Here is a 279,952-nt window from a genome sequence, read left to right as displayed (position 1 = left end):
CCTTCAAGCTATGAAAAGAGAATAGTAGGAGGAATAAAGAGTGAAGGCATGCGCTTGTGGTCCTTCACCCACAAGCATGAGCGGTGAGGTGATCATTTCTCTGTATATAATCAAGATATAGACATGCTTGCGTAACAACTTTTTTTTTATTAATTCTTAACGCCCCCGTTAACAGGACTCGTACCACGTTTGGGGTTTGCCATCGTGGTTCCACAGAGGCGCATGGTAATACTTCCAATGAGACTTTGATATTTCACTTGAAAGAAACAAGTGCGCGTCTCAATTTAATTAAGAGATTAACTTAAATAAGCAAAATGATCATCTTTTATATATATATATATTTAAAGTCACTCTAATACATATCAACGTTAAATAACAGTAAAATAAAATATCACAAAGATACAACAAGTACTATATGCTTAAATTACTGGTACAATGAGACAAACATCTAAGGAAGAAAGGATAAATCAGTGGGTTAACCAATTGGTATTAGCTAGGTGCGTAATAGTTTAATTAGCGTGAAACAAACTAAAAGTAATTGATTCCTTTTGTAGAACAAACAAAATGGAATCATGGTCCCCTAATTGTTCATTCCCTTATGATTACCGCCGCCGGTTCTTTTTTTGTTCATGCCTATTGTCCCTTCGTATATTTATTCGTCCACAGATTTTTTTAAGTTCAGATACATTTCGCCCACGGAAATTAGTTGGGGGCTTTGCAATTTGTCAATTTGTCCTTGTATCGCCCATAGATTCCGCTTCATTAACTACGTTGAGACAATTCGCATTATATGAAACCTTGATTTAACTGATCCAATTTAAAAATATATCTTGCATTTTTATTTCACTTAATTTTGTAACATTTTTTTCTTAACGGAAATCAAAAAGAAAAGTGTGAATTTGGGTCTAATTTTCAATCCAAATGCCTTTGCGAATAAAAATATAAAAATAAGTAAATAAGTAGCAAGAGTTAAAATGTTTAGGATGAAGTTTGCTTAGTTGTTTAATTATTTATTTTATAATTTTACCGTATCAATAAAAAATATCACATGATCATATTATCATTTATTATAACATGTTTATATGTTATATTAATATCATATTACATAAAATGACAAGTGATAATTTAATTAATAATAATTAATTAATTATTAATTATAAAAATTTAATATTTAATTAACTAGAAAGATTATTAAAAAAATAAAAGTAATAATGAAAACTAATTTAGATACAAATTAAGGACCTTTGTCGTTTCCAACTGCGATACACCTTGGGCAACACATGGATGAGGATGAATGATAACACATTTTGGAACATCGTGGTGTTGTGTTATTCTCAATCCAAAAGCAACAATTGTCCAATGTCAATAATTATTTGTTTTCGAAAATTAAAAAATTAAAGGAAGTTGGCTGCATGAGTGTCATTATGGAGTTACTATTATTCTTTAATTTTCAGGACCATATCGTCTAAAGCTAGTTCTTTCTTCAACAATATTCTTGTCCATTTCCATTGTTTGTTTCAGATTGTTCTTGACTTTCCATTGTTCTTTCTTCGGACATGACAGGGGAAATAGACTGGATGGAAATTAGGCCCCTCCTAGAAAAGTGAATACCAGTAAGACAAGCCCATTTTGCAAAGCCACACTTTACAAAGGAGAAGAGGTAGGAAAGGACAATGACCATTACAACCCTGCTTTACCATGTAGCATGCAACATTAACCACAAACCCCGGACACGTCAGAAGACCAACGATCACAATGCATTCATTAGCTTCAGTCGTATAGCACACGTAACATACTGAAATAGAACACCATATCGTCACACAATTAATAATAAGAGACCAACATCATAAACACAACCAGTGTACTGGAAGAAACCAGCTAGTGCCTGTAGGGACAAGTGGAGCAAGGCAGAATCAATTCTCACCTGAGGAAGCAGGGCAGAGCATCACTCAAAGTCAAGCAAAGAACATTTCAGACCTGTCGATTCCGACTTGCCTCCCAATTTGGCAAGAGAATCTGTCATAGAATTCGCCTCAAAGATGGTGTGAATGAAATTAATATCCCCAGGAATTTTACGAGGCTGTTTATTTCATTAAAAGTATTTTGCGTATCTCAAGGTCTAAGATTGTCCTCTTCAATTCATGACAATGCAATTTTAGAATTCGATTCAGTAATAAATTTATCTATGAAAAGAAGCAAATAGTTAAATGGCGTTTTTAATTGTCACTAATTTCACGAAATCGGAATCTTTACTGTTCAATGACCAAAAAACATTCCAAGAATCTATCCTTTGGAATTCCTCAACACTCCTCCACAACTGATCCGTCTCCATTTGCTTATAGTAGATTTGTCCACATTAACTTTAACTCAATCAATTTTGTTAATTCTCTTAGTTTTGTTTTTCGTTAATTTTTTTTTCACAAGCATATTCTATATTTCTTTCAATTTTCATTTATCTTATTCAAATTTAAGGTAAAATACCTTACTGGTTTCGGGTTTCAATTAATTTTAGAATTCTCTCCTTTTTTTTTTTGTAATCGTTATACACACTAGGTTTTGCGCACTCCTTAAGGGATATAATAACTTACAATTTTTTTTTTTATCAATTTTCATCTTAAATTTATCTTTATATCTTTGCAGAAAAATGACTATAGAATATCTTTCAACTTTTCAAGATACTTACAACCTTTATATGCTAATCCAATTCCAATGTATATATATTAAGAAATTTTTTGAATTAACATTTGTTTTTATTTTGTCTATATTTATAATTATAAAAAATAATATTAATTTATTCAATTTGTACCTGAGTATTTATTTTATTAGTTAGTGTATAATTTTTATGCTTAAAAAAAATTCAAATCTACTTTCTCTAATTTTAAAAAAAACCCATTTAATTTAAATTTTAGAAATTAAAGTATAATTAAGATTCGAGATCCAACCTTTTGATTATAACAATCACTCTCAAAAGTAAATACAGTGAAAGTTCTAAACATTATGAATATTATACAAGAAAAGGACTTTATTGGTGAGAAATATTTGTAATTGTACTTTCGCTTCTAAATGGGTGCATGATTGTGCAACAGTCAACATTGGCTTCGTTCAAGAAAAAGAAATTGAACTGTAAGCGACGCTAGAATTTAGTATAATTGAGAATAGATAGTCAGCGTAGAAAGGAACATTTTGCTGGCGAAGGCAACGTTCATGTTTTTTTTTTCCTAGCATAAATATTTTCCCCAAAAACGGTTTTAACGAATCATATTGCAGCAGCAATTTACCCGTTAAAGCCCCCTTGCCACTCTTACTAGTTCGATTTAAAAAGAGCCTTGGGTTTGCCAAGCCTTTCCCTGCCATCAATTGTCTTCACAAAAATTTCATGGCTGCACCATTGATTGTACTGGATGGCAAAGTACAATCAATGGTGTTAGTTGGCCAAAGGACATTTAGTGTTAGTTGGCCAACTAACTAATTCGATTTAAAAAGAGCCAAATCAAGTGTTAGTTGGCCAACCCATGGCTTTTAAGATGGTAAACAGGAAGATCTACGTTACATGATAGCAAAGCAACGTACTGGATCCCTTGAGCAAATTTAGTTCAAGCGATGATTGTTAGAGTAGTTTTGAATTGTAGTTTGATTAGGATAGTTTAATTTTAATTAAATTAATATATTTTGTTAAGGTAGTTTTTAAATCTAATTCGATCAGACTAACATATTCTAAAATAAAATTATTATACTTAAAGATCCTATAGAGTTAAAAAATTAGTTATCACTTAGATTTATAGACAGTGATTTGGGTGCACGCGAGATAAAGATTGTGAGTTTGATATTATTCTTATAATTTTTATATTTTTCTCTTAATAGATTTTTATTTGTTATTGTGCCCGTGAACATAAGTTACGACGAAAATTTTTATGTTCTTATAAGTATGCTTGATTTTTTTTTCTTTTTTTATTTTATTGATTGGGTAAAATTTTAGCAACTATTTTCCATAATTTCCACAACAATAATTTTACCGTCTTGTCAGCTGATTATGGCTCAAAGATTCAAAGAATATTGAAGATGGATTTTGATGGCAATATTCGACTGTATAGCCTAAATGAGGAGGAAGAAAAATGTGCTGTTTCATGGTGAGCCTTCATTCAAGCATGCCTCCTTTATGGATGTTGCATGCGGACCAAACGGTATATGCATCTATATTCCTGATTTAGGGAATGAAAATCCTCTTGTATTTCAGGATATAAGATGAAGGATTGGACGGATTGGTCCCTCGGCTGTGAACCAGAATATCTTCGTCTCTCTTGTAGTCAAACCGAAGTCGGTTTCTTGATACTCCACCATATCGAATTCTATGGCTACGATTACGATATGTATCCAAACGTCACCATCGAGGGTTGTGAGAAATTATGCTTACAGATGTGCAATTCCAAAGGTTTCCAATTCAGATTATCAGAATCAGACGGTACTTATTGTTATCCTAAGATACAACTGCTAAATGATAAGCGGGCATCATTCGCCAAGTTTGATCGCTCATTTCTATTTGAAAGTGCCCAAGTCCACCGCCGCCTTTCACAACAATAATATTCAAGATTTGAGTTACAATGCTTCGACAGAGTAGAGCAGCTGGATAGAAAATATACCAAGAGGCATGAAAGTGAGGCATTAATGTTTGCCCTCTGGCCTGTGGCTGCCTGTGTAATCGGAGCGCCCGAGTTTCCTGTCATTGTCATTGGATGGTGTTACTTTAGTAGAAACCACCATAATTCAAGCTGGATGGGAAGCCACGTTTTTTCTGGACAAGGCTTCAGAAAATTCATCTATGATGAGTTGAAAAAGGCAACAAACGATTTCAAGGAAGAGATGGGGGAATCGTGTACAAAGGCAAATTGTTGTTGGATGATCAAGTCGCAGCAATCAAGCGACTCAATATTGATGCTAACCAAGCAGAAGCTATATTCTTAGCACAAGTAAACGACATTGGGAATCTTAATTACAAGGACTTGATAGACTTGTGGGGCTATTGTGTAGAGGGAAAGCATAGGCTTTTGGTGTATGAGTATGTGGAACATAGATTCCTAGCAGAAAACTTTTCTTCCAAAGCACTTGATTGGAAAAAGAGATTCAAAATCGCTGTGGGAACTGCAAAAGGCCTGGCTTATTTACACGAAGAATGCCCAGAGTGGGTTTTCCATGGTAACGTAAAGCCTCAGCATATTCTCTTGAACTCTGATTATCAGCCTAAGGTGTCAGATTTCCGCCTGTCCTGGTTGCGAAATACAGGCGATGTTAAAGATTCGAAAGTCTCAAGGATTCGAGGAACTAAATGTTACATGGCCCCTGAGTGGGTTTTCAATCTGCCTATCACCTTCAAAGTGGATGTCTATAGCTATGTGGTTGTTCTGTTGGAGCTATTAACTAGAAGAAGCCCTGCAATGGGACTCGATGTAGCAGCTGGCGGAAGTCCAACAGAGCAAGAAACCATTAGTTACATGGGTAAGAGAAAAGTACATGGAAAAAGCCAGAGATATTGAAACATGGAGGGAAGAGATAATAGATCCCAAGCTGGAAGGGATATATGATGAGGCTGAGATGCTGGTTCTTATTACGGCAGCTCTGCAATGGGTTGAGGAAGACAAAGATGCAAGACCAATCATGCGGGAAGTAGTTGAGATACTCTAATTCGCCATGCATGAAAGCCACTAATACAGTTATGAAGGAGTAATTAAGGACTGTATGAGTCGTTAATGTATTTCCTATGACATTCCCAATTAGATGTTCTCGTTTATTTAATTTAATCATTCAAAAAGAGGAATTAGTAAAGAATAACCTTCCTGATAAAGGTATTTCAAAAATAATCAATAAAATTTAACTATTTTTAATTATATCCTAATAAAAATATTCTTGAAACTATTTCAAATAAATTAAACCATTCATCACAATTTCTCCCCTTCTGTACTCCCGATTTCTCACTCTCACTATCCAGCTCTCTCTCTAATTTTATCAATTTCTTTTTTGGCATTTGTTTGTTGTGCTCTCGATACGCTTGAGGTGAGTGACTATTTGACAATTATTATTTTTTGGTATTTTAGATGCAACTAAAACGGTAAAAATGATCACAAATGTTTGAAATAACTTTAAATAGGATCAATTCGGAACCTAGATACCAATAAATTTAAAAATTAGAAATTTATAAAACTAATGTTCGAAAGGGAACTTTTTTTTCTATTTCTAGTTGAAATAAGTGTTTAAATAAGAGAATTTATGTTTTGATTTATGAAAATACATTAGAAACACTTTAATTGGTGCCAAATTGTCAAAAAAAAAATGAAGAGAGTTGAGATGATTTGAAATTTTGGTTTGTAAGTAAAAACAATATTTTAGGCATTAAAGTGTAAAATTTTTTTTTTTAACATAGTGTATAACAATAATATTTTTTCAATATGACGTGTAACAATAATATTTTTTTTAATATGACGTGTAACATGTTTTTATACATGACATGTAACAACTATTTCTTTTCAACATGGTGTATGTGTAACATTATTTTTTAACTATAATGTGTAATATGTTTTTGTATATGATGTAAAACAACATATGTTTTTTGAACATAGTGTGTACAAACCTTTTTTAACTATAACGTACAACATGTTTTTGTATATAGAGTGTAACAATAATATTTTTTTCAACATAGTGTGTAACATCATATGCATAGTGTATAACATTATTAAGGGTAATTTTATCCAACTTGACTAAAAATAGTTAAAATTATAAAGAGAGTTATTTTTAAAAATATTTTATTTTTTAAGATTATTTTTTTAAAATGCCCCAAAAGCCTTCAAAAAATTACAAAGACTAGATCATATGCAATATTAACAATACATATAGAAGAAAATGAAATATATATGTATATATATTAACTATTAATTCAATAACAAAAATGATAATGATATATATACATATATATATATATATATATACATATATATATATATATACATATATATATACATATATATATCAAATTCGTCACATTGAAAATTTTAATAATAAAAATCAAGGAAAAATCCTTAAACACCTCTATGTGACACTGAAAAAGCTTGAATCTTTTAAACCAATTAGAAACAACAATATTAATTGAATAAACATGTTGTTAGTATGATGATGTAATATGTATTATTTTAATCCAAATTTTATTAATGCAATAACAGCTCCATTAGCTAGGCAAGAGACATAGCTATGGTTTATTGTAGAATACATGGATAAAAATACAAATTAACCCCCCACCTAGGTTACGGCCCAGTTTGGGATTATTGGTCCTTCCCATTGACCAAATTCGTAATGTAAAACACGAGGCAATTTACATAGTCAATTTATTTTTAGCTTTTGATTTTTGAATGATTATAATTAACTTCTATATTTCTTTTTTATCTTTAAAAAGAAATTGTAAATCCCTTCTAACAAAAAAGGAAAGCGGAGTTTAAAGTTAACAAAAGAGAATCACTAAAATCAGTACAAATAATAAGATTTGAGAAAAAAAAACTTATTATATTTTCTTCTTTAATTTTCAAGTCAAACAACCTTAATTAATTCCACTTAGTCTTGAATAAAATAGTCATAATTACAATATATTAGAATAATTTTTAAAATTCCTGATGAAAAAATGAATAGTTTTTAAAATTTTTTATATGCGTGATATATTTTCCAAAAAAGAAAGAATTTCTAAAATTAATAAAAAGAAAGGTAAATACTAGTGAGCAGATCAGATAAGTCAATCGGACTCTAATTACTCATTATCAAATTACAAGGCCGTCAAATTAGCTTTACCCAAAAAAAATGCTAAAGGATTCAAAATCAAAAGAATAATGTAAAAATAATGATATTTTATGTAAAAAATATAAAATTTTAAAAAATATTATGTGTGTTAATTCTTAAATTCTTTATCCATTTCTCGTAAAAATAAATATTTGCATCACTATTTTATCCCCAATCCCAATTAGTTTTGTTTGAGTGTGATGTATTGATTACTACTACTACTGTTTCTTTTCTTTTCTTTTTTTTTTTCCTATCAAGTTCTTATAAACAGCCGATCAAAGTTGTAGAGGAAATTAAAATTTGTCACGACCCATATTTAAACTTTTTTTTGAAAGTGACCCATATTTAAAATTACAAGGACTTTTCTCAAATTTTTATAGATACAATTTAATTTACATTTTTTATGGACTGTATGAATCGTTAATGTATTTCCTAGGACATTCGCCAATTAGATGTTCTCGCTTTCAATTTAATCATTCAAAAAATTATTAACACCAGATCATATGGAGTATTTACAATACAAATATTAGAAAATGAAATCTATATATGAACTATTAATTCAATAACAAAATGATAATGGTATAAATACATATATATATATATATATATATATTATATGCATGCTACAAAAAATTAATCTTTCAATGAAAAGTCAATATGTCACTAATAACCTTGTGACTAATATATATATATATTATATCTACAGCTCCTTGTACATCCTCCTTTGCAAGTATGTTAGCATCACTATTAGCTTCACGTTGGACATGGGTTATTTTCAATTGCCGAATTGTATTTTTCAAACTCTTTCATATGCAATAGTCATTTTCTCATTGGTCAAGGGGCCTTGGTCAAATTGTTTGTACACATTACTGTATTCTTCGACTTACTTTCTATCCACAAATTAAATTACTAACATCATGTAAAATTGTAAAAATTAAAAATACTTCTCTAATTGAGTGTGATCATACTAACACTAATGTGCTGAATCTCATCAAAACTCAATAGTTAAGCGTATTTAGACAAAAGTGGTACTAAAGTGCTAAGGAAGTCCTCGTGTTGCATCTTTTTAAAATAAAGATGATATCGCTAAACGTGCAATTCAAAGACCCCTAGATTTTATATGGACTAATCTGGATTTTCTGCAACCTTCTATACAGCCTTTTGGTAGATGATTGGATATTTTTGTATTAGTTGTATGGTTGAGTATTCCTTTGTTTAGTGTCACGGTTTTTTTTTTTTTTTGATTCTAGGCTACGATGTTTATGTCTCTTGTGAAATATTCTAATTACACGTTTGGCTCACGGAATAGACATGAATGGAATAGAATTGCTATTCTGTGAGAATAGAATAAAGTGAGAATATAATAAAATAGTTATTACTTTGTTTGGTATTATGAATGGAATAGAGCAGGAATTGTTATTATGATTTGTTGTAGTGTTTGGCTGGTAGAAATAAGATTGGAATAAGAAAGGAATAAATAATAAAAGGACAAAAATACCCTTGACCATATTAGCATTTTTTTTCATTAAAAAATAAAATGATCCTTATTATCATTTAAATACACATTTATCTCAAAAGATAATTATCCATCATAATTATATTTTATCTCAATTATTAAAAATAATTATAACTTACTCACATATTTTTGTAAATGGATAATTATTTTAAAATATAATTTAATTATATTATATTTTATCCATTATAATCAATTAAATTTGTGTATAGATGTTTTTTTTTAGCCAATTCTTCACATATTATGAATTATTTACACTTGTGTTTAGAAAAAATATTGGAGAAGAAATATTTGGGGAAAAAATGAAAAAACTAGTAGAAATAGAAAATCATGTTTTTTGATATATTAAATAGATGCTTGTCTTTGAAATTAAAAAGATAGTCTTCCATTTTTTTCTAAAAAAAAAAAGTAAGTTATGTCTTTTGATATATTAAATAGAAAATCATATCTTTAAAAATAGAAAGAGGTCTTCAATTTGTTCCTAAAAAAAATGTAAATTATGTCTTTTGATAGATTAAATATAAATTCTTATTACCTTTTAAAAAAAGAAAAAAATCATTTCTTTGAACCCAGCATGTAGTAAAATAGGATAGGAATTGCTATTATGGTTTATTTTAATGTTGATTGGTGATAATAACTTTGGAATAATCTAAAAATAAATGATAAAATGACAAAACTATCATTTTTTATAATAAAATTTATTTTCATCAAAAACAAAAATAAATTCTATTTTCATTAGATATCAATAAATTATTATTAAATTATTAATATAAATTATTAATATTTTGAATTTATTATTAAATTATTGAATAATTTATTATTAAATTAGTTGTATGATTTTTAATTTTAACAATTTGAATCATTTTTCTCTATTTGTATTTTTCATGTCTTAACCTTTTAATTTACATTTTCATAAAACATCAATAATTTATTATTAAATTATTAAATACTTTATATTAAATTAGTTATATAATTTTTACTTTCATTATTTGAGTATTTTCTCTATTTGTATTTTTTATTTTTTAATCTTTTAATTTCAATTTTCATTAAAAATCAATAATTTATTAATTGATATAATTTTTATTTTATTTTTTTTCATTTTTTATTTTTTTTCTCATCTTTCCTTTTTCTCTTCGGACGTTGGAGAGCTAATTTAGCATTGGCCCTGACTATATTTAGCCGTTGAAGCACCGATCTGGCCAATGGAGCCACCATAGCGGAGGACGATAACGGCTGTGGAGGAGGATGGTTGCAAACTTGCTGAGAGAGAGGGGAAGACGAGTGAGAGAGAGGGGAAGACCGACTGAGAGAGGAGGAAAGATAGGGGAAGGCCGGCTGAGAGAGGAGATGCTTTTCGGGGGAAGGCCGGCTGAGAGAGGAGATGCTTTTCGGGGGAAGGCCGGCTGAAAGTGCTGAGGAAGACGGGGGAAGAAGAAAGAGAGAGAAAAAAATAGGTTTTATATGGGATAGAATCGTGATATTATGAATCAATTGAAGGTATTTTAGTCAAATGATATTTCAAACCAATTCCTCCAGTCACGAAATATATAATACTAAGGGAGGGACTGGTATTAACCATTCTCACCCCAAAGACAAGTTTGAGGAATTTTTATTCCTCAAGAATTCGTATTCCTCACTTTGTTTGACAACCAAACAAGGGATGCGGAATGACATGGGAATAAAAAGGGAATAGCTATGTTATTTCCTCTACCAAACGTGCTATAAGTGTATTATTATTACAGTACAGAGATATTACTTTAAGTTTTTGGTTGATATACCCAATTTGTGGGTTATAGCAATTCAAAATCTGAGATCATTTTGTACATAGAGGAAGCCTGCTTATCTCCATTAAGATATAAAACCCCAACTTTTTTTTTAAAAAAAAAGCTTCTTTAATTGTTAATATTTCTTCTAAGAATCCTCTTAACCAATTACCTTAGAGAACATAACTTTAAGTAACCCATCTTTACCTTGTAATATTCCTCGTATTCTGGCCTCACGTGAACTCCTAGAAGTTGCTCTTTCCACGTTAAATTTAAGCCACGTTATTAGTGGAGCTACCCACATTAAATTTGGTCTTATCGCTTTATATTTTTGTATAATTTGCACATTAGTTGGACATCGAAAGGTTTCTGTTGTCGACTCAACCATATTAGGCCGTTTAGTTCTTGCTCAAACTGCAGTACATTGTTTAATAAGATTAAATAATTAAATAATATTTCAAGTTTTGTCGTTAAATATGATATCGTTACTAAACAATCATAATGACCATATAATTTATAAAGAAAGCTAGTAACTAAATACTTTGTTATCCACTACTGAAGTTAATTAACATCCGGAGAAAGAAAAAGGACTGTAAATTGTTTGGTGAGACCCAATTAAAAATTTCATTCACTATACCACAAATTTCATACCTTTCATGATTCACAGCATGTAAAGCATAAAGTATTTTAATGATTGTTGTCGATAATAACTAACAACATCAGTGACAAACAAATTACAATTGTCATTGAAGGGCTTCTTTAATGCTTTAATGACCACTTTAACAGATAGCCACATATAAATATAAGGTTTATTACATATCAAAATTTCTCTTTCACTAAAACTCTTAGAAGAAATAGTTTACGATGTTAATTTGTGTCACTGAAAACAAGAGAGCTTTTTTTATGTTCTTTTATATAAATTATTTGAACTTGTCCAAAAATAAATTCACGATTTCTTCAAAAAAAAAATCAATTTTATTCCATCATATTCATAAATGTACAATAAAGTACTTTAGATAAATGCAATAGTTAAGTATACAACTTTATTTATATCAATTTCATCACATTGAAAGTTTTAAAAATAAAAATCAAGGAAAAATCCTTAAACACCTCTATGTGTCACTGATAAAGGTTGAATCTATTAAACCAATTAGAAACAACATTATTAATTGAATAAATATTTTGTTAGTACGATATTGTAATTTTTTTATTTCAAAAAAAAAGTTTTAATCCAAATTTTTAAATATAAAAAAATATACTTATTATTAAGCCATATAGTTAACATTCTATTAATCTATACACTGAATGAAAATTGTTGGTGCCTTGAGTGGCCATCCTAGACTTTAAATGTTATTTGGCCACTAAGACAGGCACAGCAGTCCACTATTTTATTAATGAATTGAAGTGTTGTAATTATATTGTACATAAACTAAGTAAAGAGAGGACTATCTATTTTCGAATATTAATGAACTTTTATTAATGCAATAAAAGCTCCATTAGCTAAGCAAGAGCCGTATATAGTTATGGGTTATTGAGGAATACAATGATAAAAAAAATAAATTGTAAAATACTCTCACTTCTTATGCTTTAGTCGAAATTTCAAGCGAGTTTATTAGTTCTCGAAATGAATACGTTTTCTCAAAAATGCAAACACTGTTAAAAAAATTATAAAAAGACTAAAATAATCATTTTTTTATTAATTTTAAAAATTATCATTATATTTTTTAAAAAAATTTTATTAAAAGGGAACACCGATTGGTGCTTCCCAACTCTCCAAGAAAGGGTAGCCCCGATTGGTGCTCTCAAGAGAGGGGAGCACCAAGTGCTCCCCATCTGGGGAGGTTTTTTTTTTTAATTAATAAAAAAATTAATAAAATGATATAATAATAATTTTAAAAATTAATCAAGAATAAAATTATTTTTTTATCTTTGTCACATCATCAAATTAATGAAAATATTAATAGTTAACTAATAGTTAGATTTAAATGTCTAGTGAAAAATATTTTTTTAGAACAAAGAGTCTATTTTAAAAATTAATAAATCTTCATATAATTTCAATAAAAACTTAAAAAAGATAAAGATATTTTATCCAAAAATAAATTAACTCTCTCCCTAACTATGGGTTCCCCCCACTCAAGGGTCAGCCTATACCACTAGTTTTCCCGATTCTTTTTTCTTAATTCTTAGACTCCTTCTGCAACATTAAGATAATGCTATATATTAGCTTAGAATTTTGAATTAGTGATGATGGCTAGCTCATCTCTCCAAGCCACCCCCCTCCCCCATTAACCTCATGTACATTTCTTTATAGCATATAATGAAAGCTAGTAACTAAATACTTTGTTATCCACTACTGAAGTTAACTAACATCCGGAGTAAGAAAAAGGACTGTAAATTGTTTGGTGAGACCCAATTAAAAATTTCATTCCCTATACCACAAATGTCATACCTTTCATGATTCACAGCATGTAAAGCATAAAGTATTTTAATGATTGTTGTCGATAATAACTAACAACATCAGTGACAAACAAATTACAATTGTCATTGAAGGGCTTCTTTAATGCTTTAATGACCACTTTAACAGATAGCCACATATAAATATAAGGTTTATTACATATCAAAATTTCTCTTTCACTAAAACTCTTAGAAGAAATAGTTTACGATGTTAATTTGTGTCACTGAAAACAAGAGAGCTTTTTTTATGTTCTTTTATATAATTATTTGAACTTGTCCAAAAATAAATTCACGATTTCTTCAAAAAAAAAAATCAATTTTATTCCATCATATTCATAAATGTACAATAAAGTACTTTAGATAAATGCAATAGTTAAGTATACAACTTTATTTATACCAATTTCATCACATTGAAAGTTTTAAAAATAAAAATCAAAGAAAAATCCTTAAACACCTCTACGTGTCACTGATAAAGGTTGAATCTATTAAACCAATTAGAAACAACATTATTAATTGAATAAATATTTTGTTACTACAATATTGTAATTTTTTTATTTCAAAAAAAAAGTTTTAATCCAAATTTTAAATATAAAAAAATATATACTTATTATTAAGCCATATAGTTAACATTCTATTAATCTATACACTGAATGAAAATTGTTGGTGCCTTGAGTGGCCATCCTAGACTTTAAATGTTATTTGGCCACTAAGACAAGCACAGCAGTCCACTATTTTATTAATGAATTGAAGTGTTGTAATTATATTGTACATAAACTAAGTAAAGAGAGGACTATCTATTTCGAATATTAATGAACTTTTATTAATGCAATAAAAGCTCCATTAGCTAAGCAAGAGCCGTATATAGTTATGGGTTATTGAGGAATACAATGATAAAAATAAATAAATTGTAAAATACTCTCACTTCTTATGTTTTAGTCGAAATTTCAAGCGAGTTCATTAGTTTTCGAAATGAATACGTCTTCTCAAAAATGCAAACACTGTTAAAAAAATTACAAAAAGACTAAAATAATCATTTTTTTATTAATTTTAAAAATTATCATTATATTTTTTAAAAAAATTTTATTAAAAGGGAACACCGATTGGTGCTTCCCAACTCTCCAAGAAAGGGTAGCCCCGATTGGTGCTCTCAAGAGAGGGGAGCACCAAGTGCTCCCCATCTGGGGAGGTTTTTTTTTTTAATTAATAAAAAAATTAATAAAATGATATAATAATAATTTTAAAAATTAATCAAGAATAAAATTATTTTTTTACCCTTATCACATCATCAAATTAATGAAAATATTAATAGTTAACTAATAGTTAGATTTAAATGTCTAGTGAAAAATATTTTTTTAGAACAAAGAGTCTATTTTAAAAATTAATAAATCTTCATATAATTTCAATAAAAACTTAAAAAAGATAAAGATATTTTATCCAAAAATAAATTAACTCTCTCCCTAACTATGGGTTCCCCCCACTCATGGGTCAGCCTATACCACTAGTTTTCCCGATTCTTTTTTCTTAATTCTTAGACTCCTTCTGCAACATTAAGATAATGCTATATATTAGCTTAGAATTTTGAATTAGTGATGATGGCTAGCTCATCTCTCCAAGCCACCCCCCTCCCCCATTAACCTCATGTACATTTCTTTATAGCATATAAAGAAAGCTAGTAACTAAATACTTTGTTATCCACTACTGAAGTTAACTAACATCCGGAGTAAGAAAAAGGACTGTAAATTGTTTGGTGAGACCCAATTAAAAATTTCATTCCCTATACCACAAATTTCATACCTTTCATGATTCACAGCATGTAAAGCATAAAGTATTTTAATGATTGTTGTCGATAATAACTAACAACATCAGTGACAAACAAATTACAATTGTCATTGAAGGGCTTCTTTAATGCTTTAATGACCACTTTAACAGATAGCCACATATAAATATAAGGTTTATTACATATCAAAATTTCTCTTTCACTAAAACTCTTAGAAGAAATAGTTTACGATGTTAATTTGTGTCACTGAAAACAAGAGAGCTTTTTTTATGTTCTTTTATATAATTATTTGAACTTGTCCAAAAATAAATTCACGATTTCTTCAAAAAAAAATCAATTTTATTCCATCATATTCATAAATGTACAATAAAGTACTTTAGATAAATGCAATAGTTAAGTATACAACTTTATTTATACCAATTTCATCACATTGAAAGTTTTAAAAATAAAAATCAAGGAAAAATCCTTAAACACCTCTACGTGTCACTGATAAAGGTTGAATCTATTAAACCAATTAGAAACAACATTATTAATTGAATAAATATTTTGTTAGTACAATATTGTAATTTTTTTATTTCAGAAAAAAGTTTTAATCCAAATTTTAAATATAAAAAAATATATACTTATTATTAAGCCATATAGTTAACATTCTATTAATCTATATACTGAATGAAAATTGTTGGTGCCTTGAGTGGCCATCCTAGACTTTAAATGTTATTTGGCCACTAAGACAAGCACAGCAGTCCACTATTTTATTAATGAATTGAAGTGTTGTAATTATATTGTACATAAACTAAGTAAAGAGAGGACTATCTATTTTCGAATATTAATGAACTTTTATTAATGCAATAAAAGCTCCATTAGCTAAGCAAGAGCCGTATATAGTTATGGGTTATTGGGGAATACAATGATAAAAAAATAAATGGTAAAATATTCTCACTTCTTATGTTTTAGTCAAAATTTCAAATGAGTTCATTAATTTTCGAAATGAATATGTCTCCCCAAAAGTGCAAAAACTGTTAAAAAAATTACAAAAAGACTAAAATAATCATTTTTATTAATTTAAAAATTATTATTATATTTTTTGAAAAAATTTTATAAAAAGGGAACACCGATTGGTGCTCTCCAACTCCCCAAGAAAGAGTAGCCCCGATTGGTGCTCTCAAGGGAGGGGAGCACCAAATGCTCCCCATCTGGGGAGGTTTTTTTTTAATTAATAAAATGATATAATAGCAATTTTAAAAATTAATCAAAAATAAAATTATCTTTTACTTTTACCACGTCATCAAATTAACGAAAACATTAACAGTTGACTAATAATTAGACTTAAATGTCTAGTGAAAAATATTTTTTTAAAACAGAGAGTCTATTTTAAAAATTAATAAATTTTCGTATAATTTTAATAAAAACTTAAAACAAATAAAGATATTTTATCCAAAAATAAATTAACTCCCTCCCTAGCTATGGGTTCCCCCCACTCAAGGGTCAGCCTATACCACTAGTTTTCCGGATTCTTTTTTCTTAATTCCTAGACTTCTTCTGCAACATTAAGATAATGCTATATATTAGCTTAGAATTTTGAATTAGTGATGATGGCTAGCTCATCTCTCCAAGCCACCCCCCTCCCCCATTAACCTCTATAAATTCCTTCCTTGACAGTTTCCTACTCTTCATCCCACAAAACACACTTTGAGACAAAATTTTCCATTCTCTGAGGGCCATTATGTCTTCTATTGGAGCTAGCTGTGCTGAGGTTTATCTCATGCGCAAGCGCCAGAAGGAAAAGATGAAGAGAATAGAGGAGGAGAGAGCAAGGAGAGGGGAAACTACTACTGGCATTGAAGAGAGAAAAGCTGGAACTCTTGTTGGGAAGAGTAAGGTTCACCCCGGGAATTTCACTTCTCCTGGAGACTCTGCAGCTGGGAATGAAAGCCTGGAAGCGGGAAATGCAGCTTAACCTGCTCCGCACATTATTGATTTATGTACTTTTATGTTAACGCTTGGTTTAGTTTCCTTGTGTTTGATTATGTAAACTCTGGATATGGGTGAATATATGTTTTCAGTTTCTCTTCGTCTAGTTCCTTTCATGTTTGTTTCTCTCTGTTTTAAACTTTTGCGATTATTACAAGCGTTTTTTTTTTTTTCTGTTTTTAAAAACCCCAACAAGCCTTGAGTAATATCTGCAGGGAGGAGTTCATCGGCTTGGCTGCATGCGCTAGCTAGAACCAAATTCGCAATGTAAACACAAGGCAATTTACATTGCCAATTTATTTTCAGTTTTTGATTTTTGAATGATCATAATTAACTTCTATAGTCTTTCGCCATGTGCTTGAACCATATACAAATTTCGGAAAAAAAAAAAGTGGAGTTTAAAAAAAAACCAAAGAGAATAACTAGAATGTGAAGATCATTCTGAGCACTTAAAATATCTGATAGTATATTTTATCCATGAATTAAGTAATAAAGTAATTGTTAACAACAATAAACGCTAGTGATGCTTTTTTGAAAGGTGTATGTTAGTCATGTTAACAACATTTTATGAGAAATAACAATAATTGTAACTTATGTTGAAGATAATCAGTTGAATGAAACTGAGCTAGCTCAACGAGTTACGTTTTGTGAGGACGCTCCATTAAATAAAGGAAAAATGAAAACATCATCAATAAAAAAAAAAGAAAAGAAAAGAAAGAAATTTACATGAAAGTTTGAGTACACTTGAGGAATTAACATAAATTTCTATTTTTTTATGGAAGTTATAGGCACGGACCAAATGGTGAGTGATACAAAGCCGATGCGGTTTCATCAGATGATTAGGTCCAAAGTGTACACTCCCTACGTCTCCTGCAAAATTACCAAGGTTAATCAAAGAGTTAGGCTCTTGAAAGATTTAGGGAAATTGAGGAGACAATTTGAAAAAGAAGTGTGAATTGATTATAAGAAAATCAAATCGAAAAAAAAAAAAAAGGAGAGATGAATTGTGAATGTGTGTGAGAGAGAGAATGGTACCATTGTAGAAGTAGGCTATTCTGTCTTTTAAACGTTTTTTTTTTTTTTTTTGAAAGCATAAAATTGTATATTCATTCAAGGTGCTACTGCAAGTCACAAGATTAGGAAAGACAAAGTACTTTATGGCATGTTTGGTTGGAGCCCTTCTATTCCTTGAAAAAAATTATCCCCTCATTTGGTTTGTTTTTGAGAGAAAGAATAGACATTTCAATAAAATGACTATTCTTCAAAACTTGACAAAAGCTTGGAATAGCTAATACCACATTCTCTCATGGTATTAGCTATCCCACACCCATGAGAATAAAGTCTAAATATTTTGAATTAAAATATCCTTGCTTATTTTTAAAAATTACAAACTTAAACTTATAAAATTAATATTTTAAATTAAAAAAATTAAAAAATATTAATATTTAAACTATAAATAAAATATTAATACTTTAAAATATTAATTTTTAAATTATTAAGTGAAAATATAAATTAAAAAAAGAAAAATGCAAATACTAGAGAAAAATAAATCTTATTATAATAAAAAGTTTAAGTTTTTAATTATATATTATAAAATATTTTGAATTTTAAAAATTAATTAAAAATATTAATATTTTAATCATAATAATATTTAAATTATAAATAAAATAATAATATTTTAACATTTTGTTGACTAAATCATAAATAAAATATTAATATTTAAATTACCAATTATCAATATCTTAAATCAATTATAAATTTTTAATATTTAAAAAATAAAATAAAATAAAAATAAATAATCATAATAACATTTAAATTATCGATAAAATATTATTTATAAAAAATATAATAATCATAGTATTTTATAATATTAATGATTAAATTATAAATAAAATATTAATATTCAAATGATCAATTATTAATATTTTAAATAAAATATAAATTATTGATATTTAAAAGATAAAATTAAATAAAAATAAATAATCATAATAACATTTAAATTATAAATAAAATATTAGTATTTTATAATGTTAATTATTAGATTATAAATAAAATATTAATATTTTAAAAATAAAATAAAATAAAAATATATAGAATAAAGAATATTTTTATCTTTTTATTCTCTATTTTTTTATTTCAAAATTATTTTTACCAACCAAATACTATAATAAATCATAATAATTATTTTTATTTTATTCTATTTATCTATTAAATTACATAATAATTATTTTATTTTAATTAGTTTTAAAAAATAATTATTTTATTTTATTTCATGAATCAAATATAACTTAAAGCAACAGAATCATTCCATCAAAAACAACTCAGATTCATTATGCTTACCAGAAGCTGAATCGCAAAAAAACCTTGACAAGCAGTCCCACATTAAAAACCAAAAAAAGATCTCCTCTATGAGTGAAGTGATTCACTCTTCACACTTTACCCAGTTGTTTACAAAAGATGAGAAGACACCATATACAACAACAGACCAACTTTTGGACATCTCTTGGTGTTTTTTTGCTGCCCGACCTTTTACCCTTTATCTTTGCCATCAGCCATAGTTGAAACACCACCGGGTCGAAAGCCTTTATACAAACTTGGGGCCATGATGCCTGATTCCGAAGCTTCAGTGGATTGAATTTTTGGTTTTGGTTCAGAGCTGGGCGATGACCGGTTTAAGCAATCGGATAGGAAGTATAGGTGGAAAAAGCAAGCTGAGGAAGAGAGGAGAAAAAAGAAATATTGTAAAGTCAAAAACAATAACGACATATGTTAAATGTGAAAAAACTATGTAGGTAGGATTCATTATTAGGGATGAGTAAGTGGGTAGATTGGGTTGTTTGATACGTGGTATTTAAAAATCAAATAGATTAAATATTTTTAAAAAATTGACTAAATCGATCAAATATAAAGAACGGCCAAACATAAAATTGATTTGGTTGTTTTGGTTTTGGACCAATAGAGTAAAATTTTATCACTTTTTGTTAGCAAATTATAATATTAAAATTTATAAACTTAATCTATAATTATAATATATAAAAATTATGTATAAATTAAGTATGGGTGTATATAATATATTACTTTATTATATATATATGAAATTAATGACACAATTTATATGTTATAATATTTTAAATTTTATATCAAAATTTGTATAAATAATTACTAATTATAAATAATATGTTATATAAATTAAGGCAATAACTAAAAAAATTATTAAGTGTAATCATATAAATAAACTCTATTATAAGTTACAATAATACTTATATATAAATTAAATATATGTGTTTATATATATATATATATAATATTTCTTTATTATGTGTATATGAAATTAATGACACGACTTATATGTTATAATGTTTTATATTAAAGTTTGTATAAATAATAACTAATATATAAACAATATGTTATAAAAACTAAGATGATAATTAATAAGATTATTAAGTGTAATCATATAAATAAAGTTTATTATAAATTATAGTAATATTTATGTATAAACTAAATATAAATATATAATATTTATATAGTTATATATATTTATAACATTTTTTATTACTAAACATTTAAAGTGTAATAATTATAACATATTAATATGTAGGATATTTACTATCATATATTATAATATTAACATATAAGTTATATTATTTAAAATATATAACTTGTAATTTTATATTAATACAGATTTATAAATAAATAAATAAATATAACTAAAATTAAATTGTTATGATTATGATTTGTATACATACATATAATAAATTAATATATTTTAAGTATATTATTAATTAAATTTATTATCAATTTTTTTAATATATTTAAAAAATATTTTATATATTAATATATATAATTAATTTAGTTTTTGGAGTGAATTGGTTTAAAAATTTTAAAATCGAAAATCAACAAAAAAATTAATTAGACCAAATATTTTGGATCAATTGATCTAATGGATCAATTAAAGCAAACTGTTTTACTCAAATCGAATTTAATTTAGGTGAATAATTGATTTGGTTTTGTTTTATTCAGCTCAAGCTAAGATTAAGATGATAAGAGTTGAAAGGAAAAAAACTATTAAAATTTCTTTTTTAATTTTTAAGTCTTCCAGTTAGGTATGTAGAGAGGATTCTTAAGAAAAAGACAAGGTAAATAATCATGAGCACATCGCACAAAGGCAACTGCACTTTAATTACTCAGCGTCAAATTACAAGGCCGTCAAATTAGTTTTATACAAAAAAACAGTGCTAAATGATTCAAAATAAAAATAATGATAATTTATGTAAATATTATAAAACTTTAAAACATATTATGTGTATTAATTTAAATTCTTTATCCATTTCTTGTTAAAAAAAATGATATTTGCATCCCTATTTTATCCCCAATCCCAATTAGTTTTGTTGGAGTGTAATGAATTGATTACTACTACCACTATTTCTTTTCTTTTTTTTTTTTCTATCAAGCATTCGAGCAAAGTTGTGGTTGAAATTAAAATTTGTCACAATCCATATTTAAAATTAAAAGAGCTCTTCTCAAATTTTTAATGGATAAATTTTATTTATATCGTTTATGATTTTAATTTTTTTTTCAAATGAGATCTTATGATTTTTTCTTCTCAATTAGTATGTTGTGAATATTTTTTTTCAATTAAAATCATATGAATAACTTATGTTCGTATATAGAATTTGATTATTCATTTTATTGAGTAAAAATATCAAAATATTTTCAATTCAAATTAATTTATTTGTTTATATTTAAAAACATTTTTATAACCTTTATTAGATAAAATTAAGAATTTATTTTTTTATAAAAATAAAATAATTCGCTAAATGTGAAGAAAAAAATGATTAAATACTATGCAAAGATGAAATTTATCCTTTATTAAAAATAATTAAAAATAGTTTTGAGTGTGATAGTGATACTCTATGATTTTTTTTCAGAAAAAATAATTAAAAATAGTTTCGGCTCCTATTCCCTGTCGTAATCCTCTCATAAGATGGGTGGATGGGAGGATCTCTTTTACTATTTAATAATTTATAATCCCAAGCTTCCAGTTTCACCAAATCAAATCTTGTTAACAGGGAAACTGACCCAAAAACCTGAAAATAGCTCTGACCACCAAAAGCCAAAATGAAATTCTCTTTGATATCAACGCCGACTTCCCTTTGACCTTTCAGTCCAACAAACTCCATAAATATCCAATTCAATCAAAACTTCAAAGAAACTCCATCTCAAGAGAAGGACTTAAAACTTCCAAATTCCAGTTATAGCACCTTTTCCAATGGAATCCCAGGACCAAAACCCGGTTGTACTAATCACAGGATGTTCCCAGGGGGGAATCGGACACGCCCTGGCACGCGCCTTTGCTGACAACAACTGCAAGGTGGTGGCGACAGCCAGGTCTTTAAGCTCCATGTCGGACCTGCAACAAGATCCCAGGTTTTATCTTCAAGAACTCGATGTTCTATCAGAGCAAAGCGTGCAACGTGTCATGTCGAATGTACTGGATAAGTTTGGTCGGGTTGATGTGTTGGTTAATAATGCTGGGATCCAATGCATTGGGCCTCTTGCAGAAATCCCATTAGTTGCCATGGAAAACACCTTTAATACCAACGTTTTTGGTAATGATTAATATCTCCTCTTTTATTGTATTATTATTTTCTGTCATTTGAAGTTAAGAGATATGCATTTCTTGATTTCTTTCAATCTTTAATTTAATTTTTTCTTTTATCTTCTCTGTTTCTGTATGTCACGGGCTAATATGTGGTCATTTTGTTATGGATGGTAATCTGTTCTTGTGCTATATTGGTTGGTAGTGAGGAAGGTGTATATCCCCACTTATTTGGTTAAATTCGTCATTCATGTTTGCAGTGCAATTGGACTTAGTGCTGATTTTTTTTTGTTTTTTGGAGGGGGGGAGGGGCTAGGGGTTGACTGGGTGTCATCGACTGGCGCTGATTAAACTAAGAAGGGAAAAGCTTGTGGTTGATTTACTTAGCATAAGGAAAAAGAAAATATCTTCCAAGTAGCTATAATTGATTATGCATATACATCGCATCCACTGCTTTGTTTGGCTGCAAGCTCTTTGTGTGTTTTAACCACAGAAGAAACATGATTGTCATTGTAAATGGGATCATGCAGGCACTTGGTAACTAGAAACAGAGATTTTGTTATTAAAAATTATTTAGGGAATTGCCAAGCCTAGTTTTAAATAAACTATTCTTTCATGAAAATTATTGACTCAGTTGTTTGTTACAACAAATTGGTCAAGCTATGATACATCAGTTCATCCTGATTCTCTGAAAGTTGTGGTTGCAGGATGTTGAACCAAGCCAATGTTTTAGGTAATTTTTTATTTAAGTAAACTTTACTGTAGTCAGTGTTTCTAGTCAAATAACTGGTCATTTTTTGGCTTTTGGTTGACCTTGTAATGTGAGAGATCCAATTGATACTTCTGTTAAACAATTGAGGCAGGGATTCATGAGGGCCTAGAAAACTCTCTGATACCCTCGAAACAGCACCATGGAGCAGGCTTTCCTGAATTGTTGATGGCTAACTTAGAACCAGCCGCTAGATTGTTGTTGTTCCTTCATGGATCCATGCTTCATTAATTAGTTGTTTGTCTTTGACTAGATTCGTGGATGACTTTAATGTTTGTATTTGCTTACTGATCATCTTCCTCTTCGTTCTTTAAAAAGATTTAATCCACTGCATAATTCTTTTTGACCTTTTTTTCTTTTGGCTGAATATGATCTGACAACCCTTTCTTAGTCCCAGTCACACCCACATTACTGGCAAATATTGAGTTTCAATTTGTATAGATGCCACTAGTTGTCTAGTGTTTATGATGTTGTATTTGATTACAGGTTCCATGAGGCTGGTTCAAGCAGTTGTACCTCACATGGCATCCAGGAAAAAGGGAAAGATTGTCAATGTTGGAAGTGTTGCTGCTATGGCTCCTGGGCCATGGTCTGGTGTCTACACTGCATCTAAAGCAGCTCTTCATGCATTAACTGATACTCTGAGGTTAGTTTATTAGAAGATGTTCTGGTGCCTACACTGCATCTAAAGCAGCTCTTCATATATTAACTGATACTTTGAGGTTTGTTTATTATAAGATGACATCTGAATAAAAGGAAAGGCTGAAAAAAGGCAACTCATTAGGTATCATCTAACTTCACCAGACATGAAAAGAGACTGTTTTTGCACTTGTAAAATTCTGTTGACATGTAGGTGTGGTTGTGTGTTTAACTGTCTATAAGTTAGTGAATGTGCAAATTCTTTGGAGATTAATGTGGAGAGCAAAACTTAGAATTCACAGCCTTCACCCGGTTCTTACCAAAACGGAAAAATATTGTTTTTCATTAAAATATCTGCGTAAGTGCAAAAATATGACTCCTTAAATGCATTGCAAGGTCATTTATAGCAAAGAAACTCTATACTTGACTGTTTCTATGTGACTTGCATGTAACGCTCTTGATAGTTGAATGAAAATATTTAAGGCCTGCTTGGAAGCAATAGTGTGATCCCGATTTATCCATTGTACTCATTATCTCTATTACAAAGGGTAGTCTACTGACATTTTTATTCTATGTTAGATGTATTGGCTGCATGATTTTTCTTGAAATTTTAAAGCTTTCATATATTGGCCTTACCTTCAGGGGTGCATTTGGTTTAATGCAATTGAAGATATCACATTTCTATATATTTGCTATTTATAAGATTCCTATATGTTGCCTTAAGAGTATATCACGTGACTAGATATGTGGGATTAGTATATATTTGAGATTACTGGTTTAGTTCGGTTGTCTTTTCTTTTTTCCCAAAGGCAATGGGGATAACTCCCAGTTTTGGTAGGAGCCAGGGCTTGAACATTGAACCTGCAGGTTTAAACCCCCTAATGGGGGGACATGAGTGCTTGAGCCAAAAGCTGCAGGTCATATGAGATTGCTAGTCAAAAGCAAACAGAAGAAAAGAAAATACCTTTATTTAGATGATGACTGGTAAGCTTGATGATGTCCAAATTGTTTGTGGCGTATGCAGATTGGAGCTCAAGCATTTCGATATTGATGTCATCAATGTTGTCCCTGGAGCTGTGAGATCAAACATAGGGGATTCTGCCGTAGCTGGCTTCAAACGAATGCCTGAATGGAAGCTATATAAACAATTCGAAGCAGCCATCCGAGAGAGAGCATACTTTTCACAAAGATCCAGGTCGACGCCAACAGATGTGTTCGCAAAGGATACCGTGAATGCAGTGCTGAAGAAAAATCCACCAGCTTGGTTTTCAACTGGTCATTACTCCACTGTCATGGCAATTATGTACCATTTGCCAACTTCCATTAAAGATTTCATTATTAGAAAAGCAATGAAGGGTTGACTTCTCCGACCTGTCAGAATTGTAACGTAGATACTGACTTTTCTTGCGAAATATTTGATGTCACCATATCATGACTTTTCTGGCATACAATATTTAAAAATAAAAAATAAAAAGTAATCGAAGCACCAGCATCTGTATCAAGGAATGGCTGATTCTTGCAAATCATAGGTAACAGGCTAACCCTGGAGAGAGAGAATAATGTAGCACGATTCAAACTCAACTCACCATGCGGAATAGAAATTGCTAATGCTTGCCTGGTCACTAGTTGCTCATTGGAACCATTTGTATAAATTATTCTGGGACTTCTACAAGTGATTATCTCGACAATTCCAAATTCTCACAAACAAAATTTCAAAATTTTCATCTGCCTAATCTAAAAGATCTTATTTACTATGAATGTGGTGGATGACCATAGTACACCATTCCCGGCGGTTGAAGAGGCCGGAAACTAGGAGGCACAGGTGGTTGCTGAGTTAAGGGCAGCAGTTGCTGCTGAGTCAAAGGGGTTTGCTGAGCCGATGGTACCGACTGCTGCTGAGTTATTGGCAACGGTTGTGCAGTCAGAGGTACCATAGGACTAACCATATAGGGAGGTGGTGGCGGTGGTCCAGGTGGCAATGGTGGCATACCACCATAACTACCGTATATAGTTCCCCCTGATGGCTGCAAAAACTGTTGTGAGGACACGTTAGGAAGCATGTGATATTGAGCTTGAGAGGTGGTTTGGCTTTGCATGGCTGGTGGAGGCACCACAACTGATTGATAAGAATGGTTTATTGGGGCAACAAGTGCTTGTGCTGGAATAAAAACATTAGGATCTGCAACTGGCATCGATTTCTCTGATTTCGAAATTGCATCAGTAACAGAACTGACAGGTACTGATGTGAGGGAGTTCGACTGAGAGGACGCCTTTGTTAGACCAGCACTTTTTGCTTCTTCAGCTGCAAATGTAGAAAGAACAGAGTGCATGATCATTTGAGAGGAGCTAGAAGCTGCAAGCTTGTCTGCAACCTCAGCTGCGATAGCTGCAGCCGTCCTCTTAGGTGTTTCTCCAGGTTTTGCATTGGCATCAATTGACAGGATTGTTGTAGCAGATGATGTTGATACATAATCTTCATCATTGAGCCGCTTCCGCATGTTACAGGCTTCCTCTGCCTGTGCTTGTGCTACCTAAAATTGATTATAGATAAATATGAAAAAGTATAGAGAATAACTATTTAGCACTCTAGCATACACAAGGAGTGATGATGTGACAAGCAGCAACTAAATAAACTCATACCCAGAAAATTTGGACCAAAATTTTGACACATCAACTCCCAAAGGAAACATAGAAAATGGTCTACTCATCTAGAGGATTATAATCACTAGCATCCTTTTAACTTTTAAGTACACCTCACAATACCTAAACCTCATACAAACTAGCTGCAACTTTTCGCAACTGCAATATACTTCAGAAGACACCAATCATAGAAAAGCAGCATTTTTGCTATTAAAACCAAATGTGATGCATTGAACTTGCCCAAAATGCATTACCATAGTCAAATCTACTATACTGGTCAAGGCAAAAAAAAAAGTTCAAATGCAGGCAATACTCCTAAATTTCAGTTTCAAGTTTCCCCAAAACTTCCAACGCTTAATGGACTTATTAGTTCCAAATTGTGGCAGAAGTCTCAACTAGTTCTCATAGGCCAAAGGTGTAGCATTTGAACACTGGAACCACACATCAACCAGAAGCTGATAAGAAATCAGCATTCATCAGAAGCAATGTCGAAATAGCATGCAATGTGATTGCAGAATACAATGCCCATCTTTGGCATTGCATCTGGAAATCAGAAAAGCAGAGTATACATAACAGAATTATCAGAATATATACCTGCATCTGGGTTCGAACATTCTCCAACTCAGATTCCTGAAAAGAATTTCAGAAAGCAAGATATGATCTGCCTTCATTGCAAATAAGTGGAAACTTTTTAACATAGAAGGAAAGTTATGGAATGTGCAGGTACCTGTTCATGAAGAGCTTCTTTTAACTGCGATACAAGTGCTGCTCTACTTGCTTCAGCTGACTTGAGTTTCTCAATGCACTCTTTCAGAAGATTTTCTTCATCTTCTAGTTCTTTGGCCAAAGTTATTCGTTTTGGATCTTTTTCTGCAGTGTAAAGAGAATTTTAGATGATAACACCTTTTAAGAATCCCGAATGAACTTTAAATGTCTCCTAGGAGATAAACATAAGCATGAGCACCGAGGTCAACAGAGCAGAGATTACCAATTGCACAAGCAATATCCACATCTTTTTCCATCTTCCTCACACAATGAACTGCTGACTTACACTTACTCATCTCTTCGTCCTCAGTTGGCTGTTCACTGAGCACCAAATGAAATGCTGAAACTATTTTTTCAGTTGTGCCCCCAATTGACAACTTCTGGTGTGTGGAGCAAAAATATAACCATGAGAATTGGTTTTTATCATATTAAAAAAAAAGAAATGTAAAAATGATTTGAAATAAACTATGCAGACACAAAATAAGTAACTTTTATAAATGACAAGAAGATGAAATTTTACTATAAAAGAAGGATGAAACTTTACAATACAAGAAAAAAAAAAAAAAGCAAAGCCCTCAATCTAACCGTTTTAATGGATCGTGAATCCCGCTTTACAATTCTGACAGAGGCAGAGCGTGGACGTTTTTTGCTTAATTCCAATGGTGGAGGCACTTCTTCACCAAGCATGACATCCTTTAGACTTCGTGCTCGGGACCCAAAGACTCTTCTTTCTTCCCATATACCTACCTAACAATTTGTATGGAAACGTATAACTATAACAGCTTACTTCACAGTTCAATAACAAAAAAACATGATACTATAGCAGAATTGGCTCGCAGCACCTATAAGCGGCAATACTAGCATGCCTAACAAACTAGTAGAACAACCAATAATTTGGGTGTTTTGGAGCTACCTACAACATTAATCCATAATGCAATTGAACAAAAATGGACCCAAAACCAAATGATAGCATTAAGTAATAGTTAACTATTAAAATGTCAGTGGATAAATTATAAATATTAGGAAATAATAGACGGGATGAGACAAACACCATAAACTTTAGAAATAACAAATTATCACTATCTTTTTAAAAATAATAAACATGTGGATTTCTAAGATGACAAGATAAAGAGCCATCTCATTAGTATTCCCCAAAAGCCCCAAAAAGGAAAATTACCAGTCTAGAAACCACATTCTTCCCACGATCATCACCCTTCTCAAGAAGGTCTTTCAGGGCTGCTGGAAGGACTTTCCAGAACTCATTAACAAATTCATTTCCTTTACGTTTGCTGTTCTGTAGAATATCATTGGCGAGGTACAGGAGGGGGACTTTCTGTACCATCTCTGAGCTGCGAAACTGTTTATCCCATGTTGCAACAACCAGTTCTGCCTTGCTCCGGTGAAATATACACCAATGTGACAATGCTATATAAAATAAGTCAAGGTAAAATAACATATGAATTACAAGATCAACGCAATAGCACAATAATGCCACCAAAAAGATGATTAGACAAGTGAAACTTAGATTTTGCAGTTTAACAGCTAAACCTACATCAAGCTTGAAGTCCACACTGACATGGACACTCCTATGTTAGAACAACAAAATCATTGTGTTCAATTAACATTGTCATGCAGTTCAAAGTAAAATAATCCCAAGCTAAATTTAACAAGAAGGATTTCACTCTACTTTAGAGTTTGAAAGCCACAGATCTTACAGCAAATCGGTACCATTGAATCAGAATTGAAAATGTTGGAAAAATACAAATAATTTGACATAATCAACACAACAAGTATAACCAACAACGCTAAGATTTTAAAACTTAGCTTCAATTCCAAATTGATCAACTGAAAGAGGAAATTACAAACTGTATATAGTTAAAATTTTAGCTAGATGGAAAATTAACACGAAAGCAAACTCACACAGACATAGGATCACCAACATTACTTTAACTAAAATTTAAAACACATTCCAATGAAATTTCCTGTCTTTGCCAAAAAAATGCATCAAACAAGACAAATCCGCATTGAAAAGCAATACAAGCAAGTACAGAACAGAGAAATCATAACGTTTTACTTCTCTTCTCCGCTGCTAATACAGAGAACTTAAAGCAGTTAATCAAACTAACAATATAACCTTAGGGGGGGGGGGGGGGAATAGGAAAGAAAGAAAGAAAAGGATACTTTCGATACACTGCTGAGTGCTATTGAGCTTGGAGAGCTTTTCTGCAAGTATCTGTTCACTGAATACACTATTCATCCCACAACCACCAAAAACCCTAAAGCACTGCCCAAATTAGAAAATAAAAGCTTTTTTTGGTTTTTTCCCTTTGAAATGAAATTCAACTAAGAAACAATAAAAACCCTAGCAAATTACCCAAATTGAAGGAGACTTGGATCGTTAAACCCCAGAGCTGAAATGGAACAAAAACAGGGTGCAATTGAGAAAGAGAAGAAGGGTATTTCCCAAATTGAGGAAATGCAGAGAATGGAAATATTCGAACTGCGTGAAGAATCAATGGCCTGCATGTCACATAAACCCCAAAACTGAAAGGTAACTTAGAACGCCGAGACGACGAATTGAATTGAAAGCACATGAAATTTCCAAGAACATGGATAAAATAGAGGAAGAAACCCTAACAACGGGTTTTTTTTTCAAAGAAAGGAGCGAAAAGAAACGTTTCAAAAAGAAAAGAAGAGAGGCGTTTGAGACGACAGAGAGAAGATGGAGAAGGCTTTAGGCCTTTTAGTTTTAGCTTTGAGCAGCGGTGAAAGACTGTAAATTTCGGGCCAAATTTGGCGCAAAACAATGAGAGAAAAGAGTTTTCTTATTATTATTATTATTTGTTAATTTTTTTGGGTTTTAAGTAAACTGAACTAACTGTTCACATCCGTCGCTAGTTAGCCTTCAATTTTCTTTTTACTGTTTTTTACAATTTAATTTCTTTTCTTAAGTTTAATTATTACTATGGACAGGAATGGATAGAATATCCTCTTGTAATTTTTCCGTGTTGGTAATTTTTTATATAGAATTATAGATTAATACTAATTTTTCCTGATTTTTCAGCAACTAAAGTAAATATATATAAATAAAGAGAACTCTTTGTTGAGTAAATGACATGATTGTAAAATTTATAATTTACTCAATTTACTTTCTCATTTCCCATAATAGTTACATTCTCATTATTTCTCAAGCTAACCCAGGAGCCAAATCCAATTTTCTGATTTCGAAGATAAGAGATATGAACCTATCTCATTTAACTCATTTAGTAAAACAATGCATACTTTTAATTGAGGGATATAATGCATTGTATGTATATATATAACTAAAATGAGGTAGAGAATCGAAACCAGCACAAGCAAACATTTCAATACAGAAATTCAACTAACCGTAACCACTTTTCAAATGTTTTTCCTGCCACCATAAATTTCTATCAAGCAACATTATAATGAAAACCCAGCATCTTCATTAAACCAAACAAAAATTGGTATTTAAGCTACAAATTTTGGCAAGAACATCCGCAACTTAACATTAACAAAGTCCAATCCTCTAGTAAATATTCTTAAACAACGGGGAAGCGGGGAAAGAGAGAGAATATTATAAAAGAAAGAAACATCATCCTGCTGTCAAATGAGATAAGCTAAACTTGATCGGCTCAGTTGTCACCAGGTAAGGACTTGATGATGTCAGAATCACCTGCAAGGCAGAGAAAAGAAGCACAGTTTGATTATCTGCAATCGTTGAATTGTACAGAGCAGCATTCAACAGTATCCAAATGTGCCGTTACCTGGATCGATGATGCTCAGACAAGAAACACGGAAGTACTTCCCGCAAGCAGTTCCCAGATCATTATTGTCTGGGGAATTAAAGAGAGATTAGCTACAAAACATTTAACAAATAACTGGACAAAATAACTAGGAAAGGAAACCTATGATCAATCAACCATGTTTGTCAAAAAATTCCAATTTCTGACTTCATAGTTTACCCAAAACGAACATAGACCAGCTCCCATTAAGCCAAAGTAGTAATCAACGCAGACAGAGAAAATAAGTAAACACAGAAATCATTCAACCCAACCCAATCCTAGATACATGCGGACTTCTATCATAAAAGCTTTAGCCATTGATAACAATGACATCCCAAACAACTGACTGAAGGAACTCTAGGACACAACAAAGTCAGCGTATAGAACATAGCCCAAGAATATCACAAAAGTTAAGCCATCCACCAGAAACCTAGAATATCCAACAGAAATTATCAAACAAGGTCCTAATCACATAAGTTCCAAATCCCCAAAGAAAAAATGTAGGTTATTCATCAAATCATATTCAAACAATGAGATGACATGGGTAGGTATACTCCTAACTTACCAATGAGATATGCAGTGAACACATTCTTTTTGTTTCTTATTATCTATTTTTGCGGTTTAAGTATTTATTCAATGACTAATTGACTGAGATATCCCTATATCATCAAAATCCCACTCATAACAATTCAAATCGCTGCAAAGTTTAACACAATAAACCATCACACAATCATTAAAGAGCCCAACTTAGCAGAAATGCAAGACACTACAACGCTCAAAATCAGCTTCTATCGTACCATAATACAAACATTATAAAAACAGGGGAGGAAAGTCTTCGCAAAGAAACAGGAAAGAAAATAAAGAAACACTTACTTCCATTATAATGATGAACCCCAACTTTGCAAAGCATGGCATAGTACTCAATCTCAGATTTCCTCAGCGGTGGACAATTGTTCGAAATGATAATGAGCTTCCCTATCAAATATCAACAAGACCCAAAATCTCTTCATTAAAAAGATTACATCTTTAAAAATCTAAAAGCAACCCAAATAGAAAAAAAAAATTGAAATTAGACCCAGATACAAAAATGCAAAAAGTAAATAACCTTTTGAGGTTCTGAGAGACTTAAGCACTGTTTTGTAACCCAGAGTGTATCTTCCACTCTTCATAACGAGAGCCAGTCTGTTGTTGATACTCTCATGGGTCTTCTTCTGTTAAATCCAAAAAAAAAAAAACAAATATTGATTTTAAGATTTTTTTTAGATTATAAAAATTATAGATCAACAAATAAAAGATAAGAGAAGAAAGGGTATTTACCGTTTTCCTGCCGGACACCATTTTTGCTGATACTTTTAGTTTGGGTCTTCGAGTTCGGCTGCTGAGGGTCTCTTAGGAGATAAATGAAGCGGCCGATCTTGAAAGGTAGGGTTTTCTGGCTCTTATAATATAAGGGTTAAATGGATGCATATGCAAGTCACGTGCATCCTCTGGCCATTCTTTTTATTATTATTATTATTCTAAAGTTTTTCACAAGAAAATCAAATTACGAATTTAACTTTAATCTTTTTATTATTTCAATTAGACGGTTCTAGTCTTTTACTTCAATTTTAATAAATTTAAGTTTTATATTCTTATTAAAAAATTATTTAAAAATAAATAGAAATAGTGTCAAAATTTTGCTAATAATTTTAATCGTCGGACCTTCTTGTGGATGAGTTGATATGTCAATTTAATTTTTTTTCTCATGTGACATATATTTGTACAAAAGATATTTACTTTTAATGATTAATTAATATTTTTTAGAACCTAAAAAATATCAATAATTATTTAATCAAAATACAATATAAACATTTTTAGACTAATACATGTTGAGTGGTCAAAAAATAATCCCCGTCATTCAAATGTTAAATCATTCAAGTTTAAGGGTGAAATTTTTAAAATCCTTATCAATTGTTCTTAAATTAATTTTTAATAAAAATATAAGATTTAAATTTATTAAAATTAAGATACATTGTTGAATTGAAATAATACATGAAACAAGTTCAAATTTAAACCAAAATCAAAACTCGAAATAAAAAAAAGTACATCTACAAAACTGTAATATGTAATTTAAAAAATAAAAAATTGTTCATTAAATAATTACATGGATGTACTGAAATGCATCAATAGTCTTGTATGTTGGTAAGTTTTCACTTTAATTCCAAAAAAGAATTAAATAATTAGGATTTAAAAGTTTCAACTCATTGTCTCATATTCAAATGTTGAAAAGAAAAATTGATTAAGAGATAAAGGAAAATTATTTCCTATATCATATAGTTCAAAGCTTAAACTTTCTTATGTACCAAAAAAAAAACCCAAAATTTTTGCTTACATATATAAGTGGTGGGTATAATTCCATGGAATGTTTGTAATACAATGTCTCTTAAAATTACAGAAGATCAATTATTTGAAATTTTTTATTATTTTATTAACATTTAATTAAATTTATATATTTTTATTTTAAATAAAATAAATCTTTATAATTAACCATTGATTATGCTCATGTGAAAGTTTATTTAATTCAAAATAAAAATATAAAATTTTAATTAAGCATAATAAAAAATAAAAACATATTATAATTTTTCTAAATAGTTTAATTTTTTTAAAATATTATACCTAAATTATAATACCTCTCATGATGATAATATAAATGGGACATGCTTTAGCCTAATTGTAAGAAAGATTTCACATAAAAATATTTTGGATAAATGAATTTTATAAAGTTAACTATAACATATATTATAGATTCTGGTTTTACTATGAAAAATACTAAATTATCCGAAATAATATATATGAAATATCAAATTTTTCTTTAAAAGTTTGTATCATTGTCATTATTTTTACTTTGACATAATACCCAAAAGACTCCTGAACGATACAAAAAAAATTAATTTAATTCTTATAATTTTATTACATTTAATCAAACTCTTATCATTTTATTTTTGATCAAATAAATTTTTATCACTAATTATTGATTAATTATCATTAATTAAAATTACAATTGTCAAATTAATACTACGTGTCAATGACATAAGGCTTGATTAAACGCAATTTAAAGTCATGTCATTTACTTTTTTTTTTCCTGGTTAATTTCTACTAACTAATATTCTTGCAATTTTCAAATACAAATAGAAGTCATAAGTTAAATCTGGAGCTGAACTGTTTTTCTTACAGGGAATTGTTCATCCGTTGTTGATCAATGAAATGCTTAAAAAAGTTAAAAAAAAAAAAAAAAAAGATCGTTACTTTGTTCAGTTAATTTATGAAAATGGTCTTCTTACAAACAAGGCAGTTAATCCTCTCTAAACCAAACAACGTGAGAACCTCATGCATTATTGCCTGAGATATTTTTCAAACTTAATTTTAAAGTGATATTATACATTCAATGAATAACAATGTTTCCATTGACACTTTTTGCTTAATAAATTTGAGCACTCCAAAATTGTTTTCTATGTATTCTGTCAATAGAACAATACATTCAGTTCACCTTTATACTCGTAACAAGAAAGAAAAGAAAAAAGTTAATATAATTAAACAAAATCCTGATTAAGAAATAATAGGAAAAATAAAAGGATCTCATGAAAGAAAATAAAGTGCAGAAATGAAGTTGTTTTCAGAGGTAAAGTTTGAGACGTGCAATGTTTGGAGCTCGTGAAAGTCAGTGTTGCTACTTGGCTCAACGCATTGTGACCTGCGGATTGTTTATCTGTTTTATACGCTTGCACACTACCGTTTGGACACGATCAGCTCAAGGATGCCTGGGACCAGTTGAAATCGGTGGCCTTTTGTGCGACAATAAAAGGGAGGTTAAAGTGTTATTTTCTAAGTCAATTGGAGAAGCCTTGGTTGTTTTTGCTGCGTCAAAGTGGAAGGATGAGTTTCATTTGATTATTGAAAGGATTCCACTGACGTGGTCAATGGACGAAATTATCTGCTACAGCTCCTTAGAGAGTAAGGAAGGTTTTGCTGCAGATTGACAGAGAGGCAAATCAGAGAGCAGGTAGTCTTGCGAAGGGAGGGGTTCATCTTCAAAACGAGATATTGCGAGTCTCTGAGTAAGTCTTCCCCGAATTGTGTTTTGACACTGTCTGGTTTTGATTTATTGGTTAGGTGGATGATTTCCTTCTTGATGGCTGTTCCAGGTTTGTTCTCTGTCTTAACATTTGGTTTTGATACTTTTTGTTTATCTGGAATTGGTGGCTATGGAAGTTTGAGTTGGGTCCAGGGCTTTGGTGCTTTGTTGTTGATATGTGGATGGTTGATCTTCTGAATTATGTTTTGTGTAGATGTGCACAGGTTGTCTTGCTCCTTGACATCTGGTTTGATTGTGAGTGTAGGGAGCAGTACAGATGGATGAAAGTTTTTTTTTTGTTCTGTTTCTGGGGGTCGTTTACTTTGTTTTATGATTTGAAGCTGTATTGGGGGGGCATACCCATCTCTATTGTAAGTGTATGCCGTCCTGTGGATAATTTTTGGCTTTGATGTTACTGATGTAGGGAATCATTTCATTCCCTCTTTATTAATGAAAGCAGTTTTATAATTTTCAAAACTATATAAATAAAGTGCAAGAAATGACTTCATGATATCTCGATTTCAATAGATTCCAGCATTCTTCATCATACTAGGATAAGATTATGCACTTTCTACCTTATGATAAGATCATACTAGGATAAGAAATGATAAACTTATGTATGGCATGGACTGTACTAAAGTGCAGAATGTACCTTGAGATGTAATAAATTACTCCTCCTTGGTAAAGTAATTCTAGCACAAGAATTTATGCCAAGTAGGTACAAATCAATTTCTATGCATTTGTGGAATTAGACCAATGAGAATGTAAGATACATTTTTAAGCTTGACCAAACAATATAAGCAACATTGTTTTTTCAATAAAATCTCTAGGAAAACCAACATGAATTATTCAACACGACACAAAACTTTGGAGATCACAATGAATTTTGGTGAGGAAATATCAAATGCCTATTGTTTCCCTTACCATTTGATGGTTTTATCTTGATTGTAATGGGTTATATTAAATAAGTTTTCCTAGGAAATTGATAAGGCACGCAATACTGAAAATAAAAAATGTTGTGCATGAATCAAAACTGACTCACCGTCAAACCTTTCTGAACAAGTAGTCCAGTGGGACAGCAATCTGCGGCAAAAACCCTCAGCAGCCTGCAGTAAATAACAAACTTCATATGGATAGAAATACAAGACAAAGGAGAAATGTAAAACTCCTATGGAACTGCCAAATTCTTTACTACTGAAGTTGTACAGCCCAACTGCCTATATCATTGGACAAAACAAGCTGAAAAACATTTAGCAAAACAAAATTAGAAGGGAACCAAAACCTTTGTAGCATTTCCCTGTAGGTCAAAGGCTTTCAAAACAGGAGCCCCCTGAACCTCAACCTCATTATCCGCTTAGGACAAAGGCTCTCGACAGATATCTGAAATGACAACACAAGCTTGGAAATATAAAAATATTGAGGAATCCACCTGGTGTACATGCCAATAATGACAGGAACTTACACTGCAAAATAAATGACATTATAATTAGTCAATATCTAGTGTCTCAATAATGCATCACAATTAACATTTGACAATTCTGACAAGTGCACCTTTATGGTACACTTAAGGTTTTTCCACATGAAGAATGCCTTGTTATATTATGAAGATCAAATGAAGGGTTCACTTGGATCAATTATTATATAGGATTCCAACACATTGATTACAATGCTATAAGCATTGGGGTTACTGATTATGATAACAAGTACTAACGCAATTGGCTTCTTATGCTCTTTCAGGACTATAAGGTACAACCAACCCACCCAACTTCTTAAGAAGCAATAGTCAGAAATTATTTAGGGACATATCCACAATAAGAAACTGTCAATCGTGTGCAAACCTGGGTGATATCCATAGCTATACCACTAGTCTGTGAGGAGTGCCAAAAGCCTGTATGTCACCAAGGTTCAGTCTCTGTTTGTCCAGAAGCTCTGACATTAAATCTTTAAGCTGCAATGACCAGAATCAGAAGGTTGTATAAGAAGACTTCAGTCAAAAACAAACATTCAATGACACAATCATCAATTTAGAATTGTACAAGGAAATTAGAAAGGCAAAGAAAGAAATCAGTGAAGCAATATGTCAAATGCATTTCCTATGAAGCTTCGGGAGGTCTTATATAAAATGGCCGGTAAGATTTAAATTGAGAAAACAACATAACAAAAAGAGGAAGATCCATGCTTCTGTCTTGCATTAACTACATCATGAGGTGGCATGTCTACAGTCCCAAGTTCAAGAACAAACAATCTTGGATCATGGTGCACCTGTAAAACATAATTAAGATAAACAAAAGATATTGATAAAGGTGAAAACAAGTATAGAAACATTGTTGTTTAAATTTAGAGATATGATTATCAACATTCAAGAAAAGTAGAACCCTAAAAGAAACTGGTGAAGTAGCATTTAATAGAATCTTTTAAATGAAAAGCTATAGTTGGATAAATGAATGTACTGGGACAACTTAAAACAATTTCCTCTAGAGAGGATCATACAGCTGAGTGACAATTACAGAGAAATAAAAGACTAAGTCATGCTACTTTCCCCACTGTTTTTCTACCCAAATATTTGTACTCCCTGTGGAGTCTACCAATTCATGAGGAAGTCAAATAATTCATAAGTTAGATATTACAGTCAAATTAATAAACTATTGCCACATTAAGCAAGACAAAAGTGTTGGGACGAATAGCATTTTCCTAAAAGACCAAAGGTTCGTACCACAAATAAATATATAAAACACCAAAGGTGGTGGCAGTCCAGAACATCTTGGGTTGAGGGCTGCAGAATAGAAGAATGTAAAGAGAATAATGCATTGGTGCTTGAAAACATAAATTAAAAATGCATAAACCTGTATTGTGCGTCTCTACTTGTGTGTTTGTTTACGGAAGATATTTTACACTAAGCTAAGAACAATTAAACGTAAAATGCCTCCATTAAGCTATGTACAATTAAACATAGAGCCTCCAGCCTCAACCTCCAACTTTGTAAAAGGTTGGAACAAGGAGGCATCGCCTGTAACATGTACCCAGCCACCAGCACTCTATGCACCGGTTCAGTGAGTGGTCTTGCTTATTGCTCATGAAAGACTAGACATCATCCTTTCCATAAAGGATATGTAACAGAAGGTTGAAGCCAAACGTATGCCAAACAGCATATAGAACTAATAAAATACCAATTGTTGGTGAACCTAAAAGATCAAGCTACAACAGCACTGTGATAGGCTTACTGAGCAAGGACAACTTTCCCTGAATATTTACAGCATTCCTTTTATATGAGCCTTTTTATTCATCTTTACAAAATTTGAACTTACTAAATTTGTTTGCAAAAAGGGGTCCTGAAAGAATTTTCTTGGATAAGATAATATATTTGATATATGATTGGTCATTATATATCATAATTACATAGATACTTTTCATTCAATTTTCCTTAACAAAAGGTATAAGAGCATTGGCTCAATTAACTCAAAAGAATCTTATAATTGCCATGTATCTAGGAACCAGTATAGTTACCAAAAATTGGAAAGCCCAAAAAGACAAAGCAATAATAATTACTTACAAGCAAGATCTGAATAGCCTAAGACCTAAGAAGTGCAACAAATAAGATAAGTGATAAAAGAAAGAAGAAAAAATTTATTTTAATTATTTGACATATTTAGACTAACCTTTTTGACTGCTGCCTCCAGAACCTCTTTAGGACATACATGCTCAACAGATTTAGGAACAAAACCCAAAGGATGTCCAAGAGATTCTTGTGTCTCTAACCACAGTTGGGCACATTGACGAGTTAAGCTGATAAATAAACAATGACAAGCACCATGAGAGATGTAGGACGTGAACATTAAGGAAAAACAACTAAATGGACAGAGCAATTTTTTTTTTCAAGGAGGGAATAGAACTTGTGTACACTTCATCATCTATCAATCATGCAGCCCATGCCTGTTGCAAATTTTGCTAGGCAAATATAAATGTAGAATGTCCTTTCAAAATTTTCACATACTGGGCCTTCTTCGGAACTGAAAGTGTACTGAACAAAATCCTATGGCTCTCAATATTTTCCTAGTCATAAAATGGTCACTGCTATCTCATTAGCTTCCAATGTGTCTAAATTGATATAAGGCAGAAAAGAAACCTCACCTGCACGTGCAACTGAAATAACGAGCACGCTCTGTTACCAACAAAGCCTCTAGAGTCCAAGATATTAAAAGCCTGAGATGTTTTCAGAAGCTGGTCATACCTAGAATGGTAATGAGAAAATGTTAACTTAAAAGGAAAGTAAACAAGGCAAAAACTAGGAATATAAATAATAGAAGGAAACATAGAAACATAATTAAACGTATGCAGGAATTGCCAGTCCTGAGGCAACTAAGCAACGAGCTTCTTACTCTAAAAAGTTCAAAATGTTTTTGAATTTGGCAAACACTGGCATGTTCAAAATAATAAGCACTCATCTACTTTCTGAAAGAACAATTCAATAAAACAATTATTTTCATTTCACATAAACAGAAAGAAGAAAGCATTTTCAAGTTTTAGGCTGCTGACACTGATGAACGATATTGGAATAATAAATTAAACTAGACAATCTTAAATCTGGGTTTCTCAGGAAAATCGATGTGCGTCCAGCTATGAACCTTGCAACACAACTCTTCATGCTAAAAAAACACATTATCCTGAAAAGAAAAAGGTAAAAGAATTTGCTCATTTTCAAAGAAAAGCTCCCCATATGTAATCCCGTCAGCATACTGAATTTTCTTGAAATGATCAACACCCTGCAAATCAAACCTTAAGTAACTTCAGCAGATTAAAAACTAATAACAAAGCAGAAAAGAAGAAAGATAAATAATGTTATGAAATTCACCTGAAGCAATAAGTATACGCTCAAGGCCATACGTGGTTTCAACAGATATTGTGACAACTGAAGACTTCCAGCTTGAGAGAAAAAGGGAGGAGGGGGGGCGAAGGAGAGAGAGAAGAAAGAAATAGCTAATGAAATTCTATAAAACTTTGGAAAATCAGTAGAAAACTACATAATGCAGTCTGCGTGTGAGAGTCGCAACTTTCAAAGAAAAAAAAATACATTTCAACGTAGATGCCAAAGAACAAACCTGCTGGAAGTAGGTGAATTGTGTGATCTCCATCCCATCCATCCAGATTTCCCAGCCCAAACCCCATGCATCAAGTACCTGTAAGCATGTGTGAGGTCAATAACAGCAAAGTGATGTGAAAAATATCATGGTTTTAAAGTGCTCAAAATTAGGAGGCAAGTTGGCTTTAGACAATTACATAAAACTATACTGATTGGAAAACATACATACGCATTAAAAACCACCATGACATAGACCATACTACTGGGCTCACCCAATTGTCCTCGGCAAACCCTATATCATGTCCACTAACATCAATACCAGTTATGCACACAAGCATAATATAAAATAACTATTAGAACACAATTATATATGACCATTCATGATCAAATTATATGTTGTATCCACTAAATCACAACCAATTTATTCAACTATATACAATTTGATTCCTTAAATGAGAACTGAGAAGGTGGATGATTAAAGATCAATAAAAATTATATTATAAGCTTTTAAGTCCAAGACCCCTTAATTTGAAAGGACAAAAGATGGTGCCTAATTTTGAGCATCATTAAACCAATTAATTTATCAAAAGTTAGAGGATACTTTTGACAATGTAGCAAGTATTTAGTAAAAAAATATAAAGAAATAATTGATGTTTAACATTAATTGGTCAGTATCTTGGAGACACAAAATTATTAGAAACTGCACACACCTCCACAAGTGCATGGCATAAAAGATAACGCAAAGCTTCAAAGGAAATTCACTTCTACATCATAAAAATTGTTAGCACATGTGCAGTTCAAATGTATATAAGCCAAAAATCTAGTTATTCTGCCAAAGCTCAAAGTTGAAGAAATAGTCAGCTTATCCGAACATAAAAGATTACTATAGCATTACTTTCGGTCAAATCATTAGGCTATACAAGGAGGAAGCTATCTTACAAACCAGATCAAGTTCCATAAAGATAACTAGCATGTATAAGATTAGCACAAACTACAAGATTAATAAAAGAAAGGCAACATTAAGGAATAATGGCAATTGGCAACTTACAAGTAAGAACAAACATTTACATAGGATGAAACAATCTATATAAAGATGTGAAGAAAAGAAGGTCAACCAAATACCTAATGCTGAAAGCCTACGAATAAAGAGGTCTTGTGAATTTCCGAGATAGGGCTTTAGTATAACCTGAAATCATTCAAGGAAAAGGTGGGGAAAAGGAAAAGAAAATGAAAAATGACTGCAAAAGAAGCTAAAAAAATACTAAAAAATCACAAACATGATCTATGCAATATATTGCACAGAACATAATTGAGTGTGGCATTGGAGCCTGTTAGGATTTTCCCCAAAACAACTATCATCTGGCTGAATGCTAGGCTCCACATACCTTTGATAAGAAACTCCAAATTATCAATTAGTTGATAAATATTATATGTATGACAACGCATTGAGAGAAGTCATGCAGAATCTGAACAAGAAATTGACTATAGATGATTTCTTTCAAAAAAAAAAAATTGATATCATATTAAATCAGCTACTTAGACAGGATCATGTTAACTCCTGTTGATACTTTTACGAAAATAATAAATCAATAGTAACTCAAATATATGTAGATTCTTTTAAACAGCACCTTACGACCTTGTGCTTGATCCTGGAATTCATGCGTGAACGAGATAATTGCCCCACTCCAACACTCATATAGGTAAAATCTATTAAGGATGCTCCAGTAACTAAGACATCCCATGAGCTATAGACCTCATTAAAAGTTTCAATGAACTCAAGCGTCCAAATGTTACAAGATAAGTACACTTACATCGTACGGATAGACAAAAGGAGCTGGTACTCTATGCAACGTTCACCAAGCGACCTCTCCTTGTTTCGTTTTTCCATACCTAATTCTTAGAATCTCTAATCATCAGCTTGGGTATCCTAAAGGAGATTCCATATTAATTTTTTGAAAAATACAAAGTCCCATATAATTTGGAGCAAATGTCTCATCCACTCTATCTCTATGTACAACTAGACCTCTGGACTATATCAACAGATTTTTCTTTTATGAGTTTATCTACTTTGGGAATGCACCAAAATAGATTCAGTATTGATGACATTATATTTTAATGTATAATAGGAATGTCACATGCCTACACCTTAAAGTTTTTATTTCTCCAAACACCAAAAAGTGGTTTTCACCTTAAGGTAACCAACCAAATCCAACATGATATGAAATAATTCCATGTGATCATGATTAAAAATAAACAATTTCAACTGACACTATTGTATCTTAATGTACAATTGAAGTGTAAATTACGCACCATTGTGTCTTTATTACACAATAGGAATGCTATTCAAATATATTAAATATCCATAATACCTTAGCTTAATAAAAGAATGGACCATATAACAAGGTGTCATATTCACATTTTGACACCATTATACTTTAATATATAATAAGAATGCCACATGCCCAAACATTAAAGTTTTCTTATTTCTCTAAACACCACAAGGTGGTCACCTTAGAGCAACCAATCAAATCCATCATGAGTTTCAAATTCTTCTCTTTGACAAAAATGCTTATAAAAGTTTATCAACAAAATAACACATTGAACTATATTAATGTACAATTGAAGTGTTAATTACGCACCATTGTGTCTTTATTATGCTATTCAAATATATTAAATATCCATAATACCTTAGCTTAATAAAAGAATGGACCATATAACAAGGTGTCATATTCACATTTTGACACCATTATACTTTAATATATAATAAGAATGCCACATGCCCAAACATTAAAGTTTTCTTATTTCTCTAAACACCACAAGGTGGTTCTCACCTTAGAGCAACCAATCAAATCCATCATGAGTTTCAAATTCTTCTCTTTGACAAAAATGCTTATAAAAGTTTATCAACAAAATAACACATTGAACTATATATTAACATAAGCACCATTGTGTCTTCATTACACAATAAAAATGTCATGTCATATAGATTAAATATCTATTTTGCACCATTATATCTTCGATTCTAAAATAAGAACACATCATATACCAAGATGCTAGATTCACCTATTGGCACCATTATACCTTAATAAATAATAGAAATACCACACACCTACACCTTAAAGTTTTTATATCTCTCCAAACATCACAAAGTGGTTCTCACTGTAAGGCAACCAACCAACCAAATCCATCATGAATATGAAACAGTTACATGTGATCAAGATTAAAAATAAGGAATTCTCAATTGACGCCATTAAATCTTAATGTATAATCAAAATGTCAAATTAAAACATCATGGAATATGTTTACATAAAAACCATTGTGTCATTATTACACAATAGAAATGCCTTATAAAATATATGAAATATCAACTTTGCACCATTATACCTTCAATTGTATAATAGGATTGCGTCAAATACCAGATGTTAGATTCATATATTGACAACATTATACCTTAATATACATGCCCACACCTCAAAAGTTTGTTTATTTCTCTAAGCACCACAAAGTAGTTCTCACCTTAGGTGTATGTTCACATTATCACCATTGTGTCTTTATTACACAATAAAAATGTCTTGTATAATATATGGAATATTAGTTTTGCAACATTATGCCTTCAATTGTATAATAGGAATGCACTAAATACCTAATCTTAGATTCACATATTAACAACATTATAGCTTAATGTACATGCCCATACATCAAAATTTGTATATTGTTTTAAACACAACAAAGTAGTTTTCAACTTAGATATATGTTCACATAAGCATTATTGTGCCTTCATTACACAATAAGAATGCCTTGTCTAATATATGTTTTCTTACACAATAAGAATGTCATGTCAAACATATAAAATATTAATCTTGCACAATTATACCTTCAATTGTATAATAGGAATGCGCCAAATACAATATGTTAGATTCACATATTGGTAACATTATACCTTAATGTACATGCCACCCACACCTTAAAGCTTGTTTATTTCTTTAAGCACCAAAAAGTGACTCTTACCTTAGGTATATGTTCACATAAGCACTATTGTGCCTTTTACAACAGAATAGGAATGCCCTATCAAACATATGAAATATCAATTTTGCGCCATTATGCCTTCAATTGTATAACATGAATGCACCAAATACGAGATGACAAATTCACATATTGGCAACATTATACCTTAATTTACATGCCCACAACTCAAAGTTTGTTTATTTCCTTAAGCATCATAAACTACTTATCATCTTAGGTATATGTTTACATAAGCACCATTGTGCTTTTATTACACAATAGGTATGCCTTATCTAATATATGGAATATTAATTTTGCACCATTATACATTCAATTGTATAAAAGGAATACACCAAATACCTGATGTTAGATTCACATATTGGCAACATTATACCTTACTATACAAGTGCACATCTCAAACTTTGTTTATTTCTCTAAGCACCATAAAGTAATTCTCAGCTTAGGTATATGTTCACATAAGTACCATTGTGCCTTTATTATACAATAAAAATGCCTTGTCTAATAAATGAAATATTAGTTTTGCACCATTATACCTTCAATTGTATAATAGAAATGCACCAAATACCCAATGTTAGATTCACATATTGCCAGCTTTATTCCTTAATGTACATGTTTGCACCTCAAAATTTGTTTAGCACCATTGTGCCTTTATTCCACAATAGGAATGCCTTGTTTAATATATAAAATATAAGTTTTGCACCATTATACCTTTAAATGTATAATAGGAATACACTAAATAGCCGATGTTAGATTCACATATTGGCAACATTATTCCTCAATGTAAATGCCTGTACCTCAAAGTTTATTTATTTCACTAGGCACCACAAAGTGGTTCTCATCTTAAATATATGTTCACATAAGCATCATTGTGCTTTTATTATACAACAGGAATGTCTTGTCTAATATAAGAAATACTAGTTTTGCACCATTATACCTTCAGTTGTATAACAGGAATGCACCAAATACTTGATGTTAGATTCACAAATTGGCAACATCATTCCTTAATGTAAATGCCCACACCTCAAACTTTGTTTATTTCACTAAGCACCACAAAATGATTCTCACCTTAGGTATATGTTCACATAAGCACCATTGTCTATTTATTACACAATAGGAATGTCTTGTCTAATATAAGAAATATTAGTTTTGCACCATTATACCTTCAATTGTATAATAGGAATGCACCAAATACCCAATTTTGATTCACATAATGGAAACATTATTACTAAAGTATTTTTATTTCTCTAAACACCACAAAAAGGCCCTCACCTTAGGTATATGTTTAGATAAACACCATTGTGCATTTATTACACAATAGGAATGTCATCTCTATTATAAGAAATATCAATTTTGCACCATTACACCTTCAAATGTATAATAGGAATGCACCAAATACTCAATGTTAGATTCGCATATTAGCAACATTATTCCTTAATGTACATGTCCGCAACACAAAGTTCATTTAAGTATGCTCACATAAGCACCATTGTGCCATTATTACACAATAGGAATGCCATGTATAATATATGAAATATTAGTTTTGCACCATTATACCTTCAATTGTGTAATAGAAATGCACCAAATACCCGATGTTAGATTCATATATTGGCAACATTATTCCTTAATATACACGTCAACACCTCAAAGTTTGTTTATTTCTCTAAGCACCACAAAGTGGTTCTCATCCTATGTATATGTTCACAAAAGCACCATTGTTCCTTTAGTAGACAATAAGAATTCCTTGTCTATTAAATGAAATATTAGTTTTGCACCATTATACCTTCAATTGTATAATAGAAGCACACCAAATACCCGACGTTAAATTCACATATTGGCAACATTTTTCCTTAATATTCATGCTTGCACCTCAAAGTTTGTTTATTTCTCTAAGCACCACTAAGTGGTTCTCAACCTATGTATATGTTCACATAAGCACCATTGTTCTTTTAGTACACAATAAGGCGGCCTAGTTTAATATATGAAATATTATTTTTACACCATTATACCTTCAATTGTATAATAGGAATGCACCGAATACCCGATGTTAGATTCACATATTGCCAACATTATACCTCAATGTAGATGCCCTCACCTCAAAGTTTGTTTATTTCTCAATGCACCACAAAGTAATTCTCACCTTATGAATATGTTCACATAAGCACCATTGTGCCTTATTACACAATAGCAATGCCTTGTATAATAAAAATGCACCATTATACCTTTAATTGTGTAATAGGAATGTACCAAATTCCCGATGTTAGATTCACATATTAGCAATGTTATACCTTAATGTACATTCCCACACCTCAAAGTTTGTTTATTTCTCTAAGCACAACAAAGTTTTCACCTTAAGTATATATTCACATAAGCACTATTATGCCTTTATTACATAATAGGAATGCCTTCCTAATATATGAAATATTAGTTTTGCACCATTATACCTTTAATTGTATAATAGGAATGCACCAAATACCCAATAGATGCACATATTCACAACATTATTCCTTAATATACATTCTTGCATCTCAAAGTTGGTTTATTTCTCTAAACACCACAAATTGGTTTTCACTAAGTATATATTCACATAAGCACCATTGTGCCTTTATTACACAATAGGAATGCCTTGTTTAATATATGAAATATTAGTTTTGCACCATTATACCTTCAATTGTATAATATAATAGGAATGCACCAAATACCCGATGTTAGATTCACATATTGGCAACATTATACGTTAATGTAGATGCTCTCACCTCAAAGTTTGTTTATTTCTCTAAGCATCGTAAAGTAGTTCTCACTTTTGGTATATGTTCACATAAACACCATTGTGCCTTTGTTACACAATAGGAATGTCTTGTCTAATATATGAAATATTAGTTTTGCACCATTATACCTTCAATTGTATAATAGGAATGCACCAAATACCCGATATTAGATTCACATATCGGCAACATTATACGTTAATGTAGATGCTCTCACCTCAATGTTTGTTTATTTCTCTAAGCACCATAAAGTAGTTCTTACCTTAGGTATATGCTCACATAAACGCCATTGTGCCTTCGTTACACAATAGGAATGCCTTGTCTAATATATGAAATATTAATTTTAAACCATTACACCTTCAATTGTATAATAGGAATGCACTAAACACCAAATGTTTGATTCACATGTTGGAAACATTATGTTTTAATATACATGCCTACACCTCAAAGTTTGTTTATTTCTCTAAACACCACAAAGTGGTTCTCATCTTAAATATATGTTCATATAAGCACCATTGCACCCTTATTACACAATAGGAATGCTATGTCTAATATATGAAATACTAGTTTTGCACTATTATACCTTCAATTGTATAATAGTAATGCACCAAATACTCGATTTTAGATTCACAAATTAGCAACATTATTCCTTAATGTACATGCCCACACCGCAAAAGTTGTTTATTTCTCTAAAGACCACAACCACAAAGTGGCTATCACTTAAGTATATGTTCACATAAGCACCATTGTGCCTTTATTACACAATAGGAATGTCTTGTCTAATATATGAAATATTAGTTTTACACCATTATACCTTCAATTGTATAATAGGAATGCACCAAATACCCAATGTTAGATTCACACATTGGCAAATATACATGCCCGCACCTCAAAGTTTGTTTAATTCTCTAATCACCACAAAGTGGTTCATATCTTAGGTATATATTCAAGTTAGCACCATTGTCCCTTTAGTATATAATAGGAACGCCTTCTCTAATATATTAAATATTAATTTTGCACCATTTTGCATAATAGGAATGCATCAAATACTCGAGTTTAGATTCACATATCGGCAACATTATTCCTTAATGTACATATACCCACACCTCAAAGTTTGTTTATTTCTCTAAACACCACAAAGTGGTTCTTACCTTAAGTATCTGTTCATATAAGCACCATTGTACCTTTATTACACAATAGGAATGCCTTGTCTAATATATGAAATATTAGTTTTGTACCATTATACCTTCAATTGTATAATAGGAAGGCACCAAATACGTTATGTTAGATTCACATATTGCCAATATTATTCCTTAATGTAGATGCCCTCACCTCAAAGTTTGTTTATTTTTATATGCACCACAAAGTAGTTCACACCTTATGCATATGTTGACATAAGCACCATTGTGCCTTTATTACACAATAGGAACGCCTTGTCTAATAAATGAAATATTAGTTTGGCACCATTATACCTTCAATTGTATAATAGGAATGCACCAAATACCCGATTTTAGATTCACATATTGGCAACATTATTCCTTAATATACATGCCCACACCTCTAAGTTTGTTTATTTTTCTAAACACCACAAACTGGTTCTCACCTTATGTATATGTTTACATGAGCACCATTGTGCCTTTATTACACAATAGGAACGCCTTGTCTAATATATGAATTATTAGTTTTGCACCATTATACATTCAATTGTATAATAGGAATGCACCAAATACCCGATTTTAGATTCACATATTGGCAACATTATTCCTTAATATACATGCCCACACCTCTAAGTTTGTTTATTTTTCTAAACACCACAAACTGGTTCTCACCTTATGTATATGTTTACATGAGCACCACTGTGCCTTTATTACAGAATAGGAATGCCTCATCTAATAGATGAAATATTAATTTTGCACCATTATACCTTAAATTGTATAATAGGAATGCACCAAATACCGTCATATCGGCAACATTATACCTTAATGTACATGCCCACACCTCAAAGTTTGTTTATTTCTCTAAGCACCACAAAGTGGCTTTGACCTTAAGTATATGTTCACATTAACACCATTTTTGCTTTATTACACAATAGGAATGCCTTGCATAATAGAAATGTACCATTGTACCTTCAATTGTATAATAGGAATGCACCAAATACCCAACGTTAGATTCACATATTGGCAACATTATTCCTTAATGCACATGCCCACACCTCAAAGTTTGTTTATTTCTCTAAGCATCATAAAGTGGCTCTCACCTTAGGTATATGTTCATATAAACACCACTATGCCTTTATTACACAATAGAAATGCCTTGTCTAATAGATGAAATATTTGTTTTGCACCATTATACCTTCAATTGTGTAATAGGAATGCACCAAACTCCCGATGTTAGATTCACATATTGGCAACATTATTCCTTAATGTACATATGCCTGCACCTCAAAGTTTATTTATTTCTCTAAGCACGACAAAGTGGTTCTTACCTTAGGTATATGTTCACATAAACACCATTGTGCCTTTATTACACAATAGGAATGCCTTGTCTAATATATGAAATATTAGTTTTGCACCATTATACCTTCAATTGTATAAGAGGAATGCATCAAATACCCGATGCTAGATTCACATATTGGCAACATTATTCCCTAATGTACATTGCCACATCTCAAAGTTTGTTTATTTCTCTAAGCACCACAATGTGGCTCTCACCTTAGGAATATGTTCACATAAGCACTATTGTGTCTTTATTACACAATAGGAATGCCTTGTTATGAAATATTAGTTTTGCACCATTATACCTTCAATTGTTCAATAAGAATGCACCAAATTCCTGATGTTAGATTCACATATCGGCAACATCATTCCTTAATGTACATGGCCACACTTCAAAGTTTGTTTATTTCCCTAAGCACCACAAAGTGGCTCTCACCTTAGGTTAGCCACTCAAATCCACCTTGAGTTTCAAATTTTTCTTTTTGATAAAAATACTTTTGACAGTTTCTCATGTGTTAAAATTTTTTAAATCTGGCAAGTCCCAAAAAAAAAGTCTTGAGATTTCTCAAAATCTTCTTTTTTAAAAAAAATATTGCAATAAAAATTTAACAGAGAAGCAATCACCCTTTTTTTTTTTTTTTTTTTTGCAATAAGAAACTTCTAGTGAGGACTGTTACTTCTAAATAAACTCTTCCAACGTAAGCTTCTTAAAGACATTTCCTAAATTCCGCACATTCAAACACTTTTGATAATACAAAGATAATTATAATTGTTGCAAAAACAAAATGACCAAAGTCATACAACCAGGAAATTAGCCACTGGAAATATATATGCATGTAAGATCAAGACTAAGCTAGCCACCAGCATGATGATCGACATGTAATTTCTGTTCATATTAAAGTTCCCAAAGCGGCAACAACTCCAAATTAGCAACTATCAAGCAATTTTTTATATGCTCTCTCTCACCTTGAATGAATTCAACACAACATTCTAATGCAGTATGATAGCATATTAAATAATCTAATCAGAGAAGCTTCTGCAATTTTTACATTTTCAATCACTAGTAAGCATGAAAAGCTCTCATGCATGGTTGTGCAAAAGATAGAAAAAGCACAATAACAACAAAATAAATAACCGGAAGAAAACATAATTGAAAATGGATGAAAGTCCTTGCAACACAGGCCCAACAACCAGAACTTGAAACATCCAATGACACATTTAACCTCCCCTTTATATTTAAGCTCATACATAAAGCACATAAAGATAAGTGTTCTCAACAAATAATCAGACAGATTCAGAAACAACAAGAATTATTAAAATGTATAACAAATTCTCGTAACTTATAGAAACTTGCTTTTGACTATAAGAAATGCGGATCTGGAGCTGTTTTTTGTCCTGCCTTTGATTCAGGTTTTGTGCTTTTGTGATTACTGTGTGCACCTGTGATTGGTTTGTTTTTCTGGTTACTGGGTGGAATTTTGATAATGTAAATACAGCTGCTCACAGAGATAGAGATTGGGAATTTTTTGTAAATGTTGGGAGATGAAGGACGGGTTTTGTCATATCTGATTGGTTAAGCGGTTTGAGATTAATATGTGTTTCCTGCTAACACATAAAAATCTCAAACCATCTTTTGTATTTTCTGGGAGCTCTACTCCCTTTCTATCAATGAACTTACCTTCCATAAAAAAAAATTTATAGAAACTTGCTTCCATAAGTATACTTACGCAATGTTCCATGGTTCTGGACCAAGAACTCTTAAGTATGTCAAAGGATTCATAGTCCCGGCTCCAACCTGATCATTACAAACAAAACCTTAATGAAACAAACTGGCAATTGACAAGAATTTAAAAAATAGCGGCGTAAAAAAATTTTCTGCCAAAAAGAAAAGTAGAAGAATATCTTTGTTCTTGGAAATGAACCTAACAAATTTTTTAGCAGATCCTGCCGAAGTGGAATCAGTGTCTTTTGATACTTGTCCTGGTGTGGTGGAGAAATATCAACACGTTGAGGATATTCACTGGGCTGTGAGGCCCCTAGCAATTGTCTTTGGCCTATTTACAGCCATGAAGCTCACCATGTTTGTTGGATGCAGTGTAAGTACGAGAGTGAAGAAATGCCGGCGAAATGGTCATGACGGCCATGCTGGGGGTAAATCAGGTTGGAGGCAGAGAATCTTCAGAGATGGAGTTACTACTGCTCGTTCCACAGAGTAATTCTACTATTAGATGAGTTTGCTGGAACCTACAGCCATAGAGATAAGGTTAATCAGGAAAAAAATTTTGTGACCCTTGTAAGGTGATAGTTTCAGCTCACATACTGTTGATGAAGCAAAGCATAAATAAAGGTGTCAACAACTTGTAGACAAAGATGTAAATATATGTACAGAGAGTATGTTCAAAATTGGGTTAACATCTGTTCCTTTCAAAAAAAAGAAACAATTACGGTTATGGAATTAGGGGAAGGCTAGGTAGTAGTTCTTGGAACCTGGAGTCTTTGAATGGCTCGTTGAAATGTGAGATCAGAAGCTTTCTGCGGCTCGTCGCTGGCATTTGTCGAGGAATGTGGTTCAACTGAAAAGGATTAGCCGCGGAGACGGTTGTTCGACTGAAGCAGCGGTGGCTCAACGGTGGTGGTGCGCGTTGAGAAGGATAGCGTTTCTTGGGGACGCGCAGGAGAGAGAGAGGTGGGAAGCGTGGGGCTTGAGAAAGAAGCTGAGCAAGGGGAGGGCGAGGAAAGCATGGCTGGCTCTGTGTCTTCAGGCTTGAGTTGAGCCTTTACACGAATACTGTAATATCATGTGGGGATTATATATGGTTTGACCATTTTGACTATATAACGGTCAATTAGCGTCAGTTTCACGGACTCCTCAGAGTCGGTTATTTCAAAAAAAGAAAGCGGAAATAACAAAGATTAACGTTAGAGGAAAACGAACACGGGCCTTTTGTTATAAAAACGGACGCACCACCGTTCTGATACCTACGCAATTTGCCAACGGATGCGACCTTTTAACAGGAAAAAGGGCCAGGGATGTCTTCAACCCACCTTATTCTTACCAACCATAAAGTATAATTTGTCGTTTTTATTTCTCATTTTAAGGATAGTGTTACCTGTTTGGTGTTGGTTTTTTTTTTTTAAAATTCTCTCTAAACCAACAAGAATTGCATTAAAAGAAAAAAAAAGTAGAATAGGGAAAATGTCGGGTGACTTTAATTACGTGGATAATTTACCAAATAACATCGTACGTTAAAAAAAAATGATCTCATATTTTTACTTCATTAAATCAGTTAATTCATAAAAAATGTCTTTTCACAAACGTAGCAGTTAACCTTTTCCAAATCAAGCAACATGAAAAGCCTTAAGCACTATTGCTATATTTTTAAAACCCAAATTTATAGTGAAATTATACAATAAAAAATTATGACTCATCTTCTCCAAACTCATTTCCTTTTTCTTGAGTTGTCTTGAATTCTTTAAATCGTTTTTTACTGTTTTTTTTTTATTTTTTTTATTTAAATTTTTTAACAACATAAATTAAATTTTTATTTTTATATTTCAAATTACACACAACATTTAAATCTAATCTTACATAATTATATAAATGGAATACGTTTTTAAAATTAATTTTTGAATGTGAACATCATCGTGCTCAAATTTAATTTTAGACATGAACATTCCTAGTCAAGTAATCTTTCCCGGAGTGGGAATTTGGCATCAACATTGGCAAAACTGTGGAAAACGAATGTGACATGGGTTATGAAAATAAGAAGAAAAGATTCCAAGTGTTCCAGGAAATTGATGATTATCAGATACATTTATCTTGGTCATGATTAATGTGTTACTCCCCGGCTTGAAACCTCTCGAGTTCTTTAAAGTTATTGACTACTAAACTTTTAATGGGACAATTTTTAGTCTATTGGTTGTTCGACTTTGCTTTCTGCTGTGAACATTTGTCATGTAATTTAGGAATCACCAATATAATGAGACATTTATCCTATGGCTTTATGCATTTATGAACGCGAATTTTTCATTTTTCATTCTAGCTCCAAAACTTCATCATGCCCTACTCAACCCATCAGCTAGGGGATTTCTCTAAAATGGCCATAATGTCTTTTATATTAGCTATGTCCGAATTGAAGATACATCAAGATTATTTCCCCACACCCACCATCTTTTGCCTTAATCTGCACTTACAGCTAAACCATTGCGTAAATTGAATTAGAGATGATAATACTATTGGGGATTCTACATTCCTTAAACAATTGTATGCAAATCATCATCCACAAGAAGTTAGATTCTACCAAATTAGGTCCAGTAGGAAAACCAAATTCGAGCAAAGGAGAATCAATCCACTAATAAAGAGAGCTCTCAGTTCGAAGGGTTCTAATGCTAAATGGAATTTAAAACTCAGCCCAAAGCAGCCTTCAGAAAACCAAAATCTATCACCGGACCCTCCGCATGGCTGGAACAATTCCTTCCAAAAAGCAACACCTGCAGACCTGCAAAGATGCAATTATGTGACACTTTCTTACCATTATCTAACATACAGATCAGAGCAGCCAGGGATAAATTATAGCCTGATCCCTACTGCTTCACGTTTCTGCCACGTGCTGCTCGCTTTGCTGCAACTTGTTCTTCTGACAGAGGCAAATAGTAGATCCTAGGAGTTGCTTTGGTTTTCCGAAACAGGTCATCCAGAGTGACAATAGGAGGATCTAGTTTCTCTGGAGGTGGTGGTGGAAGAGGGAGCCGTTCTCTAACCGGTGGTGGGTTAGACAAGGGCGGTGGTGGTGGAAGAGCAGGAGGTGGAAGCTGCTGTCTAGGAACCTGTTGACGAGGTGAGGGCTGAGGCTGAGAAGTAGATTGGGCTTGAGGCGCAATAGAACCAGAAGTCCCAGGAGTAGTTGGAGTCTGAGGTGGAGCCTCCAGCCGCATTTTCACTTCCTGAGGATCAACAAAGTCAGCCACCAATAGACGTCCACCATTGGGTGGCCATTGCAGGTTATAGATGGCATTTCGTGTCTCTATGGCTTCTTCCACAGATGAATACTGCATCAAAAATGCAAAACCCCAAACAACTGATCAGATCTACTGAATCAACCCAACATACAAAAGTCACAGAAGCAAAAATGAAAAATTAATCAACAGATCACAAAAGTCTCAGGAGAGGTGAAATCCTTGCACAATAACAAAAAAGATGGAAGTTGGAACAAAGCAATAAGTCTTACAGTAACAAAGCAATGGGTCTTAATGTGGTCCATCCAGAAGCTCGTAACAGTTCCAGTTTTCCCTAAAAGTTCTTGCACAGCTTTTAAGGTAAAAGGGCGCAAAAAACGATCAATTCTGAGGGAAGTGGTCAGAGGCTTCTGTGACGGCGGAACTGCCAAATAAGAATAATGAAACAGAAACCTTTCAGATGTTAAAGCAACAATAATAGACTTCCTTTTATATCAGACAGAGAAATGACAACTCACCAACTCGTTCCTTGGGTGTATCTTCACTAGCTGTTGAGTCTGATCTAGAGAAGTTACGTTTCAGAGAAGCAGGCTTAGTAGTTTCTTTAGGTGTGGTGGTGGGCGTAAGATTAGAGCCTTGCCGCTCTGGAACTTTAACATTGTCAGAGTTCCATTTGCGCCTTTTTGAAGGCTCATTGTTCCCTACAGCTTCCTGATCTGTAAAGACAGCTGATAAAGTGAGAATTACCCATTCACCAAAAAGCAGACTACCAGTTTAATTCCCACTAAAGGAGCAAAAGTTAAAAAATTTATTCCTCAACAACAGAGCAAACTGATTGTTATAAAATATGCCAAGAAAATTTGTTGTCTAGGCAGTGGTAATAAGCAATATACAGAAATATAGGAATGAACATTATAGCAATTTCTAGCCAGAAACTATAGATATTAACTGAAAAACAAAATATGCAGTGTTTTAACAAGTAAAACTCTTTCATAAGCACATGCATCCAGAGAAACTATTTCCTCAAAAATATTGAATACAAAAACTTAAAACAAAATCATCACATTCCACAACTGAAGCTGAGCAAATTTCAAAAGACCAACTTAAATAAGTTGTCTTAAGCATGTCTGTTAAGTAAAAACACTCTTGTCCTATCACCTAGGCTTCAAGCTATCAGTAAAGTACAAGAGTAGAGACATGCAAAAAGACAGTAACAGCAAGCCATTGTCACTTACCATGAAGCTTTCTTTTCTCGACAGGGACAGTTGAACGGCTCTTATTCTCAACATCTGCAGATAAACCATCTCCTACAACATCAACAGGACTCTCCTCCTTCAAAATAGGCAGTTCATTTTTCACACTCTTCTCTCCCATTTCCTCAGTGCTACATTTTGAGTCAATTTGTTTACTATCAAGCACATCCTCCTCCATAGAGTCATCACCTGAACTTCTATCTAAATTTAATTTTTCTGAGTACCCCATCTCTGCACTATCATTTTTCTTGCTCATGTCTGCATTTGTAACATTCTTGTCATCTCTCTCATCAACAGACACCTTGTTCTCAAGTGGCTCTTCAACATCCATTGGATGCGATTCACCACTAACTGGGACAACATTGCTGGATGATGGTTCCACCATCTCCGGCTTAACAACATCTAGGTCTAATTTGACATTATCAGCAATTATATTATCCTTTAGTTCAATCTTTTCATTAATTGACACAGAATCAGTAGAAATAGAATCAGATTTTACTTGAAACCCTAAAATAGGGCTGACCTCAGATACCTGGTTGTTTGGAGCAGAACAGTCACGCACGTCATCCTCATGTGGAGCCTTCAAACCCTCATTCTCCAGCTGGGGCTTTGAATCCTCAATGTCCAGCTGGGGCTTCGGATCATCATTCTCCAGCAGAGGCTTTGAACCCACACTCTCCAGCTGGGGCTTTGGATCATCATTCTCCAGCTGAGCCTTTGAACCCACATTCTCCCTCTGGGGCTTCAGATTTTCATTCTCCAGCTGAGACTTTGAACCCACACTCTCTAGCTGGTACTTTAAATCATCATTCTCCACCTCAGACTTTGGACCCTCATTCTCCACCTGGGGCTTCGGGTCCTCATACTCCACTTCGATATTAGAATTCACATTCTCCCCTTGTCCTGAGCTCTGCAAATCCTGTCCAGTCAATTCTACCTCAGATACCACAGTCTCAGTAACTGTTATCTTGGTCTGCACTGTTGCGGTTTGAATAACAGGCTCCTCTTCCACCAATATGTCCCTTCCTTGAACTCCTCCATGACCCAAAGCAGCTGCACTATCATTAATGTCAACCTGAAACTTCACCCCACTCCCCTTCTCAATCTCACTGTCACCATGATGCACGACCTCTTTAACAGTCTTAGCAACAACCGGCTCTGCTTTCTCAATCCCTTCCTCAACTACAGGCTGGGGATCAGACTTAAAACCATTATCTGCATCCTTTGCAGCATTTTCCCTTTCAATTCGAAGTGCTTCATCCAACCGTTTTACCAAATCCTCTTTCAAGCCCCGAGTTGTCAACTTCCGCCTCTTAAGTTCTTCTTTCAACTCTGTAACCCTCCATTGATCAATAGGTTTATTGTCAAGTATTGGATACCTTGATGACATCTTTTCCAACCAAAACTCACCTTCAAAACCTGTTTGAATTAGATTTCTTACACAATCATTCACCAGATAATCCAAAAAACAAAAAGATCCTAGCAAAATATGCACAGTAATAAGAGAACACCCATGGTTAATCAAAAGAAGGCAAAACAGAACATATTAGGGATTAAAATATGAAGTTAAACATACTTGCAAACCCGAAACAATAATGGGGCCCAAGAGTCCAACTGCTTAAGCAATTTGACTAAGATGTAGCAATGGAAGAGAAAATCGTTCCCCAGAAATGAAACCTAAAGAGTTGCAAATCCTCATGGACAATGTGAAAGAAAAAAAAAACCAAAAGCATTATAATAACCGTAAACCTCTAACACCACGAACGAACATTTTTATAATTTGCCTCGACAATATATCTTTTCTCCAAAGATGCAGAAAAAGACATTTCTTTTCTCCAGAAGCTCATTCCGGAAATCATTAGTAAAAAATGTGATATCACATAGGATAAACCCATTCAAATAGCAATATTTGTTACAAAACATTAATTCAAGACGTCAAAACGATCCTACTTCTTTCAAGATATATAAATTCATGGTAATTTTTTTTACTTATAAATAAAAGACCCACCAAATTTCTTGATTGCATAATGCCCCAATAGCCAACAAAATTAAGACATAAAACACACTAGAATAACCATTTTCCAGCCCAAATTTCCCATAAACTAGCTTCCAAAACTAAAAATCTCTTGACCAACGAACATAAAACGCTGCCTTATCGAGAAACTAATGAAAAGAAACAATCAATCCAAATATCAATCATAAACAAAAAAAATTCCAATAATGCCCATAAAAAATGCTGGCAGAGACAAAAGAGAGAGAGATTACTTACAGGATTATATATTTGGGAAGCCACGAAAGGCCACTTTCTTTAAAGGGGAAAGAAGTGAAAATTTTATCTGAAAATGCCCTAATTTCAATACACAAAACCCACCATTAGAGCAAACCCTAGTTTTCAACAAAGACAAAGTTATCTAAAACAAAGGAAAAAGTGAGACGAAAAAACACAAAATTAAAAGAAAATAACAGAATGGCAAAATACAAACGAGCCTTATGATTTTTTTTTCATTCAATATAATTCGGGGAATTTTTTTCGGATTTTGAGAAAAATGGGGAAGAAAAATAAAGAGAAATGTGAGATGAGGGTTTTTAAAAACTTGCGTCTGGTAGTATCGAAACAAAAAAGGACAAGGCCAAGTCATCTAGAAATACTGATCTTGGTTAATTTAAAATACCCAAATTGCCCTCATATCTTTCTGAGGGGAGATTCATGCTTATCTCACGTGATGTTCTTTTCATTTTAATGAAATTATACTTTCTACCCCGTGATTTTTTTTAATTTTGCGAACACCACCTTAAGGTGTTTCCTTGAGGGGCATATTTATCTTTTTCTAATTTTGCGAATTTACGTAAAATATTTAAAAGAAGTAAAGATTGCAATTTCCCAAAAGAAAATAAAAGATATAATTTGGAGACATCATAAAAAACATGCAAATTCAATAATACATTAATAATAAATAACATTAGGCAATCCTATAAAAGAAAAACTAATTATGATAGGGAATAGGTATTTGAGTATTAATTATGGAAGAGATACTATACCCAACTCTAGGTGGAAGTGGTTGGGGCAATTATGTTATTTCGTTTGCTTAATGAGATAATATTAACTTTTATTAGGATTTAGATTATAAGCGTAAGGCAACTCTTTTGATTCGAGAATATCATTTTCCACATTCAACAATCGAAAATTGAAGTTAGAACTTTCAAAATTTTAAATATTAAGTTGCCTCTTCAAAAATTTATACTTTACTTCCTAAACACTGCTTAGTATCTTAGTTACTACTTACAAATTATAATATATCAAATATTATCACAGTAAAATAAATTATTAATAAATCAAGCAAATAAATAAACTAAAACAAATTACCTTGATGAAACTTGAATCTGAAAATAGCATTTCCTTGCTATTGAGATGTTGCCTCCTTAGCTTGTCTAATCACTAGTGTGTCATGCACTTTGTCATATATTATGAACAAAAACTGATTTGTGAATTTAAATTAAAAAGAAATTTAGTAGAGAGGTCAATTTGGGAATTCCAACCCCAATCTTGAGAAGCGATGTAGCCTAAGAATCTAACTCAAATGGACTCAAAATCCGAGACTGAGTAGAACTTTACTTTTCTGACCCGCAATAACTCAGACTCAACCTCCACTTGTGAATTGTCCCATGGCCAGTTTCTATTGTTCTAAAGGCAGTTTTGGGTACATTATTATTAACGTAATTTTCATTGTTGTTATTAGTATTATTTTTATTGCAAAATTAAATAATTACTGCAACCATTCTCACCATTGTTTTTCCATCTGAGCAAAGCAAAAAGAAGTCTGAGTTGCTTTGCAACCTTTTTCAGATTCTTTTTCTGCCAGCCCGTAGACGCTCATTGCTTTTTACTTTGATGGGAATTTCGTCCACATCTCCCAGGGCCCAACCCCACCTTCCTCCAAACAAATCCGAAAGAGAGTTACTTTTGAAGTACAAAAGAAAGCCCATATCCCCAAAACCATTTTCTACATCAGGTTTGACATTTCATTTCACCCGTAGGAAATCGTGCATTATGGAAGTGATAGCTCTGAATTTCAGTTTCACAAAGTCGAGACAAAATCGAAAAGCAAGTCCCCAAAGATCTTTGGGAGGCTTCATGACCGAATTTGGAACATGGACCAAAAGTTTCCGAGGCCCAAAGTAATTATGTCTCTAGACTCTAATGCATGAAATAAGAACAAACTGCGAAAGCACATCCACAATGGTGGTTGTGCCTTCACAATTAGCCATCGCAAGGAAAACAAGCTAATAGAGGAAGACAAGAACCCTGTGCCATCGCGAGAGTACTCGAAGTCAGGGTAAGAAAACTTCAGCATATCAGAAAAGGGCCCTGGAGTACATTTCCCTCGCACAATGGACTAAAGTAAATCTCAAACTTACTAATATTTAAAGCATAAGCAGTATGTTACATGAAAATAAAGTTATCAAGATGGCATTTTCTCTTGGTGCTTACTTGTGACTCCACATTCCATTGATGTTGCCCCTTGCTTCATCGCATCTCCCCATGTGATTGAAAGTTATTGCAGGATCCTACCTACTCACTTTCATCATCACTTTCCTGCAAACTCAAATGGTTCATATTCCTTTCAAGAGGAGGAAGCCCATCTTCAGAATCGTTGGAAGAACCCTCATCTTCACTGACGTCTGCTCATATGGCATCAGAAGTCAAAAGTATCATCAGGTCACTCTTAAAAGGAACGTATAGATTCGTAGCCATCATTGATGTGTAGATTAAATAGTAACTTAGATTGTATTCTGGACTTATAAGGCTGTTATTACCACTTGTGAAAATCATCAATGTGTTGATTGTCTTCTTGTTTTAATCAAAATTGTAAGTAATTAAATCCATATCAGGTATCAGGCCACAAAAGACAAAAAAAGTTCCATGTCAGCTAACAATGAAGATTCTTTCAAACTAAACGAACCACCAGATAGACTTTCTGAAGCATAAAAAGCAAATTAGAGAAGGCAAGATTGTGTGTGTGTCAGTTTGAGCGAGGAGGGGATAAAAAGCATATGCAGCTTTCATTTGAAACAGCAGCAAGAAAGTACTGGTAATTCAGCTGGTGTAAGCCAAAGATCAGAATTGACATCATTCCTGGTAAAAAATTGTATAGCATGGGCTGATGACAAAATGAGAAATTTACACTTCTGGTGGTCTCAAAATGTGAGAAGGTCTAGAAATGCCCTAAAATATGAATAAATGCAGAATGTATGCGCCAAAAGGTGGAGGTGAAGACCAAAGAAGACATAGGTGGAAACTATTAAAAAGGACCTTGCTTTTACTCAACTTGCTCAAGTTATGGTCCTAAGCATAGCACAATGGCATAATAGGACCCACTGTAACCAGCCGCATATGGTAGGAAAGAGCATTAGATTGTTGTTGTCATAATCATCATCCTATACTCCTATTCTCAGTTCCACAAAAATTTGCAGATGTTGCTTAAAGGTTATATGGAAAATTTCTTCTTCTTTTTTTGGCTTGACAACTGCAAAAGTAAATTTACCTTCTGCATCTGGCAGAACCTTAGGAACCTGACTTTGTTGGGAAAGCCAAGAATTTTGGACTGAAATGATATCACCACTATTTTCACATTCAGAATATGCCTTCAAAAGTTCCCTGCACCAATCAAATATGACAACAATTTGAAAACATGTCAGGAAGAATGTCATAATTCCATTGTAAACAATGTTGCCAGAAATCGATATATGTTATATTATTAGCAGTAAGTACATGATATGGATGCTTTCTAGAATAATTTTCAAAGTAACCGTAGTTATTGTTCGGTAACTTCTTTACTTTAAAGGATGTAGTTGGGCCTTATTTTCTGATAATTGTTCAAAGCTCTGATATACATTCCCAGCTCACATAAATTTGTAGCCTTGCCAGTAGCTAACCCGAGACCAAAATAAAACCACATTCCCATGAACTTGAGACCCAAGTAGTGGATACCAGACACGATAGATGGAAATCAAAAGCATGAAAAACCTTCCCTCTTAACTCCATGATAAAAAAAAATGAAAATAATTGATCACGCGCACTCTTGTATGCTTGTGTTTCAGGGGGACTTCAACATGACCAGGTAGCGTTAATAAACAGAGGCCATAGATTCATGCAATTTTGGGCATAATAGATTAAAACAAATTATTACATAAATAAACAAAGCCAAAATCATGGCTAGGTTGTAGCTTTTTTTATATTATGCCTACGGAGTTTGTGATTAAATGGATTCATAGAGTAGTTGAGGGAGGACAATTGCTTAAGTTTTAAGTTACTTTCTTTAGTGAGAAATAGAACAGAGAACTTTGTCTATTTTGGCTCTATTCATTTGGATGGGCATTGAATCAGGATTTTGAGAGATCTCATATAGACATCAGTCAGCTCTAATATGGAGAAATGAGAATTTAAAATTGAATTCCAGAGTAGCAATTTCCCTTGCAATACCTTCGGAAAGCAAAAAAATAAGTGACTGCTAATTCATCTTCAAGCGTAGACTTGTAATATCTTTTCAGCAGAATTCAAGTTTTCATTGATGTTTTCCATCTTACACATGGATCATGCATTTTGAGAAATTTAAACTTTTTTGGGCCAAAAACTTAATAATAAAGTACCTGTTGAGGGACAGGAAGGCATGACCCCATTTGAACTTGCCTAACAACAAATTCGCAGTTTCCTCTTCCCCACTGTTATATCAAAAGAAAGGAACACAAATTCGGAAAATTATATTGATGAACATATCTGACACTCAGTGACATATTAGCTTCCCAAAATGCATCTCGGAAAGACCAAAGCATGTTGGACCAATCTTACTCAAGTTTGGAAACAATGCCAAAACTATATGTAAAGGATGCATCCTTAATTTTATAAAATGCCAAAATTTGAAGATGATGCCAAAGCTCCTTTGACATTCTGTAGTTAGAAAGCAGCATGACTGGTACAAACCAAATTGCCACAATATCTAACAGATGTCCCCCCTCCCATCCATGGAACATCTATAGCACATGCACAATTTACATTTAGGTCATAGAATAAGCTCCAAATGTTGATTATATAAAATAGGGTTCATACTCATTACAGCTAGCATATTATTCTATGGCACATCCTTCCCAACAGATTCAAATCACAATATTCACCATTCTAAAACAGAACCAGAGCTCATAGCTGTTAAGGCATGCACATGTCAAAAAAATAAAATGGTTGAAAACATGTTCTCAGGTTGGCAAGACAAGCACTAGGTGGTGGAAACTGTTGAAATGGTGGTTAAAAAGAAAACTACCATATCAGTAAAGCTGCAGATAAAGCTTCTACACATGATAGCTGACATGGTCGACCATAATTTACTGGGTTTGCAGCCACTAGCCACGGCACTGCAATTCCATGACACTCATCAAATTCGTAAAACAGGACAACTGAAAACAATGGAACACCAATAAAATATGAAGGACTTTCATTTTGTTTAACGTATGAAGGCCACTAAAGTAAATAGTAAAAATTTGCACTAATAAGCACAGGAAAAACCATTATTAATTTCAAGGTGTCATTTAAATTTTGTCATCAAATGTTATGCAAGTTAAAAGTAATTGATTTCATATACAAATAATATTGTAATAAGACATCAAATAGGTAATAAACACTTTATAAAGTAAAAGTAACTCATCTGTGTCAAAAATAATAAAAATCAAATTGCAACATAAAACATATATCTCACTTTTCTGAAAAATGCTACTACTACCAAGCTCGGATATTATTGATATCAAAACATTATCAAACACCTCATGGACTGCAATTCCACAACAGTGCAAGAACAATGACATCAACTTGCATTTATGTCATACAACCAAGGCAATCTATTTAATTCATACAATTCAATGAAAAAAATTCAATCAAGAAAGAACTCCTGGCTTGTTGGTGTGACATGATAAGAATAGATCAATGGGGACTTCTTGGTGTTGAAATCATTGACAAGGCTTTCACTACTATTCAATGAGATTTAAGGAAAGGTTTGCACCATGTTAACTGTTAAGACACAAATGTGATAAATTCAGCCCCTGAAGACATCATATAGATCTCCAACCTTGTGGATAACAATTGCGTGTACTAGCAGTAATCTACAGGATATCAGTATATGAGGTAAAAACAAGTACTAGTAGATTGTTAAGCAAGGAAAAAATGCCAAAATCTGTACGTTAGACAAGATGCCGCATGAGTCACATAGCAACCAATTGAAAAGTTTATATTCATACACAAGCGAGGAGCACCACCCCGCAGCTTCACGAAGGGTACATCACTCAGGCGTGCCCATGAGCAATCCACAACAGCTAATCCTTTCCTCTTCATTAAGTCGTAATCTTCTTTTGAGACACATTGACTACCAACAGGACTGCCAACAGAGGTTTAAAGCAGATAATAAGAAATATGGAAATCAAAGCAAATTATGCCAAGGCAGAAGACACAAGCTTGCAAAAATTGTTTGGTAAAAGCAATAGAAGATGTTCTGGCAGCTTGCTTTCCAACATTAATCAGGTGCATTCTTAGACGCATGAACTAGTCTCATATCAGCCATGAGGAAGATATTAGTACAGAACAACAGGTTCTCTAGCAGTCAGCCCCATAAATATTATGAGGTTTTCTACAAGCCCAACTCATCACTGATCATGCATTTTCACCACAAAATAAAGCCAAACAGATGCCCCTACCATCAACAAAATATGTTCTTTGGCTCAAATATGTTCATGAGAAGCTGATAAGGATCAGTCAATAACGTAGCAGGGGATCATGGACAACAGCATACATTGATGAGAACCATGTAAAAGATGAGTATCAATCCAGCAGAAAGAAAAGAATATGTGCTTCTCATCCATTATATACCAGATCACCAAGTTGGTCACAGTGTATAAACAAAATATAGACCTCCAAATTGCACAATATTAGGTGATATTGTTTGAGGTGATGAGATACACCATAAACTTAGTAAAAGCAAATTTGAAAAGTTGTTGTAAGCACCTTAAAACAATGCCCCCAAAACCACTATTCACACGCAAGTCCTGCATGAAATCATTCAAACTCCAGATTAGTGAAAAGTGAAGATGTACTTGTAGTCAAACATGAATGAATTAATTAATTGATCTTACTCAGTAATTACTACTATTCTCTAAATTGATCATCAGCAAATCATGGAGATTATTTATTAGTGCCAGCCATGCCACTAGATTCTAAAATGAACAAATAGCCTGACCACAATATTTGAACCAATTTCCAAGTCCCCAAAAGTGAAATTGAAATTTCATTTTCCTAAAGCATCAGTTAACGGTAACTTATAAGGGCAGCAACTTTCTGGATCAGCTATAAGAAGGCTGATGCCTTAGCTAAACAGTAATGTTAATATCTGGACCAAGAATCAGTTTGCTCCCGCTATTCTATGTTGATTTTCCTTTTATCACTTCCTAGAAGCCCTTAGCAATTTTCTAGGAAATGTCCTCTTTTTCCTTTCTGTATAGCAAGTTTGCAAATCTTATTGCTCAAAATAGATTTTTAAAAATGCCATCAAACACCCATTGGCAGACTAATTGATCACCCAATTTTACACTAATAATCTCTTAACTTATCCCACTCCTGCTTACTCCGGCATTTGTTATGATACAGCTTTATCTTGAATCCAACACTATGATAAATTTCTCATGCAAAACAACTACAAACCATTCCTGCATAACAATGTCTACAGAGGGAAAATCATGTTTTACATGAAATAAATAAGACAAACCCAAACATGCATAACCAAATTAAATTTGAAGGGAATTTTTATAGCAGATACTTTCTTTCAACATCCCAAATCTCGCAAGTTTCCGCCCAGTGCACCTTTTTGCATCGCACTGTCCAAAATCCTGAGTCAATAACATTAAATCCGTTACAGTAATTGATACAGACAACCATTAAAAAGGAGAAGAAAACTAAAGGAAAAGAAAGGCCAACACCATCGATTTTATCCATGATAATAAGAAAAACCCTAGAATGGTTAAAAATTAAAACTAAAACTCAACAAGACAATAACTAGACATTGCTTAGCACTTAGCATTTTGATAGCCACCAATTCCAGCAGCAGAGTCAGAGTCGCATCAGAAGCATATGACATGCAACATGATAAAATTATAGGACATGCATGAATTTAGAACAATTTATAAGTCATTTACCCACTATAAGCCACTTTTTAAGGGGAAAAAAGTCATCCAGCATTTGATTAATAAGAAATTTCCTAGCACAAATTCTAGCAACACCTAAAAGGTTCAATAACAGCTGTTTTGGTGTAATATTAAAGTAAAGCATACAAATATGCCTTCTAGGTGTGAGACAAAAAAAAAAGACAAAAACAAACATTTTAAGAAAAAAGGTAGCAGGTTGTAGAAGAAAACAACATACCCACATGGCAAGTTGAATTTTTGGAACATTTGGGTCCTCTTCAGGAGCTGCAATCAAAACGAAAAAAAAAAATTTACCACTGCGGTAAAATACCAAACACAACGGAAATTGAAGGAAGAAACAAAAGTACAGAACTAATTAAAATGTGGTTACAGAATTAGTACGCTGATCAGGTGGGAGAGAATCATCTTCCCTGGAAAATTACAGCAAAATTAAAAAAAAAAAAAAAAAGGAGTGAGAGAGAGAGAGAGAAACTTCGAAGTTGGGATTTGAAAGTTGAAATGGTTTAAACGTGAAACGGAAAATTGAGGGAGTTTTGAAAAATTACCTTTGGAATTGATGGGTTCGGCTTGACTGTCCCCGATGAGAATGATGGGTTTTAAACCGCCGGGGCTTGTTGTGACCCATTTTTTGTATGTATTTCAGCACTGGATCGATTGAAAGTAGGCGAGAAAGCTTTACGACTGTCCCGCGCTTTGTTATTTTGGCTTGGTTTGGCGGGTCTGTTGAAGGCGGCCGCTTTTTAGTTTTCTAGGTTGAAGCTGGCAGAAAAAAAAAAAAGGAGCAAATAATTAGAATGCCAAAGAATGCAATTTTGAAAAAAAAAAAAAAGTGGTAAATCTTTAAAATGTAATTTTCACAACTTTTTAATTAATTTTCATTTTTTAGTTTTTGGATTACTATCCAAAAGATTTTGTATTTTTCCTAAAATTAGTTAAGAAATTAAAAAAAGTGTAAAAATAGTTTTTATCTTCTATCTTACAATTTAACTTCACAACTTTTAATAATTTATTTTTGTCCGAGATAATAATTTTAACTCATGAATTCAAATAATTTTATAAATCATTATTATAAAATTTTGTTAATGTATTTTCAAAATAAAAGATTATGTTACATAATGAAAAGCTATCTTAACTCAAAAGTTATGTCACATAAAGTGATATAGTGTGACTATTAAATTGTAGGTAAATTTTCATGTTAATGATTATATCTCTCAATAAAATGACATCTAAAAACAATGAAACAAATTGAAAAAATACCATAGTTTAAAAGTTAAATATTAAAAGTTATTGTTTCAAATTATAACTTAAAGAGTATATTTTATCGAATGAATAGTTTTCTTTTCATAAGATAATTATTTAAACAATACTTTTATCAAAAAGTTATGTCTAGCAAAATGTAAATATGTATTGTAGAAAAATGATGCCTTAATGAAATGATTGTGTCCTTAAAGAAGAGCCACTTACAAGCTTATATAAAAGGCTTGTTGCCAACTATTTTGAGACATCAAATAAAAAACAAAACAATTGCAGAAATATCAAAAGTAAGAAAAGTGTTATATTCTATTAACATAAACACTTAAGTTCCCATCAACTACAAAAACATCTAAATTTCTTATAATCTATTTGCTGCAGAAAGAAGGCTCTAAGGTCAAATAACTTTTTCAAACCCTCGGGTGTATCTTACGATTTGCTCTCGTAAAGTGCAACACGAAATTAGACTTTGGTTTCATTGTATCTATAAGGCTATTCGCATTATTCCTCTTTGCATACCGAGTGATGATGGCGAAATAAGTGTTAAAGATAGTGTTTATTGAAAAGCTCACTTCGAAGTCAATTTTGCCAGTTCTTTAAATTCCATCTAAAATGTAAAGCCCGACCTTATAAAATACTTGTCATGACATACATGTGATGATAGCATGATTGCATGCTAGGAGAGTTTCGAAAAATTTACAAAAGTAGGTATTGTACCTAGAGGTACAACAAAGTTGATTTAAGCCTCGAACTAGATCAAATAGAGAATTTGAAATGAAATTAAGGATATTAAAGTACCAGAATGGTTTAATATGGTGATTTGAAGTTCGAGGATGAATTTGGAGTCAAACGAAATTTTCACTATCCAGGGGCAAAATGGTCATTTGCCACCTGGGGACAAAATGAAAATTTTTAGAAAAGATTTTTTGACCCCATTTGACTTATTAGAGTATGATTTGAGTATTGGAGTATGATTTGAGGTTAAGAAGTGAAAAAAAAATTTAATTTCGGTATTTTTCATAGTATAAGGGTAAAATGGTAATTTTACCACCCCAATGGCAAAATTATAATTTTACACCACCATGACATTTGTCAAGCTCCAGAATTCTACCTCTTATTATTTTATGCTATGGATAAATATTAGAGCATTTGTGGTGGTGAGAAAAGGCTTAAAAATTAAGTTAAAACAAGTGGACCAATAAAAAGGTGATATGTGTCAAAAATTTAATATTTTTATATTGCCATTTAAAAACCAGCCCACACTCTTCCACTCAGCATTTCAAGGCCGACCAGCACCTGCAGAAAAGAGAAGAAAAGAAAAAAAAAACCCTAGGGAGGCAAAACTAAGGAAAAATTGTTGAATTTTCAAGAAATTGATGACTAAAGGTAAGATTTTTAATATTAAGCTTGAAATTCATCTTGCCCATGCATTTTTTTTCATTTTCCATGAATTAAATTCAAGTTTTCATGATGGGCAATATGCTGGCCAGATTTGGAGAGAGAAAGTTGGTGATGAATTTAGTTGAATTTTAAGGTAACTTAGTGTTTTTAGGTGTTTAGTAACATTTAGTATGAAAATTAAGTAAGAAATCCACATGCCCATTATAGAACCTATCTTGGCTGAATTTTATGGGTGAGGATTGATGATGAGTTTGGTTGTTTTTCATGCCATTTAGATGTATTTAGTGCTTAGGAATATCGAAAATCGAAAACGAGTACCGAAAAATTTTACTCCCGTTGTTGGTAATTTGTACCATAATGAGAGATATTTTGGTAATTGCACTTAGAATAGACTTGTAGTGAAGTTTGTGGAATTTTGGAGAGTACTGGAAGTGCAATAAATTAATTGAAATCGAATTGGACGTTTAGACCGATTAAATAGTGCATAGTGCGCGATAGGCCAAACACCTCCCATTTCATTGCATGCATTCATATAGAACATATAATAGTTTTGTAACGATTTAGCATAAGTATATTAAATTTCCCGTTGCACATTATGTATGGGTGGTGAGCCATCGGATAAGGGCAAAGGTATTGGACCCGAGGATCAAGAATAGGAGTGTTGTAAATTCCCGTCAAAGTGAGTAACCATTGTTCATCTTATATATCTAGAGTATTTTTACAATCGTTTTTATGATTTTAAGAATATTAAACCTAAATGAATTTTATGTTTTATGACTAATAATCGATTTAAGGAATAAGGTTTATGACTTATTTTACAATTCAATAATGTTTCTGAAAATGTGAGTATGTGGAGACCAACCTTTGATGTTGCTTATATATTTAAGTTTACGTACCTATGTTTGGAATTGATGATTTATGAACTGATACGTGATGACATATGTGACTGGGATTTTGGGTTGTGAAATATATAAACTGTTTGTTTTCCTTTGACAGGCTGGGTAGTATTATGTTAGCCACGTTATGTTGTCAAAATTTTATTGATTGGTGGGTTATTTAATTAGCCACTGCAGTAAGCGAGTTTTCGTGGACCAGCCTATTAGAGGGGCACGGTAAATCCCGTTATATTTACCTTAATAAGAGAGGCGCGAAGGATATCTCATAAGGTACGATAGAGTTCACTTCACGCCGAACCACCACTTGACGATGAACTCTGTCAATGCCAAGGGATGGCTAAACTATATTTTTATGAGTAGTTGTTAACTTAATAACCTTGGCGAATTCAGTTGAATGCCTCGACCAAGGTATCATCGAGTATGATTTTTGGTATGAGCCAAGTTTTTAAGAAAATAACTGTCTCCATTTACTCGGTTTTAGATATTAATGAGGAACTTTGTTTACTCACTGAGTTTATGAAACTCACCCTTTCTTTTTTAACCATTTCAGGTTTAAGATAATCTGTAGGCAGTCGATTTCATCAAGGATTTCTTTTGGACTTACTTCATTGGAAATCGTAGGTCTACATTCTTGCACACTTTTGGTTATCTCAGGGTCCATATGCCACTGTAGGATAATTTTGAATACCTGGTTTACTGTATTACTATGTGTATGAATTTATTTTGTTCTCACACTACAAAAATTATTTATGCATAGTTCTATAAAAATTGTTTTATAAGAAAATAGAATATATTATCGAATATTTTTATTTAGTCTAATTAGTCAACTTTTCACTCCAAATGGATGATTTAGATTGCAAAAATTTATTTTTAATCGAAAATGGATATCTTTTTACCATACGTTGTATTTTTATCAGGTTTCGAAATTTTCAGGTAAAAATGACTAAAATATCCCTGTGTGGTCAAAATTTTATTTTGATTGTTTTCGATCTAAAATAATTTATATTCTCTTAAAACTTGATATTTAGTGACTATTGCTCACAGAGGAAGTGAAAAACTGATACAAGAGCCTTGCGAGGTTTCGGTTGACATACCGAGTAATGAATGATTACTGAGACTTCGAGACGGTTGTCACGGGCTCGAAGGAAGTGCTGGGTCGTGACATAAAACCTATTTGCACCAACAAAAGTCTCGCTTTTCATCTTATTTTCATCACACTTATAAGTTTTAATTTTTTTCTTATTTTTATAATATATCATATTGTGAGTTTTGTTTAATTTTATGTTAAATTTTGAGATTAATGTCAAATTTGTCACTATATTATAGGTTAATATTTAATTTTGTCATTTGACACTTTCAATTTTAATAACTTGTGGATATAAAATAATAGAATCGATCGAACTTTACCACGTGTCATTAATAAAATATTTTGTGAAATATTTTAAATTTGTTTTTTTTATTAAAAAATTAATAAAAACAAAATTAAATAAAAATTAAATAAAGTGATAAACAAATTTCACCTTTAACATCTATAACATATATAATTTGAAGACCCAAATTTGGCTCTACATTGAGCCACGTTTTTTTTCTCTTAGGCTGGCATATGGAAAGTTATAAAAATATAAAAATATAAAAAATATTAGCTTTTGACTTTTCTAACTTTAGAAATTTCAACATTTTATGCAGTGCCTCCATATGTACTTTCATTGTTATACCGCTGAAAAGTTATGAGTTTAAAAAAAAAGACGCTGATTTTTGGCTTTTACAGGTTTTGGGATTACAATTAATTGTTTGAGTGTGCAACACGTCTAATTTGGATGAACTTCTCTTCTTCTATTTAGAACTGCATTTGATCTTATCGCTTTTACTTAGATTTTTTTTTTCTTTCTAGATATTTCTTTAGTTGTTTATAAATTTCTTTACTTTTCTTTTTTAAAAAATAATTTTTTTTACTTTTATTTCTTTTATTTCCTGATCTTTTGTTTGTCATTTTGTGCTGCTTTTTGTCTTTGTCTGTTCCCTATTGATCTTCGTTAGTTGCCTAACAGCAAGCACTTACTTTGCTTTGTTTTAGGTAATTCTTTAGCTTATCATGTTAGCCTTTTTCATCACTCTAATTGTGATTAATTTTTAATAAATTTTTTGGTTCATCAAAATCGTCATATTAAATACTGCACTCTTTGTATGGGATTACTTGATTCATATATGCTTTAACTGTGTCAGTAACACTTCTACTTGAGATAGAAAATACTAAACTTTATGTTTTGTGCTGATATTTATATATCTATGCGTTGTATTATGACCCTAGGTTATAATATTCCAAAGCTTTCTACTATTGACTATATAACATTTTGTATATGTAATTTTTAATACATAGACTTGCTTTTATCTTCACTTACAAAAATTTAATAAAATGAAAAATATGATAAACACAATTATTATAATATATATTATTATATTCAGATGCACGGTACAAGTACATTTCTAGTATATAGTTATTTGATGGTGCAAATTAATTTATTGTATCATCCAACAATTTGAATTACTTTTATCATTTTTTAAAAGGTTTTGATTGGTAAGAGATGGAAAATAATATGCAATGTCACTAGTGAAAAGATTAAGAATAAATTTTCATTATGGATAAATTGTAAAACTGAAAAAAAAATATTTTTTTGAAAGTTGTATTTTGTTGATTATTTCCTTATGTATTTAATTCTTTTAATGTTATATTAAGTAGAAAATATTATAAATAAATAAATATAATATTATTATAATAACTTCATTGATGCAAATTTTTGGTTCCTGTTGTTATTATTATTATCATCATTAGTTATCTAAAAAATAATATTTATTTAATTTATAAATAAAAATTTTAATTTTATTAAATAAATTTATTTAATAAATAAATAATATTAAATTTTACTTTGAATTACGTTATCTTTAGAATCTTAATTTTACATTAAGATTAAATGTAATAAATTTTGCACGAATCTAATACATATTTTGCACAAGACACAAAATTTACATACTATTACTAATGCTAATTTTCATTAATATATAATTATTATTTCCAAACAGATAAAAGATGTATCTTTATGTACACTATGATTATTATTTTTAAAATAAATAAAGAATAAGTATTGATATAAAATACCAATTATATGAAAATAATAAATAAGTTTTTTTCTTTTTTTTTACATTTTTATATATTTGTTTTTTTTCATATTTTTCACATGCTGAACAAAATCTAAAGCTATATAAAATTTTTCAGGAATTTTAACTAATAGTAGATATGTTAATAAAAGTACTCAAAATATCTTACCATTAAGGAAAATATTGTTAACAGCAAAAAATTTTCAATAAAAAGTTGTTTTAGATACTTAATGTTGTGTTTTAGTAAGTAATAACTATTGATTAGGGTCTTAATTAAAAATACCACTTAGATTAGGTTACTTTAGAAGGACTTTTTAGCAAGATTAAATTAAATTATTTCAAAGGTGAAATTGACACTTGAGATTTAAGAAAACCTAAATGACAAAATTTTATGAAATGGGGTACTTAATTGCGTTAATATAATTTTCTCATTTCCTCATTTGAGGTATTATATTTAAGTTTTGAAAAATTAAAATTTGGGCTAAAAACTAATACTTGAATTAAGTTCAATGCTATAAATGATGTATATTTTTCATTTTTTTTTATTTTAGGAAGATAACTTGTCATGTAAAATGACCAGTATCTTAGCAACTTTTAATAAAAGCCACAGTACATTTTATTATTTACAATATGCAAACATATTTGGGGAAAATACTCTCACATCTAATAATTTCATTTGAGTTTATTAATTTTTTAAAATAGACAATTTATCTAAAAAAGTGTAAACATCATTAATAGAAAATATGAAATGATTAAAATATTTTTTTATTAATTTAAAAAATTATTATTATATAAATTTTAAAAACAATTAAGGAGCCTCTATTAGTGCTCCTCAACTCTCCTTATTTTTTAAAATTAATAAAAAAATTAAAAAATTATATAATAAAATTTTTTAAAATTAATAAATGATAAAATTATCATTTTAATATTATCACATTCTCAAACTAATAAAAACATTAACAATTGACTAATACTGTACCTATATATCTAGCGAAAAATATTTTTTTGGAGTAAAGTGTATATTTAAAAAATTCATAAATCAGTTTAAAATTTCAATTAAAATTGAGGAGATGATTATTTTTCCCTACATGTTTTTGTTTTTTTTCTTATTCTTCATTCCCTCTTTTTTTTGAGTGGGTAATGGAGAAAAAAATAAACAAGAGCATCATAGGCAAACTAATAACCATTATCACGCCTCAAATCCAAAATAAATAAATATACTTAACTTTTATTTTCCCTACACCTGAATTGGTTCACACTTCAAAAGGAGGAAGTAATTGCTTAACATAATATTAGTTAGTTCAATAAAAATATATCACAAAATTAAATAAAAAGGAACAAACACATAAATGATCAAAACAATATTCAATTATTATTATTATTTTATTTAAGAGTAGATGCAGTAATTTTTATTCTTTTTTTTCCAAATTAAAAGATAAAAAGAAAAAAAAATGAATGAAGTTGAACTGAAAATAGCAATATTTTTTTTTCTGTTTTTACGGAAAAATAAAAAATAAAAAAAGAGAGTAATGTGGGGGTAAATTTCTGAATGGTTCCACGCTGTCAGTGCCACGATACTGCACAATTTCATCTCCAAGTTCCAAGTCCCCCCCCTACGGCGATTCGCATTGGGCGTCTCACCTCCCCAGGAAAGCGATCGTGATTCGTCGCTCCACCGAAACGCCCCGAAAAGTACTTCACCGGAAAACAATTTGTTTCAATGCCAACGGTTTAAACCCCAAAGCAGCTCCTCCTGTAAAACCCTCACTTCCTCTCCCAGCCATTTTCTCAAACACCTCCACCGCAATTTAAATTCGAAGTCCCTATTAAAGAAAAAAAAAACCGGCGGCATGCTGCGAAGGTCGATTTTGGAATTATCACATCGCCGGAGAACACCAAGGCAGATTGTTTCTCAGGTACATTTAACTGTTGTAAGTTTCAGTGTTCAGTTTCGAGTTCCGGTGTACTATGCCTTATAACTGTTCTGTTTATAATGCATGGCGAAAATGTAGCGCTCGTCACCGTTTGTTTATTCGAGAAAGGAATTTTCGACCTCTCCTGGAAAAAATGCAACTCCAAAACCTCGTCCACCTGAATCGAAGAGTGGGCTTTCAAAAGTTGTCCTGGGAAGTGCTATCATTGGTGGTGCTGTCTTGGTTGCATACCGAGCTGGGTACTTAGATCAATATCTCGGTGAAAACCCCAAGGTTCCTATTGATTCGAAGAAAATTGGTTTTGATGAGAAGGATGAGAAGGATATCCAAGTTGTTTCTGTGGACTTGCCCGAGCAAAAGGTTCCAACTCATATCGATCTTCCTCCTCAGCCTGAAACGTCTAGTGAAACCCAAGAAGAAATCCAATTTACTGTGGAAGATAAATCGAATGAGACACTCGGAGAAAATATAAAACCTGTGCCGGAAAAGGAATTACCAGAATATTCTCCAAGCAGCTTGCCATCTGCTGATCACAGTGCGGATGCTGCTGTATCAGCTGAAGGGAATCTTAAAAAGGTTGAGTCTGAAACTACAACGATACCAAACAAGGAAATTCAAGATACTCCAGTAGATAACCAATCTAGTGCATCCCTCGGGGAGACAAAAACTGTCCCGTCTCCTACTACTGCAGACAGACAGCAGGTACATTTTTTCCCTGCACCCTATATTTACGCTGATGGTGATCTCTTGGGCTTCTAGATGTTATGCAATTTGAAGAATACTCAATCATCCATGCAGGATTCTATCTTTTTGCTAATTGATATGCAAGACATTACTATTCTATTGAAGGTGGATCAAATGCACTTCAATATGAACTAAACATCATGGATTACCTTGTTATTGTTAGTACAGTATTTCTAACTGATTCCCACGTCTCTGCAACCCAAATTATGACAGTGACACGCCTTAGCCCATTGTCACTTGTTTGCACAATAAAAGCCATTGAAACATCATGTTTGTGTTTATGCACATTCATATTTTCTTTCTATATGATTTACCTGAACCTAGGAATCTAGCAGTCTTTCTTAATAGAATGGATGGATGCATAAAGAAATGTTTCAGGACGTAAAGAAACCAGAGTGCCTATCCTTGTTTTGTGGGTAGGGTACCGCTTTATGTGGAGGTTAAAAGAAACTGGTTTATCTGTTGTAACTTGCTAGATATTGATGCTCCTTGTGTGTTTATGCATATATAAATGAAGAATGTCATGCTCCTTGTGTATTTATGCGTTTATAAATGAAGAATGTCAGGTGAGGTGGCAAGAATACTACCAGCCTGTTCTTTATCCTTGCTGTGCATTCCTGAAAATCAATGCTTACTACCTAGCTTTATCAAGTTATAATTATACTGCACAGGCTCAATATGACCCACTTATGATATTCCTCTCTTGCAGGATGAACCGAGTAAAGGAGTTGAATTGCCTAGTTTAGCCCCTGAAGAAAGTCGAATAAAAACTGTGCCATCTTTGCATCCTACTACAGCAGACATAGCAGAGGTATCCTTTGTTCCTCTCATTGGTTTTTCTTCTTAACACCCTTCATTTATGTTGTTTCTGAGTTGTAACCTCTTGAAATGGGTATATGAACCATTCTTATTCTGTAAAGGTGGGTCAATGAAACTTATTGAAACTCTACTTGTCTCCATGATTGTTCATGTTTTCTTTGTTTGATTTTTCTTAACTTTGGTATCTGCCTTGTGGTTGTAAAAAGAACAAGAAGTGTGATGGTGAGGCTTGCTCCACTCTATGTGTGAATATATAAGCTAATGATTTAGAGGTTGTCCACTGTATGTGTAAATACATAGCTAATGCTTGAAGATGACAAAGAACCACTGCATTTCCTAGTTTATTTTCTAGGCAAGGATTTATAGGGAGGTTTGATCCCCAAAGAAACTGGCTAGTGGTCGCAACATCTGAAGGATTAAAGCTTCTTTTATGTCTTTGTTTTTATAATTGAGAAGACTGTGAATTGAGGTGGCTAAAGCGCACCTGAGAGCATGTTCTTTGTGTTTGTATGTATGCATGTATGTATCTATTTATTTCTACATCTCTATATATATAGTGAAAAGTACTTTCTTCCTTATTTTTATCAGACTTGATACAGAATCACATCCAGTGTTCCTTTGTTGCAGGATAAACCAAGTAAAGATATTGAAGCTCCAAGTTCTCTTCTTGATGCATATTATCTTAGGGAAAAGGCAGATGAGAACTACTTAACTTCTCTAAACAGAAAATATGAGCAACTTTCTAAAGAAACAGAGGTTATATACATCTCATATTTTTTGTTTAGTACATATGATAAAGGAGAGTGTCAACTAACACTAGATTTCATTTTTTTTTACACATTAGGCTTTTGGTACAGCAATTGAGGAACTGAATGAGGGATATTTATCCAAGGATGGAAAGTTAATTCTTGATTTCCTACAAGCCATTCATGCTGCTGAAAAGCGGCAAGCTGAGCTGGATGCACATGCTTTTGCTGAAGAAAAACGAGCGATGAAGGTCTGAAGTTTGAACGATAGGTTCAAGTAAAAATATCTGGATTCTTAATTCTGCTACATCATTTTGGTCATGCCATACTGTTTGCTGATGCTTTTATTTCTCTTCTTTTTTTTTTTTTTTCTCTCTTTAGGAGAAATATGAAAAGGAATTAAGGGATTTAAGAGCCAGAGAACTAATGCGTACCGAAGAGGCAGCAATATTGGATAAGGTTATAGTTGTTTTCATATTTTCATTCATTTTATTATGTTATATTTCTCATGATTGATCACCAAGCTTTTTGTTATTGCTTCTCAGTTCTATACTTATGGGGTAACTTTAGTTTCTTACTTACACGCCATTGACTGATTCTCTCATGCCTCACTTCCTATTTTCCCTTGCTCTTGCTTTGCAAATTAATCATTTAGGTCATAGCTCATTTTAGATTCTTGTTTTATGATGTCTTTCAAAAACAATTTTTTTTCACCACTAATGCTTGGTCTAGTTCTTCATTGGTGATGGTGCCTTTCTTTCTCCTTTTATTGTTGCTATGTAAAAAGTAAAAACTGAAAGGTAAGATCTTCCCTGGATTCATCACCACAGTAATTTCTTTCTTCATGTCTTTAATGAAAGAGAAAAAATGTAGTTTTTTTTCCCATTTCAATCTCTCTTTTTTTTTTCTTGTAGTTTCTGTGCTCTGATTTTTCTCTTTTTTATTTGTAAGGATTTAATACAATGGAATTTTTTCTTTCTTTCTTTTTGAACTATATCCTTTTTTGTGCCATTAAGTGAATTATTGTCTTTTAGGGAACTCCTCCAGAAGAGGTATTTTGTCCTACTGTCTACCGTATAAGTTGACAAACATTTGATAATTCACTTGTATTTGGTTCCTAACCCATATGTATCATTCTCTTTAATTTGCCACATAGTTGTCACAGCCGTCATGACTCCCTTCTGCGGTTAATGCTTAGATCTATGGTGAATTCACTTGGTCTTTTTATCAGTAGAATCTTTACAGCAGGACTAAATATGAGGCAGAATGGGTGGGTTGGTGCTCTGTGTCTAACACAAACAATTAATATGTGGTTTAGAAATTTGATTAAAAGTTGAGTTGCTATAGTGCTTGATCACCAAACACATTATGGAACTGCAGATGCTAGGTGGTGATTGGTACGTGAAGCTCTAGCATTTCACCACCTTAAAGAAAATATTTATCCCACATGTTAGAGTTCATCCAATTTTTATAGTATTTTGTAGATTTGTATTTTTCCTGTTTTGAGTCCTCTGTACTGTGAAAAAGGTGAGGCAATTGTTCTTTATATCAGTTTGGAATAACATTGATTTGTTTGTAAGGCATAAGGAAAACCAAAAACTATGAATTAAACTGGGACAATTGATCCCATTAGTTTCTATAAATTTTATGCTTGTCAATGAAATTCCATCAATATTTTTATAATCAATTGAAGCTATTCTTTTAAGTATTATGTATTGTGGATTTTGAGCTTGGAAATTTACAGTTTAGGTACAGTTGGAATATACTCGCAACCATTTATGCCCTTCAAAGGGCAATAAAATCAAGTTAAAAGAAAGAGAAAAATGACTATTCTATTTTGCTGATTCAAGCTGCTGAGAATTTGACTCTACCACTTTCAGGAATTAAAGAGAGAAAGAACAAAAGCAGCAGCTGCTATAAAGTCGCTTCAAGAAAAAATGGAAGAGAAACTTAAGATGGAAATTGAAGAAAAGGTACATAGTTTTATGCTAACAAAGAATTCTATAGCATAATTTCATAACTCATGAACTCAAGTTGTTAGTTCTTGCTTATTTCAGGAAAGAGAAGCTGAAATGAAGTTGCAAAAAGCTCAGGAGTTAGGAAAAGCAGAACTGGCTGCAGCAATTGCAAGTGAGAAAGCAGCACAGATTGAAAAAATGGCAGAAGCAAATCTTCATGTAAGCTATCTCTTGGTGGAAACTTTTGGACATGAAACCTCACAAAAAATAACTTCGCTAATATTTAGGATGAAAAAGTGAACTAAAAAAAAATGCTTTTCGTGGCATATTTGATGGATGTTTAATAAAAGGTGGAACAGGAAAACTTAAAAGTTATGCTGAAAGAGTTTTCTCATTTGATAGATTGCAATATAAACCTCTTGGCTCTAACTTTGGGGCAGATAGCATGCAGGGCAAAGTGACAATCCAAATGTCATACATCAATGCTTTTAGCTTCCATTTTAATGCTGCATCAGGTTTCATCCTTTGTTTCTAGTGGAAAATTAAAGATTTTCCATTTAAAATTTTCTGAATATGATCATTTCCTGGAATGTGTTGATTGATAATCTAAACAGTTTATGAATTTCCAACATCACAGAAACCAAAATAGAGTTCAACTAGTATGTTTTCAGAGAAAAAAAATGAAAGCTAGAATAGTTTCTGATAAAGTACCGAATCAAGCATCAGCATAGAAATTATTTGAGGATGAATGAGTGTGACCTCAGTTAAGAGAGTCTAGTAAATAGGAAACTACTTATAGTTGATCAGTTACAAACATTAATCATAAATGTATTTCTGGAAGTAGTTATTGTTTGTTAGTTGTTCAGATGAATCTGATGTTGAGCAATAGATATTTGTTATGCCTCGTATATGCTCAGGTAATTATTTTCATAATCAATAAGTATCACATACTTTTAGCCATTCAGCGCGATTTTTTTTTGTAGATAAACGCCTTATGTATGGCTTTCTATGCACGATCTGAAGAGGCACGTAAGAGTCATTCTGTTCACAAGCTCGCTTTGGTACCTTTTCCTCCTTATTTTATTCTTCTCAGTCTCATGTTATTTTTACTTTTAGTTTGAATCTGACTTATGTTATTTAGTGAATTTAGTGATTGATGCTCTTGGTAATAATTCTTCTTGACTTGTACATTAATGTGTCATAATTTGATTGTTCTTGGGTCCTACAGGGAGCGCTTGCATTGGAAGATGCACTTTCTAAAGGATTACCAATCCAGAAAGAAATAGATGCTCTGCGCACCTACCTTGAAGGCATTGAGAAGGATTCAGTATTAGATTTGGTCCTTTCATCTCTTCCAGAAGAAACTCGGTACCGTGGAACAGACACTCTACTAGAGCTGAATCAAAAGGCAAGTTGTTTCGTACTCTTAGAGATATATGCTACTGAATTCTGAGTCCTTTTCAATGATAACATCTATCCTAATAAAATCTTTTTGTTAAATTATTGATTGTTTGTGGTTTGCAGAATTCTATGCCAAAATTTTATGCTTTACTTTTGACATGGTATTTTTCATAAAATGGAAGTTTGGAATTTTAAATGCTTTTATAGAGGCAGGCTAAAAGTGTATAAAATCTTGGTTTTTTTCAATAATCAAAAGCTGTGAGGATGGATATGCCTTGCACCATTCACATACATCCTTTTTAGCTGTTGATAAATTTGTGCACTCTTTTCTTCCTTCAGTGGCAGCATCTCCACATACCTCTATCCATGCAGAAAACAAGTACTGCTTTTATGATTTTTTTTTTTGGTAAAATACCCTTACCCCTCTAAGTTTTGATCAAAATTACACGGAAGTCCATTAGTTTTCAAAATAGACACTCCACCCCATGAGTGCAAACACCATTAACAGAAAGTGTGAAAAGACTAAAATGGCCTTTCTTTTTTTATTAATTTAAATATTATTATTATATATATATATATATATTTTTAAAAGGGAAGGGTGGGGAGCAGCAACCGGTGCTCTCAAGGGAGGGGAGCCCTTTTTTTTTAATTAATAAAAAATAATAAAATTATATAATAGTAATTATAAAAATTAATCAAGGGTAAAATTGTTTTTTTACTCTTGCCATGTCAGCAAGTTGACGGAAATACTAACGGTTGACTAACGGCTGGACCTACATGTCCCATAGAAAATATTTTTTTGGGGTGGAGTGTTCATTTCAAAAACTAATGGATCGTCGTGTAATTTCGATCAAAACTTAAGGGATAAGGATATTTTACCCCTTTTTTTTTCATTGTCTTTAACTTGAAAAATTATATCCAAACGTTGGAGTTACATTAATGTTTTCTTGCTATGCTAAATGAATTGAACTAAAGATGCTCTTTGGCACCCTTTTGTTGCTGCATCTATCTCTCACCTTCCTCGTTATTTTAACCAAATATTGCTTTCTGTTTAATTAGGATTGGCTTTGTAGTCATATTGCATTGAGAAATAAAGAATATGTAGGTTTGTTGGCAATCAAATTTCCCAAGGTCTGATTTTTTTAATCCAAAATTTCTTCAATCTTTGAAGAGCACTCAAGCACTAAGATTTTCTTCTGGATGGTCATGGAGGGGGACTTCTAGTTGAACCTGCTCATTGGGAATATATACACTGTACCAGCAGTAAGAATTTCTTGTTTTCTTCAGCTGGGAGGCTTGGTGCTGAGATGGGAAGGTGCTGGGAACTGGATTTAAGTGTCAGCCGGATAAAAAATTAAACCAAAAATAGAGGAGAGGACAATAGATGAAATCGTTCAAGTAATTTAGGTTTACCATTTTTATGCATGCTTAATGTCTGAGTTCAGACTTAGTCTGTATCCTAAATGCTATTCCTATGATACAGGGATGAGTCAGCCTATAAGCATACCATATGCATTTAAAAGCAAACTAGGAGGAGGCTTGCTTCTTGTTTCAGAGTTAATGGTTCATTTGTGTTGGGAACCTTCTCAACCTGATACAGAATGGAAATTAAAGATTTTATGATGGATAGAGAATTGAGACTAATCTTGGAAAGCTAGAGGACTATAAAGAGATATGATTGGTTTGAACCAATGGGTTGGACATGATGAGGACAAGCTTGTCAAGAAATGCTTTTGCTTTTTTTCATAGTTGGTCTAATTTTTTTTTTGGAAAGGCGCATAGTTGGTCTAATTATGTACAGGAAAAGGAAGTATTAGTCCTCATTATGTACTACATGATCAACAGCCAGATATAAATTGTCTCCATGATAGCAAAAATGGTGTTTATCTCTTCTTTAAATAAATGCCTCAGTGAGCTGAAATTAGAACATCAGGCATCTAAGTGGAACCAGCAAATCAGTGGTCTGGCAGAAATTCCCATGTTATCTTTTCACTAGCACCTTAGCTATAGCATGGAGACTGGGAGAAAGTATGAGCTTTCTTTTAAGCAGTTTTTATGAGTCTAGTTTGAAGATTTACGGGATTACTGCAAGAGTTGCTAAAATTTGGTAATAGATGTTATTGTGTTTCAAGTTTTTGCAGCCTCACCTATGTCGTTTTTTGTAAGCAGTGATGCTTGATAGTTCTATTGAATCATTAGTAATTCGCTAATCTAACAGATAATCAGTCATAACATTGAAAGAAATTTTCTTAGATTACTGTTTGACATATGTTCTTTGTACAGTTTAATTCCTTGAAAGGGACCCTAAGGCACTTCAGCCTAATTCCACCAGGAGGGGGTGGCATCTTGACGCATTCTTTAGCACATATTGCAACCTGGCTAAAGGTATAAAATATGGCATTTACCTTCTACATAAAGAATTGATCTAGGTTGCTTAAATAATCTGATGCTTGCCTTTGACTATCATATAGGTGAAAGAAGTTGACCATTCTGGTGAAGGGATTGAGTCGGTAATCAGTACAGTTGATAATTACTTGGCCGAAGGAAAGCTTGCTGAAGCAGCAGCCGCCCTTGAACAAGGTGTCAAAGGTAGCCAAGCGGAGGAGATAGTTGGTGATTGGGTGAAACGAGTGAGGAATAGGGCCATCACGGAGCAAGCTTTAGCTGTACTTCAATCATATGCTACTTGCATCAGTCTTACCTAATCTCGAGTCCTGAATTTTTGACTCCAACAATCCCTTGTGTGTGGAACTTACAGACCTCATTGAATGAACGGTTAAGCTAAAGCATTTTTCTCGCTTTCCAAGCCAATATACACAGCAAGCAGAATGGTCTTTTTGCTTTCGGGCAACCTATATAACAAAAGGGTCTGCTTCCTCTACATTGTGTAGATTGTTCATGATCCTCCAAATAAAAATTTTGTTTTTCTTCACTGAAAAGGTCCATATTTCTTTCTATTCAAAAATACTGTTAATAGGCCTTCATGTTGGAATAAACTTAAGATTATTGCAAACACCAGTGTTAACATAGAGCAATCTCTTCAGAAGTATGTATGGATGATGTTGTCATGTTGATGTATCATTGTCTTCAACATATTGTTCTCAACTTCTCGCAGTTTTCAATATTCAGAGTTACCTGTTGCCAGTTGAATTGGCATAGATTATATTCATCTTATCTTATTCGGAATATTGCCTTGCTGTGATGAGAATGGTCGTTGCAACCACCCTGCAAGTGGAATTTTCAGTTTTCTTTATTTACAAGATATTTACCTATCAACTAATTCAGATTTTATTTATTAAATTGGCCCCGAAAAATGGTTATTAACTTATTGAATTGATTATTAGTTTCAATGTTTGTGCTCATTGTGTATTATGATCCGAGATACCCCGTGGGTTTGGGTTGTTGAGCTCTGATTATCAATGTTGTATTAGTCAAAAATGAGGAGGAAAAGCTAATAGAGAAGAAAAAAAAAGGAATTAAATATTTTATACACTGACCGAAGAATTTAGTTAATAAAAATATAAATTATTAAATGGACTGACAAGGTAAGGCCAGCAGATGTTCTTTTATTCTTCCCATGAAATTTAAATTCGAAGAAAATAGTTAAAACAATGCACGTGCTGCATTGTTATTTAATCGGGAGTGAATTATTTTCTTTCAATGTTTTTAAATGAATTCGACTTGTTCCATTGCCTTCTGGTGCCACCATGTCCATGTGGTTCCAGATTCTAAAACGTGGGGTGCTTTTTTTTTTTTAAATTGTTTTTATTTATTTCCTTAAAGTTTTTATCACTGTCGTAAATTAGTGAAATTGATTAAACATTTGCTCAATTTGAAGTTGATTGTCTAAGTAGCTAGACAGCATGAAGGCCTTAATGCGTCAACCATTTTCAGAAAAAGGAAAATTGCAGTTGAAGAAACCAAGGCCCTTGTGAAGTCCTAACTAACCTGGAATTTGGGAAAAAACAAGCGATATGGAAAATGATGGGATTACGGTCTTCATTAGATTTCATTGTTTTGGGGTTGTATGAGTTTGGAGTCTCAATCATGAGTGGTAAGAAATCGACTTCCATGAAAATATTAAACACCATTAGGCTTAAAACATTAATATATAATTAAGGGGCCCCAAATGAGGCTACAACTCAACCGATTTCAGCGATGATTTTCATGTTCCCACAAGTAAACTATTTTAATGGCTGTTATAAAGTCCCAATCATTCTTTCAGGACCCCCCAATCAGATCTACACAATAATAATTATTATTATTATTATGAAAAGGAAGAAGAGCCTGATTTTGGCTTTAGAAATAAGCTTGCAACAGGGACTGATTTGCGACTGGTGAGGTCCTGTCTCTGTGTTTTGGCTGAGGGAATAAACCTTTTCCGAATGAGTTGTGAGCCCCTTCTTTTTTATCTTTGCTTTTACACGAGGCTCTGTGTCAGTTTCCTTTCTTCCCCTGCCCTGAGATTTCTATTTATGGTAAACTATACATTAGTATGAGAGCACAATTATGAATACAATTTCACCTTAATTTCTTCATGCATTCAAGTCGCCGTAAGTTTTTTTCACAGTGCAGTTCATGCGGACCACTTACCAATGTGTTGCGCACCCCATTCTATTCAGCCCCACAGAATCCATTTGCATAACTTAGACTATTAATTATTAGTGGGTTGGATGGTTCTTCTGTAGCCCAATTGTTTGTAAATTTGTGAACCCGTTGGGTGTTCTATTCCATAAAAGATGTCTCAAGGTTTGGAAATTGTATGTCGGTCATGACTTCTCTCTAAAATCGTAACATGCTCTCTATTTCAACAAAAGCTATCGTCTTTAATGACTTATCATTAATATTATTATAATCAGTTTTGATATTAATTTTCATAATCCACACAAATTTATAAAATATTATCTACTTTAACCCCATCAGCTTCACGCTCGTATTCCATAAAAGACACTTCATATTAATTAGAGACTTATCCCTATAATAAGTAATTATATAACATAAAAACAATATAATTTCTGCAAAAAACATCAAGTCAAAAAATTTACTATTGTTTTTATTCATAAATTATTTAATAGGGTAAATTTTTTTGGATAAAATAAAATATTGAAATACACTAAATGATCCAAAATCCAAAAATAAGAAGCAAATATATTTACAATATATGTAAATAATATAATATAATATATGTAAAAGCTAAAGTTGTAAACTTTTTTTATTGATGAAAATAAATATTTTTATTTATTATATTTATAAATTGTTATTTGTTATTTTAAATAGTTTTTAATCTATAATTGTTGTATAAATAATATTTACAATTGCATGTAATTGTACCACGCAAGTATTGAAATTCAATTGTTTTATTATAGATATTAATAAAATTTATACAATTTGTAAATAAGAAATGTAATTACATTGAATGATTTTTATTACGAAAATAATTTCTTAATTCTACTAATAATTGAATAAATTGTAGATTCATTATTTATATTTCAAACTTTATACTATTAAAACCTTTGTTTTTAAAATTTAATTTTTAATTTATAAATATTAATAAAATTTATCCAATTTATAAATAAAATTTTAAATTGTATTGAATAAATTTCATTAAAAAATATTTTTAATTCTAATAATATCTAATAAATTTATAAATTATTATTACAAAGTTTCATTTATTTAATATTTATATTTATATATAATTATTTTATAAAAATAATAGAAAATAAATATTTTCTTGTGACAATAAATAAAAATAAAAAGAAATTTATGTCTTATTCAGATTGGTAAGATCATTACATTTTTAACTTTTTTATCATCTTCCTTGTTTAATACCAGGTAAAAAAATGTTTAAAAAAAAAACCCTAAATTACCGGATTAACTTAGGCAGTTAAAGAGTTAAGGACCGGCTTGGATGTTGATAAGGTAAGGCCTCGAGGGCATGTACGTCAGTGAAGCCAGAATTATGCTGTGGTATTAGAACAACACGGATTTATTAGTAATTAATTAATTAATTAATTCGTGGAAGAATCCTTATTAGGTGTGTCTTACTGTCCACAGTTCCAATTGCCCTCTACCAATACGACAATAAATATCCATTTCCAGCCAACTAAGAGAGAGAAAGAGGGCCGCACTCTGAAACAGCTTTCCCGCTTGGCTTTGGCTAATTTGAAGCTGTTTTCCTTTATTTTTTTTCTCAATTATTGTAATTTATTCTTTTCTAGCCGCCTGTAAAATTGTAAATTTACAAATTAGTTATAAATTTTTGTAAATTTCAACTCCTTTACCTTGACGGTACTTTCCTCTTTGAAAATTAAATATAAAAAGTGTTAAAAAAATAAAAATTTTAATATATTATTTTTTATCACGTCATCTTTTATATCGTGTTTCATTACGTCACTTTTTATATAACTTTTTATAATATTATATTTTATATTATATTTCATCTTATCATTCACCATATTATTTTTTAATTATGTTATTCAAGACTTAGTTTGCTTTAATTTTTAAATTCAAGTTACATTTATCATATCATTTTAAAGAAAAAAATAAATAAATAAAATAATTAATTATTTAAAAATATAATCTTACATTGTTTTTAGCATTTAAGGATTTAAAAAATTTGTAATGAATTACAAAAGAGTATTAAAAATATTTTCATTTTAAAATTTTATCTCTTACAAAATCAAATATATTTGTTTAATTGTGATCCTGTAAATATTAAACTATAAAATAAAGCATATATTAACTAACTTATATAATGATGCTCATGATCAATTTCGTTTTCCTTTTTGAACGTTAGAAAAGCCGAGCCTAGAACAGGGAAAGCCAAGCCGAGCCGAGAGAAGTAGGAGTTTTCAAATTGTCGGTGGTCCAGTGAGTGCGTCGGCTGTGAGCTGAGAACAAACCACTGCCTTCACATCTTTCTTTTTCTCTCTCAGAAAAAAAACGTAAATACAGAGAGAAAGGAAGGAAAACCAAAAAAAAAAAAAAATCCATTATTTGATTGTTATTATTATTATCACATTTCCTGTCTCAAACAAAAAAAAAAGAAAGAAAAATATCAATTTTCTTTTTCCCTTCCTTATAATCTTTCTCCTTTGTCCTTTAATTGTTGGCTTCTCTTCTACGAAATTGATAGATGCACTTAAACTAAAGACCGGAGCTCTGCTTCTTCATTGCTCTTTCTCTTTCTCTCTCTTTAAGGTTTGCTTCTCTCTTTCTCTTTCTTTCCATCTACATTTCTTTTTATTTTTCTACCTTTTCTTCTTTTTTAATGCTCTTCGACATTCATGATCCGCTGTCGTTTCTTCCAAATCTAAGCTCACCGAATTCACTTCATTCAATTCAGTAATTCACACTTCCACTTAATTTTTTTTCTCTTTTTGTTTTCCTTCTTAAATCTGATTTCGATCTGCTGTTTACTGACTTTCAGTTTGGTAAAATTCAGGTCGTTTTAGTGGAGATATTTTAATTCAGTTTCTATCTGTTTCTGTGTTCATTGTCTGTTTGTTTCAAGAGAAAACTGAGAAGGAAAGTTAATGCAAAATCAGTGTGTTGGAAATGTGATCTATTGCTCTACTCGTTTCTTTAGTTTTAGTTTACTAGTATTAGATGCATTGGTGCTAATTGTTCTTTTGAGATCAAATTAGTTTTGAATTATAAAGATTTTTGCTTGATCTGGATTTACGTGATATGTAAGTTCTTATTTAACTTAACTTTTAACTGTTTGCAGGAGATTTTAATGTATTGACGACGCATATTGCTGGATCTGGAGAGCGGCTAAGGTTTTTTTAGATTCAGCGAATCTTGCAGTAAAAAGCAAAGCTGGCGGCGACACTGGCTTGGAGGTTGGCTGCCAACAATGGCAGCGGCCTTGCTGCTAATGATATGGTACGTTACTAATTATCGGACTTAGTTTTTGGATAAGTTAGCATTAAGAATATGAATTGTGGATATTCTGATGTGTTCCTTTTATGAAGTTTAAGGTGTTTATTTGCTATTGGGTGTATTTAGATCTCATTTTGCAATCACTGGTAATTAATAATTAAATAAATTTTATTAGTAGATAATATGTTTTTTATAAGCTCAGAAAACAATGCTTCTGGCCCTCGATATGGATATGCAATTCAATAATAATTAAAGATAAAAAAGATTTTAATGATGAGATTGGAAATTTTATTGTCCATGCGTGCTTGGAGGTTGTTTTTTTTCCTAGTATAGAAATTTATTTAGAGCTGTTATATTGACAGGTAAGGTGCAATGTTCCGATATACATTCTTCAAAATCATGTATTGTTGAGGTGACAGTGTCACTAACATGCATGCAATGCTTATGAGTTAGGGCTAAGGATAAAGAAGCTAAAAATATGGATAACGCTATATGTTGGTTTCATTTCTTTAAAATTGCAATTTGCCATGGAGGTTAGTCAGGGATATATGCTAGGCAACAATTTGCGTTGCTTGTGTTAGGTAATTTTGCCAGCATTGCTGTCCCCAAAACCATCATACCTCCGCAGCCCCCCCCCCCCCCCCGGTTCCCTGCCCACCCACCCCATCCCAGAAAAAGAAAACAGAGAAGATGAAAATACTATATGTGCACTTTCCATTTTCTCTAGCCCTTGAATAGTTAGCAGGGTTGGGTATATATTATGATTGACCAAAATAGCCTTGGAACTGAATCCTGCAATGCCTTCCTTGTTAATGTTTTCTGTACGCTTTTTTACATGTAGCTTCTTACAATCTCATATATCTTGTTTTTATTGTTTTCTGATGCCTACTTCATTCACCTGTGCGTGAATGTCTAGTTATCATCAATTGAATAATTGCATTTATTGGCATCATTACCTTCTATGTGTCTTATGGTTGCAGGAAAAAAATGGAGATGCTAAAATTCAAGATTCGGAGCCCCCAACTCCACATTCAGTTGTAAAAATGGGTTTGAGGTTAGTTTAAGCTTTATTTTATATCTTTTGCACAGACCTGAGGCACATAATACCAAGAAGAGCTGAGAACAATGTGGATAAGTAATTCTGGGCTTGGAGTTGCTTGATAAAGTTAGAACAGTCTGATATTTGCTATACCCCGACAGCATAATGTTTAGCTAAAACAAATATATGCTATGTTGTGATTCTAGCTTTCCCATCCTATATACGTTTTGACTTCCCTTTGGTATTTTCAGTGCCTTTGACTTATATTGTATTGTCATAGGCCTCATTCTTTTGCTAACTTTTTGGCTGATAGCCTTTGCACTTTTTGCCTGTTTGTTTGCTCCCAATTATCTTGTATAGAGAAATCATTTTGTGTCTGCTTTGGTATCACCCTATTGATGTCATGATAATTAATACCTTCCCCCATTCTTTGGTGATTTATTGAATTTGCAAGCTATGCTTATTAGCTATCAGAATTCTGTCTTGACTATCTTATACCTAAATCACCTGAAGGGATCGCACAAGTAGCATGGAGGATCCAGATGGGACATTGGCAAGTGTTGCACAATGCATTGAACAGTTGCGGCAGAGTTCCTCATCTGTCCAAGAGAAAGAGCATTCCTTGAGGCAATTGTTGGAACTCATCGACACACGTGAAAATGCTTTTAGCGCTGTTGGATCTCACTCTCAGGCAGTTCCAGTTCTTGTCTCTCTTCTCCGATCAGGATCAGTTGGAGTGAAAATTCAGGCTGCAAGTGTCTTAGGCTCGCTTTGTAAGGAGAATGAACTAAGGGTTAAAGTCTTGCTTGGGGGTTGCATACCACCATTACTTGGTCTCCTCAAGTCCAGCTCATCAGAAGGTCAAATTGCTGCTGCTAAGACCATCTATGCTGTTTCACAAGGTGGTGCTAAAGATCATGTTGGATCAAAGATTTTTTCGACTGAGGGAGTTGTGCCAGTGCTTTGGAAGCTGCTACATAATGGGCTGAAGACAGGAGACTTGGTTGATAACTTATTGACTGGAGCATTGAAAAACCTCTCAAGCAGCACGGAGGGATTTTGGTCTGCAACAGTACAGGCTGGAGGAGTTGATATACTTGTTAAGTTGCTCACAACCGGACAGTCAAGCACTCAAGCTAACGTATGCTTTCTTCTTGCGTGTATGATGATGGAGGATGCATCTGTTTGTTCTAAGGTATTGGCTGCCGAAGCTACAAAACAATTGCTCAAACTAATAGGACCTGGTAATGAAGCCCCTGTTAGAGCTGAGGCTGCAGGTGCTCTTAAGTCTCTTTCTGCCCAGTGCAAAGAGGCTAGGCGGGAAATAGCTAATTCCAATGGTATTCCTGCTTTAATAACTGCTACAATAGCTCCTTCAAAAGAATTCATGCAAGGTGAGTATGCCCAAGCATTGCAGGAGAATGCTATGTGTGCTTTGGCAAACATATCTGGTGGTTTGTCATATGTCATCTCAAGCCTTGGTCAGAGCCTTGAGTCATGTTCTTCACCTGCTCAGACTGCTGACACACTAGGGGCTTTGGCTTCAGCTTTAATGATTTATGACAGCAAAGCAGAATCTACTAGAGCATCAGATCCTCTGGTTATTGAGCAGACTTTAGTTAATCAGTTCCAACCTCGCTTACCATTCCTTGTGCAAGAACGTACAATAGAAGCCCTAGCCAGTTTGTATGGGAATACCATACTCTCAATTAAGCTTGCAAATTCTGATGCGAAAAGGTTGCTTGTTGGATTGATCACCATGGCAACCAATGAAGTCCAGGAGGAGCTTATAAGAACTCTCCTCACACTTTGCAACAATGAAGGAAGTCTATGGCGTGCACTTCAAGGCCGTGAAGGTGTTCAGCTGTTGATATCACTTCTTGGTCTTTCATCAGAGCAGCAGCAAGAGTGTGCAGTTGCACTACTTTGCCTTCTCTCTAATGAAAATGATGAAAGTAAGTGGGCCATTACTGCTGCTGGTGGTATTCCTCCACTTGTTCAAATTCTGGAAACTGGTTCTGTGAAGGCCAAGGAAGATTCTGCATTGATCCTCAAGAATCTATGCAATCACAGTGAAGATATACGTGCTTGTGTTGAAAGTGCTGATGCTGTTCCTGCACTATTATGGCTGCTCAAGAATGGGAGCCCAAATGGGAAAGAAATTGCAGCAAAGACTTTGAACCATTTAATTCATAAATCTGATACAGCTACCATCAGCCAGCTCAGTGCATTGTTAACCAGCGATCTACCTGAATCTAAAGTGTATGTTTTGGATGCTCTAAGAAGTATGCTTTCAGTGGTCCCCTTCCATGATATATTGCGTGATGGTAGTGCTGCAAATGATGCCATTGAGACCATGATTAAAATATTAAGCTCAACTAAAGAAGAAACTCAGGCGAAGTCTGCATCAGCTTTAGCTGGGATTTTTGAAACCAGGAAGGACTTGCGTGAAAGTAACATTGCTGTAAAAACTCTTTGGTCAGTTATGAAGCTGCTAAATGTTGAGTCCGAAAACATCTTAGCAGAGTCCTGTCACTGCCTTGCTGCAGTATTTCTTTCAATTAAGGAGAACAGGGATGTGGCTGCCGTTGCTCGAGATGCAATGTCTCCCTTAGTTGCACTTGCTGACTCTTCAGTTCTTGAAGTTGCAGAGCAGGCTGTATGTGCTCTAGCAAATCTTATTTTGGATACTGAAGTTTCGGAGACAGCGATTGCTGAACAAATTATTCTGCCTTCTACAAGGGTTTTACGTGAAGGAACTGTTTCTGGGAAGACTTATGCAGCAGCAGCAATAGCACGTCTACTCCATTCAAGGCAAATTGATTATGCCATAACTGATTGTGTGAATCGTGCTGGTACAGTTCTTGCTTTAGTTTCGTTTCTAGAATCTGCCAGAGGTGGATCTGTTGCCACAGCAGAGGCACTAGATGCGCTTGCTATTGTGTCAAGATCAGAAGGAGCCAGTGGTCAAATAAAACCTACATGGGCAGTTTTAGCTGAATTTCCAAAATGCATATCTCCAATAGTTTCATCTATTGTTGATGCAACACCTTTGTTACAGGATAAAGCTATTGAGATATTGTCACGACTTTGTCGTGATCAACCTGTTGTTCTAGGAGACACTGTTGCTAGTATTTCTGAATGCATACCATCAATTGCTAGAAGGGTGATCAGTTCCTCAAACTTAAAGGTCAAAATTGGGGGCACTGCACTTCTGATATGTGCAGCAAAAGTTAATCACCATAGAGTGGTGGAAGATCTTAATCAATCAGATTCTTCTACCCATCTAATCCAATCACTTGTTTCAATGCTTGGTTCTGGAGAGACTCCTTTGGCAAATCCACAAGTTGATAATGTGGATGCCATTAGCATCTGTAGGCATGCTAAAGAAGAAGCCAGGAATGGGGAATTGGATACAGGCACAGCAGTTATTTCTGGTGCTAATTTAGCTATTTGGCTACTTTCTGTCCTTGCCTGTCATGATGAAAAGAGTAAAATCGCAATAATGGAGGCTGGAGCAGTTGAAGTTGTCACTGAGAGAATCTCGCAACGTTCTTCCCAATATGCTCAGGTATTCAATCCTCTTCTGGTTAATTATTTATTTAAAATAATGTTTATACCAATCGAAGTTATGGTTCTTATATCGATATATAGAATTTCTCAAAGACAGCATTGAGATTATTTCCTGTTTCCCTGTCAAGCAATTGTGGCTATATTCCCTCCTATTTCTACTAAAACTGTTTACATCCTACGTGGTAATTTGCAGATTGATTTTAAGGAAGATAACAGCATATGGATTTGTGCATTGTTGCTAGCAATTTTATTTCAAGATAGAGATATCATCAGGGCACATGCAACAATGAAATCCGTGCCAGTACTTGCAAATTTAGTGAAGTCAGAGGTGTTAGCAAACAGATATTTTGCTGCACAAGCAATGGCCAGTCTAGTCTGTAATGGTAGCAGAGGGACTCTTCTATCTGTTGCAAATTCAGGTGCTGCTGGTGGACTTATCTCTTTGCTTGGCTGTGCTGACGTTGATATAGAAGAACTTCTTGAATTGTCAGAAGAGTTTGCTTTAGTACGCTATCCAGATCAAGTTGCTCTTGAGAGGTTATTTAGAGTGGAAGACATTAGGGTTGGTGCTACTTCTCGAAAAGCAATTCCTGCCCTTGTTGATCTACTTAAACCAATTCCAGACCGCCCTGGTGCACCTTATCTGGCACTTGGGCTTCTGACTCAGCTTGCAAAAGACTGTCCATCAAATAAGATTGTTATGGTAGAATCAGGGGCTTTAGAAGCATTGACTAAGTATCTTTCTCTCAGCCCTCAAGATGCAACTGAAGAAGCTGCTACTGATCTATTAGGGATCCTATTTAGCAGTGCTGAAATTCGAAGACATGAGGCTGCATTTGGTGCTGTTAGCCAACTTGTAGCAGTTTTACGTCTTGGAGGACGAGCTGCTAGGTATAGTGCTGCTAAAGCATTGGAAAGCCTATTCTCTGCTGACCATATCAGAAATGCTGAGACTGCCCGGCAAGCTGTTCAACCCTTGGTGGAGATTCTTAATGCTGGAATGGAGAAAGAGCAGCATGCTGCAATAGCAGCATTGGTTAGGTTGTTGAGTGAGAACCCTTCTAGAGCCCTTGCAGTTGCAGATGTTGAAATGAATGCAGTGGATGTTCTTTGCAGAATCCTTTCATCAAATTGTTCGATGGAGCTGAAGGGGGATGCTGCTGAGTTGTGTTGTGTTCTTTTTGTGAATACAAGAATCAGATCCACTATGGCTGCAGCTCGCTGTGTTGAGCCTCTAGTATCTCTCCTTGTAACTGAGTTCAGTCCTGCTCAACATTCAGTTGTCCGTGCATTAGATAAACTTGTAGATGATGAGCAACTGGCAGAACTAGTTGCCGCACATGGTGCTGTAATTCCTCTTGTTGGCCTTCTGTATGGTAATAATTACATGCTTCATGAAGCTATCTCAAGAGCTCTTGTGAAGTTAGGGAAAGATAGACCTGCTTGTAAGATGGAAATGGTGAAAGCTGGTGTAATCGAAAGCATACTTGATATCCTTCATGAAGCGCCAGATTTCCTGTGTGCTGCTTTTGCAGAATTGCTCCGAATACTGACAAACAATGCTACTATTGCTAAAGGACCTTCTGCAGCAAAAGTGGTTGAGCCCCTTTTCCAGTTGCTATCAAGACCTGAATTTGGGCCTGATGGACAGCATAGTGCATTACAGGTCCTTGTAAATATTCTGGAGCATCCACACTGTCGTGCTGATTATACACTGACCTCTCACCAAGCTATAGAACCGCTCATCCCACTTCTTGATTCTCCTGCTCCAGCAGTTCAGCAGTTGGCAGCAGAGCTTCTATCACATCTGCTCTTGGAAGAACATCTTCAGAGGGATGCAGTGACACAGCAAGTAATTGGTCCCCTTATAAGAATTCTTGGTTCTGGCATACATATCTTGCAACAGAGAGCTGTGAAGGCTCTCGTTAGCATTGCCCTAACATGCCCAAATGAAATTGCAAAAGAGGGTGGTGTCAATGAGTTGTCCAAAGTGATATTGCAAGCTGATCCTTCACTCCCGCATGCTTTATGGGAATCAGCTGCTTCTGTTTTAGCTAGCATTCTGCAATTCAGTTCTGAATTTTATCTGGAAGTTCCTGTTGCTGTTTTGGTAAGGTTGCTTCGTTCTGGCTCAGAGGGCACTGTGGTTGGTGCATTGAATGCTCTTCTGGTATTAGAAAGTGATGACGGAACCAGTGCTGAAGCAATGGCTGAAAGTGGTGCCATAGAGGCTCTTTTAGAACTTCTCAGATCTCATCAATGTGAGGAAACAGCTGCAAGACTGCTGGAAGTATTACTCAATAATGTGAAGATCAGAGAAACAAAAGCTACTAAAACTGCAATCGTACCACTATCCCAGTATCTCTTGGATCCACAAACCCAAGCTCAGCAGGCAAGGCTACTGGCCACATTGGCTCTTGGTGACCTTTTCCAGAATGAGGCACTCGCTCGAACTGCTGATGCTGTTTCAGCTTGCCGTGCTCTTGTTAATGTGCTCGAAGACCAACCCACAGAAGAAATGAAAGTGGTAGCTATATGTGCTTTGCAAAATCTTGTAATGTATAGCCGATCAAATAAGAGAGCAGTAGCTGAGGCTGGTGGTGTTCAGGTTGTATTGGATCTAATAGGTTCAAGTGATCCAGAAACATCCGTTCAGGCTGCAATGTTTGTTAAGCTTCTATTTTCTAATCATACCATTCAGGAGTATGCTTCAAGTGAAACTGTCAGAGCCATAACTGGTAAGTTCCCTATACACTGACTTTAACTATGGATGGCTAGTGTGAGAAGTTACTTAAAAGTGTGCCATATTTTATAAAAGTTATATTGCTGTGCCCTGCTACTACATGGTTATGTTGCAATTCTTTTTCCTATTTAGTATTGGTTCACAAACCTTTTGGTCATAACATTTTAAAAGAGCCTCTTTTCTAACTCTTTGCCCTCGTTAGGCTCTTAGTTCAACTTATGCTTCCAGTTTGATTGGTAATTCTGAGTGCATCATCACTTATTATGCGTCTTGCGATTGTGAACACACTTAAAAGATTTTGGTTATCACCAAAACCTATTGCTTACGGTGAAACAGAGTTATAGACTTCAAAATGCAATTTACTGATGAAATATTTACAACTGTAAATTCTTTTTCTGTTTTCTTAGTCCACAAAAAATGAATTTACATTCTGGTTTTGCTTTGGAGCTTTATAAAATGAATTGGATGGTAAATTGTCTGTTTTTCTGCACCCCTTTATCACCTTACTAAGCAATTTTCACGATGCTTTTTGTGTTTGTGTGTGTACACCTTAGTTTTCTTTATCGTTGGTTAAGTCTTGTGCTAGGAAGAAGTGACAAACAACATACAGTGTTCGAGCAGGATTAGTGGGCTAGGATCATCAGTACTTTGAAATTTTTATTTTTCCGTTTGTCAATTTGGTTTACGTTGGTATTGCTAATGCATTGTTCTTTAGATAAACCTTTCCATGCAAACTGTAGCTTCTTCTGTTATGCTTAACATCTATCCATATCTTGCAGCTGCTATTGAAAAGGATTTATGGGCTACTGGAACTGTGAATGAGGAGTATCTAAAAGCTCTAAATTCTTTATTTAGCAACTTCCCCCGTTTGAGAGCCACTGAGCCTGCAACACTTAGTATTCCCCATTTGGTTACATCCCTCAAATCAGGTTCTGAGGCAACTCAAGAAGCTGCTTTAGATGCTCTTTTCCTACTCAGGCAAGCTTGGTCAGCTTGCCCAGCTGAAGTTTCAAGAGCCCAATCAGTTGCTGCTGCAGATGCAATACCATTGCTTCAATACTTAATCCAGTCTGGACCACCTAGATTTCAGGAGAAGGCTGAATTTTTGTTGCAGTGCTTGCCTGGGACATTGGTGGTGATAATCAAGCGTGGCAATAATATGAAGCAATCAGTAGGAAACCCAAGTGTTTTTTGCAAACTTACGCTTGGCAACAATCCTCCTCGGCAAACCAAGGTAAGATACTTCGCTGTCCTTCTCCATCCTGTTTTATCTGTTTTTGATTTTGAGTTAGGGGAATTTTATTTCTGAAATTATCAGTTATCCCCTAGTTATTTGTTACAATCAAACAATTAGGTGTCAACGATAACATGAGATTCCCGGTAGCCTGTACATTTGCACAATGTTTGAGCTGCAGCTCCCTAGTCCTCATAACTAGCTTTCTGAAAAATGACTGGTATATAGTGGGGTGAAGTTCCCTACATGGTGCCCAGTTTATGGATACATAGAGTTGTTGAATTTAGATTTCAAATCTTTAAACCAGCCCTTGAGAATTTAGATTAAGATGATTTTTTCTGGTTATAATCTCTGCAAGCCTTCCTGGTCAGGAAGCAGTTTGATCTGAACCACTGTTGTCTCCTGAACATTTGGTCCATATACGAATTGAATGAATATGTATTATGTTTATTTGTGCCGGTTTTAAAATTACTTGAAAATATTCTGTGCTTATCTGAGTACATACCTTTCTCTGCTCGTTATATTGACCTTCCCTAATTTGTCCCATCCTAACTTGTTTGTCACTTGTCAGGTTGTATCAACTGGCCCTAATCCAGAGTGGGATGAAAGTTTTTCATGGACTTTTGAGAGTCCTCCAAAGGGCCAGAAGCTGCACATATCTTGCAAGAACAAGAGCAAAATGGGGAAGGTAACAATATCAGAAAGAATTATTCTCTTTAGTTTTTGTTTGGTTAGGTTGGGTGTTTTCAGAAAATTTTCTAATTATTTCTAAACTTTTTTCGTCTTTTTGTGACAACAGAGTTCCTTTGGAAAAGTTACGATACAAATTGATCGGGTTGTAATGCTTGGAGCAGTGGCAGGCGAGTATACCTTATTGCCCGAAAGTAAAAGCGGGCCATCACGGAATTTGGAAATAGAATTCCAGTGGTCTAACAAGTAAAGAATGTCATACAAGTAATTATTTTTCCGCAAAAATTGAAATTTTGGGGGGAGAAAGAAAATTATATGATCAAGTAGGGAACAATTTTCCTTTCCCATTTTGGGTTTTATTTATCATTCCAGTGTACATAGTCTACTAGAGATTTTGACTTCTGTAGTGTTTTTGCCTACAGTCTTTAAAAATAGTCATTTGTGAATGTATTCTTTTGTAATCTGAATTTCCTACATTTTCCCTGGGTTGAAATCATATGGACACAACCTTTCTGCTTTGTAATTCTTTGTATTCAATTTGGTGTGCTTGTCAATTTCAGAGGAAAATAAGGATGTTTTTTCTGGCTTTGAAACTGAACATGTTTGATGTAATAATTCTCTCATCTATTAATCGAAATATGAAAATATTTGTTTTTGTATGATTGGGGGGGTACGAGGATATTCAGTGGCAAGTGTTTCCTCTTAGAGTTTTAATACTTCTGATTTCCTTTATTTAACGAAATGGTTCAAGTTTCTTACGAGATTGGCTAAATTGTAATTATCACACCCTACCTCTGGACCGCACCCTTTTCATGTTGTAAACAAAGCTGCGCCAACTTGGACAGGAAGATGGTCCACTGCGATAGTCATGGTGCCTTTTGATCAGAAAGTGCCGCTTTCCACTCCACCACCCATAACATGGAGGATAAAATGGAAAGAGAATGTGGGCTCCCGATATCAGACCCTCTCGCTTTCATTGGCCCTATTGCTTCTCAGTGGGCTGAGTTCGGACGACAGTCGGCTCACATTTCGCCACATCTCATAGGGAACCCTTCACTTTTTCAGCTAATCAAACAAAGAGATGTGTCCCATCACTGCATTTGGGAAATCCAACTAATTTTTCTTCCCTTTTTAAAATCTTTCGGCAATAAATCTAGATGCTTATGTCACTCAATAATTATCAAATCACTGCTCATCTGCACATTACCATCATCCAATATTGCCGCAGCTTAACTATAATCCATTATCCCTTCTCATAAATTTTAATCCAAAACCAATGAGATTTAATAAAATTTAACTGTTGGAGATCATTTGTGTACAATCTATTGATAATCGATTAAAGTTGGACTAATAATTTACAACCCATCAATAATGGTTGACACTGGGTGCAACTAATTATGACTATTTGTCATTGTTGAGTAAATACAATAGCTAGGAGTTACTTGGTACTAAGATTAGGGTGAATGAATTTATGTGTCCCTAATAATTGTAAGAGACAAATTATTGAAGAGGTAGTGGAGGGTAGTCTTTGATCTAAACAACAAAAGATTCGTTCTTGTCTGTCAATAGTGGGTTGTTTAGATTGAAAACCAAATTAATTTCGTGGGAAGATTTAATAATCGTTTGTGTTGAAATGTTTCGGGTATTTAAAGAATGTCAGTTGGATAATTGAACTGTTAGATAAAAATACCCAAAGTGAGTTGAAATGGTGGATTATTAGATTTATTTGATGAAAATTTTAAATGCCAAAAACCCTTTGATTGCCCATTGCTTGGGGCATTAGTGATGATTGAGGGAAGACAAGGTTTCTTAAGGAATGTTTTTTATCACATAAACAAAAACTATATCTAAATAAACATCAAAATATGTAGTATTTTCTTTAATTTTTAAAGATATGTTTTTGCTAGTTTCAATCAATGATTCCATCAAATTAAATGGTATCATTAGGATTGTAGAGTGTAGATCAAAAGTGTTGAGCATATAATTGCGGATGGGAGACCGTGAGTAGTGGTAATCACACTTAGATTAGATTCTAGGGCTTAATACTTAGTCAACACATTCGGCTATAGCTTGTAGTGCCAAATCTAGGTGTCACATGCAAATCCAAGCCCTTCTCTTCCAATTTTACCTTCTTTATTTACTTAAAAATAATTTAAAAAAAAAATATAAATTACACCACCGGAAAACATAAAGAAAAAAACCGCATAAGCCAGGGAGGCCAACCCCAACGGTTGAATTTCAACACCACCTCGTCTCCGGTCTCGAAACCCCAGAAACGGAACGGACCCCACGTGTCAGACAAAAAGACCCGGCCAATCAAACCTCCCTTTGTTTTCTCTGACACGTCAAGCAACTAAACTCTACTTTTTATTTTTTTTTTCACAACTGGACCCCACCTACGTGGCCGCTCCGCCTCATTAAACCCAATCATAATCTTTCCCTCCGAACGAATTACTTGATTAATTAAGATTAATCCCACTTAATTAACCCTTTTTGGTAAAACACTTATTAAGACTCGGATTTCGACTATCCTTCCACCAACACACGCCACTCTCTACACCATGCGCACTGCGCACCCTTCTCCTTCTCCCTTTCTTCTTCTTCTTTAAGACCCCCTCAACCGAAAAAATAAAAAAAATCCCTCTCCATTGTTCCAATTGTAATTTATATCCACATTTCTTTGTTTTTTTGATAACAGGGTTAGATCTCCATCGATGGAGACGAGGCGATCTTCGGTTTTAATTCTGTCGGTGTTACTGGCGTTTGCCGCCGTTGATGTGGCCGCGGTTGTTACTTACTCGTCGAGGCTCATTCAACGGTTTTCCGATGAGGCGAAGTTACTTAAAGTTCCTAGGGACGGCGGTGAAGTTCGGTGGCCGGAGAGGAAGAGCTTGGAGTACTATAAGTTGCTTGTGAACTCTGATTTTCAGCGGCAGAAGATGAAGCTTGGGCCTAAATACGACCTCATTTTTCCTTCTCAAGGGAGTAAAACGATGTCGTTTGGAAATGACTTTGGATGGTATAAAATTTGCTAGTAACTTTTCTGAACTATGTTGTTGACTGTTATTTGACTGATCATTTAGCTTCATTTGCTTAAGTTTTCCAAAATTTTTGAATTTTTTTTTATTTTTTCTCTCCATATTTCAATGACTGTTGACTTTCTTTGAAGGAAAGTCAATTTTTCCCTTTCTCTTTTTTGGTACTGTTTTTTTCGTTGTTTTTAATGGAAAAGGACTGCCTTCGTGCAATGTAAGTTACTGGGCTTCAAAAATAGTATGACTTTTATGTGCAAATTGTTATTTTTCCTTTGAATTCGGATATCTAAGTTCTTAGCTAATGGCATTTGAACTTACTGCATTCAATGTGAAAATATAACCTTACAAATGCTCTTGTGAAACGCCTTAGCATTTCCCAAAACAAATAGAGATAATACGATAGAAGTGGAATAAGTTGGGCTTAGTTTTCTAAAACAATTATTGAAAGATTGAAGTTGCTAACTAAAGAAAATGGAGAATTTGTACCCAAAAGAAAAAAGAGAATGGAGAATTTGACTTATTGCTATTGGTGATTTGAATGAGATTTGTTTTTAGAAAAACCTGTATATGACTTTATTAGCTATGAATGAAATCCTTATGATTTTCAGCTGAATTTTCGTTTCTGTCATTTGTTTGATTATTTAATATATTCAGCTTGCAATTTTAGGTTACACTACACCTGGATTGATATAGGGACGCCAAATGTTTCATTTCTTGTTGCATTGGACGTGGGGAGTGATCTACTTTGGGTTCCATGCGATTGTGTGCAATGTGCTCCACTGTCTGCCAGTTACTATAGTAGTCTGGTAGGCCAGCCTTCTATAATTATGTTGTTAAACAGCAATTATTTACTTCAATGACTACTTTTACATTCAAATCTATCCAATTTTTGTAGCATATTCAAATTGTTGCTCATGATGCTTGTTTCGTAACTATGTAGCGTAGGTTCTTCCATGAGGCTGCTGTTACCTTCTGTAATGGACACTACTTCTTTAATGCTTTCAAAAAAGTTAGACACTTACATGTGGAATGAGCAACAATTAAGTTTCGTTCTACCTTTTGTGAGATATTGCCTATACATCTGAGACACTGATGTTTGTCAGTAAAAGCATGAAAAAGGAGTTCATTAAATAAAATACTTATAAAACCCATACTAGAATGAACTGTAATTTTTCTTTCAGTAATTTATTATTCATGGAATATTAGTGTTGATATTAAATAAATTTCTATTTTTTAACAAGAGTATCCTGCTGTCCTGTATCTAACTTTTTAAAGAATTGGTGAATGTTGATACCTGTGCGTCAAAGTTTAGGACTTTCTTTCTTTTTTAATAAAAAGAAAAGAATAATTGCTCAAATTGAGCATTAAACATAGTACCATTAAAGTACCATCCAAGTTGTATTTTGTTCCTTTGAGGGATCTTTGAACTTCTCAAGCCTTTATTACATTGATAATCAGTCAAGTGTGTCTCATGGATAATTGTGCCCTTGGTCATTCATTTATTAAGTTAGTGGTTATTTAAATTTCTCAGTGAAGGTAATTTTTGACACACCCACTTCACATGGAAAAAAGGGTAGGGGTTGCTAGGCTAGGGCCAGACTAACTGTTGTTGCATTTATTTTAATGGCATCTGACATCTATGATAAGGCAAGATAGCATGTTTAGCACTTATTTCCAATGATTGATTGGCAGGTGCTCTGTCATATATGGGGCATCTATTATGCAGGATAAAGATCTGAGTGAGTACAGGCCATCTGGTTCAAGCACTAGCAAGCATGTACCTTGCAGCCATCAATTATGCGACTCAAGCCCAAACTGCAAAAGTTCTAAGCAGCAATGCCCTTACACTATTGACTACTACACAGAAAATACTTCAAGTTCTGGATTGCTTGTTGAAGACACCTTACATCTTGTATCAGCCAGTGATCATACATTGAACACCTCAGTTCAGGCTCCAGTTATTATAGGGTGCTTTATTAGTGATTCCTATTGATTTCTCTAGCACTGTTAAAGAATTGTAGCAATACCTGACCATGGATTATTTCTGTAACCTTTTTTCTTGAATACAGATGTGGTATGAAGCAAAGTGGTGGTTACCTGGATGGGGTTGCTCCTGATGGTTTGATGGGTTTGGGACCTGGAGAAATTTCAGTTCCCAGTTTCCTTGCAAAAGCAGGATTGATCCGCAACTCTTTCTCTATGTGTTTTGATGAGGAAGATTCAGGTAGAATTTATTTTGGGGATGAGGGACCAGCCACTCAACAATCTACTCAATTCCTGCCTTCTGATGGGAAATAGTATGGACCATTATGTGCTTTTACGTAGTTTGCTTTTTCTAACTTAATGTTTACTAATTTCTCAATTCTCAAACATGTTAAGATTTCCTCTTCTGTCTTGTGATTTGGCTCATATTTTGTTCAGTATGACCTACACTGTTGGGGTGGAGGCCTGCTGTATTGGTGATTCTTGTCTTAAACAAACAGGCTTTAGTGCAGTGGTAGATAGTGGAACATCATTTACATTTCTTCCTAATGAAGTGTATGAGAGAATAGCTAAAGAGGTATTGTCTTTGCCTAGGGATTTCCTTGGAGTAAATTTGTTATCTATCTATGTTGATATCACTGCCATTTTTGATAGTTTGACAGACGAGTTAACTCTACAATCACTAGCTATCCAGGTTATCCTTGGGAATATTGCTACAAGTCCAGGTTAACTCACTTAAGTAAAGCGATTTGAAAGATTGTTGCAATTTGTTTATGTGGGTGCTAGAGTGGGCCTGCATGTTATGCCAACATTAAGGTGGTTTTTTGTTTTTTTGGTGAAACAGTTCACAGGAGTTGCCCAATGTTCCCTACTTGAAACTCATGTTCCCTTTAAACAACAGCTTTGTGGTCTATAATCCAGTTTTTGTCATCTATGGTCTTCAGGTGCTTACTCTCTTTACCACATGGAAATTTCCGGATTTTCTTTTAAAGCTTTTTCTTTCTTTAGATTAGAAAAATTGATCAAGTTTCTGGATCAAAGACAATAATATGGTATTCTGATAAAATATTGAAAGCAAAAATTGAACAGTTTCATTTGTTAAGCTCCCTCTTCTAGATTTGGGCGTACACTTAGCACAATTAACTTGTTGCCGAAATAGTCAGAGAAAAATAGCCAAGTTCTGCTTTTGGACATCAGTTATTTTTAGCTCAAAATGTGAATTTTCTCTTCAACTGGTTCTGATCAGTTAATGTTTTCTTCTTTTTGTTTGTTTGTTAAGAAAAAAAAGGCTGTTACTGATGACAAAATTTCAACGAAAGAGATGTTTTCATTATACTCCTCTGATGTAATGATGTTTTCCAATTTTCTAATGAACAAAGAAAAGTGCCACATTGCTTAAAAGAGCCAATGTTAATGGCTCATCTTTCAGATTACCCTTTAATCAATAATCCTTTGTGGTAATTGCTCCACTTACCCAAATTTTTATTAGGGTCATGTTAATTTCTTAAGCCCCCCTGTTTTTTGTTTGATGAAATACCTCTCCCTTTCCCTTTGTCAAATGAATTGAGTTGTGGCTCAGCCTGTGGATGGGGTTTGGTAAAAAGCTCTTGACCTGGTGCTCTTTAGAGCATTTATGATTGCTTTTGTTTTTATGTTTAAAAAGGAAAAATAAATGTAAGAATAAAAAGCAAAATGGAGCAATATCTGGGTTTCAAAATACCCAGGGCTAGAGAGGTCATTTGTGAGAATTCAGCTATTCATTTTGCATGAAGAAATCTTAGCTATCGCAACTTTTTTTGTACCATATGTTTTGGGTTCTACTCTGTTTTGAGACAGTAAGTAGCCATGAAATATAAGAGCGTATTGTACTATGCTACATGAAGTTGTTGTATTTTTTTTTTAATCTTTGTTTGTCTTGTTATCAATGTGGACTGTGTAGTTTGAAAGTAGCACTCAGATTGGTGAAAGTTCTCTTTAGATGAATTCTTAACTTGATGACCCTTGTGCAGGGAGTCTCTGGATTCTGTTTAGCCATACAGCCAGGGGAGAGGGATGTTGGCACAATTGGACGTACGCTACTGTATTTATTTAATGCAAAATATGTTGTTTATATTATATTTGCTTTTATTATGTTTTCCTGTGTTTGTGTGCTCGCTCATGCGTAGTTGCCTGCCCCATTCATGCATTAGTGTTTGAACATGAAATCTTGATTATACTCTTATAAGGAAATGTATTTTGCAGAGAATTTCATGACCGGATACCGGATGGTGTTTGATAGGGAAAAAATGAAGTTAGGTTGGTCACCCTCAAATTGTAAGTTCTCTAGTCTTTCTTAGCTCATATATGTGGGTAATGTGTTCTATCCCATCTTTGTGATTTCATGGCTTGAAAATTAGATGCTCTGGGGTTATAGTTGGAAGGCGCTGTATCAATATATTTTCTACCCGGAAAACTTGTGCTTAACAGCGCAACTCCTTCTCTTGTTTCTATAAAACTTGTTCTTTATAATTTTGGGCCAATGTTAACGCAGCTTGATACCAGATCGTATATGAAAAATATGAAGGGCGTTAGTTTTTGTTTCTTCACTAGAAAAATAATTCTGAATCTCAATTTTCATATTCAGGTCAAGATCTAGCTGATGGTAAAAGGATGCCCCTTTCTCCTAATGGAACACGCTCGAATCCATTGCCAACCAATGTGCAGCAGAGCACTCCTGGTGGACGGGCAGTTGCTCCAGCCGTGGCTGGTAGGGCTCCCTCCAAACCCTCATTCGCCCCGACCCGCCTAGTTTCATCACAGTTTTGTTATTTAAAATTGCTGCCGCTTCTGGTTCTTTTGCATCTACTAGTTTCATTTTTTCCACTAGATACTGACACCCACTGTTGAGTTTCATTCTCACTTAGCCCCACGTGTATATCCACCTTTTTCTTTCTATTTTTCATCTTTTCCATTATAATATTTTCTCTTTCTTTCTTCAGTATAATGTATAAATTTTTGGAGCAGTCTCGTGGTCTGATGCCATCAAATTTTTTCCCCCTATGATGGCCATTGGATTGAACAGAGGGGCATGTAGTTAGTATGTATTATATTTACTTTCCAACCAGAAAATTATATCATTTCGTCTTTCTATCTTATTGTATAGAAATAATAATATAATAAAAGAACTCGAACCGAATTAAAAATTTTTACATAACCTGAACTAAACCCTAGTAATTTTCATTGACTACGACATAGCTAAACCGTAAATTATATGAATTTAAAATGTGGGTAGTATTATTTTTCAAAAAGAGACCAAAGTACAGCTGGTGTGGTCTGGGAATCTGCTCAAGTTGGAACAACAGTCAGACTAATAATTGTGGGAAAAGGGGGGTCGGTGAAATTTTGCCTCCATTGTTCATGCGTGGTTCTATTTTAGTCTTGCTGAAACAATCATTCTCTGATGTAACAGCCACCCAGTTCAATTATTTATGGGTAAATTTTTCAACATGGAAAACCTAGCCTAGCTTTGCAAATAAAACCAATTCGTTTTGGCTTTACAAGTACGGTCACGTATGCCTTTATTTGGATAATCCACATTGTTTATTTCTATTGCCCCGAACTGATCAGCTAGCCTAATCTAATGACCATATAAACAAAGACGAAAATGTACAAAGTTTTAAAGCATATATATATATATGTATATATATACACCGTACTTACTACAATCATATCATCACTAAGTATTTTTTCTTTTGTTCAATGATTTTGGTGCCTGCCTCCTACTCGTGTGCACGTTCAGCTGGCTTCTGTCGTACATGTTTTCTTTCCACGGCCAAATCTCTCTGACCCTTTACGAAGAGAAGCCTTTATTTCCTTTTTCTATCACTTGTTTTTTATTTTATTTTATAAAATATTGCTTTTCAGTGGGCAATTTGGAAGATTTAGGACTCTTTTTAGTTTATTCATACAAGGACAATGAAGCAAGGAAAAGGTTGAGAATTATTGAGTTAGGAAAGAGGATGATTGGCTTATGCTTTGTTTCTTGTTGATACTACCTCCACTAGTTCTTTCCATTCTCTAAAAGTTGTTTTTCCTATTCATAAACAAAATAAATATCTAATCTAAGCACCTCAAAAGGGCAAAAGAAAGCCACATATAAAAATTATACACTGGATGGTGCTTGAATCTTTTCCACAGCTTTTGTGCACGAGGTTAGAGTTGAGACAAAAGACTCGTGCATGCATCTCTCCCTTATTGCTTTCCCGACTTTCGTAAGCAGTGAAGTTTGGCTTATCTGCAGGTTTTCTTGTGTTACCCACACTAGCATTGTCCGTCGGCTTTTTTAGTGCTTTTGTCACTTGCTTTCAATGGACCGAAAGTGCAAAAAAGAAATCAAAGTTAATTTTCTAACAGAGTAATTCATAAAAAGTATCATGATTTTCATACATATATTATCATGCATGCATGGAACTTGCGCAGCTTACTTAGCTAGATATTTAAAAAAATAAAAAAAAAATTAATTAAGTATGATCATCACAAGTTAAGGATGTCAAATGAGGAATTGGGTTGTAGAGATGTTATATTAAATAAATTTGATACTGAAATTAAGGACAATTAATTTAGATAAAAATTCTTATTAATCAAGTTTAAAATTAAGTGAATCATTCTATCAATATGTAAATAAGTTGATGCGACCCCTAACTTCATAATATATACGTGACAAAAAACGTAAACCTCCACAGTCTTTTAAATCCCATCAGTCATATCATAAGAATGGGACTTTTAGAAAAAAGAAAATGCTTTGCAGACAAGGAAGCTTGAAATATATTTTGATGGTTTTAAACTCATAGGACTGCTCCTTCTGCATGATCAAAGGATAATCATGCTCAAAACGTGGTTACATAAAGGCAAGATTTTTCCTTTTTAATCTTTTGTCACGTTACTGGCACCAAAAGCATGTCGCAATTGGAGGATGAATCTGCAACATTAAGTTCACTTTACAAGAATATATTAAGAATTGAACTTAATTATTGCGTAATTTCGATTTAAACGATATTCAAACATTTGATTAAGCAGTATGCATGCATGTTGAATTTTAATTTTTTTTTTCTTTTGTTCTAATGCAAACAAAATGATATGTTAATTAACGTACCCTGGTTTAATTTTCTAATGTCCTTCTCAACTTTGATATAGCTGGAATATAAAAGGAAAAGAAACGCATGTGATCATTTTGAAAGCCACTTTTGTATTGAAAGCAGAAAAGGAACTCTAACTAGCCTTTTGACATTATTGAAGAAGAACATCTCTTTCTGCACACCATTTTCAGCTACAATTCCCTTTCTTTAATTAACCATCCGGATACTGGGTGAAATTGGGATTTGACTCCCAAGATGAAAATATATACAACAATGAGAGAGTATTTTAATAGTTGCTTTAACCATCTCAATAATGTAAACGAACAAACTCTATCTTTATTTTTAATTAATAAATTTGGATTTTCCTCTTTGGAAAGATATTTTTTCACTTTGATTACATAAACTTGAATACAAATATCCAAATATTTTCCTTTTAAAGATAAACAAGGTTGATTGAGAAATGGTGCTTTTTATTGCATCCCAGCTCATGAATTTTCATTAGGGGCAATGCAGTCAAGTCATTAGAGTGTGGGTGGGGTGGAATTATCTTATAAATTATTTTTGTCCAAGACAATGGTGGGGAAGCAAACCAACACAACTATACAACAGTATAGCATACTTTTGTTTTCCCATGATTAATGATTAACCGTACTGTTTTTTTTAATTAAATAAATGCCTCTTATCTAAGTCGTATAATTAATTTAAGCCTAGGTGGTTAATTATAGTATGGATGTTACCAATATGATTATTATTTTTAATTATTTTGATTAAATGATATTGGAAGTGTCCATGGTCTTGAACAGGCAATGAATGAGCAGTTGATTCTCTTTCAAGCAATGGGACAGAAATTTGGTGGTTGGGGACACATAAGGTTAGAAGTTAAAACATGGCAGCAAGCTTTGCTTTCTATTTAATATTTTTAATCGCCGGCATTTTCTTTTATTTGTTAAGGTTGGAGGAGCATGGGTGAGCTTGGAAGCTTCTAAAACATGTTAAAAGGTCTAAATCTTATTATATATACAGTTTGATGGTCGAAAAGAAGGCCAAAAACAGGAGGGATTCAACATGCATCTTACACCAGCATAATCTAACAGCAATGCCCAGCTGTATCCCCCACCCAAATACAATCTGTGGCTTTTGCTGTTTTGCCCTTTGAATTCCCTCTTCTTCTTCTTCTTCTATATAAAAATAATAAAATTAAAAAAATAAAACTATTGTTATTATTATTTTTTACTTTCTTCTTTGCTTGAAAATAACGTTAGATAAAAAAAGAAAAACGTTTTTAAAATAATTTAAATTTATTTGTTTACAGAACAATCAATCAATGTTCTAATTGACAAAAATAGCTTCTTTTTTTTTTTGTTTTTTGGGAAATTGGAAATCAATTAAAATCCTTTAAGAGAGAAAAGAAAATCAAACTGATGCGACTCCTCCCACGACCACGACCACGACCACGAGCTCCGCTAGCGCGTGGAGCAGCATCTAAATCCCTCTTTGTCGACGCTCCTGCTTCATCCAACCGCAACCAAATTAGAAGATGACCCCACAAATTAGAGGGGAGCCAGCTGCACTTTCACCATGTCCACCCTCTGAATTTCTGCCACGTCTGACTGCATTGCCTCGTGATCTTCCGCTCAAACGTGTGCTGCCGTTCATATTGGAACCAGCCAGCTGCTTTCACCTTCATCATGATTATTGATTTGATTTTAAAATTAATTAAAAAATTAAATACTATAAAATCAATGGGTCTGAACTTTACTTTGCCATGAGCAAGAGCCCTTTTCATTAACTTTGTTTTATTCTAATAGACTTGGTTTTTGCTTTTATGTCCTTGTATCTTTATGAATTAGCCTAAATATACCTTATAGCTTTCTTTGTTGCTTGTAAGACGTCAATTCGTATAAAGACTTCATTTTTCTTCAACTGCACGTCCCGCATACTTCTTGATGGGATTTGCCCTCGCCTACACTGCATAAATATTAAGCAATTAAACGCTGGGGAATGCTTTATTTGTTGGAATACTAAAATCAGGAGGAGGAGGTGGACTACTCACAAATAATAAAGATCTCTAACGCTGGACATATTTATGTTGCTGTCAACGTGAGTATTGGAACCAATTAGCAGCACCCTCATGACGAGCAAGTACATAACAAAGCAAGGGCACTTGTGGAGAATACCCTGATTTTTTCTGGCTTCCATCCTAAGCTTAAAGAAGTTTCCTTCTTAACTCTTGAGAACCCAAATCATGCATTTGACAGTAATTGAAAAGGTAGACCACTGACCAGCAAAAAAATCATGCCATGAGCCTTCTAAGTTCTAAATAGCTTTGGTTTGCTGCTACTTTAGCGGGGGCCCACAACTTTTATTTATTTCTCTGTCTGAATGTGATGAAAAAGCCTATTTAAGAAGTGAAGATGTGTAAAAGAATGATCTCATGGGAAGTAAAGAAGTTTAAGAGAGCAGCCTTAAAGCCATTTCCTTTGTTTGTTAGAAGGCAAGGAAGGAATAATCCACACCCCCCCCCCCCCCCCCCCCCACTTATTTATTTATTGCCAGGGAAGTTCCCTCGCAGCTTCTTTCTTAGCTCACTTCCTAATGTTTTCTGTTAGTATATAAATTCACATTAATACCCATATATTTCCATAAACCCCATCTTCACCTTTGCCGGTTTCCTGTCATTTCTGATCAAGAACTTAAAACCTGCATTAAAACTTTAAGTTTACATCCTTCATTAGCAGTTTTCTTTAAACCCCAGTAGCTTTGAAGAGCATCAAAAAATGGGAGTTGCAGGCACTTTGGAGTATTTGTCTGATTTAATGAGCAGTTCTGGCCATAAATACAAGAAGAAAAAGCAGTTGCAGACTGTGGAGCTCAAGGTAAGGATGGATTGCGATGGCTGTGAACTCAAGGTCAAGAAAGCCCTCGCTTCATTGAGTGGTATATGTTTCTTCCTTTTCATCTCATCCCTTCTTTGCTTTTGTTTTTTGGTCTCTCTCTCTTCTTTCGATGGAAGCTAACAGATTGTTATGCGATTGAAATGTAATGTCATTGCAGGAGTGAAATCCGTGAACATAAACAGGAAACAGCAGAAGGTGACTGTAACAGGATATGTCGAAACAAACAAAGTGTTGAAGAAAGCCAAGTCAACAGGGAAAAGGGCTGAGATATGGCCTTATGTTCCTTACAACCTGGTGGCCCAGCCTTATGCTGCTCCTGCTTATGACAAGAAGGCACCTTCTGGTTACGTCAGGAATGTAGAGAACAATGTCACTACTGCCGCTGTCACCAGATATGAAGATCCTTACATCTCTTTGTTCAGTGATGATAATCCAAATGCCTGTTCTGTCATGTAGGCTGTAGTTTGTTGCGGAACTTCTCTACCTGTAGCCAGACATTGCTAAGCCAATGTAGAAAATTCCTATGTAGTTTTTTGTCTTTGTCTTCCATGTTGGATTTTCTGGTAGATAATGAGAAGATTATCATTATTGAGTTATTATTAATCAGAGTTTTTTTTTTTTCAAAATGGTCCTGGTTAGTACTTCTGTGTAGTTTTGCAAGGAGCGGTTTTGGTGGGGCCTAAAAGGTTTGTGAGATGATTTTTGGTCTGATGGAAACAATATGTCAATTTGGGTTGTGGTGAGGCAGCTATTCTATATGTGGCTCCGTTACTTTATTTTGTTGTTGTTGTCCTTATGCATGTAATGTTATGAATCTTATGCCCTGCAAATTAGTTTTGGCTTGGAAGCAGAGCACTATATGTCATCACCATTTTAATTGGGTGCAAGCTGGCTGCTCCATATGGGTGATTGTGAGATGTTCCTTTTTCTTCAATTGTTTTTTCTTGTTTATAGGTTTCAGTTTCACAAGCAGAAGAAACATGACAAAAGGACCTAACTTGCATTTCAGACCTTTACAATGGCTAACTTCCATAAAGGAAGCTTTTCATTGGACTTTGAGAGATAAATTACATGTTCAATGCAGTATGACAAGGATTCATACGGACTCTTGAAGAAATAAAAAAGAAAACAGAATAGATGATGCAATATTTGAATTAGAGATGATTCAAAAACAAAAGTTCTCAAGTTCAAATTCATTCAAACAAATGTGGCTCGCGAGAAGTGCAATGGGAAAAGAAAGGAAATTCCCACTTGAGAAAAACAATAAGGAAAGAAGTTCCCAGGAAAGCACATGCTTGTGCCTTCTTTTCTCTCACACAAGCAAACATGAGAAGAGAATCAAACTTTCTTTTCCTTTCTTTTCTTTACTTTTTTTCCCTTTGTCCTGAACCTTTTCTCGGATCCAAAGGAAGCGTAAAGGCATGCATTTCTCCTCTAAGTAGAGAGGTTCAAGTGCATAGAGCTTGCAACAGATAGAGTTTGAAAAAGCATATCCTCCTTCAACTTCAACTGTATGCTTTAATTTGGTGGCATGCAAAGTTCATTTATAGCAGCACACCGAAAGAGCAATTTTCAGCTAGCTTGCTCCCAAGCTGTGAAATCTTCTCTAAGATGCTCCTCTTAATATTATTTTGATACAAGAAATTTCACCCCCACCTTTACCACTTGAGCTAAGTCAAAATTTTACATTTAATTTAGCTAATTGTAAAGAATATAGACTGAAATAGATTATAACCAGAATTTGTTTTTTCTTTGGGAAGAATGGGAAGAAAGAGAAGAATCTTTTAGATGTAGCCAGTGTGGATAATACTTGGATAGTCCTGTAGATTACTGGTATTTTGCATACTCAACAGCAAGAAACAGAAACTATGGTGATCATGAACACATTAACAAAAGATTTTACATTTTCTTTTCTTGACTGATGTGTTTTAGGAAAAGGAAGGGTTAATATGAATGTTAAAAGGCTAGAAGAAAATATAATCTTCATGTTTTCTGATAGTCAGTTGAGAAGTGACATAATTTCTCTCTACCAAATGAAGTTTGTAGAAGTATGATGCATCCTAAAATTGGACGGTATACACAGACAAGGAACAGAAAATTGACAAACTTTACAGAAAAAGGAAAAAAAGAAACAACCTCTAGATGAAATATATGGTAGCATGAAACTTTAGGAGCTTGCTTTGCCAGAGAAGGTAACACGCCTAACTAGTTCAATAAATCAGGACGATCAGTCACTTCTTCAAAGTTTAGAAGCATTTCCCAGCCTCAGACAAGCTTAGGTGAGTCCCAGCAACAGGTACTTATTCTTTTTACAGAGGTGACAACTATCAGATTGGAGGTTCTTGTCTTGCAGTTTAATCCATCCCCTGAAACAGGCTTGAACTTTCTTTCCTTTGAACCTTTAAAAACAAAGGTAAGTTTGGTGTATAAAATAAGGGGAAGCATTTTTCTACTAGCCTCAGCAAGAGATGTATCTAGTATAAACCTAGTCTACATGATCCTAAATTGTCAAATATTTCAACCAGACTATACCGTATACACTAAAACAAAGAACTAACCAGTCATTTACAAGTAAAAAAAATATCATCAACAATTGCATAGGAAAAGTATGATAGGTTGGAGATCATATGTAGGTCAATTTCTACATAAGAAATCTAAAGGGGACCATCATATCGTTGCTTCTTCCAGCATGAACTCATATCATGTGCACCATGCCATAGTATTTACCTAACATGTTCCCTATAGAAAGTGACTTGAGTCTGTCCCTCTAAAATCAAAGAATGAACTGTCCATCACTATACACAAATTGATGTTTCCAATAATTGGCCTTTCACAGGATTGAAGTTTTCATTTACTGAAATCAGTGATAATTTCTTCTGTTTTAATGGAATCAAAGTAGAGAAGCCCTTTTCTTTTTCTTCTTTTATTTTTATTAATAAGTCAGGATCTTAGATAAGTTTAAAAAAGAAAATGGAAAAAGATGGGGGTTGGGAAGGAAATTTCTGGATTGGCCAACTTATAGTGGCATCTTTATCTTCTTTCTGTGTGCCAAAAATAATTAAAGAAAGGTGCTTATAGACGTCTGAATGGTTAATGCTCTGCTGCAAATGCAACTCTAGTCAACAGTGTCTGATAACAGTTCTGGACAGTTAGGAAACTCACTTTCATCACTTTGCATTTCCTGAGTAGATACCAACAAAATTAATATCATATAGGAGAGTTGCATTGGCAGGTATGTTGCAGTCACCTGTATTGAAACATCATGGAGTCAGTGGGTCAACTAATTGTCACAACAATGACTATCAAACATAACAGACTCAATTCTTCCCTTTTTACTGCAACTATATTGCCAAATTCCAACATATACATTTTCATTTTGACAGAAAGGTTTTGCCAGAACAATTTACCCAGACATAGATGCAAAGAAAGCTCTAGAATGTGAACTTCTGGTTACACTGGAAACTTACCTGAAAAGCATCCCGCAGGTTCTGGGCCATATGCTAAGTTAGGTGGAATCCGAAGCTTACGTTTCCCACCTGTGTTAAATCAGCAGAGCAAAAATTCCTCCATGAAAATATGAGAGAAAATAAACACATATTAAAAAGTAAGCAGAAGTCTAATTATTGTTTTCAGAAATATACCAACAAACATAGGAGGAACTCCTTCACCCCCTGCAATTCCCTGGTCCAATCCCTTAATGACCTGAAATGAAGGAATGATATGAACTTAAATTAACAAGATAAATAACCTTGGAAATCCATATTTCTCACTGGAAGACAGATATTGTTTATGAGTGAGACAAAGAAAAGATTAACTTAATCACTCTGCATTGATCACTGTGTCAATCAAGCTTTTTAATGTAACCCCAATATGACCCCCAGCTGTTGGTATCCTAGATACTATAGCTGTTGGAAAGTTACTACTTTCAATAAAAAAGTGCATTGGATAATTGAGGAAACTATATTTTTTTTCAAACTTGCACTGCCTCCATGGAGAGTTTAAGACGATTTACCTTCATTCACAAAAAGTCTGGAATAGGGAGTATGTGGGAGCTATACAGTTCTAATGATAAATTTGTACACGGCTATTTCCATGTGCTTTGAATATATATATATATATAATACATATAAGCTCGATATTCCATCAAAGAAAAAATTATCTGCTCAAGGAAACAGAGACATATATATATATGCCTACCCTAATGGGAAATTTGCAAGTGGTTGTGTCCAGTAGTACCCAAGATCCTGCTGAAGCACAAGAATTGTATTCATATATAAAAACTTGTAGATTTTGGCACAGTCAGTGCAGGTATCAATAATTTGATAGATGAGACAAAACTGCACTGATCCTAAGTGAGTGATTAATTGCAGTTAATTCTACTTGCATTAAAGCAATATAAAACAGCTTTCTTTTAATTAGGAAGTTCTGTAAGAAATCCTGAATACTGAGCAAAAAACAAGTTTCATCATTCACACAGCTAATAATCCACAGAACCATGCATTTTTGCTGAATGTAGCTGATGAAGACCAAGATAGTGAGCACATGCCTAAATCAAGATCACATTACACACCTAGCAGAAATCTTCTCCTTGGTGTGTAATCTTGATTTAGGCATTTTGGTATTCATCAGTCGCCAATATAATGAAGTGGAGCAGCAGACTTTTTTGCAGCTTTATAGGTACAACCAAATGCAAGTGCATTGTGGAAAGGTGTTATGAGCACCCCACCAGTATTATGAACTGTTTATGAAAGAAATGTGAAATATTTAAAAGTCTCAAAGCACAGGATTAGGGTCATTACAGCTGCAAGTTTATCTTTGTCTGTATTTTGAGAGTTGCATTGCTATTGCATGCAGGTAATTTCAGTGTAAAGTATATATCTTGTGTTAGGAAAGAACTTTTACTGATCACTTGCATTACTACCTTTTAGTCACAGCAACCAGACTCCATTCTACAATAAAGGATTCAAGTGTAATTGATTGTTAAAAGAAGTGAAGACAAGCATTATTTCTATTGATTTAAATAAGTTAAACCAACAAGAGAAGAAGAGGAAAGATAGACCGTAAAACTGCATTAGATGAATCTTTAAGGAAATTGTACCTTGCGAACACCAATTCGCATTGTGAGAGGTCTAGCACGTTTATAGCTACTGTCAAATACTGTTCCATCAGCAAATCTTGCAGTGTAGTGAATCTATGCGAAGAAGGCAATAAAGAAAATAATCATAATTCAATCAATCTGACGTAACTAATGTTATGTCCACATATTCTGCAATGTATCCTGACAATATGAGTCATGAGATGCATTACTGCAAATATGCGTGTACATATTTGAGTGTTCCAAAACTTGTCATGGCATAGACCTTTTGTTTTGCATTATGAAGTCTATAATAATATGTTTATGGTAAATGGTTCCATTTAGCTCGTCAGTCATGTACATGTCTACCAGGGTATAACCATTATAGTATCAACCAATAATCAACAAAAAAATATTAATTTCAACTTAAGTTCCAAAGCACATTCTCATGGTCTCAACACTCAAATACAGCCAGCTGAGTTGGTGAAGAGACATGTCCATGTGCACTTTGTGGCTATAAGCCTTGCACTTTTAAAGACTGATAAAGAGTTCGATTACTTGATTATCAGTTTCTCAACAGTCTAATCAATGACCACGAACCAGATGCCAATGCCATATGCAAACAACTCAGGAAATATTCATCCACAAAATTTAGTAAAATCAACAGGTACACAAAATCGCACTGCATAATCTGCGGACATATGTTTAATAACAGAACCAGGGACAACTAAAGGACATAGAAGTAAAATCCTAAAATTTCAAGCAAAAAGCGAAGGAAGTTGTGTAAATTAATATTCTCAACAACAAAAAATTTTTTTAGGATTGTCAAAGAAATATCCAAACGATGTAAAGCAAAAATCAAAGCGAACCCAATTCAACTCAAGAAATGAACTCACATTGACAAGCTCTCCACGTGGAGCCTCCTCACCGGACCCGACAATAACATCACAATAACCAAGACCAGAGCTAGCATACTTAAGCTCACATTGAGGTTCCCCTACGGTTGCATAGTACTCAACCCTGGTGGCATCAGCATCCAATGGTGAGAAAGCAAGAACTGAAGCTGCTAATAGCCCAACACCCACATTGAAAACACAATTCTTGGGTGCAGCAGGTTTGGACTTGAAAGAGAGTTTCACTTCATTTGGGGGCGGCAAGGAAGAGGAACAAGAACAAGAAAATGACGGTGAAAGAAGGGACTTGAAGTTGGAGGAATGATGGATCAGTGGCTTTGCAGTTGCAATGGTTAAAGCAGAGGTTGCCATTTTCTTTGGTTCTTTGGATTTGGAGATTGGAGCCTATCTAGAGCCTGAGTTTGAGATTTTTGAAAAGCAGTTGCTTAAGTTGGGAGTTCGGGTAGGACCCACTTGGAGTTGGAGGGAAATGTGGTTCGTTGGATATGGATAAGAGGCTTTGGTTCCATCGTGATTTTTATGGGCCAAATTGAAAGGCTCCAATCTTTACGGGCCATTTGGGCCTGCGTGATCAAGGAAAATATGAGCCATGAATATTGGCATAACAAATGTTGGGGACTTGGCTTGCATGTGATGAAACCGAAACATCCAATTATAGGATTGCTGATTATTAACAGAGGGAGTTAATAATATCGTCCATTCACTATTTCGAAAACCAACTCTTGCACTCTTCAAGGCAGACTATTACTATAACCTCTCAAGTCCACGACCCCGTCTTTTTGCACCCATCCTTTGAATCTATTCCTTCGGACTCTTGAAGGACAAAAATCACCTTTTAAAACTTGAGTGCAAATGTGAAAACATCAAACCAAAGGTTATTCTTGTCTGTAAAATTTTGCTTACTGCTCCAATCTTGCCTTGTATGTCTAATTTCCTTGTAATACGGAAATCCTTTGTATTTCTCCTCTTGCATTCTTGGACTTTCTCTTTTTCTATCTATTATTTTATTTGATAAATTCTTCAATCACTTGACACTTTTATTTTTTCTCTTCAAAGCAGAAGAAATAGGATCTATTCTAACGTCTTCGTTTTTTGTGTTTTTATCTCCTTCTTGATAGAGATTTTTTTGTTTTGAATCATGGGTCGCGTTAAGCTTCAGATCAAAAGGATAGAGAACAATACAAATCGACAGGTCACCTTCTCCAAACGTAGAAATGGACTTATCAAGAAAGCTTACGAGCTCTCAATCCTTTGTGACATCGATATTGCTCTCATTATGTTCTCACCATCTGGTCGTCTCAGCCATTTTTCTGGAAAAAGAAGGTACGTACGTATCCATGCTAATGCATTTATATGTAACTTTCCATGCAACTAGCCATTGATATATAAATATCTGATTGCCACCTTTTTTAGTGCTTTGGGATGAATAATTTGCATTAGATTTTTATGTTTATGTGGACTGATGTTCAATGGGATGATTAAATTTTTGTAGAATCGAAGATGTGCTTAGCCGATACATAAATTTGCCAGATCAGGATAGAGGAAGGTATGTTACCCCTCCTACGGTATAATTAACTGTATGTGGATTCAATTCAAATGGTTAAATTTGTATTCATTAATTTATGATCCTTTCAAGCAACAAAAATATTGATCCAAAAATTTTTCTATTTGGAATTTTCTTTCTGGTTGCAGCTTGGTTCGGAATAAAGAGGTAATTAATTAACCTAGCTATGGTACTTCCGAATAAATATGGTGGCCTTACAACAAAAAATAAAGAATATGTTCATTTTGATCTTTCCTTTTCATGCTGCAGTTTTTGCTCAGCACCCTGAAGAAACTCAAAGCTGAAAATGAGATTGCTCTTCAACTTGCTAGGTTCTTCTTTTCTTTCTTTTTTATTTTATTATTCCTGGTCCTGGTTTTATATCGAGATCTCTATTTGAAATTAATGTGTGTTCATGCAGTTCTACTACTACTAACTCAAATGCGGAGGTACAAATTAACACATTTTAATTTTTTTTTCCTTATCTCCTTTTCAACAATTCTATTCATTTATTGTCTCTGAAATTTATTTTTTGCAGCTTATAATGATATCTTAGACCTAATCTTAAGTTGCATTGCTTTAAATTATCTAGGAAATCCAACGTGAAATCAGTAACTTGCAACATCAGCTTCAAATGGCGGAGGAACAATTAAGGTTAGACCATTAAATTTAGCTAATAAAGCATTTGCTTTCGTTCTTTGGTGTTGCTTTGAGTTTCAGGTGAATTTTAATATTTGATCATTATTTCTTGAATAACTTTTATAATTTAAGGGTTTATGAGCCTGATCCCTGGACGCTCAATTCCATGGCGGAGCTTGAATCATGTGAAAAGAACCTAGAACAGGCTTTGACACGTGTTAATCAGAGAAAGGTTGATATTTATCCTTATTAATTTCCTTTAAATAGGGTTTTGGACTAATGATCCATTTAAATGAAAATTTATCCACCTCCTTAACATAATTCTCCCTATTTCTTTTTGCAGAATTATCTCATGAGTAACCATTTATCTACTTTCAGTGATCCGTCCACTGTACAGGTAATTAATCAGATATTTTATATGGCTTAAAACATTTTATCGATCGGCAGCTATGAAAAATATATAATCCTAAAAAAGAGAATTTTTACCTTTCAGTCTTCTAATTTATTAAACATTAATCTTCAACATATGTATATGTATATGTATATGTTCATACACTCGAGCATTTATCTCATTGGTTGGTGTATGATCCCTCTACCTAAAGAGTAAAGTTCGAATCCTCTTCCCCCAATTATAAAAAAAAAAAAATCTTCAATATATGTTTATATATATCCTATAGATATACTTGGATTCACAAGAAGGGGAGCCAAGCTCTTTTGAAAATGAGGTTGTGCGTTGGTTGCCAGAGAATGGACAGAACCCAACTCAATATTGTGCAGGATCTGAATCTTCTTGTATTCCTGTTAGGTATAAATTAGCATCCAAATTTATTATTTTCTTTTTCTAATATATTAAAAACCTTTAGGTTTTGAGTTCTTAATAATGAAATGCTGATCAGGAACCAATCCTCAAGTACCATTTATGATCCTATGCCACATGGAGCAAATATGACCGTTGATGCTTGTGACATGGGCGGGTGCCATGTCAGCACCTCAAGTAACGATGGTCTTTCACCTTGGCATCACAGCTACACTTCAACAGAGCTGCTTTCTGCCTTCATGTCTCCTACATCATTTCCTCTAATGAAGGTAGTTAATTATATTCTAATTTCTATACCCTAACTATCTTAGCAAGGATATTTATTTATAAACATAAGATGTAAGAAAATTAACTGGAGATGGATATGGATCATGTGCATTTTGGGAGCAGGATATTGCAGGTCCCAGCATTCCCCAGGTTGTAGTATCACAGCAGCAGGTTGAGACAGCATCAAATTGCCCTCAAATGCCACCTACCGGTGAAGGTGCAAACTATGAGAGCAACCTGCCGCATCTTAATTAGTGTAGATTAATTCAGTACCATAAATCGTGAAATTTCCCTCAGGCTCGATGAATTTGGGTGGTCAGAGACTTATTTGAAATTTAGTTGTGTATTTAATTTTTTTTTCGTAGAAGTTTTCATGTCCCTTTAGATATTTTGATCAAGATGAGTAAAAATTGCAAACGAATTGTTTCATATATATATATAATATGATATATGATCTTTTTTATTTTTTAAATAAATTTTTAGTAACAATTTATGTAATTTCAATAACTAAAAATTGTTGAAATATACATCACAAACCCCACTCATCACCGACTAATTTCTACTAATTTCTATATGGATCCTTCACCAAATCCAAAGGTTTTCCTTAGGTAACAAGTGTAGTTTAAATATTTTGTCACATTTATATATAATCAAATACTATGTTATAAATAAAAAACTGAAAAATTATAACTCCCTACTTAACAGCTTAGCAACTATTAAAATAGTTTTTTTATAATATGATCAAATAAATTATGGTCATATTATATGTCATTAATAAATAAAATATCCATTAATTAATATAATATTAATACATGTGACACAATAATTAATTAATAATTTATTTAATTAGTAAATAAATAATAAAATTAATTTTTTAAGAGCCTACGTCTAACAAATAATTCACTGGAACTGCCTTAATATGTTGACAGACCCAACTGATATTGTGATGGAAGATAGTTTGTTAATAGCAATCTACACTATATACTATGCTTATGGCTGCAATTAGACATAACCTATAACAGCCCATAAAAGATGGAAAAACATAGTATATCATATACCTGACAAAAAGCACTTATGGATTTTGGCAATGATTAAACATTTTTCAATCAATGAAATTGATGAATGGTCTGCATCTTTGGAGAGTCAGTATCAACTGAATTATGCAAGAAACACTGATAAGAAACAAGCATCATCATGGTCAAGTTCAAGATCTACATTATTCCTTGCAGTATCTTATTTCATTACCTAATTCTGAAGGCTCAGAGGGAAAACAACTGCAATCTGAGTCCTAAAATTTGTCATTGCTCAAAATATAATTTCAAAGTCTTCCAAGTTCAGGTTTTCTGCCAATGTAAAGCCATCCCAATCTATGAAGCTGTCCTCCTGGTTTCCTGCAGGTTGTGATGTGTCATTTTCAATTGCAGCCTGTTCACCAAAAAAATGCATGTTTAGATTCCATATGAAAGGCTAAAACTTCTATATAGTTTAATTAAGATAATAGTTTTGCATATAAAGCAAACTTGGAGGTATGTTACTCCAAGAAAATAAATAGTTTGTGTTGGCTGTGGATTGTGTTTGTGCCAAGTGAGCCATTAAAAGAAGCTCTGAAAGCTTTTCGATTAGTAAGTGAATTGCATACACCTAATCTATTTAACTCTGTTCTCACCTCATTTAAAAGGCTATTAAGAAACATCGAGTCAGTTGGGGATTCTGGAGGTGGATTCTCTTGAGTAAGGCATGCCGGATGTTTCTCATTTGTGTCGCAGTTGTCAATGCCGTTGTTACCGTTGTTGCTGTTGCTAGTACCACCACTGCTGCCGTTGTTTGCATTGTCACCATCTCCGTGGGTGGGGGTGGTGATGGATCCAATATTATTGGTGAAGACAGGTTCAGAGGAAACCCTGAAAGGACAATTGCAGAGGAATTCCATTAAATGAACTACCTTTAATGTGTATAAAAAATGCTAATAGTGGATATTTTGATGACATACCTCTCAGAGTTCAAAAGGGGTGTTGCAACCAAATTCTGACTAGTATTGTAACTAGGGCTGCCTAGCAAGTGCAAGTTCATTTCATTAGGATCGACTTGAAGCTGAGACGTGGATGGCAGTGACGACACATCCTTATGCGTGTTGGAATTGTTCTGCTTTCAAAATAATACAGTATCTTCCAGATAAGTAGATTGGAACCTTGAGAAGAATTCAAAGATAAATGATTCATGTAGAAATCAGAAACTTACGTAATTATGGTAAGGAGTTGGTGTTGGATTCTTTTGAGGTCCTAAAGGTTCAACATTTGCAAGCCTTCCCTGAAGTAGCATGGACCAAAATTCAGAATCTGATCAAGTTTCAGAGTTTTCTCAGAGGATTTGAATGATAGACATGCTTCACATGGAATCAGAAAATAACAGTCTGGAATGACATCAAATACCACAGATGGGCTGCCTAAAACTCCTGCCTGCTGGAATTGAGCATAAGGTGTCGTGCCGACTCCGATCAAAGATTGATCCTACAATTCATTGGTAGATCAGTGGCAAGGCAAAGGCTGGAATGCAAAGTAGAATTTAATTGCTGAACTTCAAATTAGCTGACTTTTCCACAGAAAGTGATAGATTAAGAGTTCCTTTTGCCATTACATACCGGAAATGAATCACCTAAAGCTCCTAGTTGCTGATTAGGAATACCAGGTGTTATCTGATCCTCTCTCATCAGTTGCTGCTATAAATTTCCAAACATTTAGTTGTAATCAGCAGTTACTGGAGCAGATTTGATAATATTATTAATATAAGGTGATCTCTACAGTGTTTACTTCTTTAGATGAACTAGTAACTGGTTAGGGTGCCATCACATACCACAGATGAGCTTCCCAGCACTCCCAGCTGCTGATCCAGAATACCAGGCATTATTGGTTGGTACTGTGATTTTTTGAAACAGTTTGTAGCAATTATCAATTACAGATAGATTAAATAATCTTTTCAACTATTGCTTCTTTGGTAGACTAACAAAGGTCTAGGTCTAGGGTGCCATAACGTACCAGATTTGAGGTTCCTAATGTTCCCGGTGGCTGATAAGGAACACAATTGAAAGCAGGATTCCCTATAATTTCTTGATGCTATAATTTGACAACATTTGTGGAAATTATCAGTGAGATGGTGAATAAAGTTAAAGACTATAGAATGCAGAGAAAAGTTTACTTACCATGGATGAGTTTCCATACACCCCTAACTGCAAATTTTGAATACTAGCAGCAGTCGGATCCCATAAAAAAGGTTGATGCTACAAAATTTTATATGAAGTTGGGTGATTATCAGTTTAGCACTTAACTACTTATTAGGGGTTGACTTTGAATTGTATAACATGAAATCAGTACCTGGATTGGATGGTAAGTTGGTGGGATTTCAGTTCGCTGAGTGAAAGAAGGGTGTTGGTAAATGGCAGGGAAACTAGCAGCCAAAGGGTTGAATGCAAAGCTGCTGGATGCACCAGGTACACCAACTGATATCCCTCTAGGTTGATATCGCTGGTCTAGTAGACTTTTATGAACCCTGGAGCTGCAAAGAGATGCTTGCTCGGGATTAAATGTTTAATCTTCCACTGATTTTTAAATGAACAATTGAACTTCTTCTCGCTTTGATTTGGTTTTTTTTGGTTGAATATTTTTTATAAATGCTCCAATGCAGGAAATCACAGTATTAATGAATATCTTTCATCTTATAAGTTGATAATTAACAAACTTAGCACAATGTTACCAAAGCCTTCAGGAAATCATTACCAGGTGCAAATTTATTCCCACTAAAAGCGTTAATTGATATGCATTGGATACTCAAACTTTGAATAATGATAGCACTCATTGATAAATTGTATACGATGGGGTTATTTGATTAACCTGTACGGCCAAGTCCTAGGATTATGTTGCATTAGAAATCGACTCCTGGAATTCAGGTTTTGCCTTGCTCTGTTGAGCACTTGATTCCCAGGAAAGTTGTATGCAAATGGTGTTTGTCCTCGTCTCTGCAACACCATTTCAATCCCTCTGATGTTAATGTTATGCATATTATTGCGGGTAGAAAACAACCAAAAAAAATGTAATTTTTCCTTTTAAACTATTTTAGTTACTTGGTTGTCTTCAATAATGGGTACCTGAAGCCTTGTTTGCCCGAGTGATGGGTACGTTTCATTCAGCAACCTTTTCTGCAAGAAGCATAATAAACATGGGCAGAGTTTCTCATTGCTTGCTGTTTTTTGAGAATGAATAAGATAAAGTATGTACTAGAACTTACTTTCCTATCCATGATTCCTTGTAGTGCAGCTTTCAGGTTTTTCTCACACCACAAGATTTGAGCAAGTGAAGCACCCTCTACATTCTCCAGCTCATACTCCCTTCAAGATTAATGTCAAATAATGTGAAATAAAAAATAAAAAAAATGGAGCAATGGAATGCTTAAAAAATAGTTTTATAAAGGCTATAGACAGGGGTTTGCCATAGTAGAGTTACTTGAGATTGGTTTGCAAGATTTCCAGCTCTATTGTAGTTTTCTTGATTTGTAGCTCCAGATTCTGATAAAAATATTGATCATAGCCAGGTAAGATTATCAAAATAGAATTGAAGTTAATGAACCTTCAAATTTTAAGAGATTCAAGAAGTTGTATATTTACTTTGATTCTGCAGGCAGTCGATCAGCAGGGGTTGTGGACCAGAAAAAGAATGTGTTAATGCATACATCAAAACCAAAGTGAAATGCATTAGAATATAATCACTTAATACTTAATATCATTTAAGCATTACAAAGAAAATTTCCATGATCAATGACTCAAAAAAAAAGAAAACTAATTGATATAATATATATATATATATATATATATATATATATATATATATATATAATATGACATTATATTGCTGACCAATCGCACTTATTAATACCAATTTAGTGGGTGTATGATTTCATTCGCAAAACTTGTTTACATAAATTTTTTCTGTTTCCTTTTTACTATTTATTTTGTGATTTTTCAAATCTTTAAAAGATAAGTAGATGATAAAAAATGAAATAAAAATTTGTTAGACAAAGTAATTAAAAACAACATTAATTCAAACCGTATCATCAATTAATAAACTTATATCTTGTAATATTAATAGCAACACACGGCACATTTTGCTATTTATAAAAGATTATTTAAAAAATTATATGCTATTACATTTAAATCAATAACACGTTTTTACCTTTTATTTTCAAAGTAATAAAATAAGCAACAACACGTTATAGATTAAAAATTAAAAGATAATTTAAGTGTACTTTAAATAGTGGAGTTTAAACTTAAAAATCGGGCATAGGTAAATGGATATAAAGTCTAATTTAGATTTCCTTTATATAAATATATAATTTAAGTCAAAATTGAGCTACCAATATAAAAAATTAGAGAAGAAAAAATGCTTAGGCATTAACTTCTTTTTTTTTTTAGTTTAAAAGATACTTAATACAAGATTACTACTAGCTCCATTATTTGTTTCATCTATTTGTATCCTTTTAATATATAATATGGTAAATTACTACCGGATCAATTCACGAACTAACTATCAATTCATAATTGGTTTATATATTTGTAATTATGATGTGAATAAAATATTATTTTTTGATTGGAGAAGGGGAAATTAAATTTGAGAGAGGGATATACATTCATTTATCATTAAATTAAATTTTTAGATGCATAAATTAATTAAAATAAATCTATAATTATTAAAAAATGATTTCACCAAAAATGTCTCTTTAAATTGGGAAATATATATACCTATTATTTATTGAGTCAAATTTTAAGTCCAAATCCAAAATCATCTTACTTCTTTGATAACCAAGAGAAAAGATAACTCATACGTGTACACACTACAAATGAGATTTACAAGTCCAACCAAAAAGAAGTTGAATAATTTGATGCATGCAAAGATAATTATTCTTTTTTGAGTTATTGAAAAAAAAAATTAAAAGAAGGCCGTAATATCTAGAATTAAAACGAAAACCAAAACTGATTTAATTTTCATATGGATAAATTATATAAAATGACAAAACCAAAATTAATATTCCTGCAAAAAATCAAAGGTGTGAGAGAAAAAGAGATAGAAAGTAACAAACTGATTATCCAGGTGAAGCAGCTTGTTTTCATCTCCCCTTATGCAGTCTAGCTGCTTCATCTTCTGTAACTTCCACTGCATTCATTTGATATTGCATGCTCTCAATAATCAAAATAAAAACTTCAAGCACAATTAATCAGACTCTCTTAATAACTTAGAATTAATTAAATTTTTTTTTTAAAAAAGAAGATAAAATTACCTCGAGACACCTTACATGTCTGTTTCAACATCCATTTTGAAGTATACCCATCAAACCCATTAGCACCATCGAAAGTAACAAGTAAAAAAATAGAGAGGATTAAAAAAAATAAAATGTTAATGGTAAATTTCATACTGATATCTTTTATCTGGTGCTAGCTTGACATAGCGTTCAAGCACATCTTCGATCCTATTACAAATGACACAAACAATAAAATTAGTAAGGGCTTCCTTCAAATTTTTCAAAGTAAATTAAACAAGTAATTAATTAACATAGTAAAAGTTATGACCTTTCCCGGCTGCAAAATTTGCTAACGCGGCCTGAGGGGGAAAAGGCAACGAGTGCAACATCAACGTCGCAGAAAACAGAGATTTCGTTAGCTTTTCTAAGGAGGCTGCTCCTACGTTTAGAGAATGTCACTTGACATCTTGTTACATCCTCTATCCTTTTCATCTCTGGCTTATTATCCATGAGGAGAAAACAAGGAGTAAATTGAGAAGCAGAGCAAGTGGATTTTTCTTTTTTTCCTTTGAAAGCCTTTTGAATCTACAGACTTTACTCTGCTAATTGGGAACAAAAGAGCAAAGCCCAGGCTGGCTACCTGTCTGTGCTTGCCTTGTATGTCTAGCAACATAAAGACACTTTATAGGCCACAAAATAAAGTATTTGTTACTAATTACCAAAAATAATAAAGAAAAAAGGCTTTGGCACTTGAATGACAAATTGACAATATACATTGATTTTCGCCATTCAAATGATGACAAATCAGGCCCGAGAAAGGTTCAATTAGACAATTTATAAAGTTCGCGTGGGTAATTTAGGGATTTTGAAGAGATATGTTGTTTTTTTTCAATTGGTGAGTATTTATTGCTATTGTTGTTTTATTAGTGTCCACTTTCTGTTGCTGACGGATGTCAGAAAAACTCCATAAATCAAAAGTTGTGGTTACGAGGCAGATTCCCCACAGTTTGGAGTTAATCCCGAAGATTCCAGATAATCTCTAAGGTGGGGGTCAACTCTTTTTTGGCTTGGTGAAGCTTGTAGCATGTACTTCTCCGTAATGCCTGAAATTTCTGCTATGCTCACTTGTACCTTTGAAGGTTGGTCCTCCTCTAGTGGAAAGCTTTCTAATCACAGTGAGATTTCAAGTTAAAATCTTTATCCTTCAAAATCAAAATAAAAAAGAGAGAGAGAGAGAGAGAGAGAGAGAAGGGAAAGGATCCTATCGTTATAATAAGTAATATTATAAATTAAAAGCAAATATATTGTATGAAAAAAAGTTTAATCTTGAAAAGAATAATTCAACAATTGAAATGTGATATTTTAATTTAAAATGTTGATATTGGATGCAAAAGAATTATCCTTTTTTTATATAACACAAAATTCGATGATTTTTTATAATTTAAGATATTTAAGAGAACTTTAAATGTATGTTAAATTAAAATCTTCGACCGCGATAAATGAGTATCTATACCAATACTAATTGGAGATGCAATTCGAAAAAAACGACCAACGCGTTAGATTACGATTTAATTATAATTTGTCGCATGTATATTAAAATAACTTATTGCTCATTAAATATCAAAATGACAAATAAATTCTTTTATATAGTTTATTATAATGACATCAATATTTGAAATAATATAAAGTCAAGATAATGAAATATGAATATCGAAGTAATTATCAATTTTGTAGAAAACCTCGTTAGGGTGTTCTTTTTATCTAGTTGCTAGCAATAGAAGGGGAAAATTCAAATTTGAAATTCAATATTAAATAAAATAATTATACTAGGCATTTATGTTAGTTTTATTTAAAAAAAAAATTGATTTCTATTCATGGCTCTCTATTTTGATATTATACAATTCGAAAATATGAACATCAACAGTGATGTGCCATGAAGCAAGCGTGGGACGTAGGATGAGAAACTTCCACGCATTTTCACGTGGCACTTACTGTATTAACGAAGATGCGCCACATGGCAAGTGTGAAATCTCACACATTGCCACATAGCACGCTCACATCAGCCCAATTCCCTCGTGTCGTGAAACGTGTTTAATTAACAAACTAGTGAAAACATCACACTTGGAAAAGGTCCCTTGAAAGTGTATACATGCATCTATATACTATGCTTATCAGTAAGGTAAGTAATTCATTAATATATTTCACTGATTAGCATTTAAAGTATCGATTTGAGAGTTTTTTTTGTTTGAATTTTGAGCAAACAGAGGTGAGGACCTATGAAATTAAAGAGGATTATACATCTCGTGATATTATGTATGCAAAAGAAATTTTAGTAGAGTAATGGGTACTATTTTAGAACAATTTGTAGAGGCTTCAAATAAAGGTGATGCGACACTGACCAATTTCTAGCATATTAGTTTTCAAGGCCAATAACTATCCAAAGAATAGAACTGTTTGCAAACATATTTAGGCAACGTTACTCCTACAAAATTTCGAAATACAAGAGAATGAGGTTCAGATGGTAAAATCGAACGTTGGAGGAGTAAGAGCTGACAATTATATCGCCCGTCTGATAAGCTCCATTCCATCAGCCTATCATAATACAACGAACCGTATCGTATACCAACTTTAACCGTTTTGATGAGTCTGATGACAAATTTGAATTGATCACAAAAAAAGAAGCGTTTGCCTCTCCTGTTTACCGTTGGATATGAGTCTGATAAAGATTCTTCGCGCGTCCATCCATTTCGATCAGGTGTAGTGTCATCAAAAAAACGAACCGTAATTCTCCAACCGCAGCCAAAGCCGTTTGTTCATTCCTTCTCCTCGTTCCCGCCAAAAAATAACAGAAATCAATATTCATAACAAATCCACCCTAAAACCGTCAGGCACTTCATTTCCCGATGCCAGCAGCCTCCCCTAACCACCTCCCTATATATACCTCTCCACACTCTCTCCTTCCCTCATTTTTCATCTCTTTCTTCTTTTTTTCTTCTCAGCAATGGCGATCATTTCTCTGAATATCATGATCTTCCTCGCTCTCTCTTTCCTCACCATCTCCCACTCCACTCTCGACCCAACTCTGACCTCCGCCACCTCTCCACCACTCTTCGAAACCTCACCAACGCCGCAACCACCTGAAGACTTCCCAGACCACACAATCTTCTCCCATACTTCCCTCCTAGCTCCAATCCTCTCTCACCTCGGCTTCAACGAGCTAGCCACCGCCGCCCCTTCTCTCTCCAGTGACTCAAACACCGCCACTGCTTTGTCCGGTCCTTACACTATCTTTGCTCCCTCCGATTCCTCAGTGCGAACATGCATTTCTTGCTCCACCTCTTCCCTCCTCCGTGAACACATGGTTTACGGCCTCTTCACCATCGATTACCTCAGTAAACTCACCTTCGGTACCAAAATAGAAACTCTCAGCCCCGGCCGTTGCATAACCGTAACCGCCACCTTAGACAACCACCAAAATACCACCATTCACAAAATCTTCATCGGCGGAGTTGAAATCACTCATCCAGATCTCTTCAACAACGGCCTAATCATAATCCACGGCCTCCAAGGCTACATCTCACCTCTCTCGCCTTTCTCTTGTGACGTTGAACGGATGACGTCACTGTCTTTCCCGCTCCACTACGATCGTAACCACAATAACCAACTTCCTCAACAGCAAAATGTCGCTCTGATGCGTTTCATGCTTCGAGACGCCATCCTACGGCTGAGAAACAACGGCTTCTCCATTCTCTCACTCGCTATGAAAATCAAGTACGCCGAACTCGTTTCTCTCAACAATGCCACGATCTTCGCTCTTGATGACGTGTCAATCTTCTCCGGTTCGTTCTCTTACATCAACAACATAAGGTACCATATCGTGCCGAACCAGCTATTGACTATTGCGGATCTGGAGAGACTTCCAGTGGGGACGACGTTGACGACGTTGGATAGAGGACAGACTTTGGTGGTGACGACGGCGGGAGGAGGGGTTATGAGGGGTCAAACGAGGATTAACTATGTGAGGATTAAGGTTGCTGATGTGGTGAGGAATTTGAATATTATAGTGCATAGCATTTACTTGCCGTTTCCTCATGTTCATCCTACGGCGGCGGCCAATGATGCGATTTTAGGTGTTGGACATGAGATGACGAAGGCGGGAATAGATGGGGCTTGTGAAGCCTTGAATGAGCATGGCGGTTGTGAATTGAGCCAGGTGAATCACGTCACGACTGATCAGGTCAAGCCGCCTATGCCGGAGATTGAAGATCACCACGGTCTTTGAAGGATTTGATAAGGTGTTTCTTTGATGTGTGTAAAACGAAGTGAAGGTTTGCTTTCTGTTTCCTAGCTTTGATTCACCGTTAATCTCTGTTTAGTCAAATGAGTCAAAGTTTGTTAAGTCTTTTTCTTTTTTGTGGTTAAAAAATTTCGTTAAAAAGAGTTTGTCAAGTGACTGTTTGGATGGTGAGAGGTTGTATTGTTGCAGTGTCTAAAGGGGATAAAGAAAAATTTTAGTGCTGTAAATGAGAGAGGAATCAAGACTGTTGCATTTACGTAAATGTGTGCTCATTGAGTTACCTAGCTTAATTTGTTGGGATTATTCGCATGGCAATAATCAATCTTAGGGATAGTGGAATCGTTTGCCAAAATTGGAAGGCTCTAATTACAATGGCATATAGAGCTATTCCAACTAATAAATTTTACAATAACAAAGGAAATAAAATGATTATCCCAATTATATCCCTAAACTCATTTGAAGAAGGTTTGCCCGGTCAACTTATCACTGTATTTCTCCAAATTAAAGAGAAAGCTCCTTTGACGGGCCCAGCTTCTATACTTGATGGCTGCAAATCGAGCAACTCTTTGTTGAGTTGTGGCTCGGCTCATGCCTTGCGGGCCAGGCTTATTAAGGTTCTTCCGTTTTCATTGGTCCAGGTTACTCTTTTAGTTTTTAATCTCGGGTGACTTAAGGCTAGGCGGACATACCACTTGTGGCCCATTTTCCAGTTTTACGAGGCCTTGGCAAGTTTGCCCCCAAGAAGGACGAAGCGTGAAATGAAACGTCGGGCTAAGAATGTTATTTGGTACGTAGAATAGTGGACAGAATTGGATAATCAGAGTTTTATCTCATGTTTGCTACGCATTAAAGTAGAGAATTGGATTACAAAGATGATTAGTTATCATCTTAGTGTAGGATGAGGAGATTTATTTTTAATTATATGGGATCGAATGGTAAATGACTAAATGTTTTTATATATTTTTTTAATTTTACTCTTAAAACTTACATTTAAAATTGACTTAAGTCAATATACTTTAAGGAAGGGTAATTTTGATTAATGAAAAAAATGATCCTACCCTAACCTCAATTTTGCATACATCAAATATGATATATGATAAAAATTATACTATCTTATTTTTAATATGCACATACCAAACATAGAATAAGATAATATTATCTAATTCAATTCATTTTTTATTATTTATCCTATTCTTTCCATAATTTTATATGCCAAACGAATTCAAAATGTAGGGTTTGTAGTAAATTTGTTACTCATCAAGTACTAACACAAAAGTAACATTGAAAATTGTTCTACACCTTCAAGAAAAACCCAAATTATAATATAATAAAACTAGCAATATACAAAATATAATTAGTTGACGACAAGTAGCAACCTAGACCTAGAATATATCATTTGTGAGGCCCTCATTTCGTAAATTTGGAGGCACGGTCTTCTTTTTTTCCTCATTTGAAGAATAAAAAAAGAGCCCCACAAGCTTTCCAAAGTTGACTAGAAAAATCATATACTCCAACTAATGATATAATTTTAGATTTTTCAACATGACATTTTTTTCTTCTTCTGGCAAATGAAGGGAAATCGCGGGTGACTATGCTAATGAGGAATGGTCAAGGTCGATTAGATTTGGTAATTTTGAAAATGACACGTTAACACCATACAAAAAGACACGAGTTAAATAGGTTTTGAATTTAGTCTTAACGTATTTCGTGTCCGAACGTGTCAGGTACGACAAACACGTTTAAAACACGTTTAAACACGTTTACTTAATCGTGTTATCGTGTGTAATCATATTATCGTGTTTAAACGTGTATACGTGACATATTTATTAACCTATTAAAAATTAATAATTAAAAACTATTTTAACTTTATATAAATAATTTTAAATAATTATTTTAATAAGTTTTTTTAATTTTATAAAGGGTATAATGTAATTATACATGCTCAATCCTAACTTTTAACTTTTGGTGATTATTTGATGTTATTATTATTTTTATTATAATTATTTTTTATAATTATAAATTTTAAATTTAAATAATAAAATTATATTTAATTATAAATATTTTTATTTAATCGTGTTAAACGTGTTATTAATCGTGTCGTGTCGTGTTATACGTGTATTAAACGTATACGTGTAAGTATTTTAAATTTAAGACACGAATATTAAACGTATCGTGTTCATATTTGATCTTAACATGTTTTGTGTCTAATCATATATGACACGTTTATAACATGTTAACACGAATTGTCAAGATTAGGTTTGATGACACTTTTTTATTATCAACTTGAGAGGTTTTTCATGGTTACATGTTTATCAGGAGATGCTGCCAAAACGCAGTCAGACGAGGTTGCTTTGGAAGTCAACATTGGGTGCAATGAATCTGCACAAGAAACTTCCTTAAAGGTTGAATTCATGTCCTAATTCACAAATACAAATACAAATACAAATACAGAACCTCATTTCACTTTTTTATATAATCAATAATATTAACAGCATAGGATTAGAAGAACAAATTAAGAACAAAGCTACTTAGATTTGTAAAAGAATTAATACAATGAAACAAAAAAAGAAGAAGCATATACGGTTCTCATATTTGTGATTGGTTGCCTCTTTGACCGTAGCTGAGATTCGAACCCAAAAAAAAAAAAACATTTCTCTTATGATTAAGGTTCGGTCAACGTCCATAGTAACTGATCTTGAAGTAGAATCATTCTTGCTCTTGTTGGCACTAGTTTTGAGTATACCGCTAGTACAAGGTAAGACCAAGTTCTCTTGATCGGATGACACGATATGCACTAAGGCCTATAGAGACCTTGAGTTTCACCACAGCCCATAATAGAAGACGGTAAGTTACCCACCTTCTCAATGCCTTCAGCAAACACAACTCCCATTCCCATGTAGAAATGAGATTCTATATGGCAATGGAATGCCCAGGCTCCTGGGTTATCAGCTTTAAACCTCAGAGCTGTCCAGCCATAAGGATGTACGGGTACTGTGTTCTTCATTATTGGATTCACCAAATTGTACTTCCTTGGATCATTGAACATATCAAACTTTCCTTCTCCGTAGCCTAAAACCCAGAAATCATGCCCATGGAGATGCCAGGGATGCGTCTCACTGTTATTTTTAGTCATGGTGTTTGCATTCTGAAGAATAATATCCACAGTCGAGTTGAAATTCAGCCTGTAAATCCCATTGCCTAAAGTAGCATTTTTGTTTTCTTGCTCCTTGAAGATATCATAGTTCACGAAATCGTATCCATCAGGAGGTGGGTTTTGATCGAAGGCATGGGTTAAATTTTCCTTGAGTGCAATCAGGTAAGGAGTGTGGGGAAGTGTGAAAGAGACATTGTTGACAGACCAGCGGACGTTTCCATTTATCCTGTTTTGTGTATTGAGAAATACTATTACCCTGTCTGAGAGTAAAGGCGGAGGGTGGATGTAACCTGGGCGAGCTTTGATGGCCTGACTCTGCGCTATTCGAGGGCGGGAGTTGTTCCAGACAGGGGCAGCGGGAGGACTTGTTGGAGGAGATCTCCTTGGGTGATTTGGATAGTAATTGAAAATGGCTAGACCAGGAGTGGTGTTGGCAGGTCGACTAACAATATTTGATGTAATCCAATAGTTTCTTGTCGGATCCTGATCGGCTTTTACTAGGACTGAGTATGTCTCCCCTGAGTAAATGAACAAGTTCTGTACTACAAATGGCTCAACATAATGCCCATCAGCCTCAACAACTGTCATATTATGGCCCTGCACAACATAATTTGCATTCAGATTTAGTAACAGAAAAAATTTTGAACCATCTTATAATCTTATTATAAGCAAGGTAGAGTTGTGGGGGTGTGGAAGTGGAGAGGCAAGAAAATTACCTCAATTTGGAAGCTAAGGGCCGATAGAGCAGTCAAACTGGAGATTCTCAATCGATATGTTTTTCCAGGGACCACTATCAACCTGAAAGGGGCGCAGTCTGGATTTGTGGTATTGCAAACACCGGTATCTGAAGTTGGAATGGTTAAACTAGAGCAGTTAAACCTTCCTCTTCCATGGATCAAAAGTGACTGAAAATCATATAAAGAATCATTAGTAAAAATTTGCAAGAGAGCAGAGGATTGAGCAATTTATTGTAAAAATTAGCTTCTGGCATTCACCTGAGGCTCTCCAACCCATTGGAAGGGAATAGCAGACAAGCCAGCAGCTTGCTCATAAGTGCTTTTATGGTACCAATCGTTGAGGATGATGTTCCGATCATAATCATAGGTAAAAGGTTCAGACTGCCCATCAGGAAGTGCCACAATGATTGACCCGTATAGCCCAGCTTCTCTCTGCATTCCATAATGTGCATGATACAAGTATGTTCCGGGCTGCATATTTAAGAAAAATTGGAAGGTCATTAACTCATTGTATAGCTCTTGACAGAAATTCTTCTAAAATGAAAACTGAACCAAGCTGGTTACAGAAATTTACAATCCTGGAACTTACTCTGTCGACAACAAACTGATATTTGAAAGTGGTTCCTGGCAAAATTGGACACTGAGTTACTCCTTCTGTCCCATCAAACCAGGGTGTTCCAATCTGTTATCAATAAAAAAGCAAGAGTGCATTAACTACAGAAGTCTCCAGGCGGATTGCTTTGAGAAGGAAACTAGGCAGGTCATGTAGAGGTTTACCTGTCGAATTCCATGCCAGTGAATTGCAACATTCTCTGTTGACAGATTGTTTGTGAGCTCAACAATGATTGTATCATTTTGCTGCGCCCTGATTGTTGGACCTGGAGTCTGGCCATTGATGGTTATAACCAGTTTCTTTAAACAATCAGGGGACCTGTACTCGTACTTCACTTCCCATTTATACCGGCGAATCCTAGCCTCAACACCCGAACCATTTAACAAACCTATAATTACTGATAAAGACAAAAGCAAGATTACTCTACTTCTGCATTCTGAAAGCAAAACCATTGTCGTTAAAAATTATGGTTTCAACTTTCAACAAGTCACCGAAACTAGGAATAAACGCGGTCAACAGAAAATTGGGTTGTTGTTATTGTTGCAGAAAATTGGGTTGTTGTTATTGTTGCTCCAATCAACCTTCCTCTGCAGAGAAAATAAGTGTACATCTCGGACGATGGTTTTGGTGCCTCTTATATATGATGAGTGTCGAAGATCATAAGACCGGGAAGACAAGATCTGCCCCTTTCTTTTTCTTTATTTATTTATTTTTGCTAATGTTAAATTGGAAATGGAGACCATGTCCAGTCAGCATTGTGTGCCTCTGACCCAAAAAATCATAGAATATTAACAAGTTGAGGCATTTGCTCTTCTAATGAAGAAACCGAGTAATAGCCAAGAGATTTCCTTGTGGTCGTAATAAGGACAGAATTGTTAATAAAACTTTGACTATCAATAAAAGGGTTAAAATAAAAGGAGCAAGAATTGAGAGAAAAAATTTCTTAGGTGAAGTTTGTGAAGTTTATATTTTTGAATGATTGAATTAAAAATTGAAACTAAAAACTGATAAATTGACAATATAACATGTAATAAGTAGATTAATAATACAAAAAAGAAGTAATTAGTTATGTCCAATATGGAAAATTTTGAATATATATATATACATATACATATATATATATATATATATATATATATATATATATATCAATTATCAAGTAGCCTTTCAAAAACAAAAAAATTATCAAGTAGAAAGAAAGAATTTTCCAAATTATTTTATTAGAAATTTCACATAAGTCATGCTAAAAAAAAAACTGATAAATTAACAATTTTAACGTATAAGAAGTAGATTATAACATAAACAAAAATATGCAGTAATTAGAAATAGTACTATCTAACCACTTTTATATACTTTATCCATTTAATTGATTATGTCTATTCATTGTAATTAATTTTTATTTAATTATCAAGTAAAAAGAAAAAAATTTCAAATTTCTTATGAGAAATTTCACGTAAATGGTGCCAAAGAATAGTTTTGTTTTGTTTGTTTTTTCAAAGTAGAGAAACCGCGTTTTTGATTTTTGATTTGACTAAAATATATTGGATCAATTCAACTTTTGCCCTTTTCCCATGGTCCAACATAAAGAACGATTCTCTGCAAGTTCGTCGCAAGTCCTCGTATAATGTTTCCCTTTTCATTTATTTTACTTGGTATTCGGCTCAAGATTGTTTTGCTTTTCGCCTTGCTGATGAAGCCGAAATGTGAAAAAGATCAAGCTTTCATGTTGATATTCCTTGCATAAATTATTAAGAAATTCGAATAAAAACTTTATAATTTTTAAATTTGAAGTCCCAAATTGGCTTCAAATTAATTGCATGTAAATAAAGTTTAATAAGTTTTCCATTTTGATTTTTTTTTGGTTTCCTATATACGATTTAATCTGAATTTTAAACATTTTAAAATCAGAATTTTTTATTTGAATTTTGATCTCCCTCAGAGTTTATGAAATAAAAAAGAAGATTGTGTAAGCATTATTTACTAAGCAAGGTGGCAAGTCAACCTAACGAAAGTCAAGCGATAGAAGGAAATCAAGCGTTGACTTTTTTAATTATTATTTTGAGTCAGTCAAGCGTAAATTAATAATTATTTAAAATAAGCATTTATGAATACAATCAATGTAATCCGTCCGCACATAAATTAAATAATCTAAGCATGTATTAGAAAATATTCAAAATAAAATTAGAGCAAATCCGAATGACGAAATTAATTTGAATTTAAAAGCTAATTAATTTAACACCTTTTATAATAGAGAGAGTACCGTAACAGTGACAATGGCTTGTTGGATTAAGCAAAACAAGCCTACAGTTTTGCTGAATGCAGAAGAGAAGTCGAAGAGCGAAGTTTCCTTTAAGTGCACATAACTTTTTTTTTTTTTAAAAAAAGTATATATGATTATGAGAATAAGTCTTTATCATTTTATATTAAATTTCATTCCGTTGAATCCCTTCACTTTCACGATTAAAATTTAAAATTTATTTTAAACCTAATTGAGCTTAATCTTAGCCAAAAGTATCAAATTATTAATTATAATAAATGGGGCATCAATTAATGTAGGAACAGGGTGTCATAACGCGTGGTTTGATCCCTTTTTTGCTTTTTAGCAGGAGCCTGTTTCCTTTTTTTTTTTTCTCTACTCTACGTCGCAATAATTGAGGTAACCCTTTTCTTAACTTTATCCTCCCCATTTTGGATCCTTTGCTTTCGATCATGTTCATTTCAAAAGTTGTTTAGATTCCTTACGATGCTTTGATCCAACATCTCTTCCGCCTTAACTTGTTCTCTAGTTGGCTGTCGTTATATTTGTAGATCTAATCAGTTTGAAAAACAAGCCTTTCTATCCTCCTCCACAAAAAATAGTTAAAACCGTGTTTCGCCAAAATAAACAATTAAATAAAGACTAGTTGGTTAAGTCTTGCTTCTTGACACTGTAGTTGGTACAAGGACAAAAAGGAGGAGGAAGGAAAGAGAGTTAACGTGAAAGGTTGAGAATAGAAACTATTTTCTATACATATGGTTTATTAGTAAGGAAGTAGGAAGAAGGAAGACAAATAGGGGAATTTGCATTTTTTAAGAGGAAAGTGATAGTGAAACACTTACTAAATTTGCTTCCTTCATACCAAGTATAGTTATAGTACCCCATGTGCAAATGATCCTGTATTTCTCAATGCACTGCGAGGTGCTTGCTTTCTCGTTTCCTCCATCTGTTACCTTTTTTTTTTTGAAAAGTGGGTCCTCCATCTGTTACCTAACCCATGCAAAAATAAAAAAGGTACCGTTCAGACATTAATGTTCCAAATTTGATTATTAGACAGCTAAAGGAAATTAAAAGAAGCATTCATTGTTATGAGATGAGGTTGAGTTTGCAGTCCAACTGATGATACTTGATCAGTGAAGACTTTTAGTTACATAATTCAGCAAAGTGGACTTGAGAGAACAGTTCTAATTGGATTCTGGTATATGTCAAAATCATCAATACATTTAGGTTGTCCATAGTTGTCAATGGAACTAGATTAAGTGATTTACCACTCCTTTTTAACAGTTTATTAATTGAGTAATTATATATGTTGAGCAAGACTTAATTTATTAAAATTTACATCACTTTCGGTTAAGTCTTACATATTTATATCACAAAAGCAAAAAGAAAGGGGCAGAGCTGCAATTTTTATTTCATTTATCTGTATTTAATTTTGTTTTATATTCAGATTTGATATCATGACAACTTTGGCTTGCTATAATAGCATGATGACCATTCTCAGCAGGTTTGTACAAAACAGAGAATGAATTCTTGAAGTACAGCTTCTACACATTTGAGCACTACATGTGTTTTTTATGATCAGGAGGTGGAGTCGAAAGATCGTTTGTTTTTAACCTGTGGGTTTACTCACCAAGTTTGGCAGCAGGTTTTAAAATGTGTGTGGCGTTCAAAGAATGGTTCAGGACTGGACAAGTGAATTTTATTGGGCTAAGCAAAGGCTAAAAGGCAAAGCATTGCTCTCTGTTGTATTAAGGTCGCCTATACTTACGTCATTTGAAAGCTGATAGAACTTTTGGCAGAACAAAGGAGAACCCAGGATGGTATCTTGCATTGCATCATAGAGGCTGTTAGATATAGATCGTATGACTTGCAGAATATTGTAGCTGATATAAACAAGGAGTTTAGGGTGAACAATTGTTTGATCCATTTGTTTTCCTTGTTTCCAGGGCATTCCTGTTTTTCTTTAGATACATAAATGTTTTGATTATCCAAAAAAAAAAGAATCCTACCATCATGACGGTTTTATGCTTTTAATGAAAAAGAAAAATAAAGAACAATTTGGTCGATTGCCTATAAGCAATTGGGCTTAGGAGGTTAGGGGCGGGGCCACGCCCCCAAAGCATCCGTTGAGATGGCTAACATGCTTGGTTTGCTTTATGGACCCTTGCTTTTTGCTTTGTTTAGCACCATTGCATTCTTTATCAGGTCGATTGAACATCTTAATTTGTTAGCTGATCATGGCAATGCAATTTGCAAAGTGAATCATACCATACAGTAAAGAAGAAAAGTTGGGTTTAATCGCGTATGTCTCCTCTTTTAAATTCATTGGATTGCTTTCGAACCAAAAGAATTCATTGGGTTGCTGGCATACGCTCACCTGTAACATACAGTTTATTTTCTTGGGGCAGTGCCCCACCTGTAAATAAAGTGGGAAAAAGGAAAATGTTGACGCGTTGAGTAAGACAATTTCATGCACTTTGTGCTTCTAAGAAGGCATTAAAATCCTCCCTAGCCTTACGCAAGCGAGGTGTGATGCAAGAAGCAGGTGAGGCAGGGTATGATGTTGGGGATGATGTAGAGAACCTAACATGGCGAGATGATTCGTGGGATTTCCTGCCTGTTGCTCTTGTTGAGGTTGAACCATTTTTCAGGACCCCTTTTATGTCTTTATCAAACACAAAGGCAGCGGAAACAGGTAAATGTGCATCGTTCCCAAGATTTTCGATCAACTCCAATGGCAGATCAAAATAGAGATTCATGGAGTCTCCATCGTCATCATGGTCTGGTATTATGGTTGATGAAGCCCAGGATCCGCATTCGAACTTTTCCAGGGAAACTGTTCTGGATATCACATTATTCTCCATCACCACTGATTCTGGCTTTCTTGGTCTCACTGGCTTTGCCTTACCAAAGCCTGGTAGGAACAAACAAAGGGCGCTGCATTTGAAGTCATCTTCATTATTATTGTCCATGTTCTGACTACTCTTATGACGAATATCATTGTTAACATTGGTATTGGAGATTAAAGTGCCATGACCATGATGCTTGTTCTTGTATTGAAGGGCATTTGCATTGTACAGCCAAAGATCATCAAGTTCATCGGATGGTGCACATGTTCTTCCTTCACCACAAGATTTGCTTCTCCAAAACTGGTTGTCTTTCTGCAGAGCCTGATGATATTGTGCTGCAGATGAGTGCTTATGGACCAACTTGTCAACCTGTCGAGGAGATGCTTGACTTTCATTTTTCAAATTCTTCCTTGACAGAAATGAGCTAAATCGAGGAGAAGAGGTTGCAGAGTTTGGAAGGCTACAACTTAAGAACTTGTGCTTTGCAGGTAGCAGAGGGGGTGGAAGAGGGACGGCAGTGTCACCTGGAGGTGCATTTATAGGAGGTAACATCATGTTGAAGCTTATTTCTCCCATGGATGGTTCTCTCAATGATTTTGGATCAACAGATATCTGTTTTTCCTTTTGCAGGCTCTCCTTTTTCTCCAGGGTTTTAGTTCCTTCAATTGAAATGAAGTCAAGTTCATGCAGATCCTTGTAAATTTCATCTAGTTCTCGAGCAATGTTGTTTGTTGAGGGAAGAACTACTTCTGAAATAGGACGTGCCATGGAATCGAAAAGAATAAACTGTGTGGGGATGAAACGAGAGATCCCCCAACTGCTTAAAGTAGGAAGGAGGAGCATACACTTGGACGTGGATGGCATGCCTAAGACCATCTTCGTAGTGATTTGCATGTCGCATCTCTTTGATCCATATTAAGGAAAGGGACTAATTGATAATTAATTAATTTATCTTTACAATAATCAAAAAAATGATGCGTGCCACAACCATCTTCTTCTTCTTCTTCTTTTTTTTTTCTGTGACAGCTGACTTTGTTAAAATAAAAAAAAAAACTATCTACGTGCAAGAAGTGCTCGCACGTCCACACTCCAGAGTACTCTGTCCCACCCCATGCCCACCCACACACCCCCCCCCGGCCCACCACACTTTGATTGTTCAAGTTTGCCCTTAAAATGCATCCTGTACCACTCCACTCACTCAAACGAATTTTGCAATGCATTCATGTAAGTTTCCAGCAATTTATATGAAATTTTACTCTCTTCTAGTTGTTGCCAATCCTGAGGCATTTCTTGAAGTATATAAGATTATGCATTCATGCCAGTTTCCAACCCTTATTCTCTTATAGTTATTGCTAAATTAAGGCATTTTTTGGTAGTGAATCAGATTCTTAGACTGAATTAATCGATTGAGTGCCAAACCCCGACTCAAGGATTCAAGGTAATTGCAGGATGTTATTCAGAATTTGTGTAGATGACCATCCAAAGATTTGCCCGTGCCCTAGCGGCAAAGCCGGAATCCCAAAAATCTTGTCCATGGAGATGCCATAGATTCGTCTCGCTATTATTTTTCTTGCATGGTGTTTACATTCTGAAGTAAAATATCTACTGTAAAATTGAAATTTAATCTGTAAATCCCATTGCTTAAAGTAGCATTTCTGTTTTCTTGCTTCCATTCGATATCATAATTTATAAATTCGTTTTTATCAGGAGGTGGGTTCGGATCGAAGTCATTGGTTTTGTCTACTGAGAAATACCATCACCCTATCAGGGAGTGAAGGTGAGGTGACGAGGTGACCCCTGTGAGCTTTCATGGCTTGACTCTGTGCCATTCGGGGTCGAATATCGTCCCAGACAAGGCCAGGGGGAACTGTTAGAGGAGATCTCCGGGGGATGATTCGGATAATAATCGAAAATGGCCAAGCAGGAGTGCTATTGAAACTTGAAAGGCCGTTGACTAACAATATTTGATCTAATCCACTATTTTCTTTGAAGGGTCCTGATCTGTTTTTATTAGCACTGAGTGTGTTTCACCAAAGTATAAGAAAATGGATCATAAATATGTTCAAAAGATACATAAAAAAGCCATTATCAAACTATCACTTAATCAAGCTTTTGGTTTTGCCACAACCATAATTAGACTTGGGTATAATTCCCACCTTTTCTACCCCAGATTCAAACACCACTAACATGCCTAAGAAGAGATGGGCTTCAATGTGGCAATGAAAAAGCCATACACCAGGATTATCTGCTTGAAACCTCAAAGCAGTCCACCCATAAGGATGAAGAGGCACTGAGTTCTTCATAATTGGATCAACCAAATTGTACTTTTCAATGTCCCTGGACAAGTTGAATTTTCCTTCCCCATAGCCTAGGACCCAAAAATCATGCCCATGTAGATGCCAGGGATGTGCCTCACTACAATTTGCTGTCATGGTATTTGCATTTTGCAATACAATATCAACTATCGAATTGAATTGCAGCCTGTAAATGGATGTGCTAGAATTAGCATTTGTGTTGTTTGAAACACTGTATATGTCATAATTTTCAGAGTCATAGTCTTCAGGTGGTGGAGTTGGATCAAAAACATCAGTCATATTTTCCCGTAAGGCTATAAGGTAAGGGGTACTAGGAAGGGAATGTAAGACATTGTTTAGGGACCAACGAACATAACCATTTATTTTGTTTTGTGTGTTGAGGAGTACAATGACCCTGTCTGATTTTTTCGGAGGGGTCACAATGAAACCTTGGCGAGCTTTTGTGGTCACACTTTGATTCATTTGGGATTGTGTGTCATTCCAAAGGGGTACTGGTGGTGGATTTGTTGGGGGAAATTCATGAAAATGATTAGGATAATAATTGAATATGGCTAAGCCGTTTGGGGTTTCAGGCTTTCGAGCAACTACATTTATGCTGGTCCAGTAATTCCTGGAAGGATCTTGGTCTGCTGTTACTAAGACAGAATATGTTTCCCCAGAGTAAATATATAAGTTCTTAGTGACAAAAGGCTCAACGTAATGCCCATCAGCTTCAACAACTGTCATCTCATGATCCTGCGTTTGAAAACAGGGAAAATGCTTCAAGATAGCACTTGCTAACTACTCAGAACTGTGATATTGAGTTAGGGACATCTGTATACCTCAATTTGAAAGCTAAGAGATGATAAAGATGTCAAGCTAGCAAGCCTTAATCGATACGTTTTGCCAGAAATTACAGTCAGTGTGGATGGAGAACATTGAGGATTTGTTGAATTACAAACACTAGGGGCTAACCCTGAACAATTGTAATTCCCTCTTCCATTTATCAATAGTGACTGACAAATGACATACAAAATACAGTGCAGAAAGCTTGTTATGTTTACCATATACTCTCTGAAGTGTTGCAGGTCAAAATATACAGTAGCGTAATTTACCTGAGGCTCCCCAATCCATTCAAAAGGTATGGAAGACAAGCCAGTTGCCTGTTCATATGATGTATGATGGTACCAATCGCTGAGAATAATCCCTCGATCAAAGTCATAGTTGAAGGGTTCTGAGACCCCAAGTGGAAGTGAAACATTAATCATTCCATATAGCCCAGCTTCTTTTTGCATTCCATAATGTGAATGGTACATATATGTTCCAGCCTAATGTTAAGATAATGGAAAGACAAGCTTGTGAGCTTTAAACATAAGAATTAAAGAGTACTAGTGCAAGGAAAAAAAAAAACGCTGAAACTGAAGCTTGTTTTGTAGATGTTAGTTAAGGCTTGTAGTTATTACCCTGTCAACCACATATGTATATCGATAGGTCTCTCCTGGCATGATTGCACATTGAGTAACACCTTCTGCTCCATCACTCCAAGGTGTTCCACGCTGTTTTCCATCAATAGCTCAGCAAGTTAACAAATGCAAAGACAATCAATCCTATGTGTTTGAGAAAGAAAGATTCTATATAGCAAACTTGGAACTTGGAAATGGAACATGAAAAATAAGATTCTCTTCAAATCTAGAGTCAACTTAGAATTATATTATTGAACTCAAATATCTTTAGAAAGCAATAAGGGCGATTCTAGCTACATACCTGCCGGATTCCATGCCAATGGATTGCAACATTTTCCATCGACAAATTGTTGATAACATCGACAACGATTGTATCTCCCTGCACTGCAGAGATAGTAGGGCCTGGAGTCAACCCATTGATGGCAATAGCTAGTTTCTTGTAGCAATCAAGAGATTTGTACTGATAAGACACCTTCCATATGTAATGGCGCACTATAGCTGCAGCTGGAACGGTTGTTAAGGCGATGAAGATGCATGTAACCAGCAACATAATCTCAAGTCTTTGGCAATGTAAAATCCCAACCATGTGTCTTTGAAGATAATAATAAATGTTTAGTTTCTTTGATAATTGAATCATCCTTCTGTTATTTCGAGAGCTAAAGAAAGGAAATAGATGGTTTATCTGTGTTTGATTGCCCTGATATTCATCCCTAATTAGCTACTATCTGAAATCAAGTCCATCCATATATTCCTAAATATGATCTGTTTTTTAAAAGGCAAAAGAGTTTAATTATAATAAGTTGAAAAGATTATTAACTAATTCATATATTGCGGAGTTTTTAAATTTTAAAAGTAACATTAAATAGTTTTTATATGTTTATTTAATAATTAATTTATTTATTAATTTTTTTAAAGAGATACGTATCAAAATTCTAAAAGTAAAATTAAATAGTTTTTATATGTTTTTATAAATATGGTGTTAAAGGAAGCTGTTGGGAAATTATACTTCATTGAAATGACTGATTATTATTTGAACTTCAACTATTATTGGATTGGATTCTAACACTTATTGGGAAATTATACTTCATTGAAATGAAGTTTCCGAAGTAAATTCATACCTAATACATATATATACACACAAATACGTACCTTTACAAAAATAAAAATAATACAATAATTTCATTTATTATCTACTAACGTATTAATTTTTGATCATACTGATGAAGCGATGATATCTTGTTTCCTTTTTGTTGTTTTGATGCTGGCTCTGGTTTGTCTTCTGCGTCTCACGGCTTTGTTGATTGGTGATGATGGTTTCCTCGTGTTGTCCGCTGGTGAGCCCTGGATTTCCTGGTTTCTGATGGCCCGGGGTGTTTTGTGGGTTGGGACTATGGACTTTTTTTGCTCTTATCCCTGTGAAGGTTTGTGATGGTGCCGTTCATTGTGCATTTGCTTCGTTCATACTTTCTTAAGATCCCTTGCCGCTTTGGAATTCCAACTGCAGTTTGGAGCTGCGTCCTTTCCTTTTTGTTTGCTGCAATCACAGCTGAGGATTGGTCTATGTCTTGATTTTGGCCTCTCTTTTTTGGATGCTTTGGCCTTTTTGTTACCCTGCTCTTGGTCACAGGGCTTGTTGTGTATGGTGGTTTTGAGCTGCGGAGCAGCTATCTGTTCTCACTTTGTACAATCAAATTGACTGTTTTACACCCATACCGGATTTTAATGTCATGAAAATCTTTGGCCCATAAATTAGAGACTTGAAATGACATATCGAATAAACTCACTTTTCAAAAAATAAATTATCATAAGTATTAATAAAGCTTTGACTACTGATAAAAAGGCAAAAATAAAAGGAGGAAGAATTGAGTGAAAAAAATTCATTAGATGAAGTTTGTGAAGTTTTTTTCATGATTGAATAAAAATTGAAACTAAAAACTGATAAATTGATAATTTAACATGTAATAAGTAGATTAATAACATAATTAACTAGTAATTAGCTATGTTCAATACGGGAGATATTGAATATATATCAATTATGTAGCAGAAAAAAAGAATTTTTAAAATTATTTTATGAGAGATTTCACATGAGTCGTGTTAAAAATAAAAACTGAAAAATAACAATTTTAACATATAAGATCAAGCTTTCATATTCCTTCTAGAAATTATTAAGAAATTCGAAAAATTTTAAAACCCCTTTATTAATGGATAAATGTAAATTATATTTTCTCTCTTTCTATATTTACTAATAAAATAATCATAAGGAGTGTTGGTCAATATTTTATTTATAATACATATATATGTATTATTACAATAAAAATACTTTAAGGAATATCTACCTTCTTGTGGAAAATTCAGGGCTTAAAAAATTATTTAAACGGGACATCAATTAATGTAATAACGCGTCTGTTTTACTTTTTAGCAGGAGCCTGTTTCCTTCCTTTTTTTAATCCTCTGCGTCGCAATAATTGAGGAAACCTTTTCTTGACTAATTTATCTCCCCCATTTTGGATCTTTTGCTCTCGGTCATGTTCATTTCAAAAGTTGTTTAGATTGCTTATGATGCTTTGATCCAACATCTCTTCCACCTTAATCTGTTTGCAAAACAAGCCCTACTTTTCTATTCACAAAATAGTTAAACCAAAATAAATAAATAAATAAAGACTAGTTGGTGTAGTCTTGCTTCTTGACAGTGTACTTGGTACAAGGACAAAAAGAGAAAGGGACGAAACACAGTTAGTGGGAAACTATTTTCTATATATTTGGTTCATTAGTAAGGAATTAGGAGGAAGGAGGAAAAATAGGGGGATTTGAATATTTTAAGAGGAAAGTGAAAGTGAAACACTTACTAAATTTGCTTCCATTATACCATTTATAGTTATAGTACCCCATGTGCAAATGATCCACCATTTTTCAATGCACTGCGAGGTGCTTTTCCTCCAGCCGTTACCTAATCCATGCAAAATGAAAAATCTATTTAATTTTTAGACATTAATGTTCCAAATTTGATTATTAGACAGCTAAAGGAAATTAGAAGAAGAATTCATTGCTACGTGCATGAGGTTGGATTTGCAGTCAAACTGATACTTGCACTAGTGAAGGCTTTTAGTTATATAAAAGAGGTTTAATTGGATTCTGGCGTGTGTCACAATCATCAGTACAATTAGGTTGTCCTGTCAATGGAACTAGATTAAGTGATTGACCACTCTTTTAACAGCTTATTAATTGAGTAATTATGTATGTTGAGCAAGACTTAATTAAGTATAGTACTTGGGTGAAGCTCTCAAAGTTATTAATTAACAATAACTAAATAAAAAATAAAATTGAAAATCTAGGTCAATAATTTGATGAAACATGTTGAACACATGATTTGTATAGTAATTAAATTTACAAAACAAAATCTAGCAACTTTTAATACTTTATTATTTAAACAAGTGCTCTTACCCAAAATTATCAACTATTGATTTAAGCAAGTTTTAATAAATTTTCAACTGTTTCTCCGTTATTGACTAAAAGTTATGTATAGATATCATTTTCGGTTTAAGTCTTATATATTGTTGATTTCTTCATTTAATGTTATTAATTTATTGGTTTTGATTTTGAATTTTTTATTTTTTTTAAAATTAGAGAAAGAGAATTTTGAATCATGCTCTCTAAATAAGAGGATAATGCACAATAAGAAAATAATTCACCAATCAATATACTAAATGTTCGGGTATAATTTTAAATTTTTAGTTATTTATTTAATTATTCTTAATTTAAAATTTCATGAACTTCAAATAAAAAATTCTAACCCGAGTCTTGCCACTGTATGTTCACAACTCCTTATCATAGTTTGTTCTTGTGCCTATTTTACAACATCAAGTCACTAACTAATGATGAAAAAAGTCAAAAAGCAAGGGACAGGGCCGTAATTTTGTATTTCATTTATCTTTATTTAATTTAGTTTTACATTCAATTTGACATTATGACAGCATGATGTGTTCAAATTAACCCTTAGGATCTCACAATCACTTAGTTGAAATCAAAACCAACTCTATTTAAGCTATTATACACATATTCAACACTTATTCGTTTATAAAATATATCAAAAGCCCACACTATTTCTATAGGGGCATGTCAAGCTCAATTAACATAGTGCACTTACCTCTGTGCACATAAACGTTGGTTTATACTTTTCTCGATACTTAAATTTATAACTTCAAGCAAGTCATAACAATCACTATTCATTTTAGTCAAAATACAACTCTTATTACCATTTTCGTACGTCCTCTCTATATCGACCTCAAATACAATCCATTGTCTCCAAATTTTTAATATTTTTTTTAACCATGGGTTCAAATCATAATTCCACATGAATAAATTATTACGGACCTAACAATCCAGCTCCACCTTCCTCCATCCTTAGTCGGAGGAATATATCATTATATTGACCTTTCATTAAGAGAATTTACTTAAAAAATCTTTCCAATAATGGTTTGTGTCTCGAGTGGCATCTCAAACTCGAGCAACGATACCATTTATGCCCTTTACATGACAATAGAAAAAGGGTAGGTTACTAGAAATAAGAGTTCATATAGCTTCCTGTCTATAACTTGTGTTGTAGTCACAAACTATAGACAGGACTTTACATTAACTCCGACAAATCCACTGACTGAGATGAGAATCCCTAGGACTCAACTAAACCTAAAGCTCTGATACCACATTTGTCACAACCCAAATTCTCAGGCCATGACCGACGCATGAGCCAAATGGGCATAGCCCATCAAGCCCAAGCAAGCCTATTATGTAATCTTGCTTAACATCCCATCAACTATTCTTAAGTCACCTTTCATAATTTCAACTTATAATCACTTTAATAATGGGCTATAACAATCAAGAATTTCATTAATATAAACCCAAAATAATGTTAAAATTTAACTCATTGTGGCATTAACAGTTAAAATATATATATTTCGTCTAAGACACGTATCTTAGTATTTTACATCACATGAACGTACTCATAAAACAAAATGACTCTTGACTTCCAACGGAGTGATCACAGTGAAAATACGGCTACTTAGATGCCATAGTACTTACAAAAAAAGCGAGCATATATGTGCAACTCAATCTAGATCCCAACTGCCTCTAAATCTGAAAACATGAATTTTAAAAACACTAAATATAAAACTCAATGTGTTTCACCAAAGTATAAGAAAATATCATAAATTTATTCAAACGATACTTTACAAGGCCATTATCAAACTATCGCTTAATCAACCTTTTGGTTTTGCCACAGCCATAATTTGACTTGGGTATACATCCCACCTTTTCTACCCCAGATTCAAACACCATTAACATGCCTAGGAAGAAATGGGCTTCAATGTGGCAATGAAAGAGCCATACACCTGGATTATCAGCTTGAAACCTCAGAGCAGTCCACCCATACGGGTGAAGAGGCACTGTGTTCTTCATAATTGGATCAACCAAATTGTACTTTTCAATGTCACTGGACGAGTTGAATTTTCCTTCCCCGTAGCCTATGATCCAAACATCATGCCCATGTAGATGCCAGGGATGTGCCTCACTACAATTTGCTGTCATGGAATTTGCATTTTGCAATATAATATCAACTGTCGAATTGAATTGCAGCCTGTAAATGGATGTGCTAGAATTAGCATTTGTGTTGTTTGAAACACTGTATATGTCATAATTTTCAGAGTCATAGTCTTCAGGTGGTGGAGTTGGATCAAAAACATCAGTCATATGTTCCCTTAAGGCTATAAGGTAAGGGGTACTAGGAAGGGAATGTGAGACATTGTTTAGGGACCAACGAACATAACCATTTATATTGTTTTGTGTGTTGAGGAGTACAATGACCCTGTCTGATTTTTTCGGAGGGGTCACAATGTAACCTTGGCGAGCTTTTATGGTCACACTTTGATTCATTTGGGATTGTGTGTCATTCCAAAGGGGACCTGGTGGTGGATTTGTTGGGGGAAATGCATGGAAATGATTAGGATAGTAATTGAATATGGCTAAGCCATTTGGGGTTTTAGGCTTTCGAGTAACTACATTTATGCTGGTCCAGTAATTCCTGGAAGGATCTTGGTTTGCTGTTACTAAGACAGAATATGTTTCCCCAGAGTAAATATATAAGTTCTTAGTGACAAAAGGCTCAACGTAATGCCCATCAGCTTCAACAACTGTCATCTCATGATCCTGCGTTTGAAAACAGGGAAAATGTTTCAAGAACAGCTGCTACTCAAAACTGTGATTCTGAGTTAGAAGCATCGGTATACCTCAATTTGAAAGCTAAGAGATGATAAAGATGTCAAGCTAGCAAGCCTTAATCGATACGTTTTGCCTGAAATTACAGTCAGTGTAGATGGAGAACATTGAGGATTTGTTGAATTACAAACAATAGGGGCTAAGCCTGAACAATTGTAATTCCCTCTTCCATTTATCAATAGTGACTGAAAAATGACACAAAAAAATACAGTTCAGAAAGCTTGTTATGCTTACCATATACTCTCTGAAGTGTTGCAGATCAAAATATACAGCAGCGTAATTTACCTGAGGCTCCCCAATCCATTCAAAAGGTATGGAAGACAAGCCAGTTGCCTGTTCATATGATGTATGATGGTACCAATCGCTGAGAATAATCCCTCGATCAAAGTCATAGTTGAAGGGCTCTGATACCCCAAGTGGAAGTGAAACATTAATCATTCCATATAGCCCAGCTTCTTTTTGCATTCCATAATGTGAATGGTACATATATGTCCCAGCCTAATGTTAAGCAAATGGAAAGACAAGCTTGTGAGCTTTAAACATAAGAATTAAGAGTACTAGTACAAAGCTTGTTTTATAGATGTTAGTTAAGGCTTGTAGTTATTACCCTGTCAACCACAAATGTATATCGATAGGTTTCTCCTGGCATGATTGCACATTGAGTAACACCATCTGCTCCATCACTCCAAGGTGTTCCACGCTGTTTTCCATCAATAGCTCAGCAAGTTCACAAATGCAAAGACAATCAATCCTATGTGGTTAAGAAAGAAAGATTCTATATAGCAGACTTGGAACTTGGAAATGGAACATGAAAAATAAGATTCTCTTCAAACTCTAAAGCTAACTTAGGATTATCTTATTCAACTCAAATATCTTTAGAAAGCAATAAGGGCGATTCTAGCTACATACCTGCCGGATTCCATGCCAATGGATTGCAACATTTTCCATCAACAAATTGTTGACAACGTCGACAACGATTGTATCTCCCTGCACTGCAGAGATAGTGGGGCCTGGAGTCAACCCATTGATGGCAATAGCTAGTTTCTTGTAGCAATCAAGAGATTTGTACTGGTAAGACACCTCCCATATGTAATGACGCTCTATAGCTGCAGCTGGACCGGTTGTTAAGGCGATGAAGATGCATGTAACCAGCAACATAATCACAAGTCCTTGGCAATGTAAAATCCGAACCATGTGTCTTTAAAGATAATAATAAATGTTTAGTTTCTTTGATACTTGAATCACCCTTTTGTTATTTCAAGAGCCAAAGAAAGGAAATAGATGATTTATCTGGGTTGGATTGCCCTGATATTCCTTACTTAATTAGCTAGTGTCTGAAATCAAGTTCATCCATATATTCTTAAATATGATACATTGTTTTAAAAGGCAAAAAGAAGTTTTATTATTAAAAATAGTTCAAAATATTATTAACTAATACATAAGCAGTGGAATTTTTAAATTATAAAAATAAAAATAAATAATTTTTATATATTCCTTAAATAATTTATTTACTTATTATTATTTTTAAAAAAAGGATACGTATCAACACTCTAATATTATTTGTCAAATTTAAAAATTTTATCATCCATAGATATGAAAAATTTTGGAATTTAAATACAGATTTCAGAAAAAAAAAGAACTCAAACAAGTAGCCATTATAATAAACCAACCCAAAAGGACAAGAACCCCAAATTTGGCTCCCATGCAAAATTTGTTCCTAGGGATCAACCATTTTTTCTTTTTTTGTTTTTAAGTTTGGAAAATGGTTCGAAGTAGTCCAAAGACCAAACCATACGAAGAGATGAGATTCATGTTGGTCCCATTTAATAAATGACCAAGATCTTCAATTGTCAAATTATAATTAATACACAGAGTATATGAACAATAGCTTCTTCTAACTTATCGAAGCCTAAAGAATTCAAATGTAATTTAAACCTGCAAAAAGCTTTAGGTTGCTTCTAAAAACTTTTTATTTTTCTGAGAAAAAGATTTGAGGTTAAAATTTTAGTATAAATCGTGTGATAAAATTAACATAAAAAAAACGTGATTTTTATAATTATTTCCAAATGATTAGATTCTTCTCAAACACGTATGTCTATTGAGGCTTAAAACTTGTAGAAAATGTGCACATTTCCTATGAGTATGCAACGAAGATATGGATTGACCAAAACATTCAATAACCTTTTTCTTTTCTCTGCTACTTTTCTTCTCTCTGGGGAAAAGGGTTGTTTTTTTTTTCCTTTGTTATTGTCCAAGGAAAGGATATTTTCCTTTCCTCTTTCAACAACAAGGCATGCATGAATAATAAACCGAATTAAAAGTAGATTTGTTTCGACAAAGAAAGGCATGCATGAATAACAAATTTGCGGCTTCCTTTTTTGGGTATGTCCAACAGTAAGTGTGATGTCACTACCGTACATATATGTCACAAGTAGAAATTAAATTAAAACTTTACAAAGTCAATTCACGTAAGGTATAAAATCAATGAATCGACATTAGTTTATACTTAATTATATGACAAATCAAAGAATATAGATGATTAAAAAAATATAGACAAATAAACATATCAAGCATATAATAAAAATATTCCGATATAGATATATTCCCCTTTTTTTTTTTTACTTTTTCTTTCATTTTCTTTTTGGAGAATACCACTTTTCGCCTTTCGGCTGATATTATGCGATCCCTTCATTCATCTCCTTTATCTCTGAAGAGTCTCATATAGGTTTCTTATCACTGTTACATGTTTTAAGTTTCTACTCCATTGTCTGTACTGTAAATTTGTGGACATGAAACCTTTTCAATTGTATGAACTTTTCATATCACCCCAAGAGCTGTTGCAAAGGCAATTATAGATTGATTAGGTATAGGGCATAATCCAATTGAGCTGACTAAATACAGTGTTAAGCTTGAGTTTAGTTGATTTTTGAGTTTTGGTGTTTGAGTTTAGGCTAAAAAATAATAAAGGTACTTGAGTTCTTCTCAATTTTATTGTCATTAACTTAATGATAAGTCAAATTTACATGAGTTAGATGTGAATCAGTCAGGGGAGATTTATCTCCAGATTCTAGACTACAAGTTGTTCCTCTGGATTTATCAGAAGATATTCACCCGAAGATTCAGACTCATTAACAAAAGGACAATTCTACAATTCAATCCCCAAAACATTAACAATTCTACAACCCTACAATCCTACAATTCTACTTAAATAAGACAATCAAATAAGATTATCCCAGAAGCAGTATTTAAACACTGTCCCATAAGCAGAAGAAAGTATCCTCTGCAAATGGTTGCTAAGAAACATTCTAACCCATCTAAGTCTTTGGCTAGGCAGAAGACTGAAAAACACAAGCATTTGGGTTGGATGATCAGGAATTTAAAGCTATATCCCTTTCATCCTCTGTCAAACCTTCGATCTTGCCTAATGCCGCATCATACTCTTGCGCCCTTTGTAGGATGATCATTTCAGTTCCAATACTTTGGCTCAAATTAATTTTAACCTGTCTTATTTTATCACTCAAAAACATGGCAGCATCAATAAGTGATTCAGTTGAAATCACTCCAGCATTCTCATTGGTGCTTCTCTTCTTCCTTGCTGAAGTAGATTCACTTGGCCAATGAGTATGTAAGATGACACTGCTGCCAACAGAAACCGACTAACAACAATACACATCTCCAACCAAACTGTGAACACATCTACAATTCTTTTTCTCCTTTCATAATTTCTACTCAAACAAGCCATGACTGCAAAAATATATAAATTTTAAAATCCATTTTCAAAATTGTTATCAAGGGTAGCAAATAATCAAAAACAATAATATCATACCACATTAACATACTTCTCCTAACAACATTAAAACCACAAACAAGAAACTAAAAATTTCTCCACTTTCATGTAAGTTTTCTGGTTTAAAGCTTACCCAAATTGATTATCAATTCAGCTTCAGACAAGCATGAAAGGGTATATTTGCAAATTAAGTAAATGAATGAATTAAGCTAAACTCAAACAAATACCTTGAAGATATGATGGTCAAGCAATGACGAAAACCACTTTCTTTCTCAGATTAAAAGGGGCCAGAAAAGAAAATAATCTGGAAGTTTAGCAATCATAACAATAAACAGTGATAATTATTTATCAATACAGGGAAATGTCCCTATTGACTTCCCTAAGGTAGACGAGATTTTTATCAGCTCAAGGACAGCAGTGCCAGGTAAATTCCATGACACCGAGGGGAAAAAAAAATCTATGTCTAAGATTGGCAAAGGGCTTATTGCTATATGAATCTATGAAGACAGAACAAACATCTCAACTTTTGCTGAAAGGCAATAAGATTTAATTTGAGAGTGTTTTATGGTGAGCAATATATGTAGCACAAGGGCCATGGAACCTTATGCATACACGTGTAACATTAATTACATGCAATGATTGATGGCATTTTCACAAGGAAAAAGAAGTAATTGGCAAAGAAGGGGAAATTAAGAAAAAGACCATTTGAGTAGTACATAAAGATTTTAATGAAATGAAAGTAATATATTTAAGACAAAGATCATCATCATTCATCACTTTCTTCACAATCTTTGGAAGTGTAAAAATACTTTAGGATAACACACACACACACACACACACACACATGTAATAATTTATCATGCAGAACGAAATTAGTTTAGTTATCAAAGATGAGTTTTCATCACGATTATATAAAAGTAAAAGAAAAAAGATGAGTTATCAATTTTTTTTCCAACTTTAAATGATTTCCATATGTGGCAGCTTCATTCCTCAAGCTTGACACCTTCTAGCATTATGATCACCATGGCCTTCTATATATTTTCCTCTTACTTAAACCTTCAATAAGTGGGAGAGAAGCACATGCAGTGGAGACATGGAGCAATATATGCCTAGCTTTTGCTAAAATTCCATAAACACTACCATTATATTATATATATATATATGAAAACAATTCATGTGTGTTCAGACTTGAGACAACACTGCACAATAATATTAGAAGGGCGTGGAGAGCTTTTGACCTCATTTTCAACTGTCTAAGCTTTTTGCTATTACAAAACTTATATTTATATATTAAACCTCTTGCAGCCTGACCTTATTTTCAGGTTTATCTCTCTCGACCCTCATAGCCCATACTTCATATTTTTCTTGCTTACTTCGATTGATAGGGAAAAAGAAAAAACTTCTATTGAACTCATATTAATGTTTCCTATATATGGCAGCAGCTGAGGCAAGCAGGAAACATAAAATCTTTGATTTTTAAACAAACATTGAAAATGGGCAAAGACTCTACAATTTCCCCATTACTCAAAATGCATGAAAACAGTCCAAAAAAGAAAATAATAATATAAAAACCACATTTAGCAGAGATGAGAAACTGACCGAACTGTAAGCAGAGAGAGAAGGAGATGGAACAAGGACGAAGCTACAGAGATTGAGCAAATGGATGCAGAACAAGGAGTGGGACGGATGTGATAAAGAGAGAAGAAGAAGAGGAAAGTAAGAGGATTTTAGGGCAGTAATGCTTATTCAAAAATTTGTGAGGGGCGGTAGTGCTTATCCCGCCATATTTAAGAAAGGCCATTTCCTGGAACGAAATGACCATTTCATCCTTCGATATTGATCCAAACAGAGCCTTACGTTTCGGGGCGATAAAGGAATAGGGGAGAATGGCTAAACGAGGCGTTAGTGAACATTTCATAGTTTCTTTGGCCTAAGAAAGAAACATTTCAAAGTTCAGGGTGGTGTATATAATTTACTCAATTTTCTTTATATAATTGGTTTTATCTTTTTCTCCGACTTGCAGAACCCAACAGTTTCCTCCCACATTCCTCATCGTCACCATGGACGGACCACCCCCGACCACCGACCCTCTAACGAACCAATTCGGATCTCTCAACGACCTAGCCCACGAGCTCGCCTCTCTCCAAGACCTAGCCACTCGCGGCTCCTGGCGTTCCATCCTCGATAAAGTTTCCCGAGCCCGTTCTCTCAACCTCCTAACCAACCCACACGACCACCTTATCTACGTTTCCTGCAACGTCCTCGCCCTCTCTAAACTACGCCGTTTCACCGATGCTGCAAACGAACTCGACTCTCTCCACGACTTCAAGAGCCACCATTACCAATACGAAACCTACCCCCAAGTTTATCCGAACCGGTCAGGTTCAATGGTCCCCTTCTCACTCCGGTTCATCCACGCCCAGCTCCCAATCAAGCTCGGGAATCGCCAAGAAGGGTTAGATCGGTTTTATCTTTTGCTTAATTTTATTCGTCAAAAAATTAAACAAAAAGAACGTGATAATTTAGAGGAGTCTGTCAAAATTTGGAAAAAAAGGGAAAATTTTGTTTTGAATTGTATCATTGGGCATCATTTGGGGGCTAAGGAATTCAATCTGTGTTTAGATTTGATTAAGGATTTGATCAATCATGATTATTCAGACCCATTTTTAGTTTCCAAACTGGGGTATATTCAGATGCAGATTGGGGATCTTGAAGGCGCAAAAGGGTCATTTCACCTTGTCGAGACAATGTTAAATGAAGGGAAGAATGGTGGGTATTCTTTTTTGAGTGAGGTTGAGTTCAGGAATCTTGTGAATAGAAACAAGGCCTTGGTTTATTTGGTAGGCAAAGATTATGTTTCTGCTGTGAGGGAATACGAGGAGTGTATCGAAAGAGATCATGCAGATGTTGTTGCGATTAATAATAAGGCACTTTGTTTGATGTATTTGAGGGATTTGTCGGATTCGATTAAGGTGTTAGAGAATGCACTTGAAAGGGTGCCAACCATGGCGTTGAATGAGACTTTGGTGATTAACTTGTGTAGTATGTATGAGTTGGCATATGTTAATCACTCTGAGATTAAGAGGACATTGAGTAATTGGATTGCACGTGTTGCTCCTGATGATTTTGATGCGTCCTGTACCAGGGTTTGAGGTATTCTGCTACTGACTTGTTAAACATTAGTATTTTGTTACATTATCTCATTTTTTGTTCAGTTAAAATTGAGTTCCTATAACTTATTTATCTAAATGCTTATAGTACTCAAGATACATTTTGTTTATAATGCAATTCTATTTCCAACATGTCCTTTATGCTGATTTTTGGTTTCTTATGTCCAATGATGTTATACTTATCATGGATGAAGTTGCTTATTTAGTGGCATTTACTTGCTAATGATTTTGAAATCAACTGTTTGTTGGCTGCAAACAGAGCAAATTATAGATGTTGAATGAATTCCACAACATTTTATGGAAATCAATTTTTTGAAACACTCTTTAATGTCTCTTTTTGTGGATAGAACCAAATTATCTACTGCATTTGCTGGTTGAAATGCATCATTCTGATTCGAGTCCAAGCCTCTAATTTCACGATTGCTAAGCAGACTGTTTACCTATGTTGATTCATCTAAATGCTTCAATCTGTAAGTGAACAAGTTTGGCGTTCCATTGTAACTAGCAAACTATCAATTAGGTGATTAATAGAAGCCTCTTCTCCCCTATTGACTTAAGTAGTCTAAGATGTTTTCTTGATTTCTTGAATATGTATAGTAACATTTTTTTTTTGGATTTAGAAGCTAATAAATTAAATAACATTAGGAATGAAGTTTTTAGATTTCAACAACTAACTCACGTTCAAAACTTAGTAGGTGCCTTATAATTGGTGCAATGAATGATGTGCTTGTAAGGACATTGGTTTGATCATAATTCAAATGTCAAAGTTTAAAAATTGACTGTTTAAAATTAAGAAGAGCAACATATCATAAAACTGAGAAAAACAAAAGAATATTGGTTCTGTTATTTTGAAGACTTCTAGCCTTTTAATGTTTTCTATTTCTAATATGATTTCCTTATTAATTTTTAAGAAAGAAATTGTTAATTTAAAAAAAGGTTAAAATGTGACCGTTTAAAGGATTTAAAAGTTCTTATAGACTCTAATAATTGGTTGATCAACATTTCAATTAAAAAGTTTTTTTTTTGGGGAAAAAGGTTTAATATTTGTCTAAAATAGTTGTAAAATCAAATGGAATAATAATGACAGCATAATTGATTGACTTGGTAATGGCAGATGGTGTTTCAAATTGTTAATACTTATTGCTGTTATAATTTGGATTTCCGTTTAAACCACATTGATCCACATTATAAAAACTTTTGCCTAACCTCTAAGTTGTAAACAAAGAGGTGCTAGATTTCTCTAGCATCTATAAACATGAGATAGGAGGAACAGGAATAAAAAATATATACAAAAACACTTTTTTTGGTATGGAAGGGATAATTTTTGTCTTGGTAGATTATGATTTATATAAATATGTGTGTGTGTGTATTGATTATATAATTGTAATGTATTTTAAATTATTATTAGTTAAAATCGCAATTTTAATATACTTATAATTGAAAAAAAATTGAATTTGAATTATGTGGGACTTTATAGGCTCATGTTATGACACTTGGCAAAGAAAAGGTTTAAAAGGGGAAAAACTCTGATTGTCTTAGGTCTGTGTAGTTTATTTTCATCAAGAATAGAACTTGTCTTTAACATGGCAAACAACAATTGTACTCTTTCATTTATTCTTATTCCTAATCCTCCATTTAGCCACCATTCTGTTGTATTATTCTTTTATAATTGCTTTTTCAATATTTTTATGTGAGTTGCTTAATTATGTTTACCGAATACTATACACGACGTGGTTATTACAGCATTGTGCTTAATTAGATGTTTAAATAGGCTAAGGTGCCATGAATTTCTTGTAGCATTGTACCATATCCAAAGGAAGATTTCTTGTAGGTATTTTTCTCTCTCAATAGCTTTTTAATGGTTTAATTTAGTAATGATTCTAATTTTCAAGTTGATTTAATACAAATAATTATATGAAATATTTATGTTTTTTATGAAGGGTTAATATGTGAATTTGAAATTTGGGGTACTCATGGCATGTGAAAGAAAGTAGGATTGGAGTAGGAAGTGGGAAGTGGGAAGTATTCATACAGATTAAAGGATTTTTTTCAGAATAGTGGTTCAACTATAGTTAGAAAGCTTTTAGAAGTAATAATTTTCACTTGCAAATTCTCTGGTCATTCTGAAATTTCTTCTTAATTATCAAGTTTAACTTTCTTCAAATTGTGAGCTACTTTTTCTTAGAAAGTTTTACATTTTTGTAAAGAGAGTATTATACGTTATAAAAGAAATGGTTTTATCGTCTGCATTTCTTGTTATCCTTATTTATTATTGGTGAAGTTGGTCTATCTAAGCAGCTTTGTGTCCTGTTTGCTGCATTGTCAATGAGCATCTGATGCATGTAAAATTTGTTGCAGGATCCTTTTACTATCTATTTCATTTTTTTGGGTTCTTAAACCTCATCTGAACAATTCTTTTGGGGTCCTTTCTGGTCTGATGAATTTTTCAATTGGAGCAGGTTTCGGGAGTGAAGATGGCAGTGACTTGGTTTGGAGTGGTGGTTTGCTAGGTTCAACCTTTTGTGCCCTATATTCTCTTCCTAGATGCTTTGATTTATGGCAGCCCAGGAGGTTGTTGAATTCATTCTTATGTGGTTTTGCTTTCTTTTATAAAAGGGAAAGACATAGTGGTTTCTTCAACTTACCCAGCTAACCCCCAAGTGACACCCCATTTTTTAAATTTAAGATTCTGAAACAATTTTCCCCTAGCTTGGACCTTGTACATCAATGGAACTTAGTAATGAAGAGGCTATGTCTGTGTAACATTGGGATGACATATTGAAAGGAAAAGTGAAAATAATGGATATTTTTGCTGTTGCTAAATTTTTCTGCAGCTAATTTTCTTGTAGATTAATGAAAATGGAGAAATTCTCAATTGTAACAAATTGATGTGTTCTAAAAGTCCCTCACATTTGTGGCTGATAGAATCTATTGGTATTTTGCATGGAGGGAAAACTTGTAGAAGTGTAGGACCAATCACATGTTGGTGACAGAGTGGTAACATTAAAGTCACAGCTTGATGTTTTGGCCCATTGGGTTTAAACATAAAATATGTATAGTCCAAACTAACCCAAGATTGTAAACAAATTCTGATGAACGACAAAGCTTTTCGTTAAAAGCGATATGTACTCACTATTGCCAACTTTTTTCTCTAACACTAAATAATAAATTTGAATATTTAAAAGATTTAAAAACAAATAGTATTATTTTTCAAAAGAAATAAAAATAATTTTCTTCTTTCCCTGACTCCCTCTCACCCAATGTCTTCTTCTTCTCTTGTTTTTCTACCCTTACCAACAAGAAATCCAAAACCCTAAACTCTTAATTTCGATTATTGAAAATAATGTTTATTTCACTCTTTTTCTTAATTTACCCATTTTTTAAATATTTATGATCTATTATTTGATTAACAAAAAATAAATTTTGAACACTTTTGAGACTCGGGTCCAAACTTGACATGATGAACAGATTTTGATGATTACGAAATAGAAATACATGTTAATGATTCCGAGGCCTAAGGTTAAGCATGTCTCGGTTATTCAACAAGTCTCTTCCGGCGAAGTTTGCTTGGACAATAGAGGTACATCTTAATTTTAGATTCAGATTAAATCCCAAATAAACCCTAGTTGGTGTTGTAAAATTTGTCCTCCCCACCCCGACCCCTCAAGATAAAATAGCAACAAAGAAAAAAACCAATCCCTCTTCTTCAATTATCATTCATTTTTCCATCAAATTTATTTATAATTTTTTATCAATTTATTATCGTCAAGGGAAAGAATAGAGGAGATTAACTATGAGAGGGTTGGACAGAAAAAAGAAATCATTTATTTAAAAAAAAAAAAAGAAGTTAAGAGGATTAGTAATATTCATTTTCAAATTTTTTAAAATTTAAAATTTATTTTTTAATTATAAAACTCTATTTTATGTCTTGATACATTGTCACTGCATCGAATATAAATTATTTATAAATTTATAAAAAAAAATTAATAAATTAATATTATTTTATACAATGCTAGTACGTCAAATATATACCATTTATAAATTTATAAAAAAAGAAAAAAAAATCATGCATTATATTGTCAAGGGCAGAGACCGCTACCCTTCAATTTTTAATTTTTTTATTTTTATATATGTAAAATTCAAAATATCTAAATTTATCACCTTACATAAATCAAATGTGTTGGTTTGAAGTAGTGATAAGAAACTTAAGTTAATTTTTAATAGTTTGGTTCAATTCCTTTTAGATCCAAATTTTGGAATTATTTTATTTTTTCTTTTTGTTTATTTTTTTCTGTTTTTTTTCTCCTTTATAAATATATTAAACATTTTTTCTTTTTTCCATTTCAACTTTTTTTCATATCTTTTTCTATTTTTCCGTTTCTTTTTCTTTTTTTCTCTTTTATAAATATACTAAACCTTTTTTTTCTTTCCATTTTTTTCCTTTGAAAGCATAAAATCACAACAAACATAACTTTTTTTCTTTTGAAAATATGAAATCACGTTGAACACAATTTTTCCCTTTTTTTATAATTTTTTTAAATTTTTAATCATTAATGAATTTAAAAACATAAAAGTACGCTAAACACTACTTACGAAGCATAATGTAAAAATTTAATGGTAATTTTTTTTTTACTTTATATCTATTACGATAGTTAGTGTAAAAATCTAATGTTAGTTTTTTTCTACTTTATGTCCATTTATATTGGTAATTATAAAAATTTATATAAATTTAAATTATTAATAAAATTTTATGTTATGATTTAATTTTATATTTATGATGATATTTAATGTAAAAATCTAATATTAATTTTTTTATTTTTGATCTATTTATATTAATGAATTTAAAATTATTAATAAAAATTTATGTTATAATTTAATTTTATATCAACAATAATTAATTTTTTTTAAATCAAATCATTGATTTAATCTATAATCTTATATAATTACTATTTTGAATCTATTACTATATATTATTCCACTTACGTAAAAGGACAAAGCCACAAAGGTTAGGTAACGAGTCGTGAGTGACGAGTGACGACTGATGCTCATTACCGAGCGGCACCAACACCAAATCAAGGTTGGCACTTACCCGATAAAAGTTTGTCCAATTTCCTACCTCTCTTCCACTGTTTCTCACCTCATTTGGGCAAAGGAGCCCAAGCCCTGGCTGGTCCCACTAGCATTTTCCACCTACCCATCTATGCTTCTGGCTCCAATCACCACCATTGATGGAAATTTAAAGGGTTCAGATCTCACGTAAAGCACAGCGCACCATCCAACCTGTCGCGAAAATTCATACCTCCGGCTCCAGCCTCCAAGTCTGCAACAACCCTTCGTCGTTTTCCACTTTCCCACCAACCCCCGATTTTTCTTCTGTATTTACGTGCTTTTATTTTTATGTGACTTTGAAAGACAAGTGTCCAACAAAAGGCCAAGTCCCGTGCTTCTGCTTGATAATTCTCTGCATCTAAATGGCAAATTCTCTTCATTCTTCAACAAGCATTTCCCGTGTGGGTTTCAGCTCTCAATTTCTGGGATCAAATTTGGGTTCCAAGGCCTCCGTTTCCGTTTCATTCCCTTCTTCTCATACCAATTACTCCCTCAAGTAAGTTTCTTTCCGGGTTTTTATTATTTTCAACTCTTGTTCTTTTGTTTGGTTCTTAGAGACAAATTCTGGCTTGTGATTGCTTTTTAACGAACTCCATAATCTATCTATTCAGTTCGTTGAGGTAAACCATGATTTTGTTTCTGGCTGATCAGTTGGATTTCTCGTATCTTCATTTGTACTAGTTATGTTTCATGCTAGATTTACTAGAAAATGAGAAGAAAGGCAAAATTTATTGGTTAAGGTTGACCATTGCTTTCGGTTTTATTGTTGTTGTTTTAGAACTCCATTAAAGGAAAGATGTGACTATCATTAAAGCAATTGCGCGTTACCAAGGTGTATAGCTTAGATTACTGTGTTTATTGATTAATGTTTAAACAATTGTAATTAGGGTTTTTAGTGGTCATTACTACGGTAGTATTTTCTGCAAGGTATTTACCCCGAGTAAAAGTACTATTATTTGCCATTGGATTGTTATATTTCCAAGATTTTAATCAGCACTTTCCATATATACCGAGCTTTATAATGTTGAAGTGGTAAAGCACCAAACGCCACCTTAGGTTTGAATTATGAAGATATCATGGCTATTTAGAGTTGATGCAGTATGGTTTTTGACTTGCAATTCTATTTCAAAATCCTTTGGGGTAATGTCGTCAAATATGGCTCAATCCTTTTGAGAGATCGTTTATCACCAGCTGCAGCTGGGAATCAATATAGGATTTATTCCCCACAAGATGTTAGTTTAGGCTCTATCTAGTATTATTGGTTTTTCAGCAGTCAAAGGAGTGGGTTGGTAATATGTACTGGACAAATTGTTTGGGAAATGATTTCATGTGGTACTGGTATTGTCTTTGAGCACAAACAATGCTATCTATCAATTTAAAGATTATAATTCAAAAGGCCATACATTGTTTGCAAGCATTTGCCTTTTGAGTGAAACTAGCAAAGAACTAGTCTAAAAAGTCCAATTGCCAAAATTCTCCAAAAGGGAGAAAGGAGAACCAGAGACATAAGAGATTGTAATTTTCTTATTATATCTACTTCATGGCAGATCTGTTGAGATATTGAGACAACAGTCATATAGAATAAGTGCAATGTCGAAGGTAGAGAGTAGCAGCTTTGAGCAAGTGAAAGTTGATATCTCTTTGAGCCCCAGAGTTAATTCTGTGAAGCCTTCAAAGACTGTGGCTATAACTGATCATGCAACTGCTCTTGTACAAGCTGGTATCCCTGTTATTCGGTTGGCAGCTGGAGAGCCTGATTTTGATACGCCAGCTGTTATAGCAGAGGTGCCTTTCTTTTTTGAATCTAATTTGGGTCCCTGTTGTCATTTTCTCTGTTTAATGTTTCATATTTTAATTTGGAGTCTGTTTTTCTACTAAGAAGTATTTTAATTCAATATATTTATGTCACTTCTGAAACATAAGGCCGGGATAAATGCAATTCGTGAAGGTTACACAAGGTACACTCCCAATGCAGGTACTTTGGAACTTCGCACGGCAATTTGCCACAAGCTCAAAGGTAATTGTACATGCTATGGAAGGGCTTCTCTGATTTAAATAGTATAAAATTGATACTTGTTTACCTTTGATGCAGAATGAGGCAGTGTTTCTTATGGTTTTTAAAGTTCTATTTACTTATCTCCTTTTAATTTGTTGTAGAGGAGAATGGAATCTCTTATACACCTGATCAAATTTTGGTCAGTAATGGTGCTAAGCAGAGTATCATTCAAGCTGTTCTTGCAGTTTGTTCTCCCGGGGATGAGGTGAAGTTTTTCTATTTTAATGATCTTTACCATATAGAAAATGCTGGGAATATGCTCTAAGAAATCCTCACCCCCTTTTTGACCTACTTGTGAAGTTACTATTGGAGGTTTTCCTTCTTTCATCTGATGCTAGGCCATGTCTACATATCATATAACTAGGGACTTTCTAGTGATGGCAGCTTTTACCTTTGCATTGAGTGAATATTCTTTGGAATCTGGAATCATTTCCATAAAATTCATTGTATCATCAGAACAATAATAAAATTCGGACACAAATGCACTGCATGACTTCTTTGTCCTATCAGTTGAGCATGTATTGAGGGATATAATTTCTATTTGTTGTGTTTGGAAAATGACTAGAAATTTGTGTATTTGAATTTAATTGTTTGGTATATTGTGCTAATAGATTTTGTCAATATGTAAGAGATGGTTAGATGCAAATACTGATGTCTTTGATATATATAGTGTATTGGAGGTGAGTTTGAAAACTGTATTCTCATCTAAGAATTTTAAATGCACCTTTAAGCCCTATATATTGAGTATGTGGGTATTTATATCTTATTTGTTAATTTACATGTTGAGTGTGTCCATCAGTATAGTTGCACAATTAACCAAGTTCAAATACCACATGAAATTCATGTTTCCAAATTCAATCATTGTCATTGCAACTTCTTTGCATTATTTAGAACTACATTTCCCTTATTACAAGAATGTATGGTTCTTATTAATCTATTAAATTGATTACACTGTCAGGTCTCAAATAAGAGATGTACCACTTGGTTATGAAAGTCAGAGACCAAATTTCTCCAATGGTTATGCTATAAAAAATTTAGGCAATGAGATATGCCATGGACTTGACACGCCAGGCATGAAGTGATTAAGAAGATCACCATGTTGTCTTTCACAAGACAAGTGTAGCCTATTTTGCATGTCAAGGATGGTTGGGATAAAAAACAAATGAATTAAAATAAACTATAGAAAGAAGAAAATAAAAATTATAAAATTATAAAAAATTAATATTAGAACATTTTTCTTCATGCTGGATTGGTCATTTCCTGTTGGTGCTTAGATCTTCTGTTGAAAGGTATATGCATACGAGGAACCATAATGAAGTAATCCTGATCATGCTTTCAGCGCTTGAGTGATAACTGCTTTTACCTGGTGAGGGTGATTTAATTATGAGGACTTCATTTATTTCAGGTAATAATTCCAGCTCCATATTGGGTGAGTTACCCAGAAATGGCAAGGCTGGCTGATGCAACACCTGTCATTCTTCCGACACTTATTTCTGAAAATTTTCTATTGGATCCAAAGCTCCTAGAGTCTAAAATCACTGAAAAGTCAAGACTGTTGATTCTATGTTCCCCATCCAACCCAACTGGATCTGTTTACCCTAAAAAATTGCTTGAAAGATTTGCAGAAATTGTAGCAAAGCATCCCAGGCTTCTGGTACTATCAAATAACATGAACTCTCAGACACAGACTCTGATGTTTAAACACTGAGCTTTCTCATATTGGCTTATTCAGGTGCTATCTGATGAAATGTACGAACATATAATTTATGCACCAGCAACTCACACAAGCTTTGCATCATTGCCAGGCATGTGGGAACGGACTCTAACAGTCAATGGATTTTCCAAGGTAAATCAATTGCATTTAAACCTTGATTCAATTTTTCTTTTACTTAATTGACGAGTTTTCCATGCTTAACGTTGGTCTTGTTCCTGTTGTGGCCACTTTGAGGATTGACATTTTAAAGGTGTGACATCTAGGCTTTTGCAATGACTGGTTGGCGGCTTGGATATATTGCCGGACCTAAGCACTTTGTTGCAGCATGTAATAAAATCCAGAGTCAGGTATGTTGCATGTGTACCAATCACTATCACCTGCTGTTGAGCAAACTGCATCCAGCATACATTAGTGTAGCAATGATATTGGCTATAATCAGAATTTTTAAACATATGAACTTGGGGAATAACCGTTTTTGTTGGAATCAAATTATTATGTTGCTAGTATAATCTAGAGAATGATCAGAAATTATGGCACTCTTTTTGGATCTTGTGTGGTATATTGAGGACTGCAGATGCAGTCACTACTAATCTCTGACAAATACTGAAGTATCTGAATGTGCTTGCACTGATATTGTTTATTGGGGCTTATACATTTTGAGATATTTAATCATTTCTGAGTAGCCTTCTTTGAACCTCCTATACTTGGACAAGTTAGTCAATATTTGTACTTTTGGTATTACTGCCTGGCTGCTGAGGAGGTTTAAATTGATCTTATCTATTTGCATGTAATTTGGTTCCTGCATCATATCGAAAGTTAAGCTATCGCAGTAACTTTCAATGTGGTTAAAAAAAAATAAACAATGTGGGATATAGTTGCCAATTTCCTTGGTGAGGCTCATTGTAAACTTTAGAACATGGCATGTGAACATTTATTTTTGCATGAAGAGTTTATCAGGCATAGTCACTCATCTCCAAGTACCCTTTTTGAACCTCCTAATTCTATAGATGTTCAACTTAGTCAATTATCATCCTTCTGATTTTACTCCAACCTGCTGAAGAGGTTTGAAACAAATTTTACCATACACACATTTTAATTTGTTCCTTCTTTGTACTCCAAGCTGAACCATGGGGTAGCATTCAATATAATTAACAAAAATTAACAATGTGGGATGTGATTGCAAATTTGCTTTGTTTATATTTTTCAGTACACTTCGGGGGCTAGTAGTATATCACAAAAAGCAGGAGTTGCTGCATTAGGCTTGGGCTATGCTGGTGGGGAAGCAGTTTCTACCATGGTGAAAGCATTCAGGGAACGGCGAGATTTCTTGGTTAAGAGCTTGGGGGAATTGGAAGGTGTAAAGATATCAGAACCTCAGGTATTGGTGCCGGTTTAATATCACTTATCGGGTAGATAACCAAACGTGATTTATTTATGAATAAACCTCATTTATGCAGTTTCCTTTTTCTTCATTTTTTTGATATTTTAGTCTTTCAATTAACATACTTCTTGCTTGCAGGGAGCTTTCTATCTCTTCATTGATTTCAGTTCTTACTATGGAATAGAAGCTGAAGGTTTTGGTAAAATTGAAAATTCAGAGTCACTTTGTAGATACCTCCTGGACAGGGCTCAGGTATGATTCATTGAGTGCTGTTACGGGACTCTTCTGCCTTTTGATTTTAAAGTGATTGAGAAGGGCTAGCTTATGTGTTTCATCAATATTTGAAAATTTGATGGTGTCCTGAACATTCTGTTTAATAATGCAGATCAAATATCAATATTGCTTCTGACAGTCAAATCTCTTTTTATTTTTTGTTAAATCCTCGTAACATTGATTGGCAGGTTGCACTAGTTCCTGGAGATGCATTTGGGGATGATACCTGCGTTCGCATATCATATGCAGCATCCCTCACCACCTTACAAGCTGCTTTTGAGAGAATTAAGAAAGCACTTATCTCCCTGAGGCCTGCTGTTCCTGTTTAACACAGGTAAATTATGGTCAGCAGGTTGTAATCATTGTACTTTATAACGGGATTTAAAATTTTTATTTTTTTAATAAGCTTTTTGAATGAAATTCTGGGTTTTCTAGGTTGATTTGTTCTCTTCTATAAACTGTCCTGCATTTTCCTTTTAAAGGCCAAGTCTGCTACAGGTTTGAAAGAGGAAATATGACTTTGTTATGTGTTTGCAGCTCGAATGAACGTGTCTAAGCTAAATGAAAAATAAATGCTTTTTCATTTCTAGCCTTTTTTTTGGGGCCAATTTGATATTTCTGATTGTTTCTAAACTGTTTTCTTGTTTAGTTGGGCTTCTTTGCCCTATTGCCCATTTGTCTTTAAAAAACAAAAGCAAAGGATGGGCCTTTGGCAATGCAAATATGTAATTGCATTTATTTCCATTTCCATTCATTTTTTGTTTTATTCATGAATTATTATTTCCATTCCTTTAGTAGTTTTTTTTTTTGCAATTTTTTCACATCATTTTTAAAGCACAACCTCCATGAATCTCTGGACACAGTTCAACCAGTGGCCTGCCCTCTTTCTTGCACGATACAATGAAAACAAAAAAGAAAAGAAGGAAAGAAAGAAATGAACATTGTTTAGTATGCTAAAAGATATTAGGATTATGACAAAAAAATGCTATTAAAGACCCTTTTCACAAAGTAGCCATTTTGTAATTCATTTGTCATTTGCTTGTAAGAACATTAGTATGTTTACTTTCCATCCCCAGTCGTGAGATGAAAATGTTCCGAAGGAATATTTCTTTCTAGGATAACCAGATCGAGCACTCCAAGGAATCGATTCCCTTTCCAAATGAGCTTGCTTCATATGTTCCAACATAAGTCATATACCTATCTAGTAAGTATTTTATTCGGTGAGGAAACCTGGAACTTGTCCAAAAGGTTTCTGTTCCAAGAGAAATAATAGGTGGTACATGACATACTTAAGGAAAAGCAACTCTTTCCCTTTTTTGCCATAATATTCCTGCCTAACTGGAATTTCCTTGCATAAGGCCTTCCTAAGAAGCTATAAGGAAACCCTTCATCCAAAGCCTAAAACTATTGACTTGAACTACAAGACAATCAATCTCTAATGCCAAGAATACTCTTCTTCCACCGATGCATTACCTCCCTTTCTTTCCCATCTTTCTTCCCCATTTATAACATGATTACAACGCCAATGAATATTACCAAAAACCTTGCGCTGAAAACTGTCAGCCTTATTGATCGCAACTTGAAATGGAGGCTTTCAGTGTATGCCAAGAAGTGTCAACAGAAATTGTGTTTTTCGACCTAGAAACAACGGTGCCTAACAGAAGCGGACAACGATTCTTCGTATTGGAGTTTGGCGCAATTGTAGTTTGTCCAAGGAAGCTCGTCGAGCTGGAGAGTTATAGTACCCTGATAAGGCCTAAGGACTTGTCTGTTGTTCCAGTGAGGTCCCGTCGATGTGATGGGATTACTAGAGAAGCTGTTGCCAATGCACCTGAATTTGAGCAAGTTGCTGACAAAATATTCAGCATTTTGAATGGTAGAGTTTGGGCCGGCCATAACATCCAGAGATTCGATTGTGTTCGTATTAAGGAGGCCTTTGCTGAGATTGGTAGGCCTGCTCCTGTATCTGTTGGGATCATTGATTCTTTAGGAGTATTGACTGAGAAGTTTGGAAGAAGAGCTGGTAATATGAAGGTAAAATTCATATCATATCAGCCTTGTTACTTGTAAGAATAAAAATTTAGGCAATTTTGAGACGTAATAAACCTTTCAATGTACATTATAGAATTTCAATTTCTTTGAGGCTGATTGTCCTGATCTAATTACCCTTTATGCAGATGGCAACCTTGGCTTCTTACTTTGGGCTTGGGCAGCAAAAGCACAGGTATGTCGGGACATTTACGTTTGTAACCATCTGAATCCTTTGTAGGGAATATATTGTTGAAACAAATGATTAAAGAAAAAAAAATAGAAATGAACATATTCATGGTTTTATAATTTCCTTAAGCAGGAGCCTGGATGATGTTCGACTGAACTTGGAGGTTCTAAAGCGTTGTGCAACTGTGCTCTTTTTGGTATGTCCTCAAATCAACCATTTTTATATTGGTTACTTTCTCTTTCAGAATTTAAAAAAACGTGTTTAAGGCAATGAGATTTTATGATGTCATAGGAAGCGAGCCTCCCTAGCATATCAAACGGCAGCTGGCACAGCCCCCCAACGATAACGACACGGAGTAGAAGCAATACAGGGAAACTGACATACAGAGAAGAAACCAGCAAGAAATCTCCCCCAACATCTCCAGGACATCAAAGAACAGTACCCTACACAAGGGGAAGTTTGGGAAAGGTTTTACTATTTAAATAGTTATCTTAAAACAATTTCGATGTTTGGTAATAATTAATCAAGCATGGTAATTTCTTATCGGTCTTGGTAACTAACAAGGAACATAAACTCATAATGAAGCAGATGACTGAACGAGTCAAGAATCTTTTGTGTAAAGCCCAAGGAAGCCAGCCTCTTAACAATTTGCTTAAGCATTCTCATTCAGTGCTCCGATGAGTTCAGAAGAAGGCGGTCTCCGATTGATCGCATGCCATATATTGTGGATCCTTGTTCAATTTTCTTCTCCACTTGCAGCTGATAAAATTTCACATGGGAAGAATGGACATAAACAGAAGATTGCAAATTAATGGGAATGTTCCATGTAATTCAGATAGACAGGGTCCCTGTGAAAGGTTCCCCTTCAATTAACATGGCATGCAGAATTCAAAAGGGTGTTTCCCTGCTTATTAATTTGATGAATTCTTTCAAAATAATGAAAACTTTACACATCCTTTCTTTGTGAATTTATCTTTAATTATATATATATATAAAAGTATGCTAAATTTTCTGCTTATAGGGAAACAATTTGTTTGCTTTGGTTATACTTTTATATTTAAAATTATTTTTAAATTTAATCGATAAAAAATTTATTTCATATCTTTTATTTTATTCGACAATTACGATTATATTATTCAGGTTTTTTTTTATAAGAATCTAATCAAAGTGCGCCATGACCTTTTTGTATAATGGTACTTTAACTGTACTAAAAGCTTCACTGAAGCTAGATATTATTTTATTCCTAAACATTGACAAGTTGAATATTGCAATAAAAAGCGATGGAAGTGGATGGGAGTTGAGGTTCCAACTTTCAAGTAATCACTTCTTTAGGGTCCAGACACAGTGCATGTGGACACCTTTTCGATTAGAATTAAAAGCATAACAAAGAGACAAAAGCACGCTGTTTCTCTCTGATTGTGTTAGACTTGAGAGATAAAGAGCAGAATTGTCAGTAACGTAATTTGATTCGAATTTGATTTAAATCAAAGATATGTGTAATATAATAACGATTATATCCTTAATTCTCAAATTTGTGTGAATAAACCCTTGTCTAATATATATAGGGCAATGAAGTTATTAGGAATAGCCTTTCTTTTTTCCTTTTAAATTAATGAGTTAGAATTCATTCAAAAAATTTCTTTAAAGCAATTGCAAAGTGCATCTTTTGCAATAAAGTTGTACTATTATAGAGAAGTTGGAGTTAATCCATGAACTGTTTTTATGTTATTTTTTAAAAAAGAAATTATAAATAAAAAATATCATTTTATTAGTGAGCATTTATTTGCTTTCGCATAATATATAAGTCTAAATTTAAATTCGGATAGAAAATGAGTATGAGGATAATGAAAATACTAATAATGATCTACAAGAAAATGTGTTTAATTTTAATTATGAAAATAATTACAATCCTTAAAAAATTAAGATAACTGAGATATGTGAGATAATTTTAACTATGTAATATGTATATTGAAAAAAATTTTAAAAAATAAAAATGAAGACAATTTATTCATGAATTATCTTACCTTTTTCATGTTTGTGTTTATATTAAACTAATCAGAGTTTTAATACCATAATTATTAGTATCAACTTTCATATTTAGGTTAAACATTCTTTCTTTTTTCTTGCATCAAGGATTTTTTTTTTTTTAAGAAATTGAGAAATCAATATCTGAATCTAACTTTGTTAACATAAAATATATGTAATTATTATTAATTAAATCAAATGCTTCGATATTGTTATCATTATAAATTAAGAAATAACTACATATTACATAGTTTATAAAAAGGAGTTAAAACCCTAATTAGATTGAAAATTAAATTATTCATTCTAACATTAGGAGTGTCCTCATGAAACGGTTTAAAACTATACTTTAACAAATAACTAAACCCCAAATAAACAGACAGGCAAATAACAAAAAGTGATTAACGTGGATAAAGATGGGTTTTCGTTTGCTCATTTGCCAAGCTTGAGATACAATGAATGTGGACAATTTCGATATTGATCCCGAGTAGCAAAGGGACAAAAACCCTAAAGAAGGAGACCACCACCCAAGTGAATGGAAGTCATAATTAGCACTACCAAAAGTGCAATATGTTCCCAATTGGATTAACTCTTTATTCATACTCCTTGGACGAATTAATTAATAAAGTGACCATCCACTACGCACCGCGTATTAATCAATCAAGAGGCTGCCACCATAAGAACATTGAACCTAGACACATTTCGAAGAGTCTACAACAATGGTAATCTAATACTCTTGTCTGCTTCTTCTTATAAGAAACTAAAAATCATAATGGATAGGCATGCATAAGGATTTATGATTCAGTTTCAAAGGGAAGCTATGCAACAACTAGACTTAAATAAACTATTCATTTGGTTACCAAAGTTTGCGCATTTATCTATTTCGGTTACTTACTTTTAGCAAGTTACTAATATTATATAATTTGTGCATTTGTTGGTTAATTACTGATAACAAATGCTTTGTCGACATTCCACGTCACTAACCACGTTAAAAATACAAAAAATAAAATTGAACACTAATAAGGCACTTAATTAGTGTCCAAACAGAGGCTGACTAGCTAATGTATAATTTATATAACATTATACGACCAAATCATACCTTTTCAATGGTAGGTAATTATAATAGGAAAGTAGAACAACTTTGTTCAACAAAACAAGTTATTAGGCATTCATGCCAACGCATCTCATGTGAAAAGAAAAACATATATGGGCTGACTGCACATCAGATGTTGTGTTTGTTGCTCAAACTATTCCAAGAAAAAGTTCGTCGTTCGAAGCATATACGAGATGTTGCAACAATATGCAAAAGCAAGCTTTGGTGCGAAAAATTCAGCTTCTGCTCCAAATCTTAATGACAAGTTAAATCAGAATTAATTTTTAATCATAGCCACAGTTACAAAGCTATACCATTCAGAAGCTTTGGTGATCATAACCACAGATGATCAGATAATAATACAAATTATAATCTTTATATAGAGACCTTTTTTTTTTTTTTTGACAATCAAATCTCACTTATTTCTTTATTAATTGAGTTCTACACTCTTAATTATCGTCTGTCCCATTTGCTGGCTACATAAGGATGCAGCAAGGGACTGGAACAAACGCACAAGAGACAAGCAAAGCCATGTTTTGATATTTAAAAACTTCAACACTCTTTTTTTTAAGCTCTTTTTGCTCTAGAGGGAAAACGAGTCCATAGCTTCTCCAACGCTTAAATAGACCCTTCCTCCAATTTTGTCGACAAAGTTAGCCAGCTTCAACTTGTGGATCACTTGCCACCTAGGGTTTGCAATGGCCAGCTGAGAGGTAATAATCAAAGGAATCAATGTAATTAAATCTGATATAACATTGCTCTACAACTTTAAAACTTAATTTTCAGAAAAAGAAAAAGCATTGCTATGCAACTTAAAATGCCACAACCTCTCTATTCGATCACAATTCATTTACATTCTTTTTAGTACAGACAAGGACAATATTCAAGAAAGAGAAGAAAATTTCAACTTTAAAACTCTTTAAACGTATTCTTTTTAACATTTGAACTTAGATTTTGAGATTTAAGATTCAAATCTCTCCGACTATAAGTATGATCTACTTTTATATTAGATTTGTCAAATCGTATATTGATTTATGAATTGATTTGTATGTGTAATAATTTTATATATGAGATGTTAATACTTAATTACAATTATAATTGTTACTTGTGCATGTAATTACATAAAATAAATAGAATTTACATTGCCCTACCTTCATTCCATTTGAATCAAGATTCTTATGCAGTTCCTCCAGGGAAGCAATTCCTGATGTATCAATGTCCATCAAATCTACCATTCCAAAAAAAAAATCATTATAAGGAAAAATAAAAGAACAATATTCAATAATCTCTTTAAATCACAATTAAGGTCCTGGAATATTAATTTTCTCTTTAACTCTTACTGGAAATGTCAAGAATTACTAGCTGAATAGTCTTCTCTGCATTTCCCTTGCTGTCCTTTTCCTCTTCAACAACCCATTTTATAATCCTGAAAAACAAACCATATAACCGCAAATAATGTTTTGTTTGATTAATCTTGTTAGGTTTTTCTTGCGTGTCTTTGAGTATTTTAATCATTGTTGGTAGGGGTACTGTTGAGTACCTTTCTCTGACAAAATTGGCGTTTGCAAAACAAAGTAAGGCAGACTTGAGGCGCATCGTCAAGACCCCGGGAGTCTTCACAGCCATAGGATATTGATTGACATCACCAAACATGTCACTTCCAGGAAGTCTTCCAAGGGTTTCTGTGCCGGGTCTAATGGAGATGAGAATTATCTTTGCGAACGAAATTGTTACCTGCAATTATATTGCTGAAAGCATTAAAACTTCGACAGTAAATGGATAATTAATTTAATCATTTTCAGTTGATATGGAGAATCTTATACAACATGGAATTTATGTGCCAGCAAAAGCGTTTTGAACAGCACAGATAAATAAACAGATATTTTCGTGATTATGCTTTTCCAAATTATTGGCTGAAAGTAACATTTCAAAAATCTCACAGGATGAGCCCTTCATATCACACATTTTACAATTGTTTTGTAAAATAAATGTAAGACAAAGTTTAATGCATATCTGTTGCAGCAGTGCATGCATTAACATACCATTCGAAAATGCAGTGGGGTATGCATGACATTTTTCAAGGCTTCAACAGCATACATCTCAAAGTAAAGGCTCACTACTAGTGGCTCAATTTTCAAACTTTTGAGGAGCTACATGACCCAAAACTACCTTCTGATTTGAGACCATTTCCCCTTGAGTCAGCATATTGCTCACATAACTTTAGTTATGTGCACTTTTCCCCTACAATTATGAGCCTTTCCCTTGGGTTCTAGAAATGCTCTCCTTTTGTGAAGCACGTGCAATGCCCAACTTGGAGATAAGTGTTGACAAATGACTTCTTTGACAGTTATCAGATGATTTGATACCACGAGAAAAAAAACACTCAAACAAAAAACTTAAATAACGTAAATAGATTTTATTCCTCTTGCACTTCTTAACATCTAATTTTAGCATAAACCAGTGGTCATACTATGCATTAAGTACGTATATATATTATATTCACCCAAAGAGACAAATGATTCCATCCTAATTAGACGGAGCGAAAGTAAATGTTACCGCCACAAGAAGACCAATTTCCACCGTTGCAAACAACACCCCTAGAAAGGCTCCAATGCAGGCTAGGAAGTCTAGCTTATCAACCTTCCAAATATTGTAAGCTTCATTGAGGTCAATAAGCCCTGGAAGAGCAGAGAGAATAATCGAAGCAAGGATTGCAGTCGGAGTGTAATACAAGAGCCTTGTGAACAATTCCAAGGATATGAACACTGTAATAGCCATCACAATATTTGACACTGCAGTTTCACAACCGGCACTGAAATTCACAGCTGTCCGCGAGAAAGAGCCTGCAATATTTTGCTATTGAGAGGTTGCTGGTGAACAATTTCTTATCAAAATAGAACTTCCTGGTGATAGAAATCTGAAAATGGTTGAAACAATAAGTACAGCTTACCAGTTGCAACATAGCATGAAGTGAAAGAACCTATGATGTTCATGAACCCCATGGCAACCATTTCTTTGTTTCCGTCAAGGTGGTATCCCTTTATGGCTGCAAAAGATCGACCAACTGCAATTGCTTCCTAAGATTGAAACAATAGAAAGTAAATTTCGAAGGTTGATGATATACTTCAATTATATACGCCTGAAAAACCTTCTGAATTCTGATACCAACCGTGAGTGCAATAATAGCAACAACCAATCCAATCTTAGCCACTTCCCCAACATGAGGCCCATTGAACTGCAGCTGATGCACTGAACTTGGATTTAAGCCTCCTTTGATGTGTTTTATTATCTTAACTCCATGCTTATCGGCTTTAGTCAGGAAAACAATGAGAGTTGCTAAAATGACAGATAGCAGAGGAGCAATAGCCGGCAACCAAAAGAGTTTTCTGTTCCTTTTACCCTGATAGAATTAGAAAGTAGAAAACATTTGAATTTGTGAAGATACAAATCCTCAAGAGATCAAAGTTAATAACCTATTGTTCACTATCATAAATAGTTCTTACCAGAAATCTTGTGATTAGGATGAAAATCAGGAATGAAGATCCGAGAATAAAATTATGAGGACTCCACTGTAAAGAATGTATAAAAAAGAAAGGACAAGACAGAATTAACCCAAAAACTAACTTTTATAGTTAAAAAATATGGTAGACAAGTAGTTATGTCCAATATTGCAATATAATAAAAGAAAATGAAAGCAATTAACAGTACAGGATGATGGAAGGAACTCCACATGGCTTTCATGACCGAGATAATATCTGTCTTGTTTGTAAACTGAGTGAACCCAAGTAGTCCCTTGAGTTGTTGAAGGCCAATGACAATGGCAGCGCCTGCCATGAATCCAACGATTGCAGCATGTGATAGGAAATCGACAAGGAAACCTGACCTGTGATATCTCGAAAGGGAAATAAAAAAAATGATGCTTAAATTTGCATGACATCTGTTAAAAATGAAGAAACAAAAAAGAGGAGAAGAAATGCCAAGAAAGTGACATACCTGAATAGTCCAAAGGCAGCTTGAAAGGTACCAGCAAAGAAAGTCGCAGTGAGAACAAGCTTCTGGTAAGCGATTGGATTAGCAACAGGATCCTGTAGTTTTTGTACCATTGAGGACAGAAGTAGTGAAATTACAGCCACTGGTCCAATTGCTATCTCTCTTGAAGTTCCCATCACGGCGTAGATGAGAGGTGGAACTACACTCGTGTCTAATTGAGTAAAATGGAGAGAATCATTCACATAATCTCTAACCATATCAGACAACAAAAGCATAGCAAAAATTCAACTAGGCAGCTTACACAGGCCATATTGAGGATCAAGCTTTGCCAAAGTTGCATATCCAATACTCTGTACGAAAATACAATGAGACCATGGCATAAATGACCAACAAATTACCAGAAACAGAAACAGAAGCGTAAAAGAACTCACAATTTGATGATGACATTACGAACTTCTTAAAAAAGTGACTATTGTACTTTTCAGAAAAAAAAAAAGGTGATTATTGAAGCCTCATTAATCTAGAAAGCACTCTTCATTGAATATTTATTATATAGATCTTAACTAAAGAGAAGTGCAAAGTTTATGCAGAATCACTTGGGATGCTAGTATTCCAACTACACTACTATTGTTATAATGATCAAAATCGCACTTGAGCTTACCTGAGGAATGCAGAGGCTTGCAAGAGTTAGACCTGCCATTAAGTCGTGCTTGAATTTGGTTGCCTTGTAGTTCTGACACCAAGAAAGGATGGGCAACGTTGCTTGCAACATTGAAAGTACTTCACCCTTCCATCCGGACTGCTTGTTAAGAAATGGAATTTTGTTTCTCCAAGAAAAAGCAGTTTCCATGAGCTCATGGCCTAACCCTGGTGGCTTAGGGGTATTAAGCACCCACTGAACCCTTTCAACACAGTCATATTTCTCAAGGTCTAGCATTTCTTGGTCTGCTGTGGTATCAGTGAGTGGGGAAGTCATGGTTTTGTTTGAAGTGTTTGGGAGAACCAAAGAGATCTCTTTCTCAGGAATTTAGCAGTAGCTTTAAGAGAATGGCATCATTCTAAAAATCAATAGAACACAATATGACATTGATTTATGGACGGGAAAGGAAATTCAACGGTAGAGGAATTTTCAACAAAGAAGGGAGAGAAAGATAACAGGCCTGTGAAATTAGTGGATAAAACTAAGGTGGTCATCCCTAGCTGATGAAAGCTGAAATGCCATAATAGTAACCTATACATTAAGTACTAAGGATAACTAGGCCATATATATATATATATATATATATATATATATATATATATATGCGGGATGCTGTAAGTATATGTGTATATATATCAGGCAAACAAAAACTTATCATTAATAAGAGAAAAGACCACCTTTCAAAAAAAAAAAAAGAGAGAAAAGAGTTACAAGTGTACTTCTACCAAAATTATAGTTGTAACAAAGGCTGCTACCGAAGAAAGAGGAAACCTTTTGGGCATAATAATGAACATTTGGCTTTAAAAAACATCTAATACTGAGAAAGTAGTTACTCTGAGGGACAAAGGTTTAAGTTGTATTATAGATTGTTCTTTCAATTTGATTGTTGACCGATTTGCATACAGCAAAGCAACTTAGCCTTTTATAAAGAATACTATGCTTGGCCAGGCCACTACTAAGGGAAGAATCATTCTTTGACCATCTACGTAAATCTGGTCCTTACAGAGCTCTGCAAAAAGGAAAATTTTATCATTTCAATCCCCTCTGCAAATATCTTAAGCATCATTTCTCTTCCTTCTAACAAAAGAAGCGATATGATGAAATCTAAACGCTGAGATTTTCTTAAAAAATTTCATTCCTGGACCACCAGTTCATGCTCTAAAGCGGCAAGCAATATCATTGCAGGCTTTGGTGCCTACATTATTTGCAAGGGAAATGTGCAAGCAAGGTAAAAATATTGTTGCCCAAAAGATGCAAATGCAATGGACAGTATTAAGGACATACCAAAAAGCTCACTGAAAGATACCATTTCAAAGGTATTCTGAAGAGAGAATATGTTCTTCCGGAGCTCCTCCAAGTTCTAAAGAACAAATTAGGTTTCTTCTTAGTGATGGGCTATTAGTATCTTTTTTTTTTATATACTTTAAACTGCCTCCCTTTCATCTTCTTAGTCGGAAAAGGTGATGCAAAGTGAATGGATTTCCCTATTTGAAGCTGCAAGCTACTCTGATTGTATTAAAAATGTCCAAGCACACCATGCCGAGAGCAAAATGCATTTGTTAAGGCAAAGTTAGGATACTTAGTCATAGCCTTGAATTACGAATGTAAGATTACATTTTTTTATTATTGAAATAATTAGTGTATCAAGAAAAGTGAGGAAATGACAATAATTACTTGCTTTATTCACTTGCAAGTTTACACCACCAACTATGGTGAACAGCATTAGAAGCTGACATATTTTTATATTTTTAAAAGTCAATTATTCCTAGTTCTTTATTCCTTTGCAATGCTCTACAAACAATTTAAAGAGGATGCCCATAAATTAATTATTAGTAGTGACAATTTTTAATTCATGGGGAGTAACGTTTATCATTATTACGGTGGCAACACTAGCGCATGATCTTGGTAGTGAAAGGCAATGCTCTTGTTTTATTCCTTAATTGAAAGTGGTACTTGTTTGTCAGGCCTACTGAGGGTCAAAATTCAGAGACGCCTTAATTACCCATCGGAGGGTTACTAAAACTATTGGTGGGGTCAGTCAATGGATATTGTCATAGAAGTAACTTTTGTGGTAGTACTTTTATGGTTCTTCACGTGTATCATTGCTTATTTTGAATATAAGATTTATACTTATAAATTATATGCTATTGTTGACTTACATGTTATCATCTTTTTAGTGACTGAACTTAAAAAGTTTGAGAGTAATTAAAAATTAAAGTTGAATAATCTGTTTCATAATAAGCCGAGCAAACCTTATCCTTTCCCCTGATTAGAAGCTCTAATTTTCGTCAAAATTCATGAGATGATGGGACTAAGATATATTAGAAGTTGCAGTTGAGCATTTAATTGATTCAATGAGGTGCAGAAATCTGGTATTTCAAAAATTATGTTTGAATTTTCATGGTCCCAAATCAAAGCAAAAATAAAGATAAAGACAAATTAAAAATTGTGACGTGATTGTTATTTAGAATTAAGCGAATTATATTGGGAATTCAAGGTGATAAATAAAGTCTCTTAATTAGCTAACTTTAGGGGTAAGAATTTGGTTGTTTCAATCAATTTTGTTTTAAATTTTTCAAAAACATATTAATAAAATTCTATAAAAAATAATTGAAATCAATTGAATTATAGTAAAAAATAAAAAATAAACTAATTTATTTCGATTGGTTCAATCGAATGGATAAATTATTTTGATTTGAAAGAGAGGTATTTTTCAAATATATTGTAAAAATGTATTATTAATTCGATCAATTCAGTTGTAAATTTTAAGTATTGAAAATTGGCCAAAAAACCGAAAATAAATTATTCTTACCAACTGATTAATATAAAAAATAAAATTGTTTCGATCAATTATTTTAATTCAATTTAATAATTAAAATCGATTAATACCTTACCAGATTTGAATACAGGGGAACAACGGGAATAAACAAAAGCACACATCCAAAGTTGAGGTTAATATAATTTGCAGGGATTCCACTGGCCATTTGTCGAAGTTCCGTAGCTTTGCTCTGGAATTTAAAAAGAAAATTAACTGTAGGGTGTGAGCCAAGGGCTTAAGCATCGAAGCCATATGCAAAGGCACCCTTGCTTTTAAAACTTTGCAATATTTTATTTGGTCAAGAAAGAGTGAGTTTTCATCCCAGACAACTATTCCATCGTCAATGGGTGGTAACCAGAGCTGTGCTTTTTTTTTTTTTTTGAATAGCAGGATATTATTGATGAAAAAGAGTCACCCAAGGAGTGGACTCCATCACAAAGAAAATTCCGAACAACCAAATCTGCACTTGGCTTTTCAAAAAATGAAAAGTTTGTAAGTTAAATGTAAAAGAAAAAAATTTATGAGAGAATATCAATCTTAATTCATTTAGATTATATTTGATATCCATCATTCATAATGAAAGAAATTAAAAAGTAATAAAACATAAATGTAACAACTAGCAAACACTAAGTCATAACATCGTTTAACTTAGTTGTCTCCACCATTAAACTATCATAATAATTTTTCTTTTGCTTCAACGCCTAAAATTAAACAAAATTGTCCCAAATACATCAACCCATATTGTCACTCAATAATTTAACTTTTACCAACCTTCTTTCGATACAATATTTCTTTTAATTCAATAATTATTATTAAACTTAAAAAAATATTAATATAAAAACTCAAAAACAGGTGTAAATTTCAGTATGAAAACCAAGAAATTGATTGTCACCCAACAACAATTTACCATAAAAATCAACATAAATATTAAACCTATTAAAACCAAGACCCGACAAGTCCATATTAACTAAAGATGAAAAGACGTATCAGTAGAATAATTTTTTTAATTCAACAATTATTATCAAACTTTATAAAAATAAAAAATTAAAACAAATGCAAATTTCAATTTCAAAGACAAAAATTAATTCCAATTAACCCCATATACTATACCATACAAATTAACATATGTTACACTTATAAAAACCAAAGTTAAACCTTTAGTCAATTAAAACAAGTCCCTACAGAGTCTTAATTAGGTGACAAGTGCCACCCAATCACATTAATAGTATTTAATTGTATGTATTACATATAGATAAAGCAAGCCACATCTTGCTTGTTTCATTTTTTTTTCTTAAGCCCTGTATGCTAGCTGGGCACAATTTGAGAATGGAAATTAAACTCAAATAAATTTGGGCTTTCTATAAAGCCCAATTATAATTAGTAATATTAAGTTGAAAAGAAACCGTACGTGAATCACATGGCATTTAGGCCCGACCCGATTGGAGTTGAGTTCAAAAGCTTTGCAAATTGAATTTCCCATCCCCCCCGTTCACCGCCTCTCACTTCCAATTATCAAGTCATCATGGTAACTAAGTTATGAGAACATAATCTATAGATAGACATTCAACATTACTTCATTTATCTAATGCATCTGAACATAGTGTGGCTCATTAAATCATCATGGACATTTCCCTCCTGGACAGGGTTATGAGATCGCCACCAAAGTGCGTCCCTGTACTCTTCATATATATGTAGCTTCTTTTTCTTGTTTCTCTTCTCTTCCCTTATTATCTTCTTCTCATCTTCCTGTTTTCGCTTTGAAAATTAGCTCTTATACCATCCTTTTCTTCTTCTTTTTTTTCTCTCAATCACTGCAAAGAGAAAGAAAATTGAGCAAAGATTACTTCACATAGTTTTCTATGTTGTCATGAGAGATTGAGAGTTGATTATTTAAACATGTGCAGCTATTGCATAAACCAAGATCAAGATCGAGGTTCCCTTTCACTACTTGGACCGACACGGCACCTCGCCAGGACAGCTTGTAAGGCATGTGGGTTTGGGTTCAACCCAAGCTCCACACCTCTCCCCGTCCCCAATATTTACACATTGCAATAAAACTGAAAGGATGCTTACACTAATTGGATTGATGAAGAAATCAGTGGTTGGCATTGGAGGGATTGGCCGGAGTCAAAGCATCTCGTCGATTGAATATCTCTTTTTCCCTCTTATTCCATCTCTCGATTTCTTTCAGTAACAAACCTTTGCTTTCCTTCTCATCACCATCATTTTCCTTCACGCGAACTTGCTTTCCCTTCTTGATTTGGAATCCTATATTAAAACACATCTCTTTCAATAAGCCCCGAAATTTTGATTGGAATGAAAGAAAAAGAGACAGATGAAGCTCTCTCCCAAGTATTTATGACGTCTACAATCTTTGGTACATTTGCTTCTTGTTGTTATAGTTTTTCTCGACTACGACGATAAACACAAGAAATGGAGATCACTTTAAGCATAAGCAAGCTCACAAGCTTTCAATTTTGAGGATCTATTCAATTACGCCCAAATTAAGGATATAATTTTTCTTTGTCAGCCTTGTTTAGGGCCACTTGGCACCTACTTAATTTTGGCTACAATGGTTTTCTTTATTTGATAATTGAAGAGATAGCAAGAAGATTTAATAAATGAGAGATTATTTTTTATTTTGCAGATTCTTCATCCGTGACTTCTCTTAGCATCTCATTAAAAAAAGCTAAGAGAAGAGTACTATGTGCTTTTTCCATAAGATCATTTTTCTCACTATCAGATAAATTCGAAAGAATGTGGTCTTTTTTTTAGTGCCTTCAATAATCCTTATTGCACTAGCAATAAGCACATCTTAACATGTCACAAGCTGAAATCGTTTCTTTTATTAAACTTTTCAATCTCATACTTAATTGACAAAGATACTATAATGAGATTTAAATTGACTCAAAACTTTAAATTTTTTATACCAGTTTGTTGTGAAAATTGTAAAATTATTTTTAAAGAATTACCCAAAATCTTACTCAATTAAAAGAATAAAGAAAAAAAGATACCAAACACAGTCATAAGAACACAAAAATTTACATGATTCAGTTTTTTGATGACCTAAAACGTACATGGTTTAGTCTTTTGATAACCTACGTCAACAGACATAGTAATAAAAAAAATTCACTAAGAAAAAAATCAAAATATTACAAAAAAAGTCTTAAACTCACAACCCTACACCAAAATTACTCTCTCTAAATCTTTTTTTTTTTTTGAAATTTACTCTCTCTAAATCTAAGTGTTGACTATTCTTCAATCCCATAAGATCTTTTTATAAGGTGTACAATAATCTTATCCTAATATAATTAAAATATGTTATACTAATCTAACTAGATTTAAAAACTATCTCAACATCGTATATAATTTAATTAGAATTAAACTATCTTAATCAAACTACAATTCAATATTATCCTAACACTTAACTTAGGATTTTGATGCAACCACTTAACTTGAAGGGGTGAAGGTTTATGCAATCGTTGAGTTCTTGATGATGCACAAGCGGTTATTATATGTCAGAATAAGTCATTATCAAATAGCATAAAGACTTCAGTTCGCATAAGGGTCTTAATGCCGATAAAATTACTTTTAAAAAAAAAAAAAAGACCTAGCCACTCTATAACAGAGTTGGAAGTTGGAATAACCAAGCCAATCTGATCCAGGGTACTGATGCATAAAAGGGAAGCTTTGGATTGTGAAGGTATAATAGGGCACTGCATTGTTTATCGATAAAAGTATATTTTCCACTAGACAATGGAAAATAGCAAGAAATTAGATGCAGGAAACAATCTGGCTTTTGCTTGTCCGATTCTGTTAAGAATGCACATGTTTGCCATTGCCGCCCAACCTGTTTCTCATTTTTCTTGTCCATGTTTAGTAACCTTAAATAATTTAAAACACTTGGCTCTGTAGTCTTTCAACCCCTTCGCCCATTTAATATTTTATTCTCTAAAAGGTTCATCCGAAGCAAAGAGATTAAACATTATTATATTTAGTTCTTTAATAATAATTACACAATTTTATTGCTATCATATATTAATTAATTATACACAGAATCCACATTACAATCGCAGGAAAGCCATAAAATGATAAAAATCTAGAGTGTCCAATTAGTTACAAGGGTACCTGTGAATACAAAACAAATTTAAGATGGCAGCGGCACACACTGTGAGTGCATCACACGCATGACACTTGACGCCACGTGCAGCGGGAGGCCCGAGGAGTGTTTCACTCTGTTTCCACGAGCCAGCGGCATCAACGGATCAACCCTCAGCTGGGCTCATTTTTTGTTATGCCCAATTGTTTTTTGGCGTTAATATTCTTTGCTTAATGGCGCATTTCTCTTGTATAAAGCCGAATATCATATATTCTTTGCTTGAGGACGCTCAAAATCTTGGATATATCTTTCCTTAATAACAAGATATTGTTACGTCAAATATCATATTTTTTTTTTTATATTGTAAGGATTCATCAACATTTCAAAAGGTAGATCAAAATTAATTTATTTTTCAGAAGGTACATTGCTCTACCTGGACCTATTCTTCATCCTCTGCATTCTAACATCAGATCGTCTCTTTAGTCCACGGAGTTGTTCTTCCCAAACATGTCTAGGGAATTGTGATCTCCATTCCTCCGTACAACTGCCACCAGCATTCCCTATTGAATCTACCAAACCCAGCTCATAATCATGCATTTTACGAGAATCTGGATTCGAAAGTGTCTCATAAGCCATTTGAAGCTCAAGAAATCGCTTTGTGGATTCTTCTTTGGTTGAAGGAGAGCAAACATCAGGGTGGTATTGAAGAACCAATCTTCTGTAAGCCTTCTTTATATCAGGTAAACTTACATTTTGAGAATCAAGAGAAAGAACTTTATATAAGTCGGTCTTTCCTCTCTGCATGGCTGAATTACCAGCCCGACATGATATAGCTTGAACCTTGTAAGGCTCTTGCCCAAACCCGAATTTGGATGCTGTTGACATCAATCTGCTCGTATTGAGATTCATTTGCCAGGAAATTTCCATATGAATGTGCTTGTGTCACAGTCTGTGCGGCTAACTCCGCGCGTTATCAAGGCTATGGATTCCTAAAACTGTGTGGGTTGGTCGGCGACACTTGCTTACAGCGATTTGGGAAAAAGAAGGAGGGGAAGAATGAGACATATGTTCAGCTTTGATTTCTACGGTAGAGTTGAAGGTTTAATTAGGAATAGAGCTAGCTCTGAATGAAGACCATTCACATTTAGATATATATATATATGTATATATACATATATATATACATATATACATATATATATATATATATATATATATATATATATATATTGTTTTCTGTCTTAGGACTTTTGGTGGAAGAGAGAAAGCGTTGAATGCAGTTTTGGCATCCAACCGTCGTCTTTGGCTTGTTAGGTCCTCTCGTCTTTGTTTGCTGCTTCATGCTTGCATCTTGTCACCAAACCTAATCTATTTAATTATATTTTATAAGACAAATATACATTCAGATGCTTTGAACCTAAGTTTCCGTTTGCATTTCAAATTTTGCTACGCTGTAAAAAGATGAGAAAGATTCGAAAAAGGTGAAACGATCAAATGAAATTGAACAATGACTCTTTAAATGTCTTGAAAGTGACCATAGAAAATACTTATATAAGAAGTTATAGAAAGTTCTTTTTGTAAAGATGTATTTATTGGTTGTAAATAAAAAATGGTTACATCAAAATACATCTTGTTTAAGATTTTTAAAGGGAATGAAAGAAATATATGGTAATTCATGACAAATTATAAATAAAAAATTTACTGTCAAAGACACTGTCTTAATTTTCCTATCTTTAGAGGATCACAATAAAAAAATATTGATTAATTTGATTACAAATTATAGGTAGTAACATAACTTAACGATTGCCATCAAATTGAACATGTGAAATAGGAATAATATATAGTATAAAACGTAAAGTAAAAGTAATTGCAGGGGAGGTTTTTGTGGAAGTAGTGCTCCAGGTAAGTGTAGTCACGTCCATGATAAAGAAAAATAAAATTACCGTATTACATGAAGAAAATTCTATGTACCAATTTCCTTGTTTATCAAATCTAATAATACTGCAAACACAAAATCGTTGTTATGATCATGGAACGCATACCAATTTGAAATTGATAAGCTCAATTAATTTCCAAATTGGCTTGCCGAAATTCCAAGTCAATTTTTTTGTACCCAAATCCAAATAAAACATCACGTCCAGATGAAAAACCAGAGACATAAACAAATTATTTTTGTTCCTTTCTCGTTAACAGTTGAATATTCAGCTGTTAAATAAATTAATTTGTTCAAGCAAAGACGAAGAAAAAAAGCAACAAGCTGCACGACACAATGTGGGTTTTGCTTGTCGGATTCTGTTAAGAATGCACATGTTTGACTTTGCCGCCCAACCTGTCCCTCACTTTTCTTGTCCATGTTTAGTAACTTTAAATAATTTAAGCACTCACTCTGTTTAGTTAGTACACCCCTTTCTTCACCAATTTAATATTTTATTCTTCAAAAGCAAAGAGATATAAAATTATTTTATTATATTTTAATTCTTTAGTAGTTATTACACAAACTTTATTCTCACCACATATTATATTTGATTAAGCCGACACAGAATCCACATTAGAAGTGTCCAATTAAAATCTTAATTGCCTTATTTAAATATTGCCATCGGCTTGGCAGAGCTTGCTAGATCCAAACAATAAGCCACAGCCTGAAACACGAGGGATTTATAGAAAATATAGTGGAGTTTTTGTCGGTACTCGGTTAATTAATTAATTATATATACTTGAAATTGTATTCTGTTTTTCATCAGATACAGATAAAATAGAAAGAACAAATTAACAGATGGGTATTGATTTTTTTCTTTAAAAAAAGAAGCCTCTCTAGAATTTTTGTTTGTAGTTGGTCCAAATTTAGTATACAAGTTCGGCTAAAATATAATCTCTAGACTATGAAATTAATCCATGAGAAAATCCACAAAGCATGTGGCAATCTGAATGCTGTTGATTAACAACTGCAAACTTTATTTTTCTCCATAGTGAAAGATTTTGCCTACTACAGTCTACAGAGGAAAACCAGAGTTCAAATAAAAAATACAAAAGATATGATATATGGCTTTGAGAAAGTGACGAGTTGCGTAATTGGGCCTCAGTAATCATTGCCCCAAATTAGGGAGAGGGATCAAATGGCACAAAATTGAGGAAAGTATGGGCCCGGAGCAGCAAATTCTACCAAGCTCAGTTACAGACCACACTATGGGCCAATGGGGAATCGCATGCTCGTAAAGAATTTTAGGCACAACAAGTTGAGAAAAAGATTATATAACGCAATGAATATATATGTATATATAGTATATACTTTTACTTTATAATAAAATTTAATAAATAAAAGTAAATAATAAGACAAGTAATAAAAGTAATAATCGAATGATACCTTTCTGACATTATGAACGAATCCCTCTCTCTAATAAGGCTTGTTTCAATGATACTTAGAAAATACCGGAATCTTGATGATTTTATTAATTTTGTAATATCAACTTATTATATTATATTATAATATATAAATTTTAATTTAATATCTTTAATGACCGTTCTCTCTTTGCACCACACTATTATTTTTTTTACCAAACAAACACTATAAATCTCAACGCAAGTTTTAATTTTACCCTAATCTCACCATTATAGTCATCAATTTCCCCACGTCTTCTATTTTTAATCTCATCCAAGCAAATATATTATCGCTGTACCCGATAGACCCTAAAAAGACAAATCGATCTACAGCAAAAGATTTCAGTAAAATCATGTAACGAGTATATATATTATAATATAAATTAAATTCTGTGTGAGGTTGTTGTGTTTTGTTCATGTAATCATGATTGTTCTTATAAGACAATTCTACCACATGGAAGACTATTACATGTAAAAGAATATAATATAAAATTATATCACATATTATTGAATGAAAGCGACATTGTTAATATTCGCACTTTTTCATTCAAATGTGGAATTTTCTTTGGCGAGCGTTTTAGAGCCGCCTGGATTATTCCTTGTTGTTAGATAGTAACGTAAGGGATGATAGGGGCGACAACATCTTCTCATTTGAAACTTGTTATCTTTATTTTGTTCCGACAAAAATAATTTAAAGTAAAAAACCTGTCTTTTCCAGAAAATTTAATTTGTTAACATGGATTACCAGCCACCGAAATTTCTCTTGCAAATCACATGCTTCAATTTTCGCTAGAAAGGGGCCTTTGATTGTTGGCTTTTGCAACCTAAATGCAATGTATTATGAAAAATGCCAGTGACTTCTTTATCACTGGCTGCTGAATTTACTGGATTCTCGAATGTCCTTATAAATTCCACTAGCTCTAGATGGTTTATATTTTCAATCAAAAATTGATTGATTGAACATAAGTCGACTATTTAAGTTACAAGAAATTTCTACATTAAGTTGTTTTTCCTTTATATCCTCGAGTTGAGGTGTTAATTTTAAGGAGATATTTTATTGCTCAAAATTCAAGATTTTAAATTGAAAGTTTTGAGTTTGAAAACTAAAATGAATAAAATTATATTTATAAAGCAAGAAAGGATTTTTTTTTTTTTCAAAATACCTACCAAGTCTCTGTACTCATACATTTTGTTCAATTTAATCCTTACACTCAAAATCGAAATAATTTAATCTATTGATTTTGAAAATTACTTCAATTTAATCTCTCTCCCTATCAACATCCAATTTTATCGTTAGAAAAGATAACGTTAGTGCTAATGTAGCATTGATGTGACACATTTTGGTGACGTGATACCGACATAATGACGTGACAATGTCATTCAACTCTTAATCAATTTACTTTTTATTTAAATTTACTCAAAATTTCTTATAAAACGATTTTATTTAAGTTGAAAAAATCACAATTAAATTCTGTTAAATTTAAATTTAAATTATTAATTTGAATCTACAAAAAATTATAAATACAAAATAAAATGATATAAATATTTATAATTATGTTTAATTTTATCAGTCATAAATGCAATCTTTCATCCAAAAAATTTTTACCTAAAAAAATAACATGAAATATTAAACAAAATAAAAACATAAAAAATAAATAAAAAATTGAAGGGCTGTAGTAGTTTAGATTTTACGAGTATAATAAGAGGTTTGCATACCTAAATTAAGCAAGTCAAAATGATAAATTATTTTTATAATCATTGTTAACTACATATCCTCCTTCTTCATTTTTTTTAAAAGAAAAAAACAAAAATAAAGAACAATGAGGCTCGGAGACGCACAAACACTATCATTAGAGAGTTGTTTGGTTTTTAAATTAAAAGAATTTTAAAAAAAATCCAAATCAGAAACGTAAAGCTATCATCATTGTCTTAGTTTCGTAACAATTAATTGATGAATTAAACTTTCAATAAGAAAAACAAAAAATGGAGAAGAAGACTAAGGGGTGGCTAAAGAGAAGAATAGTTATTGCCTTTTATAATTGCAAAAACAAAACCCTAATTCTAAGCGTTTATAGAGTTTGTGTAAATGAAGATGTTGTCATTCTATAAGTATATATCCAAAATAAAATATTAAAATTTTTTTTATATAAAAAGATAATCAAACTTAATTTTTACAAACTAGATAAATTAACATACCTATTATGAAATCTAATGATCAAGTAAGAAAATATTTATATATATTTCTTAACACTATAAATCTTTTACACTTAAACATTTGATTTATTAATAAGTACATATATCATTTACTTAAATATTCATATTTTTTAATTTAGTCCTTAAACACTTCAACTTTGTTCAATTTAGTTCATGCACTGTAGATTTTTGTTCAATTTAGTTCCTATAACATGACGCAAATTTTTTTAAAAATTTATTTTCTTGATCTGTCATGTGGCACTAAAACGTCAACATGTCAATGACATATCATCATATTAATGCCACGTGATATTGTCACGTCATCACGTCGATACCACGTGACATTGTCACGTCATCATATTGGTGTCAGTCACGTCACCAAAATGTGTCACATTAGTACTGACATCATTTTTTTTAATGGTAAAATTAGATACCATTAGAGGGAGGGATTAAATTGAAGTAATTCTCAAAATTAAAAAATTAAATTGCTTAGATTTTGGGTATATTGAGTAAATTGAACAAAATACATGAATATAGGGACTTAATGGGTATTTTGATTGATTTTTTTTATTATATAGATCAAATTTTACTGTAAAAAAATTAAATAGATAATAATATTGATTAACATTGATTGATCAATTGTATGAAAGATTTTAGATGGAATCATTCTAGATTGACTTAAATGAATTATTCCCACAAAATTAATATAAAGTGGGCCTGGAGATGATGGCATGTCATGGATTTGCAATCTAAATCAAATTAACTAGAAGCCAGCCAGAAATTGACATGTTAATAAAACAAATCTTAATCATGATAAATAACAGGGGAAATGCCTAAAGTAAGTGGACAAGATGAAATCACATGATTCATTTTCACCCAAAGTTTGTGGAAAAGTAGCCTAGAAACAAAGCAAAAAAGCACAACCATCAAGCACTTTCATTAAAAATATTACATAAACTTCCAATGAGCTTTTTTGAGAAGTTAGGCTCTATGGAGGCCCATCTTTCGAACTTTATTGACACTTCATTCACACTATAACTTTGTGGGAGGATGGTGCCAAATTTATGGTTAGCTTGTTTCACATGAGTTCTTTATTCTTTTCCTCTGCTAAGCTTCACATTAGAATTTGTAAACAAGATATAATATTAATGGAAATAAAATAAAGCTAGGGCTTATTTTCTTTTGGGAAGAAAAATAATGGGGAAGGCATGCATATGAACTTTTTCAGTTTTTAACTAATATATCCTTCCCCTTTGAGGATAGGAATGGCGTCAACGAAAAGAAAAAGTTGGATATTGAAATTAAAGATACATTGGATTAGAAAACTACTTATTGAAAAAACCCTACTTAGAAAAAATTAAGGAACAAAAACAGCAATCACCATTAATGTGCTATTACTCATTATCCCACGAAAATTCATTGAAATATACTTGTTCAAAATTTATATATATAGGTCGATGTAGATGTGAAGAAATTTAAACAGTTGTGGTATGTTTGGAATGCATCATACCCATACACCATGAAGTATTTTGTTTTCATTTCCGGCCGTTGCTAGTTCCCCACCATATGCTCAACTGCGTTATTATTGATAATTGACCTTGTTTCTTAACATGCTCCACGCAAAAGCAAAAAAGAAAATTTCCATTTTAAATAGAACACTCTTCTAAAACAAGTTCACCCCCTCGATCGGTTGTAATTGCTTTCAAGGCAAAAACTAATAAGTTTGGACCAGAAAACTTGGGAAGCAGCATGTGTATAAAAAACTATAATCTCATATTGCAAAGAAAAAAAATTGGAGAAATAAATTAATGTATCCCCTTTCATAATCCAATTAGTTGTTGACCATTAAATTCTTTCCCTTTTAAACTCTTAATTTGAGATTGCAATAGCACCCTTGTTATCAACTCCAGAACCCCGCGATTTGGTCATCAGTCACAGTCAATCTCAAATTAAATGAGACATGCAAGACATGTATACACAAGTAAAAATTCATCCTACTTACAGTGCGAATTTAATCACATGAAAATATTTGCATAATTCACATAATGAGTATATAATGATTGTTTTAGAGGATTTTTTTTTCTTTTCTTTTAATTAAGACCGTTAATATATATATATATATATATATAATATGATTGTTTTAGAGAAATTTCAAGGTTGTGATCGAAGTCTATATAAAACTTCCAATTATGAGTCAGATGAATATATATATATATATATATATATATATATATTTACTATTAGAAAAGTCTAGATGGAGTACTGATTGGCGGAGAGCTTCAAAATTGGAAAAAGCAAATAATAATAATAATAATAATAACAATAAAACAAGAATATACTCACAAATATATGCAGTGTCTACATGTTTCGCAGGAAAAAGTAAAAAGAGCAAAACCATTCATGTGATCTTCATGGGTGTTTCTGTCCACAAGGTGGGGTCTTATCATTAAATTTCAAAAAAAAAAAACAAGGCGGGGTCTGAAAGCGAATCTATTTCCCATGGACCACTATAAAATTAATTTCTACCCTCATCAGTGGTTTCAAAAGATGAGGGAAACTTTCAAAGAGAAAAAAAAAAAAAAAAAAAAAAAAGAGAAAGCAAAACTTGAATGAAAAACCTCCTAGAGTAGTCCAAGAGTACTCTCTCGGTTGTCTTTGCCTGAGAAAATGGAAATAATAAGGGCTAACCTGCACGTAATTAAAAAGATGGGTGGGGTCGTCGCCTCTCTCACCTTGGACGCTTTTTCTCTTTCTCTTCTTCATGTACTCTTTGGGCTGAGAATGGCCACTCATGTGCATGGTGCTTGCATTACCACATGGCAATCTAGTGGTGGAAGGGCTCTTAGCAGACCACTCTTGTCCTTTGGATAAACACGAATGATTGATGATTCTGACCTTTCAACAGTGCCATGTGATCCGTGGCTTTGATTTTGATTCTCGATTTCTGGAATCACTTGCATTTCCAATGAATACTGCGTGCTGTGACACAAAAAAAAAGGTTAGTGTTCGTTAACTTTACTCTCTTTTCATGTAGGGTCTACAAGGACTGATTGCTCTCTAGTAGTGCAAAAATATGTTAAACAGTGAAATAGACCACAAAAGCTAGCTGCTCTATTCTAACACTGTATGTATTTTGCCCATTTTCAAATTTAGTTTTAACGATAACAAAAGTTTAAATTTCAGATTCCAATCTTATCATATATGAATTTGATTGATCTATATCAACTTGTTGCTTATAATTGCAAATTAGGGGATAAAAGAGAAACGTGGAAGATTTGTGGCAAGGAAAATGACGCCATCTTCGAGAGAACAGGAAAGAATCTGCTATGTCATCTTTTATACATCATCAACTATTTTTATTTGTTAAAACAGTACAACAATTATTTTATATATTAATGATAGAATTTTGTAAAAACTTATGTTAAATAATTAACACCTTTTTTATTGAATTATGAGTCAAAAGATTGTTAAATTGATTAGATTATTTGATACATAATGGGATACAACTCTACAATTTACACACAAACGCAAATAAGAATTACTCAATGTCGCATTCAAGCATTAACTTGATGTGTCATTTTAGAATATGAGATAAGTTACTATATATATTTAAATTGGAGGAACCATCATCAGATAAATTAAGATGATTATTTAGAAATAATTTTAATTGATGTCTCTTCAGAAGTTAAAAGATAAGATGCATAGAAATTAGTTAAGATCAACTATTATACTTACTGAAACATTCAATTAACAATTTTAACCCCTCTCCTTAAAACTAGGGTGGCTATTTAAAAAGAAAAGAAGAAGAAATAAAAAGAGAATCAATCAATTTTCTCCACTAGTATCTCAATGATTTTGATGTTATGAGATGACTACCAGTTAAGGAATTTTCTTCATTTGAAATTGAAATATGCATCAATTAAATCATAAATTTTTAACTTATAAAGCGTTTCCCTAAAACACATAAATAGTGACAAAAAAATTAAACATCTAATTAAGGCTTTCCTTGGTGTTTATTTCCCCTCAAATCTTGATCCTCTAGAAGAAGGCGGGGGCCCAATATTTGAATATATTCTCTCTTTACCTTCTCGTATGTATAAAAAAAATGACACGAAAATATAACGTAGTAAAAATAACATCAAGTAAAGTGTGTAAATCATGCAAATTTATATAATTTTGTAAATAAAATTAGATTATAAGTAAATTTTACAATTTAATCAAATAATAATTATGAACATATGTGATATAATTTTTACACTTAGCAAAAGAAATCAATTAAAAATTGGATAAATTAAGATATTAATGTATAATTAGAGAAAATTTAATATAAAATGAGTCAAAACTTACACATGATGAAAATGACCATATGATTAGAAAATAATACATAACATATAAGCGTTATCTAATCATGAAATCAAATACAGTCAAGTCAAGTTGATACCTTGTCAAGCTCGATTAAAGACATCTAGACTGGAGTTTTGTTAAGATTTATTTTTTGCACTTAGCTTTGATCAGAAAAATAATTAAGTTGTTTTAAACTACATAATTTGATTAAACTTGATTATTATTAACTCAAGTGGAAAGTTTGAAATTCATTTGAAATTGAAAAAAATTTAACAATATATAAAAAAACAAAATTTAATAAATATTAAAAATTAAAATTAAACATACCAATCACTCAAAAAATGTATTAGAAAACTTGGATTGGACTGGAGTCATCACTTTTAAGTAAATCTCAGTATTCACGCAGTCAAAGCGGAATAATTCACAAGAAAGTTTCCTTGTTTACGGTCCTAACGGTAGCAGACAATTTTGGGGTGGTTTTATTAACCGAGGTAAAGGCTGATTAAGGCGGATCATTCATGTACTCGTATTTTAACTTTCAGCCCCGGACCCACAACAAAAGAACAAGAATGTACCAATAGTTCAACGGTAGGAGATGGACCCACTTGACAGTTGAGAAAAACATCATTTCTCGAGTAAGACAGTGTACAGCACCAACCTTTCAGCGTCCGCCAAGTCTCCTAACATCACCATTAACACTCCCGTGTTTTTTCCACGCCTTACATAGCGCGTGGAAATGGGTCCGACGACTATCCGCTCATTCAATCAAGCAATCAAACCGCTCCCTCAAATTTCACGAGTCGTAGTCACCCGTTTCCTTCGAGTATCTTCTTAAGGGCATCGACCCCACACACATGGAAAACTCCCCAAAACTTTCCCCTCAGTGGATCAGTCCACGTGTAAAGCGCATCGCACTTGTCCCAATGATTCCTCCTCCTCACACATGTCTTCCCATACGTGTGGTTCAATGGTCCGTTTAAAAAAAAAGAAGAAGAAGGAAAACAATTCGATCGGAAAACAGAGGAAGAAGAACAAAATGAAACGATTCATGGCCAAGGTTCTCTCAAAGCCAAACACCAATTATAAAATTTAATGTGGGCCATCCACCATTGACACAACGCCACGTGTATCATCGTAGCATACATCTCCTCTATAAATACACTCATATTGCCAAGCAATGGAGCACAAAATTTTGCGAAAGCTAAGAAAAGAAAAAAGGAGGCAGTTTCTCTAGTTTGGGTTTCATTGTTGTTCTCGGTTGTGTTTTTTAGCCTTAAGAAAAGCATCGGCAAAAATGTTTATTGAGAGCTTTAAGGTAGAGAGCCCAAATGTGAAGTACACAGACAATGAGATTCTGTCGGTGTACAACTATGAGACCACCGAGCTTGTTCATGAGAACAGGAATGGAACCTATCAATGGGTTGTAAAACCTAAGACCGTCAAATATGAATTCAAGACTGATACCCATGTCCCTAAACTAGGGTTAGAATCTAAACTTCTCATCATTTCTTTCGTTGTTTAGTTTTAGGTTCCTTTTTTTGGGTTTGTTTTAAAGTATTCATTTTGTCGTTCTTTTTCCTTTTTGTTACTAGGGTGATGCTTGTGGGATGGGGAGGAAACAATGGTTCGACTCTGACTGGTGCTGTTATAGCCAACCGAGAGTGAGTTCTTTTTTTCCCTATTCTGATTAAGTTTGATTGTTGAAGTTTTTCTTTTGTTTTTTGATTTTTGAGATATGGGTAATGGATATTCTCAGGGGAATCTCCTGGGCCACTAAGGACAAGGTGCAACAAGCCAATTACTTTGGTTCTCTTACTCAAGCATCAACAATCAGAGTTGGATCTTACAATGGAGAGGAGATTTATGCCCCATTTAAGAGCCTTCTCCCCATGGTATACAATACATGAACTGAGCTTTTGTTTTAATTATGGTAACTATCTGTTTTAATTAGGGAATTTTTAATTTGATAATTTGTTAGACACTAAAGACAAATAATTATAAATTATAATAATATATACAGGTGAACCCAGAGGATATTGTGTTTGGAGGGTGGGACATAAGTGACATGAACCTAGCTGATGCAATGGCTAGGGCCAAGGTTTTTGATATTGATTTGCAGAAGCAGCTGAGGCCCTACATGGAATCCACGGTCCCACTCCCTGGAATCTACGACCCGGATTTCATTGCTGCCAACCAAGGTGAACGTGCCAACAACATCATCAAGGGGACCAAGAAAGAACAAGTTCAGCAAATCATCAAAGATATTAGGTAATAATCAATTCTTATCGACGAAGAATTTTGTTTAGCTGGAATGGGTATGTTTTTCTAGTCCTAGTACAAAAGAAGCTGACTTAAACATTTGCTTGTGCTGATCAGGGAGTTCAAGGAGAAAAACAAGGTGGACAGGGTGGTTGTACTCTGGACTGCGAACACTGAGAGGTACAGCAATGTAATTGTAGGTCTAAACGACACCATGGAGAGCCTCTTGGGTTCTCTGGAGAAGAATGAATCAGAAATATCTCCTTCCACTTTGTACGCCATCGCTAGTGTTCTTGAAAATGTTCCCTTCATCAATGGAAGCCCACAAAACACCTTTGTTCCAGGTCCTTAATTGAGCTTATCTTCCTATTTTTCACAAATGTAATTAGTAAATGTAAACCTTTAGAAGTGAGTAATTAGGCTTTTAATTTTCTGTTTGTTTGTATCCAGGGTTAATTGATTTGGCTATTCAGAGGAACTGCCTGATTGGAGGAGATGACTTTAAGAGTGGCCAGACCAAGATGAAATCTGTTCTGGTGGATTTCCTTGTTGGGGCTGGCATCAAGGTATAAATTTAGTACTTTGTGACAGTATCACCATAGTAATTTTTAAACTAGGTAAACCTAGCAACATAAGTGTAAGTGTAATAAGAATTTTACGTGGTTTGATAGTTTATGTTTCAATTAAGATGATGTCATATTGATTGATAGTTGTACTGATGGTGATTATAAATTGTCAGCCAACATCAATAGTGAGCTACAACCATCTTGGAAACAATGATGGCATGAATCTATCAGCTCCCCAAACCTTCCGCTCCAAGGAAATCTCCAAGAGCAACGTTGTTGATGACATGGTCTCGAGCAATGGTATCCTCTATGAGCCTGGTGAACATCCTGACCATGTTGTGGTCATCAAGGTAATTAGTCTTCCCGTCTCTGTCTGTTTATGTACTTACAATTTAAGGCTTTTGTCTGGTCTTAAATGTGTTCTTTTTGTCTTTCTTGTGTTTCCAGTATGTGCCATATGTGGGAGATAGCAAGAGAGCCATGGATGAGTACACATCAGAGATATTCATGGGAGGCCAGAACACCATTGTGTTGCACAACACATGCGAGGACTCCCTGTTGGCTGCTCCCATCATCCTGGATTTGGTTCTTCTTGCTGAGCTCAGCACCAGGATCCAGCTCAAAGCTGAAGGAGAGGTGTGTTTTCTTTTCCTCTTTTTTTTGGATTACTATAAAGCTCTATACTCATATTCTCAAGTGATTAATTACTTTGTGGACTCTTCTGGATTGACCATTGGTTTTGATGCAAATTATTGATATGAACTTTGATTTTGCAGGGCAAGTTCCACTCTTTCCACCCTGTGGCTACTATCCTCAGTTACCTCACCAAGGCCCCTCTTGTAAGTCCAAAAATCCCTTTGTCTTTTAAGAGACTTTGGGCAATAAAATTGAATTTTTCCTAGCATCTTTGAAGTTGGCTGTAGCAAAAACAGAAAAGGGGGGGTTGGTGGGGGGACAGCTTCACCAGTAACACAACTAAATTACTGTCGTGGACTAAATGGTTACTAAAACTTTTTCTAGTGAAGTGGGAAACAAGGAATCGAAAATACTTTATGGTGCCTTTTTCTGATATATTCCATGTGACTGTATCAATGATTTTATCTAAAGCTGGTTCTGTCTATTTCACATGAAGCATCTGACGAGAGGGGGGACAGAATTGAATTAAAGTTGGTAAACTTTAAGTCAACTTTAATACAAGAATGTGAATGGAATCACGGGAATCATGGAAATCATGGAAATCATGAGTCAGGGATTAGGAACTGTTTACTCCATATTAGTTGCATCTAATGAAGATGATTGATAATGTCCTTGTTTTGGCGAAACAGGTTCCACCAGGGACACCAGTGGTGAATGCACTGTCAAAGCAGCGTGCAATGCTGGAGAATATACTGAGGGCCTGCATTGGCTTGGCTCCTGAAAACAACATGATCTTGGAATACAAGTGAAGTTGAGGAGAGAAAAGTGGAAGAACAAGCTTTGGTTCTTAGAACTTTAGGACCATTTTCCCTTTCTCTTTCATAAAAGCTGTGGTTCACGTTGTCACAGATTCTGATGGTTGTGTGATGATTTGTGGTCGGTATATTATGTTTTTCTCTCTTTTCGGATGGCGCTCACGTGTAGCTCCCTTGATGTAGCTCAATCCTGAGCAAGCACCTCTTTTGTGGAAATAGATATGATAATATGAAAGTTTATAAATGTGTTTAATGCACCATCTCTTGATCTGATGATATCTGCCTTGCTGCTGCTTGCCTATTAGAAGAAAACCATCACCTTAGGTTCAACTAGCTTTAATTAGCTACTGCTCGAGAGATCTGAAAGTAAATAAGTAACTTTTCACTATCTCAGTCAGGTGATCTCTGACGTATCTCTATCTTAATTCTTGAGCATTCAACCACGTTTAAATAACTTCATTCTTGTTCTATATTTTTGTCGTATAACACTGCATCAACCTGAATACAATCACTGTCCAAAATTAATATATGTATTCTACTACTATTCTGACTCTGCCTTACACTCGGTAGCTTTAAATCATACACAATTATATTAACTAATCGCCTGTTCCTCTTATAAAGTAGTTTGATATAAGGCCTATCCTTTATGTTCTTTGTCTCCTTTCCTTTTCGTTTCTGTTCCGGAATCACTTGAATTGAAAATGCCATTTCTTATTGGTTAGATTGATGCATACACATTTATAGTATCATAAAATGGTGAGTATTTAATTTTAGCCAAAAATGAAAAAGGTAACTCAATTTGAATATGGTCCCTGCCTTTCACCCTCTTTCATTGCCATACATGTGGTGAGCTCTTAGACTATGTTGCAGGGGACACATGAGGGCCACAATGAGGTGCGCAAGTTAAAATTTGACCCCATAATTGTGTTCTGAATTATGCACTTTCTAATATAGGACAGTGGTCCCCCACACATTTTACCCTACGATGTTGAAAACTAATTAAGGATCTTATTCTATACACTTTGGTAAGTTGGTACTACTTTTACACTGTTTCCAAATTTCTTGTAATTGCCCAACACTCCTAGCTAATATGGTTTCAGGCAATAATGCACCTTATCTGATCTCTGAGAACCAATCCTCCTTAGTTCACATGGTTCTTCCCCCATCAATTTTATCTCTATATACCAAAGGGGGTAAAAGGTAGCTGAATGATTGGCCATTGGTTGCTATGTCTTTACATAAGTGGCAACAAGTGTGTTGTCTGAGTAAGAGATGAGTGTATGCCACTGTAATTGAACCTTGTCTAGGCTATATTTAACAATGTTGACCATTAGCGAGCATGATGACTACACAATAAATTAAAGAGCATCGTCTCCTTTTCCTCACCTCTCGAATCTTAAAAAGAGATTTGAAATGTTTGAAATCTCAGGATTCGTATTTACATTTTTATCCAAAAATTATAATATGGATATGGTGGGGAGAAAAATCCAAGTGCAGAGATTGTTTGATATGCACATCAATGTGGTGTGGGGGGGACATTTTGTTTGTGAGGAAAGGCCTTGACCAATGTTAAGGAATGAAAAGCTACCTATCAAAATTTTGGTTAGAGAGTATCCCATGAAATGTTGCAAACTTTGGGGGTGGTGAAGGGGGCTAGTCTTTGCATTATTAGTCACGGGTGGCCAGTTTGTATATCTGGATGGACTACCTTTCACATGGTATATTTTTCCCACCTTTATTATTCACTAATGCTACTTCAATTGCCTCTTTTTATTTTTCTAACTCAAAAGTTAATGTTTCCAGGAGTGGGATTAAAGCCTCAACCACTTCTAAACCATAAATAATGAAACATTATGGGAAAGCAAGTAAAGAACCAAGCAATTTCTTCTGGTTAACATGATTAGAAGTTGCCATGAAAGAGAAAGGTAAAGGAGAGAGCAGTTCCCAAAGGGAACACCGACAGTTGAAATCTGAGATGAGATATTCGTCATGGAAGACCAAGTTTGGGTTGTAAGATAGCTGACATTAGGCTTATGAGCTGCCAGAGGTCACATCGCATAAGGACGACTGAACTCCCAATTATATAACACCAATTAAACATGGACTTAAACATTGGGGATGTAGCTCAGATGGTAGAGCGCTCGCTTAGCATGCGAGAGGTACGGGGATCGATACCCCGCATCTCCATTCTTTAAAAATATGTTTTTCTTTTTGAAAGAGATAGATAAATAGTTTTTAGGCCCGATCTATTGGGGGATTGGGCCAGTAAGAAGCCCTGAAAATTGGTTTCTAAACAGTCCAGTAACGCCCAATAATAAATAACTTCACAATTTTCTCTACCATTTTGTGCCTCGAACTTAAAGTTTCGTAGAAGAATATAGCAAAAACGAAACATACAACGAACAGAAGAACGCATACTATTTGGAGATATCCACTCAAGTGGCAGACGAAATAATGATTTAAAAAAAAATGTTGAATTGTTGGACATTCCAACTATATTTGTTACCATTTGTGAGCAATTGATAATTTACTTGAAACATTAATCTTACCTTTGAAAAACAAATATTCCCTTTTTATTTGTCGAAAAGACACTGATACGACCACAACATCTTTGCTTCCTTGTTCAACTAATGTAATACCAAGTTTGTCGTCTTGAAAGACTAAGGGGTTTTATCAATGAAAAATCGGATTAAAAATTAAAATTAGCAACCAGTAGCTAGCTGGATCCAATTTTGATCTTCCAAATTAATGGGCAAAGACTTTTCTTTTGGGCAATTGATGATGGAGTCAATCGTGGCCCATCATCTCTTTGGGTGAAATTGGCCCATTAGTTTCTTTTCAAAATATAAATATAATGGCGTAGGTTTGCACCTTTACAAGCTAGGGAAATGCAAAATAATATCAGAGAGATTGAAGCATCAACTCGTTGATAATTACAATTTTATCAAATGTTTACTACTAAGATCTCACCCCTAATTATTCTCACAAATGAAATCTTGATGCCATTTTGACTTTTTTTTTCTTTTTTTTTTTGTTTATGGAACTGCTTAAACTTAGGGTCTTCCCTATTCTCACCAGAAGCCTACCACTTAGGATCAAGTGACAAATGCCAAATTGATATTTGTAACACATGTTCTCATAGGTATATTCTCATATATAAAAAAAATGATTACTGAATTCTATATGGTTTCATGAATTATGTGTTGGAATATCCTCTTTTTTTTTCACTTCAGACAAGAAAGAGGACCCTCCCCACCCAAATAAGCTTTTATTAAATATTAACCTGGAATTTGTCACTTAAACATTTTTGTGGATGGTACATAGGTAACCCCACAAGGTGCAAGGAGACATGGAGCAAACTAAATCTGCTTCCTAGTTCCTGCATCTTTGGCAAAGGTCAATCCCTGGTAGTTGATGTTTTTATTGAGATCTGTTCTGAAGATTGGACCTGTCTGATTGCTCTGTCACCAATAATTGGAGAACCCTTTTTCTCAGGTAATGAAAAAAAAAACAAAGAAACTTGCAAAGTATATATGTTAAGCCCTATCTAGACAAAAAGTAATACTAATACATGCATTACCTTAATGTTTGTTACTTTACTCCTTGAATATATATATATATATATATATATATATATATATATATATAAAACCAATTCTGCAAGTGGGTATAGAATACCCTGGTGGGGTAAAGTTGAGATTGGAAATGAGGAAGTATCCTGGAATTCCAGGAAGAGGTTTTATGCTCGAAGTAGGGAACCTCATTATTATTCCCTGGGCAGGAAGCATGGGGATGGTTTGACACCCAAAACCCCAACATGAGTCCTTGAGATTTTCCTGGGCAAAAAACAGGAAGAAAACAACAATTAACCACCATTTGGCAAATGCTTAAGCAACATTAATGACTTAATTAATTTTGTATTTAATTTTCAAGAAAGAGACTTGAAAGACTAGAATTATTGGCCAGCTATTTGCCTAATTATGGGGTCATTGACTCCATTAATTAATCCCGGAAAATCTTTGCATCTTGGATGTTGAAGATTTAGTTGCATTTTATTATTAAATCTGACAAAGAAATTATCTAATAATTTATAGTCTCTGGCATATGAGAGGGGGCCCATTAAACAGTGTTTGGGAGGAGACTTTGGAAGTTGTTTACTGATTTACAGAATTGAGAAAATCTCTAAAGGAGTTGAAGGAGTCCATTTTAGCCTTAAAATATGGTTTAACAATAGGTTTAAAGCGTTTCCCTTGGGCCGTTTTTATAATATCATCTTCTCTCTATGTGTAGTCCAAAAGTAACGCTAGATTTCAGATCACTGGCTCCGCACCAACAGGCCAAATGCCGACTTTGAAGATATAGTAGGCTAGTAAATAGAGTGCTTGATTGAATATAATATAAGCTTCATGAGTCAGTTTAAATTTTTTTTTAATTTTTTTATAAATAGCAATGCCACATAATATATACAAGGCGGTGGTAAGTTATTATTTTTTCAAGAAAAGTACAAAAAAAAAAAAGTATATACCACTGAGGTTCAGTTTATCAGTTTAAGTCATAGTAAATTTAATAACACAATCTTGCAAAATACATGACGACCTTTGATGTCCTAATAGTTTAAAGTTAATCTCAATGTTCCAAAATAGATGTGAGTGTATCTTTATTTTAACCATTGAACTGAGAATTCTATTATAAGTATAATAAATGAAGATTTAACAATTAACATATAAACACAACAAATTGTCTGGTGATAGATTTGCACCTTAATTAATAATAATTGTTGAAAATCTACACTTATATATACTTGATTATTTTTAATTATGTATGTATCTTGAATCTCTTGAGTAATAGTCTACATGGTGAGAAGACCTACATAATAATTTCTCTTAGAGGTAAAAAATCGATTATAATAAATTCTTTTTTCAAGAGATTCTACGAAACTCATCTTCGTTATAAAACTCTCGAAAAAAATTAATTATCAGGTAAATTCTTCTTAACATGTCAGATATCAAATATTTTTCATTCTTTTAATTAATTGCTAATAAACAAGTCAATCTTTGGGGTTGCCTCAAAGCAAATCAGTTGTTCTCTTATCGAATAAGCATGGTAAGGAAACTAACCACAATTTATTGAACAATGTGATTTTAAATTACTAATTTTTCCCTTTTTTTTTCTTATCTTTTTTATCTTCCCTTTTCCTTCTTATTCATTTCCAAAACAACATCTTTTCTCTCTCTCTTTAACATTCTCCCTTTCTCCCCGATCTTTCAACATATCAACTATCTTTTCTACCCTCTTTATTTAGTTCAAGTGTTTGCTAATAGGATTTTTTTTTGGAAAAGGTTTAATCTACAAAATTAACGAAAATAAAGTCCAAAGGATGCCAGAGAGGGAGAAAGTTATTAAGAAAATAAAGTATACATAAACGACTTAAAAGAAAATATTGTTGGACTTGCCATTAGTTTCAATTACTTTTGGTTCAAGTCATTAGTTTCCTTAATAGGGTTGAATGGAATGTTTGAATTATATATGTTTTTCAATTTAAAAATTTGAATTCCAAAGTTTTTGATGTACAAGTGATCAATAAGGTCATGATCATGTAAAGAGAGATTCAAATCTTAGATATTAATCCTTTTATTATTGAGATGAAAATTGTTAAACCAAGTTTATTAAGTTATTACCAAACTCAAATAATAACATTGGAAGTGCTTTCTGCAATGCAAGTATTAGCCTGTAAACTGTAATATGTTTTAAAATAAACTTCCAAGTCTCGAGAAATTCTTAGGAAACATATTGATAATGATTGAACAGCTCATGATTAGAATTTAAAAATATTTAATTTCAAGGTCATGGGAAGTTTGAAATCTTCCATTATGCCATAACAAATATTACTCTTACAAAAAAAAATGTTGAACAATCAACAAAACAGCATTGCTCTTCCAACAATGTTGGATGACTTTCCTTTTGGAAAATCTGTTACTAACTTTAGTACGCAATAGCTGTAGAGAAACTGATTGTGTTATTTTTTGTCCAGTGAAAAATTGGTTGCTTTTCTCTTTGTTAATAATTGACAATATCTAATTCTTGCGCCATAATTGCACCCTAAAGTTTAAGAACGTCAACAGATAGAATACCTGTTAATTTTGAAATATTTGAACCTGATTAAAAAATGGGTTATTCGAATCTTATAATTATTTGAATATTTTTTAAATTTACTATCCTAATCCGAACTCAAATTTATACTCACTATTTTATAATTACCCGAACTCGTTTAAAAACACGATTATGTAAAAAAATTATTAAAATACTCTTCATAGGTACCTAATTACCCAAATCCAAGTCCGTACTTATATCTATATAATAATATTTTTATTCATATTCTATATAATACACTAACAATTAAATTTATAAAAGTACACGAACAATAAAATTTAAATTTAAATAATCAAAAATAAATATATCAAATATCAACTTAAATAACTAAAAAAATTCAAATAATAACTTAAACATTACAAGTTTAATTAACTATATGGATTTGTCTATGAAATTAAAAAAAAATTAGTTAGGTTCCAAAATTATTCTAATCTCACAATTTCTTTTTAGGTATACATTTTATAAGTTTATATAAATAAAAGTATCTATTATAATTAAAAATTTTATTAGTTATAATTTTTGTAACATTAACACAAAATAGAAAGTAAATATGTTTATATTTAAAATGTATATACTAAAAGTAATTATATAATAGTAATTATATTCTTTATAAATTAACATAATATATAGAGTATATGTGTTGAAAGATATTACAAGTTAATTAATAATCATAGTTTCATAAATTAATTTAATTAAGAATATGGGTTTATCTTTAATTACATGAAATTAAAAAAAATCAAGTATGGGTATTGGGTACCCAAGGGGTAGTACTTGAACCCTACTCGAATTGGATAGTGAAATTATTATTTAAATCTAATTATAAGATACCCTAACCCTATATAACTGAGTGGGGTACGCTCGGAGACCCTAATCTTTGTAAACTCCATGATCTGTCAATATGAGGTATTTTTAAAATAAATTAACCTCAAATCTGTTGGGCGAAAAAGAAAAAGGAAAAAAAATTCAAATTAATTAATGTGAGAACAAAAATCTAATTGTGCAGTGAGGATTTGCTTCATGTGGTAGAAGAGCAACCTGAATTTCATTCCAATGATTTTTGCAAGAGATTTCTTATTAATTAAACTCCAAAATCAAGTTAGATTTCATATTTAAATCCCTCACCCATGAGATTATCCTAGGAATCTTGTGGTGTGATTCTAATGATATTGTACCAACAATGCCATGATTCATGGCTATGGCCTGAAATTTCTAAATAAAAATGAAGATTGAAGATTCCCAAGTAATAAATAAATCAAAGTTTAATATATTACATCCAATAATTAAATGTAACATCTTTTTAAGGGAATATCACAATGGTTAAAATTACAAACTTCAATTCAATTCAAAAGTTTTGAATTGAAATTAAAAGATGAGAGTCCGAATGGGTTGTATGAGATAAGGAAAAAAATTGTAATTTTCACAGTTTAGGACGAATTCATACTTAAATAAATAAAAAAATAAATATGAAAGAAGAGTAAGAAAAGAAAAGAACATTGAACTTTGGGAGATGAAAACCTTGTGGGTGGTCCCGAGGTGACAAAAAAAAGGATGGGGACCTTGTGTGAATGTCCAGGGGGCCCTAAAGCAAACGCAACAACCCACATCAATCAACAAAATAACTCCAAATGAATCTCTTTCATTTTTTTAATTAAGAGCGACAACTTGGAGCTGACGGTGCCACAGATTCCCTGGTTCTTGCCCTTTCCAAAATAACTAAACGTTAAAATATTGATAATGAAACATGATGAACATGAAATTTCTTTATCATTCATCATTATTGCTAATTTTCTTTTCTTCCTTTTTTGTTTTCTTCTTTAGGTTTTAATTCGTCTTGAAATCACAAGCACCCTTTAACGAGATTTTTGTGAAGACAAGAATGATTAAGAGTATTGGGAATAATTGGAGGATGAAAAAAAGAAGCCAATCATAAATTAGAACCTTTTGTTTTTCCTTAAAGTATGCTGGTGATTCATAGATACTTCAACTTGCATGGACCCTCCGCTATTGAATGAACTCGTGAAAGTTAAAATCAAATCGAATCCATTAAAAATACCCTTTATATATTTATGGAGAGGTGATTGCATGATGGATTGGAAGAATGTGGCAGCGTATAATTAAGTTGTGAATAAGGGAGGGGCCACGACATTTCACAAAATGAGGTAAAGAGGTAACAAGCGTGATGAAATTTGAGTAAAAATCTTAAGTTCAAGGCAAAAGAGAAAGCGAGAGATGGTGATGAAATGCTAAGTCAAGCATCATAATAAAGTCTCTCTTTTAGGTAATTGATGTGGTCAAGCTGATTTAGAATCTCTTTTTATTCCCTTTCCAAGTTCATTTTTTTCAATACTTCTTCCCATCAGTTGTACGGAAACGTGCCTCATGAGGTAGAGACAAGAGCCGTTAAAAATTTACATGAAAAACGTAAAGTAATGGAATTGACGAAGAATATATGTATAATGTTTGTTGCTGTGTAACTTATCATGTGTTTATTCGCAAAGGATTTCTGAGTACCTTTTTGAAACACTAGATTATTGGAACTAGTGTCAAAGTGTTATATATATATATATATATTTGAAATTGAAAAATTATCTTATATATTGGTAGTACAATTTTTAATTTTACAGAAAATTTAAAAATAATCACATATTTCATTAGATTATAATGGAAGAAAATTAATAAATATACAAGTATTTTTGGATCTTTGCACCCAATTAAAGAGTGAAAAGAAAAGAATATGAGATCACTTGATATATTTGGTGTGAATATATCCAAAAAAGTTAATTTTATGTGGGAATAGAAAACAGGGGAGAAGAAAATGAATGCAAGTAGAGCATATATGTGACGCCGGGGCGTTGTAAATACACCTAGACGTTATGAAAAACATCAATCGTGGCAAGGTTGAAAACCCCACTAAGGTGAAAAATAGCCAAAATCTCACTTTGGTTGGCTAGGCCAAAGATATTAAAACCTCTTACTCTTTAAAAGAGCCTAGAGAAATAAGCACTCCTGCTTAAAAAAATATTATTTATTAACTCTTAATTCTGAATGTCTCGTAACTAAGCCTAAGGGTCATATTTATAGTATTATAGGCCCAAATCCTAATAAAACTCTACTCCTAGTTGTCTAATACAATTAGAATAATTAATAACAAATTTAAATAAAATAGGTGTTGTATTCCTAAATAGAACATGACTATCCTAATCAAATACTAATTCTTAAAAGTATTAAAATAAAAATAAGAAAAGAATCCTAATTTAAATAAAATAAATAAAATAAATCATAAATCAACTAAATTAGCAAAAACTAAATTTAATAAAATACAATCCTTGACGCTCTTGCGTCATTCTCCTCGGGTCAGAAAAAAAAACTCGACTCTGACGAGTAAACCTTGACATACTTCTCGTTGATGTCTGAATCCATATATCGTCATAATCCATACAAACCATTTGATCAATTCATCCATTGTTTTGAAGATTGTTTTCCATTCATCTCCAAGTCGTATTCGAATTTGTTGATATCCTTTCTTCAAATCCATCTTCAAAAACACTTTAGAGCCAATGAACATGTCATCCAATCGAGGGATAGGAAAATCATACTTAACTGTAGTCTTGTTAACGGCATGGTTGTCCACAAAGCTTCTCGATAAGTTTCCCGAACTTTGGTTGACCAATTTTGTTTGACCATCATTGGATAAGGATGAAGACACTTTATTCTCCTTAGAGACTAATAAGAGACATAAATTGTTTGACTCACAATAAGCTTCGCTTAAGCTAGGCATAGTGATGAGTGCTTCATCTTCCTCTTGTGTCTTTGGTCGGTCTTCTGGCTTTAATGGAGTCAGCATAATTTTTACTCCATCCTTGATGAAGGAATAAGTATTCTTGTATCCATCATAGTGAGCTCGACGATCATATTGCCATGGGCGTCCTAACAACAAGTGGCATGCGTCCATTGGAATAACGTCGCACCAGACTTCGTCTTCATACTTATTTCCAATAGAGAATTGAACACAACAGCGCTTTGTTACCTTAACTTCGTTTCCTTTTCTCAGTCATTGTAGCTTGTAAGGATGAGGATGTACTTCGGTTGGAAGTTTCAACTTTTCTACCATGTAGTTGGCAATAACATTTTCATAGCTTCCACTATCAATAATGACATTACAAACCTTCCCTTAGGATGTGCACCTTGTATAGAATATGTTGTGACGAAGCCAACTTTCATCTTTAGTCATCATGGCAGTGTTAAGGTTACGACGAACAATAAGAGCTTCTCCATGGTCAGCAGAAACTTCTTCTATCTCTTCGTCATCATACTCATCATAGACTGGTTTTAATTTTTCCCAATTCGCATAATCTTCTTCTTCTACTAAGGAAATAATTCTTCGATTCGAACAATCAGAAGCAATATGTCCAAATCCTTGGCATTTGAAGCATTTTTTGTTGACATTAGAAGCACGAGTAAAAGTAGTCTTTTTATCGTTACTACTTGCTGTTTTGGAAGAGTTTACCTTTGGAGGCGGAATGGTTACTGAACTCTGACTTTCATCATTTGAGGTAGATTATTGTTGTCTAGATGAACTCATTGACCTTTTTCGTGATCGTTGTTTTTCAACCTTTAATGCTAATCTGATGACATCATTTAGGTTCCAATATGGTTGTAGTTGAACAACATCTGCAATTTCAACATTGAGACCCCCAAGATAACGAGCTACAGTTTGTTCTTCAGGCTCTTGGACATCGCACTTCATGTGAAGTTGCTCGAACTCCATTGTATATTCTTCCACCGTCATTGTTTTTTGCCTCAAGTTATGAAATTTGATAAAAATTTCTTGTCGATAATGCTTAGGAAGGAACTTACGCTTGAGTTCTCGACGCATCTTATCCCATGTTCTGATCTTGTAGAGGCCTTCTCTTTCTCGTTGTCTTTTGAGATTTTCCCACCAAATAGAAGCGTGTTTCTTCAATTTAATTGCCACAAGCTTCACACTTTTTTCATCGGGAATATCTTTGAGCTCAAAAACTCTTTCTACTGTGTAGAGCCAGTCAAGGAAGTCATCAGGATGAAGTCTTCCTTCAAACTCAGGAATGTCGACTTTGATTCCCAAATCTCTAGCAACAGCAGTTCTCAGGCGACGAATAGGTACTTCTTCATCAGAGGACAAATTTTGATGAAACGGGTTGGTGTCATTCTCTTCATCACTAGAGTTGCTATTGTTTATTTGAGCATCACGTCTTGCGAGTTGCTCTTGTAATTCTTGAATTTGCTGACGTAGTTCTGCAATCTCAATCTCGTAATCATCTCTTTGACGATTTTGACGTCTTGGCGGCATTTTATTTTTTATGGTGATGTAGAAAAAAAAAAGATGATGATATAACTATAAAGAAATAAAATTACCCGTACAGGGAGTATCGAAACTTGACAGCGAATCTGAACTTATGCAGCGAATAATAATCCTCCCTCTCTGATACCAAACTGACGCCGGGGCGTTGTAAAGACACCTAGGCGTTATGAAAAACATCAATCGTGACGAGGTTGAAAACCCCACTAAGGTGAATCACCAATTTTGGTAAGGTTGAAAACCCCACTAAGGTGAAAAATAGCCAAAATCCCATTTTGGTTGGCTAGGTCAAAGATATTAAAACCTCTTACTCTTTAAAAGAGCCTAGAGAAATAAACACTCATACTTAAGAAAATATTATTTATTAACTCTCAATTCTGAATGTCTCGTAACTAAGCCTAAGGGTCCTATTTATAGTATTATAGGTCCAAATCCTAATAAAACTCTACTCTTAGTTATCTAATACAATTAGAATAATTAATAAGAAATTTAAATAAAATAGGTGTTTTATTCCTAAATAGAACATGACTATTCTAATCAAATACTAATTCTTAAAAATATTAAAATAAAAATAAGAAAAAAATCTTAATTTAAATAAAATAAAGAAAATAAATTCTAAATCAACTAAATTAGCAAAAACTAAATTTAATAAAATACAATCATTGACACTCCTGCGTCAATATGTTTGAATAAAAACAAAGAAGATATAACAAAAGCAATGTTCAGTTGAATTACGAGTACTTCAGCATGGGCTACGTTGCTCAATCCTTGTCTCACTCGCAGTGTTCCAACTCCAAAGGCACTGCAAAGCCCATGACAATTTTGTCAATATTCTATACAAGTAAACGAAGACTAAACACTTTCACAAGCTTCTTGTTGTCATAGCTTACATGTATAATGCATACAAATCATCGTTTCTCACTTTTTTTAAAAAAAAAATTCAAATCTAAAGTAAGTAACTTATATTTGTAAAGGATAGTATTATAAATTATTGTATAATTGAACAATTAGACTAAATTCGACTACTCATAAATGGGTACCTAAATAATGAATAATAATAATAATATATTACATTTATTGTTTGTGAGTACATAATCAGGTACACATTGGAAGACAATTTAAAAATATAAACCTTCCTACGATCCTAAAAGAAGAGGGACCATGGATAGCTGGTGCATTGCCTTCCAAAGCTTTTGGTTTTTTGTACATGAAAGATTATTTTATTAATAATTAGTTCGTATATGCATGTACGTGGGATGATATTCTACATTCCTTGAGCTCTCATCACTATCTTCCAACTCTACTGTTCTTCATTGTTGCATAATATTAGTAAATTATACATAAATAGTGGATATTGTAGTTGAGGTACAAATCTTTTTCAATATCTTTGTTCATCATTGTGTTCACATATTGGGCACCAACCAATTATTCTAGTAATTATATTAAATATTATAATTATATCTTTCATTCCTTTTTTTTAATTGCCTACTATGTACTTGTGCAGGTTCAATGTATACACATAAATCTCCATGCTTATAATAAAATAATAATAATTCTTATACAAATGCTCAGCTTATTAATTGGGCTCAAATAGCTTGCTAGCATCTCAAGATTACCATGGTAATCCAAGGACTCAGCTAATTAGACTCCACGAATCCCATTAAGCATCAACAACCCCAGCTTCAATTAACTCATTTATCTTTAATTACTTCGTTATCCTGTTTAAATAATGTACTACTTTCTTTGAATTCAGAATATATATATATATACACTTCACATGCAAAATATTCATTTTCTTGATGATAATTGATTGGTAGAAAATATATGGATAGGAGGAGTAGTCATGAACTTAATGAAAGTAAAATCTAAAAAGTAAACCAGAAAAAGGGACAAAAAAAAAACAGAATGGAAAAGCTTGCAGACGTTAGGGAGAACTTAAAATAAGATTCATAAATGCTGATCTCAACCTCAGAGCTTTGCCCGTTTGCATCAGCATCCACATACATTAACTGCACCCACTATATATTTGTTTTTTTTTTACACAATATTACTAACTCATAATATTGTTTTCATCATTATCAACATCTTTTATGATACTGTGAAACATTAGTGGGCTCTAATATTGGGGGCGGGGAGATGGATGACGATCAATCGAGCTGCACTATTTTTTTTTTTGGGGATTTGGGTTATGCGTCTCTCTCTCATTCTTTTCTTGTCTTTTCCTTGTCTTCAAGCTAATTTTCTTGAGGATTGAGATTACTAGCTCCTCATCAACTTCAAGCAGCTGCCACAGGCTCGGTTTTAGTTGAAGCCTTGGAGCTGGCTGAAGATGCATGGCGTTCTTCTTTCTTTGAAGCTACACCTTTCAACTTTTCTTTTCTTTCGTCTTGCTTCATCTGCTGCTCCCTGCACTCTGAACTACAAAAGGCTGTATCCCCCCTGCAATAGTATTTTATAATCAACTCAATTAAAATAATGCAACTAACTTGATCCTCTGTTAACAATGCTATAACTTCTAGATACCATTTTTTGGGGGTTAATTATAACTTCTAGATACTGCTGTGTGTATGTGTATATATATAGTATTAATAACTTAAGGAGATGAAAGAGAAGGGAAACATAAATTTATAGTGAAAAAAGGACCCCAACCAAAAACACAAATATAATACCAAAACCAAGAAGAGAAGATTGAGTTATGAGAAGCATGATTATCAGGAAAAAAGCCAATTTATATCATTTCTGGATCTACAGTAAGCATGAATATTCTTATCTGTTAAACTATATATATGGTCTTTTAAAATCTTTTCATAAAAATTAAAATGGAAAAAAAAAAAGGATCCAAACTAGTAGACTTACAAGACAATTTCTTGAAGAAAAAAGAAGTTATGATAAATTTAAAAATAGAAAAATACCTATACATATATATGTCTCGACTAGGAGCTAAGCGGCGTTTACAAAGGCAACAAGAGCGCAAGAAAGGAGCAGTGTCGACGACATGATTAGTAGAACCTGATCTTCCAGCAGCAGGGTTTCTTGGCGATACCATGGCCAAGAAACGTTGATCGTAACCTGCAAAGTTTCCGTTTGGAAATTCATGCAAGGGGTCTTGAGGAGGAGGAGGATCAGATATAATTAATGGTTCTTGGACATCCTCAACGTTGGAGACATCGACGGTGATCCCTGTCATGCTTGTCGTCCTCTTGATCGGGTGGCGTGAACGTTTTCCTAGCAACATGGTTTCTTGTTTGCTCTTTCTGGGTGATTTCTTTCTTTTTCTTCTCTCTGTCTCTCTAGTGATTTTTCCAGAGAAGAAAGAGAGAGAGTGGAAATGGAAGGAAGGGCAAGCTAGCGAGGGGGAGACAAGATAAACGAGATGGGAGGAGGGGAGAGAGAGAATCTGGGCCGTTGCTTGCGGGCACGGGGTCCCAATGAAGTCCACCTCACGCTTTCTCTCCTGCTCTTTTGTTTTCTTTATATATTTACTTAACAGTTAAAATTTAAAACTCAATTTAAAACTTTAATTTCAATAATGCGAAATACGAAAGATAGAAAATTTATAAAATGAAATCTCATTTATATAATCCAAGAATCAATAATGAATCTTGATATGCATAAAATGATAAACATTGGTCTTTCCTTAAATTTTTTAATGTCATAAAATTTATTAGTCTTAATCTTGTTTAAAAATACCTATTTTAAATTCTATTTACAATTTTTTTTTTATAAAAATCATTTATTATTGATAGTTTCCAAGATTTTATTTTTTCCAAAACTCTTAATTGGTCAATAAATTATACAAAAGGGTCAAAAACGAATTTGGAACCTAATCTTTTAAGCATTTATTGTGAACTCCCTTTCGGTTTTATTCCTTTTTTTTTTTTTTTTTGTGTGTGTGAAATCCCAATAGAGAATTATGTTGCTATCATATATACAGTCATGTTTTTGGAGCTATATTAATTACCTCTAATTTCATCATGCAAATATCAATGCATAATTACTGGATCATGCAATTACGAAATAATTGTTTTTAATTTTCCAATCTTACATGGCTGGAAATAAATGATCCTAATAAGAGTGTTTTAGTGCGAAGAGTCAAATTCAAGATGTCCATTTCATCAGACATCATCTTAGTTCATGAACCACTACACAAACTCTTTCCATGTTTATGCAGTAACCTTATTTAAATTAATAAAAATTATTTGTTGGCCAAACCACAGGCACAGCATTCTTTTTCATAAAACTTTAAGTTATAGGAACTTTTAAAAGATCCTACCCGCCTGATTGGCATATTAACAAGAGAAATGTTTAAATCAACCCCTCACTACCATTACTTCCTCAACAACTACCTTGTCTTAACCTGAAATGAAGGGTTAAATAAGAGACGTATCTAAGGTCAAATACACGAATTAATTAATTTACTCCCACAATTGAGGGTTTCAACGTCAATATCACTGTGCAAACTTCATTGATATTTTCATTGTTTTGTTACCCAACATTATATTTTTGATATATTTACAAAAGTATTGTATTGTGTCGTTTTCTCACAACGTCGAAGATAATGAATGTACGTAATACACACAAGTTGTACTGTCTTTCTTTTTAGGAGTTTGAAGGATTGGGTAAAGAAATAGTTGGCAGTAGGGCATGTAAAAAGGGGGCTGGGGGCAATGGAAAGATGAATTAATCAAAGGGGTGGGGTGAATCTAGACCAAAACGTACACACTGAAAAATATTTGAGTGGACAGTGGGCAGCCAACAAGATATTGATCTTTTTCACTTTTGCGAATGTTTGAAATTTATTTTGATGCTTTCTGATGTATATGTCTTGTTTCAAACTCTTAGGGCACACTCGTACAGTTGATAAGGATAGTTCACCCCACAATTTAAAAGATGTCTCACACCTTTTTTCTATTTCCTCCTTTACTTCTTTGGTTACTGGCTAAGCCAGTCGTTCTGAACAGTGTAATTACATTTTCCCCCTCAAATTTACAATAAAATTTTAACAAAAATGTGCTTCAAATTGCTCAAATCAAATTCTCCAGCACAAAATAAGAGAGAAGATTTGTAAATTCCATCATTTGAAGAGTGGAGATTGACATTTTTTTTCTTTCTTTTTCGTTATAAACATGACGCATTACAATTAATTTAAATATTTGTTCAGTGAGTCGTATATGATTTTTTTTTTAACTTGAAAAATAAAAATAGCTCATCTCTTCCTTTGCAACATTTTTTAAATTCATTTGTTTCTCATTTTTTATGCCATGGTTGCGCAGCAAGAATAATTCTAGTCTTGTTCCAACAACGAATAAAATGCGAAGTTGAATAATTTGAAATCAACTATCATTTTAATTCTCCAAAAAAAAATTTCCATTTTAATTTATTTTGGAATGGGGCTATAGCCTGCAAGTTGGGGGAAGTTCCAGATCTGTAGCGCTCTCATTCTTACAAATGATCACTGGGGACTCATGGGATCAGACTGACAGCTTTCAATTTTTCATTAATATTATTCTTCATAATTAATAAAACATTTACAATAATTGAGAAAATATTTTTTCTCTAAAAAAAAAAAGTTTCCCTGGATGACCAATCACCAGTCTTTAGTTAATTTGGTCGATCAAAGTGAGACGCTTCAATGCTATGTTTGTTTCTTTTTTTCTCTAATATACGTACAAATCAAGAGTTGTCTTTCATTAAAATAAATAAATAAAAATAGAAATGTCTGTCCTAAATAAGCTCTGTTGAAACCATCCGGAAATTAATAGTGTGGAAAAAGACAAAATACGTAAAAATCATGTATTTTTATTTTTTGGTATCCTCCAATTATATTAGGTGTTCTATCTAATCATTCCTGTCAGCTGCATAAGGTTTAAGGATAGCAAATCAGGAAATTATACGATAACTATTACACCAAATGGGGCAAAAGAGCAGTTTTGCAGTTTAGTCACAGGAAATACCATATGGGTGGGATCATGATCAAGCTTTATTTTCAATTATCATACAAAACAAAAAACAATAACCCAATGACTCGATTCTCACTGCAATATCCAATATACATGAAATTATAAATAATGTCATTGAGAATTTCGACCTATTTGAACTTAGACCCATCTAGCCTTTTTCTCTTTAAAAATATATAGAAATGATGAAGAAACATTGTAAGCTGTTTCCTTCCTGTGTGAGTGAGTGATGATTCATTATTATGAGCAATATTTTTTTCCCTCTTTGATAAAATATAGTTTAGCAATTATTATGTACGCTTTGTGTCAATTATTGGGTCCCCAATGGGACCCAAGGCCCTTAGTTTTCTTCCGATAAAACGCCAAACATGTAGAAAGAACATAAATCAATAAAATAGCAAATTTTAGAAACCTAAACAACCAATCAAAGTATGCAGTGTCGTCATATGAAATGGTCCTACCACAATTATGGCTCGAATGACAGATTCCCAGGTGGTGGTTGATCTCCATCTGGCTAGTCACTTTTCATACTTTTTACCTTCCTACTAATAACTTTATCAACTTAATAATTTTTAAATGATTAACTTTTGTATTTTCATTGCCATCACTCATTGCTAATCTGCTTTTATTTTAATCTAATTCTTCTTGTGCATCCTCTTACTCAGGTACCTCCAGGTAGAATATTGTTTAATACTTGGAACAAGCTAGTGAAAAAAAGGAAAAAATTTGTCCAATAATTCAGCATTTAGGGGAAAAATTGGGGTGACAAAGCCAAAAAAAAAAAAAAAGGAGATGGGATAAATGTAGCTTGTATTTTCCCATCTTGGTTTCATGGTTGTGATGACACAAATGCCAGTGAATCTCTATTGATAGAGATTGAGGGTAAGAGTGTGGAAATCTATGATGTCTATGACTAACAACAATAAAGTGAATGATGGGAGTGCAAAACTACTGGAGGATATCTTTTTACACTTGGGATAAAAAAACAAATGCTTAGTATGACATCGCAGCACATTTGTGGAAAAGAAAAGAGATAACTTTTTCTGTCTGTCCCAGGATGGTTGAATAAAATTAAAGGTAATAAAGGTATTCCAATTTCCAAAGGAATTGAAACTATTCTAGCTAAGACTTCATCAGAGAAATATGTGAGAAAATCTTTTCCCACTATAGGGAGAATTTCCAGCATATTTCATCCCTGCCCAACTGTATGCTTAGGTTTCTTTCCATAGCCTATATAGCTTTCTTCCATAAGAATTATAAAAGAACTTCTTCAATTTCAGGGCTCCAAGATGATGAAGCTGGACATCAGATACCGATTTAAGTATACTGTATAACTTTTACCATATAATTAATCACAAGATTCACAACATAAACTACTTGACAGTTGTTGATCTTCTGATCAGTGTATCTTCAACTGTTCAATGCAACAGAAGCATGAACCTATGATAGCTGTTTTTTAAGATTATAAGCTTGATTTGCTTAACAGGCAGCATAAAACATACATTCCTCATTCTAAGATGTTAACAGAAGCTGTTTCCATGCTCTTAGTTGCTTAAACCTTAGTCCCTTCAGGTGTTTGATCAAAAGAAGAGCTGATTTCACTGCAGATACGCAAAGCAATTTCTAAACAATTAGCATCTCTCTTACTCAAGATATTGAGTTTGTCTACACAAACATGAGCAGTAGTGACCATTTCTTTAGCAGTAGGGTCTTCACGAAAGATGGGCACACCCATACATGCAAACAAGTGTATGGCTGTAGAGCAAGAGATTCCATTAAATAAGAGGTGTAATAATTGATGTTTCCTACCAACTTAAAAGCAAAAGATAGACAAGGGGCCTTGATGGCTGCATAAAGGACACAGTCATTCCTACCACTGAGTCCCACTACAGATTGTGTGCAAACTAAAGGTAGTATGCACTCATCAGCCACATCATTGGGAGCCAAAAAAGAACACCCGGACATCAATAATACCCCCTTGCAAATTTCAATACCTTCTTGCTTTATTCACAAGGTTTGCACTCAGATTAAAAAAAAAGGCTCATTGGCAGAGATTTTTATGAGGGAAAACCAGAAGACTATTCCATCAGTTAATACTGCCTTGGAGATTTTAAAAGTACATTACCTTTATAATGAAGGTTCATACATGAGATGGAACTGCTGGGCTAACTTAATTGATTTTCAAGAAACTATAATGACTGGGGAGAATTTGAGAAAATGCTGGAAAGAAACAAAGCATAGGGTGCAAATTCTGATAAATCCATGTATTTATATGTCAACAAATTTTCATAAAATTTAACTTTAGGCTAAACCATCTACATAAAAGCTGATCTAACAAAGTAGAGATCTGGCACCACCTATTTTTGTGTCCGTGTAAGAAATGCCTGAAGTGAAGTCCATCTATGGTGCTTTCAATATTACTTTTAATAATTTTTACATCATTTTCAAGTAATTTCGTATCACTAAATTCATGGCAAAAGGTAAGCCATTTATTTCTCTCCATCTCTGCTTGTCTGATAAACTTTGCACTCTTAAATTAAAAGCATGTTTTTGATACAGTAAAATCTCTTCTTAATCCTCATGAACTAGGGCACATGCCTAAGAGTTCTACATGTATAATAAATTAATTGATCTCTACAAGTAGCCCTATAAAATCTTTTCCTTTCCTTTTTTTTTCCCTTTTCCCCTTCCAAATCACAGACCATATGGTCACTATTAATGTTCAACCTCCTTTTTCTAGAAAGTGTTTACTGATTTCAGTCTAAATGAAGTGGTAGAAGAAACCTTTTTCTTTGTTGCAAAAGTACAAAATAACTTAATAATAGATTGTCAAAGAAAAAACCAACAAAAACCTCCCTTGCAAGGGATGTTTACACAATGAAAGCCTCAATTACAAAATGTCTAATGAATTTCCAGAAAATTGGAGGAAATAGAAGGATAAATTATTGAGGATATCAATCACTACCGGTAGCCATCAGGAACTCACCCTCACATACCAAGTCACCTCCAACATATGCTTTCCCTTCCATCTTTGCTATTCCAAACCGCTTCTGCAACTTGATGAGTGTCATCCTCATCACCAAAGTATCCCCCGCAATTACTGGTTTCCTAAACCTCACTTTGTCAACTCCAGCAAAAAAGAAATTCTCCCGAGAACCTCCCACTTCAGGTTGCAGCATAACCAAGCCTCCAACTTGTGCCATTGCCTGAACCAATCAAATACTTCTGTTAGAACCTACTAACAATAAAGATGCAATGATTAGTGTGGTTTACAGGAAATTGATCATCTAAATACCAAATTATTTTCCGAAATTCATTTTTGTTGGCACCTCTTGCAGCTAGAGATGACAATGTTTTGGTGACCAAGGCCTTGGGTGCATCCTCATGGTAGCATCAACTGGCCTACCAAAACATGAGATGGAAATAGAGAGGAAAGAAAACCAAGAGGAAATGGAGTTCAAGGGCTACCAAATCAAAGATGATGGATGCTACTAGAGCATTCATTTCTTTTCTAGTCTATTGGATTGAAACCCCCATCCCATTTTCCAATTGGATCATGCAATCCCAAATGAAGATCCTTCACAATCCAATTCACAAAGTCAAGCAATCCATCAATTTAACTTTTTCTATTTATATATTTTATGCCTAGACTATAGTTAGAGGTGGCCACACCAACATCATCCCCGTCAGCATGTTTGTTGCATACTGCAATTAGTTTCTCTAGTTGCCATTGTTTTTTTCACTTCATATACACATGTTATTCAGAATAAGGAATGCTATGAGGTAAAGTGTACCCTAACCACCTATCAGATGACATGATATAAATAAGTACCAGGGGCGGCAAAGGTGGCTTGGAGGCTTTGGCAATGATCAAAACTTACAATTACAAATATAGAACAGCAAAATTTACATGAAAAACAGAAGAATGAAAGAAGATATCCGGTAGCTTTCAGAGATCATACCAAAATACAACACTAAAACAAAGAGCCAAAGTAGCAGAGTCACTCATAATCAAGCCAATTTAATGTTATTATGGAAATAAAGATTCTTGAACTGTATAAACCTCCTGAAATGAGGAGATACTAAAATGCCATAACTAATCTGGAATTAAGTTGATGTAGAAAAGAGACAATCAGAAAGCAATGAAAAACATAAATCTTAATTCCTTCACATTTCAAGTCAAAGGAGTAGCCATCAAGCACAGCTGGAACAGAACACTGCAATGAAGGGGCTACCACTCAGACATGTCACAACTTGGTCAGACAAACTCCAATTGCAGGTGCCAAAAACTTTAATATTTGCTTGTTCACCCTATTGAATATTCAAGTTGTTTTACAACAGAAACACTAATTACAATGTCTAGCTAAAATATCACATATAAAAACTGCCAGCAGAATAATCTATCATAGAATAGAAAAAATATGGCAACTTGGGCTATCTTGGGATATTTATGCGAAGACAGCACAAAAAATACGGTGTTTATGGAGATAGAACCACTGTAGGAGATCAAAGCTGTCAGTGAAAAATGATACATAGAAGCTAGAGTAGAGAGAAGGTCACATGAAGAAACATGATGGAAAAGGAAGATCCAAACAGCATAAAATCTTGCCACAGCTTTGTTGAAATATGGAAGAAAATGCCCAACCAAGCTTAGTTTTCAACAAAACTTTATATGGCTTAAACAACAAATGAATCAAAATATATTAACAGGACACTCATGCTAACAAACTTTACACAAATTCATGTCAACTGCCAATAGTAACTCGGGTGAAATAGACTTTGCAGCTGATTCAGTAACAAATAAATGTAATCAAGCCCATGGTTCATTGAGTTTATCTAAATACAGAGCATATGACATATGGATCCTTAACAATGTTGAAAGCATGTGTAAGGAAGCAATTAAGCAGGAAAAAACTCAGAAACCAACAAATAAAGGATGACTGATAATTTGAATTATGAGATGCTGCACTACAGATGAAAGAGAAAACTAGCCAAACTAGCCATGAACATGAGATTGTATCTCGTACAGTAGTCAGAATAAAATTTTCAATTTTAGGTGGAATAAGATAACAGAGATCAGGTAGAGTGTCGAAAACAAATGGAAAGGGAGATGTAAGAAGGATTGTAGCCAAATCCTGCAGAGGGAAAATGTGATTCAGAATCATATTTAAAACCTAGGGTCAGGTCCTATAGGTAATAACCAGTGTTGCCAAGGCATGCACTAGGCATTAACGTGCAATGCTAATCAAGTAAGGTGCCTCACACCCCTTTCCACATTGGTCAAGAACATGCCTTTGGTGCTAGGCATACTTTTTTGTTTTAATAAGGAAAGGCACATAAAAGCACGCATGATTAAAGTGTCCTTTTGGTTCCTTTTATTTCTAAATTTCTCTTGTTGGCTATACTTTTAATAGTCAAAGTAGACCAAAACCAACTGTCTTAATAGAATTAAAAAATGGGTCATACAGCATGCACCACTTTTTGTTGAAAAATTGAAGTGAAGGAAGCATTGAATTGTTATATATAACACATAGAATTTTCTGTTGCTTGTATGCATCTATTGTTTTCTAGAAGGCAGACACTTTATTTTGTATCTTGTGCCTTAGGAGAAAGAAGGGTTTTAGCACCTAGAATGTGCCTTGTGCCTTTGGCAACAGTTCTTTAGTAATTATTTAGAGCGAATCAAGATAACCAGAAAAAAAAAATAACTGCGGCACTAGAGTACAGACCCAAAAAACAAACTAGCTAGTAGTAGACACCTATGGCAGTCATGCCCACAGGTACCAACACCATTATCTTCAATTATAGTCATATTGATTTCAATAAATTAATTTATGGAAAACTCATCTATCAAGCACCTAATTTCCAGGGAAAAAATAGCATCTTCAAGGTCAAAACATTCAACATTCAGTATGCAGAACTAGGCATCCAGTAACTAATGAAAAAGAAATGTGATGAAAAAGATATATTAAAAGAAAGGGAAAGGAAAAAAAAATGTCCATTCCCAAAAATTTCTATCATAGAGAAGATGCCAGATTGCATTGTTTAATTCCTTTGCAATTATATAAGCCTTGGGGACAGATATAAAGGTGTTGGAAACAGAACCTTAACTGCTCACGGAAGAACAATATTATATGGTAAATTGACAGCCTCATTGTTTCTCTACCAGAATACAATCTAAAATGTCTACCAGGAGATCATTCTATGGTGTTTGTTTTTCTTTCATATACAACATTCTCTCTGCCTTTTCTTTTAGATCTCTCTTTCCTGCTATTTGTTCCATAAACTTTGTCACTTTATGTAAAAGCTACGCAGCAGCTGTATCATTAAGCAGGATGGTAAAATGTATCTCAACTGAGCTAAGCCTTAATTCTAAACTAGTTGGGATTAGCTACATGAACTGCTGAACTAAGTGAAAACATTACAAATATATCAAACTTTAATTTTACATACTAAGAAGAATTTTCTCTAATTCAAATGTCTCCTCATTCCACAATCAATGTGAAATTCTGCAAGATAGCTAGTTTAACCTCCAGCTTAGACTCATGGCGTTATTTCTTATTCCCTTTCCCACATATTACAACTGGTCCATCTCAACAATTATGGTTTCGCTATGCTAAGGAGGCTTTCTATTTCTCATAATCTAGGTAATGACAAAGCAGGACCAGCGCTATACCTCCTTTAATTAGATTGAAAACCAAAAAGTTATCAAATAAATCTACACAATCTCATACATTTTGATATAGTTCTACATTCGACATTTTAGTTAACAACCTATGCATGCAATAAAACATCCAGAAAATTAAAATTAACAAAATTTGAGTGATAGACAAAGTACCTCAACCATGAGAACGCCAGGCATTATAGGCCTCTCAGGGAAGTGGCCAGGGAAAAAATTATCATTTATAGTCACATTCTTTATAGCAACAGCTGATACCCCTGGATTATATTCTATCACTCTATCCACTAACAAAAAGGGAAACCTGTAACCCCAAAAAAAACAAGAAACCAATAAAAATATAACAGAAACAAGCAAAAAGAGATAGTAAATCAAAACTAGAGTCTTTAATTTACCTGTGTGGTAATATCTCTCTTATCTGATTGATGTCCATCACAGTAGGAAAAGCTGGGTACCCTGAAACAATCAAGAAGAAAAACAGAACAACCCATATTTTATTAGAACATAAAGATTTTTTGAAACAAAAAAAAGTAAGATGGGAAGAATAAAAAGATTACTCGTTTCAATTGGGGCGTCATTATCGGTGCTGTTGGGTACATTTAAAGAGCAACCAAGGGCTGAGTTGGACCGGTGGGTGAGCTTTAGGGAGAGTGAACGAGATCCGGGAATCGAAAGCGATGAGGAAGGAGGAGGTTGGGAAAGCCTTCTGGGTTGACTCAGTGAGCCGGGAGTGAAAGACACGAGCGAGTTGGAGGTAACAGCCATTGTTTGAGAGAGATACAAGGGCGGAGACTTCGAAGTGCTTTGTGTTGGATGAAGCGAGAGAAATGGAGAATAGTTGTTCCGATTGTTTGTATTTATGGTAAGTCACCTGCTTATACCGGAGTAGCTCCTTTATTAAAAATTATTATATTTAATTTTCAATTTTGAATTCTATTTATTACGATGCAAAGGAAGAAATGATTTAAAGAATTATTATTATTATATAAATTGATTATAGAAAAAGAATTATACAAATTGGAAAAAAATACATATTCAATAAATTGCAATATAAAGGATCCAAAAGAAAAAATCGTATGTAAGTTTGGCATGGATGAAAGTCTCATTGACAGTTCTTGACAAAAAAAGTCTCATTGAAAGTAATAATAGCGTAAAAATGTTAAAAGATAATTAACACTAATATTGAACTACACCATTTAAAAATATTTTTGATAAGGTATAAATCCTATAAAATGTTCATGTTTTATACATTTTTATTTAATTAAATCCCTCATATTTTTTAATACATTCAAATAAATTTTTAAATTTTATTTTAAATTAAATAAGTTCAAATGTAACCCTCATTATATTTAACATTAACTTTTTTTTTATCTATATGACATATGATTTAACTAGTTGATGTAGTCACGTGATGAAACTAAAATTCAAAACCACGATTGCTGATTTTTATTTTCAATCACTGGTCGAATGACATCGAAATCGTAAAAACAAAAAAAAATTATTTTTTATTTCTCTCCTTGTCTTGTTTCTTTTCATTGGAATAAATTTTCTAAAATCCCTTCCTTTTTCTCTAAAATTAAAAAAAATTAAAAATCTAAAATTCCTTACATCTACATGATTTTTAAGATTTGAAAAAAAAAATGATTTTCGGAAAACTACTTTAATTAAAAGAAAGAGGAGAAAAGGAGAAATGGAGTTTTTCTTTTTGTAATTTTTGCTTCCGTCAAACGATTTGATTTTGTCAGTGATACGTTAGATCATATGCCACATGACCAAAAAAAAAACGATAATATTGAATATAACTGAAGTTGTTTCGGTTAATAAATTTTGTTTAACTCGTAATAAAAATTTTAGGAGTTTGCTCATATCAATAAAAATCTTATTAATAGTCCTTGACCAAAAAAAAAAATCTCATAGAAAGTAATAATAGAGCAGAAATGTAAAATTAGTACTAATATACAACTACTCTCTGAAAATCGTTTTGATCAATATAGCACCATTTATATATTACGTGTTACATAGAAACTTAGCTTGCAAAAAGTAAATTCAATCAAAACAATAATAATTAAACTTTTCAGAACGGAATTAATTGGAAATCTTCCACAGTAAATTTATTTAATATTTTGTTATATAACTTTTTCTATGTGCTAAAAAAAATTGATAACATATATAAATAATAAATGCTTTGATCTTTTAATTTTATTTTTATAAATTATTGAAAAAATTTCAAACATCTAGAAATTATTCAAATCTCATTACAAATTCATATACGAAGCAACATGGTGAGTGGCCATATTTAGAATTCAAATTGACATGACATGCTTAAGAATCAAATCCCAAAATGATTTGATTTAAAATTATCATAAACCCAAATCAATCCAACATCAAAAAAGTCAAATTTTGAATGAATATATAATCTAATAAAATCCTTCAAGTCTAAACAGATGATTTATTTAAAAATATACTTTTAAGAATGGTTAAATTATACATTTAGTCTTTATATTATATAAAAAGTATAGATTTAATCCTTGTATAATAATTTGTGTGAACTGAATCTTTATACTTTATCAATTTGTTAATTTCAATTCAAAACTCTAACACCATTAAATTTAACTGTTAAATATACTGATGGTACATTTTGATCAAGCTGACATAGTATTAATACAGATGATGTGGCATAATGCTGACATGGCACAATGTTGACATTACTCATTTTTTGGAGAGAAATCTTAAATAAGTTTCCCCTTTCCTGAGTAATTCAAACAGAAATCTGAAACTCTTCCCAAAGTAACCCATACCGACAAAAAGGGAGCTCAAAAGATTTGTATTGTGGTTGTAAATGTGTTCTTGGCATTCATAGCAAATCTGGATAGTATTTTTCTCGCTGATTATCTCCAGATTTGCGTTCGTAAATGGGATTTGTGTTCTTGAGGCTTCATATATAGAGACAGTTAAAGCTTTGGCTGATTATCTTCAGAATAGTTAAAGCTTGCTCCGTGATGGCCATATTCCTCACTCATTTCACTCAATCACCAACTGTCTCCTCCGCTTGGCTACCTTTGACACCTTGTTCAAGGGCGGCCGCTGCTTCAGCAAGCTTTCGTTCGACCAAGTAATTATCAACTCTACTGATTAGAGACTCAATAAATTTATTTTGACCCTTCAAGAGATTTAATGTCTCGTTAAAATGAGCAAGCTTCGCGTCTAATTGCTTAGATTCCTTTGTTACTTTCTTTGTTTCATCCCCTTCGTTGCTGTTGTGCTTGTCTGATGCACTTCAACAGTTCAGTCATAGGATTTTAGGTTTTTTTTTTTTTTTTTTTTTATGTTCCTCCCTATCTTTTGGGGATACTTTCTTGTTTTTTCTCCTTTATCCTTTCATATGTTCATTTTTTGTTAATTTTATTTAATTTTTAATTTAGGATTAGGGTTTTTTTTAATTTCTTTGTTAAACGTATGTGGAGAGTCAATTTTTTTTCACCATATAAAGCTTTTGCCATGTCAGCATTTCTGCCACATCAATATATGCCACCTCAGCTACAAAATATCACATCGTCTGGATTAGTGTCATACTAGTTTGGTTAAAATGTCACAGCAGTATACTTAACTATTAACTTAACAATATTAGAGTTAGGAATTGAAATTAACAAATTGACAAAATACAAAGATCCAATTCACATTTATTGTACAGAAACTAAATATATACTTTTTATAGAGTATAGGGACTAATTGTATAATTTAACTGTTAAGAATTGATACTTTTATACTATTATAATTATAAGAAAAAATTTAATTAAAAATCAAATAACTTTCATATTTATATCATGTTACATTTATAAAAAAATAATTAATCAAACAAATTAATCTAAAGTTGGATTAATAAATATTCTGAAGCCTAATAAATTAGTTTTTCAGTTGGTAGTAACTTGAAAAATTTTCCATTCTATGGTCGGCACCAAATTAAACAGCATCATTATCATCGTAAAAAAAAAAAAAAACTGTTTTAATGGTAGAATTTTTGTTCTAAAGTATTTTTATTTATTGATCACTCCGATATTTTTGGTTCGTAATAATCGTCATCGTTCATACCAATGCGACCACCTTTCGCATTTCGTCTCTCTCGTTGTTGCCTATTACCTAACAAAATCATCAATGTTTATTGAAGAGAATAAATCATGTTGTTATTTTATTTTTCCGCTATATAGTGAGCAAAAATTTTAATGGCTGACAGCTTTGAGCTTTATAATTTAATGTTTTATTTTACTATTTTTTTCTAGATTTTGTTAATTAAAATATATATCAAATATGGCTTGAATTTTCCTGATGACTAATTATCTATTTTATTGATCATTTGAAAGAGATCTAATCAAATAATACACGTGCTATAGACTTTTCCTTTTTTACAGCTTTCAGTGGCAATTTGAGGTCTTTATTTTGTGCATGGGAAGAAGAGGGAACGCATGAAATAAGGCAGACAAATAAGAGAACAGCTACGTAAGTCATCTTTACTTTTCTTGTGAAATTTTACACTGTTAAATAAATATGCATCCAGTGAGTTTGAGCTGTGTGGTCACACCAACCATTTGATTTGCACCTTCATTACTAACGCACGGAGTACTTCCAAAATTTCTAGCCGTCCTCATGGGGCTCCTATTGGGAGACGCTTAAGCAAATGGCAACGTGATATTTGTCATTCCCTAATTACCGGAGATGGAAGACATTAGTTGCCCCACAGACGAGGGAATTGAAATTTCTTTTTGTCTTGCTGGAACAATCGATCTCACTTTGTGAATTGTGATTATGTCTTCTTATTAATAATAAGTTGATAATCTTATTGAGACGGAGTTGATTTAATTGATAACATCTTCCGTTTTCAGTAAATGATGTTGAATTTAAATTTTGTTTATGATTTATTTTAATATTATTAATAAAAGAATAATTTTTAGCATAATTTATATCGTCACATTTATTTATTTATTTTTATTTACAAAAAATAAATCTTATGAAGTTAAATGATACATTGATACGTAGATACATGCACGATTAATTTCGTAGTCCCAAAGTTTGGGTTGCGATTTTTGTTACGAAGGGACCCTTTGTCTTAACATTTTCTTTGGGTTTTTAAAGTCCTGCTTCGAGCTAATTGCCCCAAGCTCCAAAGATGAGGTCTTAATCCACCATTTATCTAGAAATTAGAATATTCTTCCCTAGCTTCCTCGTATGAAGTAACTTTGAAATATACAAAGTTATTTTCACATGAAGCACTCGAGGGGTGTGCTAGTGCTACCTTAGGGCATTCCATCCAGCTTGGTAAAGAAATATACAAAGCAACTTCGAAACAACAATTTCATTCACATTTTCACACTATATATCCTTCTTGCTCCAGAGCAGAGCAGATGTCAATGCACTTATTTTGTTCTTTGCTTCGGTGGAAAGGCTTAGGACCAATTCGGTGCATTGATCATCGTTACTTTTAGAATTTACGAATTTGTCTTTTCATTAGACAAGAGGTAGGGATAAGATAAGCTAAGGATTGTGGTGCATTAAATCAAAGTAACGTCCTGTTCTCGAATTTGTGATTTTATCTTTTCGCTGGACAAGATATTGATTTATTTTTTAAATAAGCTAAGAATTTCGGTGAGTCAAGTCGTCTTAGAATTTGCGATTTTGTCTTTTAATTGGAAAAGAGTTTTTTTTTAAATAAATTAAAGATTTTGATGAGTCAAGTCATTTTAAAATTTGTGATTTTACTTTCTCATTATACCAAAGGTTGGAAGAAGCCAAAGAGTTTGGTGCGTTGACCCAGTAAAGTCGGTTTTAGATGGTGGATTACGCTTCCGTCTGTGAGCTTGGTAGGGATGTCTTTCCTGTGTCTGGAGTGTCCTGGGCTCTCTGCGTCGGCACTGTCTGCTCCATCGGTCTGTTTCCTCTCTGTTTTTGCTTCGTGACTGCAGGATTGGGACTTCTGCTGTTTTTTTCCATGTTTCTCATTCTAGAATTTAGTTTAGGTTTTGTCTTGCTTTGGCAACTTCACTGTTGTTTGCCGCCAGCTTGTTTTGGGAGGAGCTGCTAATCGTTTTTTTTGGTTTGCTCCATTCTTCTCTTAGAGATTTCAGTTTCAGCCTTAACTTTTTAGTCCTGGGGCTGTTTTTGCTTGATGCTGCCAATTTCTTATTGTGCAGCCTTAACTCTTCAAGCTTGCTTCTATGCCAAAAGGAGTCTTTTACCAACAAAGTAGAAGACTCTCCATGGCATTCTAGGTGCAACCTCAAATAAACACCAACTTTCAAAAACAAAAAAAGATAAAAGGTTGATTTTTTTTTTTTAGAATAAACCAGGGATTTTAGTGAGTCAAATCATTTTAGAGTTTCTGATTCTATCTTGAGATAAGACAAAGATTTTAATGCATTGTCACAGAGTCAAATTGTTTCTGAATTTCTGATTTTATCTTTTCATTACACAAGAAGTTAAAGTACGAAAATACCATGTGCATGATTATAATCTTCTATTGTTTAAGTTGTTGTAATATTCCTCATTTTTGTTACTAACTTGTGATCAATCATAGATAACAGCTTTAGTGAAATAAAATGTAGCCCAGGCCTTGGACAGTTATGATCCCCTATACTAACTTGTTGGAGCAGCAGAGGAAACGATTTTTCATGCACTAAAAAAAGATTGTGTAAAGCCATTCGATTTGGGGAGAAATTGTGAGTTTTCAAAAAATTAAATGATTTAGTTGACAGTGCACCGCGACAATAGATTGGATTTGCGAGGATTCTATATCAAAGTCGACTTTATATTCCATATATGTTGCTTCAAAAATAGATTAGCATATAAGTGCAGGTTACATCTTAATTCACTATATAATATTGCAGAAAATGCAGTTTTCCTCCTTTTCCCTTGCATCAACTTTCAGCCAATCTCGGCGTCATTTATTGCAATTTCAAAGCTTTATCAAGTTCTTTCTCACTTGAGGCCCCCATTATGATTTCAAAGCTTTATATAGTTGTTCTCGATCATCCACTTGAGACTCCAGTGGTTTTGCGCACATTTGTAAGCCCAGTAGCCCCAACCAAAGTTGCACGACCATATACATCTAGTTGAGCTTGCGCAAATCTCTGGTAATCTTCTTTTGATGCATCGTTTCGTGCAAATTCTGCAGTCCATTCCCCTGCAAAAAATTTTCCCCAGCATGCCAAATTACTCCTATTTCATTACAAGAAAATTTGGAATATTGGGTTGGCAAACAATTTTTCGACTTACCAACAAAAACCAAGGGGCCGTTAGCTGAGGTCAAGGTGCTGAGATCGGAAGATCGTTGATTATTGATGAAATCAATGTTCTGTTGCACATTCATGTTGTTAAACCCTTCTGAAAAGAGGTTGTAGAAATGCACATCGATGACTACACGATCCAAGCTGCTAGCAAAGGAGAGGAGCTCCTTTGAATCAGTAGGTCCCAAACGATTTGATAAGATCACATAAGCATTTGAATGCTTCCTTACAGCGTCATATCCAGCTTTATAATACTTTGTAAGGGCATCGAAAGTGACACCCGGTGCCAGAGGCTCATTCATCAATTCAATTGCAGCCAAACTTGGTCTTCCGGTATATCTGTTTAAACAGCAAGGACTGTATTAGTAATTGGAATACTGAACATTCAGATGCAAGTATTCTCCTGATTAAATATGAGAATAACTTATCGTCCATTTCAAGAAATAATAGAACATGGCAAGACAAAAACTGGTCGATTAGTTAATTATTTTTCTAACAAAGAAGAGTGTTGCTTTCTTAACCTTGCTGCAAGAAACTCTATTACTGCAACAGTCTCATCGATGTTGGAATCTCCCCATTCCTGATAACCATCTCTTGCTCCGCTATGCTCATTTCCGTTCTGCGAGGCTTTGAGTGCATGCAGATCAACAATTACCTTCATCCCATATTTCCTGCATTTATTTGTGCATGAAGTTAAAGGATTGTTTACATTAAAGATTGACAAGTTTTTCGATTCAACATAAATAGGTTCATAGTGCATTAGGTTTGTTCTAATTCTAGTGTTAACAACATGTATAAGCCTATATCTCATTCTTGTCCGCATCATAAAAGATTTCTTGCAGATTTAATTCTTTGCTACATAACAACAGCATGGCTGAGCTACTTACTCTGCCCATGTGAAAGCCCTGTCTAAGGCTTCCAAGGAGCCTCCAACAAAAGGCTTTGGTGGGGTTGGATCCTGTGCTATCCACCATCCTACCGGTATCCTCACAGCAGTCAGACCATTTGCCGACATGAAATTGAAATCCTCCTCAGTGATGTAAGAATTCCAGTGATCCTGGGAAGCATAGAGTCATTTCTAATATATACTAGCATATGTATGATACCCTGCTAACTTTCTTGTATGTGTTCATTCAATCCATGTTACCGAGTAAGAGCCTTACCTGCATGACTTGGGGGGCTTTTTCTGGGCCATAACCATTTGTGATTTGAAATTCACCATGTAAGTTGTTTACTACGATTGTCATTTTGAACACAGATGGATCATTATCGTCCCAACTAGAGCCTGCATAATCTGCAGTTACTAATGTCTCCGATTGTGCCTAATTAAAAAGTGAAAGCAAAATAGTCAATGCCTTCAACTAACATTTGTTCCTCAAGATGGAAAATTATGGTATTGAAAGGACAGTCATCGAACAATTGTTGATTCTTGACAGCTGTGAACTTATTTCACACGACTACAGAACGAATTCAATTGGAGTAATTATAAAAGTTATATATGGACCAATTACAGCAGAATGCCATCAGAATTACATCTCTAGAAGGTACTGAACTGCGGTGAAGCATACTCCTGTATTGTAAATCTTCTTTACACAATTCTGATAGCATGAATTCCTTAGAATACTTAAATAAAACATCAAAAGTTTTGGGGCTTAAGAAACCTTAAGAGGTAAGCAACTTCAAGAAAATTAGAAAATATGATATCATGTTAAATTTTATGACTAGTTGTGATGCTTATTCTCCAATTTGAGATGCTTGACATCTCAAATCATAGATTTATAGCAACTGCAAGTTTACTAATCACAGTCAGTAACAGTCAGTACAAGAAAATTACCTGGAGGAACAACCCATTTGCTGCTCTGAGGCGAACTCGGTTGAGATCACCATCATTCCTTACAATCTGAAATGTCTCAGAATCGGTAGGTGTATTTGAAACAGCTTCTACACCTTGACTTCCCAATCCCACAAACTGCTTGTTAAACACTCTGAAATTAAAATATGTCTCGTTCACCCTCCACAACTGCATCAAAGAATGCAGAGGTGTATTAACAACTAATGATCTTTCTGGCGATTAGTTTGCATACAGCTATGCAAATCATGAAACCATCAGCTGAAAGAACAAACCCGGAAGGTTTCCCAACCAGAAGCTGAGGGACGGTTGGCTACTACTACTGTTCCACCACCATTTTCAGAGCACAGATACTTGTTTAGCTTTGTGGACAGAAATTGAACTTGAGTTCCATCCTACCAATATATTAAACATTAATCAAGAGTGAAAATCAGTGACTTCTATGACAATGAAATGACTGCAAACCCTTAAGTAAAAGAGAAGGAAAGCTATAAGTACCAAAAGATCTTTGTTAGTTATTCCATCAAAACGAGAAGGTTTCATCCATCCTTCGGTGACAAGCCAGTTGCCGAGGTTTACAGCTTTCAGTGGCAATTTGAGGTCCGTATTTTGTGCATAGGGAGAAGAGGGAACACATGAAATAAGGCACAAAAATAAGAGAAAAGCTACGTAAGTCATCTTTACTTCTCTGCTTGTGAAATTTTAGGCACTTGTGTACCTTGAATAAATACACATCCAGAAGCCCAAAAAGCAACCCCCTTACGATGAGTTTAAGCTGTGTGTTCACACCGACCATTTGATTTGCACCTTCATTACTGCACCATGAAAAAGTACTTTCTAATTTTCTAGTCGTCCATGTGGGGCTTCTAGGTTTACCATTATAATTTTGGAGATGCTTGAGCAATGGCAACGTGACATTTGTCAATTGGCAATTAGTGGAGACCCAAGACCATACGTGCCCCACCGCACAAGGGAATCGACCTCTCTTTTTTTCTTTGCTGGAAAGCAATGAACTTTTTGTTCCATTGACCTCCGTCAATACGTTGATGGACTTCGGTCTGATTTAATTGATAATATCGTCACTTTCCAATAAAATGATATTGAATTCGAGTTTTATATATAATTTATGTTAGTATTAGTTAATAAAATAAATAATTTTCAATAGAGATTAAAACAATATATTTACTTTTTATTTCAATTCACAAAAAAATAACAATCTTATAAAGTAGGATTAGAGGTATTGTTATGGAAGTTGTAACTTTTTCAAAAATTTTGAAAATTTTAGTTAGTATATATATTTTTTTAATGGTCTTGGAGAGTAGAATATTTATGGGGATGTGACTCTCAAAAATTTTAAAATTATTTATTTATTATATATATTTAAATACTCCTCAAAATAACTTTTTATTTAATATTTAATATAAATAACAAATAACATCACAAACATTAATCAACTTTATTCTAATTTTTAAGTTTATTCTCACCTCTTTCTCCCTCTCTCTTTCTTTTTCTCTTTTTGTCTCTTTTGTTTTTTTATTTTTATTTTATTCTTGTTTATGTAACTCAGCACTAAAACAAATTTCATTTTTTAAAAAATATTTATGAGCTTGTAAACTTGGATAAGAACCACTCACCACTATTATGAAAAATTAAAAAGAGGTAAAGTTTTTTTTTTATCTTCTTACTTCTATTCATTTATTTAACTATGTATTTGAAATTTTACATATCATATTTAACTATTTATATTTTATATATTATATTTTATAAATCCAAAATATATTGTCGAGTACAACCTTTTTGTAAGTTTTTTTTTAATCTATATATTATATAAAATTATTGTTTATTATGAATCTTTTGATTGTTGTTTAAATACAATATATTAATTTTAAAAATTTTATCCTTTTTCTTTTGTTCCCCAACAAAAGTTGGTTAGTTTTGCCCTTAAGTATGATGATATTTTAATACAGACTAATATAATAATTTTGGTTTAGTCATCAACTTTTATTTCGTCATAATTATTTGTTCATCAATTTTTGTTTATTTGTGTTTAATTCCAACAGAATTATTTGTCTATAAACTTTTTAATGAAGTCAAGTAAAACATGATTAACTTGGAATTAGATTCTTGGCAAATGACAGTGTGTGAGCATATGCATGCACTAAAAACAAAAAAAACACATTTTCTGTTAAGAGTCCTCGCTTTCGGTGACGTATAGAACAAGACGTTTCTTAAAAGAACAATTGACAAAACGAGTAGGTCCACTTTTAATTAATTCACTCAATTATGGTGGAAAAAAAAAAAGGCATGTTAAGGTGGGTTAGAAGTTGGCACAACTGCACAATTTAAGTGAAGAAAGAATATGTTCTCATCAACTTATTACATAGGCCTATGACAAGAATACTTTTTTATTGGGTTGCTTAGGGCCTATGGGCCTACCTTGTTTCAGTCTGAAAAGTGAAGCCCAGTACCTGTCCAAGCGTTGACATTGCTAAGCTCCCATCAAAGATCATTTATCCAAAATAATCTGCATAAAAAATCTTCAAGATTTTGCCTCCATCGAATATATTGTTTTTCTTTAATTAAAAGTGAATTTATATTTAGCTACGAGGATAATGTATAATCTTTATATAATGTTAATAAACAAAGCCGAAAGTTTAAACCTACTTTAAATAACATCCGGAAGTTGAATTCACAATCAAATCTTTATTTTAAATACTGTTAAATTTTTATAAGTTTAATCACAATGAAAAACAGCACGTGATTGAATGACAATAATATATAAAATTTATACACTAATTATGGGTTAAAATGAACTCTTAAAAAAAAATCATATTATATTTGGCTTAATCGGAACAAGTCAATAGACATGAGTGATTATCCCAGATTACCATACGTACATCTTACAACCCTGGCTGACGGGTTGATGTCATGAAACTTTTTCATTTGGAAAAAAGAAAAAGAATTGGCAGTTGTACTTGAATCATGAGATGAAATTAATAGTAGTAGTAGCACTTAGTAAATGATAATGGCGATGTGGTTGCAGAGAAAGACGAAACCTAACGTAAGCTTTGGATATGACATTTGTACACGCCAGAAGGTAAAAGGCAAACAAAAGGGGTAAAAGAGAGCTTTTATCAAAACTTACCCAGACCGAGCTGAAGTGTAAACACAGCTTTGGGTCACTTCGAAGGGGTTGGGTCATGAGTCATGAGTCATGACACACTCGATGGACCATGCAAACATTGACGCTAGCTCCTAGGATTGCCTTTTCAGGAGGAACCTACGCCCCCCTAATCGTGACCCTAAGTGTGACTAGTGAGCAGGGGTTGGTTCAGCCCCTTTCTGGCTAGAAACAAAATAATGCTATGGCTAGATAGGGGCAGCTAAGTTCTATCAGCGTAAGACTGGAGAATTTTGATTCTAGTCTAGCAGTGTAGGGCATTGGTTGTGGTGCATATGTAGGAATAGATATAGGGCATACGGAATATGCAGTAGAATTTCATTTAGTGAAAGAATTAAAATAATTAAGATACAAGTTTAAAGACCTTTGTTAAAAATTAATCAAGATTGGCAAAACAATTATTCAAAAGCTTAAATTGATAGGAAAATCCAAATATTAATTAAATTTCTTTACGTGTAAGTTGAATTAATAATTTAATAAACTCGGTATCTAAAATTTAAGTTTATATAAGCATACATGTAAGATAATTATCAGACAATCTATGATCTATACCTACTGTTAAAGTTAATTCAAGTGGATCAATTGGCTGTCATTTGGCAATTTTAGTAGTTCAGTTGCTCGACACTTTTGGGAATTTATTTGGATGACATGTGACATTTGAGAAGAAGAAAATTGGAAAGGGTTTGGCTATTAGTGTGTATGGGCTGTTTATTTTTTTTTGTACGAGTTTGTTGGTTTACGAGTTTAGGTGTTTATGTGTTTTTGGCTGCTGGGGTAGGGCATCAATTATTTGTTTCAAAGAGAAAGAAAGAAAGAGCGCCCGAGGGGAAGGGGCTGTCAGACTTGCGGATGCTCCAATTTATTTCTGGCATCTGCTGCGAAGCGTTTGGTCACGTTTTAATACAAAAAAGGAGCTGATAATAAAGGATGCTGAGGAAGAAGAAGCAAAGGACCCGGCAGGGGCTAGGTAGTGTAGCTATGACAGGAGAGGAGAGGACTGGACAAGTCTAATGGCAACGACGCTAGGCTCCAAAGCCCCTGAGCTCTACCAACGACAAGTCTGACGCTATAACTATTTTAACTTTTCATCGTTCACTTTAAGTTAAGGTTCACTTCAGCCGTCAGTTCAATCCTCAACGCCCCTTGCAGCCTTGCCACTGTACCTTTGCAGGCAAAACATTCATTTTGGATCATATTATTAAGACACGGTGAAACAGAAGGAGAAATTGTGCTCACAAATTGGTTTTGCTCCCGGGTTCTTTTGAGTAAGAAATTTAATTATGCATGCCCTCCAAAATCCTTTTGGATCGTTGCTGGCATACTTCCCAAAAGAGCAATGTGGGTGATGACTGATAACTTATATAGTAGTAGTAAGAATGTGATTATGCATTGTGATTGACTCATCTGATAAATTTCTTTTTAAAATACAAAATATGGTAAATGAAAAAGTGAAGTAGAGAAAAGGGATCACCATCTTTTTAAGCAGAAAAAGTTGCTGCATGACCTTTAATTTAATTGAATCTCAGAATCGCTTCATATCTACCAAATGGGCATGTACACCCCATGGCCATAACCCAGAAACCAAAACTATTACTGTGGCAGGTGCCCATGTGAAAAATGGTGGGTGGAAATCTAATACCATAGTAGATTAATAATCTCTACCGTCCTAATTGCTTTGCTGCTGCTTGATCTACTTTTGCTTCATTTCATACAAATGACTTTGTTTTGCTTCCAAGATAGGACACATTAACTGTCTACATCTGTATAATTCAGTATTGTCTTCATTTGGAGTCCCATTCCACCGTTTGCTTGCTATTACTATTGTTTTCACACAGGCAATCTTAGAAGTATTAAACTATTTATACATAACAGTGAAGATTCACTTTGTTTCTGGAAATGGGCAATTGCTTAGCTGCCAAATGTACTGCTAGTCAGTGGGTTCAAGTAAAAATATAAATGGATGAACCAATTGTCATAGTAACGGCTAGCTTTATTTGCATGGGATGGATATGAATTTGTCCACATTATGAATCTGGAAAAGCAGATAAATTTGTTTGCAAGCGCGTTAGATCTAAGCATTTTGAATCGGGTTGTTTCATTCTTTACTTATCATCATTCTCTACTCAGGCTCTTTTAAGCTTTGACCGAGGTGCATTAGGTAAGAAATGAGTGAGTAAAATCATTAAAGAAACATTTGTAGAAGGGAATTATCATAGCAATCATTCAGCCAAAGGACCTCTTTTGTTCTGAGATTGATACTCTCAATCATGGATCAAATACTTTGGCTTGTTGAGAGTTTATTAAGAGGCTAGAAACATCCATCTTTTAAGCATGGTTTCATGGATTGAGAAACTCAAAAGATAAGCCAGAGTGAGTGAGAGTCATGTTGATCATAGCCTATTGAAAGAAATAATTATCTGAATCCTTCTTCACATGAAAAGCAATTATTGCTGTATTTAGTGCAAAGGTAATGGCCACCAACCCCCGATTCAATTTAAATAATCCACCAAAGGCTTTTAAGCAAAGCAGTATCATAGTAAAAATTAAAAAAGTGAACTTTTCTTATGCTTGGATCATTATCAATTGGGCAAATTACCAAGCCTGGAGTAAAATCTACAATGTACACTAAGAACCCTTCAGATAAAACAACAGTCTCATAACAAAACTTTCTGCCAAATTACTTCCTTATCTTAACCAGTTATTGAAATTGTCGGGTTTCCGAGCATCATGTGATCCTGTGCTTGGTAATAAATTAATATCACAGACGTTAACATCCTAGAATACAGAGCTATTGCAGAAAGCTTCAAGCGTCTCTGAATTGGTTTCTTACGGGCCAATTTTCATTATCTCTTTTTTGCCTCAGCTCGGGATCAGAGCATTGCCAAAAGTCAAAATAAATTCATCAACTGTTGTGACCGTGACCCAGCACTCACATTCCATCTCTCTTTCTCTCTCTCTCTCTCGCCATTTCCTTATAACCATAAAATCTAAAAGAATCCGAAGTTAAAGACTGTATTTTACTCCTTTTAATGACCACTTTTTTATCTGTCCTAGTTCCTTGTTTATCTTTTCTTTTCACTACCTCCTAGTTGTGCAGTGAATGAATATAAAGTAAGAGTTTCGGGGTTTTGTCAAACTTGACAAAATAAATAAGTCAAGAACGAAGAGGAAGGAGTAAGTGGCTGAAGCGAATATGGATGTGAGAAGTAGAAGAGCCAGAGAAACCAGCCCAGACAGGGCCAAAGTCTGCATGCAGCCGAAGGTCGTGAAGTCCATTAGAAAAGTTCAAGTTGTTTACTATCTGACTAGAAACGGCCAGTTTGAGCATCCTCACTACATGGAAGTCACCCATTTGGTCAATCAACCACTTCGTTTGAGAGGTAATTAATTCTTCAAACTTTCATCTGCCCATCTGGCTAGTTCTTTCTTTTTTGTAATTGCTTGTTTCTCTTGTGGTTCTCATAGATGTAATGGAAAGATTCACAGCTCTCAGAGGCAAAGGAATGTCCTCTCTTTACTCTTGGTCCTGCAAAAGGTACATTTCCTTTTTTGTTCTTAAACCATCAAATTACTTTCTTTTCCTTTTTATCTCTGTTTCAGACTAATATTAGTGTTTGGTTATTAGGAGTTACAAGAATGGTTACGTATGGAATGACTTAGCAGACAATGACATTATCCATCCATCAGATGGGGCTGAATATGTACTCAAAGGCTCAGAATTGGTTGAAGGTTGCTCTGGTCAGCTACTTAGTTTCCATTCTTAACATTGCCATGAAAGTTTGACAAAACTACTTTTTATCCAAATTTTTTATTAGGTGGGATAATTTTTGTTTGTTGCAGAAAGATTGCAGCAACTGCAAATCAGCAACAGGGCGCCACATATTCAGGAACCAAGCATTCATGCCAAACAAAAATCCCCATCTTTTACTCTGACTCGACACAGGGGAGCCCAAGAAGCAGAGAGGACGGCATACGAAGAGCAAGAATTCGATGAAGAGGAAGAGGAAGAGGAAGAGTATGAATTAGATGAGGAGAAAACATCTTACACAAGCTCCACAACTCCTCACTCTCGCTGCTCAAGAGGGGTTTCTACCGATGAGCTTGAAGAGCAAGAAACAAATAACCAAGAACCCCAAAAAAACATCTCTGAGCCAACTCAACAGGACTCTTCCCTTCTATCAACTTCTTCCATCCTCTCTGAAAAACAAAACCCAAGCAAAAACAGTACTTCCAAGCGGTTTGAAGATGGTGACCCAGTTGCCTCTGGATCAGCGCCAAGTCGCAATTCGGTTCTGCTTCAACTTATTGCATGCGGGAACTTAGCTGTTACTAAAGCAAAAAACGTGCCTACAATGAAGCAAACGGTCCCAAACAATGTGGCGAAGAAGAGTGAAAATTTGCATAGAGGGGTTCTTTGTAAGAGTGCATTGAAGGTTGCTGAAGATGATCAGATAATAAGCTGCATGTCTGAGAATCCAAGGTTTGGTAATTTACAGGCTGAAGAGAAGGAGTATTTCAGTGGCAGCATTGTGGAGTCAATGAGTTCTGAGAAGCGAGTTGTGGCTGAGCCAGTGCTTAAAAAATCCAATTCCTATAATGAAGAAAGGTGATTCATTTGGTTCCTGTTTAAGTTTGCCATTTTCTTGGCAGAAATAAAATACTTGACAATGCACCGTTTGATGCAAAGATTGACATATTGCATGCAAACATCATTTTAGTTGATAGGAATAGAATATTGATTAATCTACTTTTCAATCCCAAACCACTCTCTCTTCTTGGAAGAGTAACTATTTGTCTTGGTAAACTTTCTGAGTATCCGAATCATCTTACAGCATCACTATTAGTTGTTTGGTACCTAAATCATAGAAGTAAATGCTTTTTCTTTTATTTTTGGTTTGTTTTGGCACATTGACTTACTTAAGTTCTGATTTACCAGGAGCTGCAAGGCTGGACTGAGCGAAACAGTGGAAGAGGAGAAAAAAGACAAGGCAGTTATAGGAAAATGTATTCCTAGGAAGAAATTACCATCATCAAAACAAAGCAGAAAATGAGGGGTGAACAGAGTAAAAGTAGATGGGGCGGTAATTATTGTAAGCAGATAGGTGTGTATTAAAGGCTATAGTTATCATGATTAAGTGAAGTGCTGTGGTTCAGTAAAGTTGTTAAAAGTAAAATGTAAAAGGATGCAGCAATTTTTCTGTCCTTTTGGATCTGGTTGCAGGAATTATACGGACTACAACTACTATTTGTCTGGAGTAATTGTTCAGAGTTTCTTTTTATTAAACTTTTCTTTAAATATGGTAGATAGCCTTTCTTCATTATCAAGTGTGTGTGTGTGTTTTTTTTCTTTTGAAAGAAAATGAGATATAAACTCAATTCTTTAATTAAAACAGATGCATGTTTTTAACACTAAATTGAATACCCATATAAGAATAAGAGTATCATCACATTTTATGGTGAAAAGTAGTGATGGAGATAGTATTTGTATGTACAAGAGTGTGGAAAATGTTAGGAGTGGAGGAGACCACGAGTTGGTGATGGATGTGTTGGCATGAGCTATAATAGAAGATCCTGTGGAGAGATTTATAGAGATTCCTTTTTTATTTGTTTTCATTAATTATGAAATTTCAATAATCCTAGCCTAGATTTATGTTATTACCTTCCAAAGATAGATTTTTGTACGTGTTCTATAAGCATTCTCTTGTATTCAAAAAGGCCTTGAATGAAATATACCATTTTATCATGGAATCAGAGCAATAGACTCTACTGTGGAATAGCAGAAAGAAGGAAAACTAAACACACAAGATTGAGAGCGATGGGAGAACGTACTCCCTTAACGAAAAATTCCCAAGGAGATAAGTCATCCCTTGCAAACTTAACATCCAAAATATCTCAGATGCTGAACCAGACTTCAACCACAGCGAGTCATGAATCTACCGCTGCACCGATCGGCATCAAGTTGGTCGACACCAATTATGGACTTTGTAGATGATTGCACACGAATGACCTGGTTTTATTTGATGAAAAATAAGAATGAAGTGTTTGGACTCTTTCACTCTTTCCAAAACATGATCAAGACCCAATTCTCTGCTGAACTTCGCATTCTTTGATCTGACAATGGTGGGGAATATGACAATAATCAGTTACAAGAGTATTTCCAAAAAAATGGTTTGTATCATGAAACTTTTTGCTCTCAAACACCTCTACAAAATGGTATTGCGGAGCGAAAAAACAGACATATCCTCGAAACAGCTCGAGCTCTCTTAACAGCAACACATGTACCCCGACGTTATTGGAGAGACGCAGTTGTTCCTGCTGTTTACTTGCTGAATCGAATTCCATCTCGAGTCCTGAACTTTGAAACTCCATTACAAGTTCTTGCTCACCGTGTACCATTGCCTTCCGTCTTGATGCTTCCGCCCCGAATATTTGGATGTGTGGCTTATGTGCATCATCACAAAAATCAGCGAACCAAACTTGATCCATGTGCTATCCATTATGTCTTTCTGGGGTACGCAGCACATAAAAAAGGTTATCGATGCTATGATCCCATTGCCAGGCGTCTTTATACCACAATGGATGTTACCTTTCTTGAATCTGAAACTTTCTTTCCAAAACCAAACTCTCATTCTTCTCTTCAGGGGGAGCTGCTTGGTGAAGAACAGAATGTGAATAGTTGGGAAAATTGGCCAAGCTTTGACGATACAAACTTTAAAGAACATGAAATTGATGGCATGACCAAATCTGATGGAGCTCAATTACTATCGTTTGCTCTAGTTGAAACTCAACCAAGGCTTGAAAAAACTCAAGGTGATCTAGGTATGGAACCAATGATGGAATGAGAGCAGAAGAAGCGAATGATGATGACGAGACAGAGTGAACAAGAACAAGAACAGCCCATCCCTCACACTTTGGTACCAAATGACCACTCTCTTGAAAATACTTTTAAGCTACAATCTCTAAACTCCTCTTCTCCTGATAATACTATAGATGATTCTGTTGGCTACAAATTACCTGTCAGACATAATCGTGGTAAGCCATCAAATCGATACTCACCAGACCATGAAGGAAAAAGGACGAAGTACCCGATTGCCAACCATATTAGTACCCAGAAACTAGCACAACTCCTCAAAGCCTTTGTATATTCTAAATACAATACAAGAGGCCTTAAACGACCCAAAGTGGACCCAAGCAATAACTGAAGACATGGATTGGGAGAACACCCAAACCAAATACCCACAAATAGAGAAAGGTACCAACGACTTATGGGCAAACTGATTTACTTCTCATACACGGCTGGATATTGCCTATGCTGTGAGTTTGGGAAGTCAATTCATGCATAATCCTAGTAAAGAACATATGAATGTTGTACTTCGAATCCTACAGTACTTGAAGTCTTCTCCAGGAAAAAGGCTCATGTTTAGGAAATATAATCATTTAAATATTAATGGTTATACGGATACGGATTGGGGTGGAAGTATTACTGACAGAAAATCTACATCAGGATATTTCACTTTCGTGGGTGGCAACCTAATCACTTGGAGAAGTAAGAAGCAAAAGGTGGTTGCATTGTCTAGTGCAGAAGCTGAGTTTAGAAGCATGGCTAAAGGCCTCTGTGAGCTTCTTTGGTTAAAGGAGTTATTGAAAGAGATTGGTTATTCATCCGGTTCAGCAATGAATCTGTTTTAATAGAGCTGACATAGAGATTTCACAAGACCCAATTCAACATGACTGGACAAAACATGTTGAAGTTGACCGACATTTTATCAAGGAGAAGCTCGAAGCTAAGATAGTTCAATTTCCATTTGTAAAGTTAGAAAAACAGTTGGTAGACATCCTTACAAAGGCAGTCTCAAGCAAAGTTTTTAATAACTAACTAGACAAGTTGGGCATTGGAGACATTTTTGCACCAACTGGAGGGGGGTGTTGGCATGAGTTGTAACAGAAGATCCTATGGAGAGATTATAGAGATTCCTTTTTTATTTGTTTCTACTAATTATGAAATTGCAATAATCCTAGCCTAGATTTATGTTATTACCTTCGAAAGATAGATTTCTATACATGTTATATAAGCAGCCTTGTATTCAAAAAGGATGTGAACGAAATATACCATTTTATCAGGATGCTCCTGCTGTTGGGTCTGGTACATATGCAGGGTGAGAATGGGAGTTGTAAATTCGTTTTGCATTTTAGGTCAACTGGTTGTTGGGTAAAAGCGGTTATTAATGTAGATGAGGTAAAACATTAGGGTCAGCCAGTTCAATTCCTCTTCAAAAGGTGCATAACCATGACCCCTTTGAGGGGCATAAGATTATGTGCAGATCGCCTCTCTAGACCCTCTTAATCATATATATTGGATTGGATTCTCAGCAAGTATAGTTTAGTTTCATTTATCAAAATTTATATTTATTGTTGCCTGCATTGTATGTAAATATTTATTTTTTATTTTTTAAAATAATGGTTTTATATGAAATTCAAATATTTATCAAGTGTGAAGTTAATTGCCAATAAATAAAAAAATAATTATATATAATTGAAAATTTTTATTATTAATTTATAAATTATTTAATACTACTAGAATTAATATATATAATTTTTAATAGAAGTAAATTAATGCAATTAAAATTTTTATCTATAAATTAGATAAATCTTATTAATGTTTATAATAAACAACAATTTTGGTGAAAATCATTCGATACAACTAAAATTTTTTCATATTTATATAATACATAAATCTTTTTAATATTAATAAAAAAATTGCAAATAGCAATTTAGAAATATAATGAACAAATATGACCAATTTTGTCAATCAAAAATTTTTCTAATATCTGTACTTTTAAATGTATTATAAATTTTTAGCCAAAATTTTTTGTTTAGTAGAGACAATTATGATTATTATAAGTTGAATATCATTAACAATTAGAGGTGTCCTTGGATTGGGTACAAGTCAAAGCTTACTGAGCCTCCTTTCTTAAAGCCAAGCTTGAGGCCAATCAGGTTTGTCATTTTATTATTAAAATAACAATATATTATTTTATATTAATATTTTAAATATATGTTAAGATTAGAATTTAATAAAATATAAAATTATTAATAAAATAAATTAATGAAACTGGATCAAGTTTAGATTAGGCCCAGAAGCTTGGATGGATAGCTCGACTACTAATGACAATTGAGAAAAAAATTAAAATTTATTAAATAGAAAAAAAATTATTTATAAATTTAAAAAATTCATCCCATTTTTCACTAAATATCACTGAGATTGAAAGCTGAGCAGCCGATGCCTACCTCTATATGGGTACAGATGCAATATCTCCTACACCAACTCCCAGACAGGCAAAGGCCGAAACCCCTCCAGCCAGGCCCCACCCAAAGCGAGAAAAGGTCATCTGTGAATTTGACAACGCCAGTGGCTATTGGCTAGGACCTTAGGTGATCAGTCCTATCCTACCACGACTGGCCCATTGGGTAGTTATTTCAAAGAGAAATTTAGACTCTCGGCTTCAATAGCCCAAAAACCCTACAAAAGACAAAATGCCCTGCTTAAAATTACATAATTGCCATTTTAGAATTGTATAGCATTGCTCTTTTTTTGGTAATAATTTATATTATATGAGATACATAAAAGTATAAAATATTATATCATCTTTTGATTTATTTAGATATTAGATTTAAAATAAAAATATAATGAGAATAATAACTATTTATTTGCTAGTTCGAAGCAACTTTTATTTTTTTAAAAAAAAATTTCAATTATATTTTTAGAATTGTATGATATTATGTGTAACAATAATATATATAGACACTTTGTTTATAAGTAAACACAAAGGAAAATAACTTATTTTTTATTTTTTAACATCATGTATTTTTTTTTTCATATTTTTAATTCTCCGCAACACTTTTAATATCAGATATATACTCAAAAATCTCAAATCACAAATGTTCACAAATAATTTTTACAAAACAATTTTCAAATGTATTTCTTTTTAATTCAAGTTTTTTTAATTTGCAAAACCGGCTTATAAAATCTAAAATTCTTATTTAAATCTCAAGGCATTTTTGGCTACTTGATTTAAACCCAAATTCTTATCCAAATGGGATTTCTTGATAAAGAAAAACTCACAGTTACTTGAGTTTTTCGATAATTCATTACCATTTAAGAAGAAAAAAAAAATCATGCTTGTTTGTGAGCTTCATGTGATGCAGCTATAATTGACTTTTGATCCAAAATTTACGCACGCCTCATGCACATGATTTCCCTCTTGTTCATCTTAAAAATTCATTAAATATTTAGCCACTTTGTTGAAAAAAGAAATTGCAAAATACCATGGTTTTGTCATAGGGATCCATAACATACATTAAAGTCAAACTGACCACCTTTGCTTTTCTTTTCTTTTTGTTTTTTGTTCATGTCATAGGGACGCAATCACTTTTCTTCCCTGCTTCCCCTTCCATTAAGTTCGCATTTGCACATGCATGTTAATTTAAGTTTCTACATGATGCTGCCTCCCTAGTTTTACATTTGGTTACTAGTATTTTGAGTATAGCTCTCTGCATGGCGTGAGGGCCTTACTTTTGAATGACATTATTGCAATTTAGGCTGAAACACAAGCCGGCTTCAGATAATGATAAAGGCAGTACTATTTCCGCAGCCCAATCAGAACGATGAGCATTACAGTATTGTTCTTGGAATTGTAAATGCTACCTAATTGATTAAGCTTTGGTCAACGAAATTAGGAAGCTTATGCTTAGAAATTCCACTTCAGAATTGCAATGCAATACGCGGTTTGGGCACAAAGGTATAATAACTAGTTACTTAATGTTGCTGGTTTAAGGTATCTAAGAAATCTCATCTTTATTACATTGTTGGGGAGTAGCATAATTTATTGTTTGCAGAATCCATAAACTCAATTTGGCGCAAACGGAGGATTTGGCAAGTGGATCTGACCGACCCCCAATTAATTGCAAAATTTGAGAACAAAATGCCGCAAGATGCGAAATCTTTCAATATTGTTCCTGCATGTGACCAACTTCAAAGTCCCCCAACTATTGAAACTTTACACATGAACAACCCCTATAAAATATCACTCTCTTTCCCCCTATATTTTCCGTTTTCAGTCTTTCCTTCTCCTTGGATAAGCCATTTTTCTACTACCTTTTCTTCCCAAGGCAATGGCTACTAAATTGTTCTTGTTGCTTGCTCTCTGTGTTCTCCCTGTGCTCGTCAATGCACGCAGGGAACCTTTCCGTATTGTCGGCAAAGTTTACTGTGATGGCTGTCGTGCTGGCTTTGAGACATCTAAATGCTCTTACATACCTGGTATAATTTAGTCTTTCTTTTTCTATTATGATTTGTTTTTGTTTAATGCTTAATCTTAATAGTTCTTTCATGGTTTTTTTTTTCCAGGTGCAACGGTTGAAATCAAGTGCTACGACAGGACCACTTTAAGTCTGAAATTCAGCGTTGGGGCAGTGACTGACTCAACTGGAACATATGACATTTTGGTTGAAGATGACCACCAAGACCAAATATGCTATGCCACTCTTGTTAGCAGCCCCATTCCCAGCTGCAGAAATGCGGATCCTAGACGTAACAAGGCTACTGTCATTCTCACCCGCAGCAATGGTGTCATTTCCAACCTTCACTATGCAAACGCAATGGGATTCCTCCAGGATGAGCCAGAGGCTGGCTGCCAAGAATTGCTCCAGAAGTTATTGGAGGATGATGCATAGAGAATTTATGTACTTCTTGTTGTTTTAGCCTGGTGTTTCTCTTGATTTTAGGCCTAAGACATGTTGATCCATATTCACCCGTCATTTTCCTGATGATCGGTGCACATGTCTCTCCTACTCATTGAAAAAAACGAATGTTTTACATTATGTCTTTTCGTCTATTGGAATATGGTATAATACTAGATTTATTGATTGGGTAACTTAATTGTGGTCTTTCATTTTGTTTATTGGATGGTTCGTATGGGTTCGAAATGGGATCTTGTTGCCATTTAGAAAGTCATGTCCTGGGCCATCGTTCCTAACACAACAAAACATTAACAAACTGATCATTAGTCTCGAAACCCACACCTCATTCCATTGTCACAAAATATTGATCCATAACTTTTCGACCCAATTTGTTACTTCCATTTTCTAAACTAGTTAAATTTTTGCATTAAATCAAATCTAATCTTCTTCAAATAAAGGAATGCATAATATTTATCTGCAAATGCTCAGATGCATCATCTCTTTTAGTTTGTAATGCATCACTATTATAAAGCTTGATAATTATAATTGGGGACAAACATGTAAAGCCAGCAAAGCTGTAACAACTTGCTTAAACTTTGTAATTAAATATATTAATTAGCATTTGTCAGAATGGTAGAAAATTATGATAGACAATTGCAAATTCAGTATAAGATTTATGAGCTTGGCTTGGTTAAATATGGTTCAACCTGAACTTAAACATGATTAATTAGTCCTATGTTTTTCTAAAAAAAAAAAAAAGCTAGAATGAATATAACCCAAATCTTACTATATTATTAGGGAAAAAATACACAATAATCTAAATTTTATATTATTCCATATTTCTTTCAATTTCTCCATCAAATCTTGATTCATGTAACAGATTCGTGTGTGACCAGGATCTAGCAGGCCAAGTCGGGCCCATGTCATGATGGATCAAAAAAAAAATTCTCATAAAAGGACGACAATGTCAGTTACGTATGTTGCCAAGCCACTTTTGCATTGGCGAAAGAGTCTCCGCCACCCCCCCTCGCCGTTTCCCTGCTAAATTAATACGAACTGTCACTTCTCTTTTAAAATTTCCATTCCCTGGTATCTCTTGTCTCTCATAACCAACAGTTCTTTGCCTGTTCTATTCATACCCATTTGACCTCCCCAGTGAGTTCTATCTTTATCTTCCCCTCTGCTTTCCCTTCTTGTATTTAAACTATTTGATTTTTGCTTTGCAATGGCGTTGTTTAGTTAATTTTTTCACCTTCCTTTTACCCATTACACCTTTGATGAATACGTTGTAGGTTTTGTTTGATTTCATTGAGTTACTTATTGGAAAGTGGAAATCTTATCTGCCTTCCCAGAATCCCAGTTATTTATTGCATGCTGGAATTCGTTTTTTGGGGGTGGGTTTTGTCTTTTACTATTTTATAGTGAAGTTGACATGAGACAGTCTAGTTGAATCTCAGCTCAGGTGGAGTTTTATTCTGATTTTTTTTTAAGACAAAAATGTTATGCAAATTAAGGAATTAATAATTTGGCTTGATTTTAAACTGGGTTTTCGGATTGAATTAACTCACGTTAAGGAGTCATGTTGAGGAGGACAAATCTGTTATAAATCAATCATTCGTTTCCTTAAGTTTAACTCTGGCTATGTTTAGTGGGGATTAGGTCTATTTTCAATCTCTAATTCTGTATGAAATTACTCAATTATAAGCTTATTAATGAAATTTAGTGCAGTCGTTTGCACATCAGGTTCTTATTAATCTTGCAATGGCAGTAATCGTCAGCATTAGTATTTTATGAAATAGTATTGTCCAGTCCATAGAAACATATCTTGTAATATTAATTTACTGCTGGCTTGATTGGTCGGTTACATTGGATTGTTAAAATTGCCACTGGCATGTTTCACCAAACAGTAGAGACCATTCAGCTGAAGTCATGTGGTGATGATAGGGGCTCTGTAAAGAAATTTTGGGAATTACTCATCGAAGTTTACCTCAAAGGGTTTTGCAGTTGACGTTAGATTGCTAACAAAAGGAAGTTCTATGTCTAGACAGTCTAAGTTGCACCTAGTTCATCATTGTCTTCTCATTCTTCACTGGTGGATCCAGTTTCATCTATCTCACATGATAAAAATGATCACAAAAAGAAGAGATCGGATGAGTTTATCTTATCCTAAACTAATTATATATATTGCCTATGTTAGGAAACATTCTCCTGTTTAGTTTTAAATGAGGAAAAGTCTCTGGTGCTTCATGTTTTCCGCTTGCTATTGTTAACTATGGAGATTAAGGTACGTGTCCTCTTTTAATCTTGGCTTTGTGAATTTTGTTGTAATGGAATCTTCTTTGATATTAATTCGACATAATGAATCTCTAAGGAATGAGAAAAATTTGTTCACTGGTTGTGTTGATGGTCCTTTAACCATGAAAGGTGTAAGGGAGCTGTCGAAGCTGGCAGGAGAATAAGCAATACACCTGTCGACACAATCTATACATCATTACTGATTCGTGCACAGATGACAGCTATGCTTGCCATGACTCAACACTGCCACAGAAAGGTGTCTCCTCAATGGACTTCAAGGCATCATTGTAGGCATTGACAATTGAAGTAATTGCTTGAATTGGTGTTTCCTGTTTTTGTATCATGCTTCTATCTAGGTTCAGAAATGATTTGATTATTGCTTCCATTCTATTTACAAACATCAAAATCAATTGATGGTACAGGACTTGGATCCTGCATTTAGCAGTTTCTAACAAGATGCATGAAATGCTGATGCTTTCTATGATTTGAGATCCCACATATAGTCTGTTCAATAAAATGCAAGAATTTAACTTTTTCCAGGGTACCCTGGTAACTAATTCAAGAAATTTCATGTACACAAACACACATACAGACACAGATACATACATGACTTAAAAGTTCTATAAGTTTCATTGCAAAGGGATTTCTCAAATGGTCAATCTTAAATTGAAATTAACTTTATTGATATTCACAGTAGTATATATGCCTCATTACGATTTTTTTTTATTTTGCCAAATTCTCTGTAAGAAAGAGATGGCTTAATCCCTAGTACGTTTTGCAGTTGCCTATCATAATGCATAGGGTGAGTGGTCAGGTTTCCAGCGAAGAGACCAAGAGGCAAGCTATTCCAGTTATAACAGCTAGGCGGATGAATGAAAGAATGTACATTATTATTGATATTTTCTTGTTTGAGCTTACAATTTCCTCTAAAACTAACAAAAAGTTTAATCAATTCGAATCCTGTGAACACTTGTTACGACCCAAATAAGTTCATATAAATTGTTGAAGTAGATATTATTCGAGCTAAATGTCATTGCATTTGATTTATTAGATCACCTGTTCCTTAAGCAAGGAGTCCAAGATCCTCTAAAATCATAACTTCGCAATTATAAAATGTGACTTAATAATGTTATTAATCATTAATCAAATCATACTTGGCTACTTTCCCATATTTAGGAAGGCAAGAACTTCTATCCTACATTACTTTCTTGTTTCTTGAATCTTGCTAAGTGATTCAACATATAATGGTAGTTTGGTAAAGAATATTTATTAAGGTTAAAGATTCTGTGTTGGTCAACAGAGTTAGACTAAATTTATAAGTTTCCTCGACACATTTTGTTATAAATTGACAGAGAAGAAGAGCAGAGCAGAGCAGAGGATGGAATGGACAAAAAAATGAAAATGATGCGTTGTAGAAGTGCGTAGACAGAGCAGCAAGCCATAAAGCAAATTCAAGTTTTTGTGAACTGTGACTCAACGGTTTCTTCTCTTGGCCTCTTTAAGTCTTAAACTCTCCGAAAGAATTGGCGCCAAAATCTCATCCTATCAAACGGATCACAAAAAATATTCTTTTTCATTATTCTTTCCCAAAAAATTAAAAGAAAAAAAAAAACCCTTTTTACAATTCATGAAGTACTCAAAGACTCCAGAATTTTCTTTTTCAATCAGCCTTGTTTGGATTCGAATCTTCGTAATTTGACGCTCTACACATTGGAAATTGGACAGTTATTTCGTACTATAATTTTTCGAAGTAACCTAATGAATGAAAGCCAACCTGGGGATGACCAAGGCCAATGCTTCAACCTCCTCCACTGCCACTACCACCACCACCGCTTCCACATCCTCCACTGTTACCTCTCCTGATAACTCTGTCAAGAATGACAAGAAAAAGAAGGTATACTTTACCCTTTGTGTTATTTCTCGATTTTATGCATGGGAACAATTGTTTCTATGTATGTTTGATTTGTTTAATTTTCAAATGTTGTTGGGATCAAGTCCATTATTCCAAAGATATTTACTTCCAAGAGACGGGTTAGAGGAGGCTCAGATGATGATTCTGTATTACCAGATTGTGGTGGAGTTTCTCCTGGTATGTATTACTCTTCTCTCTCTCTCAGACTATTTGAATCATTTTTAATGTTTTTTTTTTCTTGAGTTATTTAAATCGTTTATGGGATATCTATGTTTGGTAGATTTGGAGAAGAAGATTGCATCACGGAGAAAAGAATTTGTGGAAGTCTCTCCTTTCATGAGAAAAAGTTTCTCAGGTATGATGAATGTGTTAAGTGCAATGAGCCGTATTTTCCTTTCCATACCTTTGTTCTAGGCAGGATGTGGTTATGAAAATGTTGATATTTTATAGTTATAATAATAGGGGATGACAGCTTTCATTGCTTTTATGTGTAAAGGGTATAAGCCACGTATCCCCGGCGCAGGAAGACTAAATTTTTTCTTATCTGCTGTAGAATTTTGGTAGCTTACCTAACAAGAAAAATTTTGATTTATAAGCCAGATATTTGTAATTGAAGGGGAAGAAACATAAATGGATCAGTGGAAGTTTCAGCTCTGATGTTGACCCTTTGGCCTTATCATTGACAAATTGTTACTGTTAGAATCTAGAACTGGAAGAGGGACAAAAAAATAATGTACACCATGATGCTAATTTCTTATCTACTCCCAGAAAAACATGAAAGTGGAGGGTTAATCGAAGGGCTGAATCTCTCGAATTTCGAGTGTTCCATGGCACCGGTGACAGAAATTCGGGACTTTCGGTATGGATTCCTTGCTATCATTTGCCTGTTCAGTGAATTGTCATTTTACTTTTGATGAGGCCTATGTTATCTTACAGCAGGAATGCCATTTTTGGGCTTGCAGGATATTTGTTGCAACTTGGAATGTGGGAGGGAAGACACCCAACAGTGACATGAACCTGGAGAATTTCTTGCTAATGGAGAGCTCTGCAGATATATATGTCTGTGGGTATGTCTGACTCACGATTGTGTTCTTTCAGTTTCTGGTCTATGTCGGCTTTTTTTTATTAAGTATCGAACAATAACCCAAGCTCCATCCTAGAAAGAATAGTTTGGAGACACCTGTAGCAAGATCATAAGAAAGAAATAGTGTTAACTTTTTGTTTCCTGCTTTTATTGAAGTGATACATGACACTGTGATAACAAACTTACATGCAGAATTCCATCAGTGTTATTGTTGGAAACTGAAACTACCTAAAGTAAAGTGTATGAAGATTTGAAAACTGCAAGGTGATGAACCCCAGATTTGATATGACTTGCAGCAACTAGAAGTATAGTGCAATTATGATTTTCTTTTGGAATGATGGTTACTTGCCTTAGATGGATCTGATGTGTAATGCTTTGCAATTTATTGACTGCTAGTCAATAACTCTTTTATTGTTGTATATATACTTATGCTGAAGATTGAAGTAAATGAACCAACACATTGATAGCTCTTCAATATGGTTCCACAGACCTTTTCCTATTAAGTCTCGGTTCTCTTGGTGTTTCTTTTCTTGCTCATTCATGGCTGCTGTTCTTTTATCTTTTAACTTTGTTAAGCTTCTCTCCAAGACCAAAAATCCAACAGTTATTTTGAAAAAGCACTGCAATGAGAAGATTTTGGAGCTTGTTTTACTTAGAATATCGATTTCCCAGGTTTCAGGAAATTGTTCCACTCAATGCGGGAAATGTTCTAGTACTTGAAGACAATGAACCTGCTGCAAAATGGCTGGCCCTTATAAACCAAGCACTGAACAGGCCGCATCACGATGCTATCCACTCTTCTCCTGACTCTGGCCATGGTTCGAAACACTCTAACAGCAAAAACTCGAAGGAGTCAAAATCTCCTGCCAGTCTTCACTTTTTCCACAAACCTGCTCTCAAAGTCCTGAGTAAGAATTTCAGGGCTGATTGTAGCCTTCTGAAGACTTGCAACTGTCCTGTTGATTCGACAACTCGGGAGAAGCGAAGGCAAAAGAAGCTTAGTGATTTAACAAGTAAACTAGACCTTGGTCCCCTTCCTGTGCGTCCTGATAGTACTGTTGATGAGTTGGTTGCACTTTCTGATATGTCCCCACCTTTCTCGACTGGCCAGATGGGTTACCGCCTTATAGCTAGCAAGCAGATGGTTGGAATTTTCGTCTCAGTATGGGCTCGAAAGGAGTTAGTGCCATACATTGCTCATCTCAGGGTTTCCTCCGTTGGAAGAGGAATAATGGGACGCCTTGGCAACAAGGTTAACAATATATGAATGATGGTGATTTTATTTCTTCCAGGGATTCGATGCATTGTTTGGAGAAACTATTAATGCATGCAGCCTATATATTAAGCCATTTTCTTTTAAAAGCTAATCAAACAATCCAGGTTTTATAAATTAGCATATTCTGATCAATGATTGCATTGCTAGAAACCTGAATGACAATAATTTGAGAATGTTCTAGGTTAATTCATGCGGGACAATTACAATATTGCAGGGATGTATAGCAGTAAGCATGTCCTTGCACCAAACAAGCTTTTGCTTCGTTTGTAGTCACTTAGCTTCTGGCGAGAAGGAAGGCGATGAGCTCAAGAGGAATGCCGATGTTACTGAGATCCTTAAAGGCACACAGTTCCCCAAGATTTGCAGAACTCCGAATCATCGAGCCCCAGAGAATATCATTGAGCATGAGTATGTTTGTATTGATTTTAATTTTTTTTTACAATTTATTGACCTTTTTTTGGTTTCTACTATGCCTTTTATTTAACGATTATTGTTATAAATTAAAAATATTGCAGCCGAGTAATATGGCTTGGAGATTTGAATTATCGGGTAGCCTTGAGCTACGAGAAAACGAGGACCCTTGTGGAGGATAATGATTGGGACACCCTTCTGGAGAAAGATCAGGTCTGTCACTTTCTACTACTCCTGACCGTTAACGAAACAAGATTTTTAGATTAATAATTCTCACCGCCTAACTGTTGATTAATTAGTATAAAAATTTCTAGAAGCAACTGAGGAAGGGCATAATCTTTCTTCCCCTTTCTTAATATTCTAATGTTTCAGTTTTTCTATTCATATTTATGTTGATTGCATGACTAATGCTGTGTAATCTTTGTCTATTCTGGTCCTCTACCCCTCCCTTCCAGAAGAGAAGAACCCTAAACAAAAAAGAAAAAGAAAAATTCCGGTTGAAAATATTCTGCAGGGTGGTGAGAAAAAGAAGCAACCCCATCAGATTAGAAAGTAGTGATATATTCATAAGTCATGGCCACAACTTTCTTTTGTGTTAGACCTCTGGCTTAATGAAACAAGAAATATCCTAAATGATATGCCCCTTGTGGAAGAAAGAGGAGTGGGGGAGGATTGGAATTTACGGACAGTAATTCATAGGGGTTTGAAAATTGCATAGACATTGAGATAATGATGTCCACCCTTGTCATGAATAAGCAAGGTCAACAACAACAACCTGCTTTGCCATAAATTTGAGACACCAAAGTCAAAAGTCGGCCAGTCCTTCTCTCAATGTTGCTTCCATGCAAATCCAACCGAGTTCTCTTAATCAGTATGAAAATTATGTTTGGATTTATATCTTAGTCTCTATGGAAAGATAAGTGGACAACATGCATCGAATAGACAACTGAAAAGGAAAATACCGAGGATGAATAACATAGTATTGTTAACCTGGTTTATGTTTTCACTTGGCTGACCTGCTCTTTTCTATTGACTGCAGTTAAATATGGAGAGAGAAGCCGGAAGAGTATTCAATGGTTTCAAAGAGGGACGGATACACTTTGCTCCTACTTACAAGTATTCGCATAATTCAGATTCCTACGCTGGTGAAACTGTCAAATCCAAGAAGAAACGCCGAACCCCTGCATGGTATACTTTTCCCTTCATACATTGATGAGGGTGACTTGTAAACAGTTAATCGATTGCTAAACGGAAATGTTGATTCTCTTGAAATTGAAACATCACAGGTGTGATAGGATATTATGGCATGGTGCAGGCATTGAGCAATTATCTTATGTTCGAGGAGAGTCAAGATTCTCAGATCACAGACCTGTTTCTGCTGTCTTTTCTGTTGAGGTAGAAGTAAGAAGAAAATACGATAACAGATTCAGGAAAGGTTATTCCTGCGGCGGAAAGAGATTGGACTACGAAGATTTCATGCCTAAAAGGCATAGCTTCTATGAGCTCTAACTGAAAGCGTCATTTGTTTATTTTGTTTAGATCATAAAGTACTTTCAATCTTTTTTCTTTTTCTTTCTTCAGAGGCGGAATGAAATGTAACAAATGGTCTGAGAGATATATATAGTAGACTAGGATATAACTGCACTATATCTTTTGATGAAATGCGGCTTCCAAATACAACATAGGGGGAAACACTGACATCACCAGGAAGCAAATCTAAGGGAAAAGGGGGGAAAGGGAAAAGAAAAACAAAACCCCGCATAAAACTTCATAATCTTCTGCTTCAAGAGAATTTTGTCTAGTAAATAAACAGATTTCATTGAGCACATCAGCTGCTGGAAGTGAAGCCACTCATCTTTATGACAATCCATCAAATCCCATATCCCAGATCGAAGTTGATCCTTGATCATCAGAGTTCTCTCGCAATAATTGACACATATTCCAGTCCATGTCTCCTCTTTGAATCAGAAATTCTGCTGGCAATGGGAGATCTTCAATTGCAGCACCCAAATAGTCTATATAGTTTTGCGAAGTTATGCCAGATATATCCTCAACTTCATTCATTTGCATAATACCCTGCCGATCATTAGCTTTTGCTAGCTCCATATCTGGCCAACCAGTCATAGAAAGTGTACTCTGTGTACCATCCATGCTATCTGTATGCAATTTGGTCTGAGGACCGAACGAGTAATGACCATATGGAAGGATCTTTCCAGATATATCAGATTCTTCATTGTCTTCTTGGTTTATATCACTTACTTCAGACCGGTAGGCACAATTGGATTCATGGTCAGTCCTGAAGCTCCTGTCCCCGAAGCCTAATTCTAACGCGCTCTGTGGGCACTTGACATTCTGGCAAGCATATAATGTATTCAGGGTAACCTCTCGCTCAAAATTGCACTTCCTTTTTTCTCCAGAGCTGGCAATCTTCTCAGCATGCTTGCCTTTGTCATCTGTATTGATATGCTCGGAATCATCTCCCCCATCATCTTTTGCAGGTGAGATTTTGAGTCATTTTTCAGTCAGCTTCATAAGGGCTTCTTCACATGGTTAACCACTTTAGACCAAGTGGAAGTCTCTTTGGCTGTCTTCTTATCTTGCAAACACTTGGATTGTCTCACTAGCCTTCTCATCCTGTCCAAATTTGGGGACATGTGCTTGATCACTGCGGCCAAGACGCTGACTTTCCAAGCCTTTTTAAGGTCGTGGGGCTTTCTATAAGGAGGAGGACCATGTTCTTGGGCCACTCCTTGTTCACCCCACCAAATCTCGTTCCCTGTTGGCCACCAAGGAGGGGCTAAACCCTTCTCTAGTGGAAACCTCCTTTGTGGAGGCATGCAGTGTTGCATAAGAGCAGAGAGAAGTGATCCAAGAGTAGTATCCTGCAATTCCTGAAGTAGATGCATAAAAGAAGCAGGATCCAACTCACCTTGTTCAATAATTGCTGGCAAGAATTCAGCAACAGCAAGAGGAGCATTTTTGTCAAAATGAACCTTCTCTTTCCACCACTTGCGTAGACTATCAGATGAACCAGTAACAGGCTTACCCTTGTCGGGAACTATCCCATAAACGAACCCTTGTGCTTTGCAAACTTCCATGATTTTCACCATGCTTTTGAGGATGGAATCTTGAGCTCTGGACATCTTCTTGCGGCGAGATGCTTCTTCCCTGGCCTCCGACTGTGACTCCTGGTCATCCTCACGCTTTTGCTTCATGTTTTGTATCCGCAAACGATCCTTCCACATCCGCTTCTGGAGCTCGTCATAGATGATCTCCTCTCCTTCTTTTTCTCCATCCTCACCCGGCTCCATTTCATTACCAGGGCTAGAAGGTTCAATAAGCTCGCCAAGGAATTCCACCGTATCTTTTTCGCCTTGAAAGTAGCGCTCTTTCTTCAATCTTGGTAAGTAAAATGTCAATACTCTACTTGTGAGTCAGTGACCAAATGAAGAGTTACATGTATATATTAAATACCAATGGCGGTGTTAAGAATGACAAAATATGTGGAAGGCTTGACGGCAACATAAACAATTCCACGATGTTAGGAGGTTAAGTTTGATTCTTATTGAGAGCTAAAAGAAGGTGCGTGGTGTGAAGACGGGAGGAAATTGAGGAAATGGTTGCAAGTGTTACAAACTTGAGGCAACTTAGGCTAACAGACACCAGGCTGCTTACATTACTATTCATGTTACATGCAAGCTGGACACCTTACGCAATGGGATTGTTCATATCAGTTCACTCTATAAGCAAAGTTACGACTTACAAGTGTCCAAGTTTTAAGTGACATCCAGCTTTTTTTGATGATTTCTTTTTCTTCTTGGTCAGATTTATCAAGTTTCCTTTGATAGAGCTTTGATGTATTTAATGATGATTAATGCTGATGACACAACATCCAGCATAAGAAAATTTGAACGTCACATTTTTCTACCTGAAGTTCACATAATAATTTTTTTTTTAATTGAAGAAGGAGGGTTTCGAACCATACTCTTTAGGCAGAGAGATAATACATTAACCAATAAGCCAAATGCTTGAGTGCAAGTCCGCATAATAGTCCGCATAATATATAAACAAAGAAGAAATTATATATATATATATATATATATATATATATATATATATATATATATAAATTCCAATAACACCAGAGAAGAGCTCTACAGCAACACTTTAGATTAAAAAAAATAATAAAAATTTTGAATAAGAAAAATTTAACACATGATTTCATTATTTTTGTTGTTATTAGATGATGTTTATGTTATTTATATGAACAAAAAGTTAAATGTACTAAATATAGTGAAGGTAACACTTTTACAAGATCAAGATGAACCTTTTCGAGCATTATTTCATATAATATTTGAATAGCTTTATACGAATTTAAAAAATAATCTTAAATTTTAATAAGATTATTATGTTTCAAATAAAAATATTTAAATTAATGTTTTTTTAGAAAAGAACTATAACTTAATACCGAATTTGTTGTCAAAATAAGCAACTTCTGTAACGTGAAAGTATTAAATTGTTTGATGTTGTGAAAATTTTAAAAGGTTATGGCTCCCAAATAGAATATTGACAGAATTTGGAAACTTGTTTGGGCGGGTGTGGCACCTTTCAGGGTTAAGGTCTTTGTGTGGCAGCTTATCCATGGGAAAATAGCGGTTAAAGTCTTAAAGATGAGCTTGCTAACAGGGGACTGATGCAGAATAATTCATTGTTATTTGTGTTGTGTAACAAAGAAAGAGGGACATGTGATCACTTGTTCACGAAATGTAGTGAAACATGGGTTATATGGACAAGTTGGTGCAGGGCTTGTGAGTATGTGTGGTCTTCCCCGAAAGAAGTAAGAACGTTTTTTGAGTCTTGGATGGACTGTAGATTTGAGGGAGCTGATGGCAGAATCTAGAATATGGCTTATTTTGCTATCGCTTGTATGATTTGGAAATGCAGGAACGAGACCGTCTTTGCAGGCAAAGAATGGAATGCTAGTCAATGCTTGGAACTCGCAAAAATTAGAGTTAGCCTCTTGGGCCAATGCAAGATGGCCTCATGAGTATCTTTCGATGATAGACGTTTACAGACAGCCTCTTGCACATAGCAGATTAATTTGGACAAGAGAAGAGAGGCAAGAAAGGAATAAAATGGGAACTTCTAAAGATGGGAGAGATGAAAATTCAATGTCCGTGGGGCAGCTAAAAAGTGTTATGGGCCTGCTGGTACAAGTGGTATTCTTCGAGATTGCAATGGTGATGTTAAAATCATTTTTTTAAGTCCATAGGTATTATGGACTTGAATTAGATTGAACTAAAAGCTGTCAAGGAAGCTTTTTTTATTTTCATAGCTTCGATATGGGAAGACAGATGTAGATTAATAATTAACAGTAATTCCAGTAATGTGACGAAATGGATTCAAGAGCCGGTGACAACCCCTTGGAGGATGAGGAAATGTTTATTGCAGATTGCAAAACTCATAGCTGACCTGCCTAGCTTGGAAATTAGACACATCAAGAGCGAAGCCAATCAGAGGGCTGATAGCTTGGCAAAGAACGGAGCGCAACAATAAGTGGATATTTTAAGGATTTTTGAGTAATCATCCTTTTTTTATTTTGTTGCTGGTTGAGCGGTCTATGTGTTCTTTTCATGCATGTTAATGAGTGTTTATGCAGTTTCTGATGCTCTGCTTCTGAGTCAATGCGTGAGGTTTTGTTGATGTCAGAGGGGTTTTGAAGGGTGAGTGGGTTCTACAGATTGGTTATGTAATGTATATACCTGTATATGATTTCTTTTTGTTTTGAAGTCGGCACTTGCAATATTGATAATGCAGGGGTGATAGGTTTTTTGTTGGCTTGACGTCTGCATTATGGTAAGGGATATGTGTCGATATCCTGTTGATTTTGAGTGTTTGAAAATGATTATTGGGAAGATATACTGGAGTGATAAGCTTATGGACCAATATTCTAAGGGTCTGGAACCTGTTTTTTGGCTTGTAAATGATGGAGGGAATTGCTTCGTTCTCTCATTTCAATGAAAGTATTTTTATGATTTTCAAAAAAGAAATGTGAAACCAAAATATTGATGCATGATTTCATGTTATGACACTCATGAATTATTATTTTTTATATATTATTTATTTTGTAGCTACTCATAAGTAAAGCAAATGACTCTCCAAAATTTTCTCATTTTAGTATAATCATTTATAGCAAGAGCAACAATTATGTTAAAACTTCATATATTGGATTTGTAACTTATTGATATAAATGGCCTAGAGTGTCGTGCTGCATGGCCAAATTATTCATTAAACATTTTACTGATTATTTGTAAATTTTTTATTAATTATCCAAAACCTTATCGACAATTGTCTCTCCAGATCTATCTAGCAGTAAGCACACGTGTCCCTATAAAAAATGTACATGTCTCCCTATCAAAAAACGTAATTCTTAAATTCTAACATCATATTATCGACGAGTATCTTCCAGGATCCATCGAACAATAAGCACATGTCTCCATATCCAGAGACGGAGGAGAGGGTGGCTAGTTGGGGCCCCCGCTCCCAACAATTTTTATATTTTTATAATTTATTTGTAATTTTAAAAAATTTTATAATTTCGCTTTTGTAATAACTTTTAAATCTTTATAATTGGCCTTTTCTTTTTATAAATTTTATAATTTCGTCCCTATAAAAAGTTTAAAATTTTTTTAACATATTTTTATTTTTTAAAAATTTTATAATTTTACCCTTACAATAATTTTTTGTTTAGTGAAATATCCATCAACAATTACTCAACAATTAATTTTAATAAGACTAAAACAAAACTAATTACATTTTTCAAAAAAAATATAAAATCAATTGCAATAAAATTATATTCAAACTCTACTTTTCAAAGCTTCACAACCACTACTTGCTCTCTTTTCATTTTACCAAATGTTGTAGAAACAAAAAAAATTATTTTTTTTACACATTTTTACTTGTCAGCATTCTCTGTGTAGATAACTTGAGTTAGTAACTCAATTTTCATATCATGATAATTGGTAAAATTTATTTTTTTACTTATTTTATTTTTAACATTTTCAACTTTAAATTTTTTCTTTATTTAATAATTTTTACTTGATGATTTTAATTTAGAATTTACCTTCTTAGCCATTTTTGTTGAAAGCAATTTGATTAGACACCTAAAGTTAGTTATTACTTATTTATTTATGGATTGCCTGATTGTTTTCTTACAAATTAGTTGTGTTTTTTTCTTTACTTAGATTCTTGTGAACAATTAAGTTTTTTATTTGGAGATTGCTTTCTCGTTGAATTGTTTATTAATATTGTATTTAATTTTTGTGATTAATTTTAGATACTTGCTTCTTCATTGAATTGGTTATTAATGGTCCTTAATATTTTTTAAGGAATTGCTTTCCATTGAGATTTTTGTTACTATATTTGTTAATTTTTGTTTGTTGTTAAGTTTATCTAGAAATTAAGATTATTATCATCATTAAATTATTTACTAGTTAATTCTTCTAAGTAAATCATTAAGATTGATTTATTTAAATAATTTTCAGAATTTATTTGTATAATTTTCATATAAACTTTTTTTATCTAAATTGTTTTATATTATTATCAAACATTGAATTTTTATATGACTGTTTAATTTGTAAATTTTGTTTTCAATTTTTCGCTCCTCAAATGTAAAATATTGACTCCATCACTGAACTATATAAAAAAGGTAGTTATTGAATTATGACATTTTTAACCTATGACTTTTTGTCATTGTTTTGAGATGACTGTTGTTCAATTGGTAGTTTACATAACCATGCAGCTGTTCTCAACTTATTTCTGACTTCATCTAAGAAAACGAAATTGCTCACAGAGCTTGTTACAGCTTTTCATTAATTTCCTCCATTTTTTGGCTATGAGTTTTGTTTTTGTAACGTTTTGAAAACCAACTATTACGAGGATTCATTTGCCTTTTAACAAGAAAACAGGCTCCTAGTCCCATCCTACGGTAACCATCCTGTCTTCCTTCGGGAAAGACAGATTAATGGTAAGTGCTAAATTTCTGGTCATGGGAAGCAAGCAATAAAACTAAAAATACAATAAAGTGATTATTGCCAGTACTAAAAGTAGTTGAATATCAGTTTAATTACTACTTCTTAAAATTGCCTCAAAAGGAGAATCATCAAGAATCAATCTCCTAGCGCAGGGACATCCATAACTGCTGCACTAAAGGGGAAAGGAAGGCCACCATCCAAGCGCAGATGTATCTGCCAATTTATAGCTGCTGTCAGCAAAATCTTCGACCTCCTGCTCCTGGCTCCAGGGCCAAAGGCTGCAACTGTCCAGAACTGAAATAATGGTATGGTTGTAGCTGTATCCAAAATATACACTTGATCTTATAGTCAAAAGGCCGAGATAAGCATTTGCAACCGGCTCCCAAATCCCAATGAGACCAATGATTTTAAAATTTAAACCCAAATCCACTCAAGATAATCAAATAATCATTTGGGATTGAATCAAGCCGAGTCTGGCCCAAATTTCTCAACCCCATAACATATTTCTAAGCCATTCAAAGAAAATAAAATCAGCTGTGGAGCTCGCAGTTCTAACATTACCTATGAGCAAGCCAACCATTGGAATGGAAGAACCTGGGAGGCTAGGATATGTTCAATCATTACCATTCTCTTCACAGAAGGAAGCATTTAACAACCACAAATGACGCAATTCTAGGACAAATATTACTTTTGGTTGTATTTCAGATTGAGTTTAGAAAGAATGTGAGACGTTTATACATAAACAGACAAAGAAAACACTTCACTTAGCAGTGAAAACAGAAATCAGAATAATACAAGATTCAAGATTTTCAAAGAAAAAGATACTGGTATGTTAACCTTATTCTAAGATCTTAAAAGATAATGGATAGGACAGGATGTGAGGAAACCAGCTTGCGCTTTTTTTGTTCTCTATACAACTTTTAACTTTGCCCTCTCTCTCTCCCCCCTACTACTTTGGATTTTCTGTTCTAATCAGTTGCTTATCCTATCATACTCTAAGGGCAATGTGCATTGGTACATTTTTTAAGTTGTTATTTATACTAATGTTTCTACGTTAAAAACAATAATTAACAATTAATATGATGATTTTTTTCAATTGAGTAAAGATATTAACTAATTTTAATAAATGTCTAAACATCTATTAATTGAACTTTATATCCTATAAAGTATCTCCAAGACACAGTTTAACAAACCCTTTAGGTTTAGTTTTGATTCTAGTGTCAATAATTGCATTAATGTTTGGTCTATCTCCAACAAAACCAACCAAAATGATAAAGAAATTAACCCATTGCAGTTGGTGAAAAGAAAAATATAAAGGTTTGTCATCCCAAAAAACAAAGGAAGAAAAAAAAAAAAGGCAGAATTGAAAGTTCATTTTCCAATGTAATTTACAGCAGGCTGATTAAATGGATATGCAAAGAAAAACTGCATTGTCATCCTCAATTAATGTTACAACTCAACAAGGATGAGCATAAATCAAAAGTGCAAAGAAAAAAAAACATTGATTAGAATGCTTTTTTTCCCCTTTTTATAAAGGAAATTTAGTGACAAAAGCAAGGGAGCATGGGCCAATAAACAAAAGAAAACTTCAACAAGCAAATGATGGAGGGAAGTACCCATAAACCACATGAGAAACTTGCAAATGAATGTGAGAATAAATGGGAAACCATAAAGACACTAAAAATATACTCCCCCCATTCCATGAAACTTATTTTGTTTTGGTTTTTTTATTTTGATCATCCAAATTATTTTAAATATTTTATCAAATTAAATTTTAATATATATTAATGCATGATCATTTGAAAATAGAATAAAATCAAAATAAAAAAAATTAATCAAAAAAAATCAAAACAACGCAATATTTATGGGATGGAGAGAATAATAATATAAATGATCTTGAATAAAATACATACGTACTTTGTCGTTCGAATTTATATTATTTACACGAAATTGTCATTATTTTGCCTATTTTGTTCAAATTTAGAATCATTTAGCATAAATTTAATAAAATAATTAATTATGCTTCAAATTCCACTTGTGATAAAAGTAAACTTAAAAAGCAAGCATTAGCCATCCATGCAAACTGTCATGCATTATTTGATTGCCCTTAAAAAAGGTGGAGAAATAAAGATGAAATGACTCTCCAAGTTTCCATAGTTGCTTGTCCCATATAAAAGATACCCTACAAAAAGCATAGCACAGACTGCATGTGAATGTGGCAAGTTAAAAACTTCTTCTTTTTTTTCCAAGTTGTCTGTTAGCTTTATATGTTCTGATCACTAGCCAATCATGCACATTTAATAAAGTTAAATCCAAGCCACATTCATTCATATCTCCAAAAATCTTTACCTTATTTCTTTAGGGTACTATACAACTTTTAAGGGACTCCTTCATCTGTTAGATCAGTGTGTTGTGTAATAAATTTTTTCTGAAGTTTAATTTTTCCAAATATTTAAAAACTCTTGAAATTAAAGCCAAAATTTGAAGTATTTGTTGATATTGTAAAGAATTAACATATGAATTGAATGAATTTTTTTTTTTTTTTTGTGGTCAAGTAACTATTAGGAAGTCCCCTAGTAATGCCTATTTGTTATTCCACCGGAGGGATTGTGCATAACATATGTTACTTTCTCATTTTGACAAAATTTTATAGAATTATTTTACTCATACTTTTTATCTCATATATTTTTTAAGTCTTTTGGCAAATGCTGAAGTGGCATTCAATCTCATCTTTTTGACCCTTCTCCCTGTCACCAAATTAAAAAAAAAAAAAAGATATAAATTGCATTAGGAATTATGATGATTATTAAGATAATGAGTGGAGCAATATACCCCTTAATGATAATAATCTGTGACACTCACCAACCTGATCGCTAAGATTCTGTCCCCTTTTAAACAATTCCCAAAACCCATACTCATTTCTTTCCTTTGGTCTTAATTATTAATATTAAATATATAAATATATATTTTACTTTTGCTGGATGTTCTTGAATATCCGAATCACTACCTCATCATAATAATAATAATAAAAATAAAAAACAAACCAAAAAGAGAAGAGAACATAAAGGTAATGAGATCATTTTTGTGTAAAACCAAACCTCCAATTGTGCTAGTGGGGAATTGGCAGAGTCACTAGCTACAAGCTCATGATAATTTCTTTAAAGAAAGAAAAATTAATAATAATAAAAATATTTTTATATTTTTTCATAATTTATGGGTGTGTATACATTTTTTTTTTTTTATCTAGCTTGCTTTACGCAGAAGAGGAGAGAAAAGGTGAAGGCAATTCCCCAAAAAACCCGGATTTTAAGGAGCCGTTAGAGGGTCCCTCGGGAAACATAAAAGGGCAAATCTGTCAATCTGCACATGTTCCAATGCCACAAAAGAACAGGTATTCTTCTCATCTTTCACACTTATAACAATAACAACACTCTGCACATAATTAATTACTCTTTCTTTCTCATCTACTGACTAATAAAATGTAAATTTTCGCTTTAGTAGTACTAAAGCAAAAAAAATTGTTAACAAGTGGTCTAAACGGATTTATTGAGATTACTACTACAATATCTTTAATATCAAAATAGTTTTCGCAAAGAATAACTATATCAATTTAGTTGTTTCAAAAAAAAATTATCGAATCAGTTGCTACCCTTTAGATATTCATTAACAAAAATAATTAAAAAAGAAAGGTTCTACAAAAAAAATACTGAATATGGAGTTGGAGACCTCTGTTTTTTTTTTTCTCTTTAATGAATGAAGAAGAACACGCAAAACGAGGCAGGCTCCTTCTCTCTGTATCCACTGTCTCAGATTCCTCTTTTTGCTTTTTTTTTTTTTTTTGTTCCCTTTGGTTGTATCGTTTCATTTTGCTCTCTTCCTCTATCCTCTTCACAAACCCTGTAAAAGTCTTCATTTTCATCAGAGGGCAGTCTGCGAATTGCCTCAGGATTTTCAAAAGTTTCAGACTTGGAATTCCTGTTGGCTCTTCTTAGCTTCCATCCATCAATGCGCTCGATTTTATTACACCCCAACCACTCTTTCTTTTGCATTGCCTCTGGGACTTCTTCTCTCGTCTCTCTGTCTGCCTTCTACTGCTCTGTTTTTCCTTTGCTATTTTCCCACTGTTATAGCCACCGATATATCAACCCAAAAGAAAGTCCAACAAATTTCTCTTTCATTGCTCGTTTTCGTTTACTCTGTCTTGTCTCAATCGTCATTACGAAACCTTTCTCAAACTGGGTTCCTCGTTTTGTGTTGAAATCCGTCTTCTTTGGTGCCTGAGTTAAAGCTTGCTCGGTTTTCCCCTGTTTGTCTCTGTTTCCTTTGTTTTGGGGGAGTTACTCCTAAACATGGGCTTTCTTTACTAAAATTACTTCTTTAATTTAAACCCAAAGTTGGGTTCTTTTTTGTCCCTCGTTAGTTTTGGCCACTAACAAAATGGGGTTAATTTTATGAACGGCTTCATTTCATTCTTGGTGTAGAAAAAAATGGGTTGTGGAAACTCTAAAGCTGAGAAAAATGAAGCCTTGCGTCTATGTAAAGAAAGAAGGAGATTCATAAAGCAAGCTATCGAGTCGAGGTATGCTCTTGCGGCTGCACATATTTCTTATATTCAGTCTCTTAAAAATATTGGCATAGCTTTGAGAAGATTTGCTGAAGCTGAGATATTGATAGAGTCTTCTCTGTCAACTTCAGCTACCGAGATTGACAAAACCCCTTCCCATTCCTCCTACCCGTCACCATCTCCTTCTCACTTAGGAGCTGAGGTTTCTGATTCACCATTGAATAATGAGAGCCCCATTTCACCGGCAATGGCGAATTTGAGTTACATGAGAGCTGGACATAGTGCTGCAGTGACTCTCAAGGTTAATCCTAGTAATGGTAGTTTTGTGGAGGATGAGTCATTGGCAATGGCAATGCCGCCTCCTCCACCTCCTCCTTTTGAGTCAGGTTCTTCTTGGGATTTTTTTGATCCTGTTGATGATTGTGAGAGTTTTAGATTTGTGGGGAATAATGGAGTGGATATGGATTTTGAGGATTTGAAAGGGTGGAGAGAGTGTAGGAGCAAAGGGGTTGATCATGGTGGTTTGGATGGAAATAATGAGTTGAATGAAGGAACTTTGTGGCCAGAGTCGGAGAGAAACGCTGTCAAAAGGTCTGATAGTTCAGCAACTCGTAATCGTAATCCTGGTAGTGTGATGGAGAATGATGTGTTTTTTACTGGACTAAGGGGAGGAAATGGTGGTAGTAGGCTGCCAAATAGCAAGGAAGTGAGGCAGCTAGGTGCGGAACATAATGTCAATGGGCCAGGTGAAACTTTGATGGGCAAAGGTGCTCTTGAGCAATCAAGTTCAAAGAGGGAGAAGGCTGCGGCAGAGAAGGATTTATCTGCAGAGAGAGAAGACCCTTCTGAGTTTATAACCCACAGAGCTAAGGATTTTCTTTCAAGTATAAAGGATATTGAACATCGTTTCTTCCGAGCCTCTGAAGCAGGCAGAGAAGTCTCCCGGATGCTTGAGTCAAACAAAATCCGGGTTGGATATTCCGAAGCCAAAGGTGAGTATTTCCCACTTGAACTTCTGATTTTGGATTTGGGCTCTTTGTTATTCTATCCAATGCTAATGCTACTTATACTTGTTTGAGTGTGTTTCACTACTGAATTCTCTTCTGCTAGCATCTTATGATAAATAAATTCTTGTAGGGGGATCCTCAGCTTTTCTGGCAGCTTTCCAACTTGTTTGCTGCCGTGGAAATTCTGTCCTTGTCTCTCATGGTAAGTTCTGGCTTCTGTATATGGCCGGCAGGCTGGAACAATCTGGAGGAAGAGCTTATTACAATCTTGATATTTTGCATTTGTTCTTTGGCTGTAGTTGTCAAAATTACACACCTTTGCTTTCTTGCATAAGATGATCAAACACTAGAACTGCTTACTGTTTTTACTATGAACACTAGAAATGGCAATAATTTTAGCACTCAGAAACAAGGTTCAACTGTATGTTTTTCTCTTTTATATTTTTTAGACAGTTTGTTTTTCTTTTTTTTTTTTATTGTGGTATTTATTGGTCAGATGATAGTTACGGTCATAATCTGTATTTTATTTTCTTTTATTCTGTCATAATATTGCAGAGCCAGTACAACATGTGACTAAAGTCATAACTTGGAAGAGGTCAGCATCTTCAAGGTCTTCTTCATCGAGGAATCCACTAGCCACAGCATCTAAAGATGATGCTGATGACAGTGGAAGTGATTTTATTGAAGAGTTCTGCATGATTGCTGGAAGTCATTCGTCCACCTTGGACAGACTGTACGCATGGGAAAGAAAACTCTATGATGAAGTAAAGGTACTCACTGAAACCACTTACATATTTTACTGATGAATATCTTCTGGATCTACTGGAATTTGTCTAGCGTTGAATGTAATTTTATCAATCTCTCTCTCTCTCTCTCTCTCTCTATATATATATATATATATATATATATCTATATATATTTGTGTGTGTGTGTGTGTGTGATGTATTCACTTGTTGATTTTATTGCCATAAGATATCCTTTTGTGTTTCCTCCTTTCTTTTTTTGCTTAGCTGACATGTTGATTTAGAGGTAGACCTTTACTGGAGGAATACTTTTTCTTTTTCTCTCTTTTGATGGAGGAATACTTTTATCTTTTGTTCATACTGCAAGGAAGAATAGTCAATTTAGATTAAAAGATTTGTTTAAAATGAATGATGGTTGAATTTTGTGGTGTATAAATCTTCTTTATCAACTTGAAGGTCTTAAAATTCCCTGAACAATCATTTATGCAAGATAGTTGGCTAAGTCAATCAATTGTCTTCTTCACAGCTGGTAAAGGAAATCTTTTCATTCACTAAGAGCTTACTTTTATGTGTTTGTTTTATTTTTCCAAAAGCTACCCTGCATTGAGTGAGCAACAACAAAAAGTTGCAATTTATTTTATGTTTTGAGACAAAATAAGATATTTAGACTGGCCAACAAAAGACTATAAGTAAAACACCAAAAGACTGACCACAAAAAGTTGTAAACTTCATATCTCGTCTGATTTTACTATAAGTAAAATCCCACCAAAAGACTGGCCAGGATAGCTAATATGATTACTTTCTATCCTCGTGTATCTCCATTTTATTCTCCTTCTAGTTTCTTCTAATGCAGACACCACAAGTGCTATTACTCCTTAATACTTCCTTCATTTGATTCTGTAATGGCAGTAACGATGGTTCTAAGTTTCAATCAGTAGGTTCAAGATCTTTGGTATATGCTTTATATTTCAACATTTCCTTTCCTCAAGAACTAAATAGGGACTTTTGGAGTCACAAGTAGACACATGCATTCATATGATTAAAGGATCTCCCTAGTAGTTCTTTTTCCTTTTTTAATGCAAAGCTTAATCAGGTTATATGATGAAGGATCTCCTTAGTATTTCTTTTTCCTTTTTTAATTTTTTTTTCCCCTAATTCAAAGCTTAATTACGTTACACAGAATGTTAGGTGATTCTTAGGACTATTGCAGGTAAGCAAACACATACATCCATGCCTCTGTGGGACTTGTAGAAAAGCATTTGGAGTATCAATAACGTTTACAAAGCACCTTTAATTAATCTCTTCCAGTATAAGTAGCGAATGCTTCTAAGTTATCTACTAAGTAGTGTTGCCATTCAATCCTCTGACTTGTTTGCCTATTTGTACCCTTTAGGCCAGTGAATCTATCAGGAAGGAGTATGATCGGAAGTGTGATCAGCTCAGGCACCAGTTTGCCAAGGATCTTAGCACTCAAGTGATTGATAAAACCCGGGCAGTTGTAAAGGATCTGCACTCCCGAATTAGAGTGGCACTTCATTCTGTTGATACTATATCAAAGCGGATTGAAAAAATGAGAGATGAAGAGTTGCAACCACAACTTGTTGAATTAATTCAGGGGTGAGTAAAATCCTTTAAATGAGAAAAATTTTGTGTGACTGAAACTTTACTCTCATACTCACTAGAAATCTTGAGCATTCTCAATCATTGACATCCATATCTTGACCAACCTTATGCTTGTCTTTGCAGATTGCTCAGGATGTGGAAGGCCATGCTTGAATGCCATCATTCGCAGTATATCACCATCTCGTTGGCTTACCATTCAAGGAGCTCGACAGGTGCTCCACAGGGAGATTCCCGCAGGCAGATTATGACTCAGCTTCAGCAAGAGATTGAATGCTTTGGCATAAGCTTTACAGACTGGGTCAATAGCCATGCATCTTATTTGGAAGCCCTGAATGGTTGGCTGCAAAACTGCATCATAGAACCACAGGAGCGTTCAAAGCATAGGAATCCATTCTCTCCTCATCGATATCTGGGATTAGGACCACCAATATTTGTTCTATGTCGTGAGTGGTCAGCTGGGATAAAAGCTTTGCCAGCCGAGGAGCTTAGTGATGCCATCAAAGCCTTCTTATCTGATCTTTGCCATCTAATGGACCAACAAGTAGAACAACTGCAGAAGGAAGAGATATCAGTTGATGCAAACAACGGAGAATCAGAGAGCAAAGATGCTGTTAACACATTAACAGATGGTGATGCAAATGAAGATGTAACTTCAAACTTGTTCTGCATACAAACAAGTTTGACTCGGGTTCTTGATAGACTAAACAAATTTTCTGAGGCCTCTCTGAAAATGTACGAGGATGTTAGACAGAGAAGTGAAGCTGCTCGAATTGCATATCTCAAATTGCAGGCCAACTAGATTTTATAAGGCTATGTAATTATTAAATATAAGCATATCAAGGTTTGGTTTGGGAAATAGATGGTTGTAAATTTCAAAGATTTGTTGCAAATAGCTTTGCTGAGGAAATAGAACAATTTTGGAAATGTCAAAAATACTATTCCTATCAAAATTGGATTGGAGGAATTGAAGACAAGTAAATATGCAGGATTCAGTTGTCTGCTTTATCATCTGTCCCTCACTGTTGATTTCAAGGGAGTTGGTATTCGTTTTTTGCTCAGTTTCGAGAATTCTGGTAGGAGTTCCTCAAATTTGGTAGGTGTTAGAGCCATAAATATACTTGTGGCTATTTGAAAATCATCATACTCCCAGCTTTACTGCCAGGGAGAAGGAAAGGCAATCATTGTACTTTCACTCTGGGTCATTCTTAACAAGTCACCATTGCTTGTTACTTATAATCAGAAAGTCGATTTAGTTCGTGTTCCCTGTTTGTTAATCATATCATGGCACAATAAACAAGCTACAAGTAATTTGCAATTTCGCATAGGTTGCTTCTCTTCTAATAAAAAGGAGAACGTATACAGTTCAATTTATTGATACATGTTACAAACAACTGTTTTTGAGCTTCAGCTCATTATTTCCGAACGCTAGGGGCCATCAGCCTTGGTTTCAAAAGGCGTGTATTTAATTTGGCAAAAGAATTAAAAAAATTCTAATCTATTATGGAATAATTCACCTGTTTGTTACATTCATTTTTTGGCTTTCTCCAGTCATTAGAACCCAACACGCTGTGTGTACTGTGCATACGCCTCTGACTGCATTGCAATTGGTGCCCGTGTCACGTAAGGCGGAAGATCAAATGCATCTATAAGCTCCCCTGCAATATTTCTCACTTGGAAACTCAGGTATTCTGTGAGCTTGTGGATTGCCTGCAGAAAGGAAAGAGTTACATCAATGAAACAACCTCATAAAATTTGTATCTCTAGAAAATGAAATTACTTACATACATATACACAAATACTAGGATATATGTAAATAACCACGCATGAGATGCTTGGAGTCATCCCTGTTTTCCAGGATTGGTAATAGTAGTATAAAATGGATTAAAAAAAAAGCCCCATTTTTTTCATAATTTTAAATTAGCCAGACAGTACCTTAGCTTTGTTTGGTGCAACATAATCAACATTACGGTAAGTTCCTATGTCTTTCCAGATTCGATCCAGGGCATAAAGATCACAGACAAGCTTTAGAGCAGCTCGACTACGTGCATCAGGACAGCTGGAAGGTAAATTCAAAGCCCAATTAGAAACTCAAAAAAATCTATATGGCAAATGGAAAAGAGAAAAAATTCAGTAGCTGAGTTCAGGAAGTACTTTTGCACAGCATCAATAAACTTTGCAAGGATGACAGACTCAATATGAGACTCTGCAAGTGTGAGAAGGTGATTCAAGCACCTATTCCATGCACCAAAGCTGCCAAGAGTTTTAGAGTGCTTCCGAAGTCGTGCTGCTACACTTTGAAGCAATCTTGAGGTTCGGTACTGAATACACAAATTATATGAATCTCGGGTTACAAGTCAGACTGTTGGACTCTAAAGTACAAAAAACCAATATTACACTCACCCTGAAGGCATCCAACTGGAATTTAGGGTCTCGCAAGTGGTCTGTGCTTTCCCAACGGGCAGTTACAGGATTTGGCTGAGACAAGTATGTGTTCATAGATTCTCTCAAGTAGTTCCATGTGACTGAAAGAGGACCACCTTGGAACTTGTCCTTGTATTGCTTCAACAGATCACCAGCTACCTACATTCCAGTAAAAATAGCTTGTATTGAAAAGCAAATTATAGTTTAACCAACAGTAACACCAGACTACAATATACATTAGGTGCCAGTGAAGCAAAACCCTCCAAAGGCCCTTTCGCACCAAACTAATTCTTGATGGGAAGATTGTTGTTATCTGTAAACAGCAGTTCTTAACAAACCAAATACCCTAAAGAATCCCTTAAAAGAATAACAGAGTCATCAAATTTCCTATTGCTTTAAATAAACATCCAAATGACAACAATATCTAATTGGACACAACGAGTCCATGTTAATATATCTGCACCAGGGAAGGAGTCCATGTGAATATATCTGCATCAAGGTTTCTTAACTCTTTTTTTTTTGGTTTTTTTTTTTTTTTTGAGAAGCAAACTTTCTTAACTTGTTTAAAAGAACATAGAAATAATCCAGAGCAACAACACAGCATATATACCAGTATAAGACATGGAGAGGGTTTACAGAAAGAATAAATGGCAACCTATCTGAACAATCTTGATGAATGAAAGTTGAAAGGCCTGAAAATTATCCTTGCATATCTAAACCAAGCTTCAACTGAGATGGAAACATGGTCACATTTTTAGATATGGTACCATTTCTGGATATATCTTCAGACTAACCGAGCAAGATTGACAATCTGATTTGGTTGTTGCTTTATCTAGTTGACAACTGACTACAATTTAAAAGCAGTGGTCAGTTAGGCAGGATCAACATGAACACCAGGAGTAAAGATGACACTAAATACCAAAGCCATCTAAAGGGGTCACTCCTGCTCCTTTTATGTAGTCATCTAGTATATAGCACAATATATTTAGGAACCCTAATTCTTTATACTGAGACAAGCATTGCAAATTCTCATGCAAGGTTGTGATATAAGGGAATTAGTCTAAAACCTGTTGCAGAAGAACTGTGTTATCTCCTTCAAATGTCTGGAAAATGTCATGATCATTCCTCAAGCTACCAAACCGGTTGACAGCAGCGTACCCATGGCCTCCACAGGCTTCCCTGCAAGCACTCAGTGACTTTGCTGTATATGATGTCACATAGGATTTCAGGCCTGCAGAAAGCGCATGGACATCTCCAACCAGTTGCTCATCATGCGTCTTCTTCATCTCTGAATATTTCTCCACCAAATACTGAGTGGCAAAATGAAATGCATAAGTTGAAGCCAGCATTGGCATGAGCTTGTGCTGGTGAGATTGATAATCAAGAATGTAGACTTCAGGCTGCTTGGGAGGACCAAATTGCTGACGTAGTAAGGAGTATCGCACTGCAATAGTGACAGAAATCTTGAGGACACCAACTGAAGCATATGCAAGGCCAACTCTCCCACCTACAAGTTCACCTAGTGTAGCAGCAAAACGTTTGTTTATTGTAGGGAGACTACTTGTGTATTTTCCATCTCGAGAAACATCCCCGAATCGATTAAGAAGGTTATCTCGGGGAATTCTAACCGAACTGAATCTCAGTGCTCCATTATCGACCCCATTCAAGCCAACTTTGTGGCCACAATCATGTATTTCAATTCCTGGAAGTGTCTGGTGGGTTTTTAAATCCCTTATTGGCACAATGAAAGCATGGACTCCCATATCAGAAACTCCTTTAGAGTCATGAGTTGGCAAAATCAGCCTAGCAAAAACTGTTGCAAACTTGCCATGAACTGCAGCATTGCCAATCCACCATTTGATGGCCCCATCATTTGGTGTATCGATTATAAATTCATCTGTGATTGGATCAAAGGTTGCAGTGGTTTGGAGACCCTGAACATTTGAGCCTTTTAAGCACAAAATTGGCAGTTTAGTTCGATAAGCATGCTTAGCAGATTATGAACAACTAAAAGCAAACATTTAGGGCAAAGAAATGGGTGCACAGTGACCACAAAAAAAGTAGTTACTATCTTCAAAAAGATATTTCTTCTGCATAAATTATGCTCTTTGATTTCCTTTCTGCATCTAATATAAATTTCGCAATACAATATTTCAGATTTAATCGACATTTCAACATATTGCAACAGGATAACTGTACTCTGTTGCATGCCATACTAGTTCTAATGCAGAACAGTAGAAGGAAGATGTCAAAGGCAGCACAAGAATACACATTTAAGAAATAGGGAAAAAAAGAAAATAAAACGTAAATAATTTCTGAAAAGAGAGCTCACCATGATGTAGTTCTGTCATTGCGAAACAACCAGGATAATCCAAATTGTCAATACCCTCAAAATACTTATCCCGGTGCTTTTTAGTTCCTAAGTTGAGCACAGAACCTCCCCAAAGACTGCATAATAAAATCAATAAAATGTTAATTTTATGCAAGTAAAATCATTTAGATATCAAGTCGGTTAGCATCGTGCTTCCATATTAATGAATTTTTAATTTTTTATAAGACACTATCACATTCATTATTTTAACAAATAAAAAAATAATAACAATACCAAGAACCAGCTCAAATGCAGCATCCAAATCGTCCAAATGTACAATAGAATTTTACCCAATCTCAATTTTAACCAAAACAAACCCATCACACAAACTCAATCTCCAAGCATTTACAACCTAAACCCAGATACCAAAACTTAAAATTTAACCCAAAAAATACCAACCAACTTTCTTAAACTTAAATACCCAAAATCCAAAAGCCATCCAAGATCAAAGCTTTAATGCCAAAAGAGCTAGAAAAGCAACAAGAGTTACCTATATTGTACACCAAATTTGATCCCAAGAGACATATCAACACTCCCAACAGCCTCAGTGATAGCAAAATACTTAGCAGGATCTTCAACAACATATCTAAAAGGCTTAATCTTTGCTTCTCTAACCAACCCCATAAGCTGTCTCATACAAAGTTCTCTATGTTCATCCATTGAAATCTCAATTGGCGTCTGCAAATCAGGCCTTGAGTTGAAAAACTCAAAAATTTTCTCTTGAATTTCCCTATGCTTCCCTCTCATGTAGCTTGAAAGAGGGCCATGGTCAACCTCCAGCTTACTGGCCTTGGCGCAAGTTAGCATGTTGAGCTGAGGTGAAGGTTGGAGGGGTGGAAGTGGGGTCAGGTGAAGCGATAGCCGTTGGATACGGCGGGCGACGGTTGAGTTGGATGGCTGTGATTCATCCTCCACCGTCTGATTTGGGTTCATTTTTTCTTTGCAAAATAAAAACAAAATACAATGGAGTAGTCGGGGAGGCAATGCGTTTTTATTCTTCTTCTTGGAGGGGGAATGGAGAAGGGGAAGTGGGGGGATTGTGTAATTTACAAGAAAAGATGACCAGAACGTGGCGTTATGGCGGATTCTACGTGGCGGATGGAGATTGGAAGAAAGGAAGGCAGTTATGTTGGCGCGCTGTGCAATGTGGGAATGGATATAGTGATGACGTAGGTGGTAACGAGGATGAGATTCGGTGTGCTTGACCTTTGATTTGTTTTTTAGGAATTCTTATATTTCGAGAAAGAAGAAACATAGAAAACATAAAAATATATAAATACGATGCGTCAAGAAATGAAACACTATTTCGCTTCCCACTTGGATGAAGCCTTCCTTATCTCCACACATGAAAATGTCTTATGATGAAAGCAAGTTAAGCTACTTCTTTCAAATCAGTTTTTAATTAAGCCATTTATCTATTTATCTATATATATATATATATATATATATATATATATATATACATATGTTATTTTTATTTAAGTTATTGTTGATAAAGAAGGTAAAATTTAAATTTATCATTTTACTAATAGAGTAACAGATCCAATTTATAATTTATTATTGGATCATAATAATTTTATCATTGTATTTTCTTTTAAATAATAAAAAAAGTAACATATTTCGGGAAAATATTTCTTTAACTCTCATTGATATTATTTTACCATTAACCTTTTATCAATTTTTAACGAAATTAAGAAATATAATGATAAAATTACACTCATTCAAAAATTAATTTTAAATTTGGTTCGTCACTTAGTAAATTTGGACTTTTATGTAAATACCCTTACAAGATAATAAAATGTAAAATTTCTTTGATATTCTATATAATAGCTAAAATTTTTTTAGTAATTATTTTTGCAATAAAAAATAATTTCAAATAATCGCTTCTATTTCTTTAATGGGTAATTCTGAAATTACTAACCTTTTTCCTTCCATGTATAATATATGGAGAAATATTCTTTTGTAACATTATGAAAATTGCAAAGACTGAATAGGTATTTTAATGAGAAATCCTTTGTAATAATAGCCTTTTGGTCCCATACATTTAATAACAATTAACAAAAAAGGAAAAAAGAAAACCTCAAAATTGTTTCAAAGGTCTCCTAATTTGCATCATGTCACAAGATTTCAAGTCAACCCTATAATTTTTAGACCGTGACAAACTCGCTCATTTATTTTTTTAAGGAATAATTTTTTTTAATTTGAGAAGAAAGAATTTGAACACAATTTTTAAATAAAAAAAATATATTTATTCTAAAAATAATACATATATACAAATATATAAAAAAATGAATTTAATTTTCAGAGTAGGAAAATCTATTAATAGTTTAAACAATAAACACAAAGAAAGAGATCCAAAGATTGCACGTGGCCACAACGCGCGCGTCTCTCTTGAAAAACATAAAACCCCAAATTGCATTTCAAAACCGCGGGTCAGGCTCCGAATTCCCCATGGATCCCGCCCTCGTCCAAACACAATTTTTTAAAAAATTATGAGATATAACCTTTATTGATCAATATATTTTAAAAATAAATATTAAAATAAATTTAATTATTTTTAATCATATTTAATCATGACTTAACAAAAATACTTTTAAAATTATTTCAAATAAATTAAATAGTTCATCACAATTTTTTTCAATTTGTGCTTCTGATTTCTCTCTCTCACCATCCCACTCTCTCTAATTTTATCAATTTCTTCATTCGGTATTTGTCTGCTAAGCTCTCGATTTCATTTTATCGATTTCTCTTTTCGACATTCGTCTGCTATGGTCATAATTTCTCTCTCATGCGTTTTCAGATTTCTCTTTTCTACGTTTTCAAAATATTTTGATGTGTTTGGTTGGATAACTATTTGAAAATTTTGATTTTAGGTATTTTTTGTAAAACTAAAATCGTAGAAATAATCATAGATGTTTGAAATAGCTTTTAATTGGATCAATTTGGAATCTAGATGCTAATAAACTCAAAATTTTGAAATTTATAAATTTAGGTTTTCAAATGAATTTTTTTTTATTTTTAGTTCAAATAGGTATTTTAAATAATAAATTTTATATTTTGATTTATGAAAACATGTTAGAAACACTTTAATCGGTACCAAATTGTAAAAAAAAATGAACAGAGTTAAGAAGATTTGAAATTTTGATTCGTAAGTAATAACAACATTTGATGTATTAAAGTGTAACAAAATATTTTTGAATATAGTGTGTAACAATAATATTTTTTCAACATAACGTGTAGCAACAATAACTTATTGTTCAATGTGACGTGTAATAATTTAATCATGACATATCACATGTTTTGTATATAGTATGTAACAACCTAACTATGAAATGTAACATGTTTTTGTATATGGCATGTAACAACCTAACCGTAACGTATAACTATCTAACTATATCGTGTCACATGTTTTTATACATAACGTGTAACAATCTAATCATAGCGTGTCGCATATTTTTATATATGATGTGTGACAACCTAATCATAGCGTGTCGTATATTTTTATATATGATATGTGACAACTTAACCATGATGTGTAATATCATAGCGTGTAATTTTATTAAAAGTAATTTTATTCAATTTAGTTAAAAATAATTAAAATTAAAAAAAAATATTTTTAAAAACATAAAACCCCAAATCATAAAACATAAAACGCCAAATCGCATTTCAAAACCGCGGGTCAGGCTCCGAATTCCCATGGTTCCCGCCCTCACCCAAACACAAATTTTGTTCACTTGAAAACCCTTCTTCTTATTTTCTCTCATTTCAAATTCCATTCATCTTCGCATCTCAACAGGTCAGTACTCCGTATCTCAAAATCCCCATTTTTTTGTTCTTTAAAATTTCATTTCTTTTGGTTGAACCCTTAATTTTTTAATTTTCTTTTTCTTTTTAACAGATTTCGGTCGAATTGACGGTTTTTTGTATATTTCAAAATGAACGGAGATAATTTTACCCACGGGAAACCGAGTGTGCGTCCGGTTTTAGGTGACATAACAAATCGATCAGTTAAAAGAGGGTTCTCGTCGATTCCGGACAAAACAGGGTTTAATTCTAAAGAAGAAGCAGATTCCCATTTTGCAAAACAAGTTTGTTTAGGTGTTGAACATTTGATCGAAGAGAAATCTAAAAAATCCCATTTTGAACCCAACCCTAAATTTTCGCCGACTTGTAGTGGCGAAATTGATACATTAAAAGAGGATGTCATGTCGGTTGATGACAAAGTGAGTGAGGTTAAGGAGGGGTTTGATTTGTCCGATAGCGAGGATACGTTGGTGCTGGGTGAAGGTGTTACGGAAGTGGGGGATCCGGTGAATGATAGTTGTAGGAATGAGGGTAAGGATCTTGGCATTGGTAGATTGGCGTCGAGTAAAGGTGGGTGTATCGAGTGGTCGAGGTTGCCTAAGTCGTCCTTGCAGAGTTCCAGGTCATTTGAGTTGGAGAGATGCGTGGGACTCAAGAATGATGGTTGCGTGAATTTGAATGCCGGTGCTGATATGCTCAAAGCTTGCTCTTGTTCTTTTTGCTTGAAAGGTAACTGCTTTAGCTTCTTCCCCTGGAAATGGTTTCTCCGGTAATGTGTTATCTAATGGGTTACGCTTGTTTTGCACTGATAATCAGCTGCTTACATTTGGTCTGACCTTCATTATCAGGATATCAAGGGTCGAATAGCAGGTTAGTTGAATAGCTAACATTTGCTCTAGTTTCCTTAGGTTTATTTTATAACATGCTCCTTTCTGCATTGTTTTCTCCCCCATTTTCCCAGTTTTAAAGAAAAGTCAGAAAGAAGCAAGCATTTTAGTTCAGAAAAGTGGTAGGGGGAAACAGACTGAGATTCAAAGCCAGGGAAATGCCAATAAATCTTCAAAATTAGAATCTGACCTCACCAGTCAGTGGAGATCACTCTTTCTTAACATGGAGGATATATTCGTTCATGAAAGCAGCCAGCTTGTAAGTTGATCTATTCTTCAATAGCCTAGATTTGAACTTTTCATGCCTAATTACCTATGGTTTATTTGTTAAATCACTTCTTCTTCTTCTACAGATTTTTCCG

General features: G+C 33.7%; 36 protein-coding genes, 7 long non-coding RNA genes, 1 other non-coding gene and 1 pseudogene across 62 annotated transcripts in view; 21 read left to right on the top strand and 24 right to left on the bottom strand.

The window, feature by feature from the left end:
• The window catches only part of LOC18611642 (putative receptor protein kinase ZmPK1), a 6,675-nt pseudogene extending 975 nt beyond the window's left edge, over positions 1-5,700 (top strand).
• A 16,624-nt stretch (positions 5,701-22,324) lies between these two features.
• LOC18611640 (NAD(P)-binding Rossmann-fold superfamily protein) lies at positions 22,325-25,800 on the top strand. Its single transcript, XM_007048002.3, has 3 exons — positions 22,325-22,896; positions 24,142-24,301; positions 25,319-25,800. The coding sequence occupies exons 1-3, from the start codon at positions 22,557-22,559 to the stop codon at positions 25,653-25,655; spliced, it is 837 nt and encodes a 278-aa protein (XP_007048064.3). The 5' UTR covers positions 22,325-22,556; the 3' UTR covers positions 25,656-25,800.
• A 120-nt stretch (positions 25,801-25,920) lies between these two features.
• LOC18611639 (ENTH/VHS family protein) lies at positions 25,921-30,509 on the bottom strand. Of its 2 annotated transcripts, XM_018128231.2 has the most exons (8): positions 30,074-30,509; positions 29,881-29,983; positions 28,877-29,124; positions 28,285-28,446; positions 27,923-28,079; positions 27,662-27,804; positions 27,529-27,564; positions 25,921-26,825 (listed from the first exon to the last, which is right to left on the bottom strand). In XM_018128231.2, the coding sequence occupies exons 2-8, from the start codon at positions 29,954-29,956 to the stop codon at positions 26,046-26,048; spliced, it is 1,602 nt and encodes a 533-aa protein (XP_017983720.2). In that variant the 5' UTR covers positions 29,957-29,983; positions 30,074-30,509; the 3' UTR covers positions 25,921-26,045. The 2 variants fall into 2 exon arrangements, with proteins under 2 accessions (XP_017983720.2, XP_017983715.2); XM_018128226.2 differs by having other exon boundaries at positions 29,881-30,509.
• Positions 30,510-31,140: 631 nt separating this feature from the next.
• Positions 31,141-32,961, bottom strand: LOC18611638 (large ribosomal subunit protein eL30-like). Its single transcript, XM_007047999.3, has 5 exons — positions 32,820-32,961; positions 32,608-32,713; positions 32,376-32,477; positions 31,485-31,553; positions 31,141-31,393 (listed from the first exon to the last, which is right to left on the bottom strand). The coding sequence occupies exons 1-5, from the start codon at positions 32,838-32,840 to the stop codon at positions 31,353-31,355; spliced, it is 339 nt and encodes a 112-aa protein (XP_007048061.2). The 5' UTR covers positions 32,841-32,961; the 3' UTR covers positions 31,141-31,352.
• Positions 32,962-35,120: 2,159 nt separating this feature from the next.
• Positions 35,121-36,081, top strand: LOC108660484 (uncharacterized). Its single transcript, XR_016024555.1, has 2 exons — positions 35,121-35,596; positions 35,684-36,081. It is a non-coding gene; the product is annotated as an uncharacterized LOC108660484 (long non-coding RNA).
• A 233-nt stretch (positions 36,082-36,314) lies between these two features.
• On the bottom strand, positions 36,315-52,749 carry LOC18611635 (uncharacterized). Its single transcript, XM_088803389.1, has 14 exons — positions 52,458-52,749; positions 52,048-52,214; positions 51,893-51,950; positions 51,698-51,765; positions 41,813-41,876; positions 40,920-40,982; positions 40,710-40,787; positions 40,463-40,533; positions 40,303-40,373; positions 39,742-39,841; positions 39,270-39,396; positions 37,452-37,875; positions 36,896-37,076; positions 36,315-36,719 (listed from the first exon to the last, which is right to left on the bottom strand). The coding sequence occupies exons 2-7, from the start codon at positions 52,048-52,050 to the stop codon at positions 40,780-40,782; spliced, it is 264 nt and encodes an 87-aa protein (XP_088659515.1). The 5' UTR covers positions 52,051-52,214; positions 52,458-52,749; the 3' UTR covers positions 36,315-36,719; positions 36,896-37,076; positions 37,452-37,875; positions 39,270-39,396; positions 39,742-39,841; positions 40,303-40,373; positions 40,463-40,533; positions 40,710-40,779.
• Positions 52,750-54,298: 1,549 nt separating this feature from the next.
• LOC18611632 (SAP domain-containing protein) lies at positions 54,299-58,800 on the bottom strand. Its single transcript, XM_088807730.1, has 5 exons — positions 58,449-58,800; positions 56,162-57,598; positions 55,445-55,642; positions 55,199-55,350; positions 54,299-55,019 (listed from the first exon to the last, which is right to left on the bottom strand). Exons 2-5 carry the CDS (start codon positions 57,567-57,569, stop codon positions 54,555-54,557), a joined length of 2,223 nt encoding a protein of 740 aa, XP_088663856.1. The 5' UTR covers positions 57,570-57,598; positions 58,449-58,800; the 3' UTR covers positions 54,299-54,554.
• Positions 58,801-60,277: 1,477 nt separating this feature from the next.
• LOC18611631 (RNase L inhibitor protein-like protein) lies at positions 60,278-67,201 on the bottom strand. 2 transcript variants are annotated; one of them, XM_018113792.2, is made up of 10 exons: positions 66,958-67,201; positions 66,794-66,822; positions 66,630-66,676; positions 66,032-66,097; positions 65,220-65,260; positions 64,460-64,596; positions 63,493-63,583; positions 62,828-62,899; positions 61,723-61,835; positions 60,278-60,859 (listed from the first exon to the last, which is right to left on the bottom strand). In XM_018113792.2, exons 1-10 carry the CDS (start codon positions 67,035-67,037, stop codon positions 60,750-60,752), a joined length of 786 nt encoding a protein of 261 aa, XP_017969281.2. In that variant the 5' UTR covers positions 67,038-67,201; the 3' UTR covers positions 60,278-60,749. The 2 variants fall into 2 exon arrangements, with proteins under 2 accessions (XP_017969281.2, XP_088659102.1); XM_088802976.1 differs by lacking the exon at positions 66,958-67,201 and having other exon boundaries at positions 66,783-66,819.
• A 1,655-nt stretch (positions 67,202-68,856) lies between these two features.
• Positions 68,857-71,172, top strand: LOC148764467 (uncharacterized). The gene is made up of 3 exons (XR_016024130.1): positions 68,857-69,049; positions 69,676-69,743; positions 70,511-71,172. It is a non-coding gene; the product is annotated as an uncharacterized LOC148764467 (long non-coding RNA).
• A 3,496-nt stretch (positions 71,173-74,668) lies between these two features.
• Positions 74,669-83,878, top strand: LOC18611630 (MICOS complex subunit). Its single transcript, XM_007047988.3, has 12 exons — positions 74,669-75,029; positions 75,126-75,749; positions 76,501-76,602; positions 77,238-77,366; positions 77,455-77,607; positions 77,738-77,815; positions 79,237-79,329; positions 79,414-79,533; positions 80,298-80,375; positions 80,543-80,722; positions 82,999-83,100; positions 83,187-83,878. Exons 1-12 carry the CDS (start codon positions 74,964-74,966, stop codon positions 83,418-83,420), a joined length of 1,959 nt encoding a protein of 652 aa, XP_007048050.3. The 5' UTR covers positions 74,669-74,963; the 3' UTR covers positions 83,421-83,878.
• Positions 83,879-87,761: 3,883 nt separating this feature from the next.
• On the top strand, positions 87,762-98,523 carry CSI1 (binding protein). Of its 2 annotated transcripts, none has more exons than XM_018126852.2 (8): positions 87,762-87,915; positions 88,445-88,602; positions 89,580-89,653; positions 90,152-93,209; positions 93,405-95,949; positions 96,734-97,188; positions 97,760-97,876; positions 97,988-98,523. In XM_018126852.2, exons 2-8 carry the CDS (start codon positions 88,600-88,602, stop codon positions 98,126-98,128), a joined length of 6,393 nt encoding a protein of 2,130 aa, XP_017982341.2. In that variant the 5' UTR covers positions 87,762-87,915; positions 88,445-88,599; the 3' UTR covers positions 98,129-98,523. The 2 variants fall into 2 exon arrangements, with proteins under 2 accessions (XP_017982341.2, XP_088661694.1); XM_088805568.1 differs by lacking the exon at positions 87,762-87,915 and adding an exon at positions 87,922-88,059.
• A 1,875-nt stretch (positions 98,524-100,398) lies between these two features.
• On the top strand, positions 100,399-106,023 carry LOC18611628 (Eukaryotic aspartyl protease family protein). 4 transcript variants are annotated; one of them, XM_007047980.3, is made up of 10 exons: positions 100,399-100,897; positions 101,581-101,719; positions 102,640-102,881; positions 102,983-103,210; positions 103,335-103,473; positions 103,551-103,621; positions 103,741-103,840; positions 104,906-104,966; positions 105,138-105,209; positions 105,520-106,023. In XM_007047980.3, the coding sequence occupies exons 1-10, from the start codon at positions 100,593-100,595 to the stop codon at positions 105,780-105,782; spliced, it is 1,620 nt and encodes a 539-aa protein (XP_007048042.3). In that variant the 5' UTR covers positions 100,399-100,592; the 3' UTR covers positions 105,783-106,023. The 4 variants fall into 4 exon arrangements, with proteins under 4 accessions (XP_007048042.3, XP_017969818.2, XP_017969820.2 ...); XM_018114329.2 differs by having other exon boundaries at positions 100,748-100,897; positions 101,568-101,719; XM_018114331.2 differs by having other exon boundaries at positions 100,757-100,897; positions 102,606-102,881.
• Positions 106,024-109,374: 3,351 nt separating this feature from the next.
• On the bottom strand, positions 109,375-110,537 carry LOC18611627 (uncharacterized). Of its 2 annotated transcripts, none has more exons than XR_001926193.2 (3): positions 110,064-110,537; positions 109,872-109,978; positions 109,375-109,691 (listed from the first exon to the last, which is right to left on the bottom strand). It is a non-coding gene; the product is annotated as an uncharacterized LOC18611627 (long non-coding RNA). The 2 variants fall into 2 exon arrangements; XR_001926194.2 differs by having other exon boundaries at positions 109,872-109,973.
• A 28-nt stretch (positions 110,538-110,565) lies between these two features.
• Positions 110,566-111,754, top strand: LOC18611626 (Heavy metal transport/detoxification superfamily protein). The gene is made up of 2 exons (XM_007047978.3): positions 110,566-110,947; positions 111,065-111,754. Exons 1-2 carry the CDS (start codon positions 110,788-110,790, stop codon positions 111,361-111,363), a joined length of 459 nt encoding a protein of 152 aa, XP_007048040.3. The 5' UTR covers positions 110,566-110,787; the 3' UTR covers positions 111,364-111,754.
• Positions 111,755-112,878: 1,124 nt separating this feature from the next.
• Positions 112,879-117,335, bottom strand: PNSL4 (FK506-binding protein 16-2). Of its 2 annotated transcripts, XM_007047974.3 has the most exons (6): positions 116,878-117,333; positions 116,006-116,098; positions 114,549-114,609; positions 114,375-114,443; positions 114,070-114,154; positions 112,879-113,306 (listed from the first exon to the last, which is right to left on the bottom strand). In XM_007047974.3, the coding sequence occupies exons 1-5, from the start codon at positions 117,244-117,246 to the stop codon at positions 114,075-114,077; spliced, it is 672 nt and encodes a 223-aa protein (XP_007048036.3). In that variant the 5' UTR covers positions 117,247-117,333; the 3' UTR covers positions 112,879-113,306; positions 114,070-114,074. The 2 variants fall into 2 exon arrangements, with proteins under 2 accessions (XP_007048036.3, XP_088661349.1); XM_088805223.1 differs by lacking the exon at positions 112,879-113,306 and having other exon boundaries at positions 116,878-117,335.
• A 698-nt stretch (positions 117,336-118,033) lies between these two features.
• LOC18611624 (agamous-like MADS-box protein AGL104) lies at positions 118,034-120,416 on the top strand. Its single transcript, XM_088810535.1, has 9 exons — positions 118,034-118,218; positions 118,388-118,441; positions 118,720-118,770; positions 118,860-118,887; positions 119,031-119,092; positions 119,210-119,309; positions 119,755-119,882; positions 119,974-120,163; positions 120,282-120,416. The coding sequence occupies exons 1-9, from the start codon at positions 118,034-118,036 to the stop codon at positions 120,414-120,416; spliced, it is 933 nt and encodes a 310-aa protein (XP_088666661.1).
• An 896-nt stretch (positions 120,417-121,312) lies between these two features.
• On the bottom strand, positions 121,313-124,964 carry LOC18611623 (uncharacterized). 6 transcript variants are annotated; one of them, XM_018116357.2, is made up of 15 exons: positions 124,816-124,964; positions 124,655-124,716; positions 124,440-124,539; positions 124,300-124,350; positions 124,046-124,170; positions 123,530-123,710; positions 123,358-123,435; positions 123,194-123,271; positions 123,012-123,074; positions 122,800-122,877; positions 122,591-122,668; positions 122,400-122,468; positions 122,152-122,306; positions 121,828-122,062; positions 121,313-121,586 (listed from the first exon to the last, which is right to left on the bottom strand). In XM_018116357.2, exons 3-15 carry the CDS (start codon positions 124,449-124,451, stop codon positions 121,467-121,469), a joined length of 1,323 nt encoding a protein of 440 aa, XP_017971846.2. In that variant the 5' UTR covers positions 124,452-124,539; positions 124,655-124,716; positions 124,816-124,964; the 3' UTR covers positions 121,313-121,466. The 6 variants fall into 6 exon arrangements, with proteins under 6 accessions (XP_017971846.2, XP_007048033.3, XP_017971852.2 ...); XM_007047971.3 differs by having other exon boundaries at positions 122,152-122,303; XM_018116363.2 differs by having other exon boundaries at positions 122,800-122,874.
• A 905-nt stretch (positions 124,965-125,869) lies between these two features.
• Positions 125,870-127,080, bottom strand: LOC148764466 (agamous-like MADS-box protein AGL66). Its single transcript, XM_088802949.1, has 4 exons — positions 126,772-127,080; positions 126,618-126,671; positions 126,483-126,501; positions 125,870-126,358 (listed from the first exon to the last, which is right to left on the bottom strand). The coding sequence occupies exons 1-4, from the start codon at positions 126,951-126,953 to the stop codon at positions 126,227-126,229; spliced, it is 387 nt and encodes a 128-aa protein (XP_088659075.1). The 5' UTR covers positions 126,954-127,080; the 3' UTR covers positions 125,870-126,226.
• Positions 127,081-129,444: 2,364 nt separating this feature from the next.
• On the top strand, positions 129,445-130,725 carry LOC18611622 (fasciclin-like arabinogalactan protein 21). The gene has a single exon (XM_007047970.3). It carries the CDS (start codon positions 129,445-129,447, stop codon positions 130,723-130,725), a length of 1,281 nt encoding a protein of 426 aa, XP_007048032.3.
• A 2,449-nt stretch (positions 130,726-133,174) lies between these two features.
• LOC18611621 (L-ascorbate oxidase) lies at positions 133,175-135,842 on the bottom strand. Its single transcript, XM_007047968.3, has 5 exons — positions 135,409-135,842; positions 135,221-135,313; positions 134,890-135,102; positions 134,611-134,799; positions 133,175-134,491 (listed from the first exon to the last, which is right to left on the bottom strand). The coding sequence occupies exons 1-5, from the start codon at positions 135,694-135,696 to the stop codon at positions 133,535-133,537; spliced, it is 1,740 nt and encodes a 579-aa protein (XP_007048030.1). The 5' UTR covers positions 135,697-135,842; the 3' UTR covers positions 133,175-133,534.
• Positions 135,843-139,794: 3,952 nt separating this feature from the next.
• On the bottom strand, positions 139,795-141,421 carry LOC18611620 (uncharacterized). The gene has a single exon (XM_007047967.3). The coding sequence runs from the start codon at positions 141,242-141,244 to the stop codon at positions 139,970-139,972; it is 1,275 nt and encodes a 424-aa protein (XP_007048029.3). The 5' UTR covers positions 141,245-141,421; the 3' UTR covers positions 139,795-139,969.
• Positions 141,422-142,446: 1,025 nt separating this feature from the next.
• LOC148764465 (L-ascorbate oxidase-like) lies at positions 142,447-144,693 on the bottom strand. The gene is made up of 5 exons (XM_088802522.1): positions 144,409-144,693; positions 144,108-144,200; positions 143,760-143,972; positions 143,487-143,660; positions 142,447-143,400 (listed from the first exon to the last, which is right to left on the bottom strand). The coding sequence occupies exons 1-5, from the start codon at positions 144,691-144,693 to the stop codon at positions 142,447-142,449; spliced, it is 1,719 nt and encodes a 572-aa protein (XP_088658648.1).
• A 4,602-nt stretch (positions 144,694-149,295) lies between these two features.
• On the bottom strand, positions 149,296-151,611 carry LOC18611617 (L-ascorbate oxidase-like). The gene is made up of 5 exons (XM_088809670.1): positions 151,284-151,611; positions 150,982-151,074; positions 150,660-150,872; positions 150,386-150,559; positions 149,296-150,305 (listed from the first exon to the last, which is right to left on the bottom strand). The coding sequence occupies exons 1-5, from the start codon at positions 151,566-151,568 to the stop codon at positions 149,349-149,351; spliced, it is 1,722 nt and encodes a 573-aa protein (XP_088665796.1). The 5' UTR covers positions 151,569-151,611; the 3' UTR covers positions 149,296-149,348.
• A 1,869-nt stretch (positions 151,612-153,480) lies between these two features.
• Positions 153,481-156,071, bottom strand: LOC18611616 (uncharacterized). Its single transcript, XR_001926239.2, has 2 exons — positions 155,761-156,071; positions 153,481-154,118 (listed from the first exon to the last, which is right to left on the bottom strand). It is a non-coding gene; the product is annotated as an uncharacterized LOC18611616 (long non-coding RNA).
• Positions 156,060-160,154, top strand: LOC18611615 (Tetratricopeptide repeat (TPR)-like superfamily protein). Its single transcript, XM_018114185.2, has 2 exons — positions 156,060-157,314; positions 159,791-160,154. The coding sequence occupies exon 1, from the start codon at positions 156,222-156,224 to the stop codon at positions 157,311-157,313; it is 1,092 nt and encodes a 363-aa protein (XP_017969674.2). The 5' UTR covers positions 156,060-156,221; the 3' UTR covers position 157,314; positions 159,791-160,154.
• Positions 160,155-162,399: 2,245 nt separating this feature from the next.
• Positions 162,400-168,447, top strand: AAT (aspartate aminotransferase). 3 transcript variants are annotated; one of them, XM_088807605.1, is made up of 11 exons: positions 162,400-162,936; positions 163,988-164,225; positions 164,364-164,457; positions 164,598-164,701; positions 165,902-166,150; positions 166,229-166,342; positions 166,474-166,557; positions 167,418-167,588; positions 167,730-167,843; positions 168,053-168,198; positions 168,402-168,447. In XM_088807605.1, exons 1-10 carry the CDS (start codon positions 162,803-162,805, stop codon positions 168,191-168,193), a joined length of 1,443 nt encoding a protein of 480 aa, XP_088663731.1. In that variant the 5' UTR covers positions 162,400-162,802; the 3' UTR covers positions 168,194-168,198; positions 168,402-168,447. The 3 variants fall into 3 exon arrangements, with proteins under 3 accessions (XP_088663731.1, XP_007048021.3, XP_017969352.2); XM_007047959.3 differs by having other exon boundaries at positions 162,401-162,936; positions 168,300-168,447; XM_018113863.2 differs by having other exon boundaries at positions 162,402-162,936; positions 168,053-168,447.
• Positions 168,448-168,593: 146 nt separating this feature from the next.
• On the top strand, positions 168,594-170,827 carry LOC18611613 (Polynucleotidyl transferase, ribonuclease H-like superfamily protein). The gene is made up of 5 exons (XM_018116039.2): positions 168,594-169,898; positions 170,042-170,088; positions 170,215-170,278; positions 170,374-170,550; positions 170,671-170,827. The coding sequence occupies exons 1-5, from the start codon at positions 169,449-169,451 to the stop codon at positions 170,761-170,763; spliced, it is 831 nt and encodes a 276-aa protein (XP_017971528.2). The 5' UTR covers positions 168,594-169,448; the 3' UTR covers positions 170,764-170,827.
• Positions 170,828-173,772: 2,945 nt separating this feature from the next.
• On the bottom strand, positions 173,773-178,391 carry SULTR2;1 (slufate transporter 2;1). The gene is made up of 12 exons (XM_018115052.2): positions 177,849-178,391; positions 177,489-177,537; positions 177,191-177,398; positions 176,906-177,080; positions 176,701-176,766; positions 176,367-176,597; positions 176,148-176,274; positions 175,754-176,040; positions 174,738-174,931; positions 174,538-174,623; positions 174,349-174,425; positions 173,773-173,903 (listed from the first exon to the last, which is right to left on the bottom strand). The coding sequence occupies exons 1-12, from the start codon at positions 178,161-178,163 to the stop codon at positions 173,781-173,783; spliced, it is 1,938 nt and encodes a 645-aa protein (XP_017970541.2). The 5' UTR covers positions 178,164-178,391; the 3' UTR covers positions 173,773-173,780.
• Positions 178,392-182,255: 3,864 nt separating this feature from the next.
• On the bottom strand, positions 182,256-183,002 carry LOC148764464 (uncharacterized). Its single transcript, XR_016024210.1, has 2 exons — positions 182,779-183,002; positions 182,256-182,516 (listed from the first exon to the last, which is right to left on the bottom strand). It is a non-coding gene; the product is annotated as an uncharacterized LOC148764464 (long non-coding RNA).
• Positions 183,003-184,739: 1,737 nt separating this feature from the next.
• Positions 184,740-185,933, bottom strand: LOC18611611 (uncharacterized). The gene is made up of 2 exons (XM_088803018.1): positions 185,238-185,933; positions 184,740-185,116 (listed from the first exon to the last, which is right to left on the bottom strand). Exons 1-2 carry the CDS (start codon positions 185,729-185,731, stop codon positions 185,035-185,037), a joined length of 576 nt encoding a protein of 191 aa, XP_088659144.1. The 5' UTR covers positions 185,732-185,933; the 3' UTR covers positions 184,740-185,034.
• Positions 185,934-195,724: 9,791 nt separating this feature from the next.
• Positions 195,725-199,245, top strand: LOC18611610 (inositol-3-phosphate synthase). The gene is made up of 10 exons (XM_007047953.3): positions 195,725-196,198; positions 196,309-196,377; positions 196,473-196,608; positions 196,737-196,984; positions 197,093-197,319; positions 197,426-197,541; positions 197,715-197,891; positions 197,989-198,177; positions 198,318-198,380; positions 198,867-199,245. The coding sequence occupies exons 1-10, from the start codon at positions 196,011-196,013 to the stop codon at positions 198,984-198,986; spliced, it is 1,533 nt and encodes a 510-aa protein (XP_007048015.3). The 5' UTR covers positions 195,725-196,010; the 3' UTR covers positions 198,987-199,245.
• Positions 199,246-201,106: 1,861 nt separating this feature from the next.
• On the top strand, positions 201,107-201,179 carry TRNAA-AGC (transfer RNA alanine (anticodon AGC)). Its single transcript has one exon. It is a non-coding gene; the product is annotated as a tRNA-Ala (tRNA).
• Positions 201,180-208,482: 7,303 nt separating this feature from the next.
• Positions 208,483-209,094, bottom strand: LOC148764463 (uncharacterized). Its single transcript, XM_088802470.1, has one exon. It carries the CDS (start codon positions 209,092-209,094, stop codon positions 208,483-208,485), a length of 612 nt encoding a protein of 203 aa, XP_088658596.1.
• Positions 209,095-212,531: 3,437 nt separating this feature from the next.
• On the bottom strand, positions 212,532-213,845 carry LOC18611608 (FCS-Like Zinc finger 5-like). Its single transcript, XM_007047951.3, has 2 exons — positions 213,393-213,845; positions 212,532-212,919 (listed from the first exon to the last, which is right to left on the bottom strand). The coding sequence occupies exons 1-2, from the start codon at positions 213,713-213,715 to the stop codon at positions 212,757-212,759; spliced, it is 486 nt and encodes a 161-aa protein (XP_007048013.2). The 5' UTR covers positions 213,716-213,845; the 3' UTR covers positions 212,532-212,756.
• Positions 213,846-219,208: 5,363 nt separating this feature from the next.
• LOC18611607 (Thioesterase superfamily protein) lies at positions 219,209-223,970 on the bottom strand. The gene is made up of 4 exons (XM_007047949.3): positions 223,674-223,970; positions 223,512-223,572; positions 223,276-223,420; positions 219,209-219,643 (listed from the first exon to the last, which is right to left on the bottom strand). The coding sequence occupies exons 1-4, from the start codon at positions 223,879-223,881 to the stop codon at positions 219,392-219,394; spliced, it is 666 nt and encodes a 221-aa protein (XP_007048011.3). The 5' UTR covers positions 223,882-223,970; the 3' UTR covers positions 219,209-219,391.
• A 5,921-nt stretch (positions 223,971-229,891) lies between these two features.
• Positions 229,892-232,953, bottom strand: LOC18611605 (putative glucan 1,3-beta-glucosidase A). Its single transcript, XM_007047946.3, is given in 9 exon segments — positions 229,892-230,195; positions 230,198-230,287; positions 230,380-230,729; positions 230,912-231,061; positions 231,278-231,447; positions 231,554-231,712; positions 232,225-232,410; positions 232,515-232,634; positions 232,738-232,953. Coding segments are annotated over 9 exon segments (1,494 nt in total). The 5' UTR covers positions 232,918-232,953; the 3' UTR covers positions 229,892-230,106.
• A 5,516-nt stretch (positions 232,954-238,469) lies between these two features.
• LOC18611604 (UPSTREAM OF FLC protein (DUF966)) lies at positions 238,470-240,704 on the top strand. 2 transcript variants are annotated; one of them, XM_007047945.3, is made up of 5 exons: positions 238,470-238,800; positions 238,886-238,955; positions 239,046-239,149; positions 239,261-240,026; positions 240,357-240,704. In XM_007047945.3, exons 1-5 carry the CDS (start codon positions 238,614-238,616, stop codon positions 240,469-240,471), a joined length of 1,242 nt encoding a protein of 413 aa, XP_007048007.1. In that variant the 5' UTR covers positions 238,470-238,613; the 3' UTR covers positions 240,472-240,704. The 2 variants fall into 2 exon arrangements, with proteins under 2 accessions (XP_007048007.1, XP_007048006.1); XM_007047944.3 differs by having other exon boundaries at positions 239,046-239,158.
• A 5,832-nt stretch (positions 240,705-246,536) lies between these two features.
• LOC18611603 (protein DOWNSTREAM OF FLC-like) lies at positions 246,537-247,405 on the top strand. Its single transcript, XM_007047943.3, has 2 exons — positions 246,537-246,740; positions 246,828-247,405. The coding sequence occupies exons 1-2, from the start codon at positions 246,593-246,595 to the stop codon at positions 247,151-247,153; spliced, it is 474 nt and encodes a 157-aa protein (XP_007048005.3). The 5' UTR covers positions 246,537-246,592; the 3' UTR covers positions 247,154-247,405.
• A 1,048-nt stretch (positions 247,406-248,453) lies between these two features.
• On the top strand, positions 248,454-250,412 carry LOC18611602 (uncharacterized). The gene is made up of 2 exons (XR_016024167.1): positions 248,454-249,760; positions 250,236-250,412. It is a non-coding gene; the product is annotated as an uncharacterized LOC18611602 (long non-coding RNA).
• Positions 250,413-251,493: 1,081 nt separating this feature from the next.
• BST1 (DNAse I-like superfamily protein) lies at positions 251,494-255,754 on the top strand. 3 transcript variants are annotated; one of them, XM_088803009.1, is made up of 9 exons: positions 251,494-251,543; positions 251,647-251,721; positions 252,135-252,225; positions 252,329-252,433; positions 253,123-253,702; positions 253,941-254,134; positions 254,242-254,350; positions 255,177-255,325; positions 255,424-255,754. In XM_088803009.1, the coding sequence occupies exons 2-9, from the start codon at positions 251,703-251,705 to the stop codon at positions 255,644-255,646; spliced, it is 1,470 nt and encodes a 489-aa protein (XP_088659135.1). In that variant the 5' UTR covers positions 251,494-251,543; positions 251,647-251,702; the 3' UTR covers positions 255,647-255,754. The 3 variants fall into 3 exon arrangements, with proteins under 3 accessions (XP_088659135.1, XP_017971377.2, XP_088659134.1); XM_018115888.2 differs by lacking the exons at positions 251,494-251,543; positions 251,647-251,721 and having other exon boundaries at positions 251,986-252,225; XM_088803008.1 differs by lacking the exons at positions 251,494-251,543; positions 251,647-251,721 and having other exon boundaries at positions 251,986-252,225; positions 252,303-252,433.
• A 36-nt stretch (positions 255,755-255,790) lies between these two features.
• LOC18611600 (putative ETHYLENE INSENSITIVE 3-like 4 protein) lies at positions 255,791-257,534 on the bottom strand. The gene is given in 2 exon segments (XM_088803010.1): positions 255,791-256,681; positions 256,684-257,534. Coding segments are annotated over 2 exon segments (1,452 nt in total). The 5' UTR covers positions 257,449-257,534; the 3' UTR covers positions 255,791-255,994.
• Positions 257,535-265,899: 8,365 nt separating this feature from the next.
• LOC18611598 (bZIP transcription factor, putative (DUF630 and DUF632)) lies at positions 265,900-271,165 on the top strand. Its single transcript, XM_018126466.2, has 5 exons — positions 265,900-267,726; positions 267,872-267,943; positions 268,297-268,511; positions 269,878-270,101; positions 270,231-271,165. Exons 1-5 carry the CDS (start codon positions 266,658-266,660, stop codon positions 270,904-270,906), a joined length of 2,256 nt encoding a protein of 751 aa, XP_017981955.2. The 5' UTR covers positions 265,900-266,657; the 3' UTR covers positions 270,907-271,165.
• Positions 269,696-270,298, bottom strand: LOC148764462 (uncharacterized). The gene is made up of 2 exons (XR_016026211.1): positions 270,164-270,298; positions 269,696-270,031 (listed from the first exon to the last, which is right to left on the bottom strand). It is a non-coding gene; the product is annotated as an uncharacterized LOC148764462 (long non-coding RNA).
• A 245-nt stretch (positions 271,166-271,410) lies between the features above and the next one.
• ACX2 (acyl-CoA oxidase 2) lies at positions 271,411-275,922 on the bottom strand. The gene is made up of 7 exons (XM_007047935.3): positions 275,390-275,922; positions 274,861-274,976; positions 273,596-274,476; positions 272,508-272,687; positions 272,259-272,425; positions 272,040-272,163; positions 271,411-271,814 (listed from the first exon to the last, which is right to left on the bottom strand). Exons 1-7 carry the CDS (start codon positions 275,830-275,832, stop codon positions 271,659-271,661), a joined length of 2,067 nt encoding a protein of 688 aa, XP_007047997.3. The 5' UTR covers positions 275,833-275,922; the 3' UTR covers positions 271,411-271,658.
• A 2,663-nt stretch (positions 275,923-278,585) lies between these two features.
• LOC18611596 (DNA-directed RNA polymerase subunit beta) overlaps positions 278,586-279,952 on the top strand; it is a 2,008-nt gene continuing 641 nt past the window's right edge. Inside the window, exons 1-4 of the mRNA XM_007047934.3 lie at positions 278,586-278,695; positions 278,798-279,432; positions 279,520-279,573; positions 279,665-279,849. Of these exons, the coding sequence (XP_007047996.3) occupies positions 278,835-279,432; positions 279,520-279,573; positions 279,665-279,849 (837 nt within the window). The 5' untranslated portion in view covers positions 278,586-278,695; positions 278,798-278,834. The remainder of the gene's footprint in view (positions 278,696-278,797; positions 279,433-279,519; positions 279,574-279,664; positions 279,850-279,952) is intronic.

This window comes from Theobroma cacao, chromosome 1 (genome assembly GCF_053813885.1).
Source record: "Theobroma cacao isolate CCN51 chromosome 1, ASM5381388v1, whole genome shotgun sequence".
Lineage (NCBI taxonomy): Eukaryota > Viridiplantae > Streptophyta > Magnoliopsida > Malvales > Malvaceae > Theobroma > Theobroma cacao.
Note: the sequence above shows the minus strand (reverse complement) of the source record. Positions and strands in the feature narration are given on the sequence as shown.

Bases quoted from the DNA above. Each gene is read 5' to 3' on its own strand.
- LOC18611640 (XM_007048002.3), top strand. From the start codon at position 22,557: ATGGAATCCCAGGACCAAAACCCGGTTGTACTAATCACAGGATGTTCC. The intron at 22,897-24,141 runs GTAATGATTAAT...ATTTGATTACAG, and splicing joins CTTTAATACCAACGTTTTTG to GTTCCATGAGGCTGGTTCAA. The intron at 24,302-25,318 runs GTTAGTTTATTA...TGGCGTATGCAG, and splicing joins GCATTAACTGATACTCTGAG to ATTGGAGCTCAAGCATTTCG.
- LOC18611639 (XM_018128226.2), bottom strand. From the start codon at position 29,956: ATGAATAGTGTATTCAGTGAACAGATACTTGCAGAAAAGCTCTCCAAG. The intron at 28,080-28,284 runs GTTAGATTGAGG...TCCACACACCAG, and splicing joins ATTCACGATCCATTAAAACG to AAGTTGTCAATTGGGGGCAC. The intron at 27,805-27,922 runs GTAATCTCTGCT...TTTACACTGCAG, and splicing joins GGATATTGCTTGTGCAATTG to AAAAAGATCCAAAACGAATA.
- LOC18611638 (XM_007047999.3), bottom strand. From the start codon at position 32,840: ATGGTGTCCGGCAGGAAAACG. The intron at 32,714-32,819 runs GTAAATACCCTT...TGGATTTAACAG, and splicing joins TGGTGTCCGGCAGGAAAACG to AAGAAGACCCATGAGAGTAT. The intron at 31,394-31,484 runs GTAACGGCACAT...TCTGCCTTGCAG, and splicing joins TCTGAGCATCATCGATCCAG to GTGATTCTGACATCATCAAG.
- LOC18611635 (XM_088803389.1), bottom strand. The intron at 51,766-51,892 runs GTTCATTTCCAA...TGTAATGATCAG, and splicing joins TCTGCTAAAAAATTTGTTAG to GTTGGAGCCGGGACTATGAA. The intron at 41,877-51,697 runs GTAAGTATACTT...GAATGATTTCAG, and splicing joins CCAGAACCATGGAACATTGC to GTTATACTAAAGCCCTATCT.
- LOC18611632 (XM_088807730.1), bottom strand. From the start codon at position 57,569: ATGTCATCAAGGTATCCAATACTTGACAATAAACCTATTGATCAATGG. The intron at 55,643-56,161 runs GTAAGTGACAAT...CTGTCTTTACAG, and splicing joins CGAGAAAAGAAAGCTTCATG to ATCAGGAAGCTGTAGGGAAC. The intron at 55,020-55,198 runs GTAAGACTTATT...TTTTTGATGCAG, and splicing joins AGACCCATTGCTTTGTTACT to TATTCATCTGTGGAAGAAGC.
- LOC18611631 (XM_018113792.2), bottom strand. From the start codon at position 67,037: ATGGGTCACAACAAGCCCCGGCGGTTTAAAACCCATCATTCTCATCGG. The intron at 66,677-66,793 runs GTACTAATTCTG...TTTTGATTGCAG, and splicing joins TTCTCTCCCACCTGATCAGC to CTCCTGAAGAGGACCCAAAT. The intron at 60,860-61,722 runs GTAAATTTACTT...CCATATGAGCAG, and splicing joins GGTTCTGCCAGATGCAGAAG to ACGTCAGTGAAGATGAGGGT.
- LOC18611630 (XM_007047988.3), top strand. From the start codon at position 74,964: ATGCTGCGAAGGTCGATTTTGGAATTATCACATCGCCGGAGAACACCA. The intron at 75,750-76,500 runs GTACATTTTTTC...CCTCTCTTGCAG, and splicing joins CTACTGCAGACAGACAGCAG to GATGAACCGAGTAAAGGAGT. The intron at 77,816-79,236 runs GTTATAGTTGTT...TACCACTTTCAG, and splicing joins AGGCAGCAATATTGGATAAG to GAATTAAAGAGAGAAAGAAC.
- CSI1 (XM_018126852.2), top strand. The intron at 93,210-93,404 runs GTATTCAATCCT...GGTAATTTGCAG, and splicing joins GTTCTTCCCAATATGCTCAG to ATTGATTTTAAGGAAGATAA. The intron at 97,189-97,759 runs GTAAGATACTTC...GTCACTTGTCAG, and splicing joins ATCCTCCTCGGCAAACCAAG to GTTGTATCAACTGGCCCTAA.
- LOC18611628 (XM_007047980.3), top strand. From the start codon at position 100,593: ATGGAGACGAGGCGATCTTCGGTTTTAATTCTGTCGGTGTTACTGGCG. The intron at 101,720-102,639 runs GTAGGCCAGCCT...TCTATTATGCAG, and splicing joins CCAGTTACTATAGTAGTCTG to GATAAAGATCTGAGTGAGTA. The intron at 103,474-103,550 runs GTATTGTCTTTG...CATTTTTGATAG, and splicing joins ATGAGAGAATAGCTAAAGAG to TTTGACAGACGAGTTAACTC.
- LOC18611626 (XM_007047978.3), top strand. From the start codon at position 110,788: ATGGGAGTTGCAGGCACTTTGGAGTATTTGTCTGATTTAATGAGCAGT. The intron at 110,948-111,064 runs GTATATGTTTCT...ATGTCATTGCAG, and splicing joins AGCCCTCGCTTCATTGAGTG to GAGTGAAATCCGTGAACATA.
- PNSL4 (XM_088805223.1), bottom strand. From the start codon at position 117,246: ATGGCAACCTCTGCTTTAACCATTGCAACTGCAAAGCCACTGATCCAT. The intron at 116,099-116,877 runs GTGAGTTCATTT...TTCTTCGCATAG, and splicing joins CACGTGGAGAGCTTGTCAAT to ATTCACTACACTGCAAGATT. The intron at 114,155-114,374 runs GTAAGTTTCCAG...GTTTCAATACAG, and splicing joins ACCTGCGGGATGCTTTTCAG to GTGACTGCAACATACCTGCC.
- LOC18611624 (XM_088810535.1), top strand. From the start codon at position 118,034: ATGGGTCGCGTTAAGCTTCAGATCAAAAGGATAGAGAACAATACAAAT. The intron at 118,771-118,859 runs GTTCTTCTTTTC...GTGTTCATGCAG, and splicing joins ATTGCTCTTCAACTTGCTAG to TTCTACTACTACTAACTCAA. The intron at 119,310-119,754 runs GTTGATATTTAT...TATATCCTATAG, and splicing joins CACGTGTTAATCAGAGAAAG to ATATACTTGGATTCACAAGA.
- LOC18611623 (XM_018116357.2), bottom strand. The intron at 123,436-123,529 runs GTACTGATTTCA...AAAATTTTGTAG, and splicing joins CAACTTACCATCCAATCCAG to CATCAACCTTTTTTATGGGA. The intron at 122,307-122,399 runs GTAAGTTTCTGA...TTATTTTGAAAG, and splicing joins CAACTCCTTACCATAATTAC to CAGAACAATTCCAACACGCA.
- LOC148764466 (XM_088802949.1), bottom strand. From the start codon at position 126,953: ATGGATAATAAGCCAGAGATGAAAAGGATAGAGGATGTAACAAGATGT. The intron at 126,672-126,771 runs GTCATAACTTTT...CATTTGTAATAG, and splicing joins AAATTTTGCAGCCGGGAAAG to GATCGAAGATGTGCTTGAAC.
- LOC18611622 (XM_007047970.3), top strand. From the start codon at position 129,445: ATGGCGATCATTTCTCTGAATATCATGATCTTCCTCGCTCTCTCTTTC.
- LOC18611621 (XM_007047968.3), bottom strand. From the start codon at position 135,696: ATGGTTTTGCTTTCAGAATGCAGAAGTAGAGTAATCTTGCTTTTGTCT. The intron at 135,103-135,220 runs GTAAGTTCCAGG...TTAAATATGCAG, and splicing joins ATCAGTTTGTTGTCGACAGA to CCCGGAACATACTTGTATCA. The intron at 134,800-134,889 runs GTGAATGCCAGA...TATGATTTTCAG, and splicing joins AATGGGTTGGAGAGCCTCAG to TCACTTTTGATCCATGGAAG.
- LOC18611620 (XM_007047967.3), bottom strand. From the start codon at position 141,244: ATGCAAATCACTACGAAGATGGTCTTAGGCATGCCATCCACGTCCAAG.
- LOC148764465 (XM_088802522.1), bottom strand. From the start codon at position 144,693: ATGGTTGGGATTTTACATTGCCAAAGACTTGAGATTATGTTGCTGGTT. The intron at 144,201-144,408 runs GTATGTAGCTAG...GATGGAAAACAG, and splicing joins ATTGGCATGGAATCCGGCAG to CGTGGAACACCTTGGAGTGA. The intron at 143,661-143,759 runs GTAAATTACGCT...GTCATTTGTCAG, and splicing joins AATGGATTGGGGAGCCTCAG to TCACTATTGATAAATGGAAG.
- LOC18611617 (XM_088809670.1), bottom strand. From the start codon at position 151,568: ATGGTTCGGATTTTACATTGCCAAGGACTTGTGATTATGTTGCTGGTT. The intron at 150,873-150,981 runs GTAATAACTACA...GCTTAACATTAG, and splicing joins ATACATTTGTGGTTGACAGG to GCTGGGACATATATGTACCA. The intron at 150,560-150,659 runs GTAAATTACGCT...GTCATTTTTCAG, and splicing joins AATGGATTGGGGAGCCTCAG to TCACTATTGATAAATGGAAG.
- LOC18611615 (XM_018114185.2), top strand. From the start codon at position 156,222: ATGGACGGACCACCCCCGACCACCGACCCTCTAACGAACCAATTCGGA.
- AAT (XM_088807605.1), top strand. From the start codon at position 162,803: ATGGCAAATTCTCTTCATTCTTCAACAAGCATTTCCCGTGTGGGTTTC. The intron at 166,151-166,228 runs GTACTATCAAAT...TGGCTTATTCAG, and splicing joins CAAAGCATCCCAGGCTTCTG to GTGCTATCTGATGAAATGTA. The intron at 166,558-167,417 runs GTATGTTGCATG...TATATTTTTCAG, and splicing joins GTAATAAAATCCAGAGTCAG to TACACTTCGGGGGCTAGTAG.
- LOC18611613 (XM_018116039.2), top strand. From the start codon at position 169,449: ATGGAGGCTTTCAGTGTATGCCAAGAAGTGTCAACAGAAATTGTGTTT. The intron at 169,899-170,041 runs GTAAAATTCATA...CCCTTTATGCAG, and splicing joins GAAGAGCTGGTAATATGAAG to ATGGCAACCTTGGCTTCTTA. The intron at 170,279-170,373 runs GTATGTCCTCAA...ATGATGTCATAG, and splicing joins GTGCAACTGTGCTCTTTTTG to GAAGCGAGCCTCCCTAGCAT.
- LOC18611611 (XM_088803018.1), bottom strand. From the start codon at position 185,731: ATGGAAATTTCCTGGCAAATGAATCTCAATACGAGCAGATTGATGTCA. The intron at 185,117-185,237 runs GTAGAGCAATGT...CTTGTTATTAAG, and splicing joins AGGATGAAGAATAGGTCCAG to GAAAGATATATCCAAGATTT.
- LOC18611610 (XM_007047953.3), top strand. From the start codon at position 196,011: ATGTTTATTGAGAGCTTTAAGGTAGAGAGCCCAAATGTGAAGTACACA. The intron at 196,985-197,092 runs GTAATAATCAAT...TGTGCTGATCAG, and splicing joins CAAATCATCAAAGATATTAG to GGAGTTCAAGGAGAAAAACA. The intron at 197,892-197,988 runs GTAATTAGTCTT...TTGTGTTTCCAG, and splicing joins ACCATGTTGTGGTCATCAAG to TATGTGCCATATGTGGGAGA.
- LOC148764463 (XM_088802470.1), bottom strand. From the start codon at position 209,094: ATGGACGCATGCCACTTGTTGTTAGGACGCCCATGGCAATATGATCGT.
- LOC18611608 (XM_007047951.3), bottom strand. From the start codon at position 213,715: ATGTTGCTAGGAAAACGTTCACGCCACCCGATCAAGAGGACGACAAGC. The intron at 212,920-213,392 runs GTATTTTTCTAT...ATACTATTGCAG, and splicing joins CGAGACATATATATGTATAG to GGGGGATACAGCCTTTTGTA.
- LOC18611607 (XM_007047949.3), bottom strand. From the start codon at position 223,881: ATGGCTGTTACCTCCAACTCGCTCGTGTCTTTCACTCCCGGCTCACTG. The intron at 223,421-223,511 runs GTAAATTAAAGA...TTGGGGTTACAG, and splicing joins AGAGAGATATTACCACACAG to GTTTCCCTTTTTGTTAGTGG. The intron at 219,644-223,275 runs GTACTTTGTCTA...TGATTGGTTCAG, and splicing joins CTGGCGTTCTCATGGTTGAG to GCAATGGCACAAGTTGGAGG.
- LOC18611604 (XM_007047944.3), top strand. From the start codon at position 238,614: ATGGATGTGAGAAGTAGAAGAGCCAGAGAAACCAGCCCAGACAGGGCC. The intron at 238,801-238,885 runs GTAATTAATTCT...TGGTTCTCATAG, and splicing joins TCAACCACTTCGTTTGAGAG to ATGTAATGGAAAGATTCACA. The intron at 239,159-239,260 runs GTCAGCTACTTA...TGTTTGTTGCAG, and splicing joins ATTGGTTGAAGGTTGCTCTG to AAAGATTGCAGCAACTGCAA.
- LOC18611603 (XM_007047943.3), top strand. From the start codon at position 246,593: ATGGCTACTAAATTGTTCTTGTTGCTTGCTCTCTGTGTTCTCCCTGTG. The intron at 246,741-246,827 runs GTATAATTTAGT...TTTTTTTTCCAG, and splicing joins TAAATGCTCTTACATACCTG to GTGCAACGGTTGAAATCAAG.
- BST1 (XM_018115888.2), top strand. From the start codon at position 252,098: ATGTACACCATGATGCTAATTTCTTATCTACTCCCAGAAAAACATGAA. The intron at 252,226-252,328 runs GTATGGATTCCT...TTGGGCTTGCAG, and splicing joins ACAGAAATTCGGGACTTTCG to GATATTTGTTGCAACTTGGA. The intron at 252,434-253,122 runs GTATGTCTGACT...TCGATTTCCCAG, and splicing joins GCAGATATATATGTCTGTGG to GTTTCAGGAAATTGTTCCAC.
- LOC18611598 (XM_018126466.2), top strand. From the start codon at position 266,658: ATGGGTTGTGGAAACTCTAAAGCTGAGAAAAATGAAGCCTTGCGTCTA. The intron at 267,944-268,296 runs GTAAGTTCTGGC...ATAATATTGCAG, and splicing joins TTCTGTCCTTGTCTCTCATG to AGCCAGTACAACATGTGACT. The intron at 268,512-269,877 runs GTACTCACTGAA...TGTACCCTTTAG, and splicing joins AACTCTATGATGAAGTAAAG to GCCAGTGAATCTATCAGGAA.
- ACX2 (XM_007047935.3), bottom strand. From the start codon at position 275,832: ATGAACCCAAATCAGACGGTGGAGGATGAATCACAGCCATCCAACTCA. The intron at 272,164-272,258 runs GTACTTCCTGAA...TTTACCTTCCAG, and splicing joins TTTATTGATGCTGTGCAAAA to CTGTCCTGATGCACGTAGTC. The intron at 271,815-272,039 runs GTACTGTCTGGC...TCCTTTCTGCAG, and splicing joins TTGCACCAAACAAAGCTAAG to GCAATCCACAAGCTCACAGA.